General features: G+C 38.4%; 2 protein-coding genes across 6 annotated transcripts; one reads left to right on the forward strand and one right to left on the reverse strand.

Moving 5' to 3' along the window:
• Nucleotides 1-58,524: 58,524 nt before the first annotated feature.
• On the reverse strand, nucleotides 58,525-118,371 carry LOC136883445 (upstream stimulatory factor 1). Of its 4 annotated transcripts, none has more exons than XM_067155741.2 (6): nucleotides 118,099-118,371; nucleotides 117,495-117,700; nucleotides 96,560-96,709; nucleotides 90,845-90,963; nucleotides 90,627-90,755; nucleotides 58,525-59,059 (listed from the first exon to the last, which is right to left on the reverse strand). In XM_067155741.2, the coding sequence occupies exons 1-6, from the start codon at nucleotides 118,128-118,130 to the stop codon at nucleotides 58,832-58,834; spliced, it is 864 nt and encodes a 287-aa protein (XP_067011842.1). In that variant the 5' UTR covers nucleotides 118,131-118,371; the 3' UTR covers nucleotides 58,525-58,831. The 4 variants fall into 4 exon arrangements, with proteins under 4 accessions (XP_067011842.1, XP_067011841.1, XP_067011840.1 ...); XM_067155740.2 differs by having other exon boundaries at nucleotides 90,609-90,755; XM_067155739.2 differs by having other exon boundaries at nucleotides 96,560-96,727.
• A 256-nt stretch (nucleotides 118,372-118,627) lies between these two features.
• Nucleotides 118,628-231,999, forward strand: SrpRalpha (signal recognition particle receptor alpha). 2 transcript variants are annotated; one of them, XM_067155735.2, is made up of 13 exons: nucleotides 118,628-118,766; nucleotides 118,979-119,176; nucleotides 129,746-129,920; nucleotides 137,329-137,394; nucleotides 137,511-137,652; nucleotides 160,948-161,083; nucleotides 161,868-162,028; nucleotides 167,563-167,707; nucleotides 181,235-181,426; nucleotides 185,585-185,756; nucleotides 188,484-188,611; nucleotides 200,361-200,537; nucleotides 231,755-231,999. In XM_067155735.2, exons 1-13 carry the CDS (start codon nucleotides 118,650-118,652, stop codon nucleotides 231,878-231,880), a joined length of 1,935 nt encoding a protein of 644 aa, XP_067011836.1. In that variant the 5' UTR covers nucleotides 118,628-118,649; the 3' UTR covers nucleotides 231,881-231,999. The 2 variants fall into 2 exon arrangements, with proteins under 2 accessions (XP_067011836.1, XP_067011837.1); XM_067155736.2 differs by lacking the exon at nucleotides 137,329-137,394.
• Nucleotides 232,000-257,440: the final 25,441 nt, after the last annotated feature.

A 257,440-nucleotide genomic window follows, 5' to 3' on the forward strand; every position in this document is an offset into this window, starting at 1 on the left:
CAAAGGTGTTTAACGGACCTCACGTCGCCTCAACAGAACCATACTGGGCTACTGCAAGTCAGATCACCACCCAGTTGAATGTTAGGAGTCAGGAACCCATTTCTACCAGGACTGTAAGGAGGGAACTGCACTGCATAGGCTTCACCAGCCGACGACCACCTCAATACAGAGCTCAGCGACGTGCATGGGCCTGCGAACATCGGGAATGGACCATGGAAGAGTGGCAAGGTGTAGTATGGTCCAATGAATCCCGATTCCAGTTGTATCGAGCTGATGGGTGAGTGGGAGTGTGGTGTACACCCCATGAAGCTATGGATCCTGCGTGTCAACAACGTTGTATCAAGGAGGGAGGTGACTTTGTTCTGGTCTGGATGGCATTCTCATGGTCACAATCAGGCCCCATTTTCCAGCTGCAGGGAGCCCTGACAGGTGCACGTTATGTGGACATTCTTTCAGACTATCTGCATCCCTTTCTGACCCTAGAATACCAATGGAGATGCCATGTTTCATCACGACAATACGCCATAACACCGCTCTGTCTTGGCATGCGGATGGTTGGAGGAGCACTCCAGTGAAGATACGACCATAGATTGGCCCTCCAGATCCCCCGATCTTAATCCGTCAGAATTTAATTTATGGGATGCTGTCGATGCTGGTGTACGTTCCACGAACCCCTCACCAACTACACAAGACCAATTGTGGGTAGCAGTGCAAGATGTGTGGGGTCCAGATCCCTCCACAACGATTCCAACACCTTGTAGAGTCGACGCCTTGCCATATTGCTGCCGTTTTGAGGGCTCGTGGAAGAGCAACTCGTCAACATCACATTTAGCGTCTGCCCACAACTTGTGGCCACTCAATGTAACACATGAGTATAGGAAAGGAAAATCTGTCAAGATGACTTACCCCCCCCCGTGGGTGGTAATGGTTGTTTTAAGAGGAAGTACGAGGCAACCATCCTCTCTGAACAAAATAAGTGGAAACAGAAAGAAAGTAAATTTAAAACATTTAGCGAGGTTAACCTTTATATATATAAAATGAGAGTTTTGTCTGTACACTGCTCAGAATTTTTTTAAAAATATATTTTTTTTAAATGTTTAGACTTTTTTTATATTTTACTGATATTTTCTTATTTTTTTCATTGTTTCTGTTTCATTTTCTGCTTAAGGACGACACATACACCCAGTCCCCGAGCCAGCGGAAATAATCAATTAAGGTTAAAATCCCCGACCTGGCCGGGAATCAAACCCGGGGCTCCTTGAATAATTTAAAAAGGATGGTATTACTGTATCAGTCGTGTCCACAGTAACAAGGAAATGCACTTCTTAATTTTCCGTAATGTCTGTCTGTTTGTATGTACACGCATCACCAGTGGCGAAACTACTTGGAGTCATTTGAGGCAATGCCTACCCTAAGAAATACGATTAAACACAAATATCGTAACAAATGCATCTGCTGTTGTTATTGTATTAAATCAACAATGAACTGTTTTTGATATGTGCTACATGATGACAGCAGATTATGTGCTTCGCGATCGCCCCGTTAGATGGCGACAGCAGACTACTTGTTCTGACAGGGAGGCAGTCTGTAACTTGTCTCACCCAGGACATTTTGTTTTATTTCCCTTCCGTCAGCTTGTGAATGGCGTGGGGTTTTGGAGGAAGGGTACGTTTACCGCCCACACTCCTCTCTCCGCAAGGTCTAGAGCCAAGAGAGGCAAGCCGCCTTGCTATTTGAGAGTGTAGTAACTCCCCGTGCGAAGGTGACAATGAAGTACCCTATTTTGAATTAGAAGGCAATCAATGCATTATTGGCTGTATTTGTGACAATTCAGATATGGACTGTTAGTTGTGTAAAACGAGACAATAATATTAGTCAGGCTCTTCTTTCATAATCTGACAGCGTTTCATTCATTTTTAGTATATCCTCAAAAAGAGCTCATCTTCTAGAATCCAAAGGATTCAGACTTTCAAAAGCATGCGCTACCCATTGGAGCTTTCATTCGAGAGCAGTCCACAATATATTTCCACACTATGATGATCTAAGACATGTTTTTGAAGACATTGCAGAGAATGATGAGGGTTGGGACAGTGAGTCGTACAATTCAGCTGTTGGGTTGCTTGCCATACATAAGAAGACCCAATTAATTTATTTGCTCTATCTCAATAGAGAATGTTTTTAATAGAGACCATCTCGTTGCTCTACTACAACATAAAAGCACATCTGATGTAATTCTGTGCAATTAGGAAAAACCACTGGTATCCTCAAGGTCCTGCGATCAGAAAATACAGTATCATTTTGCGTTGTAAAATGTTGCAAAATAAATAACGAGATAAGTGTAGATGACAGGACATTCCGAAAGCTCAAAATGTTAACATATTAAGTTCTTGACACCTTAATTATGCAAATGGAAATACGGTTTGGCAATTTTGAAAGCATCCAGTTTGAGTTGTTGGATCCAACTCAGTTCACAGTTTACAAAGAGAGCTTCCCTGCTATTAAACTGAACATAAAGACTGTTCAGTTACCGCGTTTTTAATAGGGAAAGATTGAAAAGTGAATTGATTAACATTTATTGCGATATAGACAAACATTTGTCCCCTAAAACTTTTACATTATATTGTCCTCGATGACCTCGAACCAGTGTATGTGGAAGTGTCAAAATTGATTCCTTTAATATTAACATTTCCTGTGACCACGGCTTCCTATGAAGGGAGTATGAGCACTCTGAAGAGGATAAAAACATACTTGCGTATTTCAATGAACAATGAAAGATTTCTATCGAGAAAATGCTTGTGAAGAAATTGATGAGTGATCAAGTATTGAAGGACCGTGTGACTGACCATTTTGCAACCAAGACAACTCGACGTTTGGAACTACTCTACAAGAAACTTTAAGGAAAGATTTCCTGCCTACCCATTAATTAACTAATAGCTTTGCCACTGCGCATCACGACAAAACAGCTGAAGGGAATTTAATGAAAATCAGTATGCAAAGTCGGGAAATAAGGCACTACAATCTACATACATTATCATTATAGACCGTTATGCCTTTCAGTGCTCAGTCTGCAAGGCTCTGTGAATTTACTAAACATCGCCACAATCTTTGATTTGCAACTAGTGTTGTGGCCTCATTTAGTTCTATACCTCTTACCTTTAAATCATTAGAAACTGAGTCTAACCATCATCGTCTTGGTCTACCTGTACTCCTCTTACCCTCCATAACAGAGTCCATTATTCTCCTAGGTAACCTATCCTCCTCCATTCGCCTCACATGATCCCACCACCGAAGCCGGTTTATCCATACAGCTTCATCAATCGAGTTCATTCCTAAATTACCCTTTATCTCCTCATTCCGAACACCCTCCTGCCATTGTTCCCACCTGTTTGTACCAGCAATCATTCTTGCTACTTTCATGTCTGTTAAACTTGTAACTTATGAATAAGATATCCTGAGTCCACCCAGCTTTCGCTCCTGTAAAGCAAAGTTGGTCTGAAAACAGACTGATGTAAAGATAGTTTTGTCTGGGAGCTGACTTCCTCACTGCATTAGCTTTACTACACCTTGATTCAATCTCACTTACTATATTACCATCTTGGGAGAACACACAACCTAAATACTTGAAATTATCGACCTGTTCTAGCTTTGTATTACCAATCTGACATTCAATTCTGTTGAATTTCTTACCTACTGACATCAATTTAGTCATCGAGAGGCTAATTTTCCTACCATACTCATTGCACCTATTTTCAAGTTCCAAGATATTAGACTGCAGGCTTTCGGCACAATCTGCCATAAAGACCAAGTTGTCAGCATGGGCCGGACTGCTTATTACATTTCCACCTAACTGAATCCCTCCCTGCCATTTTATACCCTTTAGCAGATGATCCATGTAAACTACGAACAGCAAAGGTGAAAGATTACAGCCTTGTCTAACTCCAGTAAGTACCCTGAACCAAGAACTCATTCTACCATCAATTCTCACTGAAGCCCAATTGTCAACATAAATGCCTTTGATTGCTTTTAATAATCTACTTTTAATTCCATAGTCCCCCAGTATAGCGAACATCTTTTCCCTCGGTACCCTGTCGAATGCTTTCTCTAGATCTACAAAACATAACTGCCTATTCCTCTTGTAGCATTTTTCAATTACCTGGCGCATACTGAAAATCTGATCCTGACAGCCTCTCTGTGGTCTAAAACCACACTGGTTTTTATCCAGCCTCCTCTCAACGACTGATCGCACACTCCCTTCCAAGATGCCAGTGAATACTTTGCCTAGTATACTAATCAACGAGATACCTCGATAGTTGTTGCTATCCTTCCTGTGTAATTACTGCTTTTGTCCAATCTGAAGGTACCTTACCAACACTCCATGCTAATCATACTATTCTATTAAGCCATTTCATCCCTGCCTTCCCACTATACTTCACCATTTCAGGTCTAATTTCATCTATTCCTGCTGCAATATGACAATGGAATTTATTTACCATCCTTTCCACTTCCTCAAGCGTAATTTCACCAACATCATTTTCCTGCTCTCCATCAGCTTGGCTGTTCGCAACACCACCAGGAAGATTTCCTTTTACATTGAGAAGAGTTCAAAACATTCCCTCCACCTCTCCAGTGATTCCCTGGGATCTATTATGAGTTCACCTGAAGTACTCAAAACACTGTTCATTTCCTTTTTCCCTCCCTTTGTAAGATTCTTTATTACTGTCCAGAAAGGTTTCCCTGCTGCTTGACCTAGCCTTTCCAGGTTATTACCAAAATCTTCCCAAGACTTCTTTTTGGATTTAACAACTACTTGTTTCGCTACAATCTAGGCCATAAATAATTTTATTCACGCTAAGCGAAATGGTACCAGTAGTTTAGGGGAAGGCCTAAAATTTAATTCTCAAATATTTATGTTATTAGTGGTCGAAAATCGGTATGCAAAGTCAGGATAATAAGTCAATATAATCTAGCCCACAAATAATTGTATTCACGCTGTATGAAATGGTAGTTCTGGGGAAGGCATAAAATTAATTCTCAAATATTTGTCATTAGTGGTCGTATCTTAATGTAAATTGGTACCCAAAATCGGGGAAGACGTCTCTACAATCTAGGCTATAAATAATTGTATTCACGCTGAGAAAAATGGTAGTTTAGGGGAAGGCCTAAAATTTAATTCTCTGATATTTATGTTATTAGTGGTCCTATCTTAATGAAAATCGGTACTCAAATTCGGGGAATAAGTTGCTATAATCTAGGCCAAAAATAATTTCATTCACGCTGAATAAAATGGTAGTTATATCGTATTACATTTCCTATCATTTATGTCTTATACGTTGTTACCGACTGTGATCACAGAGATATTAATGAATTTGGATTTTTGTTACCAAGTCCATATCAGTGCCAAGTCACGGGGATATGGATAAGCAGAATTTAAGGAACTACAGTCTACGCTATAAATAATTTTATAAGACGTCCTAATATCACAGAATCGAAAGAAAATTAAATGTGAAGACCTATAATATAGAAAGCTCATAAAATTGATCAACAATAACGTTACACTGACCATTGTTTGTTGTGATGTGCCTTGTGTTTTCTGTTGCCACTCATCTCAGATAGGATTACTGCTGTGTACCGAATATCTTTTTATTCGTTATACGTCGCACCGACGCAGATAGGTCTTACGGTGACAATGGGATAGGAAAGGGCTAGGAGTGTGAAGGAAGCGGCCTTGGCCTTAAATAAGGTACAGCCCCAGCATTTACCTGGTGTGAAACTGGGAAACCAAGGACATCTTCAGGGCTGCTGACAGTGGGGTTCGAATCCACTATCTCTCGGATGCAAGCTTACAGCTGCGTGCCCCTAACCACACCGCCAACTCGCCCGGTCGTACCGACTGTAACATCCTGCCTGAATATTGGTGGGAAGCAGCTGGGGAGTTAGATAACTTTCTTCTTTAGTATGCCATTCCTCTGGTTCATAAATTTTCTGATATTACCTGTACATAACACACTGATTCATAATAGCATTCGAGCTAATCAATCCCTACTCTGAGGCACTGATTGGAATGAGCAGTTTGCATATTTAACATAATAACAGCACAGGAGTGCTCACGACAGTTTGCGGCCTGGTCATTCCAGCTCTGGAACTTTGGACTGTTAGATCGGCACTTTAGTACTGTTCATTAAAAGTGGGAAAATGTGCTGTTCTTCCTTTGATTGAATATTTTATATGATAACATTGCTTTTAATCCCTACATTCCTACTGACATTTTTGTAATGACCTATGTTGACGTAAGTTAGGACATCCACAAAGTCAGTCTTTCTGAGAATCCCATAGCGAAGCACGGGTACATCAGCTAGTATATATATCTTTGTCATGTGATTGTCGCTTGTTAAATATTTTAGTATTCCATTGCCTCATTGAGAAAAATCAAGTTGACACAGCAGTGATGTTAGAAGATCGGTGGTTATTCTATACTCTTTTCTGGACAATAGCGCATCGATAAGAATATTTCAATTATAAATTATTTGGTCACATATATACAAACAAAATTTCTCAGTTGACAGTTATGGACAGACATCTTCATGGAAATGTTATACTCTTATATCTGTAATGTCTTTGATAGGGTGAACAACATGGCCTCCGGTTTTCTTGTGGAGTGGGTTTTTTTATGCATCAACTCTCTGACAGTACTAAGTTGCTAGTTACAGAGATTCATTGTTATTAGGTGTTTTAGTGCAGCAGCATGGATCGGTCTCTTGGGCCTCTTCTTGCAAAAGCAGAGGAAGGAAGTACGGGAGGAGTAACCAACTCATAAAAAAAAAGTGCAGGTGTAAACTGGTCAATGGCTTCTGAGGTGGACAAGGATGGTTGATACCATCTCAACAGTAAGAAAGGTGGAAGAATCACTATGGGGAAGATTGGTCTCCACAGCCCGGGAAACCCTGAAATCAAACCAACTGGAGCTCACAACCTCAGTAATAACATGATTAGGGTGTAAAAATCCTAATCCATCGAACACAGTTTCGAACTGAAGTATGGAGGACAAAGATACGGATTACTCCACGTGGTACCCAATTCACCGTCACCTCGGGTGGTGTTAGTGGGCCTTCGGATTCTGCGGTGGGAGCCCATGCCAACATGCTATGAGGATGTGTCAGAGCATCCTGGAACCACTAATAACAAGATCAAACATAAACAACAGAACTACTTTGCCACTCTGAATATCAACTCACTACTCAAAATGGGCAAATTGAAACATTTAACTGCCATTTTGACACGCCACAGGATATTGCTTACAGCGTCTAGCTTCATGGCTAAATGGTTCCTGGCAGGGTCGGGAATTTTAACCACCACTAGTTAATTTTGCTGGCGCAGGAGCTGGGGGTGTGTGTTGTCTTCATCATTTCATCCTCATCACAATGCGCAGGTCGCCTACGGGAGTCAAATCAAAAGACCTGCACACTCCCGGCACTAAAAGCCATTCACCACTTCACTGCTTACAGCAATGCATTAGACCAGGTATACAGATAAGCATGCCTTCGATGCACTGGGTTACTGCATTCTGAAAGGAAAGGTGGAACGTACGAGAATGGAGAATGTTCCACATTTGGAGACGGGTTTTATTATAAGGCATAAGATACTGGATCCAGTTATAGACTTCAACTCACCCAATAGCCAAGTGTCCTTTCTAACCTTCTGGTGCACGAACAAGGTCTACACTGTAGTAAATGTTCATACACCCATCAATGAGGACAATAAGTATAACCCTGAAAATACAGATAAGTTCTGGGAAGAACTAGAGGACATCATCAACAAGGTCCCAGAGCACCACACAATCATCCTAGGAACACCCACTTATGGAAAGAAAGCAAGTTTAAACACATTGTGAGAGAGTACCCAGCCAACTTATGGACCAACAGGAATGGACGTAAGGCCTTCAACTTCGTAATGAAGTCAATGGCCTTCAAGCAACTACCAAGGATGCAGAAGACTTAGACATTACCCAATAACTTCTTGGGAGTATTTCAGATAGACCATATATCTGGCTGAAGGAAGTCACTAGAGAGATCGAGAATGTAAGAGTATTAAGAAGAGCAAATGTGCACTCTGACAACTATTTTACTCCAAAATAAAGCTAAGATTCTTACCTAGAAACACTAAGAAAACCAAGTCACACAAGCTTAGTAAGTCTGATTTAGAGGAACTTTCAACTCGCAACCAGTTCACAGAGAAATTGGAAGCACTCAAATGTAGCAACTGGGATGAATCGAGGGACAACCTAGTAAAAGTTGCCATCGAGACTGCTTCGTTGCTGACACAGAAGAAGCATTCCTGGTGGATAAATACGTGCGAAGCAGTTACGTGGAGACAGACAAGACTGGCTGAAGTGGAACTCACAGAAGACACAGTACAATAGGGATAACTTCATATGGCAACGGAAGTTAACTACCGGAACTACTGGACAAGTAAAATATCAGTTCAAAAAGGACCAACTGATACAACTGGATGAAGACAAAGAATTGCAGAAACTTCTACAGAACCTCAGTCACTATAATCCACCCAGCCTCCAATTCAAGAGGACCAGATGGGATGATAACTTATAAATGATGCAGACAACTGCCACCTTCTGGCACTTTGAGAATCTCTTTAACTGTGAATCGCCTGATACCTTCTTCGCTTATCAAGACAACATCAAGCAACCATACTCTCAACCGCTGGCTAAATAAGAAGTGGTAAAAAGCATTCAGTCCTTGAAAACCAACAAAGCATCAGGAGTAGATTCAACAGTGGCCAAACTATGGAAGCAGGCTGGAGATAGGACTCTACAATTCGACGGAAATTCTCCAAAACATTTGGAGACTAAAACATTACTGAACTTCTGCTAAGATTCATTCCTTACACAAGAAAGGAGACTTGACAGACATGAACGATTATCGAGATATCTCACTGGTGCCTGTCAGTACTCAGTCAGGTAAAAATAACCGGTAAGAAATATATCGTCTTTGTTGATTTTAAGAAGGCGTATGACTCAGTTGACAGACCTACTCATGAAAATCCTGCACGAACTAGGTCTGGACCAGAAGACCCACAACATTATCCATCAGACTTTAAATAACACCAGGTCACGAGAGAAGTTCAGAGGAACACTCTTAGAAAGTTTTGAAATCAAGATGGTAAGTCTCTCCTCTTTAACTGTGCACTGGAAAATGTAATAAGAGAGTGGGGAAAGGAGTTAACTAGACAGAGAATACCATGTGGTATCTCTCTGGGACACAAGTGCAATGGACTGAATGTTGATTACCTGGCATTCAAAGATACGAGTTTCATTGGCATTCGTCAACAAGCTGACACTTCTTTCTAATTCAACAGAAACGTCAGTGAAACAACTCGATGTTCTCAAACAAGCAGTAAACGTAGGGCTACATATTTCGCGTGAGAAAACACAATACATCACGAACATCAGTGTATCTCCTATTACACTGCATTTGGAACAAGGAACAATCAAGAAAACCAACAGCTTTAAGTACATGGAAGAATGGCTGGAACCCTATCTCTCCGAAGGAGTAGCATTATCAACTCAAGTTAATAAGCTAGAACTGGCATACCAACTGACTAAGAACACCTACAATAAACAGTCTTTCTCCCGAAACACTATAATGAAGCCCTAATAGCCATCCGCCCTGAAACTTTATATGCTCCAAAACGTATATTCAACAGAAAGGGACTTACGGACAAGCTCGAAATCCAGGAAAGAAAAATACTGAGGAAAATATTAGGACCAGTCAAGGAATGAACAATAACAAAAGGCAACCCAACCAAGAGCTTTACAAATATGGTGAAAAATCATGGATGTAGCCAGGAAGACACACCTACCATTTTATGGACACATCTACAGGACGCATCAAGCCAGGCTGACCAACTACCTTCTCGTTTAACTGGCAAAAGAAGACCAAGCCACCATGGTTGATGGAAGGAAACAAAGAACTGTAGGAACAGAAAGAGACTTAAAAGACTAGACATCTCTCAGGAGGAAGCTTAAACTAAAAAGGTCCCAAGAAGAACCACCAAGATGACAGGTACCCTCTGGACAAAGGAGAGAAAAGAACAACACAGCCAGAGGATGCGCAATTGCTGGGCAAACATTAAAACCCACTCCAAACGCAATAGATGAATATCGTGGTCCTTAGTCGGCCTGTACAAAATAAGAAAAAATGAGTTTGATTGTCTCCTGGAGACCGAGGTTCCGTCTTGGGCCAGAGAGATGGGCACACTCGGTGAGGATGCGGGCCGTGGTGAAATCAGCACCACAAGAACACACTGCGGGTCCTCCCTCTTCAGGAGGTAAGAGTGTGTAGATCTTCCATGACCTATCCTCAATCTACATAAAAGTATGGCCTCTCTCCGTGAAGGCCATAAAGAGGACTGCCACACTGCAGTTGTCTTCACAATTGCTTTTAGCATGTTAGGAGTTCGGATAGATAGTCACTCCAATTCCCTCGATGCCAAGATGGTTCGACATAGCTGAGAACAAATATCCATAGCAGGTACATTCATAGCTGTAGGTGGTTAACGTGCCGCTTCATCCACAAATTCATTTCCCGCAATCCCAATGAGGCTTGGGAGCCATGTGAAAGCGATTTCGATGCCAGCATCACAACACCTGGCTAGAAGGTCATGAATCCGCTGCACCAGTGGGTGTTGTGGGAAACAGATGTCAATAGAATGCAGAGAACTTAACAAGTCAGCACATAGAAGAAAGTAGGTAATTGAAGGAATAGGAGACCATAAGGCTGTAATAATGGATGTAGGACTCGTACCAAAAAGGCTTAATAAGAGGGTTACACAAGACAAGAAATTGTACAGAAAAACTAAAGTTGATGAATTTGGGACTTACCTTAAATCACAATTCAGTTGTTGGATAAGTGAAGGGAGTAACGTGGATACACTTTGGGCTAAATTTAAAGGAATTATTTGGGAAGGAGAGAAGAGATTTGTACCTGTTAAGAAGGGTAAAATGACCTCAGACCCTGTTTATTATACAAGGGAAATAAGAAAATTAAAAAGAAAATGTAGAATAGTAAACAGGAAAATCAAAGAGGGTAGGGAGAGTAGAGAAACTAGAAAACAGCTAATGAGGGAACTGAATAGAGTGAAAAAGGAAGCAAAAGAGAATTATATGAATGGCATACTTCAAGAGGGTAATGACCACAAAGGGAAATGGAAAAAGCTGTATTCATATATCAGGAATCAAAAAGGAAAAGGAATCCAAATTCCTACAATGGTGGGAGAAGGGGGTGAACACTATTTAACAGATACTGAGAAAGCAAACCTATTTAGTAGGGAATTTAGAGATTCAGTAGATGATTGTCAAGAGTTGGAAACCGAAACAGAAGATAGAGAGGGAGAGACACATAGGGAAACAAGAAGCTTCTCATTCACAAACGAAGATATTTTCAGAGAAATCCAACTGCTTCAGCAAGGAAAAGCAGCAGGAAGTGATCAAATTACTGGGGAGGTATTAAAGACAATGGGGTGGTACATAGTGCCTTATTTAAAATTTCTCTTTGACTATGTCATAAATAATAGTGTAATACCAAAGGAATGGAAGGAATCTATAATAATACCAATTTATAAAGGAAAGGGTGATAAAAGGAAACCAGAGAACTACAGACCAATCAGCCTGACCAGTATAGTTTGTAAAATACTGGAGAGTTTAATATCGAAGTATATCAGAGGGATATGTGATGATAAAAATTGGTTCATGAGGAGCCAGTATGGATTTAGAAAGAAATTTTCTTGTGAGGCACAACTGGTGGGATTTCAGCAGGACATATCAGATCAGTTGGATTCAGGAGGTCAGTTAGATTGCATAGCCATAGATCTTTCCAAAGCCTTTGATAGAGTGGAACATGGAATATTATTAAAGAAATTGGAGGGAATAGGATTGGACGTAAGGGTTACACGTTGGATAAAAACATTTCTAAATTCAAGGATTCAGAAAGTCAAAGTAGGAAATAATGTATCTCAGGAAAAGAAAGTTTGGAAGGGAATTGCACAGGGTAGTATAATCGGTCCGTTACTTTTCTTAATATACGCAAATGATTTAGGGAACAATATAACATCAAAAATAAGATTGTATGCAGATGACATAATTGTTTATAGAGAAATAAATAACATTGAGGATTGTTCAGAATTGCAAAGGGACCTTGAAAGTATCCAACAATGGGTTGAAGAAAATAATATGAAGGTTAATGGAGGCAAATCAACTGTTACAACTTTTACAAACAGGAGCTTTAAAACTGAATTTGAATATACTTTGGATGAGGTAGTTATCCCAAAAGATGGCAAGTGCAAATACTTAGGTGTGAGATTTGAAAGTAATTTGCACTGGAAGGATCATATTGATGACATTGTTGGGAAAGCATACAGATCATTACATGTCATAATGAGGCTACTTAAAGGATGCAACAAAGAATTAAAAGAAAAAAGTTACTTGAGTATGGTTCGTCCATTATTGGAATATGCAAACAGTGTTTGGGATCCTCACCATGAATACCTAATAAAAGAAATAGATAGTGTGCAGAGGAAAGCAGCAAGATTTGTAACAGGGGATTTCAGGAGAAAGAGTAGTGTATCAGAAATGTTAAAGGAACTTGGGTGGGAAACTTTAAGTAAGAGAAGGGAGAAAACTAGACTTACAGGATTATATAGAGCCTATACAGGAGAAGAATCATGGGGAGATATCCGTGAGAGGCTTCAGTTGGAAAATAATTATATCGGCAGGACTGACCACAAATATAAAATTAGAAGGAATTTTAGCAGAAGCGATTGGGGTAAATTTTCATTCATTGGGAAGGGTGTGAAGGAGTGGAACAGTTTACCAGGGGTAGTGTTTGATCCTTTTCCAAAATCTGTACAGATATTCAAGAAGAGAATAAACAGCAACAGAGAAAATAAATGAAGTGTTAGAGGGCATTCGACCAGTGCAGGTTATTGTAAATAAAAAAATGTGTATGGATAAATTAATTCCATCCCCTGGTCTAAGGAGTTTGGACAGCCAAAGTAGGGGACTGCCTGTAGGGGTGAAGTACAGTGGGGACTTCGAGGGCCCTGGGACCGCTACGGTAGCTGTGAAGGCCCTTCAGGAACTCTGAAAAGTGGTGGCAAAAGGGGCTCTGGTTAAGACGCAGCAGGTCGTTATGCTACTTAGGATCCAGAACGGGTAAAAAAAAAAAAAAAGTAAATAAATAAATGCAATGTAAATATTAATCTTATAACAGTTGTATAGTATCATTTGAAGTAATTCCACATATTGTATATCAGTTGACTATATTTGTAAGTAGTACAGGAGATATTATAAGTAGAATTTTGTAAGCAATATAAATTTATTAAGGATGAGCTGTGTGTTTAATAGAAAACATTGTTAGCGCGTAAATTGTATAATATTGTATTATAGGAAAAATTTTCTTCTGTTGTTAATTTAATATTTAGTGCTTGACAATAATGTATTTTAGTGTACCATTTGCCACCGAGGTAGACACCTCATTTGCAAATAAAGAGATTTTGATTTTGATTTGAAGGGGTCTCTTTCATCACCCAGAGCAAACTGCAGATGGTGAAATGCTCCGTAGTATGCACACTTAACACATTGGGAAGCGAAAGCTTCGTATTAATATGATCAGAGATGAAAGATCGTCCTACATTTTTCCCGATCTTAGAACCATCCATAAAGACATAACGTGGGATATTGGTGAATACAGTCCTGGAAATACCTCCGATGACCCGAAGTGTCCATATTCACCTTGGGTCCTCGGAGTAGATCTAGCTGTATATCCAGTCACGGAACTAGCCATGGAGGTACTTCTGTATGGGTTCTCTCAAGACTACCATCAATAGCCACATCTAACTCAAGACGCAAGCTATTAAATCGAAATCCTACCGGCCGTGTGGCATTCGGTCGGTTTTGGTACCTCTGGTGGTATAGGGTACTAAAGATGCATTGATAGCCTTGTTGAGAGCTTGGGAGATGTGCACTATGTCAAAACTTTACTAATAGTTTGAGTCTAAACTAGTATATCCTGGAGGGGTGCAAGGATGGGTTCAATTTAGACTCAAAGGAAATTAATAAGTATAATTTAAGAGCTGAAGTCTTCTCTAATGCTTATTAGATGAAACTGACTGGAACAGGAAAGGTTATACAGGGTGTATCTTAATTATACTTACAAAAGAAAATCAGAGAGGCTCTTTGGATTATGTAAAGAACGATGGTGCAATTGGATTATTGGAGAAAATTTTTCTTTTTGAGATAATTAGGTTAGGAAATAAGGTCTAATTGATTGAGTGAGTCCACCTTTACAATGCAATAAAATATTATCCTTTTATTTTAAAATTCAAGTTTGAACTTTGATTTTAGCATGCTATGACCATCTTTCCAATTCATTTTGTATATTAAAAGCTCAATGGGAATTTTACTATTCAAATAATTAGTTTTAAGACTTACACGGACTGTGTTTCTTAAAAATCTGTGTTAAGGTGAGAGATTGAGTCACCTTGACTCTTCAATATTTTAATACTGTATGTCATTGTTCTTAGCATCAAGATTATCATGTGTTTTTACCATAACAGCTTAGGTTGAAGATGTCTCACAATAGAAGAGATGAAACATGTCCCTTTTCTTAAAATAAAATAAAAAGAGAATATTGTATTGTATTGTAAAGGTGGAGTCACTCAATCAATTAGACCTTATTTCTTATTGAGGCCGACAATAAGGATTTACTATGAAATTTATTTCTTGCGGTAAAATTAGGTTACTTCATTATTTCCAGGCGCGTGATTCAAATGGACAAACTCACTGCATTCGCTGTGTCAGAGTGCAAATCGCTGCCTGCTGCTGTGCTTCAAAGAAGAGACTGGGAGTGGGATGTATAAGTTTCTTCATTTAACTCACACAGAATATTGTCCTTGTCTCTTACAGGCAATATCCACACTGTTTATTAAACAGCCATAACTGCACCACAGTACAACATCACACAGTAATTAAGACACACTTGCCAGTCCAGGAATGCACCCAATCATTTCTCCTGTCATCTGCTGGTCTCAGTAACATTCTGTATTATTTGACATGCGCGAAGATGCATCACTGCCACCACATGATCGTGCATTACTTTACTCACAACATTGTAAAGTGAATGAATACTGAATGGAAGAAACAATATGCCCAATATTTGATTACAGTAAACCTTCAATATTGCCCCTTTCTCCTTCGATTTTCACATAACGAGAAAAATCCCTGGGAGTTAAATTGGCCGAACGTGGAAGCCACTTAACTGGCCCACCATGGCCTACCCACCTCCCTATCATTTAAGTGTTGTGTGACATGGCAAGTGAAATGTATTGGAGCGCCATTATGACACAGCCACATTCATTGCCGAATACACAGAGGAACGTCTTCCATTAATCAAGGCAGTATTTCTACTGAGAAACTGTAGCATTCCTCAACACTGCAGAGGAAGACATACGTCGTAAGTAAATAGTCACCAACAAAGCCGGTCCAAATATTGACATTAAACCGATGTTGAAATGTATGCACTACCATTACACAAGGGGTTTATTCTGCCCTCCTTCACACAGTCGTCTGCAAATGGAAAACGATGGTTGAATGATGAGGTTGGTGGCGATTAGGGTGCCAGGCACCATAAATCAGTGCGGCTTCCCTCCTGTTGCCATTCTCTGCACCTTAGACTAAGTGCATTTCAGCCATTTCTTCGTTGGTATAATGAACGGAGCCATTCTCACCAATTTATACCACAAACTTAATAGCTAATATGGACAAAAAAGACTGTACTGCCTACAGGGGCTGGGAAGTGACTAGGCTAAACGAACGAGAAACTTGTGCATTCACAACGAGCATTGTCTCTGTCAAAGTCTATCATACACCCCGCTTCCCTTCCCTTTTCTGAAGCACAGCAGCAGGCACAGATTTACGATCTGGCAGAGCAAATGTGGCGAGTTCGATAATTTGGATTGTGTGCCTGGAAATAACAAAGTAGACGTATTTTCTCGAAAAAAAAAAAAATTCTCCGCCAATCCAATTGCGCCATTGTTCTTTACATAACACAAAGAGCATCGCCGATTTTTTTGTCAGTAAAAAGATACACCCGTTATAATACTTCCAAGTTATGAGTAGATTGATATCATACGGACTAAAGATATTCATCTCAGCAGCAAATAACGGATAAGAATACATACTGTGACAACTTTCAAACCAAAGTTTACTTATATATTAACAAGCCCAAAGGAAGAAGGAAATGATCTTACTTACAGACCTGTTCTTGAAGATGAAGTAGAAATTACAGAGACAAATGATTCACTTTAATATGTGCTTGTCTTCTTACAATTTTGTAAATACAACAGCAATTTTTAACAAAAAAAGAGAATTCTTTTAAAAGTACAATAACGATATAACAATCAATCATATAATAAATTATACAAATATAACAATGTCCTCATTTAATCCAGTCTCATTTTAACATAAACATAGTCTTATACTAAGCGACATCATCTTAATTTCTAGCGAGACTTTTCTTGGTTAAGGCCTATTACAACCACTCTGGCACTTACAACTGACTCATCAGCAATTCCCAACACACTTTGTTTAACACATCAGCAGGAGTTATTACCATACTTAAGCATGAAGTATATGACCAAACTTGTACTATACACGAGGATGTAATCTGTTCACTCAACTCCTCTTTCTCTTTTGCTCATCCCCAAACACTCTGCACTGAAAGTTTTGTATGCAATTGTATGTAATTAAAATGATATTTAAGGAGATGGTTTGAAATATGAGTATATACATAACACATGAACCAAAAAGAAGCAGAATGCAATATTACTTCATTTTTGAGAGAACATGTGATGTCACGGTGGTACTGCAACAAGCAAACAAGCAGTCGAATTGTTGAAAAGAGTCAAACAAAATTTAAGCAAAAAATAATTTATGAAAGCATTATGTTACATCCACTCAAGTTCAAGCAAAACATACTGAGATGCACTGATGAATATTGAAATTGTGTAGTACTCATAATCCTGATATTGCACAACAAAATAGTATATATGAAGCACTGCAATGATAAAGGGCAAACTCAACATATGAGGAAAATTGTCTTATTTCATTTTTTTTTAAATATGAGCCATGAAGAACAAATTATAGAATTCACTTTCCTTTTTAATAATGAGCACTAAAGAAAATCTAGCAAAGATTTTGAGCAAAGTGGCTGAGAGAGCGAAGGGCAAATTCAATAGCTCTCCTCTTTGTGTACATAAGTGTCTGTGCATTTCTGAGTACACCCACTCCTTCCTCAGCTCAAGCCAACATGCATCAAGAAATTTAATTTTGAATTAAAAACAACACTTAAACTTCAGAAAAGACACATAAAAAACTATGAATCTGAAAAAAATTTCTTGCAAATTAAAATAATCTGCAAAATCACCATATGAGAGTTACTGCTGTATATCTCTTACTGTAGAGCAAGTTTTTATCAACATCATTGATGCCCAAACTCAGCGAACCAGAGAATGACAACAGTGACAATGATATGATGGACAATGAATAAGCGGGATTTGATGTTTCTATAATAAAAGATTTGGTTGAAAAAACCTACTGGTATGCTGTAGCTTCCTAATTTGTTCATCAGAGATATTCCATACTTGAGAATCTTAAATAATACAGTAGAATGCAGAAAATTATTCAATTGTATGTTTTCTGAACAAATATTTTTATCTGAAAAAGTACATAACATGTACAAGTATTTTCTTGGTTGGGTTTCAAATGTTTCTTTCTCAAAATATGCATTTGTTGAGTTGACCCTTTTTATTCGCAGCGCCTCAATATAGAAAGAGTAAATGAAAAGAATGCGAGAGAATGCATGTACGAGAAAAGAAAAAAAAACACATTGGGAAGGATGAAAAAGATTGAACTTCCTTATGAATATACAGGTGGCGTTGCAGTTGTCATTGAAATAATCCCTATTAAAGCCTTTTCTTTCTAAACACACATTTTCACCCAAATTAACTCTAAATTAGGGCATACACTATGCAGGGGCAAATATGGTATTTAAACTATGATTTCCCACGGCTTAATACATGTTACTGACAAGTTTATTGATCACTGGGGGTGCCTTTCTTGTACTATGCACGGATATCCCATATTCAGCATACCTATGTATGGAAACATTTCCTCTCAAAGGTACACAGCAGTCACTCCTTCGATGTGACGACAAACCATAAATAATTTGCTGTACAAGTGTTTCATCAGTGAATCAATGAGCTATCCATTCAAAGTCCAGTTTTCATATCTAGTTAATCAAAGTGTACACAGAAGGGGGGGGGGGGGGGGGGGGGGGAAACCCTGAAAGAGAATAGACTAACACTGCATAAAAAGGTCTCTAACAAATCATAAGTTATCAGGTTAACCACGTTTGCTGTTCTTATAATCAGGCAGGGAAAGACATCTTATGACAAGAAAATAAAATTACAATTATTACAACAAATGAATTTCATATTTTGCTCCATAGTGACTTACAATTTTAAGACCAAAAAACTGTCTACAAAAGAAGCTTGCTTAAAACACGTCCACCTATTCAACACACTTGTCAATTATTCAGTTACAATAAATGGTTTATTTGATATTAGTACCTGTTAGTTCCTGTTTGTTTTAGCCTGTATTCGTTATGATTTTTAATAATGTCAATGATCCCATAAGGATTGAAACATGCACTAATATTAAGTAAAATTTAGCAATTATACTATCGCTGAAAAATGACATCACATACTATATGTGCAGGTTTTCTGGAGCGCTCAGCTCCCTAGTCTCCACTCATTAAATTTCGGACAACTTAGTATGTGGAGCTAGCAAAACTGAAATATGGAATGCGCTTTGACTGCCACAACATACTGTTGTTCTGCTGCAATGCTTTCAATCTTGTCACACTTACCCCGCAAGAGCGGCGTGTTCGGTTCATAACAGCTTATTTTCAATAGACCTTTTGAAGTGATTTAATGAACTAGATAAGAGGGCCGATGCGACACCAACCATACCAAGTTTACCTCAGGAGCTCCTAACTCCTCCGTGGAAATGTCCTCGTAAAGTAGTGCACAGCGAAGGTAAAAAGAAAGCCAACGTGGCAGAACGCTGAGAGTTTGAAAAAGGAGAACTGCCAGTTGATGCTCCTACTCTGCAAGTACTAGTTATACAGGAAAAAAAGGTTTATAGCAGAGTAAAGTATAGGTTGTCATGTTGGATTCATTTTCATAAATATTAAATCTTACTGTGACATCATGTAGTACAAGTAGTCTGTATCTGTTTAATATCTTTATTTGTTAGCGTTTTTAAGGATTTAATATTTAATACGAGAAGTCTGACTCTTTGGCTGAATGATCAGCATTGAGGCCTTCGGTTCTGAGGGTCCCGGGTCTGATTCCTGGTTGGGTCGGGGATTCTAAGCGCGCCCGATTGATTCTTCTGGCTTGGGGACCGGTGTGTTTGTCCCAACACTTTCTTCTCCATATTCAAACACACTACACTACCAACCACCAAAGAAACACTCAACAGTGATTACATCTCTATACGGTTGGCATCAGGAAGGGCATCCGGCCGTAAAACAGGGCCAAATAAACATGTGCAACATAGTTCGCACCCGCAGGCTCACAAACATGGAAAAGCAGTAGCAGAAGAAGAATATTTAACACGACAAATAATATAGCACATGATTATGATTACCTACATACATTTTGTCACGTTTCTGCAAACGTTTCTTGGAACCGTAAGTGCGTGAGAGACAGGTACAAATATCTACAGAATTGAACTGCTTTATATCTGCCTCTATTTCTTAAAAATTCTATTTCCTTTCCTCTTAATTTAAATGTAAAAAAGATGCACATACATATGAAATAAACATTGTTCATTTCATGCTCAATTTATTACTTTTCCTCATTTGTTTCACTTTCCTTCGTTGGCAGTACTGTGGCAATGATTGCTGAAGCAGCAGTCTTCTCCCACCCATGCCCTCACTTCTACCTAAAGCCAGCATCCAATAAAACTTGTGCACACAGTAAAAAACAAAAACTTTAAATGCAGTTAGTATATAAATGTAGGATCCATGGTACATACATTTTATTTTGGAGCTTGGTTTGCCAAGACAACTGTTGCCCAGCCAGAGGGCCTGTAGATATTTGAGTGTCGTGTGGTCAGCGTGACAACATCCTCACCCACAATGTTTGACTTTCATGACCAGGTCCACTGCCTTTCGTATCAGGCAGCTCCTCAGCTGGTCTCAAGAGTGAGCTCCCATTCCAGAACAAACATACCTGGACCAGCCAGGATTCAAACCCCTACACCGTGTGTCTGGTAGGCTGTAAATTTGCGTTTTTAAGCATAGGAACTTTATTCTCGTTCAATTTTCTAGTTCTTTCTTAAGGTTCGAGTTGATTTCTGTCATGTTTAATTATCTCTAGGGCATTGTCTTGTACTACCTGCAAATGAACTCCTACTCCCGGAAGTAACAGAACTTTCTGGAGATGCGTATCATCTGTAGCTGGAGTTCAATTGTGATGTAAACAAGGCAGAACAACCACCAAGCTTTCCACACCATATTGTGATTTCTGATTTAAAAAAAAAAAATACTCAATCAAATTTGTGTAAAAGTTAAATTTTCTAATTGTAAACCAAGAGCAACGAAGTTAAGTTTGCAGATTTTAAAAAATAAATTCACTTTGGACCTTATGCTTACAGAAGTAAAAGAGGAATGAATAATGAAGGTTAACAGTTCTTTCATAGGCAGTGCAGAAAAAATTGAGGAAGAATACCTGGAAAGGTAGTACAGACAGTACAGTGGAATGATGGAATAAAAGGAAAAGAAACTGAGGAAAGAATGGAGAACAACAGATTCAAGAAAAGTTGGTGATACAACATAGCAAATGTAATATTTAAGAAAATGTTTGCTAAAAAAAAAAAAAAAAATGTCGCTGGGAACGGTCCACTCCAAAGAGATGATCTGAAGAGGTTTAGAATCAATGCCAATGATACTAGGAAGAACAGCAAGAAAGAAATGGCTATGCTCCTAGTAGGAAGTAGGATGCTGGATATCCTCTCATATTCTTGCCAGTGATTCCAAACTATTCTTTCTTGTTATTTTCCAGGTAAAACAAAAGCTAAAGGTTTCCACCTATTCAATACAGTTTGTTGTAACCTTAAAGTTACATATATTTGTTGAAACTAGTTTTGGTCTTACCGAAGACCACCATCAGTCAAAATCAAATTTAAGGCCAGACATGAATATAAATAAAAACTTTAGCTTTTGTTTTGCACTTCAATAGGGATTAATATGAAATTCGTTACCTATGACTTATTCTTCCGTTCAAGATTTTCATCCGCTGCTGTTAGTATACTACAACTATTGTAAAAAAGATAATACAACGGGTTCATTATTTGAGTTTTTTTATATAAGGCTATGCACATCTTGCAATTTCTTCTGAACTTTCTTTGCTACACTATACAAATAGCAACTATTTCACAAAACCCAGTAATGTGCCAGTGCAACATCATATTGCAGAGAGAGAGTTTTTACAGCAAAGAAAGACAAACAGGCCACCATTCAGAAATATATGTTAGTATATTATTCTTCAGGCCCATATTCCTGCCCAAAGGATAAACTATACTGCTAGTATAAGGATTTTCATGCCAAATATTTTATCTATTCCCTTCCTATCTTTATTCAGTTGCCCTAAATCAACACTCCTGTTCATGTTAGTCAAGGCAATGCTTTTTCTACTAGATCTCTTAACTTAAAAGAAATTCTACCCATTCAGCCTGCGATCGCTCACACTATGAGGTTCAATCTAACATTTTTACAAATTTTGCTACAATTTGTTTGTCTTTAGCTTTGAATCGATGTCCATTTGAAAATGCCTCATTTGGTCCTTTGAGCACGCCATGATGTATTTGTGTAGTAGCTGTGATATTTTGGAAGGGAGGAAAGAGTGGGGAAAAGAGCATGTCACGGATTGTGTTAGTTGCTATCTCACAGTGCGAACGGTCGTGTGTAACCAGTGAGTAGCGTTAGGGGAGACCTAACAGCGCGAGTGATCACGAGTGTGTGATTTTCTACAATTTGATTGATATTTATTGTTATATAACCAGCAATAAGAGTGTAAGTCAAAGACAGCAAATTATTAGCTGGTTGTTAGATGAAAATTACGTTGATCACATGAGTTTTTCTGGGAATAATTATGTGTTTCTTGTGTTAAAATGCTGAAAATAACATTAATACCATAGGAAAACATAACCTATCTTTTAGACCACAAACCAATATACTGTAGACTTCATTAATATTCCAAAATGTATTTGTGATTTAGTAAGTAAGCTCATACGTTTATAGGCTACTTTTATCAGTTGGTGCTGTTTCATTTGAAATAAATATTATGTTTAAGTTTAACTGTATGTCATATTCAATAAAAATAAAACATGTTAAAATGATCATTATACAATAAAAACATTAAAATAGAATAAAAACGAAAAGAAACATATGAAATTAATGATTTTATAAGCGAAATACAGATGTTAGGTTCCACCTAACAACACGAGTGATCACGTGACTTGCCGATGTGCGAGTGATCGTGGGTTAAATGTAGTGGACTCTTCCTTAACCAGATGATACTGTGAATAACATTGCTTCCAGTTTCACACAGCGACAAGCGTGGAATATGCTGAAGAGCAAAGAGAATAGTTTGCTACAGACATTATGTTTATGAGGAAACGAGTAACTTCGCTTTCAAAATATCACTGCATACAAAAAAAGAAACGAATACATATTAGTTTATGGAAATTCAGTTTCAAGTGTTAGGTTCATTTTATTGGTATTATAGTTTTTAATAGCTTAATGATAGAAATTTGATTTTTTCAAAAGGTTACTTTGGTGAATAAGTGATTGTGCTGTGAAGTGAAAAATATTGGCTTTACGTCCCACTAACTACTTTTACGGTTTTAGGAGACACCGAGGTGGCAGAATTTATAGTCCCACGTGAGTACTTTCACGTGCCAGTGAATCTACTGGCATGAGGCCGACGTATTTGAGCACCTTCAAATACCACCGGATTGAACCAGGATCGAACCTGCTAAATTGGGGTCAGAAGGCCAGTGTCTCAACCTTCTGAGCCACTCAGCCCAGCAATCCGATATTTCAGACAGACAGTCAGGTTGGTATGTAGTAGTAGTAATAGTAGTAGTAATAATAATAATAATAATAATAATAATAATAATAATAATAATAATAATAATAATAATAATAATGGTTTTACATCCGAACTATTTTTAATGTTTTCCAAAACATCAGAGTGCCAGAATTTAGTCTTGCAGGAGTTCTATAATGTGCCGGTAAATATACCAACATGAGGCTGAAGTATTTGAGGACCTTCAAATACCACTGGACTCAGCTGGGACTGAACCCACCTCAATGAGCTCAGAAGGGTAGCACTCTACCGCCTGAGCTACTTTGAACTCTATTCTTCTATTATTATTCCAGGATTAAATCAATTTTAACATTGTAGATTACTGTAACTAAACAAACTTTGTAAAACTAACATGCTTCAAAGTATTGCATAAAAACACAATGAAATATCTTATTTTAAAGTAAAACATTATAAATTGCTGGATAGGGCCTTAATTGGTTTCGCTGGCCAGTTTGCCATCTGACCAAACAAAATATACTATTAGAGAAAAAAATGTATTCAAACACACCTCTGTATGCTTAAACTAGAGCCTAGGTGTCACCATGATACATATTTACATTTCCACTCTTTCTTGTTTCTCCTAGTATTCTTTCAATTAATTTGGCAATGTGCATTGTATTTTTTTTTTCATATTATTACTATTATTTGCTTTCTGTGTGTTTTTCAGCATGATAATGCTCACTGTTAGACATAGGGTCAGTTCTGAAGCGGTTTGTGGACAACAAAGTTCTGGCAATGGAGTGGCCAGCCCCGAGCCCCGATCTCAATACCATACCGAACACCTCTAAGATGAACTAGAATTGACAATGCTCCAGACCCCAAACTACAATTGCTCAAGCACTGCAGGAATAATAAAATTATTTTTATGTCCCACTAGGCGTTTTTGCAGTTTTTAGAGACGCAGAGGTGTCGGAATGTAGTCCTGCAGGACTGACGTATACCAAATACCACTGGACTGAGTCAGAATCAAACCTGCCAAGTTGGGGTTAGAAGGCCAGCATCTCAACCTCTGAACCACTCAGCCCGTCTACTGCAGGAAGAATGGACTGCCATTCATTCAGAGACATTCCAACACCTTGTAGACCATATCCCGTGCAGAGTTTGAGCTGTTATAAAGGCCAAGGGTTGACCCCACCCAAACTGCAATAAAGGTCAAGGGTGGGTCTCACCTTGAACTGATGCCCAATATCTGTTTCTTAATTATTATGAAACAAAGTCTTTCCTCAAAAAGCAAAAGAACCACAGTACTTGCTATCCATTCCGTTTGATGGATGGAAGCTCCAATGCTGACAAGTAGGAACAAGCAACAAGAATTAAGTTCATTGGGCTGAGCGTACAGAAGACCACAAGGGACCAAACTTATCAGTCCACCCCCAACTAGGGCTACAACGTGTGTTTGATATTCTAGAATAATCATGATTGAAATGGTTTAGCAACATTATGAGAATGGAATCAATAAGAACACCCAACACTTACTTTGAAAGAAAGATTACTATAAAAAGACCACAAGCCAGACCTAGAGATGGTTGGATGAAGCAGACAGATAAAGACCTGGCCAGGAAGAGCACAAAATGGGAAAAAATACTGGAAGAGAAGTGGTGGCAAGACAGAAGTTCATGGTGGTGGCTTGTTCTTTCCCAAACCAAGCCTGCTGGTGTGGAGAATCAATAAGGACTGGGTAGTATGTCCAAAGAACACTTACAGGACAGTTTTGAGTAGCTGTCTGGATACTTTAGATCAGATACTGTATATATGAAGCATGTTTTTTAAAAAATAAGTAATGTTTTTAAATATGGCTACTGCAGCATTTCGGTCGTCGTTCAGAGTATGCACATTCAGTATGTACATCGATAGGCTAGCCACAAACGCCATTATGGAAGCATTCACCTGTATTTATATTTGTTTGTCTGTATTGAAAATGCCTCTGATATTTAACGATCCCACCAGTGCAGTACATGCTGTGACTTGTTTTCTAAATGGGAAAGGCAGATTAGTGGAAGTGTATGGAGAACACACTATGGACAAAGGAATGGTAAGAAAATGGGTTAGAGCATTTAAAGAAGGCTGTACTAATGTCCACTATGAAAAGCGTAGTGGGCAACCACCTGTCATTACGGACGACTTGGTACAAAAATTGATGCAAATGTTGGAGAAAACAGACGCTTTACGATTTCGTCATTAAGTTAAAAGTTGCCTGAAATTTCAAGGAGTGTTCTTTATAAAATTGTGTGAGAATGCTTAGATTTTCCAAAGTTGTGCTCACGCAATCCAAAACGAACGGCATGACATGCTCACGACTGGGATTCTTTTGCTTCATAACAATGCGCGATCTCACACGGATAATCAAACCCGAGACCTCATTGCTTCATTCAGTTGGGGACAATCCGATCTTCCATACAGCCCTGACCTAGTGACTACCACTTGTTCCTGCATAAAAGCATTTACGAGGTCAGCGCTACGACCATGATAAAAATGACTGTGCGGCAGTGGTTGGCACATCAGGCGGCAGATTTCTATGAGGATGGAATTCAGAAGCTGGTTTCACAATATGACAAGTGCTTTATATGCTTGGAACTTATGTTGAGAAGTAGTTTAAGGTACAGGCTTACATGTATATATAAAAAATGTGCATACTTTTCTTTATATCAAAACGGTACTTAGTTAAAAAAAACATGCCTCGTATAAAACAAAGAAATAATCAAGATACCGATTAAAGAACTTGACAGTGGGGAGAGAGACTATGGGAGGGGAAGAAAAAGCATTGGTACTAGAAACCCCGAGCAAATCTAGTTTGTTCCAAATCATGTAACTTCTAGGACTCCGTACTTCAAATTCACTATAAATGGTTTTCCCTCACTTTTGCTCGAGTGTGTAGGTATTCTGGATATTAAATTTTGTATTTCTTAATGGTTATACTTAAAAGACTACTTCAGTGAAATCAAATACCATAGCTGCAGTGGAATATTCACTGTTTTATCTCATATGTTGGAAATGTTCACACACTGCGATTTTCCATTGTGCTTGTGTGCCGGACATGTTCCATGGTTGACGAAGGCTCCAGTCCACCAGAAGATGGCAACTCTAACTAGGTAACTTACAAGCCTACTCAGGCTGATTTTATGAATTTCTCGCATAATTAAAAAGTGTACAAGTGAATACACACGGGACATTGGAAAACGCCCGGCAAGTCAAATTAGCCATGAAGAAAATGAGAATCTGTATTTTTTTTAATGTTTCCAGCATTGTTCGCTCAGACTACGTCCTTGAGCATTTAAGGGTACCAAATCTTCTACTGAGTGTTTTGAGGTGGTTGTACGAGTGGGTTTGATTGAAATGACCCGACTTGTGGTGGAGTAGGGACTGGTTCTACCATCAAAACAATGTTCCAGCTCACGGCCATTTCGTTATTTACTGGCGAAAAACCGCAGAACACCACTTTCTCACCTACCCTACTCACAAGATCTCACAACTTGTAATTTCTTTGTTTCCCCGGATGAAAAGACAATCGAAGGGGGTGGTGCAAGGCCTCTGAAAGTAGTACGAAAGGTGTTTTGTGCAGTGGAAAAAAATTTGAATGAATGTATTGGTGTTAATGGAGAGTTCTTCAAAGGTGATTAACGTTTGTAACTCGAAAAAATAAATTCTGTATTTTTAAAAAGGGTGCCTGGTTAATTTTTGCCCCCCCAACCCCCCTTTGATATTACCCTCAGCAATGTCTGTGTTTGGACTTCAAACAGGAAATTAAGATTCTGTGTCTATGGCAAATCCAGACATGGATCAGAAAATAATTATAATAATAATTCACTTACACAAACTGGCAAGCTGAAAACCCTTACCAATGCTCTTCACGAAAATCAGATATCCATAATGGCCCTACAGGAAACAAGGTACCCAGATGAAGAGATTTTTGAATCCGAAGGCTACCGATTTTTCAAGAGCAAAGCGCAAAGAGGAATCCTCAATGGAGCTGTGATGCTTGGAACCGCGTTTGCTGTTAGAACCAAGATCCTTAAATCGGTTGCAAATTTCGAACCTGTGAATGACAGATTGTCTATACTCACAATTAAATGCGCAAACAAAACCTACGCCCTAGTTAACGCACATGCTCCTACAAACGATAAGAACAAGTCTGATCCAGACGAAGTTGATAATTTCTGGGACCTACTGGATGAAAAATTAAACAAAATCCCCAAACACCATGTCAAGCTTCTTTTGGGTGACTTCAATGCCCACCTAGGTCGTGAACAGAAGTACAAGAAAGTTATAGGAAATTACCCTGCTCACAAAAGAACCAATCCCAAAGGCAAAAGACTGGTGTCCATTTGCGAAAATCACAACCTGCAGGTCATGTCGACCCACTTTCGCCATCTACCCAGAAAGCAAATGACTTGGCGTTCTCCCGTCCAAGCTCTCAGAGAGTTCCAAATTGATCATGTTGCAATCTCCAGGAGAAACAGCCCTGAGATTATGAATGTCAAGGTAAAGAAAGGCATCAATGTGGCCTCAGATCATTATATGTCTCTTATCAAATTCAAACCAATTCCCGCAAACACAAGGAAGACAACCAAACAGATCACACGCTTCGACAATGATAAACTTCGGCAAAGGGTCGAGGAGTTCCAGGAGAAGGCTAGACCAAATGACTGTGACTTTAACAATGCTAAAAGTCTCCTTGTTGAGGCCGCCAAAGACGTTGCAGAAATCAAGAGAAGCAAAAAGCATGCCTGGTGGAATAGTACCTGCGAATCAGTCCTCCAAGAAAGACTCAATGCGTGGAAACAGTACTACTCTACGAAATCAGAAAATGATTGGGAAACCTACAAAACCCAACGTGCCCAAGCAGCTAGGGTGTTCAGAACTGAGAAACGTAAACACGAAAAATCTCTCATTGAAAAGACAGAACAAAACTTTGGGAAGAATGAAAGCAGAGAGTACTATAGAGCCTTCAAACGCAAACTCACTGGCTATAAACCACCATCTCTATGCTTTGAGCAAAAGGACGGCACACTGGCGACGTCAAATGAAGAAAATTGCAGCATTCTGGCAGATTACTTCAAGAATTTACTTAATTGCTCTAAACCGCAAAGCGCCATTGAGACCAAGGAACCCTTACTCAGGTACCCAGATTCCAGACCACCCGACAGAGATGAGATCAAGCGCCATATTGCCCGTCTCAAAAATAACAAAGCGCCGGGGGAAGACTCAGTAGTAGCAGAACTATGGAAATATGCCCCAGAGGAATCACTTGATATCTTGCAAAAGCAAATAGAAGAAATTTGGAACAAGGAGACCCTACCCGAAGATTGGAAAATAGCTTTGATCCATCCATTACACAAAAAAGGCAGCATGAAGAACATCAACAACTACAGAGGAATCTCTTTGCTACCCGTGACTTACAAAATTCTATCACTGCGTTTGGAAGCACAAGTCGAACATCAAATAGGTGAATACCAAGGAAGGTTCAGAAAAGGTCGCTCAACAGCTGAACAGATCCAAAATCTCAAAACGATCATCAGATATTGTACACTAAGGTCCAAGCAGTATGTGTCTGTCTTTGTAGACTTTAAGAAAGCGTACGACTCCATTGACCGGGAAGTCCTGCTGAACATCTTAAATGAATTTGGAGTTGATTTGAAACTGCTGGCATTAATTAGAGCCACCCTGACCAATACAAAATCCAAGGTGAAGTTCCACGGATGTCTCTCGCATTCCTTTGACATCAAAACAGGAGTCCGACAAGGTGATGGGCTATCCCCGATACTCTTCAACTGTGTTCTTGAAAAGATCATCAGAACCTGGCGGGTGAGATTACAGGAAACCAACTACAGTCCATTGAGAATAGGAACAAAATCCAAGGGGATCGCAACAGACTGCTTAGCATTTGCCGATGATATTGCTGTTTTCTCAAACGACATAGAAACCGCTAGAGCTCAAGTTGAAATTTTAAAGGAAATTGCCGAACAAACTGGTTTGCAGATATCGTTTGAGAAAACAGAAGTAATGACTAACATCAAAGAGGCTCCACCAAAACTCCATACAAAATACGGGGACATCACCCGAGTAGACAAATTCAAATACCTGGGTGTGATCATCATGAAAAATGGACTGGACAAAGAAGCACTTCAGGAGCGAGTACGCAAACTGGAAATAGCCTACCAAACATCCCGCTCAATCTACAACAAAAAATGCCTTTCCCAAAACACCAAGATACGTCACTATGAAACAGTTCTGAAGCCAGTAGTTCTATATGCAGCCGAAACCCTGTCTCTAAATGCCAACAAAGGACTCCTTGAAGAACTGGAGAATAGAGAACGCAAAATTGAGAGAGGAATCTTGGGATCAAAGTACAGAAATGGAATAAATCAAGAGATCCAACAAGGAAGTCTACAGCAAAATAGAGAAAATTACCGACACAATCAGAAAAAGACAGGCACGATTTTACGGTCATCTGAAAAGAATGGATGGAAGAAAGTTAACTACAGAAATCTTTCACTTTTTTGATTCAAACCCTAAAACTACAATTCCCTGGTTTAGAAATACCAAAGAAGACCTGCAAATGCTACATATCTCAGCTGAAGACGCCCTTAACAGAGATCTCTTCCGCAAGAAAATATTGACGAACGGGCTAAACCGAGACGAGCAACCGAAGAGAAGACACGGTGCCCCTTGGACAGAGGAGCGTAAGCAGGCCCACTCACAAAGAATGAGGGAAATTTGGGCTCTAAAGAAGGCCAAGTTCAGTGTCAAATGCAACAAGACTTAACGTGGTCCTTGATGGCCCCAGCGAATTATATATAAAAATAATAATAATAACAATAGCATTTTATTTAGGGTGGTTCACGTGAGTTTTTCACCCAAAATATCTTCAGACTATTTTGGAGATAGTGAAAGGCAGTTTTTTACTAGGTGTGCAGTATGAGTACCAAGGCAGCCATATCAAGTACCTTTTTTTAAAATGAGACTACACCCTTTTCTGTCCCACACACAGTTGATCATAAGCAGCTGTATTCAGTGATGCAATTATTTCCACAGTTGGACATGTGGTATTGGTTAAAAGAAAAGAAAAGAAAAAAAAAAAAAAACAGTATGGAAGTCAGCACTGTTTTCAAATATGGTACTGAAAATGAAAACCTACAACCTGTTTTCCAGTCATTGACCGGGTCAGGGATGTAATGAATGAAACATATATAGGCTGTTATTACAATGGGGTCGCCACACCCAAGGTGATTTATTAATGAGGGATAAATGCTATGAAATGAGAATGGAGAGTGTTGCTGGAATGAAAGATGACAGGGAAAACCGGAGTACCCGGAGAAAAACCTGTCCCACCTCCGCTTTGTCCAGCACAAATCTCAAATATGGTACTGACAAAAGGTAATTCCCACAGGTCAAGAAGGCAAGGGTTATTTATGACATACCTCAGATTGATGTCCCTGCAGGAAATGAACAAATAAACACCCTCTGATGCATCACTTCACCATGCCTTCAATGTTCAGAAATCTGTACCACATTTATTAACACACAGGCAAGTCCCTTTTGTTCCAGATCATGTAACCTTCATGACTAAGTTCTTGAGATTTGCTCTAGAACTGTTTTTCCTGAATTTACTTGACGAGTTTGTAAGTATTCTGGATATTCTATTCACTGCTCTAAACAAGGTATATGGTGCATTTAACAAATTTTAATACAAGAAAACTGTGGCAGTGAATAGGTGAAGACTTTATACTAAATTTGTATGAATAATTAGATTGAAGCATACCACCATCCACTATGAACATACTTCTAATACAACATTCCATTATCACTAAATGTGAGAAGATTTGATAATTTAATATCACAGTGGGGTGGAATACGTAACCACTAATTGGGATTGTTCTGTTTACACGATACTTTATCTAGAACTCTTGACATTTTTCTATACAATATTTCAACTTCAGACTGCAGTAAATCATTCTGCCAAACTACTCTGTTGATGAATTGTTTCTCATTGTGCTCTACTGAAAAAGACAAAGCCAATTTAAATAAACCTTGGAACACACACATTTGCTTTTCTCTACACGGTTTCATAAAAAATGTGTGTTGGTGCACGGAGATGAAAAAGTGAAGCATACATTTTTAGAAACAAAAAGATGAAGCAGCGAAATCGTGAACATCTTTCTCACACACCATTATTAACCAAGGTAAGGTAATCCAGGCAGTCTACGGGAACAAATTTTAACATATTGTACTTTGGTCCCCAGAACTGATTTATAACAGTATCATAACCAACCTTACTTATATACTATGATGCTATAAACATGATTATTCATGACCACCATATATTACCTGCATTTGTATCTTAGTGTCATGTGGAAAGCGATCATGAGGGTCTTTTTGGTGACTACAGATCTGATACTGAACCAAATCCATTATCCCCAATGAACAGCCATAGTTACACAAGATCATTCTAAGTTAGGGGTAGCCACTTAGGTAGGCATACATTAGCAAATTGTTACATATCATGCAATGGTTAACATAACCATTTCTTTGTATAGATGCCACATCCATAGTCATGTAACCCATTGTGAGCAACTGGATCCAAAGTACTCATGGTGAGCACACATTAATGGCATCTTCCAAATCATGCCAGTTAAATGCCTGTGGTTTTTTAATTTTATTTTTTACAATGTGCTTAATGTTGCACCAACACAGATAGGTCTTATAGCGATGACGGGATAGGAAAGGCCTAGGAGTGGGAAGGAAGCGGCCGTAACCTTAATTAAGGTACAGCCCCAGCATTTGCCTGGTATGAAAATGAGAAACCATGGAAAACCATATTCAGGGATGCCGACAGTGGGGTTCAAACCCATTATCTCCCAGATGCAAGCACACAGCTGTGCGCCTCTAACTGCAGAGCCAACTCACCCGGTGCTTGTGTGTTGTATTATCCTGGTAAACAACCTTGCTAAGTACGATAAATGCCTACAAAGATTCTGGCAGTATACATTATACACAGAAAGAAGCAGTTCTGCTTTATACTTGGATTTACAATCGCGAACATTTTAAGGTCATTACAATCCACAAGACTTTGAATATTTGATGTATGTAGTTGGACCTAGGATTCAGAAATCCAAGAACTTCAGAGAGGCAATTTCAGTAGAAGACAGACTGGCTGCAACACTAAAATACTTAGGAACTGAGGAACTGTCTGAGAAGTTTACAATATGTATTCCATTTAAAGGTTCTTATGGATTTCAATTACATTAAAGCATTTCTCACTGCCCTACTCCACAGTGTTTTGCAACACTATTCCTGGCTCAGAAGAAATATACATATAAACGAACCAGTATGTGTGGCATATCCACAAGCTTAATGCAAGGGTTCCTTGTGCTCATAGCAAAATTAGACACGTAGTGGCTCACACAAGTTATATAGCATGTTCAAAGTATTTCTGTATGTTGTCTGGAACAGAATGTGATTTTAGTAACGATTACATTACATGCAACGGTTTGCTAGTAAGTATTCGACATTCAGACGTTAAAGTACTTAAAAAGTATGAGGATTTTAAACAATAGCAAGCTGTAACATGTTTCCGAAGACTGGAAGGAACAACAAAATTAAGAACAATCTACAGTATATGAAACAGATCACACAATCTCTTAAATCCAGTAGGGAGTTTAAAAAATAGTTTGCCTTATCTGATCTTCCTTAATACAAGCAAGCATTACTGGGGTAGTCAATCTGAACATATGATTTAACACAGCAAAATCATAAGATGATGATTCTCAATTCATTGGAATTATTACCTGTAAATCTATTCCTTCAATCAAGAATGTTGTAATTTTCATGTATTATGTACTCTGCCGAATGTAGGATTAATTTAAAAGAAAACACAATCATCTTCAACACTAATAGCTTATTATAGATTATTAAAGTATGCTGGGAACTTGCTACTAAAGAACTCAATAAATATCAAATATTTTATAATAAATTAACAAGGCTTCCTCTGACTTCAAATTAATTTTACATCTGTACCCTATTTTCCTATTATATTATCTCAATATTTGACAAAACCTCTCAATATTTTACAGTTCTCAGGCTTTGACAACCTAGAATATGAGAGAGACTTTTGGTTACATTTTTTATAAAACGTAACATTTAACAGAGAAGCTTTACCACGTATTTTCAAATCTTTAGAAGAAACCACACTTTTGATAATACATTAAAACCTTCTGTCATTATTTACAAAATTCAATTCTTTACTAAAGATACAAGATAGTTTCTCTGCAAAATGTATGCCTTGGACAGTTGCCTCTGTAAAATTGATCCAAAACATGGTCTATTTAAGGATCCCAGACAGACACACTTCAGACTTGTGAATGATTCTGTCAAGGTTTCAAAACATTATTCATTAGTGATAGGAAGGAAAGAAAGGCCTGTATATTACAGCTACTGCAACAACGAGGTGATACCCAGAATTTCTGAGAATGCAAATATCCCACGTGAACAAGCAGTGGTACCAAGTTCAGATCCTAGGCACCTCTTGGTGTATGTTTCAACTACTAGTCTGCCAACTGGCATCCTTGGAAGTGTGTGTTTCCGAGGTTAGGTGTTTTTATTTTCTCTACATGTTCTGCTTCTGTGAATTTTGAAATGGCTGATGTTACAGAGCGAAGAATCTGCATTAAGTTTTGCTTCAACCTCAACAAAACGGTGAATCAAACCTATCAAATGCTAAAGGAGGCCTTCGGTGGCTTTACAAAAATATTAAAAAATACACGTTCGCAGCAACATCAAGTCAATACTGATATTTTTTGACATTCGCGGAATTGTAAACAGGGATTTAAAAAAAATGCTTTATGTTGCACCAACACAGATAGGTCTTATGGGTACAATGAGAGAGGAAAAGCCTAGGAGTGGGAAGGAAGCGACCGTGGCCTTAATTAAGGTATAGCCCCAGCATTTGCCTGGTGTGAACATGGGAAACCACGGGAAACCATCTTCAGGGCTGCCGACAGTGGGGTTCGAACGTACTATCTCCCGAATGCAAGCTGATAGCTACGTGACCCAATCCGCGTGGCCACTTGCTCGGTACATCAGCCTGCCAATGAGAAGATTTACAAAAATGTTCCGAGATGACTGAAGGAAGACATGATGTGCAAATGGCCTGATGTATAAGAGCGGGGACAGGTTACTGCATAGTAACAATGCATCCGCAACCACCTGTTGCTGAACATACCAAAACCAGAAAAATTGAGAAAATCGCTGAAATTGTTGTATTAAAGCCAAGCGTGACTACTTAGAAGGTGATGGTGAAAATTAGGCTTCAACGTAAGTATCAATGTTTTTATTAGAGATGGGTTCACGATACTCTTGATACCTCGATACTCAAGAGGTACTACCGATATCGAACGATACTACTACAGATGAGCTTGATACTTTTTTGATACTATGTAAACAGAATACAAACTTTTTAAATTAACACTGTCAGCTTGCCAGAGGTAACAGATTTTAATGTGGTCGCAAGGAGTACATGCCACAATTCATCAGTTTCAAAATAGTAGGTAGCAGGTATAGCAAGAAATTGGGACAAAAGGGGCCTTCCTCCGAATTTCTGCAGATATTCTGGTGCCAGTATGCCTGAAATACTAATTTCTTTCAAAGTCATGTACCAGAGCAATAAAACTTGCTGAAATGTAGACTGAGAAACATATTTCAGAACGTGATATTACACAATTTGTAGCGTTACTCATTTTCAATTTGTACGGCTATGGAAAAACAATGCTACACCTTCAAAATAACCCAGTTACTTTCAGTAAACAAATCCTATGGCCTATTTAAACTATCAGACCACAAACAAGGACACAACTTGTGAAAATGTCAGCACTTTTAACATGAAACCTGATTTTGATTTTAGATTATCATTCTGAAATTTTAGCAACTTTTTTAGCAACTTTGAGAAACATGTCACCTCAGTTCATAAAATTGTTTTTAATAAACATGAACATCCCAACAAAAAAATTTTAAACAGTGAAGGTGTAACAAGTGAAGAAATGGCAGAAGAAGACCCTGTGCCCATTCATTCCATTTCAAAGTCATCATCATCATCATCATCATCATCATCATCACCACCACCACCACCACCACCACCACCACCATGGTATTCAAATACTAGCTGGTCTACTTTCACATCTTTTCTGGATGGTAAATCCAAATTTAAACCAGAAAATAATCAACCAAAGGTAATTGCCAGAAAAATAGCTCACATGATATGCAAAAACAACCAGCTATTTAGCACTGTAAAAGATACAGGATTTAAGCAGTTGATACAGAACCTTGAACCTAGATATACTATGCCTGCTCGTACGCACATATCAAATGGCAATCTCCCTGGAATTGCATGAAGTAGAAACAAGAGTAAAAGGCGAGCTCTGAAATGCTGATAGCATAAGTAGCTGTCATGACATATTTGTGGACATCAGCAGCAACTAACAACTGCCTAAGTATCACCGTTCACTTTGTAGACCATGACTACAAACTTTGGCATATATCCAATCATCATCATCATCACTTCTGTGCTAAAAGAGCTTCCACCAAGACCTATTCAAAGCAGCATTCTAGATACTGTCCCACCTGATTGTAACTATTCGTAGGTCATCTTTGAATGTTAGATACCATGTTTTGCATGGTCTGCCCGGCTTCTGCCTGCCTCCTCGTGGCTCCCATCGCACAGCATCCTTCGAGTATCGGCTGTCTGGTAAGTGAAGACTCATTCGATGTTCTGCCACAATATGCACTGAAGTGATAAAATTTGAAGCAGCATGACAAACAGGTGAAAATATTGCAAATTTCTTGAAGAAGACATTAGAAACTTCGGGTTCAATTGATAAAATAATGGCCGTGATTCCTGACAATGGTCATAATGTAGCAAGTGCTATGACTTTGAGAAAACTTCCCCATTTGCTGTGGGTCGCTCATACACTACAATTTGTTGTGAAAGAGGGACCTTTCAGTTCAAAGAATATGGAGAGTCTCATAATATGTAGATAATCAGTACGAATTTCCAAATATTTCTTCAAATCCGCAAAGATTCTCAAAGCTGCACAGAAACATCTTTCTCTACCACAACACCACCTGATTCAAGACGACAACCCTTGAGAGACTGCGGGCCTGGTAAATTATTTGTTCTACGAGATGAGGGCCCCGTCCAAAAAATTTACTCCTAAGTACATTTCCAACAAAGATGTTATTCAGTTTTGTTTAAGAACAAAGGAATCACCGCCCATTGTAATCTGCTTCTACATAATTTCTTATAATCGGTAAAAAATATGGCAGTATTCCCTCTCCTGAATGTCGAAAGAGATCTATGCCAGAAAATTCCCAATCATTCAAAAATAAGTAGCATGGTCACTGACATTTGCTATGTTTGGTTTCAGAATTTTGAGTTTAGATTCGACCTGGGACGGCACTTTTCTACACAATCACAAAAACTGTCCTAAGAAAATGTCCACTTTACAATATTTTTCATGAAAAAATGCTTACAAAAGTAAAATGACAAATCCCAAGAAAACGTCTCACAGCCCAGCATAACCGATACCAGGGTCCAACCCAGAGCTGTGATCTGGCGGTTGAGTAACACTGAACTACACAATGGAATTCAAATTTTCATATGCTAAAAAGACTTCAAGAACAGAAGAGAGCTATGGCATTTGCACATGCTGATCTCACGTTCCCAGTAAATCTTACAATATCCCAATGGGAACATTGATCAATACATTAAACATTTTTGATCAAGCAACACCCGCCCCAAGCTCTTCTACAGTGACAGTGTCCGAAATAATGTCCATTGTAAAACAGTGTCATATCTCATCTTCAGAAACCACCACACAGTGGACCATGAATGATGACAGGAAGACAGTCATTGTCAGATGCAATTAATATACAGTACAAAGACACTGAAGAGAATGAAATATATTCCATTGCAACACTGTTGGACCCCCACCTGAAAGGGAACGTTTTTTGCAGTTTGAATACTCTCACTACTGCCACATATAAAACCACTGCAACTTGCTAATCAAAAGGAGGGTCCTGACGAGGAATACCTATTTCAAGCTTCAAAGTTCAACTTGAATTCAATACGCTTGATTTACCAATAATTCTTAACTAGACCCAATACCTTAACACTCGTCTGTGATGTAGCTTACCATAATGGAACATACAAAGATATTTGGTGAATGCTATTCTACGCTTTTTACATTCAAAGGTCAATCATTACCACCTACTGGCCAGGGGTTACTGATTACTGGAAAACAAATAAACAAAGTTTTCAAAGCTGCAAAAATTAGCTGTGAAATATTTATGTATACCCAAAGCAACAGTATCTTCTGAGAGACTGTTTAATACAGCTGGACTTGTGCAACAGAAAAGAAATGTAAGCTCAACCCCCCAAAAAGTGAGAATGCTTGTATTTTTAACAAAAACTTATAAAATTATTAATTTCAAGTGTTGAATACTTGTTTTTCCATTTGGTTGGTGGAAAGATGCATAGCTAACTACTGACTAAAACTCCATACCACAATGTATTTTAATTTAATTTGTAATTTTACAGATACTTAAGTTGTTATACAGTAATGGAAGCCATTTCTTTTCAATTTTGACTTAGTTAATTTTATTAGTTTTATTTATCCTGAATTAGTTTAAAGAGACTGAAGAATTTCAGATATAGATATGAAAATGTTAATATAAAAATGCCTACTTAATAAATAACATTGCATTTAGAAATTTGAATGTCACTATTTTATTACAAGAATTTAAATATTGGAGTATCAAGTAAAAAAGAAAAAAACATCTAGTTTTTATGAGTGAATTCTCCGAAATATTGAGTAGCACCTCATACTGTATAATAAGAGGTCCCCTAAATAGAGTATTCTGGTAACAATCACTTGGTCTTCCAGTCTGCATTCCATATATTATCAGGTATTCTGCTAATTCAATCATTTTATGGTCCCGTTGAGGTTGGATGAACATGGTATTACACCATGATAATGAAAAGAATTACATTTTAAAGCATGATACTATTTTGTGGTGTAGGAATTGAAAGGAAGAGCTCTGGGGCTACATCGCATCATTGTTAAACAAGCCCTTGCCTACATACCAGGAGTTAAAGACTGCCTTATGGAAAATCTACGTAACAGGTAAAATTTGACACTCCTCAAAAGTTCAATTTATTACAATTTGAAGGTAACTAGTCTTCATTACATCTTGTAAAAAATTTCCTTGACTTAAGCCTCCAAGTTGGCACTGAATTCAATACCAACTTCCAGTCCTTTGATGGTCATAAACAGTCACTTAAAGTAAAATCTTTATCACTGTATGCTGCAAAGCTGTTAAAATGCCTATTAAGTTTCAGTTAGTATCCACTATCATGTGAATTATATTGAAAGGAATTTTAATAATGAAGTTTTTGGAAGAATGCTGTATAAGGGCAATCTAAAGCTATAAACACTACAGATGACTAGAACTCTTCTGTATTAACATCAAGTCTGATATTCCATTCAAGAATGTTTGAACTTCTGTGAATTTCAGTGTGAAATACACTCCCTTGTAATACAACTTGTACCTCACAATTTTTAATACAAAAAGTAACTTCATTACTTTAAACTATGCAAAAATGATAAAACTCCTTTCAGTAAATACAGGGTTTTATGTGTAAAACCTGACAGTTTGAGCCAAGGTAGCTATCTTGTTTCTGCTTCCTGTATTTCAATTCCTACACTGTAGTCAGTAGTCCACATTCGTTTGTGAAGATGGGGAAAATAACTGCTTTAGAGCAATGTATTTTTGCATGGAAACATTTGTATAAATATGAATCAGTTTATTGCGTTCGTGCAGAGTTTAATTAGGAGGTTCCCCGGTCAACTGCCTTCTTCCAGAACTTCAATTCTCCATTATGTGAACAAGTTAGGCACTTATCAGAAACACACGCAAAATGTACAGTGTTACAGTGTTAACAGAAGAAATTAGACGAAATTGGTGCAAAACTTTGTTAGCCACGAAAATCACTACCAAAATTAGTACAGCAAGTTGGGGTTTCAGTGACTTCTGCACATACAGCAAAAAAATTATTAAAACTCAAACCTTACAAAAGAACGTGTTCATAATTTAAAACCAGCTGATCCCGCAGCATGTGGAATAAGAAACGGTACAGTGGCCGAGCTAAATCCTGTCAATCAAAATGTGTTCATCCAGTATAATGCCTGTTTAGCTGCAGAAAGATGACATTTCCAGTATTTGCTATGAGGTAAGAGTTGAGTTTAGTTTTCATTATGTACACTGACTGACAGAGCAAATGCAACACCAAGAAGGAGTGGTCAGAACTTTATGCCAATTGCAGGGTAGACTGACGTCACTGAGGTATGCTTATGATGTGAAATGCGCCGCTGTGCTGCGCACGTAGCGAACGATAAATGGGACACGGCGTTGGCGAATGGCCCACTTCGTACCGTGATTTCTCAGCCGACAGTCATTGTAGAACGTGTTGTCGTGTGCCACAGGACACGTGTATAGCTAAGAATGCCAGGCCGCCGTCAACGGAGGCATTTCCAGCAGACAGACGACTTTACGAGGGGTATGGTGATCGGGCTGAGAAGGGCAGGTTGGTCGCTTCGTCAAATCGCAGCCGATACCCATAGGGATGTGTCCACGGTGCAGCACCTGTGGCGAAGATGGTTGGCGCAGGGACATGTGGCACGTGCGAGGGGTCCAGGCGCAGCCCGAGTGACGTCAGCACGCGAGGATCGGCGCATCCGCCGCCAAGCGGTGGCAGCCCCGCACGCCACGTCAACCGCCATTCTTCAGCATGTGCAAGACACCCTGGCTGTTCCAATATCGACCAGAACTATTTCCCGTCGATTGGTTGAAGGAGGCCTGCACTCCCGGCGTCCGCTCAGAAGACTACCATTGACTCCACAGCATAGACGTGCACGCCTGGCATGGTGCCGGGCTAGAGTGACTTGGATGAGGGAATGGCAGAACGTCGTGTTCTCCGATGAGTCACGCTTCTGTTCTGTCAGTGATAGTCACCGCAGACGAGTGTGGCGTCGGCGCGGAGAATGGTCAAATCCGGCAGTAACTGTGGAGCGCCCTACCGCTAGACAACGCGGCATTATGGTTTTGGGCGCTATTGCGTATGATTCCACGTCACCTCTAGTGCGTATTCAAGGCACGTTAAATGCCCACCGCTACGTGCAGCATGTGCTGCGGTCGGTGGCACTCCCGTACCTTCAGGGGCTGCCCAATTCTCTGTTTCAGCAGGATAATGCCCGCCCACACACTGCTCGCATCTTCCAACAGGCTCTACGAGGTGTACAGATGCTTCCGTGGCCAGCGTACTCTCCGGATCTCTCACCAATCGAACACGTGTGGGATCTCATTGGATGCCGTTTGCAAACTCTGCCCCAGCCTCGTACGGACGACCAATTGTGGCAAATGGTTGACAGAGAATGGAGAACCATCCCTCAGGACACCATCCGCACTCTTATTGACTCTGTACCTCGACGTGTTTCTGCGTGCATCGCCGCTCGCGGTGGTCCTACATCCTACTGAGTCGATGCCGTGCGCATTGTGTAACCTGCATATCGGTTTGAAATAAACATCAATTATTCGTCCGTGCCGTCTCTGTTTTTTCCCCAACTTTCATCCCTTTCGAACCACTCCTCCTTGGTGTTGCATTGTCACTGTCAGTCAGTGTATATGCAGATTAATATGTTTAAGATCTGAAGATAGAGTACAGGCTGGCTGTGGCTAGGTAAGTTAGGTAAGTGTGTGGGAAGCTAGTTAGCTCATATGCATATGAACGGCCATGTTTCATATGGGAAACCCAGTATCAAGGCCATTGACTCAATCCTATGAACTGTTCTTGAGGACAAGTCCATAAATTTTGATATTGTACTAGGACAATTATGAGAAAACACTGCCAAAACAGCAAAGGTAACATGCTTTAAAACATTTATGCCAATACTTCTATACTCCTGAGCATAGCTGTAAATACCCAACATAATTCTTCTCATCCCACAAATCTAAGAAGAATGTATTGGAGCCAATTTTTTAAAATAATCCATATTTTAGTCACTTGGTTAGCGTATTCACTGTCAAACAAGTGATGTGACATTTACATTTTGAACTGCCACCAGCAACAAGCACATCTATAGACATTTTGGAATGCTGATTCAAATAGTTATTCAATATTTTCCACTGATGGCATTCAATGAAGCTTTGATTTACGATTGATTTCCGTGCTTGTAACAACAAATAATGATCATCAGCTTTCTGAATGTATAGGCTGCCAACAACAAAGCATATCTGACATATTCTAAATTCGAACAAGGTCGAAATTATAGATAATGCTTAGAAGTTCTGAACACTGCTTCCTATGTGTATTACTGACAATAAAAGGATTAATCATTCTGAGGAAATTGAGAACGCTTTGGACAACATATCTACAGATAACATTTCAGATTATGAAAATATGCAAATGATGGTGAATAATTTTTGAGATAATGCACCAGTTTTCGGCTTTAAAGAAGCAACACCAGTAATCGGCAAGTTTCTTGTGTCAATGGGATTGATTCTGATAACTGGAGTGATACACATAAGCCTGGAATGTACCCCAATATATCAAAATTCTCATGCCCTGTATAAGCTTCAAAATACTACACCAAAACTTTTGACATACATTACAGTTACAGCTGATTGATGATTTTTATTATGAAAACCATAATATTTTTTAAAATGCTAGACTAGCAATGCACAAGCATAACTGCCAGTATAAAACTGCAACTTAAATTAAGGTTAACAGTCGACAATGCAGAAACAGCAAGCAGTTATCCAGAGGGAGTAGGTTTTACATTTAAATGATTGAAATAGTAAGAAAAAGAGTTAAACATATTCCAAAAAAAGAATGCAGAAGATTGAAATGTGTACCAATTTGGAAAACAAGGGGTAATTGAGATCTGCTGGTTATGCTGAAATCGTGAGGAAATACAATTCCAATATTATGACGCTGTAATTGATACCCATATAAATGCTTTCTTTATGAGCCCCTTCCATATTGATAGAATAGCAAAAAGTGTCAAGCTAAAAAAAATTTAAATCCAGAAGACTTGAATTAATACAAGACAATTTTGGCTTTTAGTTGGTCATGATTTTAAAATGGCAAGCTAATATACTAACCTTTCAACAGTCCACTTATTTAACTCTGATATTGTGAGCACTGTAAGCAATTATGATTAGGGGAAGTTATTTTTCACAATAAATACACAAGCCCAATATTATGTGGTTGTTTTGGGACATACTTCACCTGCGTTAAAGCAGAACCATGGTATATCGGAAGGTGACCCGTACTGTGACAAATGTCAGGGCAGAAGGAGAAATACGACTCATTTGATTTTTAAGCAGAATAATTTATTGAATTTCTAAAATAATATCACCAATAAATTAATACTTCATATTCTTCGAGGGACATATTCTTCAATGCGTTAAATCCAGGTCTGCAGTATATTAGCTTACACTTGTTGACAGGAGAGGAAGTGCAACAAGGGCTTTGTAGATGGTTCCAAACCCATGACTGTCATGGCAAGAATTCTTAGAAATGTCAATGATATAAATAGCTCAGGAATGAATTGTTTCTGCTTGCTTCTGTGATATCCCAGGAATGCAATCCTATACCCCCAAGGCTAAGACTGTAGTTTCCTGTAGGCTGACGCCTTGAAAGGATGAAAGAATTGCTGAGAATTGATGAACATCATAGTGAAATAACAATATATAAGATGTTATACAGATCACTGTAGCTCAGGGTGTTAACATGCTGTCTACTGTATGTATAGCTAACTTGGGAGAAAGTGTGTTCTAACCCCACGTTGGCCATACTGAAAGTGGTATTCTGTGGTTTCAGATTTTTAAGCAGAATAATTTATTGAATTTCTAAAATAATATCACCAATAAATCAATACTCCATATTCTTCGAGGGACATATTCTTCAATGCGTTAAATCCAAGTCCGCAGTATATTAGAACAGTTTCCAATGCTGTCAATAGTGACAGCAACTGAATCTGTTTTCCTTTTTGTGCATGCAGTTTTACACAGCATATTGAAATTAAGTGTTACTTGCACACATTTTTCATCTCAAACAGCATTAAGCTATTGTTCCAATGCTATACTAAATTTTCAACTTGAGATTCTTAAGTAAGGAGGCTGTCGGTTACGTACCAAAATAAGATACAAGCAATTGGAATTTTATAACTGACTACCTCCCTTTACAGTAATAAACAGCTAACTGGAGAGACACCAGATTCAATTCCAGTCTCTGTTCACAATTTAAAAATCCTGGAATGATATGGTTATTGCACCATCTTGTAAGGATTTTGGAAAGCTGTACCGGAATGCATTGGCAGAGAGAAAAGGACGGAAGTTCTTGTCATCTAAAAGCCTGTAAATACTGGCTCAATTTATATGTCCTTAGGCTCTCAACAGCTCTAGTCAGATTCTCAATTTCATCAGGAGTGAGACATAACCACATTCTAAGAATTTTAGGATTAAAAATTTTGTAATTATTTAACTGTTATCAATGTGATGAAACAAGGATAACAACTTATATGTTAAGCACCTTTTCTAATGTGTAGTGTCAATCAAGTAAATCACATGCAGTCATTGATTTATTTGGAAGTGTCACCTAAAGCAACAGAAGTGCTAAACTGGAGTACAAAATAGAGCATCCAAAGGATTCAACTTCTTTTACTGAGTGCAGAACATAGCCTGGGACAAGGGAGTTCCTTTAAGAGCAAAATAGACAAATTTCATATCATACCTTCTGCCAATCATGACATAAGTTGGATAAGAACATTTCTAAATTCAAGGGTTCAAAAACTCAAAGTAGGAAATAATATACCACAGGAAGAGAAAGTTTGGAAGGGAATTGCACAGGGTAGTATAATCGGTCCGTTACTTTTCTTAATATACACAAATGATTTAGGGAACAATATAACATAAAAAATAAGATTTTATGCAGATGACATAATTGTTTATAGGGATATAAATAACATTGAGGATTGTTCAGAATTACAAAGGGAACTTGGAAGTATCCAACAATGGGTTGAAGAAAATAATATGAAGATTAATGGAGGCAAAGCAACTGTTACAACATTTACAAACAGGAACTTTAAAACTGAATTTGAATATACTTTGGATGAGGTAGTTATCCCAAAAGATGGCAAGTGCAAATACTTAGGTGTGAGATTTGAAAGTAATCTGCAATGGAAGGGTCATGTTGATGACATTGTTGGGAAAGCATACAGATCGTTACATGTCATAATGAGGCTACTTAAAGGATGCAACAAAGAATTAAAATAAAAAAGTTACCTAAGTATGGTTCGTCCATTATTGGAATATGCAAACAGTGTTTGGGATCCTCACCAAGAATACTTAATAAAAGAAATAGTGTGCAGAGGAAAGCAGCAAGATTTGTAACAGGGGAATTCAGGAGAAACAGTAGTATATCAGAAATGTTAGGGGAACTTGGGTGGGAAACTTTAAGTAAGGGAAGGGAGAAAACTAGACTTATAGGATTATATAGAGCCTATACGGGAGAAGCATGGGAAGAAATCCGTGAGAGGCTTCAGTTGGAAAATAATTATATCGGCAGAACTGACCGGCCACAAGTATAAAATTAGAAGGAATTTTAGCAGAAGCGATTGGGGTAAATTTTCATTCATTGGGAAGGGCGTGAAGGAGTGGAACAGTTTACGAGGGGTAGTGTTTGATCCTTTTCCAAAATCTGTACAGATATTCAAGAAGAGAATAAACAATAACAGGGAAAATAAATGAAATGTTAGAGGGCATTCAAACAGTGCAGGCTATTTTAAATAAAGAATGTATGTGAAAAAATTAATTTCATCCCCTGGTCCATGGAGTTTGGACAGCCAAAGTAGAGGACTGCCTGTAGGGGTGAAGTACAGTGGGCACTACGAGGGCCCTGGGACCGCTACGGTAGCTGTGAAGGCCCATCAGGAACCCTGAAAAGTGGTGGCAAAAGGGGCTCTGGTTAAGACGCAGCAGGTCGTTATGCTACTTAGGTTCCAAAACGGGTAAAAAAAGAAAAGTAAATAAATGCCATGTAAATTTTAATCTTATACCAGCTGCATAGTATTATTTAAAGTAATTCCACATACTGTATATGAGTTGACTATGTTTGTAAGTATAGGAGATATTATAAGTAGAATTTTGTAAACAATATAAATTTATTAAGGATGATCTGTTTGTTTAATAGAAAAAATTGTTAGCGTAAATTGTATATTATTGAATTCCAGAAAATATTTGTTCTTCTCTTGTTAATTTAAAATTTAGTGCTTGACAATGTATTTTAGTGTACCGTTTGCCACCGAGGTAGACACCTCATTTGCAAATAAAGAGATTTTGATTTGATTTGATAAGAGCTTGGAGAGTTGTGTATTAAATATAAGAGACATCAGTAAATTGTAAGCATTTGAAATGACTTTTAAGATAAGTTATGCAGGAGACAAGAAGGGATAAAATCAGGATTGATTACAATGGAAGAGACATGCAGGTGAGCTCAAAAATGGAAGTAAGACTGAGAACTGCACAGCTGAAATGGGAAGTATTTGTGTTTGAATGCTCCAAATTGCATGATAATTGATTTTTTTTTAACAAGTTGCCTTACGTCGCACTGACACATATTGGTCTTATGGTGACAAAGGAAAATAAGTAACGGAATGAAAAAACACTGGAAGAACATCAAAGCCAATGGAGGAAGGTGAAAGTATTTCAAATACGCAGAAGCTGCTTTTCCACAATTCAAAGTGGCCCAAATTGAAAAGAACATGCTGCTTAGTTCATACCACCATTTTTTGGTAGCCATTGTATTATCTTTTCTCCAGAACAAATATTGTCATCCAACACTGAGATCAATATTGAAAATATTATGAAAAAGAAATAGCATTGGATTTTTCTTGAACTTAACATCTCTGTTTATGTACTTGCATAGTAAAATAAAAGGTGGAAATAAACATGTTGAGAATATATATACATATTCATATGACTCAGGCTGAGCCACCATCAAGTAGCGCTACCTATACACTACGTTTTCTTTGTCCATTCTGACACGTCATGATTGCAATCTCCATGTCTATTGTTTCACTGCATCCATCTTGTGATTTACGTATGTAATAAATAGTTTCATTTTAATATAAACCGTGCTGATTTTATTACTTTCCAAAACATCATGCCTTTTCAACAGGTTACGGGCCCAGAATGCGCGTTTGGAAAGTGATAAATGTGTCGTGATAAAATACACGGAAAAATAGACGCGCGAAAATATCGTGTCGCATACGGTTGGCAAGGTTGAGTTAAGCATTTAGCCAAGTGACCTCTGCGAAGAAATAGTGTGTGAAGATGAACACTTCAAGTATGGTGCGCATCGAGACGTTGTCAAAGGAAAGCTTTGACACGTGGAAAATTCACATGAAAGCTGTGTTAGTAAAAAAATCCGCGGCCGCTTGTACAGAATGGGAAGAACGTGATAGTGAAGCAATGTCGGATATCATCTTGGCGATTCAACCCTCGGAATTGAAACAGGTAAAAGGTTGTGTCACTGTGGCTAAAACTAGAGTCGATTTACCAATCGAAGGGGCTAGCGCGGAAAGCAACATTATTAAAGCAGATCGTGCTTCAAAGAATGAGTGAAGATGGGGATGTACGCAAAAATTTGCGGAGATTTTTTGACGCTGTGGACAAGCTCAATGGTATGGATGTGGTAATCAACGATGATTTGTTATCCATATTACTTCTATATAGCTTGCCAGTCAGTTTCGAATACTTTCGGTGCACAATAGAATCTCGTGACGAACTTCCAAAGCCTGAGGTATTACGGATAAAAATTGTCGAAGAAAGTGAACCGAGGAGCAGTGATCAGAACAACATGATGCAAAACTGTATGACTGTTGAACGAAAATGCAGGAACAAGAATTATAGAAAGCCCACAAGCAAAGTCGATAAAGGCGAAAAAGGATGATCCACATCTCTTTGTTGCTATCGTTGCAAAAAGATAGGTCATAAGGCGAAGGAGTGCAAATCGAGTAAAAATGATCATGACAATGCTCACAAGGCCGAAGGAAGTACCTCGCCATATACATCAGAACTGAACTCGTGCAAATTCGTGACAGACTGCGATGCAGATACAGTGTGGTGCCTCGACAGTGGCTGTACATCGCATGTGTGTAAAAATCTGGACTATTTTTCACAAGTAGAATCCAATGTTTCTGATGACTTAAAGTTAGCGAACAGTTCTACAATGAAAATAAGTGCAAAAGGTGTTGTGACAATGGCAATGAACGTTGATGGTTGTGATAAAAGTTTCAACCTATGCGATACATTATACGTACCTGATCTGCGTACTAATCTACTCTCAGTCGGGAAGATCGTAGACAGGGGTCACCGCGTAGTGTTTGACAAAACATCCGCTCGAGTTACAGATGTGAATGATAGTACCTTATTCATTGCACATAGAAAAGATTGACTTTATTACGTTAATGGGTCGTACACCGAAGAACAGGGAAAACTTGCCCGAGCTGAAGTTACGCGCAAAGGGTCTATTATGGACTGGCACATTTGATTGGGACATCTAAACATAACAGATCTACGTGAGGCAGTGAAGAATAAAAGGATAGAGGAAATCAAACTCATCGGACACCAAAGAGGATTTTGAATGTGAAATCTGTCTCCAAGGAGAGATGACACGTACCCCTTTTCCGAAGAAGTGCGATAGGAGAATGGAACCAGGGAAACTGATTCATTCCGATATTTGCGGCCCTATGAGGGTTTCCTCGAATGAAAACGTGCGTTACTTTGTCAGAAAAATGAAGTCGTTAATGAGTTTCAGGACTTCAGAAAACATCTGGAAACAGAGAAAAACGCAAAGATAAAAATTTTGCAGTCCGATAATGGTACAGAGTACGTGAATTCCCAATTAGATGGATTGTTGAAAAGCTGCGGGATCCTATGACACCTGACGATTCCACGTAACCCAGAACAAAATGGAGTAGCGGAAAGAAAAACCGTACACTCGTCGAGATGGCCAGATGTTTATTCATGCAGTCCGGACTTCCTCCTTCATTCTGGGCAGAGGCTGTTTCAACAGCGAATTACATTAGGAACAGATGTCCTACAAGTAAACTGGGTGGAAGAACTCCTTACGAAGCCTGGACTGGAAAGGTTCCAAATGTTTGTACATTCGAAAAATTTGGATGTGAAACCTACTGCCTAAATCGATCGCCGACCATAGGAAAATTCGCCCCTCGGGGAAAAAAAAGGGCATATTCCTCAGATATGCGGAGCAGTCCAAAGATTTCAGAATTTGGATACCACAGGAACAAAAAGTGGGAATCTCACGTGATAAGTTTTTGAAAGGAGACAGGAAATAGCAAAAATACAATCTTGATATTTTCCCAAGTCGGCGCCCAAATGTAGAGCACTTTGAAGAAGATCATCCCAGAATAGAGCCAGAGCAGGTTGATCCTTTCATCAATTTAAACATAACTCCTAGAGGCATAGAACATACAGAAAGCACCAAAGATCCGGATAGTTCTGAAGAAGAATTTCTTGGTTTTGAAAATGAACCAGAACCAGAAATACGACAATCTCGACATGCTCCAGGGAGACCAAAAATGATCCGTTCGAGAACACGAGGCAGACCTCGAAAGCTTTACCAGGAACACGATGGAGGACAAATTGATTCGGTATGTCTGGCTGAGGTTCCAATTCAGATGGCATTTTCAGGTCCAGAGAAAAATGAGTGGATGCTGGCGATGGCAGATGAATTTGTCTCTTTTCTAAGAAAGAAGACCTGGGATCTCGTAGACCGACCAGAAAATAGAATGTCGATTGGAAGTCGTGTAGTCCTTAGGAATAAGTATGGAGCAAATGGCAAGATCACAAGAAGGAAAACTAGAGTCGTGGCCAGGGGTTTTTCCCAGAGGCCAGGTATAGATTATACTGAAACATTCGCAACAGTAGCAAGACTCAGCTCAATACGAATGGCTATTGCGCTCGATGCTCATCATGGAATGTATGTCCGACAATTCGATGTAGCAACTGCATACTTAAATGGAATTGTTGAAGAGGAAATCTTTATGGAAGTACCAAACTACACCAGAGAAATATTCAAATTCATTGTACAGGAAAGCAATGCAACATCCGAGGTCATAGCCGAAGCCAAGAGGATGCTGAAAATGTTGAACAAGGATTGTGTGTGCCGTATTAAAAAGGTTCTGTATGGCTTGAAGCAGGCTGGCCGCTGTTGGCACCAACGCTTGAACGAGCAACTACTAAAGCTTGGTGTCAAACCAACGTTGGCGATTCGAGCGTCTATGTGAAGGGTTCTGATGCTGATGCTCTCCTAATCATAGTTTATGTTGATGACATTTTAGTTTTGTCACGGAACTCGAGAGAAACTGACGAGGTCCACAAATTTCTACGAAAGTTGTTTGAGGTCAAAGACCGAGGAGACATTAAGTACTGTCTCTGGATTGGATTTTCTCAAGATGAATCTGGTATCACCTTGAAAAAGAAAGGTTACGTTATGGACATCTTAGATCACTTTCGAATGTCTGATTGCAAGCCCGTGGCCACACCAATTGAAGCTGGAATTAAACTGTCAAAATCAAATACTTGGTCCAAGGATGATGGTGAGAGGCCACCCTACAGAGAGCTCATAGGTGTTCTTATGTACCTATCAACCGCAACGAGTCCACATATATCTCATGCAGTGTCTTAAGCCAATACAATGATTCTTTTGGCAAAGAACACTGGCAAGCAGCAAAGAGGGTACTGAGGTACCTGAAAGGTTCTTCTGATTTGGGAATCACCTTGGGAAGTGATACCAGTAATTTAACTGGCTATGTAGATGCTGATCGGGCTGCATGCATCAACGATCGCAGGTCATACACTGACTTTGCCTTCACAATACATGGCAGAGTCGTATATGGGAATCCAGAAAACAACGGACAGCGGCATTGTCCTCAATAGAGGCTGAATATATGGCCCTGAGTTAGGCTTCAAAGAGGCAGTGCACTTACTACGACTAGCAAGGGAGATAGGCATTAACAGCGTGTCGACTGTATAGCTATACAACGACAACATTGGAGCTCAGAAGCTTTCTGGAAATCCTGTTTTCCGCTCTCGGACTATGCACATTGATGTGCGACATCACTTTGTACGAGAGGTTCTTTCATTTGGGGACATTCACCTCGAATACTTGTCAACTGAGAAGATGACTGCAGATATATTAACCAAGGGACTACCGAAGGATAAGCACTGGAAGTGTTTAGAGTGTCTGGGTGTCAGAAGACTGAAACGCTGAAGCTGGTTCAGCCTTCGAGAGGGGGTGTTGAGAATATCTATACATATTCATATGACTCAGGCTGAGCCACCATCAAGTAGCGCTACCTACACACTACGTTTTCTTTGTCCATTCTGACACGTCACGATTGTAATCTCTATGTCTACGGTTTCACTGCATCCATCTTGTGATTTACGTATGTAATAAATAGTGTCATTTTAATATAAACTGTGCTGATCTTATTACTTTCCGAAACATCGTGCCTTTTCAACAAAATATATCACACAGACCTACAAAACTTAATACTCAAACTTATAGTTATGTTTGCATTAAGTATTCAACAAACTAGAATGATTAAGCCTAAGACTTTTTTTTATTAATTTAAAAAGAAAAGTTGACCACTGATGATATTATCAAAGATAACTCTGTAGAAGGCAGAAATAATTATATTAGAAAACAGCCTTCAACAGAGATGAAGGTTCAATTCTGTGAAGATGATTGTTGCTTTCTTCCACCAAAGAAAAGAAATGGAGTAATATTTCATCTATAATATGACTTTCTTTGCTTATTATTTCATGTAATATCTGTATGTGGCCCACTACTCAAAATTACTAATGTACATATCTTAAAATAATGAATTCTATGGAAATCCAGACTGAACAGGCACTATCTTTTTGAAAGAGAAACAAAATAGAGATAGCATATGAACTAGCAGGACAAGGGGGAGATGAATTATGGTAACCAAAATGGCCAAAATAATTATTGCATATGTTGTGAGTAAACCTGCTGCCTGAAACATATTTGCATTATTCATCTATGCAATCCTAGATATTTAGACAGTGTTTTTCAGGTTCAGTGTGAACACACAGCAGCTGTGTGAATATCTAAGAACTCAAAGACAATCTGAGATGTAAGGTACATATTGTAGTACAATGTAATACAGACCTGAAGTATCAGTTGAACACAGATGTGAACAAGTTAGGTGCCTTACCTTTTAAGTGCAATTGCAGGTTGAAGTAGAATACGGAATGAATGCAAAGTCATCATGGTAAACAAAGAAAATCAGTCACTTTACAGAAAATATAGATATTATTTATTAGCTTTTAGCCACTATTTTACATGTGTGGAACTTTGTTGTGTGTCCATTCGCCAAACTGATGAAGCATGAAAATTATATCAAAATATATTGAGTAGTTTTTGAGGAACAGTGGAACATATTTCAAGACAGTCAAGCTTCCTGCTCTTCTGTTTCCTAAAGATGTGTGTATTTCTCTTTCCTTGACTTTAGAGTATTTTGGGAGAACTAGAATTTTCTTTTCCGCAGGGTATCAACAACAATAACAAAGCTTATTGATGGAAGCTTACAAATTACAGCCCAGTCAACTTCATAATGATGTAGTAGTGACAAGCTGTATCACAATCTAGACAACATTAAGATGATATGAATTTCAACCAATAGAACATCAATGAACAATAATTAGGAGGAGGAGCAATATGGATTCAGAAGTAACAGATCAACAATGGATCTAATTTTTAACACCTGCATGCTGATGGAAAAGTACTGGGAGAAAGGCAAGAACCTGGTCATTGTATTCCTGGATATAGAAAAGGCCTATGATACTGTTATAAGAGATAAGATCTGGGAGTGTCTCAGGAAAAGAAATGTGTCCGAAGGACTGGTAAGGAAAATTCAGATGTACAAAGACTGTACTAGCTGTGTACAAATTGGGGATAGTCAATCATCATGGTTTGAGACCAAGAGTGGAGTTCAACAAGAAAGTGCACTGTCCCCATTACTGTTCATCACTGTTATGGACAATATAATGGAGAACGTCAAGGAAAAGTTAGGTGAATGGAATGCAGTGGCCTTTGGTGATGATATGATTTGAGGTGAAACAGAAGAGGAAGTACAGACCAAACTCAACGTATGGAAATTCCAGTTCCAGGAATATAACCTCAACATCAGCGAGACCAAGACAGTAGTAATGGCAGTCAATAGAGAAGGGCGTTCAGCAAGTGTAAAACTAGGAGACCACCAGCTAGAGTGTGTGGATAGTTTTCCTTACCTTGGAAGTGTAATCTCCAGCGATAAATTGACCAGAAAGAAAATTACAAACAGAGTGCAAAATGGATCAGAATTTTACCTACAAGTAAGAACACTTTTATGGGATGACATGATTCCAAAATAGACCAAACTGATGATGTTTAACAGCTATTTCATACCAATATTGACCTACAGTATTGAAGTGTGCACCTCACAAAAAGAGATTCATCAAGACTCCAAGCATCAGAGGTGAAATTCCTCACATCCACCATCCAGAAGATCAAGACGGACAAGTTAAGAAATGCGGATGCGAGAAAAGAAGTTGGAATAAAGACATCCATATTAGACTGAATTGACACACCCAGACTAGGGTAGTACGAGCATGTGATGAGGATGGAGCCTACAAGAACAGCCAGAATGAGTTTGGAAAGACAGGTGGAGTGGAAAAGACTTGCAGGAAGACCTAAAACTCGATGGACACGATCAAGGTTGATCTAGTTACCAGAGGATGGACAGTGGATGATCTCCATGACAAATTGTATATGGACAGGAAGAAGTGGAAGAGGCTTATAAACTGTACAATGATGATGAGTAGTTCATACCTAGCTCCATGCAAATGTTATGTGCAGCTTGCTTGTATGATCATAGGTGGTGGAGTGCGTGTGAGATATTATTTTCTAAACACTTCTTAAAGGGTAATAATAGAAAATACATTTTGCAGAATAAAATATAAAACACTATTTAATTATCTTGCTGACCATGTGGTTCATTTTCATACGATCTGAAGAGTTTTTATGATACTGCCTCATACTTAGCTATTTCATAACCCATAAAAACAGTACCCATAAAAGAACTTTTTGTGAGTTATCTATTAGAGATGGTTGACTTTACTTTTATAGATTTCATCAAGATCTACAAATGTTATACATTTAAATTTAATGCATCTACAGATCTATTCAAATTAGACTCAACATACAAATTTCTACCATTCTGAAATTATGTCAAGACAGCTGTTCACAAAAGGAATTTTTTTAAATCAGACTGTTGATATGTGTGATATCAGGTCCCACTCTGGTTATGGATGCAACCAAAATGTTGGCAAAAGTATTTGACCTTGAGTTGTTTTGTTTGGGAAACACTGCTCTGTGACAAAGGAACAGCTGGATTCTTGCTTCTCACAACTATAGTATATAACTTTAAGATTTGCAGTCTGTCAAAACACAAATTATAACACTTAGAAAAGTATAACATACCTGTATTTTTTTAAAAAAAATTAAAAAACACACTTAATAAACACTGAACAAGGCATTTCATCCTACTAAAACATTTTCAAATTCTATTAAATCATTTTTAACCATGTACCTATGTACAACAATGTTTACTTTGTGTAAACTTGTATGTAATCATGAACTGGCAATATTATGAACAAGTGAAACAAATAATATGAATGTGTGGGTCTGTTCTTAACACTTTAGAAACTTAAAGACTTCTGTACTTTCTTAACCGGATTCCTGTGCATTGCTTCCAGCGACAAAAATATGGACTTAATCCAGGTCACATGTTTGATTTTGGAGGCTTGCTAACATGTCTGTAGGGGAGTTGGTGAGGGGTAATGGGACGAAATCTGTTCAGCCGAGAGAGGGGGAGTGCTACACGGCTCAAGTGTATTTGTCTTAGCATTAAAAAAAATTAATGCAATGCTAATGATTTTGGATGAAAAATTACACATCAAATAATCAAAGATTACTTGTAGACTTTTATTTTTAGTGATAAAATAGTAACCTACGTAACGGTCGCAGGTGGCGAACCACTGTAAGTTAATTTAGTACAGATAAAGGTAACCTAACCAATATTACAGACTTGTTGCATCAGAGCAAACTTCTGTGGGATTCATTAAGAGGTAATGAAAGATAGTTTGAGAAATTGTTTAACAAAATTAAGAGTTAATTTAGTGTGATGAGGGGGAAAGTGCTAAATGATTACCGTCTATTTGCCCTGAGGTGTATTAGAAGATGGATGCATGGTAAAGATTTTGGATGAAACATTGTGAATCAATGAATTGAAGCGTACTTGTAAGACTTCATCTATATGATAAAATAACATTCACAAAAGTCCTACATTCATAGAATTTAATACAGGTAACCATAACCTTACCCACATTACTGACGCGTTGCATCAGAATAACATCCAGTGGAATTCATTATAAGCTAATGAATGATCGCAATGTAGGTTATTATTACAGAAAACTTTATCCAAGTTACTGAAGAGACATTAACGAAACTATACATTCCTATTATTTCTCACGTGTTCTTATCACCAATTAAAAATCATTTGCAAGTTTACGGAACGTAAATAATATTGTACATATCTACGCATGCTTGAAAGTGATTTGATAGAATTTGAGGATATTCTTGCAGAACAAAGCATGTCATTCATTTATTATTAAGTGTGTTTTTACAGGTATGTTATAGCGTTCCAAGTGTTATAAATGGCGTTTTGACAGACTAGATTATTTGAAAAGATTGACTAAAACAAGATTGACTGAAAAAGAATGGGTTCCTTCTTAACACACTGCAGCGGGAGATGAGTTTACTCGAGTTTGGCTGGCCGAGCGTTGCGGACGGGAGACTAGTTAACTCACCTTCACGAGACTCGTACGTTCGGTGACATCTATCAAAACTTCTGAGACTATTTGGCAGTCAAGGTTACTAGACCCTCTGTGTTGAAGCTTTTATTTATTCCATGCTAGCTTTGCTTTACGTTGTTCTGTTTTATGATTCATTTGCTAAGTTTTCCGATCTCATCTTTACATCATTCAAGGAGCCATGTGGTGGGTAAGATGGCGCTTCCCAGACTGAACACGTGCTTAGATGCAGACAAAACTTTTAATGAATTAAATGCGGATAAGTATTCAGATTACCCCAGTGATGTTGACAATCGTGAGTTCGATGTTGCAAGTTATTCTGACGAAAGTGTCTCGGGTAATAATGATGTACGCCCTCTAAAAAAAAAAGTGAAGTAGTAGTGGTCGGGAACGAGGCTGAAAGTAATGTTATGGGTGTAAATGGAAGTGATATGTCTATTTCTTCTGATGAATGGGTAGAAAATAATAGCTCACCGACTTTAGAGGATTTCCCTGGAGTTCCTGGTATAACGGTAAGACTTGATAAACCTCAAAACACTGACGAAGTAGTAGGGCTTATATTTTGTGATGATTTCCTTGAACTTGTTGCCGAGCAGACAAACTTGCATCACCAGCGAACTGCTTCATCACACAAAATATTCCCTAGGAGCTTGAAGTGGACTGATGTAACTAGTAGTGAGTTGCGAACATTTTTTGCTTTGTTTATATTGATGGGACAGGTTAAAAAAAGTCATGTTGGAAAGACTACTGGTCTACTCATCCCCCCACTGAAACTCCCATATACTCCAAAACAATGAGGAGAAATAGATTTGAGCAGATTATCACATTTCTTCACTTCAGTGACACAGTCAGGCCACACATGATAGAAACAGGCTTCACAAAGTTCAGTCCCTTTTAGATTATTTCCAACCAAACAATAACTAAAACTGAATGAAGGAATGATCCCAAGTTTAGGACGTAAAACCCAGGAAAGTTGACCAAGTATGGTATTTTGGTGAGAATGGTTTGTGAGAGTGACACAGGTTATATCTGCAATATGGAGATATATACAGGAGAAGGAAAGAAACTGGAAGAAACAATATTATCAGTCATGAGGCCTTTCTTTGGTATGTGGCATCACACATACCAAGATAATTATTATAATAGTGTGTCCATATCTCAGACTCTTCTGCAACATAAAACACGAGTTTTTGGCACAATTAGGGAGAATCGCGGTTTGCCATTAAAACTTCTCCATGAAGCATTAGAATGTTAAAAGCTTTGGCTCCTCACAATAGAAAATAATTGAGCATTAAAATGGCAAAGTATGGAGAAGTTGTTCCTCCTGGTAGCGTGCTGAGGATCCTGTGTAAAGAGTGCACTAAATCATGCAGATCAAGCCATTATCAATGGCGCAGAAGAAGTTGGAATGGGCAAAGGGACTTACGGTCTGGTCTTCTGATTATCATAAGAAAGTGTGTTCTAGTGACAATTCAGCATATACGAAGTGTGTTCAAGATACGTCATTGGCAACAGGAATGAGAACAAAAAAAAAAGCACATTATTTGCTGTGCCATCAGTTTTTTAAATTTTCTATAATGTCCTTGTATTCTTCAATAAGTCCAGCAGAAGCACTTTTTTCTCTCTTTCAGAATAATTTTTAATTCTGTTTGTTTCTTTTTTGATCCATTTTTTCCAAACAGTTCACAACAAACAATTCTGGTAATATTATTACTACTCCTATACAACACAAACTGTGAATATCACTTCACTATACTAGCACATGATGTTGCCCATGTTCAATGACGTCCAATCCACAAGTAAGATTCTGCGCAAACACAAGTAGGTGAGAAGTGACACATGAATAATGTTCTGTGTTTTGCCTGACACCAATGAAAAGATCAAAATAATGTTAATACTACACACTACTAATCAATCTTTACTGGAAAGGACTTCTAACGGTCCAATCGTTCACAAGCATGTTAAAACGCTCCACACAACAGGAATTCTATAATGCAGCGTTAAAAACCGTTAAGGCTATTTTTAAAGGAAAATTGTCGAAAACGTCCTTTACCTGGATTCTTTGTCTCTCTATTAATTACGCATCATCTATTCCCACACTCTTTACCCAGAAAACATGACCAAAATATGATCAATTAATAAAAATAAAAAACATTTACTTAAATCATTTTAAATTTGTGTATATGTTTAGTGAAAAACCTGACACTCATCTCGGTTCTTTTTTGTAATTTTATTAGTGTTATTCATAAACAAGAAACTATTTGTTATTTTGAAAGAACTTTTGTATTTCAAGATTTTCTTCTAAATTTAGTATTTTTTTAATCCATGAATCCCAAACTAGGTTGAATAACATTAGAGCCAATGAAGAAGTTTATTTCTCGAAATATTTGTTCTGTTAGAAAGGATATAGGATACTACAAATACGTTGTCAGACTTGTAGTTTAATAAAAACTGTTCTAAGTGATTCATATTATTTCCATAACACCCCTCTAATGAAACAAAATTTCATGTTCTGATTTCTCAAATTCTCTTACAGCCACATGTGCTTAAATTCTTGGTATTCGGTCTCCTACTACATGGAGCATTACATGTTAAGCACTTGGTAGGCTTTGATGGACATACTTATAGACTAAATGCCTTACGAAAATTTGAATGGTATCAAGTAAAACAGCTTTCACCACTTAAAAATCTATCTTTAGGTAACCTTTTTCTACATAATGCACAACTGTTCAAGTATTTCAAATTATCTAAACAATGTAAAAAGTTATGATCAATTTTGCTGAGTGAAACAGAATGGAATTGGATGGAATATCTCCTTTTTACTGGAAACTGATCTAAAAGTACACAATGATAAAAGGTAAAGAAAGCAGGGATATCAAATCACTAGAGCAACAAAGTCACAAACTCACGCACTGATGAGACACTTGTAGATGCCACACTTAAGACTGCTCCTGCTGATACATGTCAAAGAACAGTTTCAGAGCAGATTGCTTTGTTCGGAACAAGTTTCCAAAATGCTTGCTATTCAGTGTATATTACTTCCTCTCTCTGATAGTACAGTAATATTTTCCTAATTCTGGACAAATCTGGAAAAAACCAACCCCTACCTTGCTAAGAAAGCAAATCAGAGGAAACATATAGCAATAAAATTCCAACTATACTTCCGACAGTCTTCAAAATATACATAAATTATATAATACATACAATTATATAATACAATTATTCACATGTGCAATATGCCTTACATCACAGACTATTTATGCACAGGAAGAGTAAAAAAATCTTCATTTTTAAAGATTATTCTCCATTGTACATACCAGCAGTCAGAAACTGAAAAAACTATAAAACATGTTATAAGCTACCTGAGCCTTTGTTTACCACGCATAGGCTCCAAGGCAGGCAGCTATGAGCTTTCCCCAATAAAAACACAATGTACAGCTGAATATAGTCCACCTATGCAGTTCTGCCATCACTACGACACAGGATTGTGTAGGTCAGGGGAAGGCGGCAAGATCCCATGCTGGGTGAGCCTTGATCGCAGAACTGAGTTTTCTCTTTTGAGTTCTTCATTTTGTTGCCTGGCTACTTCCAGTTCCATTGTTAGCCTTTCATTCTCCTTGAGGCATTCCGCTAAGCGCTGGTTGGATGTTCTCAGTTCCATTATATATTCACATGCTTTGGCGAGTATGCCACCTTTACTCTGCACAGAACAAAAGAGAAAAAAATCAGCTTTAAAAAGAACATTTTGAACATTACACCCCACCACCGCTAGCAAAGTAAGCATTGTCAAATCAAAATATAAATGTTCCCATATATTATTATATGAAAACAACGCCTGAAGTTCTACGGAAATATGAAGTGCTGTGCTGTTGGTATGACCAACGAAATATGAATGTACTTGAGAAAAAATTAAATATATATAGGTAGATTAACCACCTAATCAATATACAATATAATCTAAAAGGATTATGTATCTAACATGTGTGGATATGTTTTGACTCTTGGAGCCATCATCAGCACACAAACAAATAAGATTAATAGCACATAAACACATTTGAAAGGAAATCATGAATGTAGTAATAACACACATCTTGATGACTGAGACAATTCAAAACAAAATATTGGAGCTCATGGGATAAAGTTCATAAATTTACCACAAGATGGCTAAATATAATACTGTATATTATATTACTTCTTTGATGAAAAGTTGCTGAACAAACTTTCTTTTTGAAACATTATTAATCCTCCTTAATAAAAAATAGTCACAACTCTTCCCATTATTTCATGTAAGTTCTCCCTCCCACAATTTTTTCTTTCCCCCCCCTCACTTGCAGTGATCAACTGCTGGCATGCTAGACGGTCTCTCAGTTTCATGTTTTTCCTACATTTCTTTGTCTTTTCTGTATTGACTACATACTCCTTTTCATTTTTCTAATTGTCACCCTCATAACTTTTCTGCAGCATGATATTCTGATATGATTGATACTTTCTACAAGACTTCAAGAACAACTGTTTTTTAAAATATATTTTATAGATGTTTTTGGTTATGTTTTCCTTCTTACATTAAGACAAAATTATAACTCTTCAAGATAGATTCTTTTTTAGAAATTTTTAATGTGGTGTTTTCTCTAGATCTTTTCTACCGACTTTATATTTTTTCAAGACTGAAGGAGGCCCGAAAGGGCCAAAACATTTATAATTAATTGTGTTTCTAATCAAAATTTGTGTACCGACTAAGGTGGACTTTTAATTTATGTATTTCTGGAAATATCCTTTATATGCGGAGGGTAATTTGCATGCTACTTTACCCGCAGGTGGTAGAACCGGCCCTAAGTGGAAACTTACCTTTAACATAAAATTACCTCAGTAACTTGATTTCAGCATAAAATGTAGTGAAAATCACTTTGGATTAAGTAGAAACTGTGAAATGTGAAAAAAGAAGTCACAAATATGCCCATAAATGGAAAATTTCCAATCCTCCTAGTGGATCGTTTAGCAATATTTTAACCAACCTGCACATTCTATACAGTCTGTGATGCAAATACAAATACTGTACAAGGAATAGTATATTCCTTCATTTGGGGATTAACTGTTGGATATTTCTTCTGACCACAGGGACAATCCACTTTCTGTATGGTACTCCACTCTACAAATAGCTATCATTTCTGGAATTCACCACCTGTGGTTCAGAAGTTCTCACTACGGGAAAAGGAAAAATTGAAGACTTATTGAGATATCATCAGAAGTTCAAAGGAGCAACAGGAATGTGCCCTACGACAGCGTTATTCAGATATTTTTGTTGTAATTTCTGAGGCTAAAGTTATATAGTAAGGCAATCAAGTGCAAGACCACTGCAACTGAGAAAACTGACTGCTGGAGACAGCACAGTAGTGTACCGCTCAAAAACATTATCTATTTTATACATTCTGATGATGTTTTCTGTGGATTTGAGTGTCTACACTACCAGTAGGAAAAGTGACCACATTACTGATCAGTTTAATGTATTCTAATAATGTCCAACATGTTTTCAAGTGCCTAATGCAACTAAATGGAGAATGTACCCTATTTTCTAGCACACATTTATTAAACAGAAACTTGCTTTAGCGGAAAAATATCCTGGTCCCTTGGGATTTCATTTAATACAGGTTACTATTACACATTATACTAATTAATAATAATTAATGTTATTTGTTTTACGTCCCACTAACTACTTTTTAAGGTCTTCGGAGACGCCGAGGTGCCGGAATTTAGTCCCGCAGGAGTTCTTTTACGTGCCAGTAAATCTACCGACACGGGGCTGTCGTATTTGAGCACCTTCAAATACCACCGGACTGAGCCAGGATCGAACCTGCCAAGTTGGGGTTAGAAGGCCAGCGCCTTAACCGTCTGAGCCACTCAGCCCGGCACACATTATACTAGCAAAGAGGATGAATCTGGGTGCTTAAGAGTTAAGGATATTTAGGTAGGGGTAGTAACGAGGAAGAGAGATTATTAAGTGTCCTTAAATGGTGTTATAAAGGGAAGAACACAGTGTGATGTAGAACTGTTCATCAGATACACCACAGCATGCAACATAGTTTCTGTCAGTTGGATGAATTAGGATGAGAACAGTCCCAGATGAGGATAAAGTAAACAAGTTTTACGAAACATTGAGTGACATTGTAATCAGGGTCAACAGTACAGATATGATAGCGCTAAGGGCGATTTCAATGAGAGGACTGGAATAAAACTGAAGGATAAGAGAAATATAACAAGATATGCGGTTACGGGCTAGAAGACAGCAGGAATCATGAATGCTACTATTAATACATGGGAACCACATGTGAACCTGTAAAAAGAACACCGATACAAAGAACATGTACCTTAGACAGGAAGTGCACACATAGACCAGGAGCAGGTATTGTATAGGCTGGGAACTGCAAGCTGCGTGTCAAGCCTTGCAGTAGTTCACATGGCAAGGACACGGTGAGAGATCTCATAGGGAACAGTGCTCGAAGGTTCTGAATCCTTTGCAAGCCTGGGATGTGGTAAGGTTGCATATATTTGATAGCTTCCACAGACTGATTTGTTTATTTGGCACTGTAAAGGGTCATACGTATCATGGAATAGGGTAAAAAAACATATCTCTGCCAAGTGAGCTGTTGCGAGACTTGACATGCAGAGGGCAGTTCCCAGCCTACACAATACTTGTTCCTTGTCTGTGTGTGTTCACCTCCTGTTATAAGGTACATGCTATTTGCATCTGTGCTAATTTTACAGGTTCATTTGGGGTACTCATAATTAAATAATAGCGACACTCACGATTCCTGCCATTTCCTAGTTCGTAAGTACACATCTCGTTATATTACCCTGGTTTAGATAAAGGGACCTATTTATTTCAGATTTGTAGTAAAAGTGGCAGTGTGTGTGTACACACCCCTCTGATAGAATGACAAAGGAAAAGAAAAAAAAAAAAAAAAAAGAAATAATGTGGAGAATAATTAAATGAAATACACAAACAGTTAAAGAGAACAATAGGGATGTATTGAAACACTACCGATAGATGTCTCACGAGTGGTACACAGTATGCGCTTGTCGATCATTTGTTCCTCTGTGTTTTTAATGGAAGTTGTCTAGTTAATTGATGAATTTAAAATTTTAATATATCGCAATGGCAGAAAATAAAACAAGAAAACTGTTTTGCCCGACTATTTCAATGTTCCAAAATTAAGGCCAATCGTATTCATACCATCAGTTTCCTAAGGATGAACCCTTCCGTAAAAAGTGCTTGCATACGCTTCGTATACAGGACCTAAGAAATAAAAGTGTGACTCATAATATTAATGTCTGCTCGAGAAGCATTTTGCAGTTGAAGATATTGTCATTGCTGAAAGGAGTGAATGAGATAATTCATTCTAATTAAGAAATAATTTTATAAGAAGTTAGTGACGTTCTTGGACAGTAGAACGCTGGTCTTCTGAGCACAACTTCGTATATTCGATCCTGGCTCAGTCTAAAGGTATTTGAAGGTTCTCAAATACGTCAGCCTCGCGTCGGTAGATTTACTGGTACGTAAAAGAACTCCTGCGGGACAAAATACCAGCACCTTGGTTTCTCCGTGTACTCCGGTTTTCCTTGTCATCGTTCATTCCATTGACACTCTCCAATTTCATTTCATCTGTCAGCCATCAATTATTGTCCCAGGGGAGTGCGACAGGCTTCGGCAGCCAGCACAATGTCTATCCTTGCCGCTAGCTAGAGCCTGGAAACAGGCTGAGGATTTTCAGTATTATTCCATAATTTATATGCAAAAAGAAGACTTAAGGAGAATGCTGTACCTTCGATGTTTCAGTGGAGTGGCACCAGTACCTTAGAAATAATCCCGAGTGCAAGAAGATTTAGAAGTAGGGAAGCAGCCATAACAAGGTTTGCGCTGGTGTGCCATGAATAACAGAGTGACCTATAATTTGACACTGGAGCACCATCAATTCCAGACTTCCTGAACAGGAAATAATCCATCAACTCCAAATTTAAAATATTTATATCTGTCTTATGACCTGAAACAAGGTCTTGAAACTTGTGCACCGAAGGGTACTGCAGTCGTACCAATATTGTGTTTTATGTACAGCTCTCACTAAATATGTATTATACCCGTAACACGGTTCTAAGTTAAAGTTCCCGATGTGTAGAGTTATGTTACCCGCTGAGCACACTTCTCCTGCAAGCATGTCAGCTGAGAGCAGCGAGGAAGTGTGACGTCACAAACTGGGGAACTTGGTCAAGGCTATATTGCGTCAGCCGACTGAATGTTCGATTCCTTTCCATTATTAATTTCTGAGTGAATTAAGATGTGAAGAAATGAACTACATCACCGTGTAGCCTAAATGATTATATTCATGACTCCCAAGTTTCAAAGAGATCTGTTGAAAATTATGGAAGATATTAGCAGTTACAATTTCTTGGGGATACCGAATAAAAAGGCAGGCATTTTGCTTGTCAAGCCAGTTCACTTTGTACCACAGCTGAGATCGGACGGCCAGCTGTTGGGTATTCTGGTGTCGTAATGTAAGTCGTCAGTTCGGCCCTCTGTGAAAGTTTAAGTCCGGGTACTACGACGCGTTATAAGATTTAGAATATTTTCAGAGTCGTGTGTGTGGTGATAGAAACTGCACCTAAGCTGAAATGTGAACAGTTGAGGAGTTTTACTATTTACGAGAAGTGTGACAAACTTACATTTTCTCACCAATATGATGTTACGCTAATATAATTTGATGTTCGTATTTGAATGACAGTGATTAACTTTACAAAGTTATTTAACATTGAATACTGAAGTGTTGAAACGTGATCGTTAATGAAACGTCAAAACTGCCCATGACATCTTTACAAATGATAAACTGTGCTAGTAGTGAAACCTAATGCAATATTTTCAGACTGTTCAGGTTATTGAATTTACGGTAGTGAAGCATCACAGTGCATAATTATTCTACTGAAGGTGGTGGAACATTTTATCAAACTGTACATCTGTGTTGCGAATGACTGATACAATTAATCGTATTTAACAGTGTCGTCAAACTTAGATTTTATTTTACAAGTGACCAGATTCTTAAGTGAGCATAAACTCAGTACTGTATTTAAACGATTTGGTGCATTTAACATTCCTTAATTATCCTGATAAGACTTGTGTCGAACCCAGGACGATTCCATGAAGGACAGTGTTTTCTTTTGCCATTTTCAATAGTGAAAGGGACTAAATTCACAGAACTTATTCTTTTTCCTCTGATGTTGTGTGAAGTGTTAAAACAGGATACCTTGTTTTCTATGTCGTTATTCACACAATATTCTCACATTTAACTTTAATAAGGTGACATTTATTTTATGTGGTTGATACATCACAAGTTTAATTTTGAGTTCAATCTAATCCATCAGTAATGACTGTGTACTTCAAATTATTCAGTGAAATCCCATTGTGCAGACAATTTCCTGCCGCTTGTGTCTCGTAAAAGATCGCTACTAACAATAATCTCATTTGTGCGGATCAATTACTTTGAATCCATTTTATATCCCAGTGCAGTGTTACAACCAAGACCACGAGTGCTCCTGGATCATCCAGACCTCCTAGATATTCGAGACCGGCTCGGAAGATGGTGGCACCATGAACAAACATTGCGATAATGCAATGTACCAGGACCAGTTCAATCCCAGGAGAAGTACGCATTGTAACTGCTGTGCTGAGGTGATGATAAATTCTGACTTTATTTTATGAATAAACTTTGAAAAAAAATTAGCATTCCATTATACTTATTTTACTTCCCTCTCCGCTGTAACAAGTCAGATAAAGACCGGACACCCCTGTACTGAGTCTCATGTTCAGCTAGCCATCGAAACAAACTTTTACGGTTACAATACATATTACTCATGTTTTCAAAAGATTAAAAAATTAAATCTTTACAAAAACACAAAGAAAAGGTTGTTACTTTTAGTCATTCCCTTTCAGTCAACTCTCTTCTTTCCGAATAATTTTCCGACCTTTTCCATCAGTTCCATTCTCAAAGCCGCAATCGTCATAGCACCTACATTATTTCCCATCTCTTTCAAAACATCAGCAGAATATGGTTACTTCATTTTCATGCATTTAAAGTAACAGTTTCGATTATCATAAATTTAGAAATACTCCATATAAGGCTCATGTAAAACAATCGAAAAGCTGAAAGTGCATACTGGGTATTACCATTACGCTGCCTAGCAGACAAGTTTTGCGTGATACATCCCTAGTATGCTAAATCAATCTACAAACACATGCAGGCTGCAGAAGCAACAAGATACAAATTATGTACTATGCATGCAATACAGATGGTGTTGCACTATGGTGAAAGAATATTTGCCCCTTGATCACAATCTTATCTTGGAACTTTTTGTTCTATCTATATTCTTGTGGCCAGTTTACAAATGATGTTGGATTTGTACACCTCACACAAAAATCTGCCTTAGTTTATATGACTGAAGGAAAAAAGGGATGCAAGGCTCATACATGGTCTTTTCCTTGTCGAAGTCAGTAGGCTGATTCAAACCGTATAGGTGGACCGATCATCTCAGCTTCAACCTTCACTCTGTTGATTGCAATGACATCAATCCTGCCAACGATGCCTCCATCAACAATGCAGAGTGCTTCAAGACTGTCAAGATGAAGCGCGTTAGTGATCATAGTTCTGATATTACTATAGCATTAATACAAAGATTTAGAATGACAAGTGTCTCGGTATAACAGTGCGATAATACGACCTGGCCAATCAGAATGCATTCTTGAAAAGTATGGCCGCTGATGGCCTCAGCCTTTTACGAAAGTGGTGCCATCTGGTATGATTCGTAGTAAATATGACAATTGATTAGCAATTGTTTTTGCGTAAGTGGAGGAAAAAATTGTTGTTTGAATTGTCCTTAACACGTGGTCAATACGTTCGTGTGAATAATTTTAAATATTTGTTTGAATTGCGTCAACACGTTGTCAATGAGTTCATTTGGATCATTTGTAGTGTGGTCAATACGTTCATTTGGATAACATCTATCTACACGATGCAAAACTTTATTAGGAATCATGAAAGAAAAAAAAAGAAATCTGCGATATGTCTTTTGCCACTAGATATCTGGTAAAGAGACATAAATTACAAGTACACAAGTTGTCATCTGAATCACTAAAGCGTTGGTGGCTCAATGGAACTGGATTCACTTGTAAATTTTGTAGTTGGGACACACCCAGCGAACAATAGTTGCGGGGACATTTAAGCGTCATACATTCAGTCAGAAGATGCCAAAATTCATATAGACTGCCTTGGTAAGTGCTGATACTTTCCATATTACGAGTTGGATAGTTTAGAGGTAATGGATTGGTATGTTCTTACTCAAAAGCCTGTCTTTTTCATTTCAGTGGTGAATTGTCCGTATATCGCTGTGAAAACCAAGAGTTGAGTCAGCATATGTTGTGTGACCACAGTGAACTAATTCTTGAAGGATGTTCTATCACAGAAATGTCTTTCGGTAACATGACAGGTAGGAAGAATGGTCAAGCATTGTATCATAATAGTTATGCAACAGATATTCATATTTTTGTTCACTGTATCTAGTTACGCAATCCACATGGAGATAGTTGAATGTATAAATATTCATTAAGTTTATTAAGGGTTCCATGTAATATCACAACCTGCTACAAGTTCTTCACAAAATGTTATGACATTTTCAACACGTTCATTAAATACCAATATTCTTTAAATCAGTACAATTTTATGTTCCTATTAATAGCTCCATTAGGCCTAATGATGCTCGAAACGTACTCACCACCAAAAGTCATGCTTTTAGAAAGATTTTCCTTAATATATTCAGTATTTATTTGAAATAAATTATTTGCATGAGGAGAAGATTCCCTTAGGGTGAACTTTCAGTTTTCATTAATGTGTCGTCTAAAATGGTTATACTGGTACTAACTACACTTTATCATTCTTTGAAATCTCAAGAAGGGTGCCTATGGTTCTTGCTAAATTCATTAAACTATTATTTTAAGAAATTCTGTTAAGACTTATCTAGTTCTATCAGGTACAGCATTATATCCATGGAAAGAATGTGCACAAAATTCCCAACATATTAGTCCATGATGTAACCCCACATTTTAAATGATATGTCTATTTTGAATATAGGATGATTACTTCCCCCTGTGAAATATAACTGTTGCTAGGCTGAAGTGACCGGAGTGAATTCTGATTTCCATGTTAGAATTAGCATAGGAAGTCAGTGTGTTGATGTCACGCCGATTGATCTAGTGCAAACCTGCATTTTATGCAATATTTCATCATTATTTTCATTCTGAGATAAAATAATTATTTTAAATTTGAGGAATGACTTAGAGATGGGAATGTTTGCGTAGTAAGATTGAATACCTACTTTTTTAACCTTGTCTATAACCTGTCATTTGCTCCATTCCATAGTTCATGACAAACTGGATGTTTAGGCTACATCTTCTGTAATTTATTTTGTGCACAAATATAGTTCATGTGGGAGTTAAAGATCTGTTTTATCAACTTTTAGGTTCAAAGAAATCATTGACAACACCAACAATAACATTAAATTATCTTTGTCTTTCTGAAGTGGCAAGAAATGTGCTCATTTCTTTGCCAAAACCTTCCAGGTGTTTACATAAATTTATGAACTAATATTTGTTACATCCTCATGTAATTCATCAACTTTCTCTGCAAAAAATATATACTTTAATATCTTTTGAGGTAACTGCTAAGGAAATAATATTTTGTCATTCAGTAAGCCTACTTGAAACTCTGGAAAAGGTAATAAAATAGTGAATGGTTTATTCCAGATGTAAAGAATTGCATTCTGAAGAATAGAAGTATAGTTTTCCAGAAAATAACGTATAACCACTACTTTCTTCCAAATAATTTGTTTCCAGAATAATAAACTTGTTGTTGGAGCAAGTTACACAAGTCTTGGTGAGTGATTGAGTCAATAGTAGCACTTGAAGAGCAATTTCCAGCCTCCGTGGCTCAGGCGGCAGCGCGCCAGCCTCTCACCACTAGGTTCCATGTCTCAAATCCCAGTCACTCCATGGGAGATTTGTGCTGGACAAAAAGGAAGCAGGAGGTCTTTCTCCAGGTACTCCAGATTTCCGTGTCATCTTTTATTCCGGCGACACTATCCAATATCATTTCATCTGTCAGTTATTAATCATTGCCCCAGAGGATTGCGACAGGCTTTGGCAGCCGGCACAGTTCCTATCCTCACCACTAGATGGGGCTTCATGTGTTCTGTTCCTGACTAGGTTGAATGACTGGAAACAGGCTGTGGATACTCATACTTGGGAGTGATTTCCAGTCATTTATTTCTGAGTAATTCAGTGCTTGGCTATACTGATCAGCTGTTCAGGCTGGGCTGAGTAGCTAGGGCAGTAGAGCACTGGCTTTCTGAGATAAAGTTGGTATGTTCGATGCTAGCCCAGTCCAGTGGTAATTGAATTTAATGGTGCTTTCTTGAAGATCCAAGTTAACAGACAGACCATAGTCAGAGGTATTTATCAAAATTATCTGAAGCTCACTTAAAATGATCAAGTTCAAACTTTATCCACCCACCTGGTGACCGTGATTGTTAAGGCGTTGGTGTCTAAACTGTCTGACACCGAGGTTAGCCGGTTCGAATCCCTTTGGTCGAAAAAAAATTTCCACCATCAGAATGTTGGCCGGCAGGGTAGTGGAGAGGGTAGTATACAATTTATAACCACTAGATGGCGTGCCAAAAGCCTGGATTAAATTCCAAACCTCTCCACAATGCTCATATGGAGTAAGGGCATATGACGTAATTGATGGTGATTCGTCCATCAGATGGTGACGTTAAGCCTTCAGTTGACCCCCTGGTGCTATTCGACAGGAGTACGCTACGTACCGGCACCAGGTTTCACCCTCTCCCTTCCTGGTATCATATATCACGTCGTTCATTTCATCTCATTAACTCCTCTCATGAGGTAGACGTCAGGAAGGGCATCCAGTCATAAACAAACGCCACGACAGATTCGTCTTAACTCATACCCGATCCCGTAGAGAAACAGGACAAGGGTTGGACAAGCAACAATAAACATTATATCACGAAAACAGTACTCTACAAACAATGGCTTTTTGTTTTTGTTTGTCCAAACCTTGTCTCGTTTTATCTACGGGGTCGGGAATGCGGTGAGATGAATCAGTCGTGGCCGGTTTTTATGACCAGATGCCCTTCCTGGCATCAGCCTCATCAGAGGAATTAATGAGATGAAATGAATGACGCGATATATGATAGTAGGAAGGGAGAGGGTGAAACCTGGTGCCGGCACATAGCCTACTCCTGTCAAATGGCACCAAGGGGTCTGTCCGAGGCTTAACGTCCCCATCCGACGAACGAATCAGATCGACAGCGTCATATGCTCTCACTCCATATGGGCACTGCGGAGAGGTTTGAAATTTAATCAAGGCTTTTGGCACGCAATCTAGTGATTAGAAATTGTATATCACCACCTCCCCTACCATGGTGGCCAAAGATTCTGATGGCCAAAATGTTTTTGATCAACGGGACTCGAACCGGCTAACCACAGTGTTAGACCGTGTAGACTTCAACACCTTAACATTTAATGCCACCAGGCTGGCACGAGTACTCTACAAACAAGTTTAGTAAGTAAATAAAAAGTAAATGTCTAATTTGTTGTCGTAGTTTGTGATTTTATGGAATGACCCTTACCATAACACAATTTGAGCTGTGCAATGAGTTTATTATCATCTTAATGTTAATAATTAGTAATTCAATTTTTCTATTCTTTTCAGGAATCTAAGGTATGGAAATCAAAGGAAGAAAAATACACTCAATCCAGATATAATCTAACTCATCCACCAAGACATAAGAGGACATCGACAACTGTATCTACTTATTTCTGTCATCGCAGTGGATTGGTCAAAAGAAGAGGAAAGGGAATACGGCATATGAAAATTCGGGGTTCATGTAAAATAAATAAATCGAATGTGCACGTTATTTACAATAATGTACATTTTGGACATTGCAGAGAAGTTGGTCATATCCTGTTGTCAAAAGAAGAGAGAGAGCAGATTGTTGGCCATTTGGCTCAGAATTTTCCCTTTGACAATGTTCTGAAAAATATCAGAGACAATTTAGATACTAAGCAGATTACCAGGCTGCACTTTCTGCAAAGATATGACATGAGTAATATTGTTCGTGATTTTAGATTTGATAGTGATAAACAGTCAGAAAGATGTAGGAAGTAGGTGCATTTGGATAGATAGGTTAAAAGAAGAAGGTAAGAGTATGCCCCAGAATACACATTGACAGAGAATGATTTTTTATTAATAATTATGACTGATGTGAAAAAAGAAATGCTTGTGGAGTTTGGGAAAAAGAAAATCATTTGTATGGACAGTACTCATGGGACAAATGTTTGTGACTTCTCACATCATTGATGTTAGATGAATACAATGAGAGATTCTCTGTTGCATTCTGTTACTCTAATTAAACAGACTGCAATGTACTGAAATGTTCTTTTTTTAAAATTCTGTCAAATAATCAATATCTGCAATTGATTTACCTGTGCAGATACTGATAACTGATAATTAGGCTTCGTTCTCTAATGCATGGGTGGAAGTCACGTGCGCCCCTTTAAAGAAACTTCTATTCATGTGGATAGGGTTTGGAGAAAGAACATTTCCTCTAAAATTCATGGTAGCCAGGAATTCAAAGCAACTGTGTACAAACTCCTAAGGATATTGTTGCAGTGTGAAGATGTAGGTGAATTTCATAGTGAGCTCAACAACTTCCTACATCCTTGTGAAAATGATGACACATTAATTTAGAGAGTTTGGTGTGTACGTCGAAAAGGAATATGTTAGTAGGTGTGATCTGTGGGCCTATTGTTACTGATTAGAATTTCACATTAATACCAGTATGCATTTAGAACCCTACCACCAAGTCCTAAAACAAGTGGTAATGAAAGGTCTCTGAGTCAGTAGGATGGATAAGAGCATAAATGCTGTGATGTCAGTGGTCAAACACAAAGTGTTTGACAGGTTGCTAAAAGTAAATAAAGAAAAACTTAGCAAAGCTGTGAAACATATAAGGCAGAGGCACAAAAACAGTCCAGAAATGTGTATTGATGATTTGACAGTGGAAAGTTCCACTTCATGTAAGGTTAAAAGCTGGAGGACAGATGAGTTTTATAGCATCAGGAAAGAATGTGTAACAGGTCATTCTGCCGCCCATTGATTTGCTCTGAATATAAAATATGTATTCATGAGTATCCATGTACATGCTGTGACTATTCTTTGCACTCTACAATATGCAAACATATTCATTTGGTTTTGAGGAGAGCCCACTGTACTCATCTGTCCTGGAGTTCCTGAGTTCTTTAACTATTTTGAAAATTTTTCCTAGGTGCAACTTCATGCCATGTATACTTTATTTCACTTGTTCATGGTAGTTTGTAGTTTACTCAGCATATCTGTAAATGTATCTTCATTCTCCTTGAGTTAGTCAAGATTGTTTTCCAGTTTAGACATGTTTTTTACAATACTTTCAAACGATTCATTCAGTATATTTGGCACAATGGCTATGGGCTCCTTTGTTACCTTACTACAAGTTTCATTATTTCAGCACAAGCTGCCATGCATTTATTTTTGGAACTAATGAATTTGTCATTGGCAATTATTTTTCATTTGTCAATATGTCTTCTACATAATTATTTAATAGCAGCGTACCTTTCTTTGCCTTCCGAAATATCCTGCTTAGTTTTAATGCAAAACAGTACCAATGAGTTCTTAGTGGCTGCGAGGTGAGGAGTGTATTGTTTTGACATGTTTTCTCATGTACTATTGTATTAATATTTTAATAAATGAATGTACATAAAATGAGTTGTCATTTATTGAAAATAATTCCTACATATTACCGTACTGTAAAATGCACTTGGTGTTTCACTGCTGATAATGATCCTGCAATCATTAAGAGGGGAATTCTCAAGGCAGTATTATTGGAGCTTAAATAATATGAGTAAAGAACTAGAATCAGACATAAGGCTTTTTATGGATCATGTCATACTGTATAGAGTAATAAATAAGTTACAAGATTGCGAGCAACTGCAAAAAGATTATTGTAAGTATGTACGTGTTGATATAAGTAAAGATCTTCATTGGGGTAATCACATAAATGTGATTGTAAATAATGGGTACCAATTTCTGCAGCACATGGTTGTGAGGGTATTTAGTGGTTGCTATAAGAATGTAAAGGAGAGGGCATGTAAGTCTCTGGTAATATCCCAATTAAGAGTAAGTTTCCAGTGTATGGGACCTTCACCAGGATACTTGACTCGAGAACTGGAAAAAATCCACACAAAAAAGGCAGCTCGATTTCTTCTGGGTGATTGCTGACAGAAGAGAAGCGTTACAAAAATGTTAAAGAATTTGGGCTGGGAAGACTTAGGTGTAAGGAGACTAAGTGGTACATTCAGAGTTGTCAGTGGAGAGATGGTGTGGAATGACATTGGTAATCGAATAAGTCTGAGATCACAATACGAAGATAAAGTTGAAATTCAAGAGGACAAACTGGGACAAATATTATTTTATAAAAGGAGGAGTTAGTGATTGGAATAATTTACTATGAAAGATGTGTAATAAATTTAAAAATTCTTTGCAATTCTTGAAGAGAAGATGAGTAAACAACAGACAGAGTATCTGCCACCTGGGCAACTGACCTAAATGCAGATCAGTGGTGACTGATGCAAATGACAGTAAACATGACCAAGAAATGGTGAATAAGTTAATCTGGGAAGGACAGCTGAATCAGAAAGTGATGGAACAAACAAGATAGAGAGAAAAATATTCTAGACAAGGTGCTAATAAAACCAGATGAGAACTACAGAAAAATTGAAGTGATCATGAAGATCTTTTCTGTGGTAGTTTAAAATAAATGTGAGAGAATAGAATGCTGTAAGACTATTAGGCAATAATCATAAGGTTGATGAGAAAGACATAGGGGAGTTTTTAAAAATTATGATTATTTAAAAATGGTGAATGAAAATATAAACAGACTATGGGATGGGTTTAATGAAATTGTTGGGGAGTTTGAAAACAGGTATGGTATTTTTCTAAAGTGGTAAGTAATCGTAAAGACCCACTGTATTATAACAGAGGTGCAGGTTAGAAAGAAATAGGGATATATGAGGAAGTAAGAAGAGACTGAAAGAACTTACTAGGAAATTTAATTTAGCAAGAAAGTCAGCTATGGATAACATGATGTCAAGCATAATTGACAGCCATATGAATTTTAGTGAATAATGGTACAGGTACTTAAAGGCAGACAAGTTCCAGGATGGACATTCCTGGAAAAATTAATGAATTAGGAGAGTGTATATGTGAGGACTTCCAGAAAGTATAATATTTCAGTTAGCCATATGCAAAGATAGTTGGATGTAAGATTAATTTTCCAGGTTGAGGAGGTGACTAATACAGGCAAAGTAGTGGAATTCACCTATGATAATAAAGACATTTACAAAAAAGGTACAAAAGCTGAAAGCTAAAAAAAAAGGAGCTGGCTTTATTAAGATTTCAGGGTAACCAGTAGAAATATGCTGCCATATCTGAAATGTCTGTGTACTGTTTGTAAGAAGCAAGGGCGCCCACACCCGGGGTCAAGGTGGGGCTGTCCCCCTCCCCTAGCTCTCGAGGAAAGGCAAAAATGTAGTCTAGTCAGGTGTTTTCCTTTCAAGAAAATGATTTAAAAGTCAGTATTACGTAGAAGCGGTAGTACGGTTCCCCACCAACAGGCAGGGAACACCATGGGTTATTCTACCACAGAATACAAGTCGCCATTTATCTTCCAAAATATAAAAATACTACGTACCCCCAGCTCCGCTCCCCCCTACAAACTGTCATGTATGGGCGCTGATGGTAAGAAGGAGCTCTAGCTGCACTGTATAAAGGAAAGGGTGAGAAACATAAAGCAGATAATTACAGGCCAGTCTGCTTAAAATGTGTTGCATATAAGCTCTGGTTTGATAGAAGGCTGTTCACGTTTAGGAAAAGTTATTCCAGTAAGGCTCAACTTGTAGGATTTCAACACGATATAGCAGATAATTTAGATTCAGGTGGAATGGACTATATGTATCCACTCATGGTGGTTGTGGTGGTGGTGATTATTGTTTTAAGAGGAACTGGGCAACCGTCCTCTATTAACACTAATCAGAGGGAAGAGATCCGACACTTCGAAAAAAAAGGTAGTGGCCAAAGGAAGGTGAAGACTAGTAAAGTAAAAGTCACTCTAGACCTCAAAAAACCTAATACCACTGGGGTCAGAAAAGAACAAGAAATGACCAAGAGAGATTGGATAGGATAAATGAAAGTGAAGAACTTGGTGTGCAAGTAAAGGGAAGCAATACCAGGGCTCAGCCAAAGTCCCCACGGTCATCAACCCGTGCTTGCAAGTTTAGAGTTCCTGGGCTCCTTTTAGTTGCCTCTGATGGCAGGCAGGGGATGCCATGTGTGTATTTTATTGCCCCCACCCACAGGAGGTATCGATTCAAGGATTTTGGAAGGGTAGTTCATTAGAGACTACTGATGAAAATGAGGGCTAATGGACAAAAGAAGGGTGGCTCAATTTCTAGAAAGAACTCATAGAATTAAAGTAGTTGAAGCATTATCTGATCCTGAAATGGTTATCTGGAATCAAAGATAAGGCATTTTCTGGTGATGTTTCACTGTATATATTAAATAAGCTACAGGTTTGTAAGCGACTACAAAAAGAGATCAACAATATTGTGAGATGGACAGGAGGCAAGGATATGATGGTAAATGAGATGAAAAGTCTGGTTGTAATTTTCACAAAGAGGAAAAGTCCTCTCAGATTTAATTACTCTGTTGATCAGGTGACTGTACCTCATGGGGATCACAGTCTAGGACTTAATATAAGGAAAGATCTTCATTCATGATTGAGGTACCGGTAGTACATAAAGGTTACACATCTCTTCATATGGTTGTGAGAGTATTTAAGGGTTGTAGTCAGGAGGTAAACCAGAGGGCATATACAGTAAGTCTCTGGTAAGACCGCCAATCAGAGGATGGTTTCAGTGTGTGAGACACCCACCAGGATTACTTGATGCAAAAACTGGAGAAGATCCAAAGGAAAGCAGCATAAGTTTTTCTGGTGATTTCCGACAAAAGAGTAGTGTTTTGAATACAGTATGTTGCAAGGAAAAGATTTGGGAGTAAGGGGACAAGATGCTCAACTAAACGGGATGCTCTGAGCTGTCAGCGAAGGGATGGCATGTTACGGGCGTAGCCAGGAGGGGTGGGTTTACTGGGGGTTAGAAACCACATGGAAATTTGATAAAAGAAAATAAACCGAAACTGACAATAAACAAGTGAAAGTCGACTCGATGTGTTGGCTCTTTTGAGCATTTACAGAGACATAATTGTAAAACCAACAGATATCTTGAATCTGTCTTCTAAGAAGCCTCAAAAGTTGGATTTTAGATTATAAACTGAATATACCATTTGCTGTAAAACTGCTGAGTTTGATCGTATTGTTTTTTTCTGTATTTTAATGTAAGATTCTGTAGTGTACTGCAATCTGAATATCAACATAATTCATTTGTATCAATGTCTTTATGATGACACTCAAGCATGCGTGCGCTGCACAAGCACCGTATGTTCTATCATAACTTTGTAACTTTCATCCCTCTCCCATAAGTTGATCCGTAACTGGCGTAGAATGGCATTAGTAGACGAATAAGCTCGGAGTGGAGCTTTTAAAGGTCACAATATGAGGATAATGTTGGAATTCAAGAGGATAAATTAGGGCAAATATTTATTTATAAGAAGACGAGTTAGGGACTGGATCAATTTATCGTGGGTAATGTTTGATATATTTCAGAGTTCTTTGAAATCGTTGAAGAAAATACTAGGTAAAATGATAGAGAATCTGCCAACTGGGCTACAGCTCTAAATGCAGATCATTGATCACGAACTTGATAGAATCCTTCACAATTCATCACTTATATTATCGTGTATAAAGAACACACCTAATCCTCGTTTTTCTGCTAACATAGCTTGAAATGTCGAATACCTTATGCAAAACTATCGGTTACGTAATTCTAAACGTGGACAAAGAAGAATACTGACTCGGATTTCTGTGTAACAACCTGAAATAATTTCATAATTATTAACGTGGACAATAAAAACACTTTCTCGGTTTTCTGAGCAACTTAACCTGAATTCATTCAGAGTAAAACGAAAAAAGAATTGTATCCTTCCGTATTCGAGTTTTAATTATTAGTTCGATGAATTTCTTTCTACTGTTTCAAGTTATCAGGCCACAGACAAACGTATAGAGTGGCATAAATAGGCTGGATTCGATCACTGATGCCCTCATCAGCTGATCATCGTAAACAAACTAGTCGCGAAGTCGCCATCACCAAAGCAAGGGAATTATGGGAACATGAGTGCCATGGCCACTGACACTGAGAAAATGCGTTGTGATTGGCCAGGTCGTATTATCGCAGTGTTATACCGAGACACTTGTTTAGAATGGTTAGTAATGTAAAAGCTTTTAAATTCCAAGGCACTGAAATATGAGAAGCAATAGCATACCTGCCAACTTCTGAAAACGGCTATCAGTAAAACTCACGCACGACAAAATCTAACGATTTTCAACGTACCCCAGCTTGACGAAAATAATAATACTTCAGGGCTACAAAATACAATAATTCATGCTTTAAACAGGATACTTCAATGCAATCATATCTACTTACATCATAGGCCAATGATTTGTAGATGAATATAACAATCAAGAAGAAATCCATGTTAAACAGCAGCAGACGTGGTGAATATTAGTTTGAAGCATACATAGCAGGACTTCCTTGATAAATTAAGTACATATGCGATAATTGATAAAGGCTTTACACAATAAAACTCTAACGTAACAAGGCAAGAAATAATATAATACTGCAAATCACACGCTAGTTTGACTTTAAAGTCATAGTTGTGGCCTTTTTAGTTTCCTGCAAAAAGTCTTGAGAAAATATTTTGTCATAACAGGGACCAGAACTCCTGGTCTTCAAAATAGAAATAGACTCCAGAGATTCACTGGACATGGAAAATCTGAACTCTGTTCTACTTTTCTTCATAAGGCTGAAATCAAGTTCACATTCTGCATTGCTATGGGGTATTGTGAGAGTAGACAGCATTACTCTAGAAATTCGGTTATACTTAAGGTCCATCGGCTCCACGAATTCTTGATATTTGTGCCCAACTGGAATCGCTTGCAGCATCGTGATTTGCAACCAAAGTGTCATCAACCTGAACTCGTTCACCACATCTGTAGTTTCATTCTCTTCTTTGCATAACATGATAGGAAACCTATCCAAGAAAAAACGAATGGAAGAGAACTGTGCATCTTAAATTTTGTCTAACCTAGCAACTCGAGCATGCTTTAACACATCTTTGAGTGGAAACTTGTTGATGATATAGTCACAGGCAGTACAAAATTAGTTTCTCACTGATGAAAAGAAAAGGGATTTATCAGTATCCTGGAAATCATTCACTATGTTCGAAGTCTGAATGCCAATAACTAACTCATCATCACTTAAATCGTTGCGTCCACCATGTGCAATATTAATATCACACCTACATACCGTGCAAAAGGCAAATTTTCCTCCCTTTCTTCATTTTAGTATTAATGTAAAATCAACAGAATATGATTCTTTAAATGTCTGGAAGTACTGTTTCTTGCTAGATTTATTCATGATAATCTACAATCGGAATATAGTGTATGAAAATGTCAGAGAACAAACTGAAACATCGAAAGGAACCTGGACCACTGAACGTCACATAAAATTATAACATAAACACTCAAGGCAGTCAAACACTTCATTAAAACATGTCAAAGGACACAAAGTCTTAAACAATTAAATGAACACGACACCAACCTCGTGAACAAAAAATATGCACATGGTAAAAAACGTACACACACACGTGGAACGAATGTTGTTGTTATTATTATTATTATTATTTATAACTTAATGGGCTTAGATGACAGCAGTATACCCAGGCACTGGAACAAATGTAATTATAGTAGTTCAATGAATACAGGAAACTGCGAAGCACGAAGTTATAACACAAAAACTCGAACACTTCAAAAAAAATCACAACCTTAAAAGGCCAAAACATTCTTGATTTTAGTATGTACGGAAAATCAACAGAATATGATTCTTTAAATGTCTGGAAGTACTGTTTGCAAACAAAGAACAACACTCGCGTGGTCAAAGAATATAAGTTGAATCACAAGCGAACGGAGCGGAACAAAGAATTTGCGGAGCAAAGCCTGTCGACACCTAAGATTCACTCGGAAGAAGTGTTATCCCGGCTTTACATTCAATTCCAATAATGACACAAACATCACAGGATTAAAAATACCAATCATATCAAAGAATGAGTTATCGACTATCGTGTACTTGTCTTCAACCAAGACCGAGTGTGCTTTGACCCACACCAACAATCGATTGTACGGATGTGGAGCGATTATCAAATGTTGTTTCAAATTTTTGTCTGCAAAGTCATAAAATGGCACCATCCATTCATAAAACCATAAAATGCTGCAATTTCCATAAATTTTATGGATAAACTGTAAAAGTTGGCAGGTATGCAATAGTATAAAGATTCAGTAAAATATACTTCTCCCTACAATCTTCAACATACTACTTTTTTAAAATATTTCTGTACATATTTCATTTGTATAATTATTAGTTGCTCTTCTACCGTGTGATTAATAAAAAATGAAATAAACCTAAGAGGACAATGTCAGATCAGGAATACAAAAGTGGAACAGGTACATCATTTAAAGTACTTAGGATGTGTATTCTCCTAGGATAAGTAAAAGTAAGTGAAATTGATTCCAGGTACAGCAAAGCTAGAACATTAAGCTTGCAGTTGCAATCAATGGTATTCTGTAAGAAAGAAGTCAGCTGCCAGATGAAACTATCCATTTTCAAACTGACTCAGGATATCTTATTCGTAAGTTAGAAGCAACAGAACCAAGCTCGATGGCTTAAGTCGCTTATGTGCGGTCAGTATCCAGTATTCAGCAGATAATGGGTTCGAATCCCACTGTCGGCAGCCCTGAAGGTGGTTTTCCGTAGTTTCCCATTTTCACACCAGACAAATGCTAGGGCTGGACCTTAATTAAGGCCACGGTCACTTCCTACTCCTAGCCCTATCCTCTCCCATCGTCACCATAAGACCTATCTGTGTCAATGCGGCAAGCAACTTGAAAGAAAAAAAAAAGCAACAGCCATGAAAGTAGTGACAATGAAGGCTGGTCCAACGGGGGGGGGGAAATAATGGCAGGAAGGCACGAGGAAGAAAGTTATAAAAGCTAAGTAGGTAATGAACTTGGTTGAAGCTGTACGTGGTGGAATCTTGAAATGTGAATGGGAGATAGGTTACCTACGAGAATGGAAGGCAAGACGAAGACCAATGCGGCAATGGTTAGGGCCAGTTTCTAATGATTTAAAAAATAGAAGGTATGGAATTAAATCAGGCTACAGAAATAGTTACAAATAGAGGAATGTGAAGACATTTAGTCAATTCACAGAGGCTTGCACAACGAACACAGAAAGGCATAACAGTCTATAATGAAGATTGATGCATGTACCACCACTGCCAACTTCTCAGTGACCAAGCCAGAAAAAAAATTAAAAAAAAGGATATACGGCTTTGATGTAAGGACTATTACACAGAGCTACATCACAATCTTTACACATGTATCTGATTCCCTTCTAGAATTTTTTCCTGTTGCTCTATGACAAGAATGTCCGAGAATTCAAAAAGTTAAGTGACTGCATACAGTTTCTTGAAGTTTCCCAAATATTCTCATGGTTTAACATTTTTGAAAAAAATTAAAAACATGAGATATCTCGAGTTTATCAGCTAAGAAGGTCAGCAACAATCTTCAGTACAAGTCACTGTAATCAAGTTGCTTAACATATTCACTCAGAGTATTGTACCCTGGTTCAGTCTTGAACTCATTTCAACTCATTCACATTACACAACTGACTGCTATAAGAGAAAATATCCTCAAAAACTAGGTCTAAAAAACATTTTCACAGAATTTTACTTTAGACTTACAATGCCCAAGAGATTTAAAGACCTCTATGCTGCTGTGAAGTACATATAGCAAATTTAACAGTTTCCATATTGCCATTAAATGACAAGACTTTTCTGTAGAACCTGCAGATTACATCCCCTAGCAACTGATTTGATTTTTGGTAATAAGATAATATTCTGGTACTACTATACAGAGTCACCACTTTTACTTAGCACAGTATATCTGAGAATAGATGAGTATTGATAAAAGAAAGGCCAGAAAGTAATGTTTAGTTTACCTCCGGTCAAGTACCTAAGACACACCAGTGTTCTCCCCAGAAATTTTCGTTTCCTGGGTGGCAGGAATGAGTAGCCGGGCGGGGAATACCACGTAAAAAATAAATATGATAAAATTTCAACGTATTCCCCTCAGGTCATTAACAATAATATTAGACAGGTAAAGATTAACTGCAAAATTCAACTACTTTAGTTTTATCATGAAGAAGGCGTAACAGTAGTTCTACTGCTCGTTCATAATCAGTCAGTTGCTGTGGAGAGCCGGACGGGTTTGTTACGTCCCGCGGAATTGAGTGCTCGCATGCGATTCCACGCTAATCCAGACATCGCTTGCGCACGACACTACGTAATAAGCTGAACTCCGATGTAACTCACGCAATTATGGTGACAATAATGATTTTTTTTCATTTAAATAAACAGTTTTACAGTGTTAACATTTTAATTTGGAACTGAACTGGGTCTTTTCACGTCTATAGTTGCTGATATGTGTCTGTAAGAAACGAAAGGTAGAATTAAGAATTTATGATCAGCAATTTGCGACGAATGCAAGACGCCAAACTCAATTTAACAAAGTGTTCCTATTTATTGTAACAGATTTTAACATGAACTGTATATTTTAACATGCCTTTCAACATGTACCACATATTTTAAAATGATAATATACCTGTATATTTAATAATAATTCACCTACACGATTTTTAGGCCTAAAAAGATTCATCCACAGTTATTTTAGATTGTATATATAGTCAATTTTAACTTTAAGTATGCCCAATTAGAACGCAAAACATACTCTATATCATGACTTTTATAATGGACAAGGCAAATCAATAAAACTTGACTTATGTGAAGGTAATAGTGTACAGCTGAGGATGACCATATGTAAAAAAGATCGAAACCGGTACTGTAGATTGAATCTTTATATAAATAAATTTGTATTGAAAAGGTGGAAACTTTGTCTATAACATACACACAAAACTTGACAATAACAACTGCTTCTTTATTATACATCAGTAGCCACAACTACCGCACGTAAACTCCGGCTCTGCGGAGGTTCAGACCTGCCTTCGGGCAGAATAACCCTTACCTAAAAAGTAGCCACAACAACTGGTTGTACAGGGTCTGCGTGTAACGTCACCGGATCTCGGGAAATCGTGAATAGAGAACGACGTTCAATTAGCCTCTACAAAAACGTTTCTCAAATCTGCAGAATGGCATCAAAACATGCGAGCCTTCAAATTCTTAGAAAGGTCACGGCTACTCAGTGGCAGAGTTGTAACGCATCTACTGTACCTGGCATTTAGTAAAAGTAAGTTTTATAGACAGCAGGAATATTTTCGTGATGGAAAGGCGTACCGGTATTGTAAAGGTACGTGGAACAGGTAGGGCCTATTGACGGCAAATTTTCAACGGATTCTCGTTGATATTATGATGCCAATTTTAAGTTAGTAATTATTAAACAGTCAGAAATGTAGAATAATTGTGCAGCCGCAAGAAAATACGGCATAGGCCTAACTAAAGCCAATACTTGGGGTTAGCGTGAAGACAAAGATAGCTAAAAAAATGCGTACTGCACAAAAATGCAATCAGTGGTCTATACATCGCTAGCTGCTGAAGTTGGCTGAACCCGACAAGCAAGACGTGCACGTAGTGGTAGCCGGTTATATCTGATGCTGAGAAAAGTAACCGTTTTATACACACGAAGAATTTTCCTGATGGATGATCGTCGTACTGTAAAGCGCATAGAATAGGTATTTAAAAGAAATAAGTTTCATAATGATAGATCCGTATTGAACTGTGATTACAATAGAGTAAAATAATATATTATTATTGGTCCACCTTTTCAATACAAAATGAAAATTACATAGGGACTAGTTTCGACCTAGTAATAGGTCATCATCAGCCTGAAGTAAGTCAAAGATCGAAGAAAACATAAACAATGTAAACACACGTACAGTCTCTTTAAAGGTACATACCAAGTGGGAAGTTGAGTAGAGATATATTAAAAATAATAACTCATCCAAATTGACGAAGCACTGAGCGGAATTTATGTAAAGTTCGGTGCGCCGTATATTATAAAAGACCACTGTGCACTAAATGATGCAATAAAGAAGAATAGTAGGTTGAATGCTGGCTTCTTCTTAGCTGTTGTATAATCGAAGAAGATTACGTCGTGTTTTATAAGGTATTGATAGACGTCAAAATACATGGATGTTGGAAGGCTCTTCAGTTTTTTTGAACATGGCAATAGTTGCGTGTGGAGGCTTAGGAAACCAGAGAAGCGTTATATTATGTTAAAAAAAAAATAAAAAAAATAAAAAAAAAAATAAAAAAAAAATAAAAAAAAAATCTTACTGTCTTTTATTCAGAATCAAATTTATGGTCCGCATTGAACTGCGAATTTATTTCCACCTTTATTTAACTCCATATATGTTGCTCCACCTCGTGAAACATCCATCGTCCTTCAAGATTCCAGAAGCAGAAGAGCTTTCTCCTAGCATCATACTTCGCATCGTCTATTAATTCTGGTTTATGAACATCTTGAGAAGACTATGTTACGATTCTTTATTTTCAATCGATCTCTGAATGAACAAAATTATCGCTTAAGAACCAAGTTTTTTCAATTTCCATTTCCACAATTTATACAACGCACGGGACTTTTTTAAGGATCTCTATTTTTTAACATAATATAACGCTTCTCTGGTTTCCTAAGCCTCCACACGCAACTATTGCCATGTTCAAAAAAACTGAAGAGCCTTCCAACATCCATGTATTTTGACGTCTATCAATACATTATAAAACACGACGTAATCTTCTTCGATTATACAACAGCTAAGAAGAAGCCAGCATTCAACCTACTATTCTTCTTTATTGCATCATTTAGTGCACAGTGGTCTTTTATAATATACGGCGCACCGAACTTTACATAAATTCCGCTCAGTGCTTCGTCAATTTGGATGAGTTATTATTTTTAATATATCTCTACTCAACTTCCCACTTGGTATGTACCTTTAAAGAGACTGTACGTGTGTTTACATTGTTTATGTTTTCTTCGATCTTTGACTTACTTCAGGCTGATGATGACCTATTACTAGGTCGAAACTAGTCCCTATGTAATTTTCATTTTGTATTGAAAAGGTGGACCAATAATAATATATTATTTTACTCTATTAGAATAGGTATTGCCGGCAAATTTTCAACGGGTTCTCTTCGGTGTTATGATGCCAATCTTAAGTTAATGGCCATTAAACCCATGGAAATAATGAATAATTGTGCAGCCGCAAAAAAATTACGGCATAATGAAAGCAAATGTTTGGCGTCTAAAATTAGTCTAAAAATGTGTACTGTACAACAAAGCCATTCATGTGATTTTACAAAGCACTTTTTGAGCTTGATTAAATTTTTTGAAGGGAAAAGCGGGGTTCGTCTTGGATTTGGAGAAATATGGTACTATAATTTTTTCAGAATGAAACTAAACATAAACTTTCACGTAGTAGCAGATTTAGAGAAATAACAAGTAGGCCATCGTGTGGATATCATCAGCAGGAACGCAAGTTTTTAACAAAATGACTGCCGTTTCATACGGATTTTAATGTGTATGGAGGGTTTTCCGACTTTTATACAAAAATCTGATATAACGATAATTTGTTATAGCGAGTAAATTTTTTGATGTTATGAATTCTCGCTATAATGGACTTCTACTGTATTATGTTTGTTCGTTTGTTTGTTGAGTACTCATCCCAAAGGCTGGTTGCATCCTTGAATAGCTCCATCAGCTGTCATAGATGGTCTGAACGTCACTTAAGAGGCATGCTAGGGAAATGAGGAGTGAGGCACTTTCCTGCTGCTTTCCTCTGCTACTAATGATGATGATGATTGTTGTTTAAAGGGGCCTAACATCAAGGTCATTGGTTCTTAATGGTACGAGATGAGACTAAGATATGACAATTAAAATTCCAAAATCCACCCACTGACCAGAATTCAAAACATGATAATGATGAATGAATGAATGAATGAAAGAAAGAATATGAATTTTAAATAATCATCAGATCCAACTCACAATACTGAAAGTTAAAATAATCCCAAAATCCATCCACTGAGAAGAATTTATAAAAGACGATGAACAATGTTTATGAACTGAAAGTTATCAGCGGATCCGACCTGCAATGCCCCACCTTCCCATAAAATAACTTAAAACAATGGTATAAACTGAACAAGGGACTGCTTCCAAAGCAAAATCCTATATCTATGATATTTGTCTAACGGGGTACAAAATCCAAGTCCACAGGCCCCTCATAATGGTACTAATCGCTGGTAAAGTAGAAGCACGGTGTTCCTCATGTAGCAGTACTAATCGTAAGTAACACACACTCGCATAGTGGTACTAATCACGAGTATGTACTATTCTAAGGTACGCAGACCTATGGTGTTCCTTTCATATTGGCACCACTCATAGGTAACGCAGACCCATGGTGTTCCTAACATAGTGGTACTAATCACAGGAGCCGCCCAGAACCGTGGTGTTCCTAACACAGTGGTACTAATCACAGGAGCCACCCAGAACCGTGGTGTTCCTAACACAGTGGTACTAATCGTAGGTAACGTAGACCCACAGTGATACTATACCCTATCTTTGCGGTAAATGCGGTGGTACTGTCCATCTTTTGGTAAGGCACTGAAAATACTTTCCATGTGTTCAGTTGTGTTATTTCCGTGTAAAAGTTTTGTATGTAATCTCAATCCGTTAATCTTCACTTTTTAAAAAACTGTTTAGTTTCAATTTATAATTCATACTTGTGCATCATAGTGCCTTTTGAGAGGGGCGACGTGTCAACAGCGGAACAGCCATTGTAGTATTTATAGTGGTTCACTTAGCTAACATACAACCCACGTGATTTCTGTTTACAGCTGTATTCCGGGTGTTATTGGAGTGTTAGTGACTTTGCATATTATTACGAGTTTCTTTCGTGCTAATACGAGGTGTGGTTTTTAAGTACCGTTTTGATATCTAAAAATAGTAAAACAAGTTTTTAAACAATTCTTTTTTTACATGCAAGTCTGTACCTTAAACTACTTCTCAACGTAAATTCCAAGCATATTAAGGCACTTGTCACATAGTGAAACCAGCTTCTGAATTCTATCTGCATAGTAATCAGCCGCCTGATGTGCAAGCCACTGCAGCGCGATCATTTTTAGGTCATCATCATAGTCGTAGCATTGACTTCCTAACTGCTTTTTCAGGCGCAGGAACAAGTGGTAGTCACTAGATACTAGGTCACGACTATACGGTGGATGATCAAATTGTTCCCAACAAAATGAAGCGATGAGGTCTCAGGACTGATTAGTCGTGTGAGATCGCACATTGTCATGAAGCAAAGAATCCCCTTGTGAGCATGAGATGCCGTTTTATTTTGGATTGCACGAGCACAACTTCCAATAATCTAAGCATCCTGAAACAATTTTATACAGAACATTCCTTGAAATTTCAGGCAACTCGTAACTTAAATGACGGAATCTTAAAGCATCTGTTTTCTCGAACCTTTGCATCAACTTTTTGAACCAAGTCTTCAGTACTGACAGACAGTCGCCCACTATGCTTCTCATCGTGGACATTAGTACGGCCTTTTTTAAATGCTCGAACCCATTTTCTTACCATTCCATTGCTCATAGTGTGTTCACCATACACTTCATTAATCTGCCGATGACTTTCAACAGCTTTCACGCCGTTTCCATTTAAAAATCAGGTCACAGCGCGTACTTCACACTCGACGGGACCATTAATTGTCAGAGGCACTCCAATTCGCACAAACATAAATACAGTAGAAGCTATAGCGAGTACAGCATATAATGAGAACCCTGTTATAATTATAATTTTTGTACATCCCTTCAAAATTCCTATATTAAATGGTGTATTATCCTTTCGTTACAACGAGAGCCCTATCACTGATGCATCCGTTATCACGAGCGATTATGCGCGCATGATTTTTTCCGTTACCGATATTTATGCACCCAGTCATTATACTGCATGCGGTCAATCATAATCGGTAGCGTTTTCTCGCTATGCCCACTAGCAAGCTCTCTCGTCGACATTTGAAAGCAATGTTGGATGTACAGACTAGAAAAGTGTTCCACCGATTAATACTTATTTATTGTAAATGGATTTTACACTAGTACCGGTTTCGGCCTTTCATGGCCATCATCAGCTAGTACCTAATATATTAGAGTCATTAGACAAAATCACTAAGATGTTATGTTAGATCATCCGGATGTCTAATGAGGAATGGAAATAAAATATATTGCAGTAGTGTGAGGTTAAAATATCTGTGATCAAAGGTGGTGGTGAAAGTTACGATAAACTAAACCTTATTGAGTATACATTGGACATAAGTACATTAAACACATTAAAACATATAAGGCACAATATAAAACACTTAAAAATTTAAACACATTAAAATATACCAAACCAAAACCCCATGGCACTACAGCCCGTGAAGGGCCTTGGCCTACCAAGTGACCGCTGGTCAGCCAGTAGGCCTGCAGATTGCAAGGTGTCGTGTGGTCAGCACGACGAATCCTCTCGGCCGTTATTGTTCTCTTTCTAGACTGGGGCTGCTATCTCACCGTCAGATAGCTCCTCAATTCTAATCACGTAGGCTGAGTGGACCTCGAACCAGCCCTCAGGTCCAGGTAAAAATCCCTGATCTGGCCGGGAATCGAACCCGGGGCCTCCGGGTAAGAGGCAGGCACGCTACCCCTACACCACGGGGCCGGCCACATTAAAATATGGCAATATGGCTTATTAAAATTTGAGTTTGTATTGCGTGGATTTCATTCTTCAATCTTCTATGTAGTTCTTGTGCTGCTATATCATGTTGATTTATTTGTATAAGGTGATCTTCGAGATTGTTCTATGACTGATATACGTCATATTGATACATGGTAAGAACCCCTGTCATGAAATTTTTTTTTGAGCAACTATGTAATCCAACTGATGATGAACTACACAGCAAGCCTCCAAACATATCAGTACACGACCTTCACAACAACAGCTCCTAAATTTAATCTCAAGTCTTGCAGTTTATCATAAAAAACTTACTGAAGTATAAGGGAAAAAATAGCAAACGTCTCAAAAGAAAAGTTACAACAAGTTAATGAAAATTTGTCAAGATATTAAATTGCTAACTTATGTTACTAAGGTAGCGTTGTCTGATCATGCGCTTTAGGGCAATTCACAAGAACGAGTGGCCCTCAGGTTGCCGAAGGACTGCAGTGTCGGCAGCTCGAGCTGTGCATGTCCAAAGCTATGGTGCTGAGGTGTAAAAATTATACCCTCCGTGGAATTATTTCGGACTAGGCTGCTCAGCTTGAAATTTGTCATATTCATCATCAAACTGAGTACCTTACTCTAAGCAACAGGCATAAGAATGGTGTATTCTCGCAATTCTAGTGTTTATATGCTTGAAAACACTTTGTTCATTACTGCTGGTGATTCTCTTCTGTATCGGTCTGCCATCTAGAGGTGACTGCAACTCCATCAGTCGTTTGTTTGCTGTATCCACAGCGAGGCTCTCGCTTATGAAGGAGAATGCTGCTGAAAATGGAGGGGGTTCCATTCACAGTGATACTGTTCAATCCTGGATAGATTCCTAACTTTTTTTTTTTTTTTTTTTTTTTGGGCGTCACACTGACACAGATAGGTCTTATGGTAACGATGGTACAGGAAAGGCCTAGGAATGGGAAGGAAGTGGCCGTGACCTTACTTAAGGTACAGTCCCAACATTTGCCTGGTGTGAAAATGAGAAACCACAGAAAACCATATTCAGGGCTGCCGACAGTGGGGTTTGAATCCACTATCTCCCGGATGCGAGCTCACAGCTGCGCGCCACTAACCGCACGGCCAACTCGCCCGGTGGTTTCTAACCTTGGTTCAGTGCTGCATTTCACTGGATACCTTTTCTTTACTTATTCTTCTTGTTTGATGTATCACCATGACCAGCTGTGAGTAGCATTGCATATCATTATTCTGGGACCTACATCGCGAGTATTCTAAGTGAAAGGTATTTGGATTATGAAGAAATTACCATATACATGTGCTTCAAGTTAAAACTTGTTTGAAATTTTGTACTAATATGGTTGTGATTATCTAAATTCACTCCAAAGCTGTATTTTTTTTTTTTTTGTGTTTCCTTATGTGTAAATTTTTATTTAAATATTATTCCTATGGAAAATTTTAAGTTATAATCTAGCATTGGTAATGTAGTTTTCTTTTGAGCTGTGCACTTAATTTAGAAATTCAATTTCTTTTTTTTTTTTTTGCTAGGGTCTACTTATACCATGTTGTTCTTTCGATCAGCCCAGTATTTTTCATACTTGCAGAATAGGCTTCTTTATGTTCTTGCGACCAGGTGTTGCCAGTCCATTTCCTATTCATGTGATCTTGGAATCCCACAGTTTTGTTGATAGTCTTCCTATAATACTGTCCATTATATACCTACTGCATTCTGTGGTATGTTTTCCTCTATGTCATCCTTATACTCCTTCAAGCCGATTTCATAGTCGAAATTCTTGTCTCACTTTCCAAAACACTAATATTTTCCTCAACGACAATTAAGGCTACGTTTAAAAAAAGTAATAAGCCTAATGTGCGACAAAGGAAATGATGAACCATTAAACATGTCATTTTAGATACTGTACAAAGACATTATTATTGTTGGCATTTGTGTTAGATATATGTATGGGATTTTAAAGTTTGTTCTCTAGTTTTGCTGTGCCATGTGTTTACAAATGGACAGTGTTGTTAGCTTTATTAATTGAATTACTGTGCTTGTATTGTGTCGTGCATAGATTTCTCTTGTCTTGAGTTATCCACGTGCAGTATTTGAATAAATGCACCTTGTTGGTTACATTTTGGAAATAATATGGCATTTGAAAGATTTAAACTGTGAATCAAGGTGAATGTCAGGCATTAATGTATTCTGAAATGCGGGAACAGTTGGCATTTCAGAATGAAGGATTGTTGGTGATTAATTTGCAATCACGCAATTCAAATTCTGATTTTTGCATCCGAACGACTTTGAATTAACAAGATTTTACTGCAATGGAATTTGAACCCTCAATTTTTCTGAATGCAAGCTAAGAGCTACACAGCCTGAACTGCATAAGCAACTTGCTCAGTTTGTTACTTTGAATGACCACATAGTAAAATGCAGTAGGGCCTAGTGTCACTTTTCTTCACACAATACTTATGCAGAAAATCAATTCAATAATGACACCTGCTTTGGTATTGTTTAACCTTAAGAACTGCAATTTAGTGGCAAAATATTGCAAATAAAATCAGTATTGCAAAAAACAGACTCAGACTAGAAGAGGAATTTACCAAAATCAGAGCACAAAATTAAACATCAATGAAGAAGCAGAAGAAGAAGAAGAAGAAGCGTCAAGAAAGGTGTCCGACAAGGATGAACCTGCTATCCACAATTGTTTAACATGTTTAGTGAGGAAGCTATGGACAAAGTAATCTCCATACAAGCCATGAAGAATCCTTGGAGGGGTGGAAGGTAAAGGCTTCCATTATCCGTAACTTTGCCACTTGGCCTTTGAGTAGTATCACTCCAGCAAATACTTGTGACAATATTAAACAAAACAATCATGTAAGTTACTCTCCAGGTAAAAGAAATCTGCAAACAATTAATTGGTCAAGGCTCTATTTCATTACAATTTCCTAGTATAACGGGGAAAATAAAAAAAAAACTAAGAAAGAGCAGCTGGCACAAAGGCCTTACAATCTCAATGGCAGAGGTCTTTTCAGAAGGCAGCTGGACTCACCTGTCCCTCGAAACTCACCTGACCGGACTTGGCACTTTCGGTGGTACAGTCAGGAATTATCTTACTCAATTTCATGATCCAGTTATTGATCTTGTCCCGTCTCCTCCTCTCCACCTCGTTATGAGTAGCTCGTCTCCTGTCATCCCTCTACAAACAACAAATCTTACCTTATTCCCTAATGTTCATGAAATATGGCAGTAAAGTGCACACTGAACACAAGTTAATAACCTACTTACAGAGGCACTCCCCCTTGTTGGTTCCAGTTGGATGCTGGCCCTTGGCGTTCTCGGTGCCAATGATCTTGTGTTTTGTGCTCCAAACACATCTTGCGTCGAACCAATTACATAAAATTGCCCTGAAAAAAAAAGGAGAAAAACAATCTTGATTTAATAAAATTAAGACATAACTCCAAGGAAATTTTATATCATTCAACAAAATTTGCATGTGAGAATTTATCTCAAAACAATCTTAGTTTCTAGACTATCTGTTAACTTTTAACATCATCCCAGAAGACAGGGACAGTTTACAGGAAGCTAATACAGTGAAACCTCGTTAGTGCGTTCCTCATTAACACATATTCCCGCTTAGCATGTTGTTAGTTCGAAGTCCCAATTCTCCTCGTATTAAATGTATATAAAAATACCTCACTTACTGCATCAAGAATTTTCGCTATTACCAGTTAGTAATATTACATTTTTCCTAGCCCTGAAAATGTTAGCGTATTTGCTCGCATATAACTCGCCACCACGTATATCACCCACCCCATTTTTAACATTTAAAACTGCAGGAAAAAATCCCCGCACATAACTCGCATTAATTTCCGATGTATAAAGGCAAACTGTACATACACTAAATAAAGTTTGAGGATTCCACTGACGCACCTACATTGAATATCGGGACTGTACCAATGGCTGTAACGGTACTTTGTATGCGACAGTACAAGAAGAAGCAGCATTTCTTTCCACCTGCAGAACGGTTGAGGCCAGCTGTTGTAACAAAAATACCTAACTCACAAACCCCCAGAGCAAGGTTGCATTCCTAGCTATTCAGTCACACTCTGCCATCCCTCTCACTCTTCCGTCTTTGTCAATATGCTTATCGCTACCTGTCCGGCAGAGGTGATCATGTGAACTGGGAGGGTTTCCCTGTCCAGGCAGTAAAGTGATCATGGCATTAGGTATCGTCCATCTGTTGTATTGTCGACAGGTACCAGTACCCTGTCTTCACATTTCATTGCTGTTTCTCAGTTGTTGTTAGTTGTATGGAGAGGAAATGTGGACTGAGCGTGTAGGCATGGATAAGTCAGGTATGTGGGAAGGGGAAGGGAAGTTATGAGGGGTAAGAGGGCAGTGTTTAAGGCGGGTCGGGGGACGATGTGGTGGTGGCGTGCATCACGAGAGAGTATTATGCTTTGCACAAAAGATCAATAGCTTATTCGTGAACTTAAAGCCTTTAAAGACTTTGATTAAAAAGTCGAAACGGATGTTTGGTTTTTCAGAAATTTAATTAAGGTTTAGATTGGGGTTGAAAAATTGATCCAAATGAATAAAACAATTTCTGTAACGTCTAGTATGGGGCCTTTGTTTATATTGTTGAGAATTTCTATGTCCTGATCTATAGTGCTGAAACTATGTTTTGAGTCATATGTTGGCCTAATGCCGATAACCTGTTGTACTTGATGGCATTGAAGTGACTTCAAAACTTCTTCCGGTTTGCCCAATACATGAAGATACATAGTTATTGCATTTAAACCGACATACGCCTGACGTTTCAAAAATGTCAGTTTTGTTTAGTGACTTGGAGTTATGCACTATTTCCATGTTTCTATTGTTGGTTCTGTATGAAATTGTGGTGTTGTGTTTCTTGAAGACATTGACTGACATTGACTATACTGTACTGTATATGTTTTCGTTAATGGTGAAATATACGACGGGAACAACAAAGCACGCTGAACAAGGTGAGTCCCTTATTTCTTTACCCACGGCCACGAATTTGTCTTGCCCCATCTAAGTAATTTACTCATCTAACTAGCTCCCTTTCTTCGTTTTAGCCTTCACTGTGCACATTGAACTGAGACAACCTTAGTCCAACTAAAACCATATTCAATCCACCATTTACTACGTGACGGTTATAAACAATCATCACATAGACAACTGGACTTTGATCTACACCTTTACCAACATCAACAGAGAAATGGACTTTAATCTTACTTCAACAATTTAATGAGTACATCAAGATTTTAAACTCATTATCAACTCAACACTGAATGTGTGACATCATTAACAGTTTTATAATCACAAGTGACTATTACGCTTGCAATGCGTTGTGAAACATCACCATATATTTTACTTATTCCTCATTTTTAAGTGTGAAATTGTTGTTATATAATATTTTAAATCATATTGTATGTACTTTGACAACTGTAACATAATATGTTACTCGCTCATTTAGCAATTTTAGGCTGAAGATGACACACATATGTGTCGTGTCGAAACCGGTACTGTAAATAACATGGTGTCAACTAACATTTGGTATTGAATAGGTGGAACATTTATTCAAATTTTAACACCTTTTTCACACCTTTCAATATTCTCCTCTTATCTTTAGAAAGGGTGAATATAATTTTCACTGTACTCGCAGATACACAACGTAAAATGCCATCATCAGATCAAAAATTAGATGGATGGCTTTTCCATTTCCAAATGCCATCATATCGGAAAAAATAAATCATGTCCAGCGTTTCCACATCCCTGTTGGATAGGTTTTATTTGTGTACTCAGTTTTATCACTTAACACATTCTTCTTCCTTGTCTGCTGCAGAAACATATTAACGAGGTTTTACTGTAGTTCCACATGGCTGTTGAAAAATGTGCTCATAACCAGGCCACCTCCAGTTTTGTTGATGATGCTTGTTGTTTAACGGGGCCTAATATCAAAGGTCAATGGGCCCCCCTCCAGTTTCACATAGAATCTGAACCACAGCGACATCCACTGAATGGATTTCCAAAATTTAGATATTTTGAACAAAACAAACCTATAAAAACAAACTCATTCCAGAGGATCCATTCTTCTTTCAGTTTTTATAAGACCTGTATTCACATATTAATGAAAAGTTTTATCACTTGCATTTAAAAAAATTATCACGTTTTCTTTCATCTTTGCCTGGTGGTAAAAAAAATAAATCACAATATAACATACAGTATGTGACAGGTTTGTTGGATGTAGGGTTTATGAGGAAGTAAAGGACAAGAGAGGGGGAGAAAAATGCTGCTTCAGCATTTGTTTTTACAGTACTACCAACCACAGAGAATGAAACAAATGGGAAAAAGTAGTAAACTGAGCTCAGTTTAGACAACATAAATACAAACGGACAAAGAGAATTTAATGAACAGAAAGGGATGTAAATGTGAAGAAGTGCTGTGATGTAGATTTGTCACTGCCCTGCATGCACTTGGTAGCCCTGAGAAACGTTTGCAGTACGGTAAAGTCACAAAAAGGTATGTAGGGAAACATAATTAAGTGCTGTACCAGTCTTCTTCCTCTTCCTGATACGATTCTGCTTATACAGGTCGTTCACAGAGCCTCTTCCAATCTTCTCTTTTTCCCCACATTCTATCGTTCATCACTGTCTGCCACTGTAGTCCTCTCCGATTTACGTCATCCTCCACCTGATCCTTCTATCTTGTTCGTGGTCTTCCAAATTCTGTCCATTCCAGAGCTCTTCTTGGTAATCTTTCTTGTCCCATTCTTTTGGTATGGCCGAAGCATTTCAGCCTATTTCTCTCCATAGGGGTTGATCTGTAGCATGTTTCGTATGGTTTCATTTTTTATCTTGTTCCTCCTTGTTCTACCCAAGATACCTCGCAGAGAGCACATCTCTGTCGTTTGTAATCTAGTCAGATCTTTTTTTGCCCCAAGTCCAACATTCTGCTCCATAGGTCAATATTGGCAAATAATACGATTTATATATCATGATTTTTGCTTTCGTAGGTACTTTCCAATTTCTAATTATGTCTGATACACAATAAAATTTTGAGCAATTTCCTATCCTCTCCGAAATTTCTTCCTTGATGTTTCCTTTCCCAGTTAGCTTACTTCCTAGGTATTTAAAAGCATTTAAGAATTTTTCCAATACATGTAACATCCTTCTTTTTTTTTTTTCTCTACTGATTTTCATTACCTCACTTTCTGTTAAACTTATTTCCATGCCTGCTTTTTCAATTGCTCTCTACCAGGTATTTAGTTGTTCTTCCAATTTTTGTTAATTTTCTTCTCATATCATTACATCACCTGCATATACTATGACTTTCATATCATTTGCTGTTGACCCTTGGTGAACTTTCCTCATAATGTTGTCCATGACTATATTAAAGAGCACTGGTGAAAGTACACTTCCTTGCCGAGCCCCTCTGTCCTAAACCATTCTGATTTTTTTTTTTTGCATCTATTATAACACAGTTCAGACATTTGTTATACATGTTTCTAATTCTGAATTGCATTTCTCTTGACAATTCCATTCTATTCAGCCCTTGTCATATCTTTTCTCTTCTAGCCAAGTCTATGAATGCAACTGCGATGTCTTTCCCAAATTCCCATTTCTTTTCTATTATTTGTCTAGCTGTAAATAAGGCATCAATAGCTGATCTTCCAGGTCTAAATCCTTGTTGTTTTCTTAATTGTGAATCTATCTTGTTCTTGATTTTTTGTAAGATTATCTTTGCATAAATCTTCATGCAATGACACAGTAATGCAATTCCTCTGTTGTTCTCATAAAGTGCTTTATTACCTTTTTTAAAAATAGATACAATAACTGCCCTTGTCCAATCATCAGGAATCTCTCCGTCAGTCCATACTATCTTCATTATTCTATACAGCCACTGCATTCCAATAGGTCCTGCAGCTTTAATAATTTCCACTGTGATGTCTATTCCAGGTGCTTTGCCATTTTTCATTTCTAATACAGCTTTTTCTACATCCGACATTTGTAGATCTTCTCTTCCTATTTCATCTGATCGTTTATTCGTCCCTTCCACTGTTATGGTAATATTTATTTTATCTTCATCTAATTTCTTGGGTTCATTTGTTTCATTTTCCGCTTCATATAGATCTTGGAAGTAATCTTTCCATACTTTCAAAACTTCTTTTTCTTCCCACAGAGGTTTTCCATCTTTGTTGATGACTTTTGATGTATTTTCTTTTTGCTTCCTTCTGTTACCTAATATGCGGTATAATCGTTTCTTGTCATTCTCATAATTTTCTTCTATCTCCTTTGTAAATTTTTCCCAGGACATCTTTTTAGCCAATGCTATCATTTGCCTTGCTGCTATGCATAGTTGTTTTTATTTGTCTCTATTATGTTCCGTTCTGTTTCTGAACCATTCTCTCCCCGAATTCTTCTTCTTCTTCTTCTTGTGAAGTAGGTTGCTATACCAGTAATATGTTATTTCTCATGTTAAATATAAAGTACCTAAAAATAGTAACAAATCAAGTTCTTAGATATATACTCGGTGGACTAGTTATGAGGAAAATTTTGGCCCACATGATATATTGAAACCCATGACTAACAAAAATTAAGCTTTTATGCCAACAAAACAATCTCGTACATCACTCTGCTATAAATACTTGGATTTTAACATTCATGCTGCTTGTATCTCTTACTGAATATCCTACGATGTTGAAACCATTTATTAGCCACAGCAAATATCTAATTCACTCAATCGCTTCAAAAGAACTACTGAAAAGAAGTTAATACAAAACACAAAAATGTCAAGAATGAAACTGGAGTGGTCAAAGCACATTCATATTTCAATGCGTACATAGCAGTAATGAAAAAAATATCAGCTCCTGGCGAATGATGAATTCCAAATCGGAAAATCTGCTTCGCAAAATCTCTTACATTTTATCACAAACAAAATCTCTGAACAAGCATAAAAGTTATTTTAAGAACTCACCATTAATTGGACTTGTTAGGACAGCCTGTACTCCTTGTTGAACTCCTCCAGCAGCAGTGGAGAAACCAGGACTCGTAGACACTATCTCAGAGAGAGGATCTACAGCATCACCGCTACCCCCGACCTGCACCACTCGGTATGTCACCGTGCCTGCATCATAACACAGTTCTAGTGCCTTTGAGACGAGATTGCTTCCATCAAAAAAACAAGTTTTAAAATATTTTAATACATATAATAATATGTGGAAGCTGCAGAGAATGTCTATGCTGGCTCCATAATAGTATTAATGATTACATTTAAATGATCACAACATAATGAAATATCAGTTTTATAAAGCATAGTTCACTATATGTGTGAAAATCACAACACAGATCTGGGTCAGAATCTCCAGGTCCACTTCTGTATGTAACAGTTGGCACAATTAGCTCCTGTCCTCGGAGAACCGGGGTTCAATTTCTGGCAATGTCAAAAATTTAAAATTGGGAGAAGAGACATGTGGTAAATAGGTACATACATCCCACCTCTACTGGGGTGTGCCACCGCAGGACATGGACACAAATTTATTCTGGGCCGCCTGGAGGCCACGACCGTCAAAGCGCCAAGTCTAAGTAGTCTGACACCGTGGTGAGTCACTTCAATTCTTTTATTAAGCTAATGAATTAAAGTCACGCTAACATATGAAAGGTTTTCAGCAACATAAGACTGGGAATAAGCTAGGATTGCGAATGTAGCAGCTGTGGCCTTAAGGTACAAACCCATAATTTGCCTGGGGTGAAAATGGAAAACCACCTTTAAGGGTGCCAACAGTAGTGTTCGAACCCACTATCTCCCTAACACAAGATCACAAATAAGACTGTCACCACAGTGTCTTTTGAATAGTTACGTTTTTTGAGGTGCAGTCTTGTATAGCTTCTTCTGACCATCCGAAGTCTTTATTTGTTCTTGCCTATCATGCTTCTTCATTATGCAATGTTTGTCCTTAGCCCTGCACGTCCCTACTACCAAACTCTGATCATATTTTAATTGTGCTTGGACTGCCCTTTTCTGCAGAACAGCTTCTTACACCATGCTGCTTCAAAATCATGTCTCTATACTGATATTTTGGCAGCCCATGGAAATACCAAGCTGTTTGAATTAAGCACACTGTTGTTTAATTTTATAGTATTTACAGTATTGTAAAGGTGGAACATTTGACCATACTTTTAAATATATGTACAACAATACGGGCTTTATAATGAAATTCATTTTATGCACACTGTTGTTTCTTATGTATCCCATATCTTGTTTGCTGTAATTTCATCAGCAACGTCAATAGTGACACAAAACGTCACCACTGTGTACACAAATGTTATGCTTTCAAAGTTCATTGTAAACCATCAGGTGTTCTTTGTTCTTGATCCCTGTGTAGATCAATGGTAGTGTCGGTCCCCGGATTCCAAGAGTGTGTACTCAAACAGGAAGAAGAAGTCAGGATTTTTGAAGGGTAGAAGCAAGTCCACTTGGCACTCAATGTCATATGATATCAGCAAGTAAAAGATTTCTAGTAATGTCTGGTGTTTACCTGACAAAATTCTACCATTTGGTAGAATGAAATGGAACAACAAAACTGACATGGTAGCAGACTAAATGGTATCAAATAAATTTAAAGAAAGCCTGCACATGGTATTATTCTCTTCTGTATGTCCTGTTTGGTCTCCCGAACGATGACAGGATATTACTTTTTTTTCCACACAAACTGTAATGTCACCACATCTGCTTCTACTATTCTTTAAAAAGTGATGTCATTACTGTAAGTTGAGCTATGCTATTCCTTTTCACTGTGATGACTGATTCATTCTATCAGTGTGCGTAGCATTTCATATAAATTTCAGTTAGCATGAACTGCTATTTGGTTGCACCTGGTTCCTCCAGTTTTTTGCTATACCTCTTGGTCACGCGCGAACACAAAAGGTGTAGGTCCAAAAGAGCTGAGGTGGTTTTTTAAAAGCACATGTTCAGGATAACCAAATAATGAGCCTTGGGAAGTTCCTTCCCCAAAACTTAGCCATCACGTTATTTCCATATTTTCATCGTTTACTGTCATATGCCCATTCAGATTTAAAAAAAACCACACACACTTGTAGTTTTACGAAACAGTTGAAACAATGACAATAACCACAGAACTCCCAGTTTAACATGGAATCCAAACCATGACACTGCACAATGTAACAGAAGACTTTGGTGTAAATTAAGAAAAGTATCTTCCATCAAATGTTCATGGAAAATGCTACAGCAAAGGAGTAAGCTGCAGTAGGTAGCCGTAGTACAGTAGTACCTTTTCTTTGTAATCACTTGAAACCCACTGAGTGATGCTAGTTTTCCTCAAGAAGCCTTTTTTAAATGCTTAAAAATTGTCCTCCACTGAAGAGAGCCCTTATAGACTCGGTATACTCACATATATTTGAAATACAATTAAAAATACCATCTATAAAATATATTACTGGGTTACAAAACAAGAATTATGCAAAAAAGAGAACATTAATGAGAAACTAGACATATGGCTATTTATAACTGGACATGATTTTTTTGTACCATGATAACAATTTCATCCCGTCAAGATGTAGGAAAAGAAAACTTCTTTCTGAAATCTTCAAAGAAAGCTTGTATAGTTCCTCGCGCAACTTTTAGCATTACAAGTTATAAGAATCATTATGAACTCTGTACTGAAAGTAATTCATATAAAATAACATAAAATTTATTTCTCTTCAAACCTATTCAATACAATCAATCATAAAACCAAGGTTTAATCCTCATTAAAATATGAAATGGTACATGTTTTGCCTCTTTTAAAGGGGATCGTCAGCCATAGCCATGACTATTAAATTTTTATTGGGTACAAATAAGAATTTAACTTAATATGTAGTCTTTTCTCTAAGATAGTGGTGAACTATATTACAGAAAAACAGTGCGTACTGATTTTAGTGTGTTTTTAAACATTCTATAAGGACATGGGTTCATCAATTTTAAATTACAGGGCAATAATAATTCTATATTTTAATTAGATAAAATAATTTTTGAGGCGCTATGGCTGAAGAAGTCTTAAATAGAGAGGAAACATGTACCAAAGAATGCATAAAATATTTTGAGTGTTTTCACTTGTAAAGTGTAAAGTGAAGTGTACTGATTGGGTGGATCATTAAACCAAATATTAGTTGTTAATAGGACACTCAGTGTTGGTGCAACATAAAGCGAATTTGTCTTTGCGCGGGGGGGGGGGGGGGAGAGAAGAAACCCTCTACAAACAGCACTGTGTGATTTCTAATGCCACATTTACACTACTTCACTCGAAAACTTGCTAAAGTATATCAACAAAGGGCACTAGGTAAGTTTTACAATGCGAGTGAACACTTTACACTTTTTTCAAAATAATTTCCAGCACACTCAATACACCTCTCCATACGTCGAAACCAGTCACTGAACCAACTCTGCCACTTTTCTTCGGTTACATTTTCACACTCTTGATGCCATGCTGCCAGAAGCTCCTCGTCGGATGCAAAACGCCGTCCTTTCAGCTTCATCTTCACTTCTGGGAAGAGTGCGAAGTCACATGGGGCAAGATCAGGACTGTATGGAGGGTGATAAAGCAGTCAACCCTGATCTGGCAAGAAAATCCATTGTTACATTAGCACGGTATGCTGGAGCATTGTCGTGATGCAAGAGCCAAGTGTTGAGCCGTGATCTTGGACGGAGCAGCTTGAGAGCCTCGATGACCTGAGGCAGACAAGTTTCACTGTACCACTTCGCAGTAACTGTCCTTTGTGTTTCTAGCACAACCGAAGAATACTGCAATCATCCTTTTCTTCACTGACCTTGACTTTCGCACAGTCACAGGAGTACCCTCATCTTCAAACAGCCACACCTTGTTCTGGGATTTTGTTGGGACATCGTAATAATAAAGCCAAGTTTCGTCACCTGTAACGATGCTACCGACGTTACGCAAAGTCCCATTTTCAAACTGTTTTAGCATTTTTCGGCACCATTTCACTCGATGTGCCCTTTGTTCCTCTGAAAGTGAATGGTGCACCCAAAGGGAACAAACCTTTCTAACATGGAGATGGTCGTGTAGAACTGAATGAATAGCTGGTGCAGGGATGTGGAGGGTCTCTTCTACCTGCCGATATGTCAACCGCCTCCCTTGCTGCAACATTTTCCTCACAGCTTCAATGTTTTTCTCAGTCACCGATTCAGACGGTCGCAACTTCAGCAATCTGCCAGGAGCCATCAAAAAGTTGCGAAGAGTGGCATGCCCCTTGTGGAGTCCATTAGGACTGCAAAAAACAGTTAGGGGAAGGTAGCTGCTATCAGGGATCCTGCTACAAAATCCAGGGTGAAAAGAGATAGTGAAATTAGCCAAAGTACTACGAGGTGAGGTAGGTGGAGCAGGTAATTTTGTGTGATTATTCTGCATGTTATTGTAATGGAGGATAGTGTTGTGTATGGTGTGCGAGTTGGAGGTATGTTGTAGACTGTACAATCACTCAATCCCCAAGCCATTTTTTTTTTGCTAGTTGCTTTACGTCGCACCGACACTGATAGGTCTTAAGGCAACGATGGGACAGGGAAGGACTAGGAGTGGGAAGGAAGTGGCCGTAGCCTTAATTAAGGTACAGCCCCAGTATTTGCCTAGTGTGAAAATGGGAAACCACGGAAAACAATTCTCAGGGCTGCCGACAGTGGGGTTCGAACCTACTATCTCCCGAATACTGGATACTGGCTGCACTTAAGCGACTGATGCTATCGACCTCGGTCCAAGCCATACAAACACCCAATCCCCGAGCCAGGGGAAATAGCTGTTTAATGATGTTGGGAATCGAATCCAGCGCCTTCTGAACCGAAGGCAACTTCACTGACCATTCAGCCAAGGAGCTGGACAGTGGAGCAGATGAACTGCCTTCACTGAAGTTTGGTCCCATCACTTCATGCTACACCGAGATATTCTCCTCACAATACAGAAATATTTTCTCATGACAAGAGAACATGATTGTCACATGAACATATTGAAAATTTGTTATTTCTAAATTCCTTCCATAGTCACTAAGTGTACTAAAATTATCAGCAATCTTTTCATGCCTATTTGCCTATTTTACACAATGGTGCCTATTTTGGTTATTTTTAGTAGAGCTGGGACAGATACAACGCAACAACAGTTGTTGAATGAAACCATTGCACGAAAATAACAGTTTGCAGTTGCAGTGCCGCTCTGCTGTTGCGTTCTTCACTAGCACAGTTCCACAAGCAGTAAGTGTACAAAACCCTCGTTCGCAATCGGTTCATTTATTGAATACAGGGTTTGCCAATGAAACTAGAATAACTCACAAGCCAGGTAGGCCATTCTGGAGAGCTGCGCTGCTACTGGCTATTACATAAAATCAGCTTCATGGTCCATATCGCACTTCAATAGATTCACAATTAAGTATTTATTTATTTTCCACCTAGTCGATACAATGATTGCTTAAGGCAATTTTTAATGGTCAAAAGTGGTACATGTTTCGTATATTATCGACATCTTCAGCCACATAACACTGTTTAGATGAAAAATATATAAAATTGACAAAGTAATGCTTTAGAGGAAGTGTCCTTAAAATTAACATAAGATTGACATAAGGACACTTCCTCTAAAGCATTACTTTGTCAATTTTATATATTTTTCATCTAAACAGTGTTATGTGGCTGAAGATGTTGATAATATACGAAACATGTACCACTTTTGACCATTAAAAATTGCCTTAAGCAATCATTGTATCGACTAGGTGGAAAATAAATAAATACTTAATTGTGAAGCTACTGGCTATTGCGCCTTACATCAACCAGAATGAGAATACAGTGCTACACCAGATTCAATGGCTTGAGTGTTGCAAGGTACAGTTAACCGAGCATTTTTTTAGTTATAGCAACCCTTAAACACTCCACTCAGTCATTAAATACAGAACTAATGGATCATTAGATGCCGTAACATTTATCATTAAAAACTAATACTAATGACGAAGACACTCACAACGGCTCGGATGGTGGAACATGCCTGGAACATGCCGCTTTCTAGACCATCGATCAGCCTACAAGCTGCTGGACCTCTCTGGAGACAGACTTGGTTACTGATACCTGGAGCCACCTTAACCTCAGCCCAATGTGGCAGGTTCGATCCTGGCTCAGTCCAGTGGTATCTGAAAATGCTACGTCAGCCTCGTGTCGGTAGATTTACTGGCACATTAAAGAACTCCTGCAAAACGAAATTCCGACACCTTCCTGTCTCCGAAAACTTACCTGATCGAATTCAAATTTTAACACAATATAATGTTTTACACATTGTTCATAAAATTTCAGAATTTTATGTTTTCCAAGAAAAAAGCTGTCATTTTATTGGTTTGGTTCACCGTGGTTGGAAAATTGTGTTCTTGGTTACAGTGTTATCTTTATATATCCAACGGTTATGCTGTACGACTGTGAAATATGTAAATGAATTCACGGCACTATTTTATATCAGTTTGTATGTGCAATGATGAATCACTGGCTGGCCGGTACAGCAAATGTCATGAGACATTGCTGCGGTTGATTCACTACCTCATTTGTATACACATTGGTACGAGTACATTATTTTGCAACCGTTTTATAAAGCAGTTGCCTCCGCGCAACCGTTGTCTAATAGCAACTGTTTTCCCCAACACTAATTTTTAGTACCAATAAATCCTGCCCCTATCATACCTACCAACTTTACAAAACCAACAATTACGAGATTTTGATATGAAAATAAGGAGAAATCAGGAGATACAATATTGGTCAAAACTGCTTATTCTACATCTTGCATAGTAGAGTACTATGATATATTTATAACACGATTTGTCTCAAAACCCGACTGTTGCTACACGAGGCTACAAGGCTAAAAGTTATACTTTTCTATTCCCTCACAGGAAGTATGTGGGTGAGATGATCGGTCTCTGATAATATTTCCAAAAATAGCATTAACTCATGCTCCACACATGTGAATCAGTCATGCACTTAGAAGCCATTACTTAGCAAACACATAGATTAATATATTGCATCAAGGTTCCGAACGATTATGCAAAGCGCAATGCTATTTGTATCAAATAACTAGCTGATGTACCCGTGCTTTGCTACGGAATTCACAGAAACTGTCCTTACAGTTTTCTCAACTGAAGTGTCAACATACGTCATTACAATGACGTCAGTACAAATGTGATTAAAAGCAATCCTGTCATATGAAACATTCTATAAAATTAAAAAGAACTAAACGTACTATGGTGTCGATCCAACCATTCAAAGTTCCAGAGCTAGAATGACCAGGACCAGACAGCCACGAACACTCACGTGTAATTATTCCGTTTAAGTGTGCACATTTCTCATTCCAATCACTGCCCCAGAGTGGGGATCGAATAGCTGGAATACTATGATGATCCAGTGTGTTACGTATCAGCAGTATCAGAAAATTTATGAACCAGAGGAATGGCATGTTAAAGACAGTGAGATCTAACTCCCCAGCTACTTCTAATGTAAAGCGAATCGTTCTTTCTTTCATGACTCCCTCTTGTGTTGTTATTCAAGCGATCGTTCCTTCATGACTTTTTTCTCATTCTTATAATAATCTTCACAGTTTAATTTTAATATAGTTGGTACAGTAAAACTGAATAAAACATAAATAATCAGAAATTGTATTCTCTGGCAGGATGTAGTGTTTACAGTGCACTATGTCTTCTGATATGAGCTAGAATAAATTTGTTACTTTCATTGACCTGTCTCAGTCTCATCCTTGGCTTTGACAATATGAAAGTAACCGAGGTATGAGCGATGCCAGTAATGCCAATCCTTATGCAGCCAGTCCCTGTTCTGAATGGTGTGAAAATATCGCTCATAGGGTCGGTTGGTGCATGCATTTCAGTGGGCTTGGCAGACTGATATGCAATAGCAACTTCTGGCTCAGTGAGGAAAGAAACGGGAAACTACCTCACTCCGCACTTCCCTAGTATGGCTCTTCAGTGACACCTAGGCTATCTATGACAGCTGTTGGTGGAGCTGTAGAGGATCAAACCAGCCTTCGGGCTGAATACCCAACATACACATAACTTTTGTTATGTAGTACTTTTTGACATGACCAAGAAGATAGGCGATTAAAAATTACATTTCTGGCACCTTCCCCTAAACTAGCATTTCGAACAGGGTGAATAAAATTACGTACAGCATAGACTGTAGTTCCTTATTCCCCGACTTAACATACCGATTTTCATTAAATTCTGTTCTCCCATTTTCTCATACCTCGGCGCTGATATGGACTTGGCAACAAAAATCCAAATTCATGAATCTCTCTTATCATAGCCAGTACGGTAAAAATGTATAACACATAAACGATACGAAATTTAATAATATATTACTTTAGTTATGTAGTATTTATCAATAGGGCCTGTTACCGCGTTTTGATGGTAGGTAGAGGTGTAAGAAGGTGCGGGCGTGAATGGGTCTCAAACTACGGAATCAAAGTTAACGTAAAATTTAACAAGGTTATATTTTCTTTTCAATATTAAGTAATAACAAAGAACAGGTACTTAGTAGCCGAAACACAATTTGAAATGTACAATTGCAGGGGTTACAGAGTTCGGGCTTCGAGCCCTGAGTTCACAATTTTTGAGCAACTAGCCCAACTTTCCGATATACAAATTTTAACAAAGGGGCAGAAGACCCCAATCAAACCCTGGAGCACTTGCTCCAAATTACACAGTAAAGCCTCCTCGAGGCACACAACACTCCGTTTCCAAAAGAGCCACTCGCTCTTTCATTTAAGCCTTTCCCAGGCCACACCAAGCTCCACCTTCAAGTTGTCCGTCAACGGACATAAACACAGGGGTAAAATACCCAATCTACTGAGGTCTATTAAATGAAAAGCAGGTTAATTAAATGACCTCTAAAACAATTTGAGAGGAGGCGAACTTGCACTCCTAATACACTTTGATTATAAGACCTACTTTGGCTCTTAGGCCACTGATGCAAGGGCTAATCCCATACTACAGAGGTGACTTAGAAAAGAACAATTTGTTTTACATTATCGAAGAATAGGTTGAGAAAAATAAGTTCACCTCAAAACAATATGAGTGGGAGCTCGAGAGGGTTAGCACTCTCTATCCCAGAATGTAGCTTTACAAGAGAATCGAAGAAAAGAGTAGTTACATTTTAGGAAAAGGTTACATGGCAGAACGCTTCGCACCCGCCCCGAGAGTTAAACTGCTGAGCAAGAAAAGAAAGAATTTATTAATCGGCCATTACCTTATTGTTGACCGCTGCAGAAGAAAGAGGCGCTACCCGCCTCCTGCGATGTACTTAATACACTGAAAGATGGAACAGAAGTGGCCCGGAGACCCAAAAATCAGCAGTTTATAACCTCTCGTGGAAGGTTCTAGGCGTTAGGGGAATGAAAACACCCGCCCACAACGTTTTATTGGCTAGGACCCCGCAATCGATTCAAGTTGGGGGAAGATACCCCTGATTGGATAGAAATTAATTTAAGAAATTCGGGATTGGCTACATGCAAAACAAGGGGAAAGAGAGGGGTATACAGCCAACTTAAACAATAACAGAAAGAAATTTAGCAAAGAACAAACATTTGAAATGAAAATTTCTTCAATAAAATAGTTCTTTGACTCCGCACTAGGTTGCACTATTGTTGATCTTCAGTAGTGTCCTCTAGAAGAGAAAGTTCACACTTCTTACTTCAAGCTAAACAAAAACACATCAAAAGTGACACAGTTCAAAAACTCAAAATTTTTCCACGTGGTGACATCTTCTGAGAAAGTAGAGAATTAATAGAGTAGATAAAGTTCAACCTTCCTCCAGAAGAGGAGTTTCAACTGGCGCAACTTTTAAATAAACGGTGTAGAGGTGTACCGCCCGGTACAGGGCCAATAAAAACATATTTCAGAATTACATTTTAGGCCTTCCCCTAAACTACCATTTTGCTCAGCGTGAATAAAATTATTTATGGCCTAGATTGTAGCGACTTATTCCCCGACTTTATATACCGTTTTTCATTAAATTCTCCTCAGCCATTTTCTTGTGATGCGCATACGTATGTACGTACATCCATACATATAGACGACAAATTATGGAAAATTAAAACTTGCATTTCCCCTCATTACTGTGTCACAACAGGTACAGAAATATTCTTTTTAATGTTGTAATCGTTACAACACGCGAAGTACGAACTCCAGACAGGCCAACGCTGCTAATACAGTAAGATAGATGTACATACGGCATTTGATATAACCACACACTGTTCATCGATGTTCCACATCTTCTAGGACTACATTTTAACGTGAAAATCAAACATAACCTTCAAATACTCTAAATAAACTTGTCTCATAGCAGTTTCAATCAGCACACTAACATCTGTTTAAAACGGTTATATCAGATAATATTTTAGACCAATCAACTTACTGAGGATAACATCATAACATTCAACTTTTCTCTTAACCAATCTTTTTGTTACCTCTACTACAGTGGTAACACAAAACAAGGCGCAAACAGAGTTAAAAGGGGAAGGTAAGAGCAAACTACACAATATAAGAAATCACTACACACTCTGAAAAACAGTAGCTGGCATTTCGCGGATCTCCAACAAAACATGTACGTAAATATCAGTACGGCCAACTAGTGAACAACAAACCGGGAAGATGAAAAAGGCTGGGAACCTACCAAAGGCATGGACATGGCTTAGATAGCGGATTCCGAAATAAATCGCCGTGATCCTTAGATTTGAAAAATATTATTTAAAAAATAATTTTACAAATACATTCCAAATACAATTCCAAGTTACGAGCTATAAGTTCAGTGATATACATAGCTTATTTCGTAGCAGTGTAAATTCAAATTTCAAATCAACTATACATCTAGTTACTAATGCAGTTGTACAACGCAATTTACAGTGATGTGAAACAGGTTATCCTAAATCTAGCGTACCTCAAGTGATACCGAACTACCAGAGGCAAAGCCCAAGGGAAATAATAATAAACTACAATCTACATATTTTAGTGAAATAAGAAATGGGAATGCCTCGGAAACGAACAGGTAAGCCCAGCTGAAAAACTAAGGCGTCATAAGTAACTAATTTGGTGAATCTAGGCGAGGTTAGGGCAGACTCCTGTATGAAACGCAAATCGGAACATTGCGGAAATTTTAGCTGGAATGGAATTCAAGAGTGCTTACCCGAGGAGAGTGCCATCCCGGAAACCGGGGGACGTCAACCAGATAGGCTGCTCGCAGACAGATAGACCAAGACCGACAGAATTCAGGATACAGAATTAATTCGAACACTGCCTCGCTCACTATATATAGGAAATTCCGGCCTTTGGAGCAGCCAATCAGCGTGCACGAGTTCCCTATCACCACCTAGACTCACCAATCACAACCTTACTTTCGATCGCGAACTTTGACTAACATTCTAGAATATGCCTGATCGCGAATGTCGTATTTCCAGAATAGTCAGAAATATTTTCTAGAATACATTACCCACAAAACAACACACCCTGTTCCATCATTCATGTAACTTTCTGGATCCTTCCAGGAAATATAGAACAGAATTCTACTATTTACAAATGCACAAGTCACCAATCTTACACAGTACAGGTTAGGTCATAATAAATAAAACATCATATTGTACATCACAAATGAAGTCTTTAAAAAAAAAAAAAAAAAAAAAAACCCACACCTTTCCACTTGCACTAAATAGTTCACTTGTGACATCTTGCAACGGTTATATCAGATAATATTTTAGACCAATCAACTTACTGAGGATAACATCATAACATTCGCCTTTTCTCTTAACCAATCTTTTAATGTTGGAACGCAAAATATAAACAAAATTCACCCTCAAGTTTACGTTGGCAACTACCGCAGCGAATATATGCTGACTTTTATAACGAAGAGGATCCACTTCAGTACCAGACATGTGCCATTTTGAGAACTTTATATCGACACAAATTCTCTTTCATACATGATTTTAAATTAGTTTACAATAATTTTAGCAGGTGCTGAATGTCCCAACATCATATTTTATAACCACTATTTTGTAAAGTTAATATCATAAGAAAGCACAGTTCAATTTTTACAAATTATAAATGTCATTGTCCTTTTAACAATGTTTTTTTTAAGATTAAATTAATAAGAAGGGCGAAACATGTCCCCATAATATTCAGATTTTCTATCTAATTAACCACATGACGTGGTATTGATTGTAGTGTATAGGTTGAACAATAAATGTACTCCTTTTGTAAAATAAGCGAGATCGCGGTTTTCAATACGGACCAAAAATGAGAGTGATGATTTGTAAAATAGACTGACGAACACGAACATAGCACGCGAGAACGAGAGATTGACAATCGATATACACGTCGGGATATACAAGTTTCAACAAACATCGCACATTCACGCACATTTCTCGCATTAATAAATGTCGATATTTCGTTTAAAAGTGGCCAACGAGCGAAGGACTTCTGGCCACTGGCGTAAAAAAGCTGAAATGGCAGGATTTGAAAACAAATGTTTAAAGTTCACAAAAAAATAAGTTAAAATTGGGAGAAATCATAGAATAATCGGGAGGTGGGAAAAACTGTCAAAAATCGGGAGTCTCCCGCCTAAATCGGGAAAGTTGGCAGGTATGCTCTATTGATGATGCAGCCTCTCTCAAACTCACGTAGCTGATCACAAACTTATCAAATATGCTACTGGGGCATGCTGCATGTTCACCAGACTTAGCTCTGTGGCTCACACTGCGTCTGAGGCCTTATTTGGTCTTGTGAGTGTATGAATAAGGGGGAGATATATACAATCCCTAGTGGCACTACCATGCTCGCAATCAGCATTGAACCAAATGGTACACACATCAGCATATAGCGATACTGTGAGGCAACCTTAATTGTATTTGCACAATTTGTACATGGTGTGCAATTTATTTATTTATTTTGCAAATGAGTAGGCCTACTAGCAAATTATTTCTACATCCTCTGAATTAAGATAATGGTAGAGCATAAGTATCAGTTGTAATATTTAACCCTCCAAGTGATATGAGTCGATAATAACGACTCATTTATGCCTTTATGAAATGATAAATTAGTTATTAACAACTAATTTTTAGAGTCGTGCTGCTAGGCAACCGTTTAATGAATATCGTCGAACTTTGCACTAATCGATAGTTAAGTTCACTGGCTATTTCGATTCATGTAGCTGAATTATCGAATAGGTTTTTTTTTTTTGCTTATGTACTGTCTAAAACAAATCTTAGCATCAGTCGCTCGAAGCGCCACACAGCATGGCAGTTTTCTATTTTTGTTCTACTTGATTGGTTAGTGTTTCAATAAACTAAAATGTGCGATCCATGTTGTTCTGATGACATTCGGGATATGTGAGAAGAAGATTACGACGATTATGTTTTCAGTGATGACAGTTATTTGCAATAAGACGAAATACCAGAAGCAGTTTCGTTGAGTGATGACTCGTCAGAAAGCGAGGATGATTTTGTACATTCTGATGGTGGTGAGTCAACTACTGACAGTGATTCTAGTGTACCAGGTCTTCTATTCCTCTTGTACATAGATTACCCCCATTCAAATTGGGTTCATGTTCTACCACCGGAACCAGGACTAAAGACTGAGAATAAGTTTACTGCGAGGAATGTAGGCATAAAAACTGTCCTCCCAGAAACTATAAACCCATAGAATATTTTTACTTATTTTTAACTAACTTCATCTGGGACATGTTGGTCAGAGAAACTAATGCATATGCCAACAATACTCTAAAAAAACAAAAGAGAATCAGGTGACATGAAATAATTTTCTCAGCTTCAAAAATGGGTTGAGGTAACTCGTTCTGAGATGAAGAAACATGTTTCATTGATCTTTAATATGGGTTTGATTAGGATGAAAAATGTTGCTGATTATTGGAGTATGGAACAAAATAGATACATTGCCTTCTTTTCCAACACAATGTCCATAAATAGATTTCAAGCAGTCAGTTCAATGATCCATTTCAACTCGAAACATGCAGTACCACGTAACCACGCAGACTATGACCCTTGGTACAAAATTAGGGCATTTTATGACTACATAAATAACCAACTAAAAGAACATTATGTGCCTAGTTAGAACCTGTAAATCGTTGAATCGCTCATTGGAATAAAGAAAACAAATGTGTTTATTCAGTATATGTCGAACAAAAAACATGCTAGATACGGTATCAAAAAATTTGAATTATGTGATAGTGATTTAAAATATATAATGCATGTAACTGTAGGAAATGATCCGTTTACTCAGACAGTGGTTATGGATCAACCACTGATCTCTATACATGGATGGCTGGTAGGTTGGGTAGCAGTAAGCCGAATAGAAGATGACTGGCGTAGTAAGATGGCAGCACGCGCATGGTGCAGTAGACCACAAGAAGTGCGCTTGCTTTGTTTATGCTTAGTTCCTTTCAGTATACAGATACAGAGGTCGCAGAGGCACCAACATCAAGCTCTGAGTGATTAGCTGACGTAGGGCGAAACAAGTAGGTCTTCCATAAGAAGAGCATTACGGAGTGTCTTTAAATCCCGATTTAAGTGTGTTCCTTATGATTGATTTAAACTATTCAAGATGGTAACAAATTCTATTCCCGTGGAATACTTTTTTTTTTCCTTTTTGTATGAAAAGTGTTAAGTATCACTATATATCAGTAATATTTGGGTGTGTTCACATATCAGTTAAGCTTTACGGTGGCGTGATTAGGACTTACGTGGTTAACACTATAATTACCACTTTTCTAAACACTAAAACGACGCTCTATGAACTCTACGCTATAAATCACACATTTACAAAGAAATTAAGGTGAAACGCATCAATGAAAAATCACTAGTTTGGATATTTCACTCGCTGAATTGAAACCACGTGTTACTTCTGCATGTTAGTAAAATATAAACAAACAAGGGAGCTATGCTTGTGCTATTACGATTAACACAAATACGAATTCCTAAATGTAAATAAATAATACAAATACGATACATAATATATTTAAACTGTCAAAGTATACATGTGTGGCAGACATAAATTGAGTACTATTTGGAAGAGGTACAACGTTCTCTCCGTCAGTTCAAATTAAAATATTTCCTAACATAACATAATTGTATTGATTACGTAGCAAACAAGTGACTGTCAGCATGCCCAGGTGTATAACAGCAAATACGCCAGGAAATATCCAGCTAAAAACACACAGTAAACTATCATTATGCCATTACAGGAGAAGTGGATGTGATTCTGGGCTTGTGAATTTCCTGCGGGCTCATATTACATGTCTTCTAGAAACTTTAAACAAGCCGGAATGACTAAAATAAAAACATTTTTTGAAAGAGGAAGAATTGGGCTATTTTTGTATGAATAAAAAGAAAAACAGAGTTTTTGGCTCAAAATACGAAAAATTCAGTCATACCTCCCCTTAAGAATGCATAATTTCGTGGCATACATGTATTATACAATTTACAACAGTGATTCCAGAAACTTTTTCATTCGTATTGTGTTACCGATCGCTAATTGCATGTATTCAGCACCTAAGTTAATATTTGTCGACCATTATTATACACTAATTTTTATTGCTATTCCGGAGATTTACTGACCTCAGAATGACGTTTCATTGTTCCCAATGTCCTTATGCTTTGAGTGAACATGCCCCTATAATTTTAATTATTCCAATGCGCCATTAATTGCGATTTAAAATTGATTATATTATCATTGCTTCCCCAAAAGGAGAGCTCTAGGATGGGTACACCAACATGGCGGACCGCGCGCTCAACTTGGCGTACTTTCTCTTGCAGCGGAGAGCTGCCATCAGCGATCCATGTATAGGGATCAACTGAAAATATGATACAGATGAATGTGGCTCTCAACTAGTCACCTGGGCTGAAGCTAATAATCTACACTTGGTTTTCGATGTGAGAGATAGAGGAACCTTTAAGTCAGCCCGTTGGAAGAGAGAATACAAACCTGATCTTTGCTGTGTCACTGAAGATGTAAACGGTATTGTCCTGCCTACTACAAGGAAAGTAACAGAAAACTTTCCCCACAGTCAACACAGACCTGTCATGATAACTACAGGAATACAAATACCTTTGGTTAAAAGCACACCTCGACCACACTGGAATTTCAATAAAGCCAAGTGGAATTGCTTTTCAGAAGATCTTGACAAATGTGTCCGATTCATACCACCTATTCAGTCTAACTACGAGAGTTTTGCTAGACTTCTCAATTGCCAAGAAATATATTCCAAGAGGGCTGCAGAAAGAGTATATCCCTGGATGGAATTAAACTTGTGAGACACTCTATGAGGAGTATTTACAGGGTGGAGATCCTGAAATAGCAAGTGCTCTGTTACAGAGTTTAGATGAATCTCGACAGCAGAAGTAGAACAATACGGTTGAGACTATGGACTTCAAACAGTCTAGCAGAAAAGCCTGGAGTCTTCTCAGGAAACTTACCAGAAACAGAACCTGCCACAAGAGAAATGGTTGCATCACCCCCAACCTAATAGCTGAACATATTGTTAATATGTCATGAGCACCCTCTGATAAGAAACATACTGTCCAAGTAAAGAAGTTGCTCACACAACAGAAAAGCAACTTGCAGGAGAACTCTATACACTCGGAACCATTTTCACATCTGGAAGTAGATACTGCTATTAAAAGCCTCAAACCAGGTAAAGCTGCTGGCTTTGATGGGATATTTCCTGGGTTTCTGATACATAGTGGTCCAAACACAAGGCTCTGGTTGGCTAAATTCTACTCTAATATATTATCGTCTGGACATCTCCCATATGAATTCCGGGTAAGCAAGATCATTGCAATTCTGAAACCCGGTAAACCGGAAGACCAAGTCGATAGCTACCGACCAATAGCATTGCTGAGCATTTGCTATAAACTCCTTGAGAGACTTATGTACAATAGAATTAGTTCAGCCATTAATGAAGAGATCCCAGTAGAGCAAGCTGGATTCAGGCAGAACCGAAGCCGTGTTGACCAGGTGCTAGCACTAACAACTCACATTGAAGCTGGTTTTCAAAGGGGTACTAAAACATCTGTAGTCTTTGTAGATATAAAGGCTGCATATGATACTGTGTGGAGGCAAGGGTTGATGTTGAAGCTGCAACGAGTTATCCCTTGCAAAACTGTAACCACACTGATCAACAATGTGCTAACCGAAAGGCTCTTCCGTGTCATCATGTATGATGACATTAGTCGTCTTAGGAAACTAAAAATTGGCCTTCCCCAGGGATCAGTATTGGCACCTCTTCTATTCAATCTCTACATATCGGATATGCCCGAGACAAAATCATTAAAATTTTCTTATGCAGACGACCTAGCCATTGCCATCCAACATCCAGATCTCAGCCATGCCGAGGCCATCCTGACGTCTGACCTGAATACACTTAGCTGTTACTTCCGAAACTGGAGACTACAACCCAGCGTGAATAAGACAGAATCTGCTTGCTTCCATCTCCACAACAAGTTGGTTAATACAAAACTCCAAGTATGCTTCAATGGCTCAGTGCTAAAGCACAATCCTAATCCAAAGTACCTCGGGGTAACGCTTGACCGAACCCTATCTTATAGAAAGCATCTTGAAAACCTCGGATCTAAGTTGAGATCGCGTAATAATATTCTGTTTAAATTGTGTGGAACTTCATGGGGTGCTTCAGCGGACACATTACAACGCACTGGGCTTGGCCTCGTGTATTCTGCAGCTGAATACTGCTCTTCAGTATGGCTTAATAGTTGTCACCTGAAGAAAGTCAATGTACAACTTAACACCACCATGTGTATCATCTCTGGTACTCTGAAGCCTACTGCAATGCACTGGTTGCCAGTCCTGTCCCACATTGCTCCACCAAGCCTGCGACGTTCAAGAGCCCTTGTTCAAGAATATGATAAGATCATGTCCAATCCAACTCTACCTATCCACAGAGATGTTGCAGATCTCTGGAGACAAAGGCTGAAATCCAGTAAGCCACCAATGAAAACAGCTAAGAATCTAATGGATGCTGGCTTCAATTTAAAAGAGGAATGAAAAGAACAATGGATTCGTACAGCTCCGGAGTGGCCAAGCCTCTTTAATCCAAACCACGCTCCAGCTGGTTTCAGTCTGCCAAGAAGAACGTGGGCATCAATAAACAGGTATCGCACTAATTGTGGAAGATCTGCATTCTCCCTTCACCAGTGGGGTTTCGGGGAATCTCCAGCGTGTGACTGTGGTGCTTTAGTCCAGACCATGCATCATATAATGGACGAATGCCCTCTGCGTGCTTATGGTGGAGACCGGAAAGACTTTGCTGATATCTCAGAATTCCTAGTGCAGTGGATAAACAATTTAGATATCCATGTGTAATTGTTCCCTACTTACCATGTATTCTTTGAAGGTTTTTCTCTTGTATAATATTGTATATACTTGTCCATTCTGTAAATTCCATACGCTTAATAGTAATAACTGACAAAATGCAATCTGCTGAATAAGGGTTATCATATTTTTACCAAACACTTTTACACAAAGTTGCCGTTGGCCCGCAAATTGCTAGAACAAAAAAAAAAACTTTCTTACTGGCACAGTAAATAAGAATACTAAAGGCTTGTCAGAAAAGGTATTCCTAGCCAAATTAGGTGCTCAGAAAAGTATTTACTACAGGCAAAACAAAATACTGTTAGTAGGGTATAAGCAAAAAGTATACAGAAAACCAGCATACCTCCTAAGAACCAGTTGTCATGCAAAGATAGGATGATAACCAGCAGGAAAGGAAGCAGGGCAGTGAAACCAGTTGTACTGATAAAGGAAAATTGCAGCTCAATAGAATATTAAACATGAGCAATTTGCCTCCGCACGACCTCTCGCGTTTTAAAACGGGCGCTACCTCTCACGTGTTAATTATGGCCATGCCTGCTTCCTTCCTGTTCCTAGGCCTTGTTTTATAACTTAAAAATGGGAGGGGGGGGGGTGATAAATCAAGGTATGTACCCAATATTATTACATAATCACATTCTATAGTTTATACTGAACTATATATATTTTACTGTCATTTTGTATTTTTTAAGAATTTTTAAGAAAAACTTGTACGAAGAGATTACAGTCGCTTATCACTTAAGAGGTGTTTACATGTCACATGGAGGGTTAATGTAGGATGTGGAATCTTATAAATCTTACCTCTTATGACATTTGGGAGAGAGAAATGTTCACTGCCACGTTGCACTAACACATCGAAGGTTTTTGCGATGCAGGGATAGGAAAGGGCTAGGACTTGGAAGGCAGCAGCTGTGGCCTTAATTAAGGTACATTTGTCTGGTGTAAAAATGGACGATGGGATAAACAAGGCCTAGGAACGGGAAGGAAGCAGGCATGGCCATAATTAACACGTGAGAGGTTGCACCCGTTTTAAAACGCGAGAGGTCGTGCGGAGGCAAATTGCTCATGCTTAATATTCTATTGAGCTGCAATTTTCCTTTTGCAGTGAATGCTCTGATAAAATTATAAATATGTACCCTATTTAACTGCCTTTCAACTAATACTAACCTAATCACCCAGTAACAATATTTTCTCAATGTAAAAATTAATTAAATCTTTTTGCAAAATCTGGTAAATTTACGTGAGCTTTTAAAGAACGCGAGAGGTCACGCACGAGCAAATTGCCTCAACGTTTGCATATGTACATTTCAATGAATGATTTGGTTACAATTCAAGATAAAACTATAGCACCACACTTCACTAAAAGCCACCATAAACCTCATGAAATTTACTTAAGAAACTTTCTTGGAAATGCATTCATGTAAGAATACACTACAAGAGGGGTCGCTCGAAGGCAATTTGCCACGGCAGATGCGAGAGTGAAAGAAAACAAACTACTCCGGAACGCAGCAGGCAATACACTGATGATAACATCAGGCAAGAGAGAGGGAGGGGAGGGATGAAACGAGTGCCCTAAGCCCTACAGCGGCTAGCAACGAAATTATAACAAATATTTAAAAGTGCGGCAAATTGCCCAGCATTTGCCTGGTGTGAAAATGGGAAACCACAGAAAACCATCTTCAGGGCTGCCGACAGTGGGATTTGAACCCACTATCTCCCGGATGCAAGCTCACAGCTGTGCGCTCCTAACCGCACGGCTAACTTGCCTGGTGTGTTAAGTTACTTAGATTTGAATCCGTTTTCTTGATAATTTTACCACATCAAGGCTTATTTTCGTTTTTGTTTGGTCGAATGTAATAAAGTCATGCAAAATCTAAATAATTTTACTGTGGTAAAACTCCTGGATGGTGACTTCCACTGAGACAACATTCTGTCCACATACTAAGCCATTACTCAACTGGAACCTACCCACCTTGATCAGTGATTTAAATTTAAATGTATAGACACATAGGGTACATAAACAAAATCTAGTCCTTTAGCCTATATCCTGCTTTGCCCAGCATCTATACCAGTACTATAAATAGACCCCTGGTGATGCCTTACCACACACCTGAACAAATCTAACCACTTTCGTCTTTATTGTAAACAGACCTGTGGCGATAAATTAATACACAAATGCACAACAAAACGAAGTATAACCTTTGTATACTGCAAGTAGATCATAAATCTGACATTTTGCACAAACTTGCTGTTACTTTGATGAACTACATTACCCAGCAAACGACAGTGAACTGGCACTCACGGTACAAGAGCTTTACCCAAACTCGCACTGCACTTTTATCATTAATTTCATACAAAAACAACCACCAACCGACTATACACAAACATTTGGTTCTACTGAAAAGTATTATTCATTTCAGACCACATTAACACTGAACAGAAATAATAATCAATTTATGAGCCTGTGGAAATATCAGTTTAGTGATACTAACCTCCTTCCCCAGATCTAAACTGATACTGAACATCATCATCTCCAGCATCCAAGAGTCCTTGAGTGTGTGCCAATTCAGCGACAGCTGCCTGATCTTCTCCAGATCCTAATGATCCATCTTCGTCCACTATAGTCAGACTAGTACCAGATATGATTTCCTTGGATTCGGCCAGACAACTGTCACTTGCATCACCATCCTTATCTTGACTACATTAAATATAAAAGCAAAGCAAAATAAGTTACCAAGGATATACAAATAGAAGAAATAAGGGTAAACTGTATTCTAACCTCAAAAAAGGGCGCTGGAGGTTGCACTCCATTACATTCCTAAAACACAAATACGGAATACGAAGAGACAAAATATCTAATGAAAACAAACAATCAATTGCTCCTCGAACCTACCAATTTCAAACGTGTCGATAAACCTCGTCAGTATCACACACATTGCATTGCCGCATCATGACTTATCAAGATTATGGTAATGATTAGGGATAAAGAGCAACATCATTTTTAAGCAAGAAGGTGACCTTCAGCAATGGATTAACGTTTGTGCTGTGGTCGATGTGACATTCATTTGATTTTGTGACTTGTTATGCCCAACATACCTGTTCTCCAATGTATGTTCTAGCATATCCATGAGAAAGCACTTCGTGAAAGTTTTGAATTTGCCAGGAAGCCAGCCGACTTGATCACGGGGCCAAACAACAGGGTCATGTGAGCACCATGTAATGGCTGCCTATCTTATCGTCGAAAAAAAGTGTCAAATATCATTCCGCTATGGAGAAATTCCGATAGTTCGTACGTCTCGACGGAAGGAATATTAAAACAGAAGTGCAATTCGATTTCTAATTATATAAACACTAAGGTTTTGCAAGATTACACATCTTAAACTACTATGTATTTTACGAACTTAATACTGCGCGTAGTCATAAACCCTGGAACGAATGTTCGAAGGCCTAGCATAAGTACAGACATCTCTTATGTGAATCTAAAACTACATGCTGGAATTTGCTGGTGTGGATAGTAAAGTCTTAATGAGCCATCTGGTGCTGGTATTTTAATACCACTTTTTAACACATTTCCGCCTCCTGTCCAAGTTGACGTGTAAATAAAACAGCTGTTACGTTTAGAGTACGCAGTAGGTGAAGAATAAAATATGTTGGATTTATTCACTATCTTCAGTAAAGGTGGAATCGTGTTGTGGTGCTTTCAGAGCACCAGTCAGATATTTACTCCATCTGTCAATGCCTTAATTCGAAGTGTGATTTTGCAGGTAAGGAAGAATGACATCTCGTAATTGAGGTTAGAGGTAACCTTCAACTAATTAATTTACAATTTTGATGTTATATATATCAATATGATTTTCTTTCAGAATTGGTAAAGAGCAAGATTAATGTTTAAGAGATGCCTTTCCCGTAATCGCATTCATAATTTCCATGTTAATAGTTACGATACTTATTAGAATTTTTGTATTCAATATTGCAGGAAAGAACTGGAAACAACAGCTTCGACCATGACGCATTAACTTTAAAATACAAGCTCGATAATGAATTCGAGTTGGTGTTTGTTATCGCATACCAAAAAATTCTTCAGTTGTCATATGTAGATAAATTTTTGAATGACATCCACCTGGAGTTCCGTGATAAGTACAAGAATGAATTGCAGCAAGGAAATCATTTTCAAGTAAGTCAAACCGTTTTGTTACTTATTTTCCACAAATCATTGATAATCTAAATGACAGTTTGGTACTGAGTCAAGCAGACAACCTCATCCCGCTTTCCCACCTGCCCTTTCAAGTGCATCGTATGAGGGGTGGGGGATGCAGGACTAGTTGTGACAGTACTTGATCCATCTGTTTGGGCTTTCCTGAAGGTATAATTTTTCCTACATACAAGACACACAAACCAACTTTAAGGATTTTAAATACAGAGGCTTAGTGTACCCTTTGGTCTGATTGGATCTCTTCCTTTTTCATTTCTAAGTAGAAATAAAGGGGGTTGGTTGCTCAGTTGCACTTGCCCTTAGAACAATAATCACCACCACTGAGGTGGTAAAGGTTCTCTGGGGAGGACTTGGGTTCAATTCACCCTCAGGAAGTCGAAATATTTCCACTTCTGGAGCGGCATATGGCCCTGAGGTTCACCCAGCTTTATGGAAAGTGAGTAGGTTAATTCCTGGGAGCGCAACATAAAGGAAGTAGCAAAAAAGAAAATTCCTGGGAGCAAAGGTGGCTGAGCTTAGGCTAACCACTATATCCCAATTGGTGCCGAGGATACAGAAAGTGGAAAGCTTTTCCTTTGTCTTCTTAAAGCACCTTTGTGGTATGTGCAGAGATGGCTTGGTAAAAATTCAGCCCTCTTTACCTATCATTTCTAACATTTGAAGGAATTAGAAATTAAAGAAATCTCTCTTGAAATGAGTGTCAGAGAATGGGAATCCATCGTCCCCCTCCAGAAGTACATTTACGTTTATAACCAGACGAAGAACATTACATGCCATTTTCATTGCTTAAGTAGCAACTTTCATTCCTATTGGCCAACAGAAATTGCCACGTTATGTCACTGTCATGAATTATTTTACTTGGATTACGTTACCAACCCCAGCAGATTAAAAGCACACGTAAATGAAACATATGAAGGAAACGGTGTAGATTACAGAAGAGCAGAGGTTTAGTGTACCCTTGGATCTGATTGGATCTCTTCATTTTTCATTTCTAATTAGAAAAAAGGGGGGTTGAATGCTCATTTGCACTTGCCAATGGAACAGTAATCGCCACCACTTTCCTTAATGTAGAGGTCGGTATCAGTTGTCTTTATCACAGCAAGCTAGAGGCCTAAGGCCACTTTTCAGCTTCTAACTTGACCCCGTAGTTTCTAAGTACATACGTAGGTTGACAGCTTGGTGCACCACTCGAATACGTCCTCTGGGAGAAGGCCGCGAAAGACAAATAACAGTCATTCTGCACATATGTGTATGTGTGTAGAAAGTGGTAACGAGGGCCAAAATGCTGATGATTGCTTTAACTGGAGAGTCTGTTCTGGGCAGTAGAAGACTGTCTCAACAATAACTAAGAGAAGAAGTGACTGATTGATGAGATGAGAATTTGAAATGGTGGTTTTAAACTGTGAGAATGTGCACTAAGCATGAAGTTGATGTGAAGTTGGATGATGACTTTACTTCACTTTTGTATTCTTATAATTAAGAATTCTAGGCCTATATAACAGTAGAGTCATTACAAAGTAATCTCCAGTAATGTAAAATATAAAGGTGTTCATGAAAAACTTTAAACATTGATTAGGTAAATATTTCATACCCATCAAGAAAATATGAGAATTATAGTAGACAGAATATTTATATTAATGTTAGCATTAAGAGCATTTAACAGAATGGGATAAATAAATGGCAGCTCTGTTCAATTTAGAACAGGTTATTTTCCTTTAGGCAAATCACATGTCCAGTGCAGAGAGACAAGTATAAAGATATAGCTAAGATCTCCAGAACAATGATTTACCAGAGGTGCTATATGGAAATGAATGCTGGCCTGCCACAAATTCTCCTGAACACTGCTGCCTTGTAGTTAAGGTGCACATGGCCCGCTGGTCACGTTGAGTCTGCTTACTCGACCATAAATGAAATTAAGAAATAAGACTGTAGATGGGCTTTGTGTTTATCACTGGTAAAATGCGTGAGAAAAGACTGTATTGGTTTCGTCATGTAATTTGCTGTGCACCGACCACTGTCTTTAGTGCCACTCACCACGTGCAAGTTGATGGCCAATGTCCTCGCAGTCGTCCAGAACAATGCTCGATTAACAGTGCCATTGTAGATATCAATATCACCACCCTTCATTCCAAATATAGATGTGATCATGCTAAATGGTATTCCAAAATCAAATAGCAGACCCTGCACTGAAACGGGATGATGTTTAGAAGAAGAGCTGTAAGGAATCTATGTACCTTTGGTGCAGAAGATTATGTGAAAAATATCACTTATCAAAATGCTTTGGAAAAATAATTGGTAGGACATCGGTATATGCTCCTTAGGTTAGTTGCTAGATGCTACACTGCAGCGCTTGGCAGATTGATGCAAAATGACTGTCTTTTGTTCTTAGTGGTTTAGTTTACATCTTATGAACTGTTGCCAGTTCTTCTCGGCCATTGAGCTGCTATTTGTTTTTTGGTCTGTGCACGCCCTGGCTATAAACAAAACCCATTAGTCTAATAAGTCAGGGTTGCATAGCATAGTCATGCCAAACTATTGGCCTAACAACAAAGACGTTGTTTAGGAGTTTTTATGGTGCGGAAGTTGGTACATCTGTATTGAAGTATAGGAGTGATAGGATATTGAATGTATTCAGCCAGTAGCAGCGTTCCTTCGTCAGTGGTGATAAATTAATACATCTAAAGAAAGTCGAACACCTTATGCCTTGCTTTGCTCAGCATATAAGTTATTCTAAAAGTAAACCAATGGTGATAAGTTTTCTATCTGCTTATTTTTCACTTAGCTTGACATATATGCTGAAAATAAACCAATGGTGGTAGAATTGTCCTAGCTGCTAAGAACAAAAGAGCATCATCCTCCACACCCAGTGCAGTGTGCTCTCATGTGCTAGTTGATGTGACGGTCCTGAAGATCTGCCACAGACCGCAGTCTAACTTGTATGTGACATGGTATGTATTGATATTGCAAGTAATACATCTCATTTTTGATCCCTATTGAATATCATGTAAATATTAAAATATCACTTATATTTATTAAACAAATCCACCTTTTCCATACAATATTTCTTATTTTAGGACTTATACCTTACTATTAACATCCTAATTGGGACATGTTTCGCCACACATATTGGGAAACATCAGCAAATATCTCACAACTCAAAATAATTTCTAATCAGGATCCTGTGTTAAAGGCCTGTATACTTCCTAGATTATAAAGCTGCCTCTGTGGATCAGTGGTAGAGTGTCGGCCTCCGGATCCCAAGATAGCGGGTTCAAACCCGGCAGAGGTAGTCGGATTTTTGAAGGGTGGGAAAAAGTCCTTTCGACACTCCATGTCGTACGATGTCGGCATGTAAAAGATCTCTGGTGACACATATGGTGTTTACCCGACAAAATTAATTAAATCTCGGCCATAGACGCCCAAGAGAGTTTCGGTTTACTCGGTCTGCCATCTAGTGGGCCTAGAGTAAAACGGAATGTCGAAATTGATGAGCAGACAGCCAGATGGCGTCAACTTGAAATGTCTGCACACGGTAGCCGAGGTCATATGATTATTATTATTATTATTATTATTATTATTATTATTATTATTATTATTATTATTATTATTATTATTATTATCATAAAGGGTTGTGATTAAATGGTCCAATTTAGTGTTTTCATTTGACTACCATATTTAAAAATTGCTTATTTGATTATAATCATTGCCTCCCCGGCCACTCAAACCCTCATGCCAAACAAACATAAATCCCTGATTGTTGGCAGCCATGTGCAAACCCAGATTTAAAAAAAGACAATTGCCGTAAGTAATACATTTGGCAGTGGGTTAGTGTTGGTAAAGAAAACACTTACTGCAAGTCAACTGAAATTGTACAGGTATCACTTCCGGGAGCAACTGATTCTTTGTGATCTAGTTTCATCATTTCTCTTGCTCTCTCTGCTTTCCTGTGGTGAATTTCCAGTGAAGTTCAGTATAGTTTGTTGTTCCTCTGGTTAATTTGTATTTTGTTGTGCAACAAATCTTAAGTATTACGCATGTCTCTCCTCGGTTTCCAAAATCTTAAGTTTGGAAAGTATTTTCTTATTGTTTCTAAGTAAAACCGGTACTGAACTGTAGTATCATGATGAAGTTCTCAGAGTTGTACGAAACTTATTATAGTTCAAATCTTCACTTAAAAACAAATTTGAACTCCTGGGCCTGGTATATTGGCTTTCCTCGTTTGGTAAACTTTCAGTATGATCAATTATTAGCTTTACATCTTGAGCGGTGTATTTCCTTTCTTTAGTTCTGTTACCCCTACGTTCAATATAGGTAACATCACCCCGCTTTTTTGCTGCAACTAAGGTTTCGACTCTTCGCTTTGTGATACCGTGAACTTCAAGGAATGTTCTTTTACACACCTGTGCATGTTTCTCTTCACCATTAGGAAGTAAAAAGTAAACAGTTGCCTGCTGACGACTTTCTTCTGGAGCTGTGAACGAACCATGCCACCTACGTTTAACATCACTGACACCTAAGAGTCCCATTAAATATGGATTTTGCTTCATGTGGTCTGCCAGGCTGTAAAACTGGTTAAATATACTGATCTTTTGTTCATAACCAATGTTCTTACATTCATAACGGCATCGGCATACAACCTAAAAGTAAACCAATAAGGCACTAGAGGCATTGCTGTTATTGCCAAAATAACCTGTTTGCTAAGTTACTCTGCACAGTACAACTAAAGCCTTAAAACAATCTTAGGCTTACTCGCAATCTGGGAATAAAGATGGCCTATAAGGTTAACATTAGCATTCTAGGCCTACCTTTTGCAGGAACAATTTATTTCCCTCATAACTTTTCCCCTCCGACCTCCGCTTCTTCTTAAATTGGGAAGCACTTCCTTCTCCACTTCTACGGCGTTTTTTAGGTGCATCCATTATTAAAACACCACAGCACACTTAAAACACTGAACTCGTGCCAAAAAGCAGCACACAATAACCTGAAAGACACTCAAGTAACTACAAAACCAGTCACATGGCGCTTGGCACATACCCCGGATTCTGATACATGCAGACTAAATATTACATAGCCCGGTTTTTACTGCACAGGCATAGGCACATAGCCCACATTTTAGCAATAAAATAGAATTTGATTGTTTTGGCACTTAACCCAGTTTTTATATTCGGTCGATTATTTCTTTATCTATTATAACAAATGTATCATCTACATATCGTAGCCATGGGCTAAGTCCTTTTATTTTCATTAATATTTTATTATTTTCTAGAAAGTCCATGTAAATGTCTGCCAGAATGTCTGATATGGGATCTCCCATTGATAGACCTTTTTGATGGTATATTTTACCATTAAAGGTAGAAGTAATTATTGTTTAATACAAAGCTTAGTCATCATCATCATCATTTCCCATTTCCAGCTTCCCGGATCGGGTTGTGAATCAAAGACCTCCATCGCTGCTTGTCTCTCCACCACTCCTCTCCTTTTTTTAAGTACATCTTCTGGTTTTCCTCCTCTCTTGTCTATGCACTCCCACACTGAATCTGTCCACCTCTTTTGGGGTCTTCCTTGTGGTCTCTTTCCTGTTAACTTCCCTGAAAAAGCTAGTTTTTGGCACTCTCTTCTCCCATTCTCATCATATTTCCATACCACTTTAGTTTTGTTGTTTCTATCCTGTCTTGAAGTTTCAAGATTTCTGTCTTTTTCCTTATCTCTTCATTTCGAATTCTATCCTTTCTGGTCTTGATGCCTCTTAGCAATTTCATCTCCGCTTCCTGTATTCTACTCTCCTCTCGTTTTGTTGTAGTCTACGATCCATAGGTCAGTATGGGTTCATAATAGGTTGAATATAATACTTTCTTACATTTCTTCGAGACATCTTGGTTCCACAAAATACCCCTTACACTCTGGTAGGAGCTGTTTACTTGTTGTATTCTTTTCCCAGTTTCCTCGGTTATCTTACCATCTTCTGTGATCACACTTCCCAAGTACTTGAAACTTTTAACCACTTCCAGAATGTTACCATTCAGTTTTATCTTTCCTCTTCTTTCCTTCCTTCCCCTTGTCATCACTATTGTTTTACTTTTCTCTGTGCTTTCATCCCAATTTTTCTATGTCTTTGATTCCATACATCTACTTGTTTCTGCACTTCTGTTTCACCCTCACTATATCATCTGCAAACAACATAGTTTTTGTTACCTGTCTTCCCAATCTCTGGTTAATGTTCTTACGAATTTCATCCATGACTATGGTGAATAGTATGGGGGATAGTACACTTCCCTGTTGGAGACCAGTTTCAACTTTAAACCATTTTGTTTTTCCTGTACTGGTCTTCACACTACTAAAATAATTTTTGTACATAGATTTTATCATTTTCACTTTTACTCTGTTAACTTGTTTTTTCCTTAATGTGTTCCATACCAACTGTCTGGGCACACTGTCATAAGCTTTCTCAATGTCAGTAAATGTCATCACTTTGTCTTTTCCAAACTCCCATCTTTTCTCAATCAATATGTCTTAATGTAAAGATCAGGTCAAACATTGATCTTTCTTTCCTAGAACCATACTGTTCTTTCATTTCTCCTTCTACCTTCCTCCTCAGTCTTCCTTCCAATACTCTCTCAAATATCTTAGCTACATGGGCAATAAGGGTGATCCCTCTGTTATTACATTGTTTTTAATCACCTTTTTAAAATATTGGGATAATTAAACCCTTTCCCCACTCTTTGGGATATCTTTCTTCCTCCAGACTATTCTAAATAATCTATACAGCCACTGTAGCCTTATTGGTCCTACTGCTTTTATCATTTCCGTAGCAACCTCATCCACTCCTGCTGCTTTACCGCTCTTCATCTTTTGTATCGCTTCCTCTATTTCTAACATCGATATATCCGTTTCTAGTTCTTCTTCTTTCCCCATTGTTTCTTCTTGCTCCTTCTCATCTACCAGTTGGCTGTAATTAATTTTTAGCAATTCTGAGAAGTACTCTTCCCATCTTTTTAGTATGTCATCTCTTTGCATCACTATCTGCCCTGTTTCAGTTTTTAAAAATTTTGTATCTTCCATATTTTGTAAACTATTCTTCACCAAACCATACAAAACCTTTTAACTTCCCTTTATATCCTCCCCCAGCTCTTCCGTTTCTTTTCTTGTACTTTTTTCTTACATACCTTTTTGGCTTCTTTATATTTTTGCCAAGCTTAGTAACTTGATAAATTCTTCTATTTCAAAACTGCTGAGTTTACTATGTTTAATAAGGTTTCCTTTAATAATATTGATAGTTTTGTTTGGTGGAATATTAGAGTACATATTGGTGATATCAAATGAACACAACACATTTGGGCTGTATTGAGAATTTTTTAAAATTTCTCACAGAAATCTATTGAGTTCTTTTTATCGGGGATGTGTTGTTAAAGCTGGCTCTGCGGTGTAGGGGTAGCGTGCCTGCCTCTTACCTAGAGGCCCCAGAGGGATTTTTACCTGCATCTGAGGGCTGGTTTGAGGTCCACTTAGCCTACGTGACTATAATTGAGGAGTTATCCGACAGTGAGATGGTGACCCCGGTCTAGAAAGCAAAGAATAATGGTTGAGAAGATCTGTCGTGCTGACCACATGACACCTCGTAATCTGCAGGCCTTCGAGCTGAGCAGCAGTCGCTTGGTAGTCCATGGCCCTTTGGGGCTGTTGCGCCATGGGGTTTGGTTTGGTTATGTGTTTAATTTGTAATGTGTTTTAAGGAAGTTGTGTATGAATCTTGAAGTTTGTAAGTTGGGCTATTTTTACTAGATGATTGGTCTTAAAGGGATTTTTTTTAATGAATTTTGGGTGGGGATGTTTAGATTCACATTTATTAATTTTTGTTGCTCTTGTTCCTTTAGTAGAAATGTTGAATTTTTTAATGTTTTTAAGTTACGCTGAAATCTAACTATGGGGTGTTTGTTACCTATTGAATGTGATTTATCAGAGAAAAATCTTCACTTTTTTAAATATAATCGTTTTTGTTCATTAAGACAGTAGTCCCTCCTTTATCCGCTTTCGTGACTATTATGTTCTGTTTTATTTTGGTTTTCAATTCTTGGGTCAATTTTTGATTGGTGGGATCGGAGTTAGTTTTTATTTCATTAGCTTGTATCATTTTGTTGCTCTGGTGAAAGTTTCAGTATGTTAGATTCAACTTCTGCTATTGTTGTGATGATGTCATTTTCTTGTCTAGACTGGGCCATTTAAACTTTAAACCTTTACTAAAATTTATTTCTTCATCTGAAAAATGTGTGTTCGACATATTAACCGTAGTTGGAGTATTGTTTATTGGTGGGTTAGATTTTAATGTTTCTGTGTTCTGGTTAGTTATTTTCAAATTGGTTTCTTTGAGGCGTGCAAGTTTTTCATCCAGTGTTTTTTGCTTCTTACTTAGTATGGCAACTAATTTACTGTTTACATACAATAGGAGTGAGTTCCATTCCACAGGGGCAAGGTGTTGGAATACGGTTAAATGTGATCTGTACAGCTGTGTATTCAAGTATGTCTTCTTTTTATATAACATCTTAAGTTTATTTTTTAACCACATTCTGTTTATTCTGTTTTGAGTTTTGATCAAATTTGGTGTTGAAATACCTTTTATTTGTACTGATTTTAGGAATTTTTGGGCCTTATTATGCTTTACACATCCTTTTAGAAAGCCTATGTCTTTGGTTATTTTACCGATTTTGACTCTAAGGTTGAGATATTTGTTTGGGTTTTGATCCATATTGAATATCATATAAATATTAAAATATCACTTATATTTATTAAACAAATCCACCTATTCAACACAATACAATATTTCTTATATTAGGACTTACACCTTACTATTAACATCCTAATTGAAACAGGTGTATTGTATTGAATAGATGGATTTGTTTAATAAATATAAGCGATATTTAAATATTTGTATGTATTAACTTGTCGACTACTGAGCAAGTCGGTAGCATTCGTTAGCATTCATTTAGGAGATAGTGGGTTCAAACCCCAGTGTTGGCAGCCCTGAAGGTAATTTTCTGTAATTTCTTATTTTCACATACCTCATTGTCACCATATGTCCTGCCTGAGTTAGTGTTACATAAAATTGTATATAATAATCATATTGCTTCAGCTACCATGTGCAGACATTTCAATTTGATGCCATCTAGCTGTCTGCTTGTTGATTTCGATGTTCCCTTTTACTCTAGGCCTACTAGATGGCAGACTGAGTAAACCGAAACTCTCGTAGGCGTCTATGGCTGAGATAGAATTAATTTTGTCTGTTAAACACCAAATGTGTCACCAGAGATCTTTTACGTGCCAACATCGTCTGACATGGAGTGTCGAATGGACTTTTTTCACCCTTCAAAAAGTCAGACTATCTCTCTCGGATTTGAACCCGCTATCTTTAGATCCAGAGTATGACACTACCACTGATCCACAAAGGCATAAAATTGTATACACTGGAACTCATAACATATAAATAATGCACAGTAGAGTTTTCCACCTATTCAGTACTAAGTTGTATTTACAATATTTACATTACATGGGACTAGTTTCAACCCTACTCAGGGTCATCAGCCATATTAAAGTATACACAAAATATTTGGCGAAATCCTAAAACATGTTTTCTAGCAGTAAGAGTCTTATGAAAATATAATTTTACAATATGAAGTGTGGTTGAAATGTTGCAAATGAAAATGAAATATTACGTGCGATGTAGGTAATAATGAATACAAGTACACTATCAGCTAAGCTACACACACCACAGCGCGAGGTCCAATTTCTTTTCCGCTATGAACTGAGAATTCCACCAATTAATATCACCACACGCAGTGTCTACTTTCTTGATTACTTAATACACCAACTGCCAAATTCTCCACTTAAGCTGATACAGTGTTTAGTCGACTCTTCTTCCAGAGAGTATCAACTACACATTTTGTTACTCAGACATTGTACATACCTGTATATTTGTATATATGTTTCAGTTTACTTTGTGTTCATTGTTATTGCCATAGACTCGGTCCACAACCGTTATTGTATCACCAGGACCTACTAAATTTCATGTGTCTATACATTTTAACAACACAGAGGACCTTATTTGTACTTTTGTTCCAGAATTCTTAGCATATATAATGTACTTGTATTAATTATTACTCACCTACATCACATGTAATATTTCATTTTCATTTGCAACATTTCAACCACATTTCATATTGTAAAATTATATTTTCATAAGATTCTTACTGCTAGAAAACATGTTTTAGGATTTCACCAGATATTTTGTGTATGTTTTAATATGGCTGATGATGACCGCAAGTAGGGTTGAAACTAGTCCCATGTAATGTAAATAGTGTAAATACAATTTAGTATTGAATAAATGGAAAACTCTACTGTGCATTATTTGTATGTTATCTCAGTTCAATATGAAGTTCATAACCCTTAAAATACTGGAACTCATAACTGTCCAATATTCTATTTTATGTAGACAGTCTTTTCCTAAGTTCTACAACCTAATGCATTGTTTTTGTTCAACAGGACTTTGAGTTTAGTAGTACATTTCAAGAAGTGCTCAAAGCAGCAGAGATATGGGGAAAACAACAAGCTAAACTTCCCAAGCAGATGAAAACCTTTGAAGAGTCTTCTAAATCGAAGAAGACCGTTTCATCCATGATTGAGAGGAAAAATGATGAAAAAGAGAATAAGAAGAGTGGTGAGTTTCATTTGTTTTCAGATAATTCATTTACCAGTGATGTTGCAACTTATTTGATTTAACGCCTTAGGATATAAGGTGGTAAATATGATTTAACCCTTTGCCTTCCAGTACCTTCTGCAGCTTTAATATTAGCCAACTCTAAATCACATTTTGCAATTTCTTACAGAATAACATCATTGCACATAGAATTTTTGTGCTACAGTTTTATGAAATATAGTAAAGTCATCCAAAATTATTTTGCAGGCGTAGCACTTTGCAAAGGGGAGTGCATATTTAGGAATGAGAAAAATACTTGCAGAAATGTTGTAAAGTGATATCGTAAGTAGCAGAGAGGAGAGGAGAGATCTTTCCTTCATGCTTGCCAGTAACCCACCAACCCACTCCTAGAAGTATTCTTAGTTATATAGAAAAGTTAAAGCAGGTGCTATTTCAGCCTTTATAATATTAGGATACATTAATTCCTCTGTTGGTTAAGCATGTTAATCATTCAGTTATGAAGACGTATGGAACTTAACGAGGCCACAGGGCTAGTTACAAATAGAGAATTGTGAATGCGATTAGTAAATTCAGACACTTGCGGACTGAATGTTGAAAGTCATAAGCCTATAATGATGTATAGACGTATACAGTGTGTACAAATCTTTTGGGTCAAATTGAAACAGGTGATAGTGGATCCAAAACAGACTATATTGAAATAGGGAACCAATGGTCAGAAATGCATATTTGTTGTGTTAACGACATACACAGCGTACATTGCATAACAACGTAGCTCATAGTAATTGTTCACAATGTTCATGCAACGGTGCATAAAGTTCTGCCGCACTCTCTCGATGATCTCCGGTGTCTGTGTACCGGGAAACAGGCAGCTTGGATGCTAGCAAGCAGTTCTTCTTCCGATTCTATGGGGTGTTTCATACACCAACAACTTGACATAAACCCAGAGGAAAAAGTTCAGAGGTGTGAGATCTGGCAATTTTGCTGGCCATGGGACAGGATCTCCCCTTCCAATCCAACGATGGGGATACATGTTGTTCGGGTGTATAGTACGTCTGTTTGGTGGTCAGGGGTGTATGCTGTTTATCACCTGCCTGTTCCAGTGTACAACAGACACCCGGGTTCTTTGTGAGAGTGTGGCAGAACTGCTTGCGCCATTGCAATACATAAATTGATACTGTTGGTTGTCACTTTGAACAGTTACTATGAGCTATGTTATTATGTGATGCACATGTCCATAACACAACAAATATTCATTTCCAACCATTGGTTGCCTTTCTCAATATAATCGGTTGTGGACCCTCTATCATCTGTTTCAATTTGACCCAAAATGTTTGAGACACCCTGCAGTATAACAAAGGTGGAGGGAAAATTGCACATTCACTAACAAGTCCAGACATATTGCTTATTTTCTAGTGGTTCGTAAGGTTTACTTGTATACTTTCAGTTAATAAGCACGTGACCTAATCTTTCTATTTGTGACACCTGCCTGAGTTTGGTGATGTTTTAAAAAAAAATGCATTATTAACTTGCAGTTTCTTAGTGGCAAATATATGGTTGTATTATTAAGTCTATCATATGGCCTGGTGGATAATAATCGACTAAAATTACCTTTAGTTCATTTTCATTATAATATACTGTGTATGATTAATTCCCTCAGTGAACTTGGGAGTGCCTGTTTTATGGGTATACAGCCAGGAAAGAAGAAAAAGAATTATTACTGTATTGTCAGAAATAACAGTTATATAGAAGCTTGCCCTTGCTGCTAAATATTTTTGTTGAAAGGTACTGTAAAGCAGGAGCACTTCTCAAGGGAGTTTCAGGTTTGTACAACTCCCAGTTATTTTCCTGAAGTCCTGATTCTGTTGCTAGATTATTATTTTACAATCTTCATTCATGGCCGTCCTGTTTTGTACGTCTGTAGAAGCCTTCACGTTTGCAGGGAAGTTGCTGGTGGTAATGCGTGACAAAATGTTCAGGGGGCTTAAAACATTTTTGTTCATGTCTCAGATATACCAAAGTATAATGTAAATCAGTAAAAAGAATAACATTCATATCGTTTCACTAAAAGTTCCTTGTACAGATCCTTCTCTACTTATAATATGGTAGCAAAGCAAAGTCATCTCTGTACAGGCCATGAAGACCTTTGGAAGGGTGGGAGATAAAGGCTTCAACTATCCGTAACCTCGGTGCTTGGTGGGGTAGAGTGGTTAGCTCTATGCCCTGCTGCCTTTGCCCCCAGGAATTAACCTGGTACTTACTTTTTGTGTAGGCTGAGTGAACCCCAGGGCCATGTGCACCTCCGAATGTGGAAATCTTGTTTCTTAAATTTGTCGACTTTCTGACGGGTGAACTGAGCAAGTCTTTACACCCTCGGCCAGGCAGGCCCTATAATATCGTAGAACTCCTCTAAACTCGGATCCATTTCATCCGAGACTTACCTGCAGGTGCACAACAAAACTGAAATTACTACTACTGAAGTGTTTTCATTCCGAATCCTGAGGGCATCCTCTCTCAGGCCAGAAGATTAGAATTCAAAATCACAGAAAGCCATTCTCAGGACAGCTGTCGGTGGGACTTGTTAGCCAAAATTACTCTTCTTGGTGAAAGTAAAATTCACAGGAACTTTGCTACAATGCTGTGCTGTAGCAAATATTAAATAAGGATGTAAGCACTATTCTTGGTTTTTACGTAGCAAGAAGTTCACCTAGATATAACAACAAGCATAAAAATATGTGCCACCTTTACTGGTACTCAAATCAATTTCAGTTGAAACAATTCTCCACCCACATTGTAAAGCAAACTTCTTTCCACAATTACAAACACCTGTTCAGAGTTACAAGCGAAATCTTCTGGCTCTGTAATGTAGTAGTAACTTCTGGGAGGCTGAGGATGACAGTAACAGGGGAGGTGACTGACTCTTGCGGTCAACTGTAATACTAACCTTGTCTTTATCTCTGGTTCAGGGGCGATTGTAGATGGAAAGGCACATACCTTACCGTGCTCCTCACTTATGGGGATATCTGTGAATTATCCATGATGTCATCTGCAGGCTCGTAGCACAATGTCCAGTGTCCTCCCTGCATTGTCAGTCAAAATGAGCAGCTGTCAGTATAACGGAGCATCGATATAAGTCTAATGCTACCACACGAGTTAGCCATGCTGTTTAGGGGCGCACAGCTGTGAGCTCGCATCCGAGAGATAGTGGGTTCAAACCCCATTGTTGGCAGCCCTGAAGATGGTTTTTTGTGGTTTCCGATTTTCATACCAGGCAAATGCTGGGGCTGTACCTTAACGCTACGGCTGCTTCCTTTCCATTCCTAGGCCTTTCCTGTCCCATCGTCATAAGACCTATCTGTGTCGGTGCGACTTACAGCAAATAGCAAAAAAAAAAAAGGATAATGCTCTTGATAAATTGATGAAATCAGGTCGAAACAAAGGAAACCGTTTTGAATTATCCATGAATGCGTGAATATACATTGGAACAGGTATTCACATGCTAATGTGTTCTTGAGAGTCCACCACCACTGGAAGTTGCAAACCTTGTGAAGGTATTTTATAGATTTTAGTTTTTGTTGGGACAGGGAGGTTAGAGGTGTGGCTTGCTCTTCTACTGACAAGGAGTTTTTCATACTCCCTGATATGGAGTACCAACATACTTGCAAAAAAAATTAAAAGGAACATGAAACCGTCTGTTTCGACTAGGCTTTTGTTTGAAATGATGAAAATATTTTGTTTATTCAGCTGTGCACTGAACTGTTGCATACTTCGCATAAAAACAACATGCAAACACAGCACAGTTAAGATAATTTTGTCTTAAGCATTAAAATACTAAACGGTTATTGTTCTGAAACTCTTCATTTGCATATACTGTGTGGAGATAGCAGCACTTGTCATACTAAGTCCTTTGCTACAGACTTCTTAAGAATGTCCCCATTTCAAGTAGAACTGTTGAATGAAAAAGATCCCTCATATTGTGCTCTGAATGTGAATCATATTTCCTTATTTGAATTTTCAATTTTTCGATTTTAGAATATATTCAAATCTCCTTTTATATCCCTGTGCGCCACCACATTTTCAAAACACCAGCAGTTTTATGTTACCATTGAAACTGTTAATATTTTCATATATTAGAAAACACGAGACCTTAGAATCTTAAATAACCAGATCAAACTAAAATTCAGTAATATATTCCAAAAACAAGTTTCCTCTTCTTATTACTATTATTGTTAATCAGTCATATTACTCATTACTGAGTGTCATGACCTCATTGTCTTGTCCCTAAAGAATTACATGCTTCACATAGTGTTGCCATCCAACTCAATCTTCAGCTTTTCTTAGGACGTTCTGAAGAGGAAGGCCGGTTATCTTCCTTGCCTGATCTAGCCACCTGCTTGCTGTCCTTCCACATGGGTCTTCTGCCTTGTGTTTTGCCTTCTAAGATAGACTTCTCCAGATTGTCTCCACCCCTCCTAAGATGTGTCCAAGGAACTGAAGTATTCTTTCACTGAAGTGTAAGACGTTTCACTATCTTCAGCTCTTTAATGATGAGTTCATTTGTTCTCCTTTCGGTCCAAGCTACACATAGCATTCTACGTCAACACCACATCTCAAGGGCATCGATATGGTCTTTGTCCTTAGATTTGATGGTCATTGTCTCATAGCCGTAAAAGAACACTGAAGATACTGGTGCTTCAACCAATCGAATCTTCATGATTTTGGATATTGCCCTGTTCTGCCAGATCTTAGTTTACTCACTGCTGCACGTCCCAGGACAATATGCCTCTCTATCCGTTTATTGCAATTTCGTGGGTCGCTTATACTTCACCCAAGGTATGAAAGGTCATTAACCAACTCCAGTCCCTTTAATCGACCTGTGAGGCGCACTTGATTTCCACGATCAATGATCATGAATTTGGTCTTCTTCAAATTGATTTCTAATCCGAAATGAGACTTGCGTCCTTTACTCTTGCAAGTAAATCTGCAAACTCATCTTCACTACTGGTAGTGAGTGTGGCGTCGTCAGCAAAACTCAAGTTGTTCATTTTTCGTCCAGCAGTTGAGATACTACCAGACCAAACATCAAGTGCTCTCCTCATGATGTGCTTGGCATAAATATTATATAGCTGGTGAGACAATACACAGTTTTGTTTTACGCCTTTGGATACACTGCAAAATTCTGAGGTATCACCATCCACCCTTACGGTCACCAAGTTGCTTACAAGTTGCTTATCCTTGATATCTATGCCTAACACCAAGTTGCTATCATAAAGATCTTTCAGCAGTGATATGAGATGAGCTAGAACACCGAATTCATCTAATACTTTCCATAGTTTGTCCCACTCAACACAGGCAAAAGCCTTTTTGTAATCTACAAAGCAGATAAAAACAGGAACACAAAACTCACGACATTTTTCATGTTCAGAATTTTGCTCTCGTGTACGTTTACCTTCCACAAAACCTGCTAGTTCCAGGGATATCTGAGGTTGTAAGAAGGGCTTCACCCCGGGTGGGGGACGCAGACAAAGAATTCACCCACGGTATCCCCTGCCTGTTGTAAAAGGTGACTAAAAGAGACAACCAAGGGATGTTCAAATTAGAACCATGAAACTACTTGTGATTAGTACCACCACATGGGGAACATCATGGGTCACTTTTACTTGCGCATGGTACCACTATGTTGGGTACCAAATAGGTTTGTGATTAGTTGCAACCAAGAGCGCGACGGCTTTTATAGTACCTGTGAGTAGTAGCACTATATGAGCGACACCATGGGATGAGGGAACCCGTGTTTCTGGCTTTGCCTATGATTAGTACCCACTATAGGAGGTACACCACGGGATAGTACGAGTCCCTGTGGTTAGTACCCTTATGTGATGAACACCATAGGTTTGCGTTGCCTGTGAATGGCGCTGCAATGTGCGAAACAGCGTAGGTCTGTAATACATGTGCTTTCATTAGCTGTGAGTAGTACCATAATGTGTGGAATACCGCAAGTCTATGCTACTCTTGATTAGTACCGCAACATGACAAATACCATGGTTCTACTTTCCTAGCGTTAAGTACCATTGTGAGGGGCTGCTGACTTGGACTTTGTACCCCTTTTGACTACAAGTATCATCAATTCAGTATTGTGCTATAGAAGCAGTCTCCTTGGTCAGTAATACTATTGTTCTACGCCCGCTTCTGTGCATGTGAGTCACTGTGGGTCGGTTCCACTGATCATTTTAAATTCGTATCCATCCATTCATTCTTCGTCCTCACGTTTTTGAGTTGTGGTCAGTGAATGCTTTTGGGCTTTTAATTTTTCATTTCATTTCGTCTCATTTCATACCATTAGGGGTTGATGACCTAGATGTTAGGCCCCTTTAAACAACAAGCATCATCATCAAGAAGGGCTTCAAGCGTTGATTCAGTATGTGTAGTAGGACTTTGCTTGCATGGGATACAAGTACTATGGTTCGGTAATTAGAGCAATCCGTAACAGACCGTTTCTTGTGCAGGGGAATTAAGATAGAACTTGTCCAGTCTTTTTTTTTTTTTTTTTTTTTTTGCTAGGGGCTTTTACGTCGCACCGACACAGATAGGTCTTATGGCGACGATGGTATAGGAAAGGCCTGGGAGTTGGAAGGAAGCGGCCGTGGCCTTAATTAAGGTACAGCCCCAGCATTTGCCTGGTGTGACAATGGGAAACCACGGAAAACCATCTTCAGGGCTGCCGATAGTGGGATTCGAACCTACTATCTCCCGGATGCAAGCTCACAGCCGCGCGCCTCTACGCGCACGGCCAACTTGCCCGGTATGTCCAGTCTTTTGGCCACTCCCTAGTTCTTCAAACGTTGTTGCATAATGAGTGCAATACGTTGATGCGTTTCTCTCCTATCTCTAAGCATTTCTCCTGAAACACCATAGACTGTTATTATTACTGTATTATGTAACCTCTTGTTTAATATTAATTTATTCTACTTTCTTTCGAAACAGCATTTCATCATGCTGGGGAATAACCAGGTTCCTTAGTCAGTTAAAGCAGTTTCTTAATCCCAGCACTGGGTGTTACTGTCACTGGCTTCTCACTAAGGTGGCCAATGCATGTGGGATATTTGAAATGAAGTGTCACTTCCCAGTGGTTTGAATTCTATGTAAAACTGGAGGTCCAATGGGGATATGATCACAATATCATAATAGTCGATACACTAATGTATCTTAAAAAAATCATAGCAGGTACAAAAGTTCATTTTAAGACACATTTGTGTATTGACCAAGGTGGAATAATTATATAATTTCCTTCTACTGTACAGTCAGTACGGAACAACCCAAATATCAGATTCTTATATTGCAACGATATCATCTTGAATTTCGTAGGAGATTGCTTATTGATTCCACTTGCAAACAGCCTAATTTTTTCTTTCAGGAAAATCAAAGAAGAAAGGAGGAGGCGGTGGTAATGCTTTGGTAAATGGGGAAGGCATTAATAACAGTGAGTAACCAGGCTTTAACCAAGTAGAGCTTCAGTAGTAGTAGTTCGGTGTTGGTATCTAACCTGACAGGCATACTGTGGAGGAAGTGATCATACGTAGCACCTGTTGATTTCAGTGAAAGCCGAGCCTATGAAGATTGAGATACCCAAGCTGCTGGCTCCAGCAAATGGGGAGTTGGATGAAGAAACTTTGCAACAGAACAGGCTTAGACTTGCCCAGAGGATGGCAAAGTCTCCAAAAGCCAAGGCTGAGAAACAGTGAGTTGTCATAAGTATTGATAAGTGTAATACAAATGCCTGAAAAGTAAGATGTGTATAAATATCTAGTGGACAAAATATTGGATCACTAGCAGTATCTGTGGCTCTGTTATGATGCTGCAATTAGAAGTTAGAATTATAAATCAGATTTTAATACTGTTGGTAACAGTTAAGTATAACTTACATCTGATCAACTTCTCTGTTATGTTGCATCTCTCTTCTCAGGCTCTACATCAAACTTTCTTTCACAGAGTGAAAAATTATAACTATTGCTGGACTTGCACCACCAATAAATAACAACTTTTTTCCACCCAGCTGTAGATGAGAGCACCCTGGGGCACATCATCAAAATTAACTTTTAATATGGTAAAAGTATAATTTTCTGGCAAACTATTAATTATAAAGAAAGCACCAAAGCACAAAAGAAGCTGTTCTTCTTAGAAATTTCCTAGAAGTAGGAAGAAATTGCAATTTGCATACGCTTTTTTTTCTCTCTCTCTCGCTCTCGCCAGCACTGTGTTTACTTTGAAGAGCCCCAGACACACATTTTTTGACTTGCTCTTTACTTTTTTTTAAACTGCCTGCTCTCCAGATAAGCTAGCATAATTATGTATAGCCTATTCTAATCTGACAGAAATAAACTTTCGAATGGTGAAAGTATTTCTGAAATTGGTTGAGTGGTTTCCAAGATTGGCTTCCATATACAAACTCTTAAAGTTATTTTCTTTATAATATTAGCATGCATTGATTCCTCCATTGGTTAAGTGTGTTCTTCATTCATTTTTGAAGAAATATGCACTTGGCTTCTTCATCTTCTGTCACTGTGGTCCAAGGAGTTCCTGGATCAGGCAGCGAGTCACTCACCTCAATCTTACCCTCTGTCCTGGTCCATTTTGATGCATCATATAGGCTATTATTATTGTGGGCTCACCGCACCCAAAGACATTTGATATAACTGCCAAATGAGGTCACCCCTAACCTGGAGAACAGACACTGCACATGGATTACAGTGACATTTCCTCCACTGGGAGAACACCACCCACCTAAAGGAGCTCTTCTGCCCTGTAGATTCAGGTTATTTAAATCTGCTCACAGTTTGGATCGCTGGCTGTACAGTCTACTCCATCCCATTGTAGGGTTATCTTGACTAGACATAAAGCTAATTAGATAATTTTACATAACAGCTCAGTGATTGTTGACCTAGCTAAGAAAAGGTATTCCATCCATAGTTTCAGTCGTATGGCTGATTTGCTCTTCTGATGATAATACTCTTCTTTGGTTGTCTAGAATTGTGAACTCACTCCTTATTCTAGCTGGTCTATTAAAATATGATGTGGTCTTCCTCATTGTTTATTTTCTCGCCAGTCTGCCTTCCATTCTGTCTGGTAGCATACCTCCACATAGTTGTATGTCCAATCCAGGCGAGTCTTTCGCACATTGTGTAACAATAGAACTGTCGCATCTGAATCATAGCTATTGCAAAAAAACAGAATTATATAAGCTAATTTTTTTAGGGTACACAAATGGTAATGGTTATTTTTGGCACTTATAGGATACCATAAAGTCTAAAACCAGCGTGAAATTACAAAGTTTGTTATTATTGACTTCACTGAAACATCTTTAATACATTAATTTAAATTTTGTGTTGTTTTGTCTTGTATTAAGTTTTTAACCAATAAATATCAGAGGTTCTGTAGAGCTCTCTTACAAGCCCAACAATTCTTGCCCCACCGAGCGAGTTCGCCCTGCGAACTGTGAGCTTGCATTTGCGAGATAGTGGAATCGAACCCCACTGTCGGCAGCCCTGAAGATGGTTTTCCATGGTTTCCCATTTTCACACCAGGAAAATGCTGCATCTGTACCTTAAGGCCACGGCCATTTCCTTCCCACTCCTGCTCCTTTGTTATCGCTCCCATCATCACCATAAGTCGCCATGTGTTGTGTTACATAAAATCAGCTTCATGGTCCGTATCGCACTTTAATCTTGTCAATCTTATGTTAATTTTAAGGACACTTCCTCTAAAGCATTACTTTGTCAATTTTATATATTTTTCATCTAAACAGTGTTATGTGGCTGTTGATAATATACGAAACATGTACCACTTTTGACCATTAACAATTGCCTTAAGCAATATCGACTAGGTGGAAAATAAATAAATACTTAATTGTGAATGTGTTGTGTGACGTGAGGCAACTTGTAAAAAAAAAATCCTTGCCTCATTAATTGCCACCCACTTTGAGGTTTGGCATCAATATTTAGGATCTTATTGGAACCAATAATCCAATTTGAAAACGGCCAAGTCAGGCATCTGAAATGAATTTTGGGAAATAATTCATTTACGAACATTTGCCGTACCTCTTAGACTATTACTACATACACTTTCGTAACTGGTCTGTGAAAGAACTACTATTTGGAAGTAGGGGAGTTGTCCTTAAGAAGATCACCTGGGAATATTTTAAAGTCCTTGGAATGTCTGTCAGTTGTTCATATTACATTGTATAAATAAGAATTCCCTATGAATTTAACCATCATTCATATTGAACAGTTGGAGTCGCTTAAATGCGGCCAGTATCCAGTATTCGGGAAATAGTGGGTTTAAACCCCACTGTCAGAAGCCCTCAAGATGGGTTTCCGTGGTTTCGCATTTTCATACCAGGCAAAAGCTGGGGCTGTACCTTAATTAAGGCCACAGCTGCTTCCTTCCCACTTCTAGCCCTTTCCTGTCCCATTGTCGCCATAAGACCTATCCCTGTCGGTGCGACGTAAAGCAGCTTGAAAAAATATAAATTGTAAATTGTACCATTGGACTTTTATCTGTCACGTATAAGATTTTTTCTAAACTCCTATTGAACAGACTGACACCACAAATTGAACACAAATTGGGAGAGTATCAGTGTGGCTTCAGGAGAGGGTGGTCTTGCCAGGATCAAATCTTGAGTCTAAAAAAGATAATCATATATTATAATGCACGACCAAAGAACATCTTCATATCTTTCGTTGACTTTCAAAAAGCATAAATAGACACACATTGATGTACATTTTGCAACAATATGGCATCAATCAAAAAACACTCAACTTAAAAATCAAAATCTCTTTATTTGCAAATGAGGTATCTACCTCGGTGGCAAATGGTACTCTAAAATACATTATTGTCAAACACTAAATTTTAAATTAACAAGAGAAGAAGAAAATGTTTCTAGAATACAATATTATACAATTTACGCTAACACAGCTCATCCTTAATAAATTTATATGGTTTACAAAATTCTATTTATAATATCTCCTGTACTTACAAACATAGTAAACTCATATACAGTATGTGGAATTACTTCAAATAATACTATACAACTGGTATAAGATGAAAATTTACATTGCATTTATTTACTTCTTTATTTTTACCCATTTTGGAACCTAAGTAGCATAACGACCTGCTGCGTCTTAACCAGAGCCCCTTTTGCCACCACTTTTCAGAGTTCCTGAAGGGCCTTCACAGCTACCGTAGCGGTCCCAGGGCCCTCGAAGTCCCCACTGTACTTCACCCCTACAGGCAGTCCCCTACTTCGGCTGTCCAAACTCCATAGACCAGGGGATGGAATTTATTTATTCACACACATTTTTTATTTACAATAACCTGCACTGGTCGAATGCCCTCTAACATTTCATTTATTTTCTCTGTTGCTGTTTATTCTCTTCTTAAACATCTGTACAGATTTTGGAAAAGGATCAAACACTACCCCTGGTAAACTGTTCCACTACTTCACACCCTTCCCAATGAATGAAAATTTACCCCAATCGCTTCTGCTAAAATTCCTTCTAATTTTATACAGTACTTATGGTCAGTTCTGCCGATATAATTGTTTTCCAACTGAGGCCCCTCACGAATTTCTCCCCATGCTTCTTCTCCTGTATAGGCTCTATATAATCCTAAAAGTCTAGTTTTCTTCCTTCTCTTACTTAAAGTTTCCCACCCATGTTCCTCTAACATTTCTGATACACTATGGCCCGGTTTCTTCAACTGTATGTTAAATTTTACTTAACTAACAATTGTTATTAATTTAACAGTTTGTTTAAAAGTGCCCTGTTTCACGAACACATTTCCAACATTTGTTACGAAACAACTGTTAAAGACAAATTAACACATTTCAATGAGATTTCTGAACGCGTTTGACAGTGAGCATCTTTTGTTTCTTTACATAAAGCGCTCCTAGTGGTGTGTTGAAATAATATTTTGTCGCACAGACACGTGGTTGACATTATTATAGGTTATGGTTAGCGGAGACCGATAAGACGTAAACGTTAAGTAAGAGGAACAAAAGCGTTATGATGAATGCGACATTTTATTTCATTTAATTTTAATTTAAAATTATGTGAATGTGCTTAAGAAATGAAAGTACGGACTGTTATATCACAACATTTGATATAGCCTATTCTTATATTCTTATCACCGGGAAAATGTGGTAATTGATGTGTTTTGAATGGTTTTCGGGCATTATTTTATAGCGGGGAAAATAATGTAATGCCTTGTTAATGCTGCAGTGGCAGCAGGAATTCTTTGTAGGATTCTACACACTTTTTCTTGCACTCGTGAACATAGTCGCCTACAATTACATGAAAAGTGTCTCAAGCATAATATCTAACAACTAGAGGCCAGACCCTGCGGTAAACCGATTTCACCAAGCTTCAAGGTACCTGTGGGGAGACACTCAACGGTAACTCGTGTATAAGGGTTAAAGTCAACACGCTTTCGTTTTCGAAAAGATGAGGTCAGATGTCATTACACAGAATCCACTTTGGACAAAGTGGTGGTGGTAGAACACTAAAAGGCGAACAAATTTTACTTAAACATGTCAGGTCCGCAACCTAATAACTTCTGAAAAATTGATGAATCCCTGATTCTAAAGCAAGGCATATATACAGTGGAACCTTGGATTACGAGCATAGTTCGTTCCGGCAACATGCTTGTAATCCAAAGCGCTCGTATATCGAAGCAAGTTTTCCCATAAGAAACAATTGAAACGCGGATGATTCGTCCACAACGCAAAAATATTCGCATACCATTTCCAAATTTAAAGATAAAAATTTCATTGTTCCATATTGAAAAGTATCACAGTTAAAATTGAAATAATAAAGAGGTTCAACCTATTCAGTACAAAAGAACATCGAGAACAAGTTAAATGTTCATAACATAGGCAATTATCAACTGTAGAAAATTGTTAATACAGTTAACGCAGTTTCAGCGACAATCATACAAGTCAAGCAACATTGAATCAATACAGTTAGCCAGATCTCAAAAGGTTTTTTAAAGTAATTTTAAAGGATGTTCACCAGATGAGTTTCGTCAATAAAATTTTAAACTTAGATAGATTTTAGACAAATATGTTTTAACTTAAATTTATTGATATATGACATGTAAAATATTATACGATTTGTCAATCAGGTTTACAAGCATAATTTAATCCAATAGATTAGATTCACGATCTTATATAACCTTAAGTAAATGATAATTGGCTGATGATGCTCATGAAAAAGGAGCGAAACATGTACCATATTAACAACTTAATAAATATGTAGGTTTTTATTATGTTATTATTGTATTGAATAGGTGGTATTTAACAAAATTATAAGAATTTGTATCATGAGTGGTATGTTCCGAGCTGTCAGCGGAGAAATGGCGTGGAATAACATTAGTAGACAAATAAGTTTGAGTGGCGTCTTTAAAAGTTGGAAAGATTACAATATGAAGATAAAGTTGGAATTCAAGAGGACAAATTGGGGCAAATATTCATTTATAGGAAGGGGAGTTATGGATTGGAATAACTTACCAAGAGAGATGTTCAATCAATTTCAAATGTCATTGAAATCATTTAAGAAAAGGCTAGGAAAACAACATATAGGGTATCTGCCACCTTGGCAACTGCCCTAAATGCAGATCAGTATTGATTGATTGATTGATTGATTGATTGATTGATTGATTGATTGATATAAACAATTATGTCGTCTTCATACAATCTTATTTTTGATGTTATATTGTCCCCTAAATCATTTGTGTATATTAAGAAAAGTAATGGACCGATTATACTATCCTGTGCAATTCCCTTCCAAACTTTCTCTTCCTGTGACATATTATCTCCTACTTTGACTTTCTGAACCCTTGAATTTAGAAATGTTCTTATCCAACGTATAACCCTTACGTCCAATCCTATTCCTTCCAATTTCTTTAATAATATTCCATGTTCCGCTTTATCAAAGGCTTTGGATAGATCTATGGCTATGCAATCTAACTGGCCTCCTGAATCCAACTGATCTGATGTGTCCTGCTGAAATCCCACCAGTTGTGCCTCACAAGAAAATTCTTCTAAATCCATACTGGCCCCTCATGAACCAATTTTTATCATCACATATCCCTCTGATGTACTTTGATATTAAACTCTCCGGTATTTTACAAACTATACTGGTCAGTCTGATTGGTCTGTAGTTCTCTGGTTTCTTTTTATCACCCTTTCCTTTATAAATTGGTATTATTATAGATTCCTTCCATTCCTTTGGTATTACACTATTATTTATGACATAGTCAAAGAGAAATTTCAAATAAGTCACTATGTACCACCCCATTGTCTTTAATACCTCCCCAGTAATTTGATCACTTCCTGCTGCTTTTCCTTGCTGAAGCAGTTGGATTTCTCTGAAAATATCTTCATTTGTGAATGAGAAGCTTCTTGTTTCCCTATGTGTCTCTCCCTCTCTATCTTCTGTTACGGTTTCCAACTCCTGACAATCTTCTACTGAATCTCTGAATTCCCTACTAAATAGATTTGCTTTCTCAGTATCCGTTAAATAGTGTTCACCCCCTCCTCGCACCATTGTCAGAATTTGGATTCCTTTTCCTTTTTGATTCCTAATATATGAATACAGCTTTTTCCATTTCCCTCTTGAAGTATGCCGTTCATATAATTCTCTTTTGCGTCCTTTTTCACTCTATTCAGTTCCCTCATTAGCTGTTTTCTAGTTTCTCTACTCTCCCTACCCTCTTTGATTTTCCTGTTTACTATTCTACATTTTCTTTTTAATTTTCTTATTTCCCTTGTATAATAAACAGGGTCTGAGGTCATTTTACCCTTCTTAACAGGTACAAATCTCTTCTCTCCTTCCCCAATGATTTCTTTAAATTTAGCCCAAAGTGTATCCACGTTACTCCCTTCACTTATCCAACAACTGAATTGTGATTTAAGGTAAGTCCCAAATTCATCAACTTAAGTTTTTCTGTATAATTTCTTGTCTTCTGTGACCCTCGTATTAAGCATTTTTGGTACGAGTCCTACATCCATTATTACAGCCTTATGGTCACCTATTCTTTCAATTACCTCAGTTTTATCAACAATTACCCATTGTTTAACCAAGAATACATCTAGCAAGTTATTGAGAAGAGTCGGTTCTTGTACTACTTGTGTAAATCCTCCCTTCGAAATTAACTTATTTGCCAGTTTTTGTTCATGGGCTTCACTTGCAGCTCCATTCCATTCAACTTCAGGCAAGTTTAGATCTCCCCCAATTATTACTATATCATTATTATTGTTTTTATGAGTATAATCGATTATTTTCTCATGTCTCTTTCCTCTCTTCCCGGCCTATATGTTCCTATAATTCCCACCTCCTTCATATTATCACAAACTAATTTTATCCCTAATATTTCATCCCTTTCATCGGTAAACCATTCCTGTGAACAATAAGTTTCCTTCACTAGAATAAACACCCCCCCCCCCTCCCATTTTATCTCCTCGGTCTCTAGGATAGACTGTATACCCTTCTGGAAATACTTCTCTATTGCCCACCCCTTCTCTCAACCACGATTCCACTCCTATCACCACATCAGTCTCATAAGATTCGATCAATGTACCGAATTTTAATTGTTTATTTACCACTCTGATTTTAGTGGTATGGATTTTTTTTTTTTTTTTTTTTTTTTTTGCTAGGGGCTTTACGTCGCGCCGACACAGATAGGTCTTATGGCGACGATGGGATAGGAAAGGCCTAGGAGTTGGAAGGAAGCGGCCTTGGCCTTAATTAAGGTACAGCCCTAGCATTTGCCTGGTGTGAAAATGGGAAACCACGGAAAACCATTTTCAGGGCTGCTGATAGTGGGATTCGAACCTACTATTTCCCGGATGCAAGCTCACAGCCGCGCGCCTCTACGCGCACGGCCAACTCTCCCGGTATGGATTTTCTTAAGTGCAGATTAGTTTGCAGATCTCTGTTGATAATTGTAGCAATTTGTCTACAGAGAGTTTCTTTTCCATTACCATTCAGATGGAACCCATGCCTAGCGAACATTTGCCTGCCATGACCTAAAGTATCTACTACATAGACATTTCTAAAACTCTTACATAATCTCTTGATTTTTATATTTACATAATGTATAGCTTTGTTCACACACGAGTCCTCTAAAAGGCCATACCTGGGTGGCACATTAACTACAATTACTTTTGAGTCGGGTAGTTTGGAATTAGTTGTAATTAGTTCCTCACCTTTATTTGCAGTGATATCATTTGTACCACTCGCAATCACCACATAATTGTCCTTGTCTAACACAGGATCACAACTTGAAAGGACGTCTTCAGTTTTGGCACCTGGTTTTATTAGTCCTAAAACCTCATTTTCTGGATTCTGCAGCTTATCCTTGATGCCTTCTGCCATACCCCGCCCTTGATGTCTGCGTAGAGATGAATTTTTGGCGATCTTGACATTCGGTTGGTTTTCTTCTGTACGTTACCTCCACTGGATTTAAAATTATTCAGAAAACTTTGCGTCTTCTGGAACTTGTTGCAATGACTGAAATCTATTTTGGCACTGCAAAGAGTTTTTCCCCGGTTTTAAGTTGTACGTAGTTTCTACCATATGTTTAACATTAGGCCTAAAATGGGTACGCGTCACTTCCGTCCACGGCAGTCTTTCTTCTCCAATGTCTTCTTTATCTTCCAGTTTCTTTATTCTGTCCTTTAAGCTTTCATTTTCAAGTTTTAGAGCACATAAGTCTTCTTGTAGCACTCCTAAAATCTTAAGTATAATTTTGTAAGTCTCTCTTTCTTGTTGTTCTGCCTCACTATCAGTTTGTTCACATTCGGGGCACAGCCACACACTTTCTTCAATATCAGTCCTATTTACAATATTTTCACAACGAAAATGGTAATCATCACACTTATGACACAGAATCGCATTTTTAACTTCTTTTGCTTCTTCGTTTTGCCTCATGACTGAGGCGTCGTGACTATCATAATATTCAGCCCTCTAGCCGATGAACCATATTCCGCCATTCTTCCCTACCTAAAGCTTTCAGTGTGGTTACTCTGAGAGAACACTGTAGGGGGCCGTTCACCATGTCAATCCATCGCGTTGGTACTCGTCCTCGTTGTCTGTATCCCTGGACTTTGCCCTCAACAGTCAGCTTTTGAAGACTACCATCTCGGCGCTTTATATGTCCAAAGTAGCGTACAATCCACTGAGAGACCTTACACGATAGACAAACTTTTATCTGAAGTTGGTTCAGGATTGATGTGTTTGTGCGATGAGCTGTCCAAGGAATCCTTAACATTTTCCTCCAGCACCACATTTCAAAGCTTTCTATCCGTTCACGATCACGTTTGAGGATGGTCCACGTCTCTGCGCCATACAAGAAGACTGAGAAGACTAGAGATTCAACGAGCTTCTTTTTTGTCTTAATGGTGATGTTGTTATGTTTCCAGATCTTCTGCAGACGCATCATTGCTACCTTTGCTATTTCAATTCTTCGGTTTATTTCATCTTTGGAATCACCAGAATTGGATAGTAAGGAGCCTAGGTATACATACTGATGTACAACTTCACACCCTCCAATCTGTTTGATATGTGGACTGTTGTTGTTCTTACGATCAACAGTCATGACTTTGATTTTCTGTTGATTTAGGCGTAATCCAATTTCTAGGCTTGCTTCCTCTACTCTCTTGATCAGCTCTGTCAACTCCTCTTCAGATGATGCTATCAAGGTGGTGTCATCAGCTACTTAGAGAAGGGCCTCAATAGAACACAAACACAGGAAATGGGAAGCGATGGGAATCTGGGCGAAGCCAATAGGTTAACAACCATAACAGAGGGTGGAAGGAATATGAGATAGATCAATTCACAATAATGACACACTCGGTCACACTTAAAAAGACCAAAATATAATTTGACACACTCAGTCACACTTAAAAAGACCAAAATATAATTTGATTTAAAAGAATAATAAGGGTGGGTGGTGCATTTGCCACATTTTTCACTGCATCTTACACCATTATCCACTACGGACATCACAGACTCACACACAGTAGTCGCCATCTTGAAAGAAAGATCTTACTATGGTTAACACTAACAAACACCATATCCAAAGTGAAATTTCGAGGAGAGATTGGCAAACCCTTCCAGATAAAAACAAGTCTGAGACAGGGTGACAGCTTATAACCAACACTGTTCGTGAAAACACTGTGGAAACGTGTCTCAGGTGCACTAATAGGTAGTAAAAATAAACGTCACATCCAAATATTTAGCCTTTGCTGATGATTTGGCACTCTTTGCTGAGACAGAACAGGAAGCAATAACACAGTTACATGAACTACAGGAGATAGCTGAGAAAACGGGTTTAGAAATCTCCTTCACAAAAACAGACATGAGCATGGACAGGAATTATGTGAAAAGAACAATGAAGATGAAATATGGCGAAGTGAAGGTCACAAAGCAGTTTAAATACCTGGGAGAGATTATCAGTAGCAACGGGATGGATGAAGAGGCCATGGAAAATAGGAGACTTAAGTTGGAAAGGCTAAACACTGCCACCAAAGCCATTTACAACAAAAAAGAATCTCTCCATTAATGCCAAACTAAGACATTATGATGCTGTGGTAAAACCAGTGATTCTGTATGGGGTAGAAACAGCAACACTAACAAACCTGGAAAAACTGCTAAAGATTGAAATGAGAATATTAGGGAGGATTTACGGCCCAAGGAAGGTAAGGGAAACTACAGATTACGATCAAATATGGAGATATACAAGAGAACAGAATACCTGGAAACATCAATAAGGAAAAGACGGCTGCGATTCTATGGACACATTGTCAGAATGGATTCAGCAAGGTTAAATAAAAACATTCTTAAATAAAATATACTACTTGAAGAGCCAGTGGGGATATGCCAAGCAGATGGAGGAAGAACTCAAAAGGTTAGGAATTGCAGACGAAGAATGTCGTGGTAGAGACCATTTCAGGAAAAGACTTTCCGACATACAAGTTCTTGTGGAAGAAAAGGAAGAGCACAGAGGGGGAAGATGAACTGAAGAGAGAAGAGTGCAACATTCTGAAAGAATGAAGGCACTGTGGAAAAAGAGGAAGGAAGAAGGGATAAGAAGGAAGTGAAGTGGTATTGGTGTGGTCCTAAGTTTGGCTGGTTCGCAAGAAAGAAAGAAAGAAAGAAAGAACTTTTGCAAGTAATTTCTAAATTATGAGTGTGAATATATATTGTAAATTTCATCTGTTAGATTCCAATTGCAATAAATAGAATAAAATTTTATTCTAAGGAATCCTTAGTCCTAAACATTGCATCTGGATTATTTGTAACTCTTAAAAAAAAAAAGAAAAAGAAAAGTGAGTTGACTTCTTAGGGCCTGCTGCCCTAGTTCTTCCATCCATGCTCTTCCAGGCCTTGTAGTTATTTTGACTTGAAATGCTTCCAAATTTTGTACTCTTTTCTGACATGTACTAGTTTAGAACATTTGGGCCTCTAATTAAAATCTTCAAAATTGCCCATTGGCATTGATAATTAGAATTCAGCATTGATTTTGGTGCTATGGGTGTATCATGTCACAACTAAAATATTTGATGGTGCACCTTGTGCCTGTTTAAGGGTTTCTCTACCAAGTAATTGTCTTAAATGTGTAGGTAAGAAAGCTAAAAAGATAAAAATATACAGCTTGTCTGGCTGAAAGGTATAATAACATGAAATTTAATGAAGATATTTGCTGGAAGTTTGTTTCTACAAGTATAGTAACTCCTTTTTTATGGTTGCACTTTGCATTGTCCATAATTATACTTAAATGCCTTGTTATTGAGAAGGCATCAGTAGCCATTAGAACTTCACAGAAGGTGGTGTTCCGTGTGATGAGGCACAAGTGTGCTTCAAACGGGAAGTTATCTTTCGATGTCAGGCCACTATTCTGAAGTGTGTTTGTAATGGACAACGTCACACTCCCATTCTTCTTCACAGAGCCAATCATTAATGGAAGAACTCGCATAGACATCTTGTCGTTGTACCCTGTAGCACGATCTTTCAACTAGGTGGTGTGCTTTGCCATTATGTGGAAATTGAGAGATTTCTTGGAACATGAGTTTCCGGGGCATAGGATTGAGAGAGATAGTCATATGATTGCTTGGCTCCCTAGAAGCCCAGACATTACACTGTTTGATCTCTTTTCCTGTGAGGGTTTATCAAGAATTAAAGATACCGAACACCAGTACGTGAAATACTCAACCTGTGCCATCACATTTGTGCGGCTGTAGACAGTGCTGTGCAACATGTGGGGGAAGATTTAATACAGGCTCTGTGTCTGTTGTGCCGCTAATGGTGCACTTATGGAGTGTATAGATATGTAAAAATAATTGAGTTACACTTCTTAAAGTAACAAACTTTCAGTAAATATCTTCATTGTTTTTCAAGTTATTCAATTTCCTTTTATTGTACCTTTAAGCCAGACACCTAGTATATGAATAAGAAGCAGAGCAATGACTTACCATGTAAAGTTGCATAGATCGAGTACATATGAAAGAAACACACAGGTCCAATATTTTCAGTGACAGCGTTTGTTACTGGAAGCTAGAATAAGATTGATGGTGACTATTCTTTGAAAGTAGATGCTGCTATGAGGTAAAGGGAGGGGAGAGATAAATGGGACCTGGTAAGGGGGGGGAATGGTTATTTTTTGTTAAGACTGAATGCTTCCCTGGACCTGAAAGGGCATCTGACCAGTGAAAACTATTGTTCGTCCATTTCTAGGATCGTAGTAAGTGCAAATGGTTTCTAGAGGACCCGCTGCAATCGCTGTTGACAATTAATATGCCTGATACCATCCCACCTGGACTACATTTACGAAATAAAAAAACATACGCCTCAACCCAGGATCGACCCCTCGACCTCCTGCATGCTAACCCAAAACTCTATCCACTGCACTAACTGTAGAGCACAACTATTATGTGCTGACAGAGGTAGTTACCCTACATTTGGTTACAGTGTTGTCAGATTGCCACTCTTCAAACGTCCTTTTTCTGCCGGATATACTCACAGGACGAACTTTTGTGAGAGAGAATTTTTTTATTGCTTGCATGTGAGGAGTCGCGCTGTGCGCCAGACTGCGCGAATTTTGGTTCACTTGTATATGCGCTTCAGAGTCCTGCAGCCAGGTCCACCGTGCAGCACTTCAAACACACGGGCTCCGGCTGGCCTGACTGTGCGAATTTTGGTTCACTCTGTATATGCACTTCAGAGTCCTGCAGCCAGGCCCACCGCGCCACACTTCAAACCCACGGGCTCTGGCAGCGCAGCCTGTGCACTGCCGTTCTCTTCTGACGCGGCAGCGTACTGGCCCACAGCACTTGTCTCATACAGCCTACTGCAGTCCACTGCACTTAGCGGGCTCAGTCGAATAACCTTGGGTACTTCTCCACAATAACATGTGTGCCGTGCACAATGAAATGTTCACGTCACACTCCTATTCGGACCACTCACTACGAATTCCCGTACGCGAATAACATGTTACAAAGTTTTTTTTTTTGCTATTTGCTTTACGTCGCACCGATATTACAAAGTAGGCTAATCCCGTTTTGAAATTAAACGGTAGAGATATCTCCTGCACTTTAATAATAATAATAATAATAATAATAATAATAATAATAATATTCATCTGTAATTGACATCAAGTTATCTGAAACTGAATAACACGAAGCATATTCATAGGACTTCATTCGCGTTTATCTCAAAATAAAATACAAAACAGAAATGACGTGCAATATGCTAACAACAAAAACAAACCTGAACGTAGCTTTTACTTAGTGTGCGTAGTTTATTGGTCATTGCTAATGTGGCAGAATGGAATTACTGTAAATGAAAAGAAGAGCATCAGCATTGTCTGGTTGTAGAAGAATTAAACACCATCCATAACATCGCTAAATTCAATGGCATTAACAACTCCTTCATAAACCGTACCATCAACAAATTCAAACACCGTCCTAAAACCACGTTATCTAAAGACATAACAAAACCAACTGCATTCTTCCACTTTCACTTAAGATGCTTATAAAATAACTAATGTTCTTAAAAAGCACAACATGAAAATTTCTTTTAGGACTAACAATAGAAATTTTGTTATTTTACACAACTCTAAATCGCTAAATAAATCTAATGCTTTTTCTAAATCTGGAGTATACAGATTAAAATGTAACAACTGCAGCTGCTCCTATATTGGACAAACTAGCCGCAACTTCAATATCAGATACTCCGAACATATCGACGCCATTAAATACAACAGATACAAGACTCCAAGCATAAATTTACCAATATTGAAAAAGACATGAAAATACTTAAAATCATTAACAAAAGGCCCCCTCTTAAACACTACTGAAAATTGCTTTATTCATCTTGACAAATACTTCAACCCTAATTTCAATTTAAACGACATTTCTGAAAAACCCACCATCCTGTTCAACTTCCTAATTCTTATTCTCAAAAATTCATAATTTCAAAACCCCAATTCTATTTTCCATGCCTTACAAAGTTCCTACCCACATTTTCTACCTCCAATAAACCACCCTCCTAACCCACCCTAAACTACCCCTCCTTCATCTTCATATCCTTCCTCAACACCATTTAACTTCAGTCTCTTTTATTCTTCTCTTATTCCACTATTCCTCTTCCTCTATTAATTTCTCCTATCTTTTCTTTTCACCTCAAAAAAAAAACTGCCACCTTCATTTCGGTTCTTCTCATTCAAATTTAATTCTTGACACCGACTTCGACTACTTCAATCACGACCTGAATTTTTTACATTTTAAAAAATAGCGCACTGTGCATATATGTTTTCATTTGTTTCCGGTATTGCGCTTTTTACTATATTTTTTTCTCTTCACAATTGTTTTTTCATGTCAACTGTTCCAAAAATTCTACAGGATCACAATTTCTTATTCAATTATATTGAATTTTATTACATGTATCTATATATACCTACATTCCCGCAACCGAAACAAATACTGGATCTTTAAGCTATTCTTCATTTTACGTTGGCGTTTGAAACCACGTTGCCTGATGTTGAATATATCGCGCTGATCACCGGGAGCTGGCAAGTTACTTCAGTTGATCTACTCATCTTCAGCTTCAGCACGACTATGGATCTTCATATGTATCCGATTGTGTTATGACTTTGTGCCTAACAGTGTATACAAGTTAGCTCATTTAACTGTTCTCCGCTTTTCATAAACATTATAAGATTTTGCCTAACACTGCATGTGCCATACTGCCGCCCAGAAAATTATGCACTGTTTCTTTTAAGTGACTTACATTTTACTTCTTCTGAATTTTACAGTGTCTACCCCCGTCATTTTTTATATCGACTCTTCTACTGATCCGGAGTGAACTTGATCTTTTATTTTCTTTTTCCTATGCATTGTTTTTCATGTTTTAATCAGCTGATGATGACCTGGACTAGGGTCGAAACTGGTACCACTTCTACTTATTATTAAATAAGAATGTAATCACTGCATTTCTTATTCTTTGGTATTGAATAGGTTGAACCTCTTTATTTATTATTTCAATTTTAACTGTAGAAGAGACCGTCGTGCTTTGAGAATGAAGCCCGCTGAACTGAAATTTCTCTCTGAAGCTGAACTTGATGCTTGCATACATAATACTTTCTTAGCTATTTGGTGAAATATTGGTTAGTTTTGTACATTTGTTCTCCAATAGGACGCTCTATCTATCTTCGTCTATTCCACAATTTCGCTTTAAATATCTTTCCAGTTCATCTGTTGGAATAGGAGCATCATGAACGTCAGTCCACGAAGAAAACTTCGTTACTTTGGCAGGTTGTGGCATAGTCGTGGAGTCTGATGACACGGAAACATTAGAATGCTCATCATTCAAGTACACCTCGTTCATCGTAAGTTTTTTTTAAATTTAATCATAAAAAGACAAAATCAGTCCGACGCCTTTAATCTATACTAATTTAATAAAGAGAGCGCGAATTTTGTTAGTTTGTGTATATTTGGTGGGTAATCTCAAACTACTGGACTGATTCTAAAAACCCTTTTACTAATGTAAATATACATTATCCCTGAGGGTCATGGGCTGTATTTTATTTTCAAAACAATTCGAGGTGGGGGGCGACGGGGGAGGTATAAAAATAATAGTCCAATATAGGCAAAATATCAAATTTGTCGTGCAAGGACGAGACTAAGCTCATTTTAAGCCCCTTGACCCAGAGAACAAATCTTGGTAAGCCCTTTGGGCCCAAAAACCATGTTTTATGCCCTAAAACTGACCGTTATGGAGATATTGGCACCACACTACCCCTGCTCTCAGAATCAGATAAAGAAATGAACTGCTGTAACCATGGCAACGCCAGCTCCAGAATTCTACAGCAGCAAGATTATGCATGTACGTTTGGGCAGAGCTGCCAACCAAAATTTGTACACATAATCCCCGAGCATATCTACAATATATCTCAAAAACTTAACATGTTACAGATGTTAAGTGGTATTTATAATAAAATAAAACACAGGAGCGGATGCGTTAGAGGTGAACTGCAGTGTTATGTACTTCTAAAGTGGTTTATCTTTCCGATACAGTGCTTTATTTGTATGTAAGTATGGTAGCAATATTTAAGGCACAAGTGGATATATTGGTATTTACAAATTTAAATTTATAGGCCACAAGAAACTATATCGTAAACCGATACAGGTTAGAACAAAAGAGTCACTAAAAGACAGTCGCCATTGTCACGGAAGTCACGGTCAACTAGATTCATCGAACGCTGAAAATGCCTGACGTTGAGGTACAGAGTGATCTAGTGGAGCCTTGCAGAATATGTAGGCGTAGTTTTGAAGACGATGAGGACTCGGTGGAATGCGAAGCGTGTGAGAAATGGGATCACAGGAAGTGTGTGGGCTTGACTCAAGGCAAATTTGACACACTTAAAAGGGCTAATTGTAAACTCGCATATGTAACAAGTGTAAGCCAAAAATGAGACAAATGGAGGATCAAGAGGTATTTATTCATAAACTTGTAAGATCCATGGAATCTATGCAATCTTCTATAGATCATATGCAGCAATATATGGAGACTTTACTTACAGGAAAAGTTCAAGAAATAATAGCGTTAGAAATGGACAAAATCACTCGCCCTCAAGGACAAACAGATGTTGCAAATTACAAGAAATTGGACGCCCCGAGAATACAGGAAAATCATAAGCAGAAGCCGAGAAGAATATTGACAGAGTCGCCAGCTGTGTCTACACGTAGGAGTTCCTTAAACGATCAGCAATCCAGGATAACCTCAAATGCTGTCATAATCGCACCACAAACTTTGGTGACAGAAACAGAAGATACAGGTGACCGATTCGTTGAAAGGGACGCCCAGCAGCCCACAGCTATGAGACTTAAGCGTAGACAAAACAGTCAATATCCAGAACAAGAATTGCAATCAAAAATTGGAAATTCACCAGACTTTCAAAGAGTTACTGCGCCAGTCGGCGTAGAGAGGCGGATGTAGATGAGGTAGTTGTACAACCCGGTAAAGAGGAAGCCCCATGGAGCAAAGTCATTGGACGCACACGTGGACAATACAATCAATATCCAGACCATCAGGTGCAGTCAAGACGCAGAAGACCACCAGACGCTCAAAGAGGTACTGCAACAGTTGGAGTACTGAAAGCAGCAGAAAGAAATGTATGGATATATGTGGGTCACCTTAGCAGCGAAACAACTGCGTTTGACATCACTCAATATCTGAAGGAGAATGGTATTGATAAAGTCACCGAATGTTCCATGTTGACCACCCAAGGATCAAACAAAGCCTTTAAGGTTGGAGTTCCCATCAAGTTTAAGGAGAGAATATTCAGCCCTGATTTTTGGCCAGAAGATGTGACATTTCACTCCTTTCGTATCCGACAGCAGTGAATTTTCATGCCTCCTATGGAACGTCAAAGACCTCAAGTCACTTATGCGCACTCCTGAGATATCCATATTAGTTCAAGATTTAATAATCCTAACTGAAACTTTCCTCCTGGAACCAGTCAGCATCAAGGGATACTATTCGGTTCACTCACTGGCAACGATAGGACATCAAGGCAGACCATCAGGAGGAGTATCCTGTTTCTACAAGCCGTCTATGGGTGAAATAGTTAGTGAATACACAGAATTCTTTGCTGTAATCAGAATGTACATAAGACCCAATGTTTCTGCAGAAGTTGTCATAGAAACTATTTTGCATGCTTTAGAGAAAGTGAGTAATAATATGCCAATACTACTAACAGGGGACTTTAATTGCCATCTGGACAAACCCGACCGTAAGGCTCTAACTGTTTTCGAAGCCCTTGAAGAAGAAGGATTTTCCCTGTTCAACCAAGAACAACTCCCAACGTACATAGGTTACAATGGCTCGAGTGTCATAGACTTAATATTCTTCAGAGGTAACGAATTTCACATACTACAACAGAAACACATTTGGTTACCGATCAGAAAGCACATTTCAATACATACTAGTTTCAAAATAGATGACTTGGAAATCATTGACATTAAGCAACAATGGGCCCCACGGCACATCAACATAGCATTACTGGAACAGTCACTAGATAAAAACGCAATAACCTCATGTCTATCTAGAGGGAATATCAATAAGGCCTTAGACGCACTAGAAAATACCTTACTTAACTCAGCGGGAAAGATGCCCCCGAAAAGAATAAGCAAGCCCTGGTTTGACGAGGATTGTTACACCCAAAGGAAAGTAACCTTGGAGAAACTCCACAGATGGAGAGAACACAAAACAGAAATAACACTGAAAGAATATTCAGAAGAAAGGAGTAAATACAATAAATTAATCAGAAAGAAGCGACAAGACTTCATTGTAAAGCAAGAGCTGGAGACATTAGCAGTCGCAGAATCAAAACCGTATAGAATACTTGAACCCTACAGAACGAAAGTGAATCCCACTATACCGATGAAAATATGGGAGGAGCATTTTTCAAGTATATATCAAAGGACCCAAAATGGCTGACATACAGACTCGAGCCACACAGCAGGATCCAATCGTGCCAATCACAGTGGAAGAAATATGGAACGCATTTCAAAGATGTAAACAAGGAAAAGCGCCAGGTCCAGACAACCTCACAAATGAGCTTCTAAAAGAATCAGTTTCTCTAACTGTAGTTATATGGACAGCAATATTCAATGAATGCATTGTACAGAGGAAAATCCCTAGGAGGTGGAGGGAATCTACTATCCAGGTGCTATATAAAGGAAAAGGGCCAAAGGAATCACACGATTCTTATCGTGGGATTGCCCTCGAATGTGCTCCTTTTAAAGTATTTACCAAGTTAATATTAGATCGCATCCTACCACAAGCCATGATGTATATACCAGAAGAACAATATGGATTTACTGCCAGTAGATCAACAATCCAAGCAATTGAGAGGGTACTTAGTATCATATGGGATGCTACAAGCATAACTGGAGGCTTCGTTTACGCTATCTTCGTGGATTATACTAAAGCGTTCGTTGGAGTTAACAGAACCATTCTATTTAGGAAACTATCTTTTATCTTAGGACAAGGGAATCCACTATTGCACTTATTGGAAGATATACTAAGTTCTAACTGGCTTACAGTTAGTGATAAAGTAGGCCGGTCTGGGCTTATAACCCAGACTAATGGCGTACTCCTAGGGGACCCTCTCAGCCCAATGCTTTTTAATCTGTTGACTCACGATGTCATCAGTGAGGTGGCCTCGGAGGATATTGCAGTGTTCCTGTACGCTGATGACATGATATTGTTATTAAAAAAACAGAAAATCCCTGGAGCAAGGACTCAATAAGTTAAACGAATGGTCTCTGAGAAATGATCTAGAGATAAATACTAGCAAAACAAAAGCTATGAAATTTAGGCGAGGAGGAAATATCTCTACAGAAGATGTCTTTGAGTGCGGCAATAACAAACTAGAGCTGGTAAACTCGTATCGTTATTTAGGCTTAACCTTGCAAGTAACTGGGAAGACGTTTACTAAACACATAGAGGAACGATGCACTGCAGCGATCAAATCCATATTTGAAATAAAGAGCATTGAGAAACTATCAGTAAGAACCGCCCTCATTCTCTTTAACATTAAGATAGTGGTTTCCTATTTTCACACCAGGCAAATGCTGTGGCTGTACCTTAATTAAAGCCACGGCCGCTTCCTTCCCACTCCTAGCCCCTTCCTGTCCCATTGTCACCGTAAGACCCATCTGTGTCGGTGCAACATAAAACAACTAGCAAAAATAAAAACCATTCAGATAGCTCCAATAGCCTGCTATGCCATCAGCAAAATCTGGACGCATCTCACTATGGCCAACCTGGGGAGACTGGAAGCTGTGAAAGCCACCTACTTGAAAAGAGCATTACGGCTACACAGAACAGTTCGGACACGGTTAGTGTACAAACTGGTAGACACGGACTTTTTCATAAGGGAGATAATAAGTAATAATCTAGAATCCACCCCAGCGTATGAGGTCCGCATCGAACAAAGACAGCAAGAGCTTGCAGCAATAGATCCAGACTTCTATGAAACTCCTGCAATGAACACAGATGTATGGAAAGAGTCTAACTTTGAACTCCGACATGTCTTCACGCGGACTGCAGCGCATGGCTTTCACCACAGAATTTGTCACCAACGAGGTTACCATCATGCCTCAACCCAGTGTTGCTGTACGCTCTGTGGCTTGTATTGCCTTCAGTACCACTTGATTGATTGTAAGGAGAGGATAAAATGCCCTGAATTTTTATGCAACAATGATAACTTTTAAGGGACCTTATAACCATTCTTTGTTAAAAGTACACAGTGTATTTAATAAATCTATTATTATAATCTCTTTTAAAAATAAAGAGACATGAATTATTTTGTTTTCGGAAAAAACACTTAAGGTGGGGGGTTAAAAAGGACTGAAATGTGGGTTGGCGTGAATTTTGAAGATGAGAATATGTACAGTATATCTCAAACACTTAACATGTTACAGGTATGAACATTTATATTTTTAATATTTTAAAAATAAAAAACGTGTATTATTTTGTTTTTCGAAAAACCACTTAACATGGGGGTAAAAGGGACTGAAGAGGGGCTTGAATTAATTTTATTAGGGTACTGATGTCTCAAAAAGTGAAGTTTTTACAGACATAAAAATTGGTATTTAGAGTATCCTTTAAAAAGAAAGAAATACGTATTCTTTTGGTTTTGGAAAATTCACGTAAGGGGGGATGAAAGGACTGAAATATTAGTTGAATTATTTGTATGAGGATACTTATATCTAAAAATCCTACAGACGTTGCAGACGTGAACGTGGGTATTTGCAATCGCCTTTAAAAATAAACACTAATTTTTGGGGGGTAAATTAACTTCAGAGGGGGGAGGGGGAAGGTTGAAATAGGTGTTGAATTCTTTTCATGAGGATACAAATATCTCAAACTGAAAATGTTACAGCTGCGATAATTGCTATTTGGCAGCTCCTTTATCAATAAACTAGTGTTTTTTGTTTTCAGAAAACTACTTAAGGGACTGAAAAGAATTGAAAAAGCAGGTGAATTTTTAAAATGTGTACCTGTATATCTACAGTGTATGTCAAAAACTTTACATGTTACAGACATGGAACTTGGTACTTGGAATGTCCTTTAAAAATAAAGAAACATGTCTTTTTCTTTTGTTTTTGGAAAATCCACATAGGTGGGGTTGGAGGAAGGGCTGATAAAGGGGTTGAATTCTTTTTATACGGATACTTATATCTCAAAACCTGAAGATGTTACAGATGTGGAAATATGTATTTGGAATCTCCTTTAAAAATAAAGCAACTTTTTTAATTCTCACGTGTACAGTTCTATGTCGCATGGTCATCTTAGCCCCAAAAGGCAATACCACAAACGTGGTTTACAAAGAGTTTCTGGGGTAAATGAAACTCAGTTTTTCAGTGAGGTTTTATACTTTGGGGATTTTCAGACAATATCTTAGTACAGTACCGAGGAACAATTACTTTCATCAAATTACGAAATCCACGCGAGAAGCCGCGGGTAACTGCTAGTGTGTACATAAAGTTCACCGCAGATGGTACAGCACTCAAAACTAACATCTTTCCCATCACCGTCAACAACAGGCTTGAATACCAACCAAATGCGACTTTTAAGTTTAGGATCCGGTTCAGAAGTCTTGTATTTATTGTGCGGATTTTAGTTTGTTTCTTCTTTTTCTTTTTTACTTCACAATTTTTTGCCACGGTTTCTTTTCTTTTGGAACTACAGTCCACTTTCGTTTCCGATAACAGGATAGATGGAGAAGTCAAACTGAAAACCACAGCAAATTTGATCGGCTCCAGTCGACTGTAATGCAACGCACTCCGCTGACACCCAGTACACTGTACGCATTGAAGCAGTCAGCCCATAGAACTACCACAGCACTGTCCTTGGCTCACCGTGTACGAATCACAGAGCGCTGCCCAGACCGGACCGTGCGATGACGTCACGGGCTTCGTATGTTCGAGCCTTTCAAAGCCCATTGCAGTCTACTGCCGAAGCAGCTCATGGGCTAGGCCGCTCTGCAGGAGTCTGATGTGCTTATGTGGTAAATTCCTGCTGTTCATCAGTTACCTGTACATATGTCATAAGTAACTGTGATTAATGAAACTATAATTTATGTGTTAGGCATCAGTGAAAATTTTTTTGAAGACCTCTTCACCATAGCTTTGACTTATAGATTTTATTAGATATAGGCGGGGAGAATCCAAACGTTATGTTTATAGTAATTTTTCAAATCATCAGCTGAAACAAGAAGCTATGAATAGAACAAACTGGTAAAATTCTAGTGCTGAACAAGAAACCGATCATAAGACAGAACACATATTAATAATTAGTTACGAGCATGTTATTTTTTTATCGGTCTGTGAACGTTGCCATTGAGCTTTCTTACCCAGTTTTTGGACCAGTGTTTGCATTATAATACTGTGTTGTTATTTTTGTTACAGAAAGAGCCCCAAGCCAGCAAAGGAAGGAAAGAAACCTCGAAAATGGGAATTGGAAGGCAGCAATAAAGAATTTACCACTCTGGACTACACACGGGACAAACCACAAGAAACTTCTGAAATCCTTCCTGATACAAGAGCAAGTATTCTTTGTAACAGGATTTTTATGACGTGCAAGTGTTCATGTATATGCAACTAACCATTCAGAATGAGTCAGATAGAGGCATTCCACTAACCAATTGGTTTCTAATTATATGCTGTGAATGGCTTAACTTTTAACAATTCACTGGCCATGTGCCCATCACCTTACCTATGTTGCCAACGCTCTTCTGCTGCAGGAACTGATGCAATACGACTGTGACGAATGAACATACCACTTCCATTATTAACGTCTAAATTCAAACTTCATTCTTATTGAAGTCTTCCTCATGAACAGTTGAGATTTTCTTCTGAAGACGCAAGTTCTCTGCGAAATGTAAAGAATTTCACCTTATTTTCTTGACACGGTATAAGCCCAAAAACCCTATATCATGTCTATAAGTACTGGCCATGAAAGCATCATTGGTAACATTAGAAATTACTATATGGAAAACACAAATTAACGAAGAAAACGCTATGGATTCTAATGGTACATGCCGAGTAACGCAGCATAACCATGTGATAAATGTAAACAAGAGAGTTGGCAACCAGGTTCAAAAGTACACTCTATCATTTTAAATTGATTGGATAACCGTATTTCTGGACACAGTCACTAGACAGTGCCAAAACAATAAATACAGAAGTTACAATGTTCAGAGCATAGTTTGTTCCTTCAGAGATCTCTTGCAAACAAAGTTTCAATATAGCGATATACCATTACTAACTTGTATGAGACCAGTTACTTTTTTTACTGTACAATGCAGCTGATTATATTTATCTTGCAGATGGTGGGCAGCATGACTGGAGGTATTCGAGACCTGGAAGTAGACAGCGATTCCGAAGATGCATACGATTCTGAGGAGGAGCCAGAAGAAAATGTTGCCCCTACAGTTCAAAAACAGAAAGCTGCTCCTTCTAAAAGCCGTGGAGTCTTCTCGCTCTTCAGGTCGGTATTTACTTGAACCTGCTAGGGCTGAATGACTTTGGTAGAGGAATACTGGCCTTCTTAGCCCAAGTTTGTTGATTCGTTTCCAGCTCAAGTATGCTAGTCTTATGTTGCTAGATATTATGAATGAGAATTTTGTGGTATAAATCTCAAAATATTGAACCTTAGATGACACAACCCTGCTATTCTAAGTTCGCCATGACTCTCTTGTACTGAGTGTGGTGATGCCACTTCTTTAAAGAGAAACACGTGGCCTCAGTTGCTCGCTAGCCTGCATGAAGTGTATGCATTCACTGTGTGTGTAAGCCGTTTGTTTTCGTTATTGTGATATGGCCAGTGGATCATCGAAAACGAGTAAGAAAAAAATCAGTTGTTATAAGAGCCAAAGCCGTGAATTTATATGTTGGCTACGTGAATATTTTGAGAAAGAGCGTGATAACGGTGGGCCTCTTCTTCCTGTTAGAAAAGTGGTGGATCGAGTTTGTGATGCTTTAAAAGTAGGTAGGACAACTGTGAAAAGTGTTACGAAAGAAAAGTGTTCAGTGGATCTTAATACACCCTCTGAAGTTCTGCGTACTCCTGAAAAACGAAGACCGAGACATTGTCCCAAGACATCACTAGATGCATTTCAAAAGGATGCGATAAGGCAACATATTTATAGTTATTACAAGAGGAGGGAATTTCCCGCGCGTGATAAATTACTTGACTCTTTGAAAGAATCTCGCTTATTCAGTGGAGGAAAGACCAGTTTAAGTAAAATACTGAGAGAACTTGGCTTTCATTGGAAGAAATTTTCAGAGAGAAAAGCTGCGATGGAGAGAAGTGAAATTGTAGCATGGCGAGGTAGATTTTTGAGTGAAATTCTGAAGAGTAGTCCTGATAGAGTGGTGTGGTTAGATGAAAAGTGGGTAAATGCTGGACATTCTAAAACGGTGGCCTGGACAGATGAAACTGTAGCAGGGATTTTCAAAGCACCTATTGGGAAGGGAAGTAGGCTTATTTTGCTTCATGCGGGTGGCATTAATGGATTTGTGTATGCTTCTTTTCAGATCAAAGAGCACTCGTGATTATCACGAAGAAATGAATGGGATAACTTTCACAACGTGGTTTAAAAATTCTTCGCTACCAAACATAAGTCCCAATTCCGTAATTGTTGTGGACTATGCCCCCTATCACTCTGTGCAACTAAACAAAGCACCGACAATGAAAGACAGAAAAGATATCATTCTTCAGTGGTTGGTGGGAAATAATGTACTGGGGATATCTGCAGAAATGACAAAGGCAGAGCTGCTACAAAGTGTAAAACTCCATAAGCCTACATTTTGCACCTACGAAGTGGACTCCATCGCTACGGCTCAGGGTCATAGGGTAATTAGGCTTCCTCCTTACCACTGCCACTTTAATCCAATCGAGTTAATTTGGGCACAAGTTAAAGGATATGTTGCCGAAAATAACAGATCTTTCCGTCTGACTGATGTTGAACGCTTAGTGCACGAGTCAGTCAAACTTGTTACAGCGGATAAGTGGAAAAGTGTTGTGAGTCACACCTGGAAAGATCTACATAAGGCAAAGGAAGCTGATGGAATTGTTGAATGTCGAGTGGAAGAACTTATTTCCCTGGATGAGGATGATAGCAGTGACTCCAGTGACAGTGACAAGGAAGAAGACACCAATATTTTTGGAGAGTGTGGCGTATTCCCTTTGGGTTAGTCCCTGTGAGTACATAATTTGTTTCATTTCATTAGAATATTTTATTATTTCTGTGAGCATGTTGAAGTTTTATTGTAACAGCGACATTTTTATTGCCACGTTGATACTATTTTCAGGGTTTTTTATTCTGACTTATTAAAATTACGGTGATACTATTCACACAGTTCGGTTTTAATGTTGTTATTTTATATTACGTCTATAGCCTACTGTTTTTGAGTTATGGTTATTCTACTCTCTGACCGTGCCTAATTTTGACTGCAGTGTTTTGTTATTGTCTTTACGCTGTTCTTGGAATGTGCATAACTTCGACTGGAATGTTTTGTTATATTTACGCTGTTTTGGAGTGCAGTTAATTTCAATTGGAACGTTTTATTATTATGATTACACTAGTGTTGGTTTTCAATATATTAGAGGTAATTTTCGCACATTTCCGTCGCATTAACACAGAATCTGATCTACGTATACGTGAAATATTTTAGGCGTGTGTGTGTTCATATCGTATGGTTCAAAATCTGTGTGTTTGTTCATATCGTATGGTTCAAAATCGGCAACACTGTCTGAGAAACGTCAGGGCCTGACAGCCAAAGGCTCGACTGTAGGCTGAAATATTTCAACTAGCATGATGATATTTCATAGTCTGCATAATGGACCCACTTTTTTTTCCCAAGTTTTATAATAGACGTCTAGAGTGCATGTTTTATGCCAGATTTGAACCCATGATTTTTGGGTCCAGAGGCCAAGAAGACTCTACCATTAATCCACGCACGGAGTTTGACATTTTAAAATGTCATCATCATTTCCCTTTATCCAGCTGTAGCTGGGTAGGGGCAAATATGGTTCCTCTCCACTTTCTTCAGTATTTCCACCACTGCTCCTCCTCCAACACTGTCCCGTTCCAGGTTTCTTTCTCTAATACTGCGTTGGATTGTGTCCTTCCATCTCAATCGTGGTCGTCCACGGCCTCTCCTTCCTTGCATTTGCATTTCCATCACCTTTTTTGCCATTCTTTCATCACTCACTTGCTTTGTGTGTCCAAACCATCTTAGTCGGTTCTTCTCTATTCTGTCATTCAGTTTTTCCACTCCAATTTCTTCCCGGATTTTCTCATTCCTTATTTTGTCTCTTCTGTATCATACTCCTCAAGAACTTCATTTCGGCTGCCTAGATTCAACTCGTCATTGTCCAAGTTTCTGCTCCGTAAGTTGTTGTGGGTTCGTAATACATCTTGTACATACAGTACGTTTACATGCAGGATTCAGATCGATCTGAGTACACTTCCCATATTGAAAACGCCATGTAAACGGGAACTCAGTTCGGATTGAGTCTCAAGGTCGATAGGTAAAATCTGGGATCGTATCGTACTCGGTTCGAATTGAGTTCCGTATAAACGCGGATCGTACTGAGATCGTATTGAAAATGACTGCGCTGACACTCCATGTTCTGACAAAATAATCATCAAAGTTCTGTCGAAATAACAAATTTAATAAGCTGGTAAATATATTTACCTGTATAAATGATCAGCAAATGCAATCGTGTTATAAGACGGCCAGCCCTTGCGATTAACAAAATCACGATAACCTTCTGTTGGGGGTAAAATTGGAATGGTAATTTATAAGCTTCATATCCGTATTGATAATTCACACAAATGCAAAGAGGATAAGAACTCCACCTAATCAATACTTATTTATTATTATTAATAATACAGGACCGGTTTCTATCCTAACGGGTCATCTTCAGCTGGACATACTTATACGTATAATACATCGTTCAAGTGTAAACATTACCCTATTTAGAAAGGAATGTCTTCTGATGGTAACATGAGTAGGGCATTCGTCAAATTACGCATCTGAGAAAAGTGAATATTCTTAAACTTAAAACTAACTAATAAGTATACATGAGATAAAGCAACATAAGCACAGAACACTTTCATGTTTGTGAAAGTACATGTTTATGACTTGCACTGTTTTCTTAGTTCTTCAATTTGACTAAAATTTAAAACATATGAGTATTCATAAAATAATAACATGTGCATAAAACACTTTCATGCTGGTGAATGTTGGAGTTTCTTGCATTATTCCTTAATTCTTAAGTTTAAGTGTTTTAATAAGTCCAGTTGTCCACAACTGTGCATTATGTTAAAAAACTCAGTAGCTTGAATTGTGATACGAGTTACATTTAAAATACCAATATCACATTTTAAAAATATTTTGCCACATGTACACAAAGGATAAGAACATTTTGCATCTCTAAAAGATAAAATATAGGCGTAGTGTAGAAGGCTTGGAAGGTAGTGCAGAAATTACAGCTTGTCGAATATAAAATCCAGTTGTTTACATTAAAGGATGAGTCGTAGTGTTCTTTGCCTTATTAAGATGATGTGTTACAATAAACCAGAGTGGAGGTTCCTTCTCTTTTGTAGTTGTGTAATAGTGTAGAAATTATTGCTATTGTGGTCTTGAAGTTGTATATGGTTTGAGAGCACGTTGTGTACCTCTTGTGTAATACACAACGTGGTCTCAAACTGTACTGTGTTGTTATGCAGTGCACACGGGAGTGAAAGACTTCCTTCCCCCGTCATAGGTAGGTTCGAAAAGGCACGATGTTTTAAGGGCGTCGGGCACTTTCCATGCAAGTACAAGGCATCTAAAAATGCAAACAGTACAGTAATCCAAAAGATAAAGCATTTGCACAGAAGAGCCAGCATAATTTTTCCTCTTTGAATCGTGTTTTTCTTCCTTTCGTTGCGTGAGGTTATGTTTGTCACTGTTTTATCCAAGTGCATTATTTGAATAATGTAAATGCACCTTGTTGGATACATTTCTGAAATAGTGTTTTTCATGGCATTTGAAAAGTTTAAACTGAGAGATGGTGGTGGTGGTGATTATTGTTTAAGAGGAAGTACAACTAGGCAACAATCCTCTATATAACACTGATCAGAGAGAAAAAACGGAAAGGATCCAACACTTTGAAAAATGAAGACATCGGCCATACGTAATACCGTCGGGGTCGAAAAAGAACAAGAGTTGACCAAGGGAGGTCAGATAGGATAGATGAAAATGAGGAGCTGGCACAGGTAAGTGGAAATAATGCCAGGACTCAGCTAAGGGCCCCTGGGGCCTTTAAACTGAGAATCAAGGTAATTGCACACATTAATCGGTCTTAGAAGTGTCATGGCGGGAAATCGTACAAGTATAGTCACTGTACTGTTGTAATGTGGGCGAAAACCAGAGACATTCTTCCCTCATCATAGGAAAGTTTGATAAGTCGCGATGTTTTAAGGGCAAGCACAAGGCATCTAAAATGCATACAGTACAGTAATCCAGTGAATAAAGCACTTGCACAGGGGAGCCAGTATAGATTTCTCCTCGTCATTGAATCGTGTTTTCTTTCTTTTGATTTCATTGCGTGAGTTTATGTGTGCCTGTGAGTTATCCAAGTGCATTATTTGAATACTGTTGGATACATTTTGAAAAAAAAAAAAATTTCCATGTCATTTGAGAGGTTTAAACTGTGAATCAAGGTTAATTGCATGCAGTAATGGGTCTTAGAATATATTGCAACACTGCAGGGGTTGGCATTTCTTAATTATGTGTCGGCGGTTAATTGAAAATCACGTAATTTGAAGTCCTTTTGCATCCCAGCGACGTTGAATTAACAAAGTTTTACTGTATTCCAGTGAAATGCTGGATCAATTGACCAAAGGTGTCTTCAACTCTAAAGAACGAGTAACTTCTGAATTTATGGGAGAAAAGACACTTGTACTCAAGTCGTCATTATTTAATGATTTTTAATTTTTTTTTAATTTTTTTTTTTTATGTACACAGGGGTTTGGTGGGCAGTAAGAACTTATCTCAAGAGGACATGCAGCCTGTCTTGGATAAACTCAAGGATCACCTTATTGCCAAGAATGTCGCTGCAGACATTGCTCACAAGCTGTGCGAATCTGTGGCTGTAAGGCTTGAGGGGAAGGTGAGTGATTACCATAACATTGGAGGTACATAAAATGTGCTATCTATACATTTCAGTAGAAAGGCTTCTTTTGCAAAAATTTTAAATTACACTGCCTTTTTTTTTTCTCAAAAAATATCAATGTTTCTTTGCTTTTTAATACCTGTATAGGTCCACTTGGCTTGTAATAATAAATTTAAGAAAATTTCCCCTCTATTTTATTTCCATGAATATCATTAAGAAGCAGTGGTGGCAAGAGAAGCATTACCTACTTTATTTAGTTCCCACTGGAACAAGGTCATCCATAACCCCCTGGGGGTGGGGGGCGCACATGTAGAATACACCCGCGGTATCCCCTGCCTGTCGTAAGAGGCGACTAAAAGGGGCGACCTAGGCGCGGACATGGATTGTGGTTTGGTAAAATGTGTTGGACCCCCTGCGGATGACAGGGGCTGAATACATTCACAGGTACTCCCTGCCTGTCATAGAAGGCGACTGAAATGTCATGTGGCCATGGTCCCCTCTTTATTTTTTATTGTTTTTTGAGGGTTAGTTGTAAACAGATTCAAAATTCTCTATGCACGTTCTGCTCGGAGATGGGCCTCCTACGTGCCTGTTTACGCTTGAAAGCCTGCACAGTGACAACCTTGCGATCGGCGGGTGGGATTGTCATGTACCCTTGCAGTAGCATCCGCCTGACAATACAGGTCCCCGCATAGCCAAATGCCAGGACATATTATTATTAATTGTTTTTTTACATTTAGTGCTCTGTGCACGCTATGGGGTGCATGCTGTTGCGGGTGATTGGAGGAAGGGTGACCTAGTGCTCATTGCTTCAGTCATTCCGAATTAGGTATCATCCAACTTCGGACCCCAGGCAAAACCTTACCTTGGCTGCTTGGTTCGGCTACAGAGACCCCTGATCGGAGTGGGTAGCGTTCGGGGAGGATGATTTCGGGCATGGCATCGAAACCACTTCCGCCTGCCTCCTCGGGTAGTTCGTTACCCAAGCCTTTAACATTTGATTCCCTAAGGAGAGCAACCCCTTGGGAACAAGCGCAGCATATTAGCCTGGGTTCCAGCTTCCCTAGGTTCCTGGTTGCTACCAGAACTGATGGGCAAGATTTCAAGCTGGTCAAATTGATTCTTTTCAGTCGACACATTGAAGGTGTATATGGTGAACTTGAGGATCTTAAAAAAAAATGTGCAATGAGCACTGCGCTCCAAGCAGATTGGTTGTTTAAATGCGACCACTTTGGGGAAATCCCCGTCAAAGTAGAAGAACACAAAAACTTCAATCTGGTTCGTGGCATTATTTTCCACCGTGATCTCGTTCTGAACACTGACAATAAACTGATGGAAGACATGAAGCACCCTGGCGTGACACATAGCCGGCGCATCACGCGCAAAGTCAACGGGGAAGATGTTGCCACGGGTGCGTCATAGTCTCCTTCAAACTGTCAGTGTTCACAATTAAGTATTTATTTATTTTCCACCTAGTCGATACAATGATTGCTTAAGGCAATTTTTAATGGTCAAAAGTGGTACATGTATCGACTAGGTGGAAAATAAATAAATACTTAATTGTGAATCTATTGAAGTGCGATACGGACCATGAAGCTGATTTTATGTAACTGTCAGTGTTGTCGGAGAAAGTCAAGATAACAACCTATCGTTGCGATGTGTGGTCGTACATCCCGCCTGCTATGCGATACTATCAATGCCAGAGATTTGGAGAAATGGTATGTCATTGTTCGAATCCATCTATGTGTGGTACGTGTGGAAGAGAAGCTCATGGCGCGGAAGAGTCCACAACTTCATATAGATGCGCTAACTGCCCTGGTCTTCATTCTCCTCAATCGGAACTGTCCGGTATACCTGAGTGAGAAGAAGATCCAGGAGATTAAGACCCTGGATAGTCAATCCTACCAGGAAGTGCACCGTAAGTTTAATTCTTTGAATGCACCGGCCGAGACACTAGACTTCAGCATGATAGCACAGTCTCTCCCAGGTTTGTCATAACTGGAACACCTTCCGAGAAAATGACTGTGCCCAATGCGGCAGTTGCTCCTATGAGCAACGCCGCGAAGATAAAGAGCGCCAAGGTGGGTTCATCCCAGCCTTCAACCACCAACAAGCCTTCCCTCACAAGGTCAGCGAAAGCTGCGCCTATGCCGGCGGAAGCGGCATCATCTGGAAAATCACCTCTCAGCCCGTCTAAACAAGAATTGACGGCAGGAAAGAAGAGCGCCCTTGCAAGGCATTCTCCCACCTATCCTACGAATGGGGTCTCACTCCCTCCACCCGGAGGGTCTGAGTCTGCACCAGCAGTTTTTCCTCTTGGAAAACCTGCGTGTTTCCCTTGTAGGAAGAAACCCCGCCCCCGGACTACGTCGAAATTCAGTGCATTTATCTCCATCTTCGGATGGGGTTGTGAGTGTCGGGTAGGTAGCATTTCGCTGCTTCTAACTTCTAACACACACTCACTCTCTCTCTCTCTCTCTCTCTCTCTCTTTCTTTCTCTCTATGGCACTGTTACAATGGAACGATTATGATAGACTTCTTGCTGAGCTGTGCCAGCTCATTAGCGAGTATAGTCTGTATTCAGAAAACAAATTTCAGACCATGTCATCATACGGTCTTGAGAAATTTTCGACTATACTCAACAGAACGACATTATGCTGACCGAGCTTCCGGTGGCATTGGCATTTTTGTCTGTTCTGATACTTACAGCGAAGAGATTACTAAGAACCCCACTGGAGGCTGTAACAGTTCGCATTCCACTGCCTGTCATAGCAACAGTGTGTAATGTTTATTTTCCACCAGGCCAGTCTCTTAACATAAATGATAATATATAAGTAATAATAATAATAACGTAAACGTTTCCACCTTTTCAATACTTATATATTATTCTCAGTTCAATACGGACCAAAAACATGAAATTCATAACCATCAATAACATAAATGATGTCACTGATCTTATGGATCAACTTCCACCTCCCTTCCTCTTATTGGGAGATTTTAACTCCCATCACCCCATATGGGGCTGTAAAGCATCTTGCCCCAGGGGAAGGGAGTTGGAAACATTAGTAACAGAGCTGGACTCATGTATTTTGAACACTGGTGAACCAACTCATTTCAGGTACGTTACGGCACACATTCTCGCATAGAATTAAGTCTATGCAGCCGAACGTAGGTTCCGCTGTTTCGGTGGAATACACACAATGATCCCTGTGACAGTGACCATATTCCCATTATTCTTACTTTGTTGAAACAAAAATCCGTTGAGGCTCCTCCTTGATAGATTCTTAAACATGCTGATTGGCCAAAGTTCACATCCCTCGCTGTCTTTAATGACGAGACCTGGCAGACCATAGATGGCGAAATAACTTACGTAACACAAGTTATCTTTGCTGCTCCTGAGGAATCCATTCCCTCCTTCTGAGGGACTCCTCGCCGAAAACTCGTTGCGTGGTGGAACTGAGAAATTGCAGCAGCTATCAAAGAACACCGTCACACTCATAAACATTATCGTAGGCAGCCTACTGTGGCCAACTTTGTAAAATTTTTAAAACTCTGCGCTAAGGCGCGAGTTCTTATTCGCCAAAGTAAGAAAGCTTTGTTGGAGAGATATGCATCGTCTATTACGTCATATACTCCATCACCTCAAGTGTGGACTAAATTTCGATGTATTTTGGGTATCCAAGGATCATCTTCTGTACCGGAAATTTCCATTGCAGGCAGTATCGTCACCGAGCCACTCTCGGTTGGTAACCATCTTGCAAGTCATTTTGCGGATGTGTCTGGCTTCGGGAATTACCATCGTGATTTCCTCACTCTGAAGTGGGAGGCAGAACGTTGTCACCTTAGTTTTGCCACTCAAGCTTCAGAGGACTATAACGTGCCTGTTACGGAGTGGGAACTCTGCAGCGCCTTGGTGCTTTGCAACGACACATCTCCTGGGCCAGACATTGTCTGTAACCAGATGTTGAAACACCTTAGTGAGAATAGTTTACTATATCTCCTTCGAGTGTTCAACCGAATCAGGATAAAGGGCGAGTTTCTGTCTCAGTGGCGAGAGGGCACTGTCATTCCTCTCTTGAAGCCTGACAAAAATCCTAAGAATGCAGGAAACTGTAGACTTATTTGTCTCACTAACTGCTTGTGTAAGCTATTTGAGAGGATGGTAAATCGACTTGTGTGGTGTCTGGAGAAACAAGGACTTTTGTCCGAGTACCAATGTGGTTTTTGAGCCGTTCGCTTGATCACTGACCTCCTGGTATGCCTGGAAAGTTCTATCCAGCATGCATTTCTCCGCAAATAGCATTTGGTGGCCGTTTTCTTTGACTTAGAGAAGGCCTATGACACCGCATGACGATATGGTGTTCTTTCAGTCCTGTATCAGTGGATATTCCAAGGTAACATGCCGGTATTTATTGCAAATTTTTTGTCCCTCCGTCTATTCCGTGTCCGAGTTGGGAGGGCATATTCGCAATACCAGGTTCAGGAAAATGGAATCCGACAGAGATCAGTTCTTAGTGTGACTGTTTGCGATTGCCACTGCTGGTTCAGCAGTAATATCGTCGCTATATGTGGACGATTATGCTCTGCATTATAGCTTGCATAATATGGCAGTCACAGAGCGACAATTACAGCAAGCTATTATGAGAGTGGAACGGTGGACTTCAGAACATGGCTTCCGGTTTTCACCTGCATAGTCTTCTGTTGTCCACTTTTGCCTGCAACGTACTCTTAACTCGCATCCTGAGCTGTATTTAGGAAATGTCGCTCTTCCCGTAGTTGACACTGTTTTCTTGGGCTCCTTTTCGATAGCAAATTGTCGTGGGAGCCACATGCACCAAGCAGTTAAATATCTTGAAGCTTCTTAGCAGCACTAGTTGGGGGTCTGACCGCACGGTGCTCCTACGATTTTATAGGGCACATATATTATCCAGGTTAGGCTACGGCAGTGCAGCATATGGATCAGAAAGACCAAGCGTCCTTGCAATACTGAACAGCATCCACCACAGCGGGGTTAGATTGGCGACGGGAGCTTTTCTTACAAGCCCCGTTGCTAGCCTGCTCGCTGAATCTGGTGTGCTGCCTTTACGCCAGAGGCACCAGCAAATACATCTCTCCTATGCTGAAAATTTCAATCAATCAATACTGATCTGCAATTAGGGCAGTCGCCCAGGTGGCAGATTCTCTATCTGTTGTTTTCCTAGCCTTTTCTTAAATGATTTCAAAGGAATTGGAAATTTATTGACCATCTCCCTTGGTAAGTTATTCCAATCCCTAACTCCCTTTCCTATAAATGAATATTTGCCCCAGTTTGTCTTCTTGAATTCCAACTTTATCTTCATATTGTGATCTTTTCTACTTTTAAAGATGCCATTCAAACTTATTCGTCTACTAATGTCATTCCACGCCATCTCTCTGCTGACAGCTCTGAACAAACCACTTATGATATAGCTGTTGATTCCCATAGGGAACCTGAAATATTTGTCCCGAATGAGTAAATTTATAATAACAATATAAGTGGTCCGTTATTGGACATTATAAATTTTCCAGCTAACTCATTCCTGGTTGCCAGCGTTTCGCCACCATGTGGTAAGTTGGGCTTATCAGATGGTACTTAGCACACCCACCTAGACGCATGGCTAGTGCATACCATGGAGGCCCTGCGTAGGGTACTTGGAGCCACCGGCAGTGCCAATGCACTATGAGATAATTTGTCTCCTTACCAAAAATTGATGCCTGCTTGGCCATCAGATGATATAGATGCTGATTCCTATAGGGAACCTGAAATATTTGTCCCGAATGAGTAAATTTATATTACCAATATAAATGGTCCGTTATTGGACATTATAAATTTTCCACCTAATTCATTCCTGGTTGCCAGCGTTTCGCCCCCGTGTGCTAAGTTGGGCTCATTAGTTGGTACTCAGCACACTCACCAAGACACATGACTACTGCATACCGTGGAGGCATTTGGGACAAATATTTCAGGTTCCCTATGGTAATAAACATCTATATCATCTGATGGCCAAGCAGGCATCAATTTTTGGTAAGGAGACAGTGTCTCATAGTGCATTGGCACTGCCGGTGGCTCCAAGTAGCCTATGTAGTGGCCTCCATGGAATGCACTAGGCATGCGTCTTGGTGGGCGTTGCTAAGTACCAACTGATCAGCCCAACTTAGCACACGGAGGCAAAATGCTGACCACCAGGAATGAGTTAGCTGGAAAATTTACATTGTCCAATAACGGACCATTTATATTGGTATTACATACCACTTGGTTGAGCAGCTCGTTTTCTTTCCCAATTCTTCCCAGCCCAAACTTTGCAACATTTTTGTAACGCTACTCTTTTTTTGGAAATCACCCAGAACAAATTAAGCTGCTTTTCTTTGGATTTTTTCCAGTTCTTAAATCAGGTAATCCTGGTGAGGGTCCCATACACTGGAACCATACTCTAGTTGGGGTCTTACCAGAGATTTATATGCCCTCTCTGTTGCATCTCTACTACAACCCATAAACAGATGCCACTTCACCCAAGCCATCCTTGTGTATTTCAGAATGGAAACCATCCGTTGTACGATGCTCATCCCTGAGTAATGCGGCCGGTTGGAATACGCTTGGATAGCGGTCACAGATTATTTTATGTACCTTCGGTTTCCTGCCTTATCAGACAACGAAGTCGGGTACCTCCGTGGATAAATAAGACGACCTGAAGTAATCCTGGATCTCCACACTGGCCCGAAGGACTGCACGGACCCTTCAATTTATCGGAGGCTCTTTCTGTCCGTTGTTGGCCAATATCCAGGTTCACTCGTCGTTTGCACGGATGGCTTGAGGACAGAAACGAAGGTGGGCTGTGCGTTCGTTGTCGACAATAATAGGTTTCTTTTTGTTCTCCCGGAAACTTGTAGTGTGTACACAGCCGAGCTCTATGCTATCTATGAAGCTCTGCAGTACGCACTGTCCAATGAGCGCCGATAAAAGGAACAACAAAGGTATGGAGGACTTCCCTTCGGGCTTCTCGGAGGGAAGTCTGGTATTATGTCGTCTGTGGATTGGCCACGATATATTAACGCACTCCTACTTACTGAAAGGAGAACCCCATCCGGTGCGTACTTGCGTCGACCATCTTACTGTGGTACACATCCTTGCAGAGTGTGTGGACCTGGTCGATCTGCGCTGTAGGCTAACACTGCCGAGTACAATCTCCCTCATCTTGTGAAACGATGAACAGTCAGCAGACCTCGTCAACCGTTTTATGAGGGATATTGTGTAACAATATCCTTTGTCCTCGTGTATTTGTGTTAACTGTGCTTTTATTTCATTGACTCTATTTTAGTGGGTGTTTGCATATTTTAATGTGTTATTTTAATTTCTAACTTGAATTATATATATATATATGTACTTCCAGGCAATGCCTTATTATAATTGCCACCTGTATTTTCTATAATTTTATTTGAAAATAAGGCATTGCGAATTAGATCCACTTATTGTTCAAAATTCATAATCATTCATCATCGCCATTTGTTTTAATCTGCAGTCAGTGGATACATTTTAAAATTTTAATCATATCACGTCATGTCGTCCATCTCGTACCATTAGGGGCCGATGACCTTAGATGTTAGGTCCCTATAAACAAGAAGTATCATCATAATAATCATCATCAGGGCATCCATAAAGCTGCGCCACCTAACTCTATTGCTTGTGATGCTCTTCATCTCTCTCCTACTCTTTCTGTGTTATTGATCTCCATCCTCGATGGACTGTCTCCACAAGTATTAAGGCCTTCCCTTCTCCAAGCACCCTGGGGAGTCCAATTCAGTACTTGTTTCTCAGTGGCACTATCTGCTTTCCTCATTGTGTGTCCTAACCACTTCCTTTTTTCTTCCTCTTTATATGATTTTTTGTCTGTTCATCCGATATTCCTGTCCGTAGTCCTTCATTTGTCATTATCTCTGGGCAGTATATATTTGATATACTTCTGAAACACCTCTTTGAAAAATCTGTTGTCTGATTGTGATTTGATTTGTGGTTTCATATGATTCTGGTCCATATAACAAAACTGAGTTGATAATGCTTCCTCTTCCTGATAGGATACAGATAAACATAGGCCCTATTTGCTTTCTGGATATGTTTATTTACATCCTCTTCTGCCCCTCCACCTTTTGCAACAATGGTTCCTAAATAGGTAAACCCTTGACATCTTTTAGGGCTTCATTTTCCAGCTGGATAGGGTCTTGTATCTGACATTTAGTCATTGTTTTTATTTTTTGGTTTATTAATGATTAAACCAAATTTTTCTGCTTCTTTCTCAAGGTCTTCTAATTTAGTTGTATTTTTGTACAGTTCTGTTTGTAAGTATACATCATAAGCGAAATCCAGAACTTTTAAATTTTTTTTTGTTTTTTTACAAGTTACTTTACGTTGCACTGATGGATAGGTCTAATGGTGTCAATGGAATAGCATTTTTCTGGTGTGAAAATGGGAAAACACAGAAGACCCTTTTCAGGGCTGCTGACAGTGGGCTTTGAACCTGCTATCACCCGAATGCCAGGTCACAACTGCATGCCCTTAAAATTATAACTATCCACTGAGGATGACTCAAATAGAGTCGAAACATGTTTGGATAAAATAAAACTACATCTTAGCAGATGTAGAATGTATTGAATTGGAGGATATAATAAACTTTTATATTATTGTATAAGTCTAACCGTCAATATGGGGTACAGAAAATGAAATTTATAACCTGTAATCCTATTCCATTGTTGCCGTAAGACCTATCTGTGTTAGTGCAACGTAATGCAACTAGTAAAGAAAGGAAATTCTCAGGTCTTGTCCAGGTTGTTCAAAGTCATTATGTCCTTCATTTTCACCTGTACACCTGTTCCTATTCAGAATTTCTTGAAAGAGTTCTTTCCATCTCTTCATTTGTTCTTTACTTATTAATAACGTTTACTCGTATTCTTTACTAGTATATTCTTCCTATATCGTCATTTTGGTAGCTGTTTCAGGTCACCCTTGCTTGCTGCTTCTGTTATTGTTACATATGTAGCTTCGGGCCCTTTTCTTCTCTTATTTATAAAGGTCCCTATACTCTAATTATAAGGAGGCTTTTTGGCTTCTTGATTGGAGAGTGCTCATTTTCAACCACCCTACTTGGCATGCTGGAAGGGTTCGATGATGATGATTATGATATGAATGAGAACAGAGGGATATACTAGATGGGGTCAGAAAAGGAATGAACCGATATTGAAGGAACTCAAAATTGAATCAGCACTGCAATATGTACATGGCTGTCGAGAAACTGGAAAAATCGTTCTAACATATTACCCTAAAGGAACGTTGTAAGAGAATACTTTATAGGATCATAATAGGCCACTAGGTCTAATATTTGAGTGGATGATGAAGTTTACAGAAACTTGGATTCAGTATGTCAGTTTAAATTTTATGTCTTGATATCACTCTGGATTTATTGTTTTTATCCATGTCAGAGTAGCTGGTAGATGTGGGCTGGAACTCTGGAGTCATGGTTCATAATTGGCCTGGTCTTGGTTCACTGTTCTCACTAGATGTTCTCTATATCCATATCTTGTTCTATTTCTTACCCATACATTTTACTGGCTGCAATATAATGTACTATATTTACTTGGATAATTTCTCCATCCCCCCCCAATTGTCTTTTATTGCCAGAAATAGTAGGAGGGGAAATTACAAGATGACTACAAATAAATCAGAAGTGAACTTGTGATAAATGTCAAAATTTGCTTAATATTTAACACCAAATAATTAATGTAACATTTGATTTGAGCAGTTTTGTGACTTCTCTTCAAACATCTTGTCGTGTTAGAATGCAAAAAGCAGCATCAGTGCTGCTTAGTTCGACCTTGGAATTGGCCCTTGCAACATAAACATTGCAGAATTATACATTGTGCATGAAATGATCACAATTTTCATTGGAAAATATACCAGCAGACAGATCATCTTCATCAGCGGAATCATCATAATTTGTATCCATCATACCGTCCCACTTGTGTCAGGCTCTGAAACATCCATTACATTAGATATCCCAGTCTTGATAAAACTTTTTTTTTAGGTCACAGGATCCAAATGTCATCCATAAAACTGGCAGAGTTTGAATGTCATATTAACAAGAATTCTAGTGGCTGTAAAACCAATGTAAGGCCATGTCATATTTTGACAAGTAGGGATAATCAGAAGCGATGGTCATTGACCATGGAATCCAGAAATGTGCTCTTTCGGTGTGAGGAGTGTTAAGTTTCTTAATGGGGGATATGAGAAATGTTACCACTGTAGTAGAGGTAACATTTTTACCAGTGCAGTAGTACAATGCAATTTACAGGTTATCCAAAATCTAGCGTACCTAAAGTGATACAGGACTATCAGAGGCAAACCCCAAGGGAAATACTATTAAACTACAATATATATATTTTAGTGAAACAAAACGGGAATGTATCGGAAACGAACAGGTAAGTCCAGCTGAAAAACTAAGGCGCCATAAGTAACTAATTTGGTGAATCTAGGCGAGGTTAGGGCAGACTCCTGTATGAAAAGCAAATCGGAACATTATGGAAATTTTAGCAGGAACGGAATTCTCGAGTGCTTACCCGAGCAGAGTGCCATCCCCGAAGCCGGGGGACGTCAACCAGATAGGCTGCTCGCAGACAGATAAACCGAGACCGACAGAATTCAGGATACAGAATTAATTCGAACACTGCCTCGCTCACTATATATAGGAATTACTGGCCTTGGAGGCAACCAATCAGCGTGCACGTGTTCCCTATCGCCACGTAGACTCACCAATCACAACCTTACTTTCGATCGCGAACTTTGACTAACATTCTAGAATACGCATGATCGCGAAAGTCGTATTTTTCCAGAATAGACAGAACACACTTTCTAGAACACATACCAACAAAGTAACACACCCTGTACAAAAGTTATGTAACTTTCTGGATCTTTCCAGGAACTATAGACAGAATTCTACTATTTACAAATGCCTATGTTACAACATTATACAGTACAGGTTAGGTCATTAAATTATCTTATGCTCTACAAATAACAGTACAGGTTAGGTCATGATAAATAAAACATTATATAGTACTTCGCCAATAAAGTCTTTAAAAAAATTACATTCCACTCATGCTACATAGTTCACTTTTGTAACAAGAAAGATTCAGAAAATCTGTTCTAAAAATCGTGTGGAGGGAATATTTTGCAAATAAATACAATATCTTTACATTTGTACTTCATCTCTTTGCCCCTTCTTTTTGCAACTTAGGAGCATGAGGCGACGATATTGAGGGCGTTACCAGAGTCTGATATGGCTTCCACTTAGTTATGCCAGTCTTCTCATGTTCATCTTTCCTATCTTAGCTCCTTTTGTCTGTTCTTTTTCTGACACTTATGGTGGCGTGCACCATCTTGGAGTAAATTACTACGGGAGTTATTTACTCCGGAAGTAACATCAGAGAGTTGGAAGTACAATGTACTCTTTTAGTTACTACTATAGAATTAGCGTTCGTTACTTGTGAAGTAGTGTTTCGTTTGTGTATCTTCTTTAAAGAAATCTAAATGGATTAGTTCATGTGCAATAGGAAACGGGGGAAAAACATAAGCGAAAAAGATAAATGCTTGTTAATAGGGTTAATGACAATCTATGCAAAAGATATAGGGTGTAAGAAATACAACATAAAAATGCTGGATAAGAAAAGAAATTCATGGGAAGTCATGACAGAAAAATTCAGTGCTTCGAGTGACGGAATGCGCAGTGAAGAGCAAGTTAAGATTCTGTGGAAGGACTTAAAAGCGAAGGCGGAAGCAAAGCAGAAAGTCGTGGACACGCGAGAAAAATTAAAACTGATGGTGGTTTCTTCATACAGATCGCCTACATCCACAGCAAAATTTTCCCATTTTCACACCAGGCAAATTCTGGGTCTGTACCTTAAGGCCACGGCCGCTTCCCAATCCCTAGGCCTTTCCTATCCTATCTTTGCCATAAGACCTATCTGTGACGGTGTGACATTAAGCAAATTGAAAAAAAAAAAAAAAAAAGATATACCTCTTCCTATTTCTGAAAAGTTCACCGTTGTCACCGAGAGGGCAAAAAAATTGGAATATGCGTGCAGTCACAGTAAATTGCACCCACGATGTGTGGAAACCTGCCAACGTGAAGAATATCCTTTTATTTTCTGAACAATTATCATCATTTGCAGGCGTACCTCCCTCTTAGCCTCAACTAGTGCTTTAACCATGTGATGAAAGATACGGCCAGCAGTTGTGCAGTAAACGTTCATTAGATTACCGGCAACTGTACTAAAATGTTCCGTTACGAAACACTCATAGGGCATATAGCAACTGTAATTTGAGAGATACAACAAAATTAAGACAGGAATTCAGCTGTAAGTGATCTCCAAGTAGATTTAGATGGACAGTAAAGGATTCCTTCCTCAGACCAAAAACGTTCCTGAAACTCTCCATGTGCACATTATACGGCTCTCACCTTTCACGCACTGTAGGCCTACGCAGTATTACATTTCTCATCGTTTTCTGCGTCAAGATCGTCAATATAATCTAAGTAATCCATAAACACGTTTGAAACGTCTTTCGTCTCGTATACGGCACAATATTATCATTAGTCAACAAGTCTAAACTTAGCTTATTCCATGCATGACTTAAGAGTAAATTCTAACCTCTATTCTTGCGTTATTTACTTCTTTAGTTATATATACTACAAGATGGTGCTCTTCAACATTTTACTCTTGTAGTAATTTAGTCCAGGAGTATCTGAAAGGACTAAAATACTTCGGAAGTAATTTACTCTCGTATGGAAATCACCGAATGCTGACTTCAAGAGTACTTTACTACAGAGGTAGAACTTACTCTTGGACGGTGCACACCACCCTAATGGTATTAGAGTTATGAATCCTATGGGGTATTTCATTTTTTTGCCTTTAGTGATCCTTCCCTTTCTTTTTCCAATACCAGCATTCTTTTCCTCCTCATTTGAATAGAGTTAAAAAAGGATGATTTACCTTATAGTATTTCTCATTAACTATATTAGTGCCTCACCCTGCAGTTAGGGTTGCATAGCCGATAGCTTGCATTTGGGAGATGGTGGGTTCGAATCCCATCATCAGCAGCCCTCAAGATTGTTTTCCATAGTTTCCCATTTTCACACCAGGCAAATGCTGGGGCTGTACCTTAATTAAGGTCACGGCTCTACCTTCCCAGTCTAGCCCTTTCCTTGCTTTCCATTGCCGAAAATCCTAGATGTGTTAATGGGATATTAAACCACTAGTAAAACAGAATCACATTAATGCCTCCATCATCACAACCACCTTCATCTATTCTGCTCTGTAGGTGGATAACCCAGATATTTAATAATAATAATAATAATAATAATAATAATAATAATAATAATAATAATAATAATCCTTGTCCTTATCACTGTTTTCTTAAGTTGCATTAAATCTGCCATTTTCATGTCATTATGCCCATTAAATTTTCAGGTACTGGGAACATTTGACAGCGTAGCTTCTACAGTGAAGAATACCTTGACAGATGCTTTGGTGCAAATTCTATCTCCTCGTATGCGTGTGGATATCTTACGAGATGCCTTGGAGGCTCGCAAGCAAGCTCGTCCTTATGTTATGTCATTCTGTGGGGTAAATGGTGTTGGTAAATCGACTAACCTTGCCAAGGTAAGTATCTCCCTTGTTCATGATATTTCATTCTGTCAAAACTCTGACTTCATGACCAACTGATTAGCATGCTGGCTTTTGGTCCAAGGGGTCCTGTGTTCAATTCCCAGCTGGGTCAAGAATTTTAAACTTCATTGGGTAATTTCTCGACTTGTAGATTGGGTGTGTGTTCCATCTTCAACATTAAATTTCATCCTAGATAGAGTCTCATCCTCACAGACATCCATATCACCTATGGGCTCCTAAAACCTGTACCAGGGGAACTCTGGAGGTCATACGTTGTTGTTGTTGTTATTATTTAAACAGGAATAACATTTTTCTTTGAAGTGGAAGTTTGAAAATTAATTCCATTCTGGCATTTGCCTGTTGAAATGAGGAAAGGATGGCCAATAGGTGATTAGAACCCACCTGTCTCACATGTCCAGAGCTAGTAGCCTTAACTGGCCATGCCGCAGTGCAGTGAGCTATCCTGTTTGGTTATTAGCAAAATTATTTATGATAAAAGTAGTAAAAAAAATATTTGATCATTTGTATTTTGCACTATTTTTTGAAATGCTGACCAGATGATACGAGGGGGTGGTCATCTTAAATGGGAATGTTAAACTACTTGCTACCAATACCATTACAACATTATTATTAGGGTCTGGATTCATAAGCACTGAAAACTCCAAAAAGTATGCTTGAACATATGTACTAAAGATTTTGAAAATATGCACTAAAAATAAAACAAAATACTCTTACCAAACGCATTATTAAATTTTAACTCTGTGTTAAATTGATAAACATGTTTCATTCCTTGCAAAATGATGCATGGCAGTAGGTTATCAACAGTTTTTAAATGTTTTCAGGAGAGTCTGTTTTCGGAGAGAATTAATTTGTGCGCTGAAAATGATCGTTCTACATCGACGGACGTAACTGGGCAATACTAACCTTGTACACTGGCACTGACTGCTCGGAATATTCTTCCAGCAAAGACTACCTGATTCCACTTATGTAGTTGCTTTTAGATTGAATCTTCTTTAGTCCTGGTTTTGAGTACAACACGGCACTGAGTTTCCTTCTAACTTTTTCTCCATTTTCAACAGGAACACCATTTAAAAACTAATGGTGTTTTGAATTAACTTAAGGGATTCGTGGTGGGGTGCACCGCGAGTTTCTAGGCCCTTAATCGCCTTCGAAAGACGAATAATGCTCATGGATGAAACTGATATGTTTATATACAGTTTCAGATTAAAATGCGCACTTTTGCATCACGAACACATGCAGTATGACTATCATCAATGCTTTTAACTACATCTTTCACTTGATTAAAGGTCTCCTGGTAGAACAATACTGCGGATAACCAAGTACGCCATCTTGTGAGAACAATTTCTGGGGGAAGAGAAACCTGAGGCAGATGAGTTTCGTACAACTGTACACGAGCTGGTGCTTTTAGGAACAACTTTTTCCCACTTGAATTAATTTGTTGACAGATGAAAAGAGGGTACGTATCTCTTCTGCAGTATGATGCAATCCATGGGCCAAACATGTGACATGGATGAGATTTCGAAAAAACACTCAAAGAGACTAACCAGTTTTCATCATATACAAAGCTGCATCTGTGACTAAAAGGTGCACTTTGTAACAATCAATCTCCGATTCACTAGGCCACAGAAGTTGCAAGGAATTGTTAACAAATTTTGCAACTGTACTGTGGTTGGGTTTTTTCTAGCACTTTGCATGAAAGTAAATGAGGTTTGCCGTATTCTTCTGGACATAATTTACCCTCTGTGAAGTTTGCAATGTATCGACCACACGAATCAGTTGTTTCATCTACCGATATCCAGATACAGTTCCCTCCTATGTCAGATCATATCGAATCCACGACAGAAGCATGAAGTGAAAATGAATAATTCTTCCTAAGGGCATCCTTTGACTAGCACAATGCTTTTCAAGAAACGAGCGTAGATGTGGATTATTCATTTTATGTGGCGGAATGTTGCTGCATATAAAAGCTTTACAAATATCAGCAGAAAATGTACAACACACTGTTTTCACGTTGGTTAAAAGTAGCTGTTACGTATTCTTACTCTGATCTTTTGATCCGAGATGTGAAATTGTTTTTGAATGCTGTTCAATTTGATTTTTTTAAATCACATTTTACACTCTTTTGAACATTTGACAGTACAGTACATCACCATCACTTGTATAGTCACTGTTGCATGATATCCACTGTTCAATTTAATACTCCTATGCGCATATGCATTTTTTTTTTTAACCGGGCCCTAATGATTATACATCACAATATCCCGCAAACTGCTTGCAAGACGATATTGTGTTCGAGATGAAATCTATCGAACTATCTGTTACTTGCAGAGAAATTGACTGCACCCAGTCAAGAGCAAATGTAAGGTCCACTTACAGGTAGCTTAGCTTGGGCTTGCTTGTACCATTCAAAAACCTCATTGTTCACTTCTTCATATGGCTGTCCCCGTATTTTCCTAGTGTCTTTATTTACATTTTACCGAGCAAATTGCCACGTCGTTCGGGTCATGTAGCTGTCACCTTGTATTTGGGAGATAGAGGGTTCTAATCCCAATGTCGGCGGCCTTGAAGGTGGTTTTCCATGGCTTCCCATTTTCACATAAGGCAGCTCCATGTCTAAATGGCGAGCGTGCTGGCCTTTGATCTCAGGGCCGCCGGGTTCGATTCCCGGCAGGGTTGGGAATTTTAACCAGCATAAGTTAATTTTGCTGGCACGGGGCTGGATGTATGAGTTGCCTTCATGTTACTGTTACGGAGTATCGTGGATTTGCAGAGGTGAAAGAAGGTGCGGGGGTGAACAGGTCTCAAAATACGAAATTAAAGTTAAGATAAAATTTAACAAGGTTATATTTTCTTAGCAAAATCAAGAAATAACAAGAATGGCAGGTACAGAGTAGCAAGGCAACAAATGTACAATTACAGTATTCACAGGATTTGGGCTTCGAGCCCCGGACTCACAATTCTTGAGCAATTAGCCCAACTTTACCCAAAAACAAGATTCGACAAAGGGGCAGAAGACCCCAATCATGTTCAGGAGTACTTGCTCCCAATTACAAAATAAAGCCTCCTCGAGGCACCCAAAATCAATTTCAAAAGAGCAATCCGCTCTCAAAGTTTAAGCCTATCAAAGGCCACACCAAACTCGACTTTCCAGCTGTCCTCCAAGGACATAGACACAGGGGTAAAAAGATACCCAACCTACTGAGGCCTATTAAGTGAAGAAACAGAAATATTACATGGCCTCGACAATACCAATTTGAGAGGAGGCGAAGCTGCACTCCTAATACATTTTGTTTAAAACCTACTTGGCACTAGGCCGTTAATGCAAGGGCTAATCCCATACTAAAGAGGTGACTTATATGAGAAGACAATTTACATTACGCTAGAAGAAACGGTTGGAAAAATAAGTTCACCTCAAAGCAATATGAGTGGGAGCTCGAGAGGGTTAAGCAGTCTCTATCCCAATTTGTAGTTAAAACAGAAAGAATTGATACCGAGTGTCTTTACATTTTAAAGGAAAGTTACATGGAAAAGGCTTCGGACCTGCCCCGAGAGTTAAACTGCTGAGCTAGCAAGAAAATAAGTTATTAAAAGGCCATTACCTTGTGGTTGAACTGCTGCCCGAAGAAAGAGGCGCTTCCCGCCCCTGCTACGTAATTTACACACTGATAGCTGTTACTGAAGTGGCACGGAGACCCGAAAATCAGCAGTTTATATACTCTCGCGGAAAGTTCGAGGCGTTTCAAGAATGAGAACACCCTGTTGAATAACACCAAGGGGTCTGCTCAAGGCTTAATGTCTCTGTATGACGGACTAATCAGTGTCAACAGCATCATATTGCCTCACTCCATGTGAACACTGCGAAGAGGTTTGGCATTTGAAGCTTTCTTATATGCTCTTAGACCTTTTTTGTTTTATGTTCTATACTTGGGTTAAATAATGATCCTTAATTCTTAAATCAACTATTATTGTTGATGGAGACTATTCATTTTGATGTTCTAAAATTGTTGTGTTTGATTCACCTTTTTATTTCTTTTTATTAACCATGTCTGTGTCTTTGTGGTTCTAAAATTGTTGTTTGATTCACCTTTTTCATTTTTTTAATAAACAATGTGTCTGTATCGTATATTTCAGATCTGTTTTTGGCTTATTGAAAACAACTTGCGTGTACTTATCGCAGCTTGTGATACTTTCCGCGCGGGCGCGGTTGAGCAGTTGCGTACACATACACGTCATCTTAATGCATTGCATCCAGCTGATAAGCATGGAGGTGTTCAAATGGTCCAGCTGTACGAGAAGGGCTATGGTATGTATGTACAGTAATTGCATTGTCTGCTTGGTATAGCATCCGTATTTAAATTAACCGATGCACGGTACCTCTAACTAGCAAATACAGTAAAACCTCGTTAAGATGTTTCTGCAGGAGATGAGGAAAAAAAAACGTGTTAAGCAAGGAAAGTTGCTACTGAATACACAAATACTATCCAACAGGGATATGGAAACACTGGATACGATTTTTTCTGACGTGAGGGCATTTCACGTTGTACATTCATGGATACAGTGAAAACTATATGAGAATAGAAGCATTAAAACGTGTGAAAAACACAAGAGAAAAAAACATGATAACCTGTTTTGCTGGGACTTATAAAATAACTGTGCACTGAAAGGTGTGAAAAATGCCAAACAACAAATGTGAAAACTTTTGCAAAGGGCCCGTAAAAATATGAAGTTTTATTGCAAATCACACTCTTTCTGAAACAATGTTAGTAGAAGCCTTTTATTTCGGACCAGGGACTTATTAAACGTTACTTTTCTCGTCGCACTCTTAGACAGTGAATTGGAGGTTACACTCGGTCATGTTCAAGTGCGACAGAATGACTTTGAATCTAACAAAATTTCGACCGACTAAGACAGACTCGAGTGATCGAGTTGAAATTGGAAAGTGCGAGTTTCACCATTCATGCCAACTCTGCACGCTTAAAGATGCCGATGCCAGTCCACTTGCTGACAGATTTTAATTTTGTCTTTGTTAGTAAGAAATTTCACGACTTTTCCCATATCCATAACTAGGCTATCACAAGACAAATGTGCACCATGCTGGTCAACTTCACACGTTTATGTTCCAGATATAAGCTATCATGTGGCACTGTTTCACTCAAAACGAAATATATTTCTAACTTCTGAATGGAAGGTGAAATACAAACACAAACAGGCTCACTGTGTTATTCTGCTGTTTCACTGCTAACCAGGATACAAAACTGAGCAATTCTGAGGCTAATTTCTTGCTCCCTGAAGGTGCAACTTATCCTGTGAAGTTCCAGAATTCAAGGCCTTTTCCTATTATCTCGAAACTGCAGCAAGGGCTCTTATCAGAGTTGGAAATCTTGTTCTCTCCACAAGGGATGACAAATAACATTTTCGGGCTAGAAAAATATGATCGTACTACGCGATAAGTGAGGTATTTTTATATAGATTTTACAGAATGAGAACCGGGGCATCGAACTAATGCTGTGCTAAGCGTGAAAACTTGGTAATGAGGAGCAAACTAACGAGTTTTCACCATATGAAATTGAATAAGAATGCACATTAAAAGCAGCATCATGTCAGTATAAATAATTAAAAGGAATAAACATGAGACAAATAAAGTAAAACAGTATACAGGGTAAGTCAGAAGTATGGTTACATGTTTAAAGTAAATACTGTATAGTATATTACTGTACATTGAGGGAAATGATATATAAAACCTGAAAACATCCTTTGTTCATTTCATGTAAGAGTCCCATGCATTAACTTAAGTTATTAGCCAAGATGGTGCTGAATACACAGCTGTAAGTTACAGTTGCGAAGTGGGCGAGTGTATACCAAGACGACCATGAGGCCTTGAGACTGCTACGAAGTGATTTCAATGCAGCATTATTGCTGCTGATTGTGAAAATGTGGAGAAGACTACTGCTAATAAGGATATCCAGAAAGAAAAACCTCCTGAACGCCTCACAGTAGCAGCGAAGAAACATCAGCAAGGATTGTGGATGCGTTTGCTGAAAACCCACAAAAATCTGGCTGCTGAAGTGCACTTGAGCTTGGTATTATTCCAGTATCTCTCGTGGTTTAAGAGGAGTTCTTGTCCATGAACTGTAGGAGGATGACCCTGGCAAGTGGCTGGACGTGCGTAAATTTGTTTGAAGAGAATGTGAAACTTGTGAATTTTAGATTCTTCTTTGATGAAACTGTGCTTCGTGTGTACGGAAGTGTTAATGAACACAGCTGTCGGGCATCAACTAGGTGAAAACAGCAATTGAGGAAGATGTTAATGCCATTCCAATGGACATGTATTGTGAAACAGTGAGTGACTTTTCCGAATATTTGCCGATTGTGCGTGGATGTGAATGGTAAGGCAATAAAATGACTGTTTGGTGGTGATGTTTTATTGTTCTTCAAGTTCAAGAATTGTCTTTCCAACTGTGAAGACTTATTTCACATACTGTCAACACACAATGTGATTACCGGTAAATGAAGCCATATTTCTGACTCGCCCTATACAGAAAGATAGGAATCCAAAAGGAAGTAATGCATAGTTACAATGGCAGGTTGATATGGGAAGAGTGTGAAACATAAGGATGAGATCAGGTGAAACATGAAAACACGAAAGGACTGTCTTCACATAGGTGGGCTCTTTTCTGCTATATGTTTGCATCAACAGTCTTTCAGGGAACATCATGAAAGATCTTTATTCTTGTTGTAGAAAGTGTAAGATATGAAGAAGCCAGATAAATACAGGAAAAGAAAAGGCTCAGAAAAGATCAAGATGAATTCAAGTTGTAATTGACTAGAAATAAAGGACAGTTCTCTCTTTCACATTTTTTCTTTTTCAGCACCTTTTAACATGTAATACAATATGTTTTGAACTTATTCACTTTTTATTATTTATTTTCTTTCTTTCTTAGACCAATAACGTTGAAATTTCCTCCAGTATAATCTTCTCTGGTAGAATTTAGCTCGGACCTGAAATAATTGTCGTTTTGTTATGTTCCAGGTAAAGATGCAGCAGGCATTGCTATGGAGGCTATAAACTTTGCTCGGGATCAGAGAATCGATGTGGTCTTGGTTGACACCGCAGGAAGAATGCAGGATAATGAGCCTCTTATGAGAGCTCTGGCTAAGGTGAGAATGTCATTTTTCTTTTTATAATTTCTAGCCTAAAGAACTTACGCGGAGTTTTTTTTTTTCGATTGAGGGTTTTACTGATATGCAAGACTACCCCCACATTTTCTTTCAAAAAAATGAAATCAGGCTTAAAAAGTGCTTTGTGAAATAATAAGATGCCTTTCTTGTACAGTACGCATTTTTAGACTATCTATGTCTTCACATTAACGAGGAACATTGACTTTAGTTATGCCATATTTTCTTGCGGCTGCAAAATTATTCTTCATTTCTGCATGTTTAATTACCATTAACTTAAAATTGGCATTATAATATGGACGAGAAACCATTAAGACATTAAGACGATCCATCACGAAAATATTCCTGCTGTCTGTAAAACTTAATTTTACTAAGTGTCAGGTACAGTAGACACATTTATAACTCTGCCACTTACTAGCCATGGCCTTTCTAAGAATTCGAAGGCTCGTGTGTTTTGATGCCATTCCGCGGATTTGAGAAACTTTTTTGTAGAGGCTAATACAAGGATATTTTTTAATGCATTCAGGGGATTGTCGCTGACTCAGTCACCCGTGCTGCGAGTCAGTCTCCCGCCAAGTAGAATCTCTCTTCACTGCTTCTCGAGAACCAGTGATGTTACACAGAGGCACTGTACAACCAATTGCCACAGCTAGCGATGTAGCCTATAGGTCTGATAAAGATACGGACATTGAAGTTAGAGTTTTATGTCATTAAAAGATATAAATTTAATTATGATAGATCCGTATTGAACTGTGATTACAATAGTATTTAAATAATATATTATTAAGGTCCACCTTTTCAATACAAACTGAACAATGTTTTAAATTACATATATGTTCAGCGACTAGTTTCGACCTAACGGTGTTGTTCCATTCATTAAGTTTCTTCTGAACTTCAGCTTCTGTTTCTCTCCATAAAAGCACACCATCAGCAAATACCAGGGCGTTTGGTTCATTGTCCATTTTCTTGATAGATTTCATGACCTTGTCCATTACTATTATGAACAGGAGTGGTGACAGAGCACTTCCTTGTTGAACACCTTTCTTTGTTTCAAACAATTTTGATCGTCTGTTGCCTATCTGGACACAGCTGTAGCACTTCTGGTATAGCATCTTGACTTTGTCAATTAAGTACTTTGGCACCTTTAGGTCCTCCAGACATTCCCATATCTTGTTTCGAGGAACACTATCATATGCTTTTTCAATGTCCTCAAATGCAATCACAAGATTTCTTCCGTATTCCCAGTACTTTTCTGTCAGCATCTTTACTGCAAAGATAAGATCCACAGTACTTCGACCTTTCCTGAACCCGTGTTGTTCTTCCTCAAGCAAAGGTTCCACTATCTTCTTAAGTCTTGTTTCTATGATCTTTTCCAGCAGCTTCAGTGAGTGTGACAACTGCGTGATGCCTCTGTAATTTCCACATTTCCGTCGGTTGCCCTTTTTGAACAGCGGAATGATGACTCCTTTACTCCAATCTTCTGGAATTTTGTTACTTTCCCAAATCACTGATAACACTCTATATAGCCAATTCAAGCCTGGTATTCCAGCTGCCTTTATCATCTGAGCTGAGATCATCAAAGCCTGGGGACTTCCCATTTTGCATGCTCTTTAGTGCTGTTTCTACCTCAAGCCATGTTAATGGGTATTTGTTGCTTTTGGCTTCACGTACACTACAATCATTGGTGGTGGTTTTGCCCCCATCTCCATTTAACAGCATGTTGAAGTACTTCTTCATTTCATCCCTGATCCCTTCCTCTGTTTGTATTAAGCTACCATCATCTGTTTCCAGTGCAAGGATTTGTATATTTTCATTTCTTTTACTATTTACTACAGTGAAACTTGGTTAAGAAGTTCCCACATAAGAAGTTTTCCCGCCTAAGAAGTGTGATATTCTTGGTCCCTTGATCAGTTGCATTAAGATATACGTATATTTTTCCCGTTTAAAGTGTTCTGTTGTAAATATATTTCCCGGTTAAACAGTTTAGAGTTTAGAGCCCCTTGAGATAGAAAACTTCGGCTCAAAGCAGCCCATGGTTAGAACCCTGCAGTCTCCGCGCAAGTTGCACCCTGTGTTAGACCGTTCGTGCGCTCGCGGTGTGTGTCTGGTGTCACGGAACATGTGCGGTCCTGCCAAGGCCATATGACATCACGCTATGATAACACGGACAGCAGATGCTCACTCTCACGTTGTGGAATTGAATCGAACCCATCAGTCGAAATTTCCACTCCACCGTTCCATCTAGCGGAATAGAATCGAACGGGTTTCTACGTGGGGAAACATAAAGTACGCAATGGATGGTTTGATAAAACTTTAATGCAGTAATTTGCGGGCCGCGACAGGGTGAAGTCATTAATAGAGGTGGCCTAAACATTAATTAAAAACCGTAAAGTGTATTTGTCCACAACATTACTGTTAATCTACCACAAAATTGAATATTCTAACCTGTTTGATTTTTCATTCCCTTGCTTATTTCCTTCCAGGCATTCTGTCTTACGTTGTTGTTGCAATAATACTTATGGGCCTTGCCGTAGAGGAAATTACGTTTTTGAACTAAACTGATAAGATTTTCCGTGTCCATTATTAGTGAGGTGAATAAAAACAACTTCCTGACTCTATGCAGGAAACAGCTGATTTGCCAGCAGCCAGCTGATATACATGCCGCCAAACAGCCGGCCGAAAGATCCCGATCGTTTACGAAGTTGAATGAATGTTGATGGCCAACTGGGTTTTGGTGGGAAGCATACAGAGGCATTGCAATATCACGTGTTGGCATAAAATTGAATGTTATTTTTAATTTTACCTTCATACGAGCTAAACATTGTATTATCATGTCACTCGTAATTATTACATCGCATTATTAGAACGTAGTACAAGGATGAGGAGACATGAAATAAAATTCTCGCGGAGAAAGAAACTGTTTACGTTTAGATGTGCTAGCATTGCTACTGCACCTTTATCACTCCCCAGATACTTTTCCATGCACTCATTTCTGCAACTTCGAACCTGTGTTTCTTTTCTTCATTACCTATAGCATGAAGAGGATTGAAGCGGGAAAATAAACTCAATACTGGCTTGGCCATGTGGTACTTGTGAAACAGCTAGAAACTACGTCCGTTGCCTGACAACCAGTAGGAATGCAGGGGCGATTTAGGCCTAGGTTCTAAGAATCTCAAAGAATAAGTTGCTAGATTTCCCATTTGCTGCCGTTATCCTTGAAGCAGGTGTCAGGGGTGTGAGGAAGATAGAAAGCACATGCTAACAAACTGTAGTACACGTCTTATCTTTGCGTCTTGTAAGCCTAAGCTACGGATTGCCAAGCATAGTGTAGCATCGTAATTAGTATGAATAGGAGTCGGTGAAGTTAGTTGTACTTGTAATATCAACGTACAAACTTTTTAAGTGAAAATGAGCGGAACTCGGAGGAAAGAGATCAAGCGAAAGGCACTAACAATAAAAGACAAAGTGGAGATTATAAGGAAAGTGGAGTCATCTACACTTTCCCGTGTTGCTTTGGCAAAGGAGGTGGGAATGCCACTGTCTACTTTGAACGGTATTATAGCGAAGAAAGAAGAGATCTCTGCTTCTGCAGGGAATACTTCAGCAAATTGTAAGGAAGTTAAATCTGAAAAGTACGATGAAATAGAACAAGCTCTGCTAATATGGTTTAAACAGCAGCGAAGTTTAAACATACCTTTCAGTAGGACTATTGTGCAGGAGAAAGCCGCATGCAAATTAAGGGTACCTTTTACCACTTCGAACGGGTGGCTGGACCGCTTTAAAAATCGAGCCGGCATCGTTTACAAAACAATTTGTTGCGAAGCAGAGAGTGTAAGTGCAGAGGAAAGGGAAGTGTGGAAGGAAATGATTCTGCCTGCTAAAATAAGCAAACCCTGCAACGTTTTTATATAACTTAATATGTTCCCTTCTCTTATCAAATATATTTATAATACGGTATGTTCAATTATTTTACTTTATCTCTAAAAATATTGTCATGATAATCGAATTTTTATATTGTGGCTTTCTGTTAGCAGCTCTTATATATCGGCCTATTTCGGTATTGTTCACAAACAAGGAAATCTGTTGGCTGTGTGTTTCACATGTTTTTCAAAGTACAGAATAAGTTTTTGGGCATTACCCCTTTTAAGAAGTTTCCTGCTTAAGAAGTTTTTTTTTTCAATCCCTTGAAAAACTTCTTCTGTTTTCTGTTTTTTGAGGTCTAATTTTCTTTTCAGTGTATTTCTATCTTTTGCTGCTGTCTTCACTTGGTCATTCCACCAAGGAGTTTCCTTCTCTTTTGGTGTGGCACTTGTTTTTCCACAAATTTCCGAGGCTTCTTTTACAAGGGTTTCTTTGAATAAGGACCATTTTTCTTCTACTCCCCCTTTCTCAGTTTTGGGTAATTTAGCTCTTATCCATGCTTCATAGTTTCCTTTCTTCTCATTGTCTTTCAACAGCCATGTCTTAATCTTTGGCATTTTCTTTTATTTAATTTTGGGCACATGAACATCTTTTAGGTAAGCGATTAATAGCCGATGGTCGCTATCTAGGCACTCGCTGGGTATGACTTTAACATCTGTAACATACTGGCCTGCTTTTCTATCAGTGATGATGAAATCGATCATAGTCTTGAGCTTTCCACCCCAGCTGTATCTCGTTATTTTATGGCTGTCCCTCTTCTGATACCATGTGTTCTGGATGATTAAGTTGTTTCGCACACAGAAATCAATCAGGTTCTCTCCTTCAGAGTTTCTGTTACCATAGCCATAGGGGCCAACGATGTTTTCACAGTCTAGTCTTTCTTTACCAACTTGGGCATTCAGATCACCCATAATGATTGTGTTCTCCTCTGTTATTTGTTCCTCAAGTTCGATAAGGAATTGCTCTTTCTCTTCTGTGGTACATCCTGTCTGTGGTGCATATACTTGCAGGAGAGTTTGATGTGCATTATCAACATTGTCTCATCTGGATGATCCATGTTATGCTTAATGTCAGTAAACTTATGATTGTAATCATTCATGTGTTGTCCTACTGCTGAAAATTTATTGTATTTCAGGGCATTGACATGTTCCAAGTATCTTATGTTGAAGCTCCTTCCTGACTGTCCAACCTAAGTACAATTCCAGCTGTTGCATTTTATACTATATACTCCTGATTTTGAAAAGCAATCTGTCTTATTAATAGTTGAGTTGTGTAAGATTGTTGCGTTACTATTGATGGTTTTAAAGGCTATTTTAACATCATGTTTTTTAAAAATGTTTATGACTTTATAAATATCTTCATTGAACGTGAAGGTAGAAAATAAAGTAATAAATCCAACACCTACTTATGCAAACTTTAAAGAATACTTCGTTCCTTTTCACTGATCAACAAAAAACCAAATAAACTAGTATGAATCCAAGCCTTCCCACCGCTAAACCCCTTCCTTAGATACACAAGCCTGGTGTCCCCATCTGCCCGATCATCAATTATAGACCAAGCTCTCTATATGACATCTCAATTCATTCAAAAGTTTCTAAGAAGATATTATCATTTTTTATCCAAAAAATCTGTTAAAAATACAACAGAATTGAGAATCTAAATAAGTTTTATATCCAACCTACTCATTCCCTTCACTCCTTCGACATTGTAAATATGTATCCTAGTATTCAAACCTCTAAATTATACCCTATCATAGAAAACAATTTAAGTAAATACAGCCACCTAAGTGCTTTAGAAATACAAGATTTTATGTCTATCCTGAAATTAGTTTTAAATAATCACTATTTCACTTTCAACGGTATTATCTATCAGCAAGAAGGTTTGGCCATGGGATCGCCGGCCTCAGGTGTCTTAGCCAAAATTTATTTAGATTTTTTGGAACATACTAAGATTGATAACAATAATAACTTCAACAGTATTCTTTACCGAGCTCGATAGCTGCAGTCGCTTAAGTGCGGCCAGTATCCAGCATTCGGGAGATAGTAGGTTCGAACCCCACTGTCGGCAGCCCTGAAAATGGTTTTCCGTGGTTTCCCATTTTCACACCAGGCAAATGCTGGGGCTGTACCTTCATTAAGGCCACGGCCACTTCCTTCCCACTCCTAGCCCTTCGCTGTCCCATTGTCGCCATAAGACCTATCTGTGTCGGTGCAACGTAAAAAAAAAAAAAAAAAAAACAGTATTCTTTTTTGGGCTAGATATGTGGATGACACTTTAGCAATCTTAGATGAGAGCACAACAGACGCTGCTACCACTCTTTTTAACCTCAACAATATTGACCCACACATAAAATTTACAGTCGAATCTGAAAATGAACAAAGAATACATTTTTTAGACTTGACCATCATTTGACAACCAAACTCCTTAAAATACGATATTTTCAGAAAACCTACCCAAACAGCCTCTACTATTCGTCAAGATTCTTCACATCCCCAAATCCATAAACAAGCGGCATATAATAGTATGTTTCATCGAGCCTTTACTGTACCAATGCCCAAAAAAATCAATTAAACAGTATTCATATGATTGCTAAACTTAATGGATACAATAGTTTTTTCATTGAAAGTATTATCACTAAATACAAACATCGCCCTTTAACCACTCTGAAAAGGAAAAACCTAAAGTTACTTTATTTTCTACTTTCATGTTCAATGAAGATATTTATAAAGTCACAAACATTTTTAAAAAACATGTTAAAATAGCCTTTAAAACCATCAATGGTAACGCAACAATCTTACACAACTCAACTTCTATTAATAAGATTGATTGCTTTTCAAAATCAGGAGTATATAGGATAAAATTCAACAGCTGTAATTCTACTTAGGTTGGACAGACAGGAAGGAGCTTCAACATAAGATGCTTGGAACATGTCAATGCCCTGAAATATAATAAATTTTCAGCAGTAGGACAACACATGAACGATTACAATAATAAGTACCGAGCTCGATAGCTGCAGTCGCTTAATTGCGGCCAGTATCCAGTACATGTAACTAATTTGTATTGAAAAGGTGGATCAAAATAACCAACAAATTGTTAATATATCACAGTATCCAGTATTCGGGAAATAGTAGTTTCGAACCCCACTGTCAGCAGCCCTGAAAATAGTTTTTCGTGGTTTCTCATTTTCACACCAGGCAAATGCTGGGGCTGTATCTTAATTAAGGCCACGGCCGCTTCCTTCCCACTCCAAGCCCTTCCCTGTCCCATCGTCGCCATAAGACCTATCTGTCGGTGCAACGTAAAGAAAAAGAAAAAAAAAATCATAAATTTACTGACATTAAGCATGATATGGAAATCCTCAAAATTATTAATAAAGAACTCCTCCTTAACATAGCAGAGATCTGCTCTATACATTTGGACCAATATTTAAATCCAAATTACAATCTTAAATGACATTTCTGAAAAAGCAAATATTCTATTTGACCTGCTCATTCACATTTTCAGAAACACAAAAGGAAATAGTCAAGGTCTGATTTTTCGTTCTATTTACAGTACTTTACTTTGACAATCTTCTATATTCCCTTAACCCTCAGCCCCGCCTTGACAACAACTCCCCCCCGCATTCTCTTTCCGCTTCCCTTCCTAACTCCTTCACAAGACTTCGTTTGAACCACACCCACTCCACTCCTCCTCATTCACGCTTCATTTCCAGCTCTGCTGAGCTTGTTACAACACGAGGTAATTCCCATATGGCATATTCCATTTAAATATACTCTTCCCCCTAACTTAAATCTTTCCATCTTAGCTATCATTTATTCAATGTCAACTGTATGGTCCGCATTGAACTGCGAAATCCCACCATTTACTTACTACTATGTATTAAGCCTCCACGTGCAACAATCATCATCCTTCAAGATTCTAAAAACAGAAGAGCCTTTCTATCATCATGCTTCACATCCATGTGTACTGAATTTATGAATATCTTGAAGACAGAGTGTCTTCAGCTCAGTTGATCTGTGAATGGAAAGCAGCATCTTTAGGGAGCCAGCCTGTATTGAATTCCTCGACCAGCAATTTAAGGATCCCTTTCTTTAAGAACTTTTTAAATGTTGTACGGCGCACTGGATTTTTTATGAATCTCTATAATAGAGCTATTTTTTAACGTAGTGCAGCGCATCTCTCGAATCTTATCTTAATTTCTTACATGGTATGTACATTCGTAAGACCTTTGTGTCTTTACATTGTTTAATTTCTTCGATACATTTGTGTTTGATTTGCTTTAGGCTGATGATGACCTACTGTTAGGTCGAAACTAGTCCCTGAACATATATGTAATTTAAAAATTGAAAAGGTGGGCCTTAATAATATATTATTTAAATACTATTGTAGAGTTTTATGTGCTGCCAGTGTGTTCATTACTGTTATTTCGCGAATGCAAGACGACCCTTGATTTTCACATGAGATTCTTGGATTTGGAGAAATACAGCAATTTTTTAGCAGAGAATATTTTGTGTCAACAGTAGGTAAGGTGACCTGAAATACAATACATTTTCAGCAGTAGGACAACACATGAACGATTACAATCATAAGTTTACGTATGTTCATTATGCCACATTTCTTAAGTAATTATATTTATTGCATTAAAGTTGTTATAAAATATAAGACATTTGTTAGTTTTACATGAATCAAGAGTAGAATGATTAATTATTAATCGAATGTGTACAAATGTTATGCTCTTTCTAAAACCACCATTTGCACCACGATCATGAAGTATTTTAGAGCATCTTTTATAAATCTCACAAGTGGTTCCATAAATTTTATAAATTAATTGTTCAATTTATGTTCCACATTGCAATGTATCCTGGATACTACAGCCATTAGTTGAAGAGGCCAGCCATTGATCACAAACAAATTCACTGAGAAATGATTTCTTCAGAGGCTGTCAACTTGAGTGCATTGGTTGGCAGTCATGGTGCCCCTAGCAGAGTCTGATATTGCTTCCACTTGTTTGTGTTAGATTCCTCACCTTCATCTGTCCTTTCCGATGTTCCTTGTGCAACTCTTGTACTCTTCTGACCTCAACAGTATTAGGTTTGCTGTTTGTAGGGAGTCTTTCAGACTTTGGCAGGGAAATGTACCCATGCTGCATCAGTCAATGTCCACTGCGTGTATATGGAACACTGGGTGCTCGGTACACACCCCAGTTTGTGGATTCACCAATGTGATAATGCATATATACGCCCTAATTTGTTGGCAATATATGCATTATCACATTGGTGAATCCACAAACTTTTTTATTTGAACCATTTTAATTAGAACTACATATTTTTAATGGAGGAAGTTTTAGTCTCTGACAAGATAGTTTTAGTGTGTTCATTGACTGTGTTCCATTAACATGTTTTTATTAATGTATCAAGATTCACATATGTACCAAATTTTAGTAACTAGCTAATCTTTTAGCTTCTATTTGCAATATTATATATACTTTTGAAGATTATTTAGACTGAAGATGCCCTAAATTAAGGGTGAAGCATGTCCCATATAAGTGTTATTGTGTTTATATAATCACTTTAAGTGGAAATAAAGTATTGAATAGGTGGATTAGTGAACACCTTTATTATTTTTGAATTGTAAATTTTCAGTATGGACCAATAATGAGGTTTATAACATGTAATACTGGTAGGCTTACCTTGAACTTTTGATGGAGACTGAATTCTGGGTCGTCCTGTGTGGAGGGTGCGACCGTGGGACAAGCACTGGCCTGACTGCTAGCGGTAGGACCATTTTTTTTTCTTTTCTTTTTTTTCCCTCAAGGACAGGTGCAGCGAGTCTTCAGTCATTGTTCAGTGTTGATTGATTGGGTGGGTGCAGATTTTATAGTTTTCATATCCTCTGTGAGTATGGCGATTAAACGGAAGAAAGTTATTGTTTTTATGGAAGACAAGTTGAGTGCGTTAAAGAGACTGGACAAAGGGGAAACTCTTAAAAAAGTGGCTTCAGATTATGGTGTTGGATGTGTTACAGTGGGAGACTGGAAAAAAGAAGATGGAAGAAATTGAAAGTGGTGTTCTAGTAGAACAACAAGTGATGCACTGAAAATTAGAAAAACAATGAAAAAATGTGAGTATGAAAAAGGAAGTGAAGCACTATTTCTTTGGTTCTCTCAAAACTGGGAGAAGGGCCTACAAATATCTCTCCCCGTTCTGCAAGAAAAGGTGGTGTATTTCCAGGAGTTTAATGAAGGGGACCATAATTTTACTGCCAGTGCTGGGTGGCTTGATCGGGGGGAAAAACGGTACAGCATTAGACAGCTTAATGTCTGTGGAGAAAACTGTCAGTTAAATCCGATGAGGTTGTACAATTTTAAAATGAATTTCAAGAAATGATTCTTGCTGAAGGATTAACTGGTGATCAGATTTTTAGTTGTAATGAGACTGGGCTAAATTTCAAGATGCTGCCATCAAAAACTCTCACAGCCCAAGCCGAGATGTCTGTACCTGGTTACGAGCATAGTAAGGAAAGAGTTACTGTTCTCACCTGCAGTAATGTTATTGGGAACTTGAAAGCAAAAATTGCTTATGATTTATAAAGCAAAGAAGCCTAGGGCATTTAAAAACATTTCTGTTAATGTTCTTCTAGTCCATTACACGAATCAGAAGCCTGCCTGGATGTCTGCTGGCATCTTTAAAGACTATTTTCTTACACAGTTTGTTCCAGATGTAGAAACATTTCTAGCTTCAAACAATCTCCCTAGAAAAGCCCTTCTTCTACTAGACAGTGCTCCATCACACCCGAATGAAGAGCAACTTGGAAGTGGTGACATCAAATTTATGTACCTCCCTCCTAATGTGACGTCATTATGCCAGCCAATGGACCAAGGTGTGTTGGAAACATTGAAGAGGAAATATCGACGTAAACTCCTTTCATCCCTGATAGAGGAAATGGACAATGGCAACGACATGATAGAAAAGTTCAAACGAATCAACATGAAATACGGTGGCATACTGGAAACGACATTAGCAAAGTCTTGGAACATATTGTTGACTGAGGTTGAACATCAATAGAAGGTGGTAAAAAAAGACATGGAAAAACATTGTTCTGTTACTGGATTGCATTCCTGGCTGTGAGGATACTACGACTCAAGATGTGACTAAGTGATGAGCACAAGATCAGCTGTTTGAACTAACTGTTTGACCCTTGTATATTATTGATTTTTGAATGCTAACGCAAATGAGGAGGATGATGATGGAGGCATTGCAAAACAAAAGGAGAAAACAATGACTCACAGTGAAGGATTAAGTGCAATGGAAATGGCTTTAACCTATGTTGAGCAACAGCCAGAAGCAATCTCAACGGTGTTGTTGATTTTTCGTCAATGGCAGGATCTCGCAGCAAGAAAACGTAAATCAGTAGGCAATCGGACATTATTGACAAGTTTCTTTTTGTAAGACATTTGGAATGTTTTCGTTCAATACTGCATATACTGTACAATTGAATTGATAATTCAATAAAATGAGTACCGTAAAACATGTCATTGTTTTAGTAATACAGTACAGCCTTCCTCTTTGTTTTAGTTCATTTTCAAAGTTATTCTGTATTATCTGACATTGTCGGTGATCCGACGTACTCCAGGTCCCATTTAGGTCAGATAATGGAGACTCTACTGTATATACAAGTTTTCTCTGGTGTGCAGTTTTGGGTTGATGAACAGACTTTGATGTAGCTGCAAGCTTGTGTTCCCTTGCTGTGTGTTTCACTCATTTAAATCCACTTAGTTCAAAATAGTCTGAAAACATGTATTTTATTTCAGCTGATCAAAGTTAACCAACCAGATCTCGTACTTTTCGTGGGAGAGGCTCTCGTGGGTAATGAAGCTGTGGATCAACTTGTCAAATTCAACCAAGCCCTGGCTGATTATTCATCTTCTGATAGACCACATCTCATCGATGGAATCGTACTCACCAAGTTCGATACTATTGATGACAAGGTAAGATGAAATAATTATTAACAGAATCATTTCAGCAATCTTCATTTAAAGAAACAGATGGAATGCAGTGCTTTACCAGGTACGAATGTCCTTGATAGTACACACTTCAATTTTGTAGAGTTGAATCGGTTTCTCTTGTGTGTGGAATGTTCTATTCAAAATGCTAATGTATCTTTCTGGTGAGCAGGATATTGGAGTTTGAATCGAAAGATCACATGCATTTTCAGCTTTTTAATTTATTTAATGATGGGTAAGACAATTCATGAATTGACCCAGCCCATAAGATTTAGGGTCATTATCACAGAGGTTTCTTATACAGTAGAAACTGGGTGCATTGTTCCTGGAACTGTAGTTTTTCCATATTCATCGCTCATATTATTGGGTCCCAAAAATGTTCCATACAAACAAATATTAAATTTCCCTGCATCTATCGTTCTTTGGACTATCGTTTTATTGAATCAATTGTCAAAAAATGTTATTCCTGGCCACAATTTTCCCGCATTGATTGATTGTTTATAAGAAAAAAACACGCAAACATTTTTTTAAAATTTAAAGCGACAACTCAATATTTCTTCTTCATCCATTCCCTTTTCCAGATTCTCTCTGGGTAGGGTAATGCACGGTAGCTAAAGAGAGACTGTAGGTGTCACGTGTAGCCGGCCAGGAGTATGTGACGTCAGCAGATCGTGGACAGTTTGCCAGGTGCTTTAACTTACTACAAATCAGTGTGCGGAGCGCCCGGCTTATCACAAATACGTTTATGTTGTAATATGATCTTTTCACACAAAAACCACTAAGATATTGCCTAAAACTATTATTTTTATTATTTAGTTTGTGTGCCTTCGTATATATTGCAGACCTACATTAAAACCTAGAATAGTTTAAAAATCATTTTTAAATGCTTGAATACACTGAAAATGTTAGTATTTACAGTTCCCTATTACTTGAAAGAATTCAACATAAGTACCCTATACATGTACAAATTAAATAAACCAAAGCTTAACAATCAAGAAATGACATTAACCGAAAAAGTCTAAATGAAATACACAAGATTAAATACTACCTGTTGTTATTATTATTATTATTGTTGTTGTTATTATTGTTATTATTATTATTATTACTATTATTCTTGTTTCGTTTCGGCCAACTAAGGACCACGTCATTTCAACTGTTTCCCTTGAGCTTTAATATTGGTCCAGTACTCCTTCATTCGTATACGGTGTTGCTCCTTTCGTTCTTCCGTCCATGACTTTCCAGTTTTCATCTTCGGCTTTGGTAGGAAACTCTGATGTTCTTGGAGTTTTTTCTTAAGTGGGACTCGCTCCTGGATATCTTCAAATGAGATCCCAATCTCCTCCAGATCTTTCTGTACCTCACTGAACCATGCCCCCTTTGCCTTTTTCTCTTGGAGGAAAGTGAAAATGCGGTTGGTTAACCACATGCGAGTACAACTCCTGGTTGTGCCGTCTCCTAAACTCATCGTTGTCTTTGACTGAACCTAAGATTTTTCTCAAAATCTTTCTTTCCTTGGCCTCCAATTTCTCCATCATGCCTTTTTTGTTCATGGCGAGACATTCCGCAGCATATAGAGCCTCTTGCCGGATAACAGTGCAATAGTGTTTGATTTTTGCATTCAGAGATACAGATCTTTTGTTATAGACATTTTTAGTCAGATGGTAAGCCATTTCCATTTTATTCATGCATGAAGAAAAAGCTTCTTTTTCGGACAAGTTAGGTTCTATCCATTCACCAAGATACTTAAATTTTTCAACTCGCTTGACTTTTCCGTGAGTCCCTTCTAGCTCACTTGGCGTCAGTTTGATGTTTGTAATGAATTTTGTTTTCTCAAAGGAGATTTGGAGGCCCGCCTTTGCAGCTTGTGTTTGAAGCTGGTTGATCTGCTTCGTGGCCACATTCAAGGAATCAGCGAAAACCGCGAGATCATCTGCAAATGATAGACAGTCAATTGAAAGGTTCTTGTTCTTGTGGCCTAGTCTGACTCCGCTTTCGACTCCTTCATAACTCATTTCTCTGCGCCATTCACGGATCACTTTCTCAAGAACGCAGTTGAATAACAGAGGTGAGAGACCATCTCCTTGCCTAACTCCTGTCCGTATTTCAAAAGCCTCTGAAATCTCTTCTCTAAACTTCACTTTTGAGATGGTGTTGGTGAGAGTCTGTTGGATGATCACTTTTGTTTTACCGTCCAAGCCAAATTCCTTTAAGATCTGAAGTAGGGTATTTCTATCAATTGAATCATAGGCCTTCTTAAAGTCGATGAACGTTACTACAAAAGGCTTGCTCCTTAGTTTAAGATATGAAAGGACAGATTTCAGATTCATAATCTGCTCCACACATGACCGTCCTTTCCTGAAACCTCCTTGGTAATCACCCAGCTCTGGATCTAGCTGTTCTTCTGCCCTGATTTGAAAAGCTTTCGAGAGAATTTTGTAGGTTATAAGTAGGAGGGAGTGCCACGATAGTTGTTAACATCAGACTTGTCGCCTTTCTTATGAAGTGGGTGGATTAGGGCAGATATCCAGTCACTTGGAAGTCTTTCAGTGTTCCAGATTTCATGTATGATGTCCGTTAATTTTTCCACTGCATTGTCACTAGCAAACTTCCACAATTCAGCTATTATCGAATCTTCACCCGGCGCTTTATTATTCTTCTTCAAGGATTGGATAATCTGTCCGACTTCCTCTTTCGTAGGTGGAGCTGAATCTCGGTGAACTGTTGTTTTATCTTCACATGTGAATCTGGACATTGGGGCCTCGCAGTTAAGAAGGGATTCGAAGTATTTTGCAAGGATCCGGCAGTTTTCTTTGTCGTTATGGGCTAGGTTTCCATTGGAATCTCTGAACTGTAGGCTCGGTAGGTCGTATTTCCTCAAGTTGCTTTTAAATGTTTTATAAAAGTCGCGTGTATTGTTCTTCTTGAAATCCTGCTCAGTTTGAGCCAGCTGGTGTTTATCAAAAGCGCGTTTAACGCTGCGGATGGTTTTGGCTGCACACTTTCTCTCATTCACGAAGTTTGTCCAGTTGACTTGGTTCTTTAGCGAGTTCCATTTCTGCCAGGCGAACTGTCTTTGCCTTATCGCTGCATTACATTCACTGTTCCACCAAGCATGCTTCCTGGGCTTAGTAAGCTGAACCGTCTCTTTAGCTGTTTTGACCAAGGCCTCGCGCAGTTGTTCCCAGTTCTCTGCATCCACCGATTGTAGTTTCTGAGTGAATTCATGGTTAGATCCTAGTTTTTCTCTATCAAATCTTTCAATCCTTTTGGCTCGAACTCTCCTTGTGTTTCTCGGGAGCAGTTTGATTTTTATCTTGGATAGATAGTGATCTGAGTCCAGTTTTGCTTGTCTTAGAACTTTAACATTCTGAATTTCTCTTTGAGCCTTCCGCGCTATCGCGACACAATCAATCTGGAATTCACCAAGGTGGTGATTTGGGGATTTCCAGGTCTTCTGTTTCTTGGGCAGGTGTTTAAAAGCAGTAGACTTCATTACGAGGTTAAATGCCTTACACAGCTCTATTAGCCTTTCTCCATTACGATTTGTTCTCTGGTGAGCAGGATAGTTTCCAACGATGTTTCAGAACTTTTTCTCTTTGCCTACCTGGGCATTGAAATCTCCAAGCATGATTATGGTATGTTTGTCTGGAATCTTGGATAAAATCTCCTCAAGTTCTTCCCAGAATCTATCAGTTCCCTCTGGGTCTCTCTTGTTCGCTTGGTTGATCGGCGCATGAACGTTCACAATGGTATACATTTTGTTTGTGTTTCGAAAGGACAGAGTCGAGACTCTGCTATTCACAGAGGTGAAATTTGTTATAGAGTCCAGAATCATTTTGTTGACTACAAATGCTGTGCCAAGGTGGGGGACAGTTTGTATGACACGTTTACCAGGTTTACCCTTGAAGATCCTGTAACCTTAAGATTCAAAGGCCTGCTCATCTGTAAATCTCGTTTCCTGAATTGCTGCAATCAAAATTTGCTGTTGCGATAGGATATCTGTGAGCTGTTTGTTTTCCTACCTTCTGGAGAGAATTGGCATTAAAGGTAGCAAAGAAATTCTTGGCTCTGTTTGATCTTTCGTGGAGTCTCCGATACCTCCAAGCATGTCGGTGCAGGCTCCCCAGAATCTGAAGGCCCGCTAACGTCGTACAAATAGATTCACAATTAAGTATTTATTTTCCACCTAGTCGATACAATGATTGCTTAAGGCAATTTTTAATGGTCATAAGTGGTACATGTTTCGTATATTATCAACATCTTCAGCCACATAACACTGTTTAGATGAAAAATGTATAAAATTGACAAAGTAATGCTTTAGAGGAAGTGTCCTTAAAATTAACATAAGATTGACAAGATTAAAACAAACAAATAACTCAAGAGAAAATATATAAATTATTTCTACAATAGAAAGCAGTCGTCAAGGAAACACTTGTACAATATTCCATAAGGAAATTGTCCTAATAAATATTCTTTTCTTAATAATTCATGAAAAAAGATCAATTTATAAATTAAAAATTATACACTTTATAAGTAATTATCGAAATGAAGAAATCCTGATATCACAGTGCGGCTCTTATTATTAATGTAGATGAAGATATAACTAATTCATCTAGACCAACTTGTAAAGAAAAATGATAACCTTAATGAGGCTGTAGAATATAAGAATCCATTATATTATCAAATTCTAGTATATTTGAAAATGCTTGAGAAGGATCACGAAAAAAGAATTGGAATTTCTCCTCCTACAGATAGCCCTACAACTTATTCCTCCTCAGTTGAAGCTATAGGTGACAGCAAGGAAGTTCTTGACACACCTATATCCCCCGCTCCTCCACCTCCTCAGGTGCAAGAGCAAGGAAGAACGCATCATCAATATTACACCCGGCGCAAAACTGTGAAAGAATGACAGGAGTTACTATTCCAAAGGAAAGCAGGCTTAATAAGATTTGACAACTAGGAATTAGTTATATCTTCATCTACATTAATAATAAGAGCCGCACTGTGATATCAGGATTTCTTCATTTCGATAATTACTTATAAATTGTATAATTTTTAATTTATAAATTGATCTTTTTTCATGAATTATTAAGAAAAGAATATTTATTAGGACAATTTCTCTATGGAATATTGTACAAGTGTTTCCCTGACGACTGCTTTCTATTGTAGAAATAATTTATATATTTTCTCTTGAGTTATTTGTTTGTTTTAATCTTGTCAATCTTATGTTAATTTTAAGGACACTTCCTCTAAAGCATTACTTTGTCAATTTTATACATTTTTCATCTAAACAGTGTTATGTGGCTGAAGATGTTGATAATATACGAAACATGTACCACTTTTGACCATTAAAAATTGCCTTAAGCAATCATTGTATCGACTAGGTGGAAAATAAATACTTAATTGTGAATCTATTGAAGTGCGATACGGACCATGAAGCTGATTTTATGTAACGTCGTACAAGACGACGGTGGATTGGTTACCACCTGGGGTAGTAGCTTTAGCTGAAATTTCCTCCATGCTTTTTTCACAGTTGAAAAACTGTAGAATGGGGTCGGTGATATTTCGCACCAACCAAGGTACTACCAAGGTTGTGAGCCTTGGAGCCCCCAGAACTGATCGGTTCACCGACCCAGTTTCCCGTTGGGGTTGGTTACCCAACCTTCCACTGGGTTGCTCGGCTTAACAGGGGCACCTCTTGTAGGTTACGTGCTGGAGTTGGAGTGAAAGAGGCTAGTTGGATTCTCTTGCTGAATCCAATAGTTCATTGTTGCAGATGGTCGCAACGACGCATTTCACTCCCATTTGCCAGGGCCGTGAAGTCCCTTCCTAGGTTGACTCCTAGGACCCTATTATTATTATTATTATTATTATTATTATTATTATTATTATTATTATTATTATTATTGATGTCTTTATTTGTGGCGAAGTTAGGGTTCTTGGCCCTCTCTTACACTTAACCACATTATGCAGCTTAATACTGAATCCAAACTTAATATTCTAACTTAACACAGTGTATATAATATAATAGTAATATAACTTAATATAGTCTAAAACTAAAAGATTACATCCTAAGTCTAAAATTAGAAAAATAATAAATAAATTCAATATTAACTACTCTAAGTGGAATACATAAAATATAACAGTAATTTATGTAAACTTTTGGGAACTCTTTACTCCAGACATTCACTCACACATTCACACACAACTACATGATATAGCCTACGTATTCAAGAGGAAATCTTTAGACTGTCTTTTGAAGGTAATTAATGAAGAGCAATTTCTAATTTCAGAGGGGAAAGCATTCCATATTCTAGCACCCGAAACAAGGAAAGAATTACTGAAGGCAGATGTATGATGTGGAGGTATTGCAATTGTTGACCCAGATCGCGTGTCACGGTCATGAAAGGAGGATAGAAAACGGAAATTACTGGAGAGATATTCAGGTATATTTTCAGTCAAGAGTCGATAGATAAGGGTTGATACATGGTGATTCCTCTGCTGCTCTACTTTTAACTAAGAAAGTCGTGCATAAAAAGGGGATACATGCGAGGCAAAATTCAATGAAAAGATAAATCTAATGCAGGAGTTTAAAGCTCTCTGCAATTTCCTATTTTGTTCACTGGTAGCATCCAGCAACACAACATCACAATTGTTAAAAATTGGAAGTATCAATGTTTGAACCAATTTTATTTTTAAGTTGAGAGGTAATACAGTCTGGTGAATCTTAAGGGGATGAAGTGATGAGTGAACTTTCCTGCATACGTTAGTGACATGCTCATCCCAGTTTAAAGTTTCATTTATAGTGACTCCAAGGCTTTTTACTGATTTACAGAGTGGGATAGCAATGCCATTTAGTTGAATGACTGGAATTTGTAGACTGTGTAGATGGGCAAGCAGTTTTCTCTGCCCTAGTATGATAGCTTGTGTTTTCGTTGGGTTAATGGAGAGAGAATTCTCAGCTGCATAACAGCTGATCTGCTCTAAGTTTCGGTTCATATTTTCAATAGCTGCATTTATGTCATTCACTTTTGTGTGGCAGTAAATTTGAAGGTCGTTGGCATAGAGATGGTAGTTGCAGTTTTTCAACTTAGAAGAGATGTCATTCAAATATAAAATAAATAACAGGGGGCCGAGTATAGTACCTTGTGGCACACCATTAACTTTGTACTTCCACTCCGTTCTCTTATCATTCATGACAACACACTGTCGTCGGTTATGGAGGTAGGAAGCGAACAATTTGAGAGCAGCGTGGCTAAGATGGAAGGAATACAATTTTGCTATTAATATGTCCATACTGATAGTGTCAAAAGCACTGCTGAAGTCTAGGAGAATGAGCACGGTCACTTTACGTTCGTCCATTGCTTTTCTTACATCATCCGTAATTTTTAGAAGAGCAGTAGATGTACTATGTCCTTTTTTAAATCCAGATTGCAGGTGATCAAGTAACGAATGGTGTATCAAATATTGGAGCAGTTGTTCATGCGTGAGTTTTTCTAAGACTTTCGAAAGTGAAGAAAGTATACAGACAAGTCGATAGTCAGATGGAGAATTTGCTAGAGATTTTTTTGGTACTGGGAAAATTAAGGCATCCCTCCAAACAGTTGGGAAGTAGCCTTCCGAAAGACATGAGTTACATATGTGGGTTAAAATGGGCAGTACTACATCTATCAAGGTAACGACGAAGGATATCGGGATGTCGTCCACTCCGATTGCTCGCGATTTGATTGATGTTGGTTTTCTTCTTACATCGTTTTCATTTACGTTACGAAATTTGAACAAAGGCCGTTGTGGCAACGAAGTAGATTGGAGAGAATTTATTGTTGTTTGTATAATATGAGGGTGGGTATTAACTATTTCTCTAGTAAAGTGGGCATTTAATTCATCTGGATTTGTCATACGTATTGGAGTTTGTAGTTTGCCTCCCAATACCTACGGATCTGAGTTGTTTCCAGGTACTTTTTGTGTTCAAGTTACTGGCTAATTGTTGGAAGTACGCATATTTTTTGTTTCTGATTATTTGTTTAACTTTATTTCTAAGCACATGGTACTTTTCCAAATCTTCAGTTGATAATGTCTGCTTGTAACATCTGTGTAGTGCATCTCGTTCAGCCATTCCGGACTTAATGTCATTAGATAACCATGGAGCAGCTTTGCGAATCACCCTAGCAGTACATTTAGGTACGTGTTTGTTATACAATCCCAACAATAATGTGTTAAACCTCTTTACTTTTTCGTCATTGTCAGTCAAGTGCAGTATTTCGTCCCACTGGCAGAGATTAGCATCTTGTATCAATTGTTGAGGATTTAACTTTTTCATGTGTCTATAGGTTATCTACTTCGGCTTTGTTTTGGGAACTTTCAAAGAATAAGCTAAATATATGAGATCGTGGTATGATATACCAGGTACAGAAGTTTGTCCGTGTTTCAGTTTTTTCTGAGGATTGTTTGTGATAAGTAAATCTGTTTTCTGAGGATTGTTTGTGATAAGTAAATCTATTAGAGTGTGTGAGGATCCGTTAGCCGTGTGCACGTGGTGAGTGGGGTTAAGTGGCAACACTGACATGTTACAAGAGATAAATATGTTCTGTAAACGATTTGCTTCAACGGAGTCTATTAACAGGTTTGTGTTAAAGTCGCCAAATATGAGTACATGTTCGTAGGTAGGTACCGGTCTTAGTAAATTTTCTTCGAAGTCGGTGAAGTTTCCTGCTTTTGGTGGTTTGTAAACAACTCCAATCAGTACTTTAGTCTTATCAACAGATAGTTCTACAAACATATATTCAGTTAAGGTGTCAGTAGATAATGTCGAAGTTTGCATAATCTTCCCCGTTAAATTGTTTTTGTAGTATAGAGCTACTCCTCCTCCACGGCGGTTCGGTCTATTGTGAAAAACTGCATTAAATCCTTCTATATTTAGAGTTCAGAGGGACCGAGTCCTTCATCCAACTCTCACTAATTGCTACAACATTTACCATGCTTCCTTCAAAAATAGCTTTCAGCTCAGTGTGATGGGCAATTATAGACTGAGCATTGACATGGGCACACAGTAATGAGCGGGGAAAGGACGAGAATTCTCTCTCCAGGTGACTGCGGGCGGGGTGAGAGGGGGTCAGGGAAAGAAAAGGGTGGGATGGTTGAGTATCAAGGTGAAGGTTGTTTACCCTGCCCAGGGAGAAAGCTACGTTATTACCTGTGTTAGCCATAATCAAAAATAAACAGAGGGCAACTTACCATGGTTTCCTCTTGCGTACGTAAGCCACTTGAATCATTTAAACATTCACTCACACTAAACTTATAATAAAACCACTTATAATTAAAACGTAAATCCATGAGTCATGTACTCTACCAATCACCTAGCCCTGAAATAACAGCATTTATTTCCGCTTTAGTGGTCACAGTGAATTTGTTTTTGTTTTTGCCTAGAACTACGATTCTTCCTTCCTGGGTCCAAACGTTACGCACTCCGAGCTGGTCTCGAGCTCGATTTAACAGATCTTTTCTAGAAGCAGTCAATGACTCTGTAACCAATAGTTTGGTGCCTTTGAAGAGCTTTTTAGCGCGCCAGACACGATCGCGAACATGAAACCGGACAAATTTTACTGTAATCGGCCTGTTTCCCAAGGTCACAACTTCCGTAGCTGATCTGCGTAGAGGTCCCAATCTATGACACCGATCGATGTCATCCATCGATAATTCCACTTGTAGGTAAGATTTTACTGTCTCTATCACTTTGGCATAGACATTCTCAGCCGGTTCTTCTTTCACCCTGTGTATGAGTAGACAGTTCCGTCTACTATATTGCTCGGCTTCATCAGCCCTGGCTTCGTGCTGGTCAAGACGCTGTTGAACAACTAGTAACTCCTCCTTTACACAAGAAATTTCCGCCGAGATGTACTGGCGAAAGTCTTTGAACTCGGAACAGAGGGAAGACAGATTTTCATCGCACGGTTGTTAGTGTTGGCAGCCCTGCTGGCACTGGCTGATGTCAACTGTTCCAAGCGAGCTTGGAACTCATCCATCCGTTTAACAAACTTTGTTTCAAAGTCCGACACACGCTTATTTACACTTTTTACGGACATGTTTTTTACTAGAACTAGACGTCAGTTGTCTGGTGTAATTACTGACACACACTCACCGGACCTGTCTGCTAATTATCTTATTCATCATCATCATCCTAAACCATCTCCAGTTTCCCAGGTGTGGTATATGACCCTCCTCCATCTCATCCGGTCCTTGTACCATTCTTCCTCCACCAACTTGTCCCAATCATGACCTCGCAGCAGTACATCGCTCTTAACTAAATCTATCCATTTCCTACGTGGCCTTCCCATGGGTCATCTTCCTTCTACCATTCTGTCAAATTCCTTCCTTGCAGTTCTGTTTACTGGCATCCTCTTCATGTGACCAAACCACTTCAGTCTTGATATCTGAATCTTATTGAGGAAAGAATCATCTATTCCTACTTCTTCTCTAATTTTCTCATTCCTAATCTTGTCTTTCCTGGTTTTCTGGATCATAGTGCGTAGGAATTTCATTTCAGCTGCCTGAAGTTTGGAATTATCTCTATTGGTCAGTGTTGTGGTTTCGAGACTGTATGTAAAAATTGGTGTATAATAGGACTTGTACAATGTCATTTTTGTTTTCATGGGAATTTGCTCATCCCACAGCAGGTGTCTTACCTGGTGGTAAAATTGTGTTGCCTTATTGATTCGATTGTTCACCTCATGTTTTGCTAGGTTGTCATTTGATATAACGCTACCCAAGTATTTGAAAAATGGAACGCTGTCCAGTTGAGCTTCATTTAACATGACTATTGGTTCTGCTCCTTCCCCATACACTTTTTATCACCACTGTCTTGGTCTTGCTGATTTTTTAACCATATTTCTTAAACTCCTCATTCCAGCTTTGTATTTTCTCTCCCAATTCCTCTTCTGAGTCACTCCAGATCGCAACATCATCTGCAAATGTGAAGGCTTTGATATCTCCATGTTCTTTCCTTTTAATAGATTTCATTACTACATCCATTACAATAATAAATAGAAGTGGTGACAATGAGCTGCCCTGCTGCACTCCTCTCTTTGTTTCAAACCAGTCCGACAAACCACATCCTACTTGAATACAGCTTCTGTTCCCACTATACAACATTTTCACTTTGTCTATGAGGCTGTCTCGCACTTGAAGTTCTTTTATGCATTGCCAAATTCTTTCCCTTGGTACACTATCGTATGCTTTCTCAATGTCCAAAAATATTAGAAATAAAGGCTTGTTCTTCTCCAGGTATTTTTCCATTAGCATCCTAATTGCAAATATAAGGTCTGTAGTTGACCTTCCTGGTCTGAAACCATACTGCTCTTCTTCCAAAATTGGTTCAACAATATCGCTGATTCTGCTCTCCATTATTTTTTTCCAATATTTTCAGGACATGAGACAGTAGTGTGATACCACGGTAATTAGTACATTTTCGTCGGCTTCCTTTCTTGAACAGAGGTACAATGATATCCATCTTCCAGTCCTCAGGAATAGTATTTTCCTCCCATATCTTGTTGAGCAGTCTATAGAGCCATTGGATTCCTAGAACTCCCGCTGCTTTCAGCATATCTGCACTTAGTTCAATTATGCCCACTGCCTTTCCTTTCTTCATGCTCTTGAGCGCATTTTCAACCTCAAGCCATGTAATTGGTGGTTCAGTTGTGGTTTCTCGACTTGGCTCTCCTCTATCCGTTGTTATGTTTTCTGTATCTCCATTCAGCAGCTTTTCGAAATAGATCTTGAGTTCTTGTTTAATTTCTCCCTCTTCTTGTGCCAGAGTTCCATCATCACGTTCTATTGCTTTTATGGTCTCTTGATCCCTTTGCTTGTTTTTCACTACTCTATATAGCAATTTCATATTTCCTCTACTGTCCTCTTCCAGTTTGTCTGCAAACTCATTCCATTTCTTCTCTTTTTCTTCCCTTACAATGTTCTTTACAGCAAGTTTCTTGTTCCTGTATACTCCTTGAAGTCTTTGTATTTCTTGTTCTTTTTGTTCTTGTCCCTGTTTTTGTTTTTCCTTGTCCAGTGCCTTCTTTATTTGGTTTCTTTCTTTCACCGCTGTTTTCACTCTATCATTCCACCATGGTGTCTCCTTTTTTCTTTTGATAGAACTTGTAACTCCACATAGGTTTTTGGCTTCTCCCACAAAGGTGTCTTTGAAGGCCTTCCATTCTTCATTAACGCTGGTTACTTCACACTTCGGCAAACTCTGTTGAATCCTTAGTTTGTATTCTTCCTTTATTTGGACTTCTTGCAACTTCCAAGTTTTAACCCTTGGTTTTTTCGTAATAAGTTTCTGCGTTTCCTTTGCCTTATGTTTGAAGTCTACTACCAACAATCTGTGGTCACTGTCCATGCTTTCACTAGGGATGACCTTTACATCTGTGATGTACCTGCCACCATCTTTATTTGTGATTACGTAGTCAATCAGGGTTCTATACTGGCCATCCCAACTGTACCTTGTTATTCTGTGACTGTCTCTTTTTTTGAAGAATGTATTTTTGATTATAAGATCATTTCTTCTGCACAGATCTAATAGTTGTTCTCCTTCTGGGTTCCTTTGTCCAAATCCATGTGGACCAATGATGTTCTCGTACCCAAGTCTGTCTACCCCAACTTGCGCATTTAGATCTCCAATAATAATATTTTCCTCATTAACTGTATCTTCCAGGTCTTGCTGAAATTTCTCTTTGTCTTCTTCACTGCAGCCTGTCTGTGGGGCATACACTTGTACACTTGTATGATGGTGTACTTGGTGTTCTCCAGTTTCATAAACATTTTAATGATTCTATCACTTTTGCAGATAACTTCAGCTGTAGCATCAGTCCTTTCGTTAATTAAGACTCCAACACCATTTTTCGCTACCTTCTCCTGTCCACTCCAGTATAATTTATAACCTCCACGAAGTGTCTTACTTCCAATCCCTTTCCATTTGGTCTCACTTAATCCCAATATTAATATTTTTCTTCTATCCATCATGTCTAGGAGTTCTTCCAACTTTCCAGTTAATGATAGAATGTTCATAGTTCCAATTCGGTATTTGGGTCTCTTTTTTATTTGGGGTTTCCTTTTAGAACATTGTATATCATCAGCCTTATGGTCATCATACTTCACAGTTGTCTGAGAGGACGTGTCAGTCCGGTCTATAATGTTCTTTCCGAGGCTCTTATTGAAAGCAACTATACTCAATACTCTCCTGCTGACTTGCTAGGCCTAACACATAAGAGGATTTTCTTTCAGGGTTTACTCCCTTAGCCTTTGAGGATGCCTTCCTCGTCCTACAAGGCAGTAGGTTCTATCTGTACACCCCAGAAGGATGGGTTGCCTCTTCCGCCATCTCCGCCTACCGAAGTCCATCTTCTCCGCCGTAGATGCCGTTGAGGTCTTCACCCTTAACCCAGGACAAGGGCCCTCCATATTTATGACCCCTGGAGAGAGGGTGTCCCAGTATTTTAAAACCCCCAGGAATTGGGCTACCTGTTGGTCCGCGGGTTGTATTGGTTATTTCAACCAGCCCTACATACTGTAGGGGCTCCCTATCCGCCACCTAGGGACGCGCTCTGTAGGGGTCAGGTTCCCCTGGTTACTAATTGGAAGGTAACCCCACCCACAAGGAGTAAGGTTATTTGCAGAGAATTATCTTATTATTATTAATTATTTATTATTATTATTATTATTATTATTATTATTAATAATAATAATAATAAATGTACATAACAAAAACAACGTTACTACTAATTTAGGCTTACCTTTCAGGACTTAATTTTGTTAATTTTCTTTGATTTTTCCCGTGCAGCGTCAGCATGCGCATCCATAGTCCTGCTTTCATTCACTGACCTCTTGAGTGCGCTCTTTTTATTCAGTTCTTTCATTCTAATAAATGAACGAGTTCTCACAAAACACGTAACAGCGAAGTCGTCGACTTCACTATACTTAGGTCTGATGATATTTACCAATTCCTTCATCACTCTTGGGCACTTCCTTAGACCATTTCCGTGGAACCTTTGAAAATCTTTTTCTAGTTCACAAACAGTGTCGAACCACTGGGGAGATGAATTCATTAGGCCTCCTCTAGACAAAGCCGAGATCCAGTCGAAGTTCCTAATATTAATGCTTTTTCCAGTTTTTCCTCCTAGATGAAGCTAGTGGTGATTCCTTTTTTCGTAACTCGGTATGCAATATACCCTGCCAACATTTTCCATAAGTCCTTATTTTCATTACGTATGTAAGCAATCTTCGAGATTGTGCTGCTCAGTAAACTGATCTATTAATGAGTCAACTATACAATTAAAGTCGTCATACTCTGAATCATAAATTTCCAAGTTAGTTTCAACTGATTCTATGGTGTCATTATTAACAGCACAGTCTATTCTGTCAAGGACATCTGCAGTTAATGTTTCACATTCTTCCCTGTTGCTGTTTGCAGTTTTAATTATGTCATATGAACTTTTGCTCAGTAATAGGGACTTTATTATCTGGGTAACTGTTGTGGGCAGGGGTGGTCATAAAACCGACCTACGCCCCTGTTCATAGAAAAATATGACTCCAAAACACCTTGATTACATTTTGATGCTAGTTGATATTGATATCCTTCATATTTTAGGTTTCAAAATAATCCCTGCAAACTACAGATGGAAACCATACAGCCTATTTGAAAAGGTAGTAAGTCAGTCTTTCCAGTAACTCGTGCTGATGAAAACAGGTCAAACATTTTATTTAGGAGAACATCCTGTTCCTCTAAACTTGTTCTGTAAGCACTTTTGAACTTGTCTGTTAGATGATGATGATGATGATGATGAATTCTGTTATTAAGAACATCAAATCCATCATTAACAGTTTCAACAAATTGTACTACATGTTCATTCCCAGGAAAAATATACAATATAGCCTTAGCCACAGTGCCAGAGAGAAGTTCAGCAGTTTTTCTTTCGTTTTGTCGTTCACTACCAGTTACTTCTAAATGTTGTTTGGTTATTTTATGAGTGAGTTTTAAGTCTCCAATTTTCTGGTACTGTACTAAGTCTACAAAGATGTCTTTTGTAACCGTTTTTCCAGATGAAAGCACGTATCCTTGGTCTAACAGATGGTTTCTTATTAACTTAAGGATGTGAGGAACGTCACAAAACGCCCAAATCACATGTTCATCAGTACATGGATTTTTTATGGAAGACTTCTCTGGACTTATTCCCAAGTCGATGTTTAACTTTCAGTTGGAACCACCCATATCACTCACAAAAGCCCTTAGGTGAAATCCAGTTTCCTCAGCAAGTTTTACCGTTTCATAAAATAAATCGGTAGTGACGGTCTGGTTGAACTGATAGTAAACAGGCTGTTTCCATTTACTGTACGACCATTATAGGAAGAATTTTTAATACCAGTATTTGTATTACTCAAAAAATGTATTTATAACTAAATTGTCTTTGATACAAATTTAAGATGCATGTAATACTCGCGTTTATACATCAAAATAATTAAAATAGTCTAAAACAAAATTCATAATTATTCGCAACAATTCAGCGAACGTTTTTCCAACCTGAAAATAAAAATGAACGTATTAAGTTAATTGTCATTAATTTGAGTATTAAAGTTAAAATATTACACTTGCAAAAAATTATCGCTTTGTTGTGAAACACGGACTTACGGTACACAATTTATTCCAAATCTTCTGTGTCACTATCGCAGGTTTCAGTATCGGATGTGCCGTCCTCGCCGCTGTTAATACCAGTATCAGATTTTTCATCTCTCTGCCACACTGCGTCATCTTCAGATCCGTCTAGTGCATTCAAAATCCCAGTCCTTTTGAAGCTCTTGGAGACTAGTTCAGGTGGTATAAGATCCCAACTCATCACGCACGAGCATAACAAGTCCAAGGGTGGACACCTGATATTTCCAGCGGGCGTCAATTGCTGATCGCTGCTCATCATCCACTCATTGTAAAATCAATGTAAGTGGTCTTTAAAGGGTTTATTAATACATACGTCTAGTGGCTGCAAAGCAGATGTTAGGCCACCAGGAATGACTATCTGTCGTGTCTGAATTTTACTGAGAAGTTGCTTCACTTCGTTCATGAGGTGACCTCGGAAACTATCTAAAACAAGCAGAGCTGGTTGTTTTAGTAGTGCACCGGGTCTTCTGTCCCACACAGTTTTAACCCAGTCCAGCATGAGTTCTACATCCATCCAACCCTTTGGTTGCACTCGTACATGAATTCCACGGGGAAACTGTATATTCTTAGGCATCGTTTTCCTCGTGAAAATGATGTAAGGCGGCAACTTTCTTCCGTCAGCTGTAATGGCTAGCATTGCCGTGCATCGCAACTTCTCACTACCGCTGGTTTTCATTAATACACTCCGTGATCCTTTTAGCACAATAGTGCTGTTGCGAGGCATATCAAAAAAGATTGGAGTCTGATCGGCATTACTGATTTGAGAAAGCAAGTACGAAGATTCCTTGTGCAAACGTATGACAAACCGGTGAAAATTTACAATCTTGTCCGTGTAATCAGCAGGCAACTTTTGGTTTAGTGTTGTTCTCCTTTGCACTGACAGATTGTGCTGTCGCATGAACCCCTTAGTCCATCCACGACTCGCCTTAAACTGAGTTATGTTGTGTTAGCGCGCTACTTCCCGTCCCTTAATTTGTAACATTTCATATGATACACTGCAGCCATTGCTACGTATTTCATTGACATACATAAACACTTCTTTGTCAATTATAGGAAACTTCCCTGTTTTAGGACCTCTAAATGCGCGTCTAGAAGGGTTTGTACTTTTTAGCTTGTTTTTTCATTTCCGCCAGTCATGCACCAACTGAAAATTTTCTTTCTGCAGCTCTGTTCCCATGCTGTTCAGCGAAGGCAATTACACTTAGCTTGAAGCCCGCAGAATAGTTCCTATATTTACCCATAATTGCTTATAAATGCTTCACACGTTAATGTTTTGCAATATAAATGACTTTCCGTAATTCTTCACTATTAAAACAAATTATTTCTTACAAACACCCCAAACACAAATTAAAAACTTAAATTCTCGTGCACACATGTCTACAGTAATCACGTCAGTCACAAACAAATAAATGCATCTGTGATCTGTCCATTCCAGAGCAGCCAATACTGTTAGGCAGTAAGGAAGCATGCAGCAATTTATCAGTTGAGCTCGTTGGTTGCGACACACTAGTGCGCTTGCGCAAAGCTCGCAAACCGGAGCACGGACATTTTCATACATCGCTCTAGCTAGCGCGGTGTAGATCTACTGTAGGATTCTATCAGACCTCTTGTCTACTAGAAGACAAGTTGGTACCGGTATTTACTGGCGACGTTGCCCGATAAGCGATACCTTACAGCCTTACGTATTTCAAATGAGAACGTATAATATGTAGGTGGTGAATAAATTGTACACTGTCTCGCGACCATGTTGTCAAACTGCCGATAGCCTATCGGTAAGCCATGCCTGGTACATATACCGGTACTATTTATTTATACGTTGTGCAAAATCTCGCAAATGTGACTGTGTTGCCAAATTGCCCATAAACCATACACGTATTTAAATTGCACATTCATGTGCAACTTACATTGCAGTTCAATTTACCTTTCAACCAGATTGGTGAACAAAATTTGGACCTGCAATGATTATGCGATTAAATGTTTAAAGTCCGATTTTTGTATTGAAAATAAAGGATGCAACGATTACGCGGTGGCGACGATTATGCCGGGAAATATGGTACCAGTTAAACTTCTTATTATAATAAGCTGCATATTTACATATATCAGATTTAACTTTCATCTCGTCATAGCTCATCACTACATCTCTAAAATTATCATTCATAATATTTGCTTGATCCTTTAGTAGGTTAAAACTAATATAAAAAACCCTGGTGGAGTTGAAAATTTTAACAACTGCCGTGTTACTGTTGTTTCACTAGGAAGGGGATATTTTAGTTTCCCTGACATATGACAAAGCTTTTTTGGAGATACACTGAATTGTAACTGCTTTCGCTACATCTTCGGGTGACCAGTTTGTGCACTTGCCCTTTATTAAACATTGTTTTTGAAATTTAGAAAAAAAATTCTTCATTAGTTCTTTAAAATTGCCTCCAGTTTTATTATTTTGGTTTGAGCTTCTTTTAGATCTTCAGTAAGAAATTTTATTCTTTCTTTTAATTCTTCATTTTCGACCATCATACAAGCTAGTTCATACTTCAACGGCAAGTTGTCTTTCTTTTGGCCTAACTGTTTGTTAATTTGTCCTACCTGAGAAAGGTCATTAAACTCACTTGATTTATCTACAGATTTGCTTATTAGCAATTCTAGAACTTTTTTTACAATCTCATCTTTCAGCGCATGTACTTCTCTCTGAATTGTCTATTGATGCAGAAAACGTGGGGGATGTTTTGGGAAGGGACTGTTCCTTTTTTCAACAAGCGCCTAGGGAGAAGTCCTAACAGTTCAGATTGTAAATCTCTCAAAATTAGAGGACAGAAAATGTTCGGAGCATATACGTGCGATTTTAGAGTTAAAAGCATATTTTCTTTTACCAAAATGTACCCATTGTTTGTGTAGAGTTGGGCCTTTTGGGAATCTATAAAAGGAAAACTTAAGATTCGTTGCGTGGTTGGGATGGTTTGTACAGCCTGCAACCGTACTGCCCGGCATTTTAACAGCACAAACACAGCATATACACTGGGATTCACTTCACTCACGAACGATATGCACATGTTCATGACTTTCAAAACATTCGCAAGCCTCGAAAGTAATTAGATAATTAATAATAATTAAAGAAACTATATGCAGACCGCAGACGAACAACAATGCACTGAACTTCACTGCTTGAGTGAAATTACTGACACCAAAGATATTATAGACTGATTTTAGCACGCCAAGCAATGCGTAGTGTAATGGGAGGGACGGGCCAGTTACGTCATGACTACGGCAGTCCACTGTGCATCCGTCTCGTGACACTTAGTCTCTCTTCTAGTTACCATGGGGTAGTGTACCAAAGCCCTCCACCTTACTCGATATCTTTCCACCACTCCTCTTCTAGTACTTCATTGCTATCGACTCCTCTGTTAGCAATACAGTCCAAAACAGAGCTCCTCCATCTCATTCTAGGCTGTCTCCTCTGCCTCTTTGCAGTCTCTGTATCCATGAATGTTCTCTTTGGTGTTCTCTCCTGGCATTCTCATGTGTGTCCATACCATTTCAGCTTTGCTATATCAATCTCTTCTTGAAGTTTACACTCTCCTGCATTTCTCCTTATTTCCTCATTTTGTATTCTATCTCATCTTGTCTTGTCTTTCCCTGTATGTTTCTCAATAACCTCATTTCAGCTGCTTGTATCTTACTTTGGTTCCGCTTAGTCAATGTCCAGGCTGCTGAAGCATAGGTCAGTATAGGTTTATAATAGGACTAGTATAAAATCTTCTTGCACTTCATTGGCACATCTTTGTTCCATAAAATGTCTCTCACACACTGGTAGAAACTTGCAGACTGCTGTATTCTAAAATAAATTTCTCCATTCGAATTTCCGTCTTGTGACATCATTCTGCCCAAATATTTAAAAATGTTCACTACTTCAAGAGGTTCATTTCCTATTATCACTCCTGTGGATTTTCTGTTACCTCGCATCATGATCAAATTCTTGCTTTTCGCAGTACTAATCTTCATTCCAACAACTCAATACTGTAACATAGAATAGCGGCAACCTGTTCCAGGAGAAAGTAAGAACGATTCAGAGTTGCTAGTCTTGAGCAAGGATCTCGTAGGCTGGAGTGCAGTGCACAGGTTATTCACGCGCAGCTACACTGAGCCTCCTGGCACCAACGCTTCTCCTAGACTCACTAACAGACCGCTAGAAGTATTCTTATTTAGAAGAATTAAAACAGAGGCACTGTAAAACTCAGATTTGCTACCATTTTCTGTGTTGTTATTGGTCAGCAAGGGCTGCCACCTTCATTGGAATGAGATAATCACACAGTTTAAAATAGTCACGGTGTGCGCCGGGTACTTTTAAATTAGTCACCTGATGGCAGTGCCTCTGTGTGGGTGTGTCAGGCCCCCTCCCACCAACACCCAGAATAAGTTGCCGGATTTCCCATTTGCTGCCGTTAACCTTGAAGCAGGTGTCCGGGGTTGTGAGGAAAATAGGAAGCACATGCTAACGAACTGTAGTACACGTCTTGTCTTTGAGTCTTGTAAGCTTAAGCTACAGATTGCCAAGTGTAGTGTAGCGTCATAATTAGTGTGAATAGGAGTCAGTGAAGTTAGTTGTACTTATATCAACATACAGACATTTTAAGTGAAAATGAGAAGAACTCGGAGGAAAGAGATCAAGCGAAAGGCATTAACAGTCAAAGACAAAGTGGAGATTATAAGGAAAGTGGAGTCATCTACACTTTCCCGTGTTGCTTTGGCGAAGGAGCTGGGGATGCCGCCGTCTACTTTGAACGGCATTATAGAGAAAAAAGAAGAGAGCGAAGTAGAACAAGCTCTGCTAATATAGTTTAAACAGCAGTGAATTTTAAACATACTTTTGAGCGGGACTATTGTGAAGGAGAAAGCCGAAGAAATTGCGTGCAAATTAAGGTACATTTTACCGCATCGAACAGGTGGCTGGACCGCTTTAAAAATTGAGCCAGCATTGTTTACAAACCAGTTTGTGATGAAGCAGAGAGTGTAAGTGTGGAGGAAAGGGGAGCATGGAAGGAAACAGTTCTGCCTGCTAAAATAAGCAGTTCATCGCCATAAGACCTATCTGTGTCGGTGCGATGTAAAGCAAAAAAAAAAAAGAGGCAGTTACAAACCTTGCAACGTTTTTAATCTCTATGTCTTCGCACTTTATTACCAACTTATCCCAGATAAGTCTCTAATTTTGAAGGGAGAATCTTGCCACGGAGGAAAATTAAGTAAAGTGCGAGTTACGTTATTGGTTGGTGCTAATATGGAAGGAACTAAAAAACTACCTCTACTGATGACAGGGAAGTCTAGGAAGCCATGTCGTTTCAAAAATGTTAGGACTTTACCATGCAAGTACACCAGCAACAAGTCAGCTTGGATGATAAGTTCGCTGTTTGAAGAATATATGCAGCCATTAGATGCCAAAATGGAGAGCCAGAACAGGAAGATTGTGGTGTTCATGGACCACTACCCTGCTCATCCCAAGGAGTGGCCCCATTTAAGGAACATCATCAGCATTTTTCCACCGAATACTACATTGGTACTACAGTCCATGGACCAAGGAATCATTAAGGTATTGAAGCAGAGGTACTGAAAATCAGTTGTGCGCCGTATGCCGCTACGCATGGAAGCAAGCAAACCCATCTAACCATCTCTTTTCGACACAATGCATTTCATTGCCTCATCATGGGATTCAGTGGAGCCTGTAATAATAGCACATTCCTTCAAGAAAGCAGGCTTCAGTGGTGGTACCGACAGCATTGTTATGGAAGTTGGTGATGAAGAGGAAAACTATACAAGAGATCTGCAAGGAAATTTCAGGCAGGAGATGATGAGATTGAAGAAGAAGAAGGAGGAGGAGGAGGAGGAGGAGGAGGAGGAGGAGGAGGAGAAGAAGAAGAAGAAGAAGAAGAAGAAGAAGAAGAAGAAGAAGAAGAAGAAGAAGAAGAAGAAGAAGAAGAAGAAGAAGAAGAAGAAGAAGAAGAAGAAGAAGAAGAAGAAGAAGAATCCCCAAGACCATCTTGCAGTGAGGCAAGCATCTACCTTGAAAAACTGAGGCGGTTTATGGAAGTTTCAGCCAGTGTGCCGCACAACACATGGAAGGCAATGTGGGAAATGGAGAGAAAGCAGTAAAAACCTGAAACAATCAACCCTGGATAATTTCTTTTCCAAGTAGGAGCCTAGACTTCCGTGTTTGGAAATGTATTTGTCTAACGCAGTACGGAATATACACGATGTACAGTTGCCATCTACCGTTTTAATGTTCTTAGTACAGTATTTCTTTTTATCTCTTGTGCAAGGTTTTATGTAATATATTTCCTTCTCTTATGAAGTATTTTCATAACACAGTATGTTCAATTATTTTACTTTATCTCTAACAATACATGTCATGATAATCAAATTTTGATATTGCGGCTTTCTTTTAGCAGCTCTTATATATCGGCCTATCTTTTTTTTTTTTTCCATGTAGTTGCTTTATAAGTATGAAGGATGAGTTCTCCACCTAATCAATACTTTATTTTTAAAATATTCACATTCTGGTGTCAGGCTGAGATATCTAACGTTAAAAGCCAGTACTATGTCCAACGGTTATTCAGTAGATTATAGAAGTGGCTTTATGTCGCAGCGACGCTGATGTGTCTTATGGCGATTTCGGTATTGTTCACAAACAAGGAAATCTGTTGGCTGTGTGTTTCACATGTATTTCAAAGTACAGAATAAGTTTTCGGGCATTACCCCTTTTAAGAAGTTTATTTTTTATGGTCCGTTGAAAAACTTCTTAACAGAGTTTCACTGTATATAAATGAAACTGTCTGCCTTATGAAACAAAATCATTTCTTAACCGCTGGGTGGAATTTGATGAAATTTTGGACAGACATTCTCAGGAACTAATAGTCAGGTCAGGAGCAATCCTGCTACCGTATGTGACAGTAGACGGTACAATCTGCGACTGTCTGGCCGAGGGTCAGGCGGCTAATACCAAACCTGGCAAACTAACGATGAACCAACGACTACGGGCGGATGAGTTCTCCTTAGGAGGTTGAGTGAAACCTTTGTGGAGGAAATGCCACATAAATTCACCAAAAAGCTGCTGCCTTGTAGATGTGGCAGGGACTGCTACAGGCTAGGGGAGATTGCCCTGACAGGAAAAATCCTCTTTTGTGTTAGGTCCCGCAAGTCAACAGGAGAATAATTGGTGTCCACTTTCAAAACTAAAAAGAGCCTCGGATGCAATGGAATTCGAGTCCCAAATATGACAACATCCTTACATAGTTCTGCTAGGTATGACAGCTGGCAGCCCAATGATAATCAGCGAAGATATGCTAAGAGGAAAATGTACATTAAAAAGAAAAAAACAAAAATTGGAACATTGAATATTCTAACCCTGACAGGAAAATGTGAAGAACTAGTGGACCTCATGGAAAGGAGAAAGTTTGATATTCTAGGATTGAGTGAGACAAAATGGAAAGCAAAAAGTGTAAAATCATTGAGGAAGGTTTATAAGATCTGTTGGCATGGACACGAAAAGCAACCCCGTAATGGCGTAGCATTTGTCATCAGTAAGAACATTGACATAGTGTCGGATGTAGAACATGTCAATGATAGAATAATTAAGCTAAGATGGAAAATAGGTGAAGAGGTTCTAACCATAATCCACGTATATGCTCCTCAATCTGGGTGTACTCAAGAGGAGAAAGACACATTCTTGGATGAACTAGAAGAGCATATTGAAGAGAATAATATAATTGTGATGGGAGATTTGAATGCCCAAGTTAGTGTTGATAGTACAGGGTATGGAAACGTTATTGGTCCAAATGGCTTTGGAAACGGTAACCAAGACGGTGAAGATCTGCTCAACTTCTTTTTAATAAATAACCTCATAATTAAGAACACCTTTCTTCAGAAAAGACCTAGCGATAAAGTAACAAGATACAGCTGGGATGGACAGCAGAAATCTTTAATCGATTTGTTTTGTTTGTTTATCACCGATATGAAAGTATTGCCAGGAGAAAGCCTGGACCGTGACCACAGATTACTGATGGCAGCCTTTAGAAACATCCCAGTGAAAAATGTGAAGAGGCAAAAACCCAAAATAAGGGAGTGGAAATTGGATGAACCTGAAAGAAAGGAAGAATACCGAAGAAGGATCAGTGACTAGCTCCCGGCAGATGAGATAGAAACGGGAGAAAAGGAATGGACCCAATTCAAGAAAATACTTGTGAGCTCAGCTGTTGATATTGTTGAAAAAACAAGTTGTATACCAAAAGAAAAGGAAACTTCTTGTTGGAATGATTCTGTTCAGCAAGCCATAAAAGATAGGAATACGGCAAGATGAGAAAGAGATAAAGAGAACCTAAAAGGTGCAGATCAGGATTATGTAAAACTGTGAGAACTAGAACAGAAGTATAGAGACCTAAAACTCAGAGCAAAGAGAGTAATTAAATCTGAGAAAGAGAAAAACTGGCTTGAATTTACTGACAAATTAGTAGAAGACAGTAAAGGAAATAAGAAGCTTCTGTACAGAATTGTGAGGAACAAAAGAACTATTCTTGTACCAATTAAAGCATTGGAAAGAGATGATGGAATTATAACGTGGAGAGAGGAAGACATTCAGGAAGAGATGAGAAGGTATTTTTCTTCCTTGTATACTGGAATAGACCCAGCAGAAAACACTCAAGAATATTTGGAATTGGATACAGGAAACAAGGCTGGAAAAAGTGAATCCCCTTTGACTATGTTTGAGATTGAAAATGCTTTGAACATATGAGCAAAGGCAAATCACCTGGCCTTGATGAGGTGAGCTCAGACATGATTAAAGCTGCTGGAACTCATGGACTTCAGTGGCTATTTAGAGTAATGAATGCTGTGTGGAATGAAAAAAAATCCCGACTGACTGGACTAAGGGTTGTATAGTCCCCCTCTTCAAGAAAGGCTATTGTAGAGAAATCGCACTCCTGTCTCATGGACTTAAGATCAACAACAGATTACATTTTTGGTGTTAGGATGATGATGGGAAAACGTGTGGAAAAGGGACAAAATGTCATTGTTGTCTTTCTGGACCTAGAAAAAGGCTATGACAGCATACTGAGGTATAAACTTTGGGATTGCTTGAGAAGGAGAAATGTTCCAGAATCTCTCATCACTAAAGTAAAAATGTTGTACAGACACTGCCAGAGCTGTGTAAGGATAGGAAATGGCTATTCCAACTGGTTTGTAACAAGTATAGTAATGCAACAAGGCAGCACTTTGTCACCTCTACTATTTATCACAGTGATGAATGAGATAATGAAAAGAATGAAACAGCACGGCAAGAACAGTGCATTCAGGCATTTGCATTTGCAGATGATGTGGTAATTAGGGGAGGTAATGTAGTAGTTCAAGGAAAGATTAATGCTTGGAATTGTCATTTTAAGGAATTTGGACTTAAAATCAGCCTTAAGAAAATAGTTATGACAGTCAACGGACAAAAGTCAGGAGCAAATATCACAGACGGACAGAAATTGCAATAAGTTAACCATTTCCAATACCTCGGTAGTACCTGACTGAAGATAATCGATAAAATGCTGAAATCACAGAGTTCAAAGAGGAGCTACCCTTTACCATCTGGGACAGCCAGATTCCAATACTAGCCAGACAAACACTTTATCAAGCTTACTTCTTGCCCATAATAACCTATGGCCTTGAAACTTGTATCATCACAGGCAGAGGTAAAAGTAGACTCCAAGCTGCAGAAATGGAATTCCTCCGAACAATGCTACAAAAAAACCAGGAGACAACTTCTGCAATGACAGGATTTGCCAAGAGGTTCAAATAAGAGAATCGTTATGTGATACCATAATCAGATCAAGATTGAAATGGTATGGCCATGTAATGAAAATGGATTCTTGCTCAGTAGCTAAGGAATGGTTGGAGAAAACTTTAGACAGCAAAAGACATAGAGGCAGACCTCGAAGGAGATGGATCGAACAAAACAAACAAGATCTAGAACATAAGAGGAGTGGATTGGAACAAAGTACAGGAAGAAGAATGGTACTTGAATCGACTGAAGTGGCGAGCGCTCATACACCGCACCTGAGAAACTGGAAGCGGTTAACTGATGATGATGGTTGTTGTTGTTGTTGTCGTCGGAGGGAACTGTCACATGGCTAGCTATATTTTATTTCAAAATATTGCATAATAGTTTAAAATGAGATGCTATCTGTTTCTCAGCCATCTGAAAACTACAGGACCAATTAAGCTGAAATTTTGTATTGATTTATCTTGGATGTTCAGTTCAAACACTTGCTTATTATGCATTTTAATAATGAAATGTTCTTAGGTGGCAACCATTAATATGTATTTACTAAACTTGTACATGTTATTTTTGCCAAAAACCTAAGTAATGAGCAAATGGTCATTTCTGTTACAAAATAAGGCACTGCACATGTATTTAAAATTCAGTTTTCTAAAATAAAAAAATAATAAATAAATATGCATTTCCTTTGCAACTCTAATAGTTTCCCAGGAAAATACGCTTTACGTGTCCCATCTATGCCCGATGTTGAGTTTTTGCAGCATTTGTCTTCCATCAGTTTATATGTAACTAGTGTTACAATGAAGAAACACAGGGTTGTTCCATTCCTACTACGATTTGAAGGTTGAATCAACATTACAGCCAGTGATTTGGCAATACAGTGTAAGTGGCAGTGGACTGTTGTAAACAGGTGTCTGTGAATATGGAACTCGGTAAGTGCTCGTTACGAGACAAACGGTACATTATAGCCTTATAAATACACATAATTCATTGAAGTTTGTAAATAATGTATTATGAAATATAATTTAACATGTCTTCAACTTATGAGAGTTGGATTTGTGTTCTACTCACAAATTGGCTTAGAACATGTTCATTACATTTTTGCAACTCTCGGCAGAAGCGATTCCTATTTCAAACTACACTATAGAATTCTTTATTCTACAGAAACTTGACTGTTGACAGAATTCTCTCCATATTGGAAGGAAATAATGGTGATATTGACAAGGCTCATAGTAATGATGTGCTAACTGTTGCACCTGATGTAAAGGAAAATACTGGTGAAGGTAGCGGTGACAATGGCTTAGGCGGGACGTGCGATAATCTTACCAGAAGACAGCTTGCTGCATAGGCCAAAACTGTAGTTAGAGGTACTGATCAGGGCTTTGTTATAGGTTGTGAAGGCAAGAATAGCATGTTAGAATAGTTGAATTGCAGTTCTAGTGCCGGGATGGTAAAATTAATAAAGGCGGGGAAAATCCTTCAATGCATGCTTCTGATAATTCTCTTAAATTTTTATGTTGGTCATTAGACAACAACCAGAGCAAAACATGGTTCAGTTGCTACTCAAGTAGCTGCTAGCATGTCAACTGAGCTTTGTTTTGATAACATTGGACACTTCTCTGAAACGTAGAATAAGAGAACATGGCAGGCCTTTTGCAAGTCAACTACCATCAATCAGTGTATAGGGTAGGGTAGCTCTTCACAACCCATGTTTCAGGGAATTTCATTTCCAGAAGGGAAAGTAAAAATGACATTGTCTTCAGTTTTTTTAAAAGTATTATTTGTATTAATATGTGAGTTTACTTGGTAAGGGTGGTAAAAATCTTCACACAGACATTATCAATTTCATAGAAAATATTTTTACTAATAGTAGATTTCATGTAAACCGTAAGTTTTGTATTTCTTAAATCTACATCATTGAGGTTGTGGATCTGCTCAGTGTTGCATTTTAACATGAAATTCTGAACACATGAAACTTCATGACTGTCTAATTTTGAGTTATTTATCTTCATCCTAGTAGTCAATTTGACAAAAATAATCAAAATCTTAAATTTAAAAAGTTCTGGGCATAAATTAAGATTTTTAATTTATCCGACAACAGAAGTGCTTTTCATTTAACACTTGCTTGAATCACACAGAACTTCCGTACAGCACAGACAATGTTACTTTGTAAAGGAAACTTTTCCAGAACTAAGGTAAATATAATAATAAAAGGAAGAGAGAGAGATAGAGAGAGCATGTGTGTGTGTGTGCGCACGTGTGTCCAGCAAAATCTACAGCACGCAGAGATCTGAAATTTTGAACATAGGTAGATGGTAGGGGGTCCAAATGCACCTTGAAACCGGATTTTTCATTTTTGCTTTCATTAGTGAGTTATGAACGAAAAACCATCAGAAAACGTGTGTTGGGATATGACAATCCGACGTGCTGTCACCAAGATTGAATGCATAGATTCACTGTCAACTTATGTAAGATAGGTAATACAACTCAAGGAGCCATTTTAAGTCCAAAGTATAGGAAGGTATTTTCCGTCCAAGACATGAGGACCCATATTTGGTCAGTTCATGATATCCGGAAGCGTTTCTCTTTGTGTGTGATGCGCGGCCAAATCCATGGAACGGAGAGATCTAAAGGTGTGTTTTCATGACGACATGAAAAATTTTGGTAAACAAACGCTTATTTTCTGTGAAACTGCCGTAGGCAGGATCTGGAGAAGTTGCTTTGTTCTGGAAGATGGTCTTCGAGAAAGCATTATTTTGTGCATTTTCACTTTTTATGCTATGGTAAATAAATAAGACGATTCATGATGCGTGGCATTAAAGGACTGTTAAGGGATTACAATAGAAGAGAAAGACCAAAATATAATAATAATAATAATAATAATAATAATAATAATAATACATGTCATTCAATAATACCATTGAGATGAGCAGTACATGACTGAATAACCAACGTAACGGCCTTCAGCTGTGGTCGAGCTGTTTACCTCGGACAGTAGAAGCGAATGTGCTGAGGTATGAAGCCTCAAGTCGGTAGATTTACACCACCTGGGCGTCTCCGAAAATTTTAAAAGTATAGTTATTGGGACATAAAATCAGTAATAGTATTATTTAGTCATGATTTTCTGTTTCAGAACTTAAGATTACACACACAGCACAGCACACTGCCAACCACTGCAGAAACACGTAGTTATTCAATACATCCTTCTACACAGGGTTGGTGTCATGAAGGGAATTCGGTTGTAAAAGCGGGCCAAGTCCACTCCCTAAGTCTCCCAAATCTAACAATGTTGGGGTCGGAATCAGAGTAAGAAATGGGCGTATATACTGTCTTTAGGGAGCTATGAAAATTAAAATTTTGGCTAGGTCTCGCAAGCTAAATACTGTCTGGATTGGAAGACTACAAAGGTTGAGGTCTGATAGAATGATGAATGTGGTAAAGCTGGTAGAAGTACATGGAAGCAATGTCAGACATGGCTAGGAGCCGTGCGGTCTCAAGTTTAGAACCTTTTAGTGGCCTCTTACAACAGGTAGGGAATACCTTAGACATATTATATGCTGGAACCAACAGGCACAGGTTGTTGCACAGGTACTCTCATAAGGAAACAAAAATAACAGCCATAAGTAACAAAAAGCGTAACATCTAAGAAACAACAACAAGAAGAAAATTCACAAATTAGAGCACAATTTAAAAGGCTGTGGTATCTTTCTCTACACGTGTGTGAATTTCTCATTGAACTGCTGTACGTGTTATTATCAAACCACAACGAGCCATTTGGAAAGAGGCAAAATGGTGGGTAATCCCTCTCTCAGAAACTGGAAGTGGGAATGAAATGAAACTTATCTTCCTGTAGTGAATGCAATGACCTAGAATAACATAGAGAGGCGGAAGCGCTGCTTAGCTGAACCTAACTGTACGAACGTCCGCTATGTTTCCAGTGGCCAAGTAAGCAAGGGGACGTGGTTCTCGAATAACCTGAAATATTGAAAATATGCATTATAAAATCACAGGTGCAAAATTAGACCGTTAGCCGAAAGCTTAAAGCATTAATAATAATAGATTGCAAATACTGCCACTTCATCCATGTTGCAGCGTGAAGCCAACATCACAATCGGCTGATTGTAGGATAGTTCGAAAGGTAACTAAGGAAAATCATCGTACAGTGTCATATGAACTTGGCAGACTATGAATCCCATTGTTGAATCCATATTGATGATTGAACTTCTTACAAAATTGTACAAAAACTATTTTAATCCTCCTAGTCAATACTATATATTTTTTTACGTCCAGTTAAGACTAAAGTTCACATATAAATAGACATGTTTCGACCCGGCATTGGATCATCCTCTGTAAGACTTGTATGATGCATTAAAAACATAGGAAACACACAAAATAAAATGTTAGTTAAAAGGTTTTTAAAAAACATGATGAAAGTTAAAAACTGAAATGTTGATTGTTAAAACAGTCTTGAGCTGGAAGGACAACAGAAAAAAGCATTGAAACAGAAAGACTTCAATACAATATTTTTAAAAAGAAAAAAAGAAAAATCATGGGTCCTATTAAAAAAAGAAGGAAAGTACAGAATCAAGCACAACAACGAACCATACCAACAATTAGAGAGCATTACAACATCTATGATGAAGAGGAGATTGAACTTCTATGGTCATGTCATGAGAATGGACAATCAGAGGTTCACCTCCAGAATTTTCCACACCATCTCTAGAGGGAAATCAGCTAATGCCAAGTGGGCAAGACTTGTCAGAAAAGACCTTCAAGAATTGGACGTTGTTCCCAGTGAAATCTATGACAGGAATAGGTACAGAACATTGATCAGAACATCAAACTCTCTCCAGTCACTAACAGAAAAAACAGGACGTCCGGGAGGAGGTGTGAAATGGACTCAGGAGCGAAAAGACATTCACAGTGCAAGAATGAAGGAGTACTAATCAAAGAAGACAGCTGCTAGAAATAAGAACCACGTGGTCCATAACAGGCCCAAACAGAACTTAAAAAAATTTAATTAGTGCAATTTATGTAAAAATGACATGTGTTCATATTTTTAATCTGCTTTTACATAAATGGTTTAAAAAACATGTAGCTGTTGAATTAATAAGCGCCGGTGAAGCCGCGGGTACATGCTAGTACGAGTATAAATGAGGAGTAACAGAACAGTCACGGTATTGTTCCGTACAAGTGTGTAGGCTTAAAGACCACAGGTAATGGGAAAAATAATTTTCAAAGCCAGCAAGTAAGGGTGGAATACTTAACAGATTAATGTCCCTAGTGTGAACAAGTAACAAAAATTTACCAAGAATTGCTGAAAATTAATTGAAAATATTCCATGAATTTAAGTGCAATATAGGGGTAAAGGCTCTGTATATGATATATGCAGAGACCTGAGGGAAAGAACAGTATTACATATAGTGTATTAAACATACTTACGCATAATGCTTCAGTCGTTAAACTTTGTTACCAGTAATTTACAAATGACAGTGTGCATGTCAGTGATGAGTATTATCAGGGTTTCACAGTGCAGTCTATATCATATTGGGGGGAAACAACCCTTAACAAAGCTGCTATCATGCATAGAATAATTATTAGTCACTGCTTTCATCTGCTTCTCTGTTCTACACATAGCTTATCCTTGTGATTTTTCCAGTCTGTTTCTTTTTCATTTAGTACCAATTGTCTGTCTGTTTGCAGGTGGGAGCTGCTATCTCTATGACTTACATCACAGGTCAGCCAATCGTATTTGTGGGCACGGGACAGACCTACACAGACCTCAAGAGCCTCAATGCTAAGGCTGTGGTGCATGCTCTTATGAAATAACTTTGTTGAGCCATTGGTAGCTTGTTATTCTGTAATGTGAAAGAAGTTACACTGTTTTACAGATATTTTATTTGGCACTGAATCTCTTGTAATCAAAATAAACCTATTCTGTGCCTGGCTCTACTGTTATTCATTTTCCTTATAATTCGCACATACCTTATAAAGAAGCAACATACTAAAGCAGAATATAGGGAGCATATCAAGATTATCCTTGTTAAACAGTGTGTTGTATACAAGGAACTTGGTATACAGTAACACAACAATAAGTTTATTGCTTCAGTAGTTTTATACAGTATTTACAAGAAATATAACTGAACTTTTCTTGAAGCTTGATTAATTGCACGCAGTTAATGCTGATATTGAAAGGTAGACTGAAGGTCTGTGGCGTATATACATTTATACTAAGTGAGAGTCCTATATACACATTCAATCCTATCTTGATGAGATAGTCTATTCCAATGAGAATGTCCTTTGATAGTCGAAAACTATCTGCTGAGTAATAACAAGTGTAACTCGTAGCGAGAGTTCGTATTAATAGGAAGCTAGTATTAGACTTAAATTTGCAAGGAACTTGTATTAATAGCAGAATGCTAAGATTGACGTTGGAGCACTGGTGAGGACTTGAGGGATTAGCAGAATGCTTGACTCGGGGCTCGACATGGCTACGGGGATCAGGGAAAGTGAGGCAATGTCCAGAGGTGAGACCTCACGGCCAGAAATCAGTCCACCTGTTCAAACACATTTAAAAAAGGATACCTCCGTGTCTGACTTGCGGTGTGGTCTGGTCGTTGGACACTGGGGTAGTCCTGGAGAGGCGTGGAATGTTGCTCCTTATATAGCGCTGGCGGCTGACGTCACAGACGAGCATGCCAGGCGCAGTGCAGTCACCTCGTAGGCTCTGGAAACATCGGTGATGCGGCGGGCTGCGGAGCTTCAGGTGCGGAGGACACACACAACACAGGGTGCCCAGGCTAGAGATATACAAATGTACAGCCTTATGTTTTAGTATGCCTAAGGTGTGTTAAATTTGTGTTGAACACAGTACAGAGTAATTTTTAAAAAATGTTCATGCATGTTGGTCCACCTCAATAGGGGCAGCATTTTTAGCTGTATAGATATATAATGATGATAAAAGTTCTTGCCACATGGTAATAAGTTATTGGGCTTTTGTCGTGTCAAGAAAACAAGGTGAATTTCTTCAGTACTCACAGAGAACTTTGCTCCATGTCTTCAGAAGAAAATCTCATCTGTTCACAAGGAAAACTTCCCTAATAATGAAGGCTTGAATTTAAGAATGCTTGCTTTGCCGTTGATCTATAGTAAGTGGTACTCTCGTTCGTCATCAGATGGTTCACTATGCGCTAACCTTCCAAGTGGGAGCCGACGACACCATCTTAGCTCCAATTAATTGTCCCATTGTATGTGTGTTGCAAAGTAAGTAGCAATGTCATCAGACGAATTGATCTTGGTACTTCTCAATTCAATTCAAAAATGCTCTCAGATTATTATGAGGAAAATCACCTCAAGCCAAACCCATCAAAAACTAGTGTGTGCGCCTTTCATTTAAAGAACAAAGAAGCCCTGCGGAAGCTGCGTGTGAAATGGAAAGGAATGGAGCTGGAACATAGCAATACTCCAGTTTACCTTGGTGTTACCCTGGATCGTTCGATGACCTTCACCATACACTGCACCAAACTCAAGGCAAAAGTTTCATCACGAAACTGCCTATTGCGTAAGGTATCTGGTTCTGGATGGGGTGCCCATCCCCAGACAGTAAGGACTACTGCCCTAGCACTCTGCTACTCTGCTGCTGAATATGCTAGTCCCATGTGGTTTAAATCAGCTCACGCAAAGAAAGTTGACATTGCCTTGAATGAAACCTGCAGGCTAATTACAGGCTGTTTAAAACCAACACCCACACAGAAGTTGTATTCACTTGCAGGTATAGCCCCACCTGATATTAGACGTGAGGTGGCCGCTAATATCGAGAGACAAAAGGTTTGCAGCATCTCAACCCACCCCCTTCATGAACATCAGCCACCTCCAGCTCGACTGAAATCCAGGAAGAGTTTTCTACAGTCTTCTGCTCCACTTGATTCTGACCCAAAAAAGGCCAGGGTTAAGCTATGGAAACAAAGGTACCCAGATCATCCGGAACGTGTTGAAATTGAAGAGAAGTTGCCACCTGGTCACGAAGAGGGATGGTGTATATGGAAGTCATTAAACAGACTGCGGACCGGCGTTGCAAGATCTAAGGACAATCTTGTGAAATGGGGCATCGTGCATGGTGGGGACTCATTATGCGAATGCGGAGAGGAACAGACTTCTACGCACCTCTTGCACTGTCGTCTATGCCCAGATTCATGTACAGGGTTGGAATTGGCACTGGCCGGAAACAACGCCATCAATGTAGCCAAATACTGGTCACAACTTGTGTAAATGTATATATAGTGTAGATATTTTCATGTAATACTTCCTTTCTCCTTTTATTTTTTTACAATTAATTTGTTCATATGTCTTTCATTTTGTGTAATTAACATACTTCATATTTTTATTACTTAACTTTTTGAATTGTATTTGAATTGATTTCTTATATATTGGTACCTCTGACACGAATAAAAAAAAAAATCACACGAATTGGGGACAAATGTTATAAAAGAAATAAATAAAAATAAAATAAGAAAAACTGATGTACTGTGAAGTTGAAGACATGAGAGTGAAAAGAAGTAGTGCACAGACTAGAGCGAACCACTTGGTGATGGGGAGAGTATGAATTTGGAAAACACCAAAATGAAATAACAATAGCAAAAATGTGGTAACTTACCTGTGGCAGTCAGTAGCGGCAATTGGGAATTAGAAGTGTGAGGGGCAAAAATGTACAGACAACAAAAGGTACCCGGGTCTGTCGGATATACTGGGCGGGGGGTACGATATATCAGGGTGGTTAGTTTCGATACTCGCTGAGAGAGGGGTAAAGGTTTTCAGTGAACTTAAGTGCGGTAATAATAGTTTTTTGAGATCTTGATTCAATAAAATACAATAAGACTTTCACTAAAGGAACAAGGTTCAGAATTCTTTTGGTCAATCTCTGATTACTCATTCTGAGAATATGTCCATAAAATTTCAAACGTCTTTTCCTAAATGTGTTTGAATTTTTCTTTGAGCGTTGGTACAGGTCATGAGATTTCCTTATCATCCTTAAGATTTTTCTTTCTTGCTTTTCTACATTTTTATCAATGAAAATGAAATGGCGTATGGCTTTTAGAGCCGGGAGTGTCCGAGGACATCAGTGATCTGCCCCAAAGATCAGTGTTTCAGATGCATATAATGGTTCAGGCTTGATTACAGTGTTATAATGTCTTAATTTTGCATTTTGGGATATAGATTGTTTATTATATCTATTCCAAGTGAGGCTGTATGCTCTTTGTAGTTAGACCCTATCTTTGTTTGCTTCACAATTTCTTCACCTGCTTGGTAGCCATGATTGTTAAGGCATTGAAGTTCATATGGTCTGACACTGCGGATCGCAGTATTAATGTATTGAGAATGATACTCCTTCCCAATACTGTGCCATTCATTCTCCCCAGTTTCCCAAGAACAAGTCTTTCAGTAAAACCATAGAAATCCAGATCACATGTACATCCTGCTTCAAACGGGTATCTCCTTGTGCTAGCGACAGCCATTAATAGCCCTTAACAGTGTTTAATTAAGCATCAAGATCGAGGAGCTTTATGTTACAGTATCTTTTACATTTACGGATCACACAATATAGTATGTAAGAAAGAATCTCGTGGAAGTTTATCAAACTATTAAAATGCCCCGACTGTTTTCACACTCAGTTAGCTAATCTGAAAATAATGTTATTGGCTTTGTCCCACTAACAACTTTTATGGTTTTCGGGGACACTGAGGTGCCGGAATTTAGTCCCACAGTATTTCTTTTACGTGACAGTAAATCTACGGACATGGGGCTGGCATATGTGAGCACCTTCAAATACCACCGGACTGAGCCAGGATCGAACCTGCCAAGTTGAGGTCTGAAGGCCAGCGCCTCAACTGTCTGAGCCACTTAGCCTGACTATTTTGCAAGTTCTTCCAACCTATTCTCAGAAAAGAATCAAATGGCTATGAAGGAGCTAAGGGGAAAATCACTCCGCCGCAAAACACTGAAATTACGAAAATTCCGTTGCTGAAGGTACACAACTTTATTTTCGAGTGATCATAATTTTTGGAAGTTTGATGAAATATATTACATATAAAACGTGTTGAAATTAGGTTTTCCATTTATTCTTAAGTAAGTATTGTGAGTTTAACAAGTGAATATATTTTGTTGTTGTTTGAGTCATCAGTCCATAGACTGGTTTGATGCAGCTCGCCATGCCACCCTATCCTGTGCTAACCTTTTGATTTCTACGTAACTGTTGCATCCTACATCTGGTCTAATCTGCTTGTCATATTCATACCTTGGTCTACCCCTACCGTTCTTACCACCTACACTTCTTTCAAAAACCAACTGAACAAGTCCTGGGTGTCTTAAGATGTGTCCTATCATTCTATCTCTTCTTCTCGTCTCCTCTCACCAATTCGATTCAGTATCTCTTCATTTATGATTCGATCTATCCATCTCACCTTCAGCATTCTTCTGTAACACCACATTTCAAAAGCTTCTATTCTCTTTCTTTCTGAGCTAATTATCGTCCATGTTTCACTTCCATACAATGCCACGTTCCACACGAAAGTCTTCAAAAACATCTTTCTAATTCTGATATCAATGTTTGAAGTGAGCAAATTTCTTTTCTTAAGAAAGCTCTTCCTTGCTTGTGCTAGTCTGCATTTTATGTCCTCCTTACTTCTGCCATCGTTAGTTATTTTACTACCCAAGTAACAATAATCATCTACTTCCTTTAAGACTTCATTTCCTAATCTAATATTTCCTGCATCACCTGCCTTCGTTCGACTGCACTCCATTACTTTTGTTTTGCACTTATTTATTTATTTTCATCTTGTACTCCTTTCCCAAGACTTCATCCATACCATTCAGCAACTTCTCGAGATCTTCTGCAGTCTCAGATAAAATAACAATATCATCGGCAAATCTCAAGGTTTTGATTTCCTCTCCTTGGACTGTGATTCCCTTTCCAAATTTGTCTTTGATTTCCTTTACTGCCTGTTCTATGTGAACATTGAAAAGAAGAGGGGACAAACTGCAGCCTTGCCTCACTCCTTTCTGGATTGCTGCTTCTTTTTCAAAGCCCTCGATTCTTATCACTGCAGACTGATTTTTATACAGATTGTAGATAATTCTTCGTTCTCGGTATCTGATCCCTATCATCTTCAGAATCATAAATAGCTTGGTCCAATCAACATTATCGAATGCCTTTTCTAGATCTACAAATGCCATGTACGTGGGCTTGTCCTTCTTGATTCGATCCTCTAAGATCAGGCGTAAAGTCAGGATTGCTTCACGTGTTCCTACATTTCTTCTGAAGACAAATTGATCTTCTCCCAACTCTGCTTCAACTTGTTTTTCCCTTCTTCTGTAAATAATACGTGTTAAAATTTTGCAGGCATGAGATACTAAACTAATGGTGCGGTAGTTTTCACACCTGTCAGCACCGGCTTTCTTGGGAAATGAAATCAATGCTGGTTTCTCCTAAGGCAGTCAGTAATTCAGAGGGAATGTCATCAATTCCAGGTGCCTTGTTCCTATTGAGGTCACTCACAGCTCTGTCAAACTCTGACCTCAAAATTGGGTCTCCCATTTCATCAGCATCAACAGCCTCTTCATGTTCCAGAACCAAATTATCTACATCTTTACCTTCATACAACTGTTGGATATGCTCCTGCCATCTTTCTGCTTTGTCTTCTTTCCCTAGAAGTGGCTTTCCATCTGAGCTCTTAATATTCATACACCTAGATTTCCTTTCTCCAAAGGTTTCCTTGATTTTCCTTGATTTCCCAGGACCATACAGCCTTCGACATCCTTGCACTTCTCCTTCAGCCATTCTTCCTTAGCTACCTTGCACGTTCTATCCACTTGTTTCTTTAATCGCCTGTATTCTTTTCTGCCCTCTTCATTTCTAGCATTCTTGTATTTTCGTCGTTCATCAATCAGGTCTAGTATCTTCTGAGTTATCCACTGATTCTTAGTTGATCTTTTCTTCCTTCCTAACATTTCTTCAGCAGCCCTACTGACTTCATTTTTCTTGACTCTCCACTCTTCCTCTATAGTGTTTCCTTCAGCCTTTTCATTTAGTCCTTGTGCAACATGTTCCTTGAAACAATCCCTCACACTCTTTTCTTTCAACTTGTCTAGATCCCATCTTTTTGCATTCTTTCCCTTCTTTAATTTCTTCAACTTCAGATGGCATTTCATGATCAACAAGTTGTGGTCAGAGTCCACGTCTGCTCCTGGGAAACTTTTGCAATCCAACACCTGGTTTATGAATCTCTGCCTAATCATAATGAAGTCTATTTGATACCTTCCAGTGTCTCCAGGTCTTGTCTACGTATACAGCCGTCGTTTGTGGTGTTTGAACCAAGTATTGGCAAGGACTAAATTATGATGAGTGCAGAATTCAACCAGCCGACTTCCTCTTTCGTTCGTTTGTTGCAATCCAAATTCTCCTACTGTACTACCTTCTCTTCCTTGGCCTAACACTGCATTCCAGTCTCCCATCACAATTAGATTTTCGTCACCTTTTACATATTGTATTAAATCTTCTATCTCCTCATATATTCTTTCGATTTCTTCATCATCCGCTGAACTAGTAGGCATATAGACCTGCACTATTGTGGTGGGCATTGGTTTGGTGTCTATCTTGACGACAATAATTCTTTCACTATGCTGGTCGTAGTAGCTTACCCACTGCCCTATTTTCTTATTCATTATTAAACCAATTCCTGCATTTCCTCTGTTTGATCTTGTGTTGATAATTCGGTAGTCGCCTGACCAAAAATCCTGTTCTTCCTGCCAACGTACTTCACTTATACCAACTACATCTTTAGTCTATCCATCTCCCTTTTCAGATTCTCTAACCTACCACAATGATTCAAACTTCTAACATTCCACGCTCCGACTCGCAGAATTTCAGTATCCATCTTCCTAATGATCGCCCCCTCTCGTGTAGTCCCCACCCGGAGATCCGAATGGGGGACTAATTTACCTCCGGAATATTTTACCCGGGAGGAAGCCATCATCAGTACATCATTCATACAGAGAGAGCTGCATGTCCTCGGGAGTTAGTTGCGGCTGTAGTTTCCCGTTGCTTTCAGCTGTGTAGCAGTATCAACACAGCTAAGCCATGTTGAGTATTATTACAAGGCCGTATCAGTCAGTCATCTAGACTGCCGCCCTTGCAACTACCGAAAGGCTGCTACCCCCCTTTCGATGAACCATTCATTAGTTTGGTCTCTCAACAGATACCCATCCGATATAGTTGCACCTGCGGCTCGGCTATCTGCATCATTGGGACACGCAAGGTCACATGGTTTGCAGAGGAGGGAATATATTTTATGTACACTTTTTCCCTGCACAAGGATATGGAGATTTCGAAGAGAACAGAACATGACTGTGATCCTTGCGGGCAGTAACTGAACTACAATATTCCCTCACTGAATTGCAGCTTGTCAAGGCCTTTAAATCTTCTTCTTTGATAATTTTTTGGACACTGCAAAGTGCACTGTCCAGTCACTGGTTTCTTGGAATATATAATTCTTAAATATGTAATCTAACACTATGCATATATGCCAACATCCTATCAAGACAACGAAAATTATATATACTGTATGTTTTGTTATGTAAATATGTGTTTACAATAAAACAGGGATAAAAAGTTTCAATTCTTCTCACCAGTGTGATTCATTACGGCTTTTATCTACCAACAAACTGGTCCACATTACATGTAAGGGAAGTTTTCAAGTTTATTAGTGTTACGAATGAAATTACACTGCTATGTTATTTTCCTTAAAGAACTGAGAAATGAAATTGGCTATCAGTACCAGTAGTTGAACTGTACCAGGCCAGAAACACGTATGTATAGGTATTTTAAGGCAGAAACATGTCCCAAGAAGGACATTCCAGGAATAATTAATGAACAAGGGGAGTGTGTATGTGAGGATCTTCAAAAGGCAGAAGTATTCAGTCAGCAGTATGTAAAGATTGTTGCTTACAAGGATAATGTCCAGATAGAGGAGGTAACTAATGCTAAAGAAGTATTCAAATTTACGTATGATAACAATAACATTTACAATAAGATACAACATTTGAAAACTAGAAAAGCAGCTGGAATTGATAAGATTTCTGGGGATATACTAAAGACAATGGGTTGGAATATAGTACCATATCTGAAGTACTTATTTGATTGTTGTTTGGTTGAAGGAGCTATACCAAATGAATGGAGAATTGCTATAGTAGCCCCTGTGTGTAAAGGAAAGGGTGACAGACAAAAATATGAAAATTACAGGCCAGTAAGTTTGACATGCATTGCATGTAAGCTTTGGGAAGGTATTCCTTCTGATTATATTAGACATGTTTGCAAAATTAATAACTGGTTCGATAGAAGGCAGTTCGGTTTTAGGAAAGGTTATTCCACTGAAGCTTAACTTGTAGGATTCCAGCAAGATATCTGCTATATCTTGGATTCAGGAGGTCAAATGGACTCTATCACGACTGACCGGTCCAAAGCATTTGATAGGGTGGATCATGGGAGACTATTGGCAAAAATGAGTGCAAGTAGACTAGACAATGACTGAATGGGTTGGTATATTTCTAGAAAATAGATCTCAGAGAATTAGAGTAGGCGAAGCTTTATCTGACCCTATAATAATTAAGAGGGGAATTCTTTAAGGCAGTATTATTGGACCTTTATGTTTTCTTATACGTATATATAAATGATACGAGTAAAGAAGTGGAATCAGAGGTAAGGCTTTTTGCGGATGATGTTTTCTGTATAGAGTAATAAATAAGTTACAAGATTGTGAGCAACTGCAACATGACTTTGATAATGTTGTGAGTTGGACAGTAGGCAATGGTATGATGATAAACGGGGTTAAAATCAGGTTGTGAGTTTTACAAATAGGAAAAGTCGTCTCAATCATTGTAAGTATCTAGGAAATATCTTGATTGGGGTAATCACATAAATGGGATTGTAAATAAAGGGTACAGATCTTTGCACATGGTTATGAGGGTGTTTAGGGTTTGTAGTAACGATGTAAAGGAGAGGGCAATACAAGTCTCTGGTAAGACCTCTACTAGAGTATGGTTCCAATGTATGGGACCCTCACGAGGATTACTTGATTCAAGAACAGGAAAAATTCCAAAGAAAAGCAGCTCGATATGTTCTAGGTGATTTTCGACAAAAGAGTAGCGTTACAAAAATGTTGCATAGTTTGGGCAGAGAAGAATTGGGAGAAAGACGATGAGCTGCTCGACTAAGTGGTATGTCCCTATGGGAATCAACGTCTATATCATAAGTGGTATGTTCCGAGCTATCAGCAGAGAGATGGCGTGGAATGACATTAGTAGATGAATAAGTTTGAGTGGCATCTTTAAAAGTAGGAAAGATCACAATATGAAGATAAAGTTGGAATTCAAGAGGACAAATTGGGGCAAATATTCATTTATAGGAAGGGGAGTTAGGGATTGGAATAACTTACCAAAGGAGATGGTCAATACATTTCCAATTTTTTTGAAATCATTTAAGAAAAGACTAGGAAAACAACAGATAGGGAATCTGCCACCTGGGCGACTGCCCTAAATGCAGATCGGTATTGACTGACTGATCAAGGGAAGTTGTAACTCCAGATCAATTAAATTCTGAAAAAACTTGTTCTGTTGAGATGTGTACTTATAACATTGGGTAATAGACAATTGGTTAATCGTACCAGTTTCTTTTCTGCATTGCATATATCGCAATCTACCACCTTTATTCTGAACTAGCATCTGTACCCATTCTTTTCACGGGGATTGATAATCAATTTCACGATTACTTAATGAATACATGCAAAGTTACATGCCTGTATTCAAGCATTTAATACGGCATGTTAAACTGAAATTTTTCTACGAAAGCACATGGCAGTAACTTGAAGTATGTAAAGCTGAACAAAGTGGAGAGAGAATAGGGTAAATCACAGAGTTTATTGAATGATACAGAAGAGAAGTTAAGGGAAAAGAGACCAGTTGGAAGGCTGAGAAAATGGTGGATGGATCAGATTTGGAAGGACATTAGAGAAGCTGGATTGGATGTTGTGGAAGTAATGGAGCAGGAAAAGTGGAAGGACAGAAAGGAGTGGAGGAGGCTTGTTAACCACACCCAGAGGACGGGAGTGGTACCATGATGATGATGATGATGATGATGACAGTTCCTTTTCTGAAGTTGTTCGTAATTCTCCCTATTTCTCGGTTACATAATGTTGTTCATCTGAAACCGGGAGTGGTACTTTGGCTGAAGAACCATGAAACCAATTGTTCACGATAATCTCCCTTATTATCTGTTCTATTGAAAAGAGTAAAATGGCTGTTTAGGTAAACCATTTAACCCAACTTGAAATGACATTACAGCCTGTAAAACAGTCCATTAATGATACTCCCTTGTCATCCTCCTATCGAAAAGGTGCAAATGAGAAAAAACATTTTAGAAATTGCTTTCCATTAAGGCTAGTAGTTTTCCATTAAGGTTGGTCACGTATATTTTGTGGGAGGGTGAAAACACTGTTTCTACTTCCTATAAAGTCCCAAAACAATCGGGGATTTATAAATAATATTGACTCTAATACCTACCCAACGACAGATATAAAGTTTGGTAGAAATATATAGAGTAGTTTCCCAGTTATAAGAACTCAACAAACAGACAAATAGACAAAAAAAAAAAAATATGTCTGCTCGATGTTAGACTGAAAAATGGTCCGTTAATGATATCTCCCTTTGATCCTCGTATCAAATTGATGCACATGAGAAAAATGTTTTAGAAATTACCACTAAGTTTGGTTGTGTATATTTTGTTCCAAGAGCCTTCATGGCCTGTACGGGGATGACTTTGCTTTCCTTTGTTTTGTGTATACTTTGTGGGAGTGCAAAATCAAGGTTTCAGTTTCCTATAAACCCCTGTCAGTTCAGGGATTTACAAACAATATTGGCCCTAAAACCTACCCAAGGACAAGACAGGTGGATTCTAAATATGAAGTTTGGTAGAAATGTATCTACCAGTTTTCAAGTTATAGAACGAACGAACAAAGCTAAAAAATATTAAGATGGTTTTTATTACACCTGAAACAGAAAAATGAATGAAAATTTAGCCAAAATAATTAATGAACAGACACACTGTCATTACGATTTATTTATATAGAAACTGAATCTGCTCCACGTACAACACCTTTTGGGCTATGTCCACTGGACTTGGCCTGTAAAACCATCCGTTAATGATATCTCCCTTATCAATCACCCCACCGAAGAAGTGCACATCAGGAAAAAGTTTAGAAATGGATTTCCATCAAGGTTGGTTGATTCCCATCCAGGTTGATCTGATATATTTTGTGGGAGAGTAAATTCACTACTTTGGTTTCCTGAAAAGAAAAAAAAACAAAAAAGGTCCACTCTGGGTATTTGAAATGCTATGGACCTTAAAAGTTACGTTTGGAAAGGGGGTTGGTAAGTATGAAACTTGATTAAAATATTTCCAGTACTGGCAGTTTTACAGTTATAAGGAATATGCTTTACACGGACCCACTTTTATCAGTCAATACCAATCTGCATTTAGGGCAGTCGCCCAGGTGGCAGATTCCCTGTCTGTTGTTTTCCTAGCCTTTTCTTAAATGATTTCAAAAAAATTGGAAATGTATTGAACATCTCCTTTGGTAAGTTATTCCAATCCCTAACTCCCCTTCCTATAAATGAATATTTGCCCCAATTTGTCCTCTTGAATTCCAACTTTATCTTCATATTGTGATCTTTCCTACTTTTAAAGATGCCACTCAAACTTATTCATCTACTAATGTCATTCCACGCCATCTCTCTGCTGATAGCTCGGAACATACCACTTATGATATAGACGTTGATTCCCATAGGGACATACCACTTAGTCGAGCAGCTCATCGTCTTTCTCCCAATTCTTCTCTGCCCAAACTATGCAACATTTTTGTAACGCTACTCTTTTGTCGAAAATCACCTAGAACAAATCGAGCTGCTTTTCTTTGGAATTTTTCCTGTTCTTGAATCAAGTAATCCTCGTGAGGGTCCCATACATTGGAACCATACTCTAGTAGAGGTCTTACCAGAGACTTATATTGCCCTCTCCTTTACATCATTACTACAAACCCTAAACACCCTCATAACCATGTGCAGAGATCTGTACCCTTTATTTACAATCCCATTTATGTGATTACCCCAATCAAGATATTTCCTTATATTAACACCTAGATACTTACAATGATTGAGAGGACTTTTCCTATTTGTAAAACTCACAACCTGATTTTAACCCCGTTTATCATCATACCATTGCCTACTGTCCATCTCACAACATTATCAAGGTCATGTTGCAAATGCTCACAATCTTGTAACTTATTTATTACTCTATACAGAAAACATCATCCGCAAAAAGCCTTACCTCTGATTCCACTTCTTTACTCGTATCATTTATATATACGTATAAGAAAACATAAAGGTCCAATAATACTGCCTTAAAGAATTCCGCTCTTAATTATTATAGGGTCAGATAAAGCTTCGCCTACTCTAATTCTCTGAGATCTATTTTCTAGAAATATACCAACCCATTCAGTCATTGTCTAGTCTACTTGCACTCATTTTTGCCAGTAGTCTCCCATGATCCACCCTATCAAATGCTTTGGACCAGTCAGTCGTGATAGAGTCCATTTGACCTCCTGAATCCAAGATATAGCAGATATCTTGCTGGAATCCTACAAGTTAAGCTTCAGTGAAATAACCTTTCCTAAACCGAACTGCCTTCTATCGAACCAGTTATTAATTTTGCAAACATGTCTAATATAATCAGAAGGAATGCCTTCCCAAAGCTTACATGCTATGCATGTCAAACTTACTGGCCTGTAATTTTCATATTTTTGTCTGTCACCCTTTCCTTTACACACAGGGGCTACTATAGCAATTCTCCATTCATTTGGTATAGCTCCTTCAACCAAACAACAATCAAATAAGTACTTCAGATATGGTACTATATTCCAACCCATTGTCTTTAGTATATCCCCAGAAATCTTATCAATTCCAGCTGCTTTTCTAGTTTTCAAATGTTGTATCTTATTGTAAATGTTATTGTTATCAAACGTAAATTTGAATACTTCTTTAGCATTAGTTACCTCCTCTGTCTGGACATTATCCTTGTAAGCAACAATCTTTACATACTGCTGACTGAATACTTCTGCCTTTTGAAGATCATCACATACACACTCCTCTTGTTCATTAATTATTCCTGGAATGTCCTTCTTGGAACCTGTTTCTGCCTTAAAATACCTATACATACCCTTCCATTTTTACTAAAATTTGTATGACCACCAATTATGCTTGCCATCATGTTATTCTTTGCTAAATTCAATTTCCTAGTAAGTTCCTTCAAATTCTCCTTACTTCCACAGCCATTTCTAACTCTATTTCTTTCCAATCTGCACTTCCTTCCTTCTTAGTCTCTTTTTTTCTTACCATCTTTAAAAGTACAAACCTATTTTCACATTCCTCAGCAATTGCTTTAAACCCTCCCCAGAGTCTGTTTACATTTTTATTATTTTTTTTTTTTTTACTGTTCTCCACCAATCATAGCCTCATGCCTCCTTCATCAGCCATGTGGTACTGCCTACTAGTCCTACTTTTATGACCTTCCTTTCTACCACATTTAATTTCAACTATGACAAAAACAGCTTCATGATCACTAATACCATCTATTTCTTTGGTTTCTCTAAGAGCTCATCTGGTTTTATCAGCACCACCACCAGGATATTTCTCCCTCCAGTTGGTTCCATCACTTTCTGAATCAGCTGTCCTTCCCATATTGGCTTATTTGCCATTTGTAGGTCATGCTTCCTGTCGTTCGCATTTCCTTCCCAATTGACATTTGGTAAATTGAGATCTCCCGTTACAATCACATTCCTTTCCATGTTGTTCTAATTGTTGTGGGACCTACGGGTTCCACCCTCATGTGAAATGATTCACACAATCTACCATGATGGTACAACGCACATCGGAAACTACCCCAGCCGGTAAAATCTGGGGCCAGTTAGAGTCTGGTCTAAACAGGGCATTGGATTCTGGGGGCCCTGCACCATCATGTTGGGATCAGTCGGAGGATCCCTCACCCCGCAAGATCAGGACCAAGAAAAAATACTTCTTTGGTACAGTGAATGTCAATACCCTCCTAAGAGTCGGTAAACAGATGGAACTTATCAAAGAACTGGAGAGATATCAGATCAAGCTACTCACTGTACAGGAAACAAGATTCCCATCTAATGAAGTATCTATGATGGGCAAGTACAAGATAATAAAGGGTCAACCAGCGATCAGGGAATATAAAATGGATAATAAAAGAAAATCACCTTCAATTCTAGGAACAGCATTTTTTGTTCACAATTCAATTATAGATGCAATCATTGATTTTCGATCACCTTCCCCTAGGCTTTCCATCTTAACCTTGAAGAGTGGAAACAAATCATATGCTATCTTCAATGTGCATGCACCTATTAATGAGGACAACAAGAAAAATCCAGATAAAGTTGAAGAATTCTGGTCTCTCCTGGAAAAAGAGTTGTTGGAAACTCCGGAACATATGATTAAAATATTAATGGGTGATTTTAATGCTCAAGTTGGCAAGGAAAGAAAATACAGGAAAATAGTTGGCAGTTATCCTGGGCATATAAGAACCAATAGAAATGGGGAAAGGCTTATTGAAGTGTGTGAAGCATTCAACCTCAAGTTAATGTCCACCCAATTCAAGAAAGAAAGGAAGAAATTAATGACATGGCGTTCACCAAATCCCATGTTAGGGGAGTTCCAAATAGACCATGTAGCCACATCGAACCCTGCAGAGATTTTGAACGTTAAAGTGCAAAAAGGTGCAAACATAGATTCTGACCACTACCTTGTTAGAGTCAAGATAAGATTTATTCCAAAGTCCTTCAAGAGACCTTCACCCAAAATCAAGAAATATCGAACTGATGAACTCAAGATAAACCAAGAGATTGTTGAGAACTATAAACGAGAGCTTGAGGTCTTGGAATCTTCGAATTGGGACGAAATGGCAAGGAGGATACAAGAAGCAGCTGAAAAGACTATAATGATCGCCAAAAAGAAGAAACATCCATGGTGGAATGACGATTGTGAAGTAGCCTTACGGGAAAGGTCTAAAGCATGGAATAAATGGTGTACTAATCACAAGAATTTCGAAGACTTCAAGGAACAACGGAAACACACAGCAAAAATTCGTCGGAATACGAAAAGAAAGTACGAGAAAGAACAGCTGCACAACATAGAAGAAGATTTCAAGAGAAACAACACAAGAGATTTCTATAGAAGGTTTAAAAATAAAATTAAAAAATTCTCCCCTGGTAATCTATGTTTTAAAAGTGAACAAGGGAAACTCATTATTGGTGACAAGAAGAACTGCGAGTATCTGGCCAACTATTTCCAGAATCTTCTGAACTGTGAACCTCCCGAAGATGGATTGCTATTTGGAGAGCCTCAATTCAAGTTGAAGGATTCATTACCACCAAATAAGGAAGAAATGAGGGACATCATTAAGCAACTAAAAAACAACAAAGCTCCTGGGAAAGATTCAATTACTGCAGAGTTATTCAAATTTGCAGGTGAAAATATAGTGGAAAAACTAGAGGAATTATTCGCTTTTATTTGGGAAAAAGAAGAAATACCAAGTGATTGGAAAAATGCACTCATTCATCCTTTACACAAAAAAGGGGACCAAACTAACGTCAACAACTACAGAGGTATCTCTCTTCTTCCTATAGCATACAAAATTCTATCCAAAGCATTGCAGCGGAGGCTTGAAACACATCTAGATAAACAAATTGGTGAATACCAGGCAGGGTTCAGGAAAGGGCGTTCATGTGCTGAGCAGATTTATATTCTAAAATCACTTATAAAAATAAGATCTATGAGAAATCAGAAGAGGACAATAATAACCTTCGTTGATTTCAAAAAGGCATATGATTCCATAGATCGTGGAGTGCTCATGAACGTTCTGCAGGAGTTTGGAGTGGATGAGAAATCTCTGGCCATAATTCGGCAATCTCTTACAAACACTTTTTCTCAAGTCAAATTTATGGGCGAACTCTCAAATCCATTTGAGATAAAAACGGGTTTGAGGCAAGGAGACAGCCTTTCTCCACTACTCTTTAATTGCATTTTAGAAAAAGTTATTAGGGAATGGAGGCTGAGAATGACTGAAAATGGAATGAAGAATGGGGTAAAGATAGGTTGTGGAAAAAATGCGATGATGTTGGATTGCCTTGCCTTCGCTGACGATGTCGTTCTTATTACAGACAACCGTCAAACAGCCAAGAAACAAGTCGAAGAACTACAAAATGTTGCAGTCAAAACAGGGTTAAGAATCTCTTTCGAGAAAACAGCATTCATGGATTCTATAAAAAATGGCGACACGGACAGACTTGTTACATTGTATGGGGATATCCAGCGTGTGCAAAAATTTAAATACCTGGGAGAAATACTCGCCCCCAATGGAGATGAAAAGGAGGGATTAAAGGAGAGGGTGAGAAGGATGGAGCTGGCATTCAGACTATGTCATGACACCTATAAGTCCAAGTCTCTCTCAATTCAGGCCAAGTTAAAACATTACTGCACAGTGGTTAGAACAGAGTGCCTTTATGGAGCAGAAACCTTGACGAGGATGGCTGACCCAGTCCTTGAAAAAAGAGAAAGAAGATTCTTGCAAAAAATCTTAGGCCCTAGAAAGTCGACGAGTGACCCAAACACATTCCGGTTAAGATCGAATTTGGAGCTCTACAAGACAGTAGAAAGAATCACGACTGTGATGAGAAAAAGGAGACTGACGTTTTATGGATATATCAAAAGAATGAACCCTGAGAGATTGACCAACAGGATACTTCTTCTGCAGGAAAGGTGGAAAAAACAACCGGGATGGCTTACACACGTGCACAATGACTTGGCAGAAATAGGTATCAAGGAGGAAGATATAAAAGAAAGGACATCATTTAGGAAGAAGGTTGCGGGATTGAGGGATGCGTCTGAAGAGCAACATGCGAAGCCACGGAACATCTCGGTGGAAGAACGAGCAAGAAGAAGCCAAAGACTCAAGAATCTTTGGCGAGAGTGTAAAGAGAAGGGTATCAGTCTGCGTGACAGAAGGAAGATTGTGTAAACGTGGCCCACAGGTGGCCGTATCGATTAATAATAATAAATATTAAGAAATTTAATATATATATATATATATTAAATTTCTTAATTCTATTCCTTTTCTTACAATACTTCTACAGTTCAACACTAACATTTTTATGTCATCCCTACTTGACTTCCAGATCTCTGTACCCTTATCACCGCTCCCTAGACCACCCCGTTTCCCTGAATGTACCTCCCTATTACCCTTCCAGACAAATTTCCTAACTTATATGTACCGTAAAACGGGGTAACTTCGGCCATCCAGGGTAAATTTGGCCACTGATGCATGGCAACACTGATTTTCTCCTGCCCCCTATACTATAAAAGATGAATCACCTGCAATAACTAAAATATTTGTGCATAGAATTCTCTATCAACACTCGCTAGTTCAAAGAATATAGGCAGGCTCATTGTCGAGTAAAGCAATTTGTTTTGCAGCACCGATTATTGTCTTGTTGGTTAACATTGGAAAACAAACTTTTCTCCAGCCCCAACATCTGATTCTCTACTCCACCGGTTTATGGTGTTAGAAAGTAAGTATGTCTGGTAACTGATCAACTGAATTTAATGCATTTTATTCAAATAGGTTTTTTATGGCATAGTTTTGTGATAAATGTTGTCCTCTTCCATGTAACTTCGGCCATGCCAAGAAGATACAAGAAAGTTTTAGGCGGCCTAGGGTATTGTAATTACAATCTTGTTTACCTAAAAACGTATTAGAAGAGATAAAGAAAGGCACAATTCTGATTCGGCAAGCCTCAGAGAAGTATGCTGTTCTGCGATCGACCCTGCAAGACAAGCTGAACAAGAAGCACACAGTGGAATATAGGACGTCCATGCATTCTTTCAGCTGAGGTTTTGCTTTGACGCTTATATGTATCTGCTTCCTTTATACCCCCGAGGTATTGCTAACCAAAATTTTTTATTTACCTATTATCTCTGGTGTTTGTTTTCAGAAAGAAGCTGACGTCATTTTTGGACTTACTATGTGTGCTGTATAGTGATATCTGTTAACACCTGGAGACATCAGAATTGTGGTGAAGGATTATCTAGACAGAAAGGGAAAAACAGTTTCCATCTTAAAGAAAATGTGCCTGGTGCTGACTGGCTCAAAAATTTTCTTGATAGACATCGAGATTTATCATTACGCTTTGGAAAATATAAATCATGCTAGAGCCTCTGTAGTATTAGTAGAAATTGGTGAATACTTCGACAACTTAGAAACATCACTGGACTGAATTCCTTCAGAAAACATTGTAAACTACGATGAAACTAATTTTGTAGACGATTTGGGTAAAGTTATTGAAAAAGAGGAAGTAAACATCCTGAGAGGATTACTGACTCGTCAAAGAATGGAACTTCTGTCATGTTGGCAAGAACAGGCTCAAGTTGTTGCCTCCATATGTGCTCTATAGAGCCAAACATTTGTACCCAGGCTGGACGGAAGGTGGGGTTACTGGTGCACATTATAACAGAAATGAAAGTGGTTGGTTTGATATGGCCATTTTTGAGGAATGGTTTTTTACAATTTGTCTGCCTTATCTCAAGAAGTTACCTGGTAAAAAAAGTAATAATAGGTGACAACCTGTCCAGCCATCTGTCAATGGATTTGATCAGACAGTGTGAGAACAACAATATATCGTTTGTACTCCTGCCACCAAATTCAACTCGTCTAACACAGCCATTGGATGTTGCACTTTTCCATCCACTTAAAATGTCTTGGAGGAAACAGCTGAACAAATGGAAGAATGAGAATAAAGGAACCATACCTAAAACAGAATTTCCCAGAGTTTCAAGGCAGCCCTGGAGGATATAGGGGATGAAAGGTTGAAAACTAGCCTGAAATCTGGCTTCGGAGCTATAGGACTTTGTCCTCCAAAGAGAGATGCTGTCCTAAAAAGACTTCCTGACTTTACCGAAAATCAGAGTTCGGAAAAGTCATGGAGCAAATCATTCACGAATCTCCTGAAGACATCTTGATTAACAGAGAAGAATAATTCCAGATTCAAAGGAAAACGACTGAATGTGAGGCCTGGACGAAGTGTAACCACAACCACATATCAGAGAAACCCCAAGATGAACAGGAGCATCTTGAAGGAAATGATGAACTTTGCAGCCAAGGAGAGATAATTTTAACTGAAGACAGGATGGCAAGTTTGGAAATGCAAGTAGATGGGACTGATGAATATGAAGTAGGAAACTTTGTACTTGTAAAATTTTCCAAGGACCAAATTCAGCGATTTTATGTTGGAGAAGTTAAAGAAAATGGAGAGCATTTGGTAGTGAAGTTTTTGAGGAAGAAAGCTGGAAAGGATGTGCACTTCACTTTCCCAGTTATTGATGATGAATGTGATGTCCAGAAAGATCATATTGTGAGGAAATTGGAGGTTCGGTATCCAGTCAGACGTGGGCGATACAAATTCAAGAGCTTAATTGACATGCCAGATATATTTTAATGTAGACGCCAGTATATTGTGAGAACAATCCAAAAGTTTTTTTTTTTTTCAACATGTTTCTTTCTTCATACATTGGACTCAAGAGAATATGATTTTGCTATCTTGATTATCTTTCATGCCATTAAAAATAGTTACATAATATAATACATAATTTTTGTATCATTCAATGCTTATAGGCTTAAGTTAAATAAACTTGTTTCTTCTTTGGGGAAAATGTGAGTTGTTTGGAAATATCTTGTAAATTTGATCACGATACGTCTGTTTTACCCTGAGTGGTTTTAAATTGTTTGCTGATTATTAATTAATTTAATAGAGCACACAATTTGTGTATATAAAGCGATTACATGTCATTTTAAGCATAAGTCTATTATAGGCCTATTTCGCTTAGAGCATTCCACAACATGCTAACAAGGACAAGTCAAATCACACAGTGCACACACACAACTATCATCAGGTTCATGAAAGATCTTAGTTTTGCAGAGTTTCTAGTGGTATCCATGAATTGCCATACAATTGACAAAATGTTGGAGATCCTAGTTTGTATTGGTCCAAGTTCTGTTCGTCATTGCTTCAGTCGAATAGAATTCAGTACAAATATTCCTTTTGGCCAATCTTTCATCTAAGAGTTTCTTCTAATGGTCTGTATAAGGTAGAGCGAGCTTGAATCTCAAATCTTCAATTAAAAAAGTCTCCTTTGTAAGTTCATAAACCAGTCTTGATCTAGTAAATCTGGATACACAGAGGGTTGTCTTTAAGAATTGGGCTTGATTTTTTCTAGAGTGTGTAGGTCATTCTTTGTTAGCTTATCCCAAATGATTTCCAGTCCATATGTTAAAATAGGGATTATTTTTGCGTCAAACAAGATCATGGCCGTCTGACGAGATAATCTGTTTAAATTCTTGATGTCAAATATTGCTTTCATAGCTGCCACAGCACGTAGGCTAATATGTAGCCTAAAGGAATTTACTGTTGTCTGCATCGTCAAGCCCAGATATTTAAAACTGTTTACGTTGTTTAATGTTTCCGTTTTATAAGTCACTTGAGGGTATTCGTCCTCCCTTCCTGAAAATCACATAGTCAGTCTTTTTAATGTTCACTTGCAATTCATTTGTATCTGTCCAATTCTCCAGTGCATCCAGTGCTTTTTGTAGCTCTTTAATATCGTGTGATCCTAGAACCATATCATCAGCATACAAATACAGGGTTACTTCGTTTGACACCTCTTTTATCGCTTGAACTACATCATAGATAGCTACATTAAACAATAAAGGCTGCGAGGGTCGCCCTGTAGAACGCCATTTGCGTGATCTCCCTTGATGAAGTTATATTGTCTGAAATGATGACAGTATTATTTCTTAACATGTTATGGATCAGGATAGTGAGAGCCTTGTCCTCTACAAGAGAATCAAGCTTCGACGATATAATGTTTCTTTTAAGATTATCAAAGGCCTTGGAGAAATCTATGAACACTGTGTGAAATTTACCCCTTGGTAGTCGTAAGATGTTATGTATATTATCCAGTAGATTTCTTATTGCATGCAGAGTACTTCTTCCTTTTCTAAATCCAAATTGACCGAGATCGATAGGTGCAGTCGCTTAAGTGCGGCCAGTATCCAGTATTCAGGAGATAGTAGGTTTGAACCCCACTGTCGGCAGCCCTGAAAATGGTTTTCCGTGGTTTCCCATTTTCACACCAGGCAAATGCTGGGGCTGTACCTTAATAAAGGCCACGGCCGCTTCCTTCCCACTCCTAGCCCTTTCCTATCCCATCGTCGCCGTAAGACCTATCTATGTCGGTGCGACGTAAAACAACTAGCCAAAACAAAAAAAATCCAAATTGCTCTTCAGGAAGTTTGGTTTCAATTTCTTCCATCAGTTGAGTTGTTATTAACTTGGTGAGTATCTTGAACAAATTATTCTCCAGAGTGATCCTTCTATAGGAATTTGGATCGAGCAAGTTACGCTTTCTTTTATATAAAAACTTCAATGTGGACGTTTTCCACACTTTCAGGATATCTCCTAGTAACAAGCATAGATTCATAAGATTTGTTATGGATGGAAGTAATATGTTTGCTGCAGCTTTAATGTGTTCACTGAAAATGCCATCAGGACCCAGTGCTTTTCCATCTTTTAGTTTAAGTATAGTGTCAGAGACTTATTTCTGTGAGAATAGAGTGATACCTCCCCTGTTTGCTTCAGTGTACTTTCTTGAATAGGCTGTTAAGGATCTTTGTTGATTTAGAATGAATGAGAAGTGTTTCTGCCAGGTATTCATATCTATTTTACCAGTTGTTGGAACTTTATGTGGTTTTAATGCTAAGAATGGGTCCTTCTTGGTATCGTCAGCCATCTTCATTGCTTCAATTTCAATATATTTGTTTCTAGAAGTCTTCAGTAGTTCTTTGTATTTATTTCTGTTTAGACTGTAGTTTGTTAAATCTTCTGTATTCAGTGTTGTTTTTGCCACCTGAAGAGCCTTTAGAACTTGTTTTCTTTCCAGATAGCAGGTCTGCCAGGCTGAGTGGCTCAGACGGTAGAGGCGCTGGCCTTCTGACCCCAACTTAGCAGGTTCGATCCTGGCTCAGTCCGGTGGTATTTGAAGGTGCTCAAATACGTCAGCCTCGTGTCGGTAGATTTAGTGGCACGTAAAAGAACTCCTGCGGGACAAAATTCCGGCACCTCGGCGTCTCCGAAAACCGTAAAAGTAGTTAGTGGGACGTAAAGCAAATAACATTATTATTATTCCAGATAGCAGGTCTGATTGAACCACTTTTGGGATTTTCGCAGAGTTATTGTGATGAAGGCAGATTTGAAGATGTCTTCTAAAACAGAAGCTGCAGTATCCAATTCATTTTTCATTATTTTGTGGTTTAAGTCAATGATTTTCTCAGTACTTTGCAGGAGGACACTCTCATTAAGTTTTTGAGCTATTGACTTCTAAACGATTGGTGCATTCCATGGGTGAGAAAGAACATCCAAATCAAAGATCGCTGAGACTGGACAGTGCTTCCTTAATATTGACTCTGGAGATGAGTAGCATACCTTATAATCAATTAATTTAAGACCAGCACCTTTGAAAAGTAAAACATCAATTGAGGAGCTAGATGCAATAACAGCGTAAGTCTACTTATGCTGTTATTGCATAAATACCGTTTTTGGATTTCTCGGTCCCTTCACTACAACCTAGTCCAGGTCTTAGTTCGCTAGGGTGCCGATAAAGGTCAGGAGCTCACTAAAACCAGTACCATGCGCTACGCTGTTATTGCATGAAGCATGCTTCACGAGCGGCACGTTCAGTTGCTGCCAGTTCTTTGGCTAGAGAAGATGTCAGCGAGCGCAAGAGAAGGTTTTGTGGCCAGTGCAGACAAAAGGGTTGATGTTCTTTCACTAATGAAATACTTAAAACCTGAAAATTTTGAGTGGTGTGTGAAAGTCATGTGTGCGTAATGATTCCCTACAGTCTGCTAATGCAGCATGTGAAAGGTGAATCATCCTGATTTTGGTCAATGATGCGGTATTTAAGTATTTTAAACAAGTAAGACATACAATGTCTAAATCCTAATTATATACTTTGTGATATGTTTTTGGTTTCTTTTCATTTTTTAAGTTTAGAGAACCACTTTTTAAATGAAAATAGGAATAACAGTTGTTCAGAAAGCAATGTTTCTAATTTTGTAACATTTCAAATATTTGTTGGGGAAGGTGGGGAATTACCGTAGCCTAATACTATAGTTGGGGAGAACACTGTAACAAACCTCTCTGGGCCCTTTGCTCAATAAAGAACAAAAAAGGTGAACATTATATAACAAATAAACTTATTTTTTACCTTTCTTAGTTGACAATTATTTTAATGAATTTGTTCTTAATTTGAGTAAGTTTAGACATTTTTGAGAACTGAGGCGTGATAAACTGCCACTTTTGTTCCTCTATAGTGGGTGATCATGCTTTTCTATCTCCCTGATCAATACTGGTGTATGGCAAAATATAATATTCCTGCTCTTCATGCAATAACAGCGTATAAAAGGAAATTTTAAATAACTCTGTCTTTCTTATACGCTAAAAGATCAATAAAATTCTTTGGGAAATACATTTCCTGGCTGTTTCAAACGTCTTTTAATGAAATTCAGGTTGATTCCTAATATTACTTTTAACTCAGAACATTTATAAACTTCAAGCTTCTGTTTCTCAAAATAACGTAAATCTACTTACGCTGTTATTGCATCCAACTCCTCAATTGTACAGCTTCCATTGTGGGCAAAGTACATCTTATCAGATTTGCTGTTGACAAGAGTGAATCCTTCTTCTTCCAACGTTTGAAGCATTTCATGATCTCAATATTCATTGTTATCTAACCTGCAGTTGAAATCTCCACCAATGATTGTATTATTTTCTTGATTCACCTTTGATAGAGCAGTCATAAGAATATATAACACGTCTTCCATTGCTGATGAAGGATCAACGTATAATCCTATTACCGGTACCGATATTTTGTTAGATTCCATTATGATAATGTTCTTACCGGTATCTCTATAAGTGTATGACAACTCTCCAACAACGGGTTAAAAGAAGCAGGCTACCTGGCCGATTATTGATATCGGGCATTTTACAAGTTTTTAGGAAAACTTTTACGGTAGCCGAAGTACCGGTACCCACTAAAGTCGGAGGAAACTTCGTTTGTTGAGTCATTTATACGGTGGCCGAAGTTACTCCAAAACACGGGGGATACCGGTAACTCCTGCTGCTTTTTCGATAATCATGATTCATTATTGAATTACAATTTACCGTACTATTATGTACATACATAACAATGTAGAAAAATAGGCCTACGGCAGAACTTATATTATTTTTTTCGGAAAATTAGAGGGAATATTCCATGTAGGCCCTATATATTTTCAAAATATACGAAAAAGTGGCCGAAGTTACCCCGTTTTACGGTACTACTGCGGTTTAAGCAAATTTGGTTTAAGTGAAGGCCATCTGAGGGCAGATCCCTGTCTCCTACCCACCCATCAGGATCTAGAAATTTCACTCCCAGTTTCCCACATACCGATACCCATTCCATAGCTCATAGTCCGCTCGAAGTTAGACAGAAGAACGGTCCGTTAATGATATCTCCCTTATTACTCCTCGTAGCGCGAATCGAAATGATGCACAAAGGAAAAAAAAAAGGTTTAGAAATTGATTTCCATTAAGTTTGGTTGAGTGCAAAATTATGGTTTCGCTTTCGTATAAACCCCCAGTCAACTCACGGGTTTAGAAACAATGTTGGCCCTAGAATATGAAGTTTGGTTAAAATATATTCAGTACCGGTAGTTTTCAAGTTATAAGAACTCAGACAAACAGACACCAAAGCTAAAAAATATGCAGATGGTCATTCTTAGCCTACACAAGTACACATGAAACGGATAGCCTAACTAAATGAAAACTTCGCCAGGATACCGGTAATGTACAGACACATGGTCGTTACGATTGTATTTATATAGATACCGATACTGGTACATGTTCAGAAGTGCATGCATGATTTAATCTTATGATAGTAATTACGGTATGTGTCTTCTTATGTATGTACCAGTTGCAAACCACGGTTTATTGTATATTATCTGTAATATTTCAAAATAATCTATAAATAGTAGGCCTAGGTCCTGGGTGTTTTAATGTGGAAATAGATCGACACTTTTCTGAATATTCTGAATTGTAGTGTTTTATTTTAATTTGTTCA

The sequence above is a fragment of the Anabrus simplex genome, chromosome 11 (assembly GCF_040414725.1).
Source record: "Anabrus simplex isolate iqAnaSimp1 chromosome 11, ASM4041472v1, whole genome shotgun sequence".
Taxonomy (NCBI): domain Eukaryota; kingdom Metazoa; phylum Arthropoda; class Insecta; order Orthoptera; family Tettigoniidae; genus Anabrus; species Anabrus simplex.

What these genes read in the sequence shown, in the direction of transcription:
- LOC136883445 (XM_067155737.2), bottom strand. Translation starts at nt 118,130, where the DNA reads ATGGATATGCTAGAACATACATTGGAGAACAG. An exon ending in CAACAAGGGGGAGTGCCTCT is followed by an intron (nt 90,756 to 90,844) that starts GTAAGTAGGTTA and finishes TGTTGTTTGTAG; the next exon opens with AGGGATGACAGGAGACGAGC. An exon ending in AGGTGAGTTTCGAGGGACAG is followed by an intron (nt 59,060 to 90,608) that starts GTGAGTCCAGCT and finishes TGTTCTGTGCAG; the next exon opens with AGTAAAGGTGGCATACTCGC.
- SrpRalpha (XM_067155735.2), top strand. Translation starts at nt 118,650, where the DNA reads ATGTTGGATTTATTCACTATCTTCAGTAAAGGTGGAATCGTGTTGTGG. An exon ending in AGCAAGGAAATCATTTTCAA is followed by an intron (nt 119,177 to 129,745) that starts GTAAGTCAAACC and finishes TTTGTTCAACAG; the next exon opens with GACTTTGAGTTTAGTAGTAC. An exon ending in TCGATACTATTGATGACAAG is followed by an intron (nt 200,538 to 231,754) that starts GTAAGATGAAAT and finishes GTCTGTTTGCAG; the next exon opens with GTGGGAGCTGCTATCTCTAT.